This window comes from Myotis nattereri (genome assembly GCF_964212035.1).
Source record: "Myotis nattereri genome assembly, chromosome: 8".
Taxonomy (NCBI): Eukaryota; Metazoa; Chordata; class Mammalia; order Chiroptera; family Vespertilionidae; genus Myotis; species Myotis nattereri.
The window spans coordinates 64220901-64495719 of NC_138083.1; the positions used below are offsets into that span (position 1 = coordinate 64220901).

The window sequence follows — 274819 nt, forward strand, 5'->3', positions numbered from 1 at the left end:
GCTAGGCCTGGGCCCTGGTCAGGGCGCCGTGCAGGAGGCAACCAATCAATGTGTTTCTCTCTGTCTTTCCCTCTCGTCCACTCTATCTAAAATCAGTGGAAAAATATCCTCAGGTAAAGATTTAAGAAAAAGTATAATAAAAATAAAAACCTTCCCTGGCTAGGTAGCTCAGTTGGTTAGAACATTGTCTTCATACACCAAGGTTATATGTTCGGTCCTTGGTCAGGGCACATACAAGAATCACCCAGTGAATGCATAAATAAATAGAACAAAAAATTGATGTTGTTCTCTCTCTCTCTTCCTCTCTCCGCCCCCCCATAAATAAAGTTAGAAAACAAACAGAAAAGTCATACTGAAGAAAAATCTGTTTTCTTGTCTCTGCCTTTATGTCTCTGTTTCTGTCTGTGTCACCCAGAGGAGGAGGAAGGAAGATTAAAGAAGAAGGCAGAAGAGATAAATGTTACAGAGCAGAAACTTCTAGAAGCGAATCTGTTTTTGTTCCTAGGAACGCACGCCTTTGTACAGAGTGTGTTGCTAATTCAGGGCTTGATTTACTGTCTGCAGCCTCTGGCATATCCTCATAGTAAAGATTTGCTTGGGCTGGAAAGTTATTCCCATCAGAGTGAGAACAATTGTGTCTGCATTTTCCATATTGGCTTTTGTGCTTTCTTCACGGAGAGAATTCCTCCAGAGTCAGATATGCTCCAAATGCGCTCACGACTTCTCGCGTCTGAGCCCTGCTCTCTCTCTGAGCTTTCTTCTGAAGAGCTGCTTCTGGAAGCTCCTCCACAAAGCACTTTAAAATGTGGTGTTGGTCTCTTTTTTCTGAACCACATCAAAGAGCACATATTGTTTCCTCTCCGAGAACAAAACTCTTTAATGACAAGAAAGAACAAGCAACTGAGCGGCCAGCCAGCCCTCTCAGGAGAGACCCCGGGAACCCTGGCTCTGACAAAGGCGCTGTGCCTGCGATCTCTTTTTGAAATTTAAGCCCGAGACAGTAGTTATGTCCTAGCATATACATCTCCAAAATGCAATCACACTTTCCCACTTTAAAAACTCCTTGTGGACCCAGATTAACAGTGAACCCCCACAGGGGGTTCAGTAATACCTATCACATATTTAGCACGCTGTTGAGCAAAATCACAACTATTTAGCAAATTACAAATGTTCTTGTTCTTTGATTCAGCAATGTCACTTGTAGGACTTTATCCAACATATATATATATATATATATATATATATATATATATATATATATATATATATATGTAATCTGTATCATACATATGCATATATGCAAAACGACAGACGTGAAAGGTTATTTGTTGCAGCGCTTTTCGTAATAAAATATTGGAACCAACCTGATGTTCATAAATGCCCTTCATATTCCATCTAGCTAGTGGAATACTATGCAGCTGTTTTGTTGTTGTTGTTTTAATTCATTCTTATATAATGGTATAGAAGGATCTTGAAGACATGTAAGAAAAAAAAAACCAAGGTGCAAAACACTATGCGTGTAGTGGTTCTTGACTCTGGATGTCCATCAGAAACACCTGGTGAATTTAAAAAAACTACTGATGGCTGAGTTCCTCCCCCAAAGAATCTGATTTGCATTTTCTGGAAAGCTCCCCTGAATAATTACAATGTGCAGCCAAGGGGGATGAAAGCTGGTAAAGGGTATATTTTTATTTGCTTAAAGAAATATGGGTTTGCTTTTATAAGTAAGATTATCTCTGGAAGGCTACCCAAGAAGATGGTGTCAGTGGTTACACTGCGGATGGGAACTGGGTATAAGTTCATTTGTGCTCCTTTCTACCATTTGAATTTCATGAGATTACCTCTTTAAAACATATAAATGACATTAAGTTTTAGAAATACTCTTCATAAATGCCAACTTGGAAAGAACAGGTGAAAGGTAATGAGCAAAATGGTCTCTCCTTTATCTTCCAACCTCAAAGACTGAAGAGGAAGATGCGTAAAGAAAGCAACCACAAGAAAGAATGAGGACCAGTTTTCCTGCGGCCTGCCCCTTCTGGTTAGCTTAGAAATGGAGCTATGCCATCTGACTGTGGGAGAAGTAAGAAAGGCAATAGTTCATATCAATTGTTGAAAGTAAAATATTTATCCACCCACCCATCCATCCATCCATGCAACATTTCAGTAAAACATATGCTGAGCACTTAATATGTGGCAGGCACAGTGCTTCTGGTCTTAAGCAGCTCAGTCTAGCTTCAATAAAGTGAAGCTTCAGCTAAAAGATGTTTTTGTGTTGTGTGTGTGTGTGTGTGTGTGTGTGTGTGTGTGTTTTGTTTGTTTTTACAAATTGAAGGCAAGACCCTCCACCAGCAAAAAGACGACGACGACTTGCTTTACTGTGGTGGTCTGGAACCTAAACCACGGTATCTCTGAGGTCTGCCTGTCCTTGGATTCCCTGAAACTTATGAAGATGTAATAGTGAAAAAACTCACGGGTAGGGAATTGTAAGTTTACTGACACTATGTGTTTTCCCACCTGGGACAGGTTACGAAGCAGGTTGTTACATGTGAGAGGGGACATACCAACAATATGCAAAGGACTTCTGCCTGAAAATATCTCCCCAACTCATATAAATATTTAACTATTTTTATTGTTGATCCTCACTTGAGGATATTTTTTCCATTGAGAGAGTGGAAGGGAAGGGGAGGAAGGGGGAGAGAGAGAGAGAGAGAGAGAGAGAGAGAGAGGGAGGGAGAGAAAGAGAAAGAGAGACATCAATTGCTTCCCTCCTGTATGTGCCCCGACTGGGGCTAGGGAGCGAACCTGCAACCCAGGTACGTGCCCTTGACCTGAACCCAATACACTAACCATTGTACAACACTGGCAAGGGCCAAAAATATGAATTAGATTTAGTTTATTACTAGTTCCAAGGCAATTTCTTTTCTCTTTTTTTCTTGTAATCCCAAATTCAGGTGCTTAATTTATAATGCTGTCTCAATAATTCAATTTAGCAAATAGTTACTGTCTCCTTGTTCAAGGTGCTGTGCTAGGCACTGGGGTACAAAACTAAATCAGACATGGTTTCATAGCAGGAAAGAGAGTCAGGCAATTCACCAGAATTCAATGTGCCCATTCTGCCCAGAGCACCCTCTGCGCAAGCAGACAGCTCCTAATGCAAAGTCGTCCAAGGAATGAGTGACCATGTTGGATGCCCTGAGGAGGGAGTGGTTGACTTAGGGTAGAGAGAGAATCTGGGGTAGAGGTTAATGTGGGATCTACCAAGGTGATATGTGAATTTGGAGTTGAGGAATGTGGAATCATAAAGACATGCTACAAAGAAAGAAATATTTGTTAGAATTTGGAGGTACACTGGTCATGAAAATGACTATGACTCTCATGTAAGGGTTTGGGAACAGGGGGTTAGAGATGAGGTGAACTGAAAGAATAGAATAGCCAGTGGGTCAGATATGAAGTGAACTTAGGCTTATTCCATTGCAATAAGGAGTCACCGATGCTTTGCAGGCATGAGACTAACATGATATGCTTTCAAAAGAAAAGTCTAGCCAAAACCGGTTTGGCTCAGTGGATAGAGCGTCGGCCTGCGGGCTGAAAGGTCCCAGGTTCGATTCCGGTCAAGGGCATGTACCTGGGTTGCGGGCACATCCCCAGTGGGAGATGTGCAGGAGGCAGCTGATCGATGTTCCTCTCTCATCGATGTTTCTAACTCTCTATCTCTCTCCCTTCCTCTCTGTAAAAAATCAATAAAATATATTTAAAAAAAAAAGAAAAAAGAAAGAAAGAAAGAAAAGTCTAGTGTCTATAACAGTGGTTCTCAACCTTCCTAATGCCGTGACCCTTTAATACAGTTCCTCATGTTGTGGTGACCCCCAATTTCATTGTTACAAGTTGAACATAATTAAAGTGTAGTGATTAATCACAAAAACAATATGTAATTATATATGTGTTTTCCGATGGTCTTAGGCGACCCCTGTGAAAGGGTCGTTCGACCCTCAAAGGTGTCGCGACCCACAGGTTGAGAACCGCTGGTCTATAACAAGGAAGGATCATAGTTTGTAGCTATGAGGTTCGAGGAAACAAGATTAAAATCTGGACAAGCAATTAAACTATTGTAATAGTTTTGAAAAGCAGTGATGAGGGCTTCACCAGAGTTTCAGGAATGGGAAGAAGTCAAGAGAATAGCTGGACACAGTAGAACTGTGAGGGGCAGGCGTTCACTTCCGCATGTGGAGTTGTGATGACCACAAAGACGACAGAGCTAGGGAGTACTGGAGAAGAAGCAAGCTTGAGGGGGAAAGTAATTATTTTGGTTTTGATCATGTTGAGTCTCAAATGTTCCTGAAACACCCGAAAAGAGAGGACAGTATGAAATTACACATGTAGGCACAGAGCCTGCGCAGAAGACCTCTCTCTGAGGAGCCTGGGTGATTCTTTCATTGCACCCGATTTGAACACACTTGCTTCCCTGCTTTCTCAGCTCTCAGTAGATTTCCAAAATAAAACAGCTGTTTGAAAAGAAATGCTGACCTGCTGGATGCAGGAAACTAAGGAGAAAAACTGGAAAACAGACTAAAGCAGTGGATTGCCAAGCAGCTGGTGATGCCGACCCTGAGGAGATGTGCAGGTCATGACGAGTACGCTCTACTTAAGAAGGCAGGGGCATGCGTCATAGTTTTGAGAAAATTTCCATTAAAAACAAATAGTGTCAAGGTTTGGCACTTAAAGGGATAGAGCAAATTTTTTTAAATTAATCATTTTACTGTGTTTGGATATATCTGTTGTAACAAACTTGTTAATTATGTTGTTCACAACTTCTACAGCCATAATTTTGCTTGACTAATCTATCAATCACTTAGAAAGGTGTGTTGAAATCTCCCAATATGTTGATGGACTTTTTTAGCTTTCGCTAAGCCAGCGGTTCTCAACCTGTGGGTCGCGACCCCTCTGGCGGTCGAACGACCCTTTCACAGGGGTCGCCTAAGACCATCCTGCATATCAGATATTTACATTATGATTCATAACAGTAGCAACATTACAGTTATGGAGTAGCAACGAAAATAATTTTATGGTTGGGTCACAACATGAGGAACTGTATTTAAAGGGCCAGAAAGTTGAGAACTACTGCCAGTTTTATAAATTTTTAATTTATTTATTTTAGGCCTATTTTGCTAGATGCATCCAAGTTTATAGCCAATCTTCTTGATGAAAACAATGTTTGTCACTATGTAAATGGTTCTCTTTCTCTTCTATAATTTTTTACTTTAATTCAATTTTATGTTGTATTATTATAGCCCTAAGAACTTTTTAAAAATTAGTATTTGACATGTACTTGTTCTTCTCTTTTATATTTCAACTTTTCTGTGACCTCTATCTTTTTAAAAGCATTCATTTATTTTATTTGTTTCTTTATTTAGAAGGGGGAAAAAAACATTAAATTTTTTCCGGGAGTTTATTTCTTTACTTCATTAATTTTGAGTGCTGATACATTTATTTTTATGTTTCTTGGCTTATTTTCCACCTCGTTATTCTGTGTTTTTTTGTTTATGTGTGTGTGTGCCTTTTCTCTAAGACATTTCAACTGAGATTTATATTCCCCATTTCATTTTTTAACATCTACCAGTTCGGAAGTTCCACATTCAGGTACTGTTTCTTTTAGGGATTTCTCTGGAAATTTAACCTGTATTCTTAGATTAAGATGTTTAAAATTAGTCAATATCTTAACACTTCGCCGAAACCGGTTTGGCTTGGTGGATAGAGCGTCAGCCTGCGGACTGAAGGGTCCCAGGTTCTATTCCGGTCAAGGGCATGTACCTGGGTTATGGGCACATCCCCAGTGGGGGATGTGCAGGAGGCAGCTGATCGATATTTCTCTCTCATCGATGTTTCTAACTCTCTATCTCTCTCCCTTCCTCTCTATAAAAAAATCAATAAAATATATTTTAAAAAAAATATCTTAACACTTCTCCTAAACAGGAGATGAACTTTAAACACAGCTCCCATCACTCCTCCTTTCAAATGAGATTTGGTTGTTGTCCAGAATTCAGGTCTATTTTGATTTTTTTTAACCTCCCGATTTATCTAATTAATGTTTGTTTAGATTTACCAACATATTCATTATTTTAATTTTTATTTATTTCATTTTCATTTCAGACACACCGTCTGAATACATTCCACATGCACTCCCTTCACGAGGGTCTGTTGCTTGCAAACTCAGTTTTTGTAGGAAAATTTATTTCACTCTTGCTCTTTCTCAAGTGTATGCATAGATTGACAAGTATTTTCTCTCAGCACTTTATATATCTTCCTCCCTGACTCCTGTCTTCCACTGCTGTTCCAGAAGCCAACTGTCGGCCTAATATTTCTTTCTTTCTTTATAACTGATTGTAAAATCTTCTGTCCTGTCTTCAGTGTACTAAAGTTCACTATCATGTGTCCAGGTGAGTTTCTTTTTTCATTTCTTTTAAAATTTATCCTTATTATTAAAAGTATTATAGATTCCCCCCTATTTTCCCCCTGCTAACTCCTCCATCCCACACCCAGGCCTTCAGCATACTATTGCCCGTGTCCATGGCTGTGCATATAAGCATGTAAGTTCCCTGATTAATCGCTCCTCACCCACTCACCCCCACCTTCCCTCTGAGATTCATAGGTCTGTTCCATGCTTCTCTGTCTCTGGATCTATTTTGTTTCATTTATTTTTTTTGGGATTCATTGGGATTTTTTAATTGGAAACTGGTGTTTTTTATCAATTCTCGAGACATCTTAGGTATTATCTTTAGAAACATTTCTGCTCCCCGTCTTTCTTTTGTCTTTGTTTAGACACTTGTAACTGTGTCCTTCATGCGTCTTAATCTTCCATTCCCTCATCTCTCTGTACTGCATTCTGGGTATTTTTTTCAGATCTCTTTTCCAGTTCACTCAGTAGCACTTTAATTGTGCCTAATCTGCTGATAAAACCATCCATTGCACAGCAAGTCCGTATCTAAACTCTATGCCTCGGAAATACACAGTGCAAATAGGTTTTGTATAAATGATGCTCCTTGCAGACTTATTTGAAATATGAAAAATAAAGTATCTCTCAGTAGGAAAATGGTTCAATAAATTAAACACATCTGTTCAATTAAATTAACATTACATGGGAATCTAAATAAACAGTTTTGCTTCATCTTGGACCCATGCCCATCAATATACAGCAGAAACATGTAAATACAGTGTGTGTGTATACAGAATAGATCAAGAGTGACTACTCCAGATTGATACATTTTTAGTATAAAACACATTCTAAATTGCAAAGACTTGTATGAAAAATGTAAATTATCTCATTAATAATCTTGTATTGATTGGATGTTGAAATGGTAATATTTTTAATTTATTGGGTTAAATGTTATTAAAATTAATTTTGCTTGTTTATTTACACTTTTTGTGTCTAGCAGACATTTAAAATTACATATTTTTAAAACTATTGATTTTTCTAATTTAAAATGTATTTTACATTTTTAGAACTACCATTTGAATCTTTTCTAATAAGTGCAATATTGATATTCCCTACTTCATCACACTTTCAAACATACCTATCACACTTATTTCATAGCCGTCCTCTGGTAATTCCAGCATTGACTGTCATTATGGGTGTGATTCTGAAAAACAGTGCTTCTGTTCTCCCCTGGTGGCTCGCTCCCTCTTGTATTCTTGGAAGAATTTATTTGTGAAAATTCTGAGTTTAATTTACATTTCTCTAAAGCAAATTTGCATTTTTTTTTTCTTCCAGGGATATGGAACTTGACCACCCCACACAAATTACAGCAAATGTTCACCATATGAGTTTTGGGTAAAGTTACATAAGAAATATGATTTTGTAAGCTTTTTATTAAAGTATAAGATGCCCCCCAAAAATGTGCACAGATCAAAAGTGACAGCTCAGTGTATTTTCATAAACTAAGCATACCTGTGAGGTCAGCGCCTAATCAAGAAAAAGAACATTATAGGCACTCAGTACGCAGAAATAGACGACCTCCACAGGCTTTGCACTATAGGGCTGCAATATACCTTGCTCAAGGATGTCCCTCTTGCCAGCCACACACAAGGGCTTCAATTCTAGAGAATCAGGTTTATTAGAACAGCCTGCAGGATCATTCCTAGTTCATAACCCACAGTGTCTGGCCCTCTGGGTGGCAAACAAAATCTGAACACTGAGTTGTGTAGAACATGGCATAGGCTCAAACATCAAGATGATTCCTCAGCTCTTAGGCCCCAGGGACATAAAGCAACTTGTTTTTAATCCTCACCCAAGGTTATGTTTACTGATTTTAAAGAGGGGGGTGGGGGAGGGGGGAGAGAGAGAGAGAGAGAGAGAGAGAGAGAGAGAGAGAGAGAGAGAGAGATTGGTTGCCTCCTGTGTGAGCCCCAACTGGGGATTGAACCCACAACCTCTTGGTGTATGGGATGCTCCAACTGAGACATGGGGCCATGGCAAAGCAATTTCTTGATGCCCCCGTTTTCAAAGCCCACTTTTCAAGAGCGATGTCCTGTAATTCTGAAGCCCTTTTCTTTCCACTGCTTCCATAGGCTGCAGGGGCCCAGACTTTGCCAGGCCATGCAGAAACAGAACTGCAGGATGTTTTTGTTTGCACAGTAAGACCTACTCTAAATACTTACACAACACACACATTTTAGTGGAATAAGCCAGAATAATAGTGCAAGTTGGTCTGCCAGGTAACTGTACCTAAACATTTAATTAGTGTATGCAGAGTTTTATATTAAGTTGGTTCTTAGCTAGTAAACATTTTTGGGAGATGTTTCTAGTCACAGCCCTTGGCTGACACAAGGGAATAAGGAGCACCGTTTCTGAGCGTTATAATGAGTATCTCTGTGTGTGTGCCTGTATATTCTATAGAGATAGCAGAACTGGAATCTCTAAACATATCACATGTGCAATCAAGCCCTTTCCTAAAAGCAGTTCTCTTTATTAAATTCTAGACAACGATGATTTACAACTATGCATCTTTTCTCCCACTGGAGCTGGAAAGGAAAAAGGAAGATAGAGCTTGCCCGGCCAGCCAGGTGGCTCAGTGGTTAAGCATCGACCCATGTACCAGGAGTTCGCTGGTTCAATTCCCAGTCAGGGCACATGCCCGAGTTGCAGGCTCAATCCCCAGTGAGGGGAGTGCAGAAGGCAGCTGATCAATGTTAATGTTTCTCTCTCATCACTGTTCCTCTCTCTCTTTCCATCTCTCTAAAATAAATAAAAACGTGTATTTTTAAAAAAGATATAGTTCACCCGAGCTGGTTTGGCTCAGTGGATAGAGCATCAGCCTGTGAACTGAAGGGTCCTGGGTTCGATTCCAGTCAAGGGCACATGCCTGGGATGCGGGCTTGATCCCTAGTAGGGGGCATGCAGCAGGCAGCTGATCAATGATTCTCTCTCATCATTGATGTTTCTATCTCTCTCTCTCTTTCCCTTCCTCTCTAAAATCAATAAAAATGTATTTTAAAAAAGAATTGTAATCCTTACTTAAAAAAAAAAAAGATATAGTTAAATAACAGTTACCTACAGCTTTCCCTTTTATGGTATCTGAATGTTCTGTATCTCTGGAATCCAAGGAGGCATGAGGCAAAGACTCTTAGCCTGAGAAAGTCAGTGAACATTTGGATGATGAGCTGAATACATACAAATACACATCTCACAGAGAAACCTCAGTGGAAAGAGACCCTAAAATACGTCTGGAAAGCCCTGATCGGTTTGGCTCAGTGGATAGAGTGCCGGCCCTCAGACTGAAGGGTCCTGGTTCGATTCTGGTCAAGGACACATACCTCAGTTGCAGGCTGGATCCCCGGCCCTGGTCAGAGCATTTGTGGGAGGCAACCAATCGATACGTCTATCATACATTGATGTTTCTCTCCCCCTCCCTTCCTCGCCAATGGAAAAATATCCTCGGTGAGGATTAACAACAACAACACAAAGAGCTGAAAAAAATATATATAAAAGCTTATCTTTTTGCAGACATAATTTTTCTCCATATATACAACTTCTTATGCAATAAAGTGTTTATAAAATTTTAATTTTCTACACTGTTGAGTAAAAAAAGGACTCACACCTACTTGGTAACACAGCAGTTATCTTGGAGGCTCCATTTTTGTTTTATTTTTCCAATGTGGCCCTTGTTAGGTTGTATTTCTCAAACTGATCATAAGGTGTTGATGATACAAGTATCTGCCTTCACAACCTAGGTGGTTGCTGACAGCTAGTTATCAAAAGACATCGCCATTTTACAACAGGAACTCAACACAGAAGGCATGATGCAAAGTCATTTTATTTTTCCCCAGATAAATTTTAAAATAAAAGCTTTTAATGGAAAACTTCTAGAACCGCCATGTCACCCTGAACGCCAGTGACACTGTCTCTCATACAGGTAGGAAGCCGGGTCTGGGCCCAGTCAGTACACACAGTACTCCATGGCCCTTCCAGTTTTGCATGTACAAAATTGTCTGCTATTTAGCTGAAGCAAATAGCAACATAATTTAAAACTTTCATGTCTCCTATGTGATACCTAAAATCCAGTCCTATTTATTAATACAGTTAGAAAAATAAAAGCCTTAAAAAATTCATGGTATGAGTTCACGGTGGTAATCACATAATCTCTTCAAATGTAAGATCATTTTTTACATTTCTACATAATAACCTTCAGGTTTAATTTGAAAGGCTTAAGACGAACTCTAGTAGGACTGTTAAGTCGATGTACATATCAATTATCTGACTTTTACTTGTCTTGGGAGAGTTAATTTCCATTGTCCACTGAATGAATGCCTTTCAAATATTAATATATTACAGTATTTACAAGCATTCTTATCTACTCTGACACTGGTAGACAGTTAAGCCATGGGGAAGAAAACGAAGATCTTCCAACAGGGTGAGTTCATGAGGTCTGGGACCAAAGCAGCGGGTGGGTGCTTGAGCCTGGAGGGGGTCAGGGTGAGAGTTAGAGGTGGGATGTGCACAGGAGGGCTGCTCAGGGGTGCGTCCAAGCTCTAAGACACATCAGGCTCCAAGTGAGACCAGCTGTCCAACAACAGTTTTATTGTTGTTGGGTCAGAAGTAAATGCCAAAGAGCTAGAAACCAGGACAAAGAGGAACTCTGTAAAGTATGTTATTTTAGTAGAAAGAGGAGGAAGAGAGGCCTAAGGTCAGCCTAAGGATTGTAAGACCACACTCTACAAGCTGTTAGTGAATTGCTCTCTGGAAGTTACCTAATTTAGTGGAGGTGTTTGGTACATGTCATGGATCGGAAAGGATTAAATGCAAGAAATTATTTTGGCAACAAAAAGTGATACCAATTTGATTTCTGTAATTTTAACTATATCATGTGCTGTTTCCTTACACTGCTTTCTCCAAATTGTCTCATGCAGATATATCATCCATGTAACCTCTTTAATGCAATAATGCTGTTGAAGAATTTACATTGCAATGCTCTGGTATGAGGTGATCATAATGCCCAAATCCGCCCATATGAAGAAGTCAAAGATTCTGATGTGCTAGATATTTGCCTTGTGAACGAAATGATCATTTTGGGGGTTTGGCTTCTTATGTTTAACTAACAACATAACCTGGGATAGTGTGTCATTCTGTTAAAAGACACACTATCCCACGTCATATCAAATACCACTCCCTCTGTCTGGCATCTCTCCTGGTAGTTGTTTACAGGCCTCTGCCCAGGCCTTCAAAGGGTGTGTGTGGCTCCCACCAGACCATCTGGGGTAGAGTTCAATTTGTCCCTTGGAAAATTTTATAAATGAAATTCACCCAATATAATGTGTAAAGCTCTTAGACAAGAGTCTTTAAAATAATTTAAACATTTGCATAATCAATAAGGGTTCTCTGGTGGCCCACTTTACATGCAAATACAAACTGTTAACATGCATTATTTTAGTCAACTGGTAAAATTTATTTCGTAAGTAATTTTAAGCCATTTACTAAATTGTAAACTTCAATCCATTAAGAACTACTACCAGAGCAGTTTTGAGGTATTACTGTTAATTTAATATAGAAATGTTACTACATTTTGATGTGGAATGAAGTGTGACTGCCATGCCTTTTATTAAATGGTGCTGTCGTAGTGTTGACTACAGACATGTCTTATAGCTTTTAGGAAATTATTGTGCATGTGTATTAACTGACTTTCAAACATCAATGGCAATTTGATTGGTTGGTCATTTCTAAGCATACCAAAATAATAGTCCATGGTATGGGCCAAACAAGAGAAATTTCAGGTATACAATGTTGTCCTCCAACCTACCTTCATCAAAAGCCCACCCCACTTGCTCAAGTTGTTTACAAGGAAAACTTGTGCAAAAAGCATATCCAAAAAGACTAACAGCAGGTTATCTTGTAATTTAAAAAGAACTAGACAAAGTTGTTTTTTTCAACTTCATTTATAAAAATAAATAAATTTTAGTTTGAGACCTTAGGTACCAAATTGTGGCTTCATTTAGTCAAGGTGCCTAGACTATAAAGCTATGGGAAACGTAGTTGAAAATGCATGCGCTCCAGCTCATTCCAGTGTGGCCGATAGCTGGCACCCTATGCTGTTACAACCCTTTTTATAGTTAACTTGTTGACAAACGTTTAGTCTTCTTGTCCTACAAAACTTTAACTCCTAGGTCTCCAATATAAAACTACAAGTAACCACAGTACATGGAAGATAGGGAATGAAAACCTGTCACGCACTCCAAGAGACACTGGTCCACTGCACTGGGGCAAACAGCAGCTCAGAGGAAATGGCCATCCACTCGGGTGGACAGCTGATTCAGATGTTTTGCACTAAAATGTAGGCATGAAGTCCCTCCTGTAGTCTTTATCTCAGAGCAGCAATAATTTAAAATCAGTGTGACAGTAGGAGCAAATCCTTCTAGGCTTTGTGCTGTGAGATGATAAGTAGCGGGGCCCCACCCCCACACATCTGGTGAGCGGCAGGGCTCCGGATCACTATGTACATTAGATAGGAACACTGTCAGGTGGAAGTGCCAATATGACTTACTGCTTAGAACTGTGCTAACATCGACACCTTTGTTAGGCTGATTTCTCACATGAGAAGATTTTTACCTTAGTCAGAAAATTATATGAGGAACAGTAAGGAACTGAACCAAGGAAAAAGTTTCTAGCCTCCAAATCTACACACACACACACACACACACACACAAAAGCAAGTTTCAAATTATTGTCCTCTCAGTGCAAACGAGCAATTGGCTGACCTGTCACATATCATCAATTGATATGAACACAGCATTCAGTCTGTGGAACAATGTGATGCAGCAAAAACTTGATCTAATGCCAATCAAGCCTATTAACTAAAGCCCACAGCAAGGAGAGACAGTCCAGCTCCGTGTTCTCCCGTGCTAGCGCCGACACTGAACACAAAAGCAACTGAAAGGCACAGGGCTCAGATTTCATTGATAGTCCTCTCTGAAGGGCAGTACTCTGAGGGGCCTGGTGAGGACATATAGAAAGACTGTGTTTTCCTTTTTAATCGGGCTCTTTTGTTGGCCAACACCAGGCTACGTCGGCTTGAACTGATGATTTCCGAAATAAACTTTTTGCAGTCTACACACACCTCCATAGTACTCCAGTCCTCCATTAACTCTTTGGGAAACTGTAGTTCTTCATCTGATTTGTCCACAGACTTAGATTTTGAGGAGAACCTGGAATAAAACAAAACGTTTAAAAGATCCAGAATTATTACTCATAGTTGTATTGCAATACTAAAAAAAATAAGTGCAAAAAAAGAAAATTTGCTGCAAAAACATTATGGAATGGTGAGTGATTTAGTCATGTCATGTTCTTGCAAAGAATTTCTAAATGAAGAAAAGTTTCAAAATATTAAAAACAAAACAAAAATCACTTCATCTCACTTATATGAGGAATCCAACGAACAAAATAAAACTGGTGAACAAGTAGGACCAGAGCAGTGGTTCTCAACCTTCCTAATGCCGCGACCCTTTTAATACAGTTCCTCATGTTGTGGTGACCCCCAACCATAAAATTATTTTTGTTGCTACTTCATAACTGTAATTTTGCTACTGTTATGAATTGTAATATAAATATCTGATATGCAGGATGTATTTTCATTGTTACCAAATGAACATAATTAAAGCATAGTGATTAATCACAAAAACAATATGTAATTATATATGTGTTTTCCGATGGTCTTAGGCGACCCCTGTGAAAGGGCTGTTTGACCCCCAAAGGGGTCGCAACCCACAGGTTGGTGACCCACAGGTTGAGAAACGCTGTTCCAGAGACATGGAAGCACAGAATAGACTGACAGATCTCAGAGGGAAATGGGGGGTAGGGGGTGGGAAGAGATTAATCAAATAACGTATGTACATATATGCATAACCCATGAACACAGACAATAGTGCAGTGAAAGCTGGGGTGGGGTGGAGCTGGGCGGAGAGGGTAAAGGGAGGGAAAGAAACCAGGAAACATGTTTTATTAAGAAATAATATTGATTGGCGAGGATGTGGAGAAAAGGGAATCCTCATGCACTATTGGTGGGAATGCAGATTGGTGCATTGTGGAAAGCAGTATGAAGTGTCCTCAAAACATTAAAAATGGAACTGCCTTATGATGCAGTGATTCCTCTTCTGGGAATTTATCCGAAGAAGCCCAAAACTCTAATTCGAAAGAATATATACCCCTATTTCACTGCAGAGTTATTTATAATAGCCAAGCAAGATTTGGAAGCAGCCCAAGTGCTCATCAGTAGATGAGTGGATGAAAAAGCTGTGCTATATTTACACAGTGGAATACTATTCTGCCTTGGAAAGGAAGAAAATTTTACTCTTCGTGACGGCATGAATGGACCTAGAGAACATTATACTAAGTGAAATTAGCCACTCAGAGAAAGACAAGAACCATGTGATCTCACTCATATGTGGACTTTAATGAACAAACTGAACTAGCAAACAAAATAAATAAATTTTAGTTTGAGAGCTTAGGTGCCAAATGGTGGCTTGATTTAGTCATGGTAGCTAGACTATCAAGCTGGCCTGACCTCCTTCCACCTACTTAAGGACCAACACTAACCTTACTCTTACTCTGCATCAAATGCAAAGGAATTGATACTCAGGCAACTTTTTTTTTCTTTTAAATTGCCAGCTCTTGGCATAAAGCTTCATTTCTGCCTTTACAATATGAAACTAAATTGCAGACCATTGTAAACATAGGATTAAAAAGATTTTCTTTCAAACTAAAGAAGGAAAGAAAGATTAAACTATTACATGCACGTTTTCAAGTCCACTGAAAACAAGAACAGATCTAAAGATGACTTTTAAAGGACACACAAAAGTAATTATTTCTAAAGGGAACACACTGAATGGGAGAACATATTTACCAATGATACATCTAATAAGGGGTTAATCTCCGAAATATAAAATCAAAAAATGGGCAAAGGACTAAACAGACACTTCTCCAAAGAAGACATACAAATGGCCAAGAGACATATGAAAAAATGCTCAATGTCACTAATCATCAGAGAGATGCAAATTAAAATGACAATGAGATACCACCTTACACCTGCCAGAATGGCTACCATCAATAAATCAACAAACAACAAGCACTGGCAAGGATATGGAGAAAAAGGAACCCTAGTACACTGCTGGTGGGAATGCAGACTGAAAAACAGTGTGGAGTTTCCTCAAAAAATTAAAAATGGAACTGCCATTTGACCCAGTGATCCCTATTCTAGGAATATATCCTAAGAATCCCAAAACACCAATCAGAAAGTATATACGCACCCCTATGTTTATAGCAATGCTACTTTTAATAGCTAAGATCTGAAAATAGCCCAAGTGCCCATCAGTAGATGAATGGATAAAAAACCTGTGGTACATTTACACAGTGGAATACTACACAGCTATAAAAAAAGAAGAATCTCTTAACCTTTGAGACAACATGGAGGAACCTGGAGAGTATTATGCTAAATGAAAGAAGCCAGTCAGAGAAAGACAAGTATCACATGATCTTGCTTATATGTGGAATCTAATGAACAAAATAATCTGACAAACAAAATAGGTCCAGAGACATGGAAGCATTCAGTGGACTGGGGATTCTCAGAGGGAAGAGGGGAGGGAGGGAAGAGATCAATCAAAGAACCTATATGCATCTATGCACAGGCCATGTATGCAGAGTGGGGAGAGGAGGGTCAATGGGGGGGGGGGGCAAAGGGAGGGTGGCTATAATACTTTCAATAATAAAGATACATTTAAAAAATACAATATGGGAAAAAGTAATTATTTAAAAAAAATAAACTATGAGAGTAAAGTATCCTTCAAGTAGCTAACAACGATCCCTTGACAAGTTACCTTTCGGAAGTTCTGAAGATTTGTGTGCAATTCAAAACTATATTAAAATCAACCAACCAACCAACCAACCAACCAACCCACCCACCCAAACCCTCTGGAGCCAAAATCCTGCCACATCATCACAGTCCTCAAAAGGAGCATTCTTTCCCAAAGAATGCTCTGAAGATCCAGGCCTCTCGCTCACCTGGCAATGCTCCGAAGTGGCCGCTGGTGGCTGGTGGAGGGTTTTTCTGGCCTCACACAACTTTCCCCTCTTTGCGAGGCAGAAGGTCCCAATGAAAAGATTGGAAGAGTAGAGTATGGCTTGGATGGCAGCCGCATCTATTATCCCAAACAAAACTGAGAATGAGCAATACTGTTAAAAAGGCAGTCTACTAAAATTACTATTACGTTATGATGTCACCAAGCGTAGCTTACCTTTTTGCAACACTGTGAGCACACGGGCCTGCATACAAAATCAAAAGTATTACTTAGCATGATGCCACAGATGCGACAGGAGAGTTAGAGAAGCCAACGACTGCATGTTGTCAATTTCTACAATAAACTGCAAGAACTCTCTCGTTCTTCTATCAGAATATAACAAATTGATACAACTGCGGATTGCCAAAAAGATAATCTGTAAAACTTAACTCTTACACTGTTTCCTATAGAAGGATCAACTTACATCTGTAATTTTCTTATTTGTCTATCCAAGGGTCATATGACAATCATACCTATTTTTTTTTCTGTTCAAACATGACACATTATTATTAGAATGATCTTGGTTATGTAAAAGAAATAAATGCAGAGAAACATTTTCAAGGTCTAACACTAAATAATTGTTTGATTCACTCTTTTGAAGAAATCAGTATTCCTAACCCATAAACAAAGCACAAGGTGATAATAGATTATTTTTAATGTTGTTCCTATGTAGAAAAATAATGAAACAATGAAGTTAACTGGTATTTCTTTGACTATTGTCATCAATTACAAAGAAACCTTACCTCTTACAGAACTGACAGGTATAAGACCAGGTGAAGAAGGAAAATCTCCTGGTTCGGCAACAAAAGCAAAGCTAAAAAATACAAATGTAAAAGGAGAAAAACAAACAAACAAAAACATCGACAATAGTTAATTTCCTAATTTATATGGTTTAATACATTTTATATTTATACATTGGGGAAGTTTAGTACACAGAAGGAAGATGAGAATTCACAAACCCTGTTTTTATGTTTGGCTCTGTGATAATTATAACATGGCTCTGTATTTAATCTTATTCTACTTTTAAAAGGTAGTAAAAGGCCACAGCTCCCTAGAGTTGACCATCATGGAAGCAATTGGAAGAAGGTTCTAAAAAATTCTCCCCAGTATAATGACTAAATGCAGACATGGTTTTATGAAGGCATAACATTATTTATTATGGTTGTTTTAAACTCCCAGAGGTTTGATTTCTAAGGGAGAAAATATTCACTTTGGTGAGCAAGGCAGAACACGAACTGACTTCTGGAGAATAAGCCTCTTACGTCCTAAAATCCCCTAAAAGTCCTGCACCATCTGGCTAGCAGACAGCTCCCTCAGGAGACCATGCCTGTGACTGACCATTCTGCTACCCCTGCTGATCAATCAACTTGAAACAGCTCTACCTTTCCTTTTTTCAGGGCAGTGTAGACATCTTTATATTGTTGGTATTTTTCCAGCTCTGCCTTCACCAGGACCTGACGAATATGCATCACCTCCTCCACAGTAAGAGCTAGGCATTCCACTGGGTAGCAGAATTCCTCCTGAAATTCAAAATTCCACATGAATAAGAAACTCCCACCCCCTTTTCTGGCTTTGCAAAATTTCCCACCAGATCGGACACCTGGTTAGTAGCTTCTGAGAAGAAAAGAAGTCCCAGTCAACACTGGAACAGAGCTGGCTTACTCTGGGTACCACATAATTTCTAATTATACCAAGATAACAGATGGCAGAAAACGTCTGGGGACCATGTGAAACACTATAGCTTACTGAAGTTTCAAAAAAAAAAAAAAAAAAAAAGCCCCTCGCTATGTATCTATGCTGTGAAGTCAGTTATCTCGTATGATTATGCAAAGACGTTATTTAGTTTTGTGTTGATACTATATGCTAATAGATAAATAGCAAATAAAAAACACTGGTACTATTTTTAAAACTGGTTGGTGGTACCCAGAATAGCCAAGAGAAGGTGGTTAGTAATTTATACTGGAAGCACAGTGGTAAGTTACATCAGCACACCTTGAAAAATCCTAATGGCGTGAGTGGAGCTGGAACATTGGTGCAGTTTACAGCCAAAAGGCAATCTCTACTGCTCCACAGTTCTCCAGATTTCTATTATGACTTTTAAACAACTACTGAATGCACAGTCAGCATTGGAAAGATGTGGGGAAAAATCAGAATAATTTCACAATAAATATTTATGTTGACTGTCTTATGTTAATAGTTTCCCCAAAAACAGCTGAGGAAGATGTTGATGTAACTGATCCCACTGAATAAAGAGCCTCACACCCATCTGCTCCCCATCCGGCCTGCTCTTGATTGGTGGATCCAATAGAAAGACAGAACAGTCTTGTGCATTCGCACGCTGCCAGGCCTCACAAGGGCCATTGTGGTGTAGTGACACTGAAACTTAAGTGTTCTCAGTACAAACACATTATAATTCATCCCACACACACAATAGCACTGGTCACAGGCATTCTGGAACCAAACAAGCCAAGTGAGAAAGCACATGACCATGAATGCAGTTTAACATTCAGTTCTGTCTTTCAATCAGAGAAAAACAAAAACAAATCTAGGTTGCAAACTTGACAAACATTAGCATTTACTAAAAAAAAAAGTAGTTTGAAGAACTACAGATTCTTACTAACCATCAATACCAAATCGTCTCTGTTCAAGCTAACTTAAGAAAGGCTAAATTTGCTCAATTGTGTTTTGGAAAAAATCCTGCAATTGAATTTTTAAGATGAAGAACTTTGAATCTGGAGGCTGGGAAGACAGACTGTTCAGAGATTATATCATTTATTGTAAATGTCTAAAATACTTTTTAAAAAATCACCATCACATAATGTTCTCTTTCAATGGGAAAAGCTTTCAAAGACAATAAGGTTAAGCATGTTCAATATCTACTCTGTTTTGCTCCACCCTGAGAAAAGCGTAGTGTCAAATGGGACAAGGCACTGACTCGGTGAAGGTTAGGACCTTAAGCTGCACTAGGTGAGTACTGTTGGCTGCTGCGCACATCCGAATGACAGCTTTTCTGAGCTTTGAACGTACTTCATGGAACTTTTCCTATGGTAATTTTCATTCATCAGTTATACGTGTGACTGCAGTACATCTTCTGATAGCTAACTCTGTGACAAAACTGTTGACTTGGAACAAAATAATGTATAAGTCTAGCAAATAACTACATAATCTCTACTGAGATTTGTTGTTGTGCCCCCTAGAAAGATGGCAAATAGTGCCAATTTAATTAACTTTAAACTTGGATGCCTGGGCTGGTAAATATTTCTGGCAGACGGGATCCTTTTTCTCTACAAGGGTTCACTAGCACATGCAATAAACCTGACAACCTGGACTGCTCTCTCCCTATTCTTAAATCACATAAGGGCTTAGTCGAGCATACTTTCATCCTACTGCTTTGAACCATATGCAAATCCAGTACTTCACAAGGAAATAATAAGAAATTGTAGATTTTATTTGTGTTTCTTTCCTTTAAAAAAATTTCAAGTAGATTAGCCTTTAGTAAGATAATTTCCATCAGGACAAATGCTAATGTTTTAATTCTGGTGCTTTCCCAAGGACAACAAAACTTTAATGCAACATGAAAGAAAAAATAGAGTTACTAGAATACTTTTCACTTTTAAAAAATATTGGCTCAATATCCCCAAAGCCAAATTAAACCTAAACAGATCTTGCTGAGATACTAATGCTCCAAACATAAAGAGCACTTTCCCCACAGTGACAGTGGCTGGTCACTCCTACAGCAGGCACTAAGCTCATTTTCATGGTGGAACATGGACTATACAGACTAGATCAGTACAACTCTAATTCTCCAGTTTCTTTGTACTTCAAAATGACTCTCAAAGTTAGGAAAGGGAAGCTGAATCTTAAAGTGTTTTAATAATGATTACAATATGTTATAGATGCAGATGTGCCTTTAGAATTTACTTTTACGTACGTCACAAAGTTTTTGTTGAAGATTTTGGTTATTTTTACCATTCAAAACTGGTCAGAGCCCCACCAACGAGGCTCAGTGGTTGAGCATCGACCTCTGAAAAAGGGGATCATGGTTCAGTTTCAGGTCAGGGTACATGCCCGGGTTGCAGCCCCAATAGGTGGTGTGTAGGAAGCAGCCAATCAATGATTCTTTCTCATCATTGATGTTTCTCTCTCTCTCTCCCCCTCTCCTTTCCTCTCTGAAATCAATAAAAATATATTTAAAAACAAACAAAACAAAACAAAAAACAGGTCAGAGTTCGGCAGCACAGAAATTAGAGAGCAAAATGTATAATCTGGTTACTGAGCCACAGAGAGAAATGGGAATAGTCATATTTGATATCATGTTATTATAAAAAACTTCATAAGTAGCAGATACTTAAAAAATGTCCAAAATAATATTTGAGTTTTTAAACTAAATAAAAATAGCAACTATTAAATTTACTTGTTCTTTCCTTTTTTCAAGTTTAACTTTAAAACGCTAAGTGAATTCTTTGCCTAAAGTAATATGTGAATTTAGTATACATATATGTGTGTTTGGGGAGGATGAATAATAAAAATAAAAATGTTGAAAGATCTTCAATAATAGCAGTAGAGTGACAGGAGTTAAAATGTTACTCCTGCACTTAACCATCTGCCCAAATGACAGATCTGAAAATAGGAAAAGGTCAGAGATTTATCTTATGTTTCATGACAAATAAACAGGGAAAGGGATTTGTTGTTTCTCATTCACATTCGCAGTTTCCTTTCTAAATCAAGGGTAATAAAGAACAACAAAGAAACCAGCTGCTGGCTCACTGGTTCAGTGAAGGCGTGTTTAGGAAATAAGGGACCCTGTGTCAGGTGCAACAGCAAGGCTGCCACCAACACTGGTCAGCAGCAGGCATCACACTGGGTGGGGAAGCCTCACGAGGTCCCAGGCTTTTCACTTCACTGGGGTTTGGAAATGACTGTACTTTCTTTAAAAAATACACTCTATGAAAACCTCAAAAATAATAATAAAATGCAAGATTACTTAAAATAGCTAAAATAACCAAAGCAATAAAAAGGAAACTTAAAGTTTCTCTTTACAGAGAAGGGGGCTATCATAAAACCCATATAACACCCTGACCATCACAATATAGCTGTGTGAACAGTGCTGGGGATGAGGAGAGTCTGAGGTCAGGGGAGACACATGCGATGGGGGGCAGGGAGTGTGGGACACAGGCGTGACAGGGCCCTGTGGGAGGCAGACTCTCCTCGGATGGCAGCGAGGCCCTGGGTGAAAGCACAGGCTCTCAGGGGGCTCCTGCCCCTGGAGACAGGGGCAGCATTCCTCCTGCTATAAAATTGGGCCACTCCAAGAGACAAACACTCACAGGTCCCTCGAATCTGATGCTGCATTTTGAGTTTGTTGTCCTTTCAAAGTTATTTTCCTCTCAACTGAGATCATGGTGTGATCTATGCATCCTACAAATGATTGGAATCAATGATCAGAAGCAAAGTGCCCATCTACGCTGTTAATTCTTGCAGAGTGCAGGAGTTCAGGTATTGCTGTCAGAGATAGAGCAAAATAATTCCCAGAACCAGCAGAAAGAGGCCAACCTTTGAGGACTTCCACCTGCTGGTAAGAGCTCTCTCACATAGATAATACATAGCCCCTGCTACCCCAAACATGGCTGCTTCAAAAGGATGAGAGCTGAGCAGAGAAGCTGTTTGTATGGTAGAAAAAAGTGGTCGGAAAGGCGTCCATGGCCATACACTGGTTATCCTAGGAACCTGAACAACAGATAAGGGGAAAAGAAAATGGCAGGGGGAGGAGAAAATAATGCTGAACGTGAATGACCTACAAATAGTGATTACAGAGCATGAAAGAAAAACAGAACAAAACCAAACCACCACAAAGGATGTTAATGGTAGATTCCATGCGTGTGTCCACACCAACATCTGCGCCCATATGTGTAAGTCGGCAATCAAATCATGAAGTCAATCCTAGAGAATCTCAAAGTTTATACAGCAAAGACCTGAACTTCAAATTTCCTAACAGGTTGTCTGGTGCACACTGAGTTTCCTAAACCAGGCTCGCTGGGATGCAGGACTGGGCAACCGCCGCTGTGCCAGCTGTGCCGGAGAGAGTGGGAGTGTTGCTCCCCTGGGGAAGGCTCTTAAGACAAGCAGCCTTTCGTTTAGATGGGCAATCACCTTCAAACATTTGACCAATGATGGACAAAAAGATTACATTTTAAAACATCCTAAGGAAAGGAAGGGAGATACAAGAAAAATAATAACAACAAAGATATTTCCGCCATTTTCAGTAAAGGGATTAGAAATACACAATGATTGTTCCTAAAAATACAGCTAAGATTTTAAATGAGCATACTTTAAAAACAATACTTATCAAGCTAGAGGGTACTACACACAGAAGTGCAATTTGATGGATTTCCTGAGATAAGCTACCAGCAAGAAAAGTCATTACTTGACCCGGATGTTATTTCGTCTCAGCTGGTGCGTAGAGGCTCTTAGAGGGAATATAGTTCTGTGTGGAACCTGAGCACCCAATGCAATGCCTTTCACTGAGACCCTTAGTGATTGCAGACTGGTTTTACTTTGCTCTTTTCCCCACAGAAAAACCCAACTCACCGCCCGACCGACCACACTCTGAGAGTTCCCCTTTGCCAGGAAGTATACTTCATGGGCTCTTGATGTGGACTGATAGTCTTTCTTGGCAAAGCTGTTATTACTACCTGAAACTCCTTCGTAATTGATCTGATGGTTGATTGATAATTTTAAAATTTAAGTCTAACTTCAACAATGATGTCATATGACATGATCACAAGGCAGGGACACACCTATAAACTGGCTTCTAGGAAAAGCCATGTGAACAGAAGAATTGCCTAATTATCCAACTTGTAAAAAATAACCACTAAGGACCTCCCTCTTACATGTTTTTTAAGTTGTGACAGTAACTGTATATTTTGCTAAAGCAGTAACTTGTTCATATTAACGGAAGTCTTCAGATTTTAAAGTCTGAACCTGTCTAGTTAGAGTTCTGTTTTCCTGCTATATTTAATCAAATATCAGTGTTTTGGTGACTATTTAAGAGGAATCCTGTTAAGAATTGCCATAAAATCATTAATTCTTTAGTTGTATTGTTTGGGAGCAGAGATGACTGATCAAATTTCAACACTGTAAGCTCTGTTCAAACTTAGTATCTTCACAATAACCACACTCTATTCCTCTACTTGGAATGATACATCACAGTCTAAAAATGTGGACTAAGCATATTCCAGTTTATTCATGAGTATCTGAAAAAAACGTTAGATGCTGGGTTGCCAGTGGAACTACTGACTGAAGCCTTGCATCTTGCCTGCACACATTTCTGAAGTTAAGTGGGACTACGAAAGAATCTCTGCAGACCTCCTTTGGCTGGTGATCTATTCTTCCTGGCAGGGCCTTGTGTCCCACGTCCCACTGTTCTGAGAAACGAGTGGCCCCTACATGAATCCAAGTCTCTGGAAAACAGCAAAAACTGTCAACCAGTCCCAACAGCAGCTTTGGCTCCAAAATATACTTGGAAACAGTGAATAATGGCTTTCAGTGAATCAAAATTTTCTCCTGGTACTTGTGCTTAATAAACTAGTCTACTGTAGCTAAACTTTGTTGTTTTCATTAGTTTTAACAATTTTTAAGTAGATTAATATCCTTTGAAAGGAAGAAAACATTTCTTTAACAACTCATACTTTCAACCACGGATGTTTTCTGCAGGGCAAAAAGGTACTTTAAATGAACAGAGAATGGCCAGCTTTCATTTAGGTTGCTGTTAGGGTTGCTTTTCTTTAGATACTAAAAACAGGTTATTTAAAGTTCATTCTAACCTTTGGAAGTTTTTTCTCCTAATCATCATCTCAAGAAAGCTAACGGTTCTAGGTCCCCTACCTGACCCTGCAGTTACTATGCAGTATTTCCGTTACTTACAAGAGACCGGGAGCTCTGCTTGGACGGTGGCAGAAACTGTCTCACGTTGGTGGGCGTTTCCTTTTCAATGGAATGCCGTCTCTGGGGAGGCTGCCGTCTCTCTGGCTGGGGGGTTGATGATATGGGCAAGAATTTCGGAGGTGCTAGAGAAATGAATTAACTAAGTTAAAATGAATTTTCTTACTGTGAGGACTGTTACAGAAGAATCTTTGCAAGATAAACTTGATACAGAAATTGCAAGAAAAAAGCAAAAAATTTTCATTCAAATTCCTACCTAGAAACACAATATAACTACAGTCTCAAATTTGTACATACAAATGCCCTCATGTTGTTTTCCACAGAATTTTGCAATTAAGGAGTTCAGGCATTATTCAACAAATCATGTAAAATACGCATTTTGTATATCTAAAAGTCTCCCAAATCAAACCAAAATTCTTTTAAAAATGTTTTTATTTTCCAATATTATTCTGTGTTAATTTCAGATATACAGCATAGCGGTTAAACAATCATGCACTTTACAGAGTGACATTAACAAAGTTCTAGTATTCCTTCCTCGGCATGCATAGCCACTCTCTAACTTTCCCTGATATGCAGCTGCTTTTGAATGTCCTAATGTATAATGTCTGGCTCTCAAAGGGGGGAAAAAACAAAAAAATGAAAGAAGGGGGTGCCGGCCTTTAAAAGCTTTGGGAGTCCCTCGAGCTGGAGCAGAGGGTAGCTAGCAGAAATGCAACAATGGCTGCCCACCTCTGGAGTCAGAGGCAGCAACCAGGGCACAGCATTTGGTGACAGGGTCCTTTTGGTCCACCCTGGCTAACGCAAGCTTTGTGCAAGCTGCTCCAGAAGCAGCACACAACCGTCTGCCAGGGGCTGGGCGTAGAGGATGAGTAGCTGGTTTTATGCTGACAGCTGACTAGAATTAACCACAATTTACTACCCAAGTCTTCCCCTGGAAGTTGCAAGCCTTCAACAGACTCAAGAGTTCTAAAACAGAGCAAAGTCTGCCAGAGCAACTGTTGTCTGGTGCTACCTACTCCCTCCATCTTCCCAGAATCTTCTTCCTTAATATAAAAATTTTAATCCTTTATAAAATCTTATAAATAAAAATGTAAAAAAAGCATTTAGAAGTCACTTAACCTTCTGTTCTAAAATTATAAATTGCTTTTACTATTTACACATGTTCTGTGGGTATGAATATATAGATATGAAACATGTGTATATGTGTGTGGACGGTAATAACAAGTGTGATTATTGGACTTCTTGTGTAAATTCAGACAAGGAGGTAATTAATATAAAAAACACACAGAGACAACTGACTTATTTCCTACAACTGTTATCTGTAAACCCAAAGGTGACTGATCTAAGTTAAAAACCTGAATCCTGTTATTAGTTTAGCCTTACCTTAAATGTCACTCTAGGAATATACTGAATATTTTTGTTTTTGACTAGTGAAGTTCCAGGCTTAATTCTTTATACCCAAAATAACTACAAGGCACTTTGGGATCCCCGACTCGAGGACAAGTGTGTTTTTAAGGTGTCTGATGCTAGTTCTTTGTGCCACAAATACTTACTCTTCCTTGTGGACACAGCCTCCAGGAATGGATCTTCAAGGAAGGAGGGAGACACACTGCTGCTGCTGGCTGATTTGTGCAGAGTCTCTTCCTGGGAAAGGAAAGAACAGAGAAATAGTGAGATTCCCTAGACTAATTAATAACATTTTACTGTTAGTGCTCTCCTGCTAAGTAATAACATTTTGCTATTAAATATTTATTTTAACACAAGACACCAAATTATAATGTAAAAAAAAAATCAAAGTAAGTAGAAGATGAACTAGACAGGATCTAAAATTAGATATTCTGGGTTTGTGTCCCAGCTTTGTCCCTTATTAGAGTGATGTGACATTTTGTAAGCATCTTATCTTAATGTCATCATTTGTTTTTTTAAAATAAATTTTTACTTTTCAATTACAGTTGACATACAATATCATATTAGATTCAGGTGTACAACACAGTAATTAGATGTATAACTTATGAAGTGATCACCCCGATAAATCTAGTACCCAGCAGGCACTATACATAGTTATTACAATATTACTGACTTTTTAACTATCAATTTGTATTTCTTAACCCCTTACTTTTTTCACCCAGCCCTCAACCTGCTTCTCACCTGGCAACCATTAAAATGTTCTCTGTAGCCCTACTGGGTTTGGCTCAGTGGACAGAGCATCAGCCTGCGGACTGAAGGGTCCCAGGTTCGATTCCGGTCAAGGGCATGTACCTGGGTTGCGGGCACATCGCCAGTAGGAGATGTGCAGGAGGCAGCTGGTCGATGTTTCTCTCTCATCGATGTTTCTAACTCCCTATCTCTCTCCCTTCCTCTCTGTAAAAAAATCAATAAAATATATTAAAATAAAATAAAGTGTTCTCTGTATCTATGAGTTTGATTTTCTTTTTGTTTGGTCGTTTGTTTTTCTGAGTCCACATATAAGTGAAATCACATGGCCTTTGTCTTCCTCTGTCTGACTTACTTCCCTGAGCACAATACCTCTAGGTCCATCCACACTGTTGCAGATGGCAAGATTTCATTCTTTTGTGGGGCTGAGTCAGACTCCATTGTATATATGTACCACTTCTTTATCCATTCATCTACTGATAGATAGTTAGCTTGCTTATATATCTTGGCTATTGTAAATAATGTGGCAATGAACATGTGGGTATATATGTCTTTTCATATTAGTGTTTTGGGTTTCTTCAGATAAATACCACGAAGTGAAACTGCTGGGTCCCTCTTTGTCTCTCGTTATAGTCTTTGTTTTAAAGTTTATTTTGTGTGGTTATAAGTACTGCTACCCCAGGTTTTTTGTTTGTTTTTTTTCCATTTTCATGAAATATCTTTTTCCATTCCTTTACTTTCAGTCTGTGTGTGTCATCTGAAGTGAATCTCTTGTACACAGCATATGTAAGGTGTGGTTTTTTTTTTTTTTAATCCATCCAGCCGCCTTACACTTTTGATTAAATACTTTAATCCATGTACATCTAAAGTAATTGCTGACAGATATGTAGTAATTGTATTTGATTATTTATATTTTTTATTCCTCTTTTAACTCCTCATGCTCCCCTTTCCCCTCCTCCTCCAAGAAGTCCCTTTAACATTTCTGTAATACTGGTTTGGTGCTGATGAACTCCCTTAGCTTTTTCTTGTCTGGGAAAATCTTTATCTCTCTTTTAATTCTAAATGATAGCTTTGCTGGGTAGAGTAATCTTAGTTGTAAGTTCCTTCTTTGAATATTTCATGCCAATCCCTTCTGGCCTGCGCATTTTCTGTTGACAAATTAGCTGACAGTCTTAGGGGAGCCCCCTTGTAGGTAACATTTTCTCTTGCTGCTTTTAAGATCCTTGTCTTTGCCGAAACCGGTTTGGCTCAGTGGATAGAGGCATCGGCCTGCGGACTGAAAGGTCCCAGGTTCGATTCCGGTCAAGGGCATGTACCTGGGTTGCGGGCACATCCCCAGTAGGAGATGTGCAGGAGGCAGCTGATCGATGTTTCTCTCTCATCGATGTTTCTAACTCTCTATCTCTCTCCCTTCCTCTCTGTAAAAAATCAATAAAATATATTAAAAAAAAAAAGATCCTTGTCTTTAACCTTTGCCTTTAAAATTGATTTTTAGAGAGGGACAAAGGAAGAGAGAGAGAAATATCAATGGTAAGAGAGACACATTGAACAGCGCCATATGCGCACCACCTGGGGATCGAACTGGTAACCTAGGCATGTGCCCTGACCAGGAATTTAATCCATGACATTCCAGTGCATGGGATAATGCTCCAAGCACTGAGCTACACTGGCCAGGGCAACCTTTACCATTTTAATTATGATGTGCCTTGGGGTGAGCCCGTTTGGCTTCATCTTGCATGGGACTCTCTCTGCTTCCTGGACTTGTATATCTATTTCCTTTGATAGGTAGGGAAGTTTTCTGTTGTTATTTCTTTAAATAGGTTTCCAATTCCTTGATCTTTCTTTTCTACTTCTGGTACCCCTATGATACAAATGTTACTAAGTTTGATATTATTCTAGAGCAGCGGTTCTCAACCTGTGGGCCGCGACCCCTTTGGGGGTCAAACGTCCCTTTCACAGGGGTCGCCCAAGACCATCAGAAAACACATATATAATTACATATTGTTTTTGTGATTAATCACTATGCTTTATGTTCATTTTGTAACAATGAAAATACATCCTGCATATCAGATATTTACATTACAATTCATAACAGTAGCAAAATTAGTTATGAAGTAGCAACGAAAATAATTTTATGGTTGGGGGTCACCACAACATGAGGAACTGTATTAAAGGGTCACGGCATTGAGAAGGTTGAGAACCACTGTTCTAGAGGCCCTTTAAACTATCCTCATTTTTAAAAATTTCTTTTTTGCTGTTCTAATTGGGTGTTTTCTGTCACCTCACTTTCCAAATCACTGATTCGATCCTCTGCTTCATTTAATCTACCATTGATTCCCTCTAATATATTATTCTTCAATTGTTATTGTATTCTTCACTTCTGACTGATTCTTTTTTATGTTTTCTATCTCCATTTTTTGGTTTCCTATTTCTTTGTTAAAATTCTCACTAAATTCATATACTCTTCCTCTAAGTTAATTGAACATCCTTAAAACCAACGTTTTGAATTCTGCATCTGACAGATTGCTTGTCTCCATTTTTTTGGTTCTTTTTCTGGAGTTTTGCTCTGTTCTTCATTTGAGACGTGTTTGTCTCCTCACTCTGACAGCCTCCCTGTGGTTGTTTCTATGCAGTAGGTAGAGCTGCAACATCTCCTGGTCTCGGTAGAGAGGCCTTATGTAGTAGGTGTTCTATGGGCCCAGTAGCACAGTCTCCGTAGTCACCTGAGCTGGGTCTCCAGCTGGGTCCCTCATGTGGGGTGTATGTGCCCCTTTACTGTAGTTGAGCCTTGAGGCATGTCAATGGAAGGGGTTGATCCTCAGGCTGATTGATTGTGAGGACTGGCCATGACTGTAGTGAAGGAGCAGTTGTGCAGGGGCTGACCCTACGGAGCTAGATTCACTTTAGTGGGGCCCTGATGCTGACCGAATCTGCCATTTGGGTGTGTTGTTTGTTGAGGTGGTTGTGTGATGCTCTGGTTGTGGTCTGGAAGCTGACCACTGGGTGCAATGCTTCTGGGGCCTCTTGAGTGGGCAGGCCAAAATTAGCCACTGCCCGTGCCTTGCCTGGGGCTACATGGTATGAGCTACAAAGTGATGTCCAGATGGATGCCACTTGTGCTGGGCTTGAGGTACTGACACTCTAACTACTGAACTCACCAGCCAGGGCAGTTTAGTTGTAATTTTGATGTGGTCATGGGAGGAGGCAAGTACAGCACTTACCTACTGTACCCATCTTGAACAGAACTCTTAGTTTCATCATTTTCAGAAGAGGGTATATATTGCCCTGGCCAGTGATGCTCAGTTGGTTGGGCACTGTCCTGTGCACCAAAAGGTGCCGGTTTGGTTCCCGATCAGGGCACATGTCCGGGTAGGGGGCTCAATCCCCAGTGGAGGGCATACAGCAGGAGGCAGAAGATCGATGTTTCTCTCTCACATTGATGTTTCTCTCTCTCTCTTCCTTCCTCTCTATATAAAAATCAATAAAAAAATTTTTTTTTTTTAAATAAGAGGGTATATAATACCATCTTGCCTAGTATTATTGGAAAGATCAGATGAGATACTGCATTCTAAAAGCTTAACACATTACCTGGTCTATAATAAATGGTGGTTAATATTTTTATTAGGGGAATATTTAACACATTTATAACAGTAATAGACTGGGAACCCCATGAGGCTAGAGGCCATGTGTCTTACTCATTGCTATTACCTAGTATCAAATCCATCACTTAGTATATAATGCATAAACATTTTTTGAATAAATGGATGAAAAGGAACATTCCATGAAATGCCATGATTGTAGAAAAGTGTCTACATTGTGCCAAATAAAACTTAAATTCCCATTACCAGTGAGAAAAGATCTTATTGGTTTATACTATACCAAAATGAAGTACAATACTTACTCATAAAAAATTTATTATCTACTCTATGACTGGGAATACACATTAACTATAAGGCAATTTATTTCCATAATATCTATAGTAAACTGATAAATATTTTTAAATATAGAAGAAAATCAGGTTAATATAGTAATCTATGATTATGTAAGACAAATAGTTAATGAAAATTCTCTTAGACCTACTTAGTTAAGGTGACTTTAAGAATTAGCCATTCACTAAAAATTGGCCTCACCTAAAACCTACTGCTGAAAGTGTTAGTTTCAAACAAGTTACAATTCAAAGGATCTTATCGAAGAACAGAAGAAAACAAGACTGTGTAAAGCACACGGTTCAAACAAAGAAGGTTGGGACAGTGACCTCCACGCTCTTGATACTTACCATGAAAAACAAATCAAGCCAAGTAAACAAATCTTCAACCTCAGAGTCATACAAATCTCCAGAAAAGCTATCAAACAACTAGCATGACCTCCTTCTTCTTATGGAAGGTCAAAAGGAAATAAGTCAAGAGTTTTTCTTAGGAAACGAAAAAAAAAGTCATCACAGCACTTTCCAAATAATTATGAGGTGGGTGATACCCTGATTTAAACAGGAGAAATCAGCCCCCTGCCTCACATACTTCAGCCCACCTTTCCAAGAAACATTTTTAAAGCCTAATTTCACAGAACTCTGAGAGGTATGTCCACACTTTTCACCCTCCTCTTCTTTACTGATTTGAATTCTCCCACTATGAACAGCCAACCTGTCCTAGGGCAGGTGGGCTAAATACAAACCAGTTTGTAGGAGACAGAAAAAAGTGTGGGGATGCTGACCAAAACATATTTCTAGAAATAGTTTGAGAAACAGTTCAAAGCAAAAATGTAGCATAGTTACAATAGTTTTGTTATTTATAATTCCCAAATAAGGGACTGGTTAAATAAAATATGGTAAACTATTATGAAGGAGTACCACACAGATATTAGGCATCATGTTGGAAAAGGTTATTTAATGAGATGGGGAAATGCTCATGATATATATTTTTTTAAATAAAAACCACGGGTTAGTTCTACTTCTGGCAAAATGACAGGTTAGATAACCTATTTCTAAGGTCAAAAGTGGTTTCTGGGGCCAAGTTTAACAAATGGCCAAGTTTAATCTAGGGAACTTTCAAAAGCTTGCAGTTAATGCTTATTATTTATTATTTAACTATTATTATTTAAATGTACAAAGCTGCCAGATAAGTCTTAAGAGATCTCACTCATATGTGGAATCTAATGAACAAAATAAACTGATGAACCAAATAGATAAAGAGACGTAGAAGCATGGAACAGACTGTTGAATCTCAGAGAAAAAGGTGAGGGGTCTGTTTTCTAAATGTTAAAGTTTGAATATTTAGATATTTTAAAATTATATTTAGAAGTTTTAAAATTCTATATTCAGAAGAAAGGAAAATAATATGTATGTTCATTTAGTACACTTTTGACTACTCTATCTTTAGTACTTAAAAACATCAATTTTAATTTGAAGAGGAAGGGAGAAAAATGCTTAGTTCCAGGCCAATTCTAAGAAAAATGCTTAGTTCTAAGAACATTCACTTGTTCCATGAGTCTGAGATTTCCACTACCACTGACTAAGAAACTATGGCTCATCCAGGCTTAACTCAGCAGCCAGCAACAAAGGTCTGAGTTAGCTGAAACCCCGCTCTAACACAGCTCTTTTCAGCACCTTCTTTCTTTCTAATTTTTATTGTTAAAAGTATTACCTATGTCCCCCTTCTCTCCCCCCACTCCCTCCAGTCCACTCCCGCCCCCCACCCTAGGCCCTCATCACCCCACTGTCTGTGTCCATGGGTTATGCCTATATGCATAAAATCAGCACCTTATTTCTTGCTTCATATTTGAACTGATGATGAGTAGATGCTCAAAAATGGCCTCCCTCTGGTTAAAAGAACTGTATCTAGCAAATCATCTCAAGATTTGGATTTGGGACGCTAGCAGATCTTCAAAAAAAGGACAACCAAGAAGACTGTAGAGGCTGCCCATTTATCTTATGATGGCCAGGTACATAGTCTTGCCTCAAGAGATGAGTGGAGGAGGAAAAGAAAAGTTGTTAAAAATGGTTCAGTAGGTGAAGGAGGAGCACCCCTTGTCCTTCAGACCAGTGCTGTCCCACAGAGCTCCGCTAAGGGTGGCACTGTGGTCTGTGCCATCCAGTATGGCCACCACCAGCCACATGTGGCCACTGAGTACTTAAGAACTGGAACTGGGGAGTTTTAAATTTACTTAATTTTAATACATTTTAAATTTCAACAGTCACAGCGATTAGTGGTTACTATAGTGAACAGTACAGAGCTAGACAGTCTTTTAATTTCAATCGCTGTTCTCACAGGTTAGTATGAATTTATCTAAATATGCAAGTGTCTACTGGGTGTTAAGAACTGAGGATATAAAGTGAATTCAGCACAGTCCCTCTTCTGAGGGAGCTTGCTCTCTGGTGGGAGAGAGAAATACATGGGTTATGATACTACAGTGTTATGTCCCTAACGTAACAGAGAGAAGGGAAGATTATTATTGGAACCACAGAGAAGGGGGGGCCTAATCGGTTAGGGGTGTCGGGGAAAAGAGAAGGCAAGGTGCATGCTGACGGATAAACAGGAGTTAGGAATGAAGGTAGACTGCAGACACACTAAGCACAGAGCTGAGGAAGGAGGGAATGTGCAGGGAAGAACAAATGGCTGAGTGTGGCTGAAGTGTAGACTGAGGTAGGGAGTGGTGGCACAGGCATCAGATCACCAGGTTATTTGGGGACATGAACTTAATCCTGTAAGTGGCGAGGAGCCTTCAAAAGGTGTCAAGCAGGAGGGAGGTCAGATGGAATTGGGAAGGCTAGGAAGGAGGAAGGTAAGAGGGGCCTGAAGAGAGAGAGACAGCTTTTGTGACAGTGCACTGAAGTCAGGCAGCAGTAAGGATATTTCTTTATTATTCTTAATGTTTGAAAAATATTTAGTAACGAAATTGTTATTATTGGTATCTTCTGGGTTAGGGGTGGAGACTGATGAGAGGGGAATTAAAGAATAACGCCTTAAATTCTACCCTGGATGAATGTGGAGAGGGTGGAGCCAGCAACCACATTAGCAAACAGAAGATGAGAAGCTGGCTGTGTGTGTTGTTGGTGTGGTGGAGGGGGTCGGGGGTGGAGCCAGGAGGAAGGGGGGCAAGAACATGATTTTGAGGATGGAGCAGAGGAGATATACAATACTGAGCTGCAGACAGAGGACTGAGAGATTTGGGAAGCATCAGCAGCAGCATCCTTCCTGTTTCTTGAAAACAAGGATGTTAGATCTTGCCCAGAGGGCAGCAGTGAAAGATGAACTCTGGAGAACACTGGCAGCTTTCTTTCCGAGGCCTGCCTGATGTTATCACAGAAAGGAAAACCTTCAGTGGGGATGTGTCAGTGTGTGTATTTCAGCGAGAGAAGTAAATGGATGATTATTCTACAGTGTTAAGTGTTTTTAGTGGAAATATGTCTTTCTTTTCCCTTCCTCCATATAAAAGGTATTTAAGATAATGTAAGTCTAAAAATTGTTGACTTATTTTAACCCCATCGTAATCTAAGACTATATCAATATTTTAAAACTTATTCTATATACTATGGTCATTATGTTGATCTTTACTAAGTGACAGCGAATAATCCTGTTTTATTTCCTGCTAAACCAATCAATTTTAATCCTAACTTTACTGCTTGAAAAATGGGGAGGTCAGCGAGTGTCAGCATCCTGAACTCGGAGTCCAGCTTTGTGAACCAGGGCCTCGTGGGACCTCACCTCGGAGTCAGAGCTGTCCAGTTCAGACAGAGTCGGAGCTTTCAGGAGCCTCTTCCGCTGCACAGGCACCTGCTGTGCAGCATTTAGCCCATTTTCTTTTCTTTGTGATGTTAAACCTCCATTCACCACTGATGATTCCGCAGTGCTCTTTGGAGATTCAGGGGTAGTTACATCTGGTAAGAGAAAGAAGAAAGCTCACCTTTTCTTGAGCTAAGAAAGGTAATCAGTGGACAAAACACACTTCCCCAAGTACCTGCACTCAGAAACACACACCAGTGACATAGCATTTCCATGTCACACAAATATAGCACAGCAGCTTGATACACCTATGTATGCAAAACATTTTTGTTATATATTAACTGTCGGATTCAACTGAAGAAAACCTTTAACTGACTAATGATATATTCACATTTATAGGTTAAAATTTAGAGCTAAAATAAGTTCTACAGATAACTGACTCAACTTCTTCCTTTTCCAGAGGCTCAGAGAGGCTAGTTTTACTTTAGACTCTAAAGAGCTAGTGATGGGTGGATCAAAGTGATGGCATGCATGAAGCCTAAGTGTACGGTTGTCAGGTACGAACATCGCTTGATTTAAAATAGCTAATAACCCATATTCATATAAACATGAACACAAAGAATCTGGGATACAATCCTTCTGATAAAGCTGACTTAGTTTATTCAGCGCTCCAATCTGGATGGGAAAGCAACGTAACAAATTAAAGAAATGCAGGGTACAGAGCAGAGCACAGAGTATACAGTACAGTAAGATGCAGATGGCTCTGCTCAAAGTCAAGCTCTGCTGCTGGTGACCTAACCTCCTGTTACCTCATCTATAAAATGGGCTAACAACAGACATGAGTTTGTTGTGAGGATTAAATAAGTTAATAACTGTACTAGTATATAAAATACTTAATGCTGTGTGTATTACAGGCAGTTCACCGTGAATGTAAGCAATTAATAAGACCGATTTGTATCTACATTAGCAAGTAAGTAAGCCAAGGATCAGAGTGATTTAGCCAGTCACACAGCTAGTGTGTGGCGGAAACTTGAATCCTAGTCAGTACAGATTCTAAAGTCCACTTTTTTTTTTTTCCCATTGTAGCCTGGAATTCTCCAATGCAAGTGGAACCACTTTTCCTCAGTATTTCAAATGAATTGTTAAACATCAAAGTTTAATAACTAACTACCAAATTAGAGTATTTAAAGATGGGAAAAAGCAGTCACTGTATAATTTAAGTTCCAGGTCAGCACCATGAGCAGGTCTGTGCACATGGAACGGTCTGAAGCCCCTGTAGCTGGGGGTAAGGGTACACTAAGCGAAAAAGACATGCTTCCAGCTCCTTTACGAGGGGAAAGCATTGTAACTGTTTATTATAAAATTAAGAATCAGTAGTTCCCCCCAACGCATAATATTTATATGCTTGAAGTTTAAGAAGTGGATTTCCAGGAAAGATTAAGTATATAAATGTGTTCTAGTACAGCCTTCTATAACATTATCTGACTTAATATTTACAATTTCTGTTTATTTTGAGGATCAAGACGGCCAGAGAACACTCCCTTGTGAACTAGAAGAAAAGGTTTGAGAAAGCTAGGAAGGATGGAGGAAAGGAAAAAAGAAGGAAGAAGACAGACATACCATCCATTAATCATTTACCAGTTTACATAAAATTTCTAACAGAAATTTTGACAACACATGCATTACTTTTGTTATTATGTTTCCAGGTATTAAGTAGCTAGAACAAATAAATAATTAGGGAAGGAGGTATGCTGAAGGGGACAAAAGGGTAAAAGCAGCGAGTTTTTACACACAGTATAATGGTTAAAGTCTTCAAATACAGCTTTAATAAGGAGGTGTAGAGAGTGGTAGGCTGCCACACTTAGGAGTAATTTCAAAGTTTTCTAGAAAGCAAAGGAGGAAATGATTGGGCTGATTAATTCCTAGTCAAGAAAAAAGGTAGTGCTTAAATATGGTCTTGAAGTATATATACATATTTTTTAATTTCTTTTTTTTTTTTTTTTTCATAGAGAAAAGGAGAGGGAGAGAGACATAGAAACATCAATAATAAGAGAGAATCACTGATTGGCTACCTCCTGCATGCCCCCTACTGGGACTGAGCCTGCAATCCAGGCATGTGCCCTTGACCAGAATCGAAACAGGGCCCCTTCGGTTAGCAGGCCAATGCTTTATCCACTGAGCCAAACCGGCTAGGGCAGAAATACATGTTTTTAAAAACCTGATTTTATAGTGTATCTCATTTCACACCCTTCCTATGGAATTGTTCATGTTGTTGTACTAGTTAGTCTTTCAAGAGAAAGCATAAAGTTAAAATTGCACTCTCTTTCATCCCTCTTAACTACCCATTCAATCGAGGCTCCCAAACTGGAGGTACAGTGAGAACGCAGCGCAGTCAGCTTCCCAAGGCAGGTCTCACATTCCCAATCTATCAGGTCAGGTGAGACCACTTAGGAGTGCCTGGAGGAACACTGAGACAGTTTTAGTGGTTATATATTTACCTTAATGTTTAAAAAAAATACTTTATCAGATGCATGATTTTATGGATGTTTTTGCTTAAGATATTTAAGCCATTTATGATAGATTTAAAAAACTTAAAATAATACCTGGTAGCACTTAAGTCTGGCAAAAATCATGAGGGTGGTATCTGAACTGAAGCTTAGGAAACACTGTTAAGTGATAAGGGCTGCCATGAGTTCATTTCATTCTCAAGGCAGGGATTTGAGAAATTAACCATTAGCTTATACTCTTCTGTTCAAATAAATAAATCCTCATTACTTTAGTGTGAGAAAACCAAATACTTAGATAAAACTTTGTACATCTACATAAAACATAATTTCTTGAGGAAAACAACTGACATTTATAACTAAACAAAATATTTAAGATGCTAGATATGGCTTTAAAAGTCACATATCTCAGGTTCAGTGCATGGCCATGATATTGAATACTTTATTATAATAACTTTATGTGTATTAGATACACCCAGTTGCTGCCTTACTTAGTTGGAGGAAATATAACTGGGATACAGATTACATATTTAATATTTGCATTGCAAAAATAAATTATACTTACCTTAATTAATGTTGAATAGATTAAAATTTTCCACTAAGGATTAATATTTCTAAGATATACCTAAGCAACAGAATATACTTTATGTCTTATTCTACACTTGAGTTCAGGGGAATTATTTACATGTTTCAATATTTACTCCTTAGTTTTCCAGCTTGGCATTAGGTTAAAGAATGGATCCATCTTTTCCATTTATAATTTTTTAAATATTGATCTTAGAGAGAGGGAAGGAAGGAGAAAGGACAACATCAGTGTGAGAGAGAACATCGATTGGTTGCCTTCTATATATGCCCTGTCCAGGGACTGAACCCGCAACCTAGGTATATGCCCTGACTGGGAATCGAACCCACCACCTTTTGGTGTACAGGACGATGCTCCAACCAGCTAAGCCACCCAGTCAAGGCCCATTTATAATTTGTCAAGATGCAACAATGAAAACATAAAAGTAGCACAAGAAATTGAGAACAAAGCATGTAGAAATCATGAAGTATATACACTAAATTATAAAGTAAACTATAGCAAATGATGAGCAGTGAAAGCACATAAAAACTTTTTGTTACTTGTTTATATCAAGGAGGTCAACTACCAATATCTTTCTTCCCAATACACAACCCATCATATAACCTATAAGAACCCAAAATACACCTATATATAATATGTGTGGGCATGCATAATGTCTAGACCAGTCACCTGTGCTTAATTGTGTTAGCCAACGGTCAATGTGTTTAGATAACCAGCCACTCTCATACAGTCCAACTGATGGAAACATCTTTAGTAGATATTTAGAAGTGGTAGAGTGTCTGTAATATATACTGCCAACTTTTACGAGACTGGTAGTAACTTATATATTCCAAAACATTTCTGAGTTTATTTTCCAGAACAAAATTTTTTATAAGGTTACTCTGCAAATGGTTGGTAAAATAAAAATTTTCAAGCAGATAAAAGAAAATAGAAAAGCTCTTTAGTGGTCAGTCAAAAGAAGAAAGTGAAGAATGTAAATTATTTATTTGAATTTCTTAAAAGCACAAATATCAGTCATGTCTGAGACCTACAAATATAAAAAGTTTAAAAAAGTTAGGAACTAGTTTAGCAGTTGAAAGATACTCAGTAAATAGTCATAAACAGAATATAATACTAGAACTCTCTGGCTCTTTAAATATGAATTTGTATTTAATATATGCCAACAATTCCATGGCATATAAAAGAAAATTCTGGAAGAAAATATTAGTCCCAACATCTATCTCATTTTATGTTCAAGACGACAGCTTCCGAAATTAAAAATTCTAACTTGCAAAATAATTTTCAAGGATTAAGTTGGCTTGGAAACTTCGCTTATATATAGTTTAAAAAGAGGGCTGATTTTACAGATCACATTTACTCATTAATAGTTGTTTGTTTCACTATTAATCCCTGTCTACTTAACAGGAGGGGTCTAAACTTGTACAACAAACCCGGGGCTCCTATTTTACAACCAATGCCATTCCGTGCCTTTCTGTTTTCATGCCGTTAATGAGCACTCAGAACTGTTTGTGACTTGGCCTTTCTACAGGAAGCAGAGAGATACAAGTTCTTGCCCATCAACTGAGAAGCGGCAGTTCTCTGAAGTAGCTGACAGTTTTCAGTGAGCTACTAAAATGCTTTAGAGAATAAGCAGTGTCAAAACTTTGTTTCTTGAAAGGTTTTTTTCTAGTCTCTTAAAGCAAGGTTCTGCTGTCGACTGTGACATCACTGCTTTAGAAGACTGCGGGTGGGTGAGAGACCATAAGGATCGGCAGCCACGGTTCATAACCGTACGTGTGGCGTAATGGTTCCTCCATACCCCTTGATAGGCAACAGATTTATTGCAGTTTTACTTTTTTAAAAGTATAAGCAGAAAGTATTATTTTACTGACCACAGCTTAGAAGAAGCCTTTCAATTTTCTTTTTTGACATGTTTGAACGAGCAGATGAATGAAATGTATTTCACAGAAACCACAAAACCCACGTCAGGTGTGAAAGCATTTTTTTTTTTTTTTACCTGACAAGTCAAAACTGTAAGACATGCTAAGTGGCCGCACTGCTGAAAAAAAGAAAACAAACAATAAAAAGAAAATAATTCAGCTGTTAGAAATATACAGGGAGGACAAAAAAGAAGGGAAAATTCGAGAAGACCTGGAGTGGCACATTTCAGACTGTAAGGCAGAAGGCAGTGAATAAAAATCTAAAATATAATGAAACCGTGAATCTTAGTTTCAAGTCTATCACTCAGACTTCAAATGAAGTAACATTAAAAGAAGAAGAAAACTTTTTAAGGAACATGTTAAAAATAAGCATGATAAAGACAAAAATTTTAAAGAACCATAGTACTACAGAATTTTTGACTTCAATCTAACATCAAAAGAAAAAATAGCCATTTTAAAAAACACAGTTTTACAGAACATACAAATCTTTAAAATTTAAAGATAAATGTGTTATTACATAATTTATTTTAGGGTGAAAATTTGGCTCTCTCTATATAGGTGAAACATTTTATATGAAGTCTCATTTAGGAACTAGCAGCATCACAATCCTATATAATAAAAGCGTAGCATGCAAATTGTCCCCTCAACCGGGAGTTCGACCAGGGGGCGGGGCCGGCTGGGGGAAGGAAGGGAGGCCCTGGCCAGCTGCGGCCACCAGGGGGAGAAAGGCCCTGGCCAGCAGCAGCAGGCAACTGGGGGAAGGGAGAGAGTACCTGGCCAGCAGCCAGCAGCTACTAGGGACCCTACCAGTGCATGAAATTCGTGCACTGGGCCTCTAGTATGTCAATAATTGCCTACTGAAGGCAGTGTAACCTAGTAGTTGAAAAGAGGCCTCAGTAGCCAGAATGCCTAAATTTGAACATCAGCTCTGCCACTTACTACCAGTGTGATTATGGGCAAGTTACTTAACCTCTCTGTGCTTCAGTTACTTCATCTGTAAAATGGTAATAATAATGATACCTACACCTCATGGAACTGTTAGGAAGATTAAATAATTTTGTACCAAAAAAAAAAAAAAGAGAGCGAGAAAAGAAAAGGTGCTCAGAACAGTGCTTGGTACACAGTAAAAAGCTCAATAAATATACTTTTTAAAGAATAAACTTATTTATTTCCTATTGAATACTTTGTTTTTAAATTTTTATAACATACTAAAACCCAGTGAATTTTATAACTTAAAGAGGATGAACTTTATGATAGGTAAATTTATCTTAATAAAACTGTTTTTAAAAAGGTTATACAAAGAGTTGATGGATTTGGGTATTCATGACAGTCAGAATTATCTATTTTTACTACAGCCCAAAATTCTTTTTTTTTTTTTTTTTTTTTTTTTTTTACCTTAATTAAAAAACACTTTATTGCTTAAAAATGCTAATAATCATCTGAGGTTTCAGCAAGTCATAATCTTTTTGGTATCAATAGACTTGCTTGACATAGGGTTGCCACTAATCATCAATTTGTAAAAAACACATCATCTGCAAACAGCCCAAAATTCTTACCAGGACTGTATATTCTATGACCTACGCTCAGGGATACAGGTGCTTTTGTGGTCAGAAGAGACTAGAACATTAGGTCTAGTGGGGAAGGAAGTACAGGCGTGTCTGCCCAGTTCAAGTTTTCCAGGTAGATTGCCTATAGCGTTCTAACGCCCACATTTAACAGCATGTAAGTATCTCTCGATATGTTTTTTTTAAAGGAACAATTTATATTTATAACCCAAAGTCTCAATATAGTCTCATTTAAAAAAAATGATGTGAAGGAAAAGCATTCAGTTACATCTCAAACTCAACTTAGCAAGATGTCAGAATCACATGCAGATGTTTTAAAAAGCACTTAAGTCAACAAAGGGGGTGTGAATATTAAATGGGGCAAATAAAGCAACTATGTGTTAAGAATCATACTTATTGTTTGATAATCAGGAAATAATATTTTAGGTATTTCATCCTAATATACAAACTACACTTTAACTTTTAAATAACCAATTTACTGTGTTTTAGTTGTCTTTCGAGATTTTACTTTGACGAGAATAATCCTCCACACACCATTAAAAAAAACTGCATTTCTAAATTCAAATACTACTGAATCTAGATTTCCCCAATTATGTAGAGTAAATAAAATACTACACATTGTAAAAGCACTCATCACTCTTCTCCAATATATTATTCTGCTCTTCTCTGGAACATGAATATATCTTTTGAAATAGACTGACTACTGCGTAAGAAAGAGATGCTATTATTTCTTGAAAGATGAGGTTCAGATTTTTCTAAATTCTATATAACACAAGAGGACAGCAATCAAGCATCATAGCCACTAAGATGTTTAGAAAAATGATGCTTTTAAAAGTAACAACTTATATTTTAAACCCAAAATCTCAATACAGTAAAAGATGTTAGAAAAAAAAAGATCAGATATGAACACTGTGTACAAGAATAATAATTTCAGACTTAATAGGAAAACAGTCTGTAAAACAATAAAGAAGTAGGTAAATAAACACAGTTTAGCCCAGGGGTGGGCAAACTTTTTGACTCGAGGGCCACAATGGGTTCTTAAACTGGACCGGAGGGCCGGAACAAAAGCATGGATGGAGTGTTTGTGTGAACTAATATAAATTCAAAGTAAACATCATTACATAAAAGGGTACGGTCTTTTTTTTTTTTTTTTAGTTTTATTCATTTCAAACTGGCCAGATCCGGCCCGCGGGCCGTAGTTTGCCCATGGCTGGTTTAGCCATATGTGAGGATATCATGTCCTTATAAATAATCTTTTGAGTCATATTTAATGGCAGTGGAAGTGCTCATGTCACATACAATGTTAAATGAAGACAGAAGAATACTGTACATAAATTTTTTTTGTTTCCAATTCAAGATGCACAAGTAGATTTGCAGGAACTGCCTCTGGCTGTTCAAATTATGGGTAACATTTCTTCTTTAAACATTTACATATTTCCCCCATTTCAACAGTGGGGTTTCTACTTGCAATTATATGGAGAGGAAAAGGTTATAAAAATATTTAGGGAAACATTTCTTCAAGTTAATTCTGCCAAGCTTATCCTAACCAAACCCCCCAAAGGAAAATTGTAAGAACCAATATATATCTACAGAAATAATGAGCCCAAATCTTTTACTGTTCAATTAAAATTTAAGATCACTTTGAAGACAGAAGTCTAGAAGTAAGACTTTCATAGAAAATCACTTTCTATAATAGCTCAATTCTGGTTGTTGTGAAATACCAAGTAATAAGGTTAAAATAAGATACGATATAATCAACAAAAACTGATATTTAATTATTGTAAAAGAGGGCTTCTATTAGTTAGCATCTAATTTGTTTAAAATGAAACAGGAGAATACGTGTGTGACAAGTGTTTGTGATGACATTCCATGCAATTTAAGAGTGTCCCCTTGATGCCTATAAAGATTGCTAGTTTCTTCCTTAAACTCCTTCAAATGACCCCACTTAACGCCCTCTCACTGACTGCTATTGGCACTCATGTATATCTCTTGCAACATGAACATGCAGGACACTCCAAAGTCACTCTTCTGTAAGCATTTGTGGGCAGGGATGATGTCTTATTCATCTGTGTCCCACAACAGCTGGCACAATGTTTAATAGAAAATAAAGGTTCAAAACAGTATTGGAAAAAAGAAAAGAGAAAGAGAGACTCAATGCCACATACCATCCAAGTAATACAAGTACATTATGCTTGCCTTGTTCCTTTCTCTAGTCTATTGGTACTGCCATTAAAGTTTATAATCCCAAGCCCAGTTAATCTTTACTCCTGTAAATCATAAAACTTACTTTTCTCATGGCAAACTATTTATTTTTCTCTATAGTTTTGTTGAAACCGTTTGTATTACCTCCATTATTCCTTTTCAAGGTGTAGTAAATTTTTAAAAATCTAGTTTAAAACAATTATCCTACAATTAATTTCCTTATTTTTCCATAGTGGTTCTAACTCTCTGTTCTCAAAAAAAAAAATGCATATACATATAGTCTGTGAAATATGCATACATTTTTAAAACATTTCAGGGGATTCACAGACCCTCCTCAGGCCCAGTTAAGAATCCCAGGATAAGAACTCTTGGTTCACATGGTTTATATGTTTTGGCTCATTATTATGTAAATGCTCATATGGATTTGTCACATTGCATGCTATAAACATCATTTAAAAGTATTTTTATTGATATCAGAGAGAATTGGTGAAGGAGAGAGACAGAAACATCAATGATGAGAGAGAGTCATTGATCGCTGCCTCCTGTACACCCCACACTGGGGGTCCAGCCCACAACCCAGGCATGTGCCCTGACAGGAATCAAACCCTGACCAGTCAATGCTCAACCACTGAGCCCTGCTGGCTGGGCTAAACATAATTTTTAAGAGACAACACTTGCTGCCATAAAAATTAGACAGGGATAAATTGACATAACTTTTATTTGTATTTTAGTAATTATAAGGTACATTAAAAAATTTCAACACCTATGGGAGTTCTTTTTACAGCCAAGTCCCTATACTAGGGACTGGGGTCACAATAATGAACAAGACAGACATGGGTCCTGCCATCATGAAGGTCACAATGTAACAGAAGGGCTGAGAGTCAAAGAAGATCAATATGGAGTGACTGTAGAGTTCCGAGCTGGACTAGGGAGAGTAATCAGAACTGATGCAATAAATAAACCAGAGAAGATGACAACTTAGGTTAAGACAGTGGCTGTTGAGTGGAATCCTAGAAAGTTCCAGAAGTAAAATAACAGGGCTTGGCTGTTAAAGAGTCAGAGATGATGCTGAAGTTTGTGTTGGGCACACTGAGATGGGGAAACAGGAAGAGATAGTTTGGGTAAAGCAGATGAGTTTACTTGTGGACTTGTTGGGCTTGTCTTGCTTGTAGGATATAAGGAGGCTCCATCTAGCAGACAGATGGATGCATGAGTTTGAACTTTTAGAGAAATCTGTGCTGTAGATTTGGGGCTGGAAGATAGCCAGAAACAAAAACTATGGAAAAGGGCATGGCTGAACAGGAAGAAGTGAGCCCAAGATAGAAACTTAAAGAATCAAGAAGAGTCTCAAAGAAGAAAAAGAAATCAGAGGGGAAACTAGGAGAGGGTGGTATCACAGAACTGATTCCATTCCTGGTCAGGTGCCATTATAATCTATTTTCCTAAAGGAAGTTTCTCTGAATCCTTTGGACACCTTAAATTGGAGGAAAGCTGTATAAACAAAATGTTTACAATGATCTATCTATAAATCAAAATCAATGTGTGCTTATAGTATACATTAAACACATTAAATTTACTAAGTATAAAGGAACTTTGAGAATAAGTTAAGTGATATCAGATAGTAATTGATGCTTTTATCACCTAATACCATATTTTTAAACCCATAATCAAGACAATAGAAACTTGAAGTAACACCATCATCTTTATTCTAAACATATCTTTGTATATGTGTCACAATTTATAAAGTATTTTAACCACAATCTTATTTAATTCTTCCAAAAAAGCCATAATGCAGGTGTAGAGGAATTTTTATGCCCCTTCTATTGACAAAGAAATAGACACGCAGAGAGGTAAAGACACTCTCCTAAAACCAGTCTAGAGCAGTGGTTCTCAACCTTCTGGCCCTTTAAATACAGTTCCTCATGTTGTGACCCAACCATAAAATTATTTTCGTTGCTACTTCATAACTGTAACGTTGCTACTGTTATGAATCGTAATGTAAATATCTGATATGCAGGATGGTCTTAGGCGACCCCTGTGAAAGGGTCGTTCGACCGCCAAAGGGGTCACAACCCACAGGTTGAGACCCGCTGGTCTAGAGATTGGCAGAGCTCCATCCACTCTGCCAGTTCAGGATGATGTAAGGAAAGAATTTCTTATTCTTGTACCATTAGTTCCACTAAGCTGACTATATAAAGACACTTTTTCAAGTGGGTGTGACTAGACCAGGAGTGTGGAAAGCAGTGACTCACCTAATCTGCTACGTCTAATCTCTTCTGGGGAGACAGGCCGCAGCTTTCTTTCTGCTTTGATTTCTTCTAGTATTCTTTCATGGAGGCTCCGTGGACGTGGTGGAGTGGGTTTTAGTTTTCTGGCTGAGGCCTTGAAAAAAACACATAATGGTTGGAGACTTTAAGTAGTTGTCCTTAAATAGTTTTTATTTAAATCCATTCATACAGTATAATGTTATGAAATGATATTTTATGGATTGACACACTGCTTGATAAAAAACTATTTAGAGTCATTATCAAGATTTCTAAAGCAATAGGGAGATTTCTGAATTTCACAGTGATTTAATCGTACGTGCTTAACTAATTTTAAAGAGACAACTGTGGCTCAGTGATTGAGTGTCAACGTATGAACCAGGAGGTCACGGTTCAATCCAAGTCAGGGCACATGCTGGGGTTGTGGGCTCGATCCCCAGTGAGGGGGTGTACAGGAGGCAGCTAATCAATGATTCTCTCTCATCACTAAGGTTTCTCTCTCTCCCTCTCCCTTCCTTTCTGAAATCAATATATACATATATGTTATATATATAACACATATATATATATATAACGAGAAAATTTTGCTAAATTTAAAATTATGTTCCCTATATGCAAGCATGAGAGGCAATTAACTGAAATGCAAGCTATACTTTAATACTATTATTGTTTTTGAAAAGAATATTTTCAAGTCACCACAACCTTCTCAGATTATTATCTTTTTTTTTTTTTAAATATATTTTATTGATTTTTTACAGAGAGGAAGGGAGAGAGATAGAGCGTTAGAAACATCGATGAGAGAGAAACATCGATCAGTCGCCTCCCGCACATCCCCTACTGGGGATGTGCCCGCAACCCAGGTACATGCCCTTGACCGGAATCGAACCCAGGACCCTTCAGTCTCGCAGGCCGACGCTCCATCCACTGAGCCACACCGGTTTCGGCTCAGATTATTATCTTTATTCTATAGTTGCATAAATAAAGGCTCCAGGATGCTGATTAACTTGCTCAGAGACAGATGGCTGCTAAATCTTGGAGCTAGTGTGTAAATCCAGGTTTATTTGACACCATGCTCTCTCTTCTCTCCCATGACCTGCATTCTTAAAATTATTTCCTAGGTGGCCTCTTCCCCTTCTTTTAAAAAGATTTATAAGAGGGATCATTAATTATGCTTTAGACCCTGTGTATATTTCCTTTCAGGTTAATGAATGTACAAGGGTTGAGAGGCTTTGGTGAGCACTGGTAATGAGCCGAGGGGAGAAGTGAGGAACAAAGGAAGCACAAACCAATGCTCATCCAGATTAAAATATTCTGATTCCATGGTCACTAAAAAGAAGTGTTAACAGAGGAAGATAATATAAAAGTAGATGTACAGAAGGGTGAATTTACTGCAAAATAGTATGGAAATGACAATTTAATCAAAGAGGTTATTAGCACTATTAAGTAAACTGGAAGGGTAGGCAATCCACACCAGGAACAATTTGATATTATATTTAGCCATTATTCTAGGAAGTTTTTGTTCAGATTTTGCACTATAACCCAGGTTGTTTTGAATTGAAACATCCTAAGATAGCCTTGTATTAAACAAATGTTAAGAGTTTTCCTGTGACTTAAATGTAAATCTATAGTTGGGAGTCACCATCTATCTTCTATATACATAAAAGGCTAATATGCAAAGTGTTCCCTTGGGAGTTAGACTGGGAGTTCGATCGCTTGCTATGACGTGCACTGAACACCAGGGGGAGGCGCGAATCGAAGGAAGGCCCCAATCGGCCCTGATTGCAGGCCGGGCCTAGGGACCTTACCTGTACACGAATTTCTTACACCAGGCCTCTAGTTCTGAGAATAAAAGCTCAATCTAAAAACTAACCACTTTAAGAGCTGAGTTCTAGAGATCACACTCTATAGGAGAATAATTCATTCTGTGAACGCCAATCAAGAGAAATAAGTCAAATTACATACTGGATTTAAAGGAGGTCTTGATCTGATGAAGTCGAGAATGATTTCATGAGCACTTTTTTTTAACCGAGGAGGAATATCACCATTCACCTGAAAAAAAAAAAAGAAAAAAGACAAAAAGTAGAAGATTCATCTGATTATAGCAGTGATTTTCAACAGTGTGCCACAGGGGCACTGACCTCTTTTCTCTTAGATCAATGGTTCTCAACCTTCTGGCCCTTTAAATACAGTTCCTCATGTTGTGACCCAACCATAAAATTATTTTCGTTGCTACTTCATAATTGTAATGTTGCTACTGTTATGAATCGTAATGTAAATATCTGATATGCAGGATGGTCTTAGGCGACCCCTGTGAAAGGGTCGTTCGACCGCCAAAGGGGTCGTGACTCACAGGTTGAGAACCGCTGTCTTAGATTGTCAAATAAAAAAATGACAATCTTAATCAGAGAAACAGTATCACATGATCTCACTCATATGTGGAATCTAATGAACAAAAATAAATTCATGAAGAAAATATATCCAGAGACAGAGAAGCATGGAAGAAACTGATGAATTTCAGAGGGAAGGCAGTGGTGGGTGGATGGGTGGGAAGAGATTAACCAAAGAATTATATGCATATATGCATAATCCCTGGGTCTTCTTTAAGAAGTAAAAGAAGAAAATAAAGGATCAAAAATACAAATCATAAAATGGTACATGTCTAGCAATAATTACTTTTTTTTTTAAGGTAGTTCTATTTTTTATTTTTTTATTTTTCTTTTTCTTTCTTTTTTTTTTCATTGCTTTAAGTATTACAAAGGGTATTACATATGTGTCCATTTTCCCCCCCCGCCCTTGACAGTCCCCTAGCCTCCCCTATCCCCCAGTGTCTTATGTCCATTGGTTATGCTTATATGCATACATACAAGTCCTTTGGTTCATCTCTTACCCCTCTCCCTCCTGCCCCCCAACCCTCCCCGGCCTTCCCACTGCAGTTTGACAATCTGTTTGAGGCAGCTCTGCCTCTGTATCTATTATTGTTCAAAAGTTTATAATGGTCTCTATTATCCATGAATGAGTGAGATCATGTGGTATTTTTCCTTCATTGACTGGCTTATTTCACTTAGCATAATGCTCTCCAGTTCCATCCATGCTGTTGCAAATGGTAAGAGTTCCTTCCTTTTTACAGCAGCATAGTATTCCATCGTGTAGATGTACAATAATTACTTTAAATGCAAATGAATTATGTACTCTAAAAGATATATGGTGGCCAAATGCTGACTACAAAAGACTCACTTCAAATAAAAAACAAAACAAAAAGAAAGCTGTGGTAGCAATACTTATACCAGACAAAATATCTAAAAAACAAAATAAATGAACAAGAAGAACAGAAATAGACTCACAGATATAGAGAACAGTTTGATGGTTTCGAGATGGGAGGGAGCTTGGGGAGGGGATGGGTGAAAAGGTGAAGGTACTAAGAAGTACAAATTGGCAGTTACAGGATAGTCACAGGGATGTAAAGTGCCACACAGAAAACATAATCAATAAAACTGTAATAACTATGTATGATGTCAGATGGGTACTAGATTTATCGGGTGATCACTTAGTAAGTTATATAATGTCTAATCACTGGGATGTACATCTAAAACTAATATAATACTATATGTCAACTATAATTGAAAAATAAAAAATTATTTAAAGTAAAAAAAGAAATATACCTTGCATATAATTTAGAATATTTAAGTGCCCTTGTAAGCAAAGAGATACAGATTTTAAAAATAAAAGAGTATTTTGTCTCACTCAAATTGGCCAAACCGAAAAGATACCAAATTTGGTCAAGATGTGAAAAACAGAAACAGACTCACAGATACAGAGAACAGTTTGAAAGCTTCAAGATGGGTGAAAAAGGTGAAGGGACTAAGAAGCACAAATTGGCAGTTTCAGAACAGTCACAGGGATGTAAAGTGCCACTTAGGGAATATAATCAATAACACTGTAATAACTATATATGTGTCAGATCAGTACGAGATTTTTTTTTTTTTTAAATATATTTTATTGATTTTTTACAGAGAGGAAGGGAGAGAGATAGAGAGTCAGAAACATCGATGAGGGAGAAACATCGATCAGCTGCCTCCTGCACATCCCCCACTGGGGAAGTGCCCGCAACCCAGGTACATGCCCTTGACCGGAATCGAACCTGGGACCTTTCAGTCCGCAGGCCGACGCTCTATCCACTGAGCCAAACCGGTTATGGCGATCAGTACGAGATTTATCGGGTGATCAAGTTATATAATGATTTAACTCCTAAGAACTTAATTCAAAGACTTAATTGTAGCTATTCAAAAAGATTTATATACAAGGTAACACAAAACAGGATGTTGATAACTGGATATAAGTTGATTAGTTTAATAAACTCTGGTATAGCCATAAGCTGGAAAAGATTCAGTCATTTAGAAATGATGTTGAATAAACAATGACATGAGAAAATGCTCATATGTTAAGTGAAAATAACAGGTCACAAAACAAAGATTCCAATGTTAATCCATATTGTCCAAATAAAATGTATAGAAAAAAATTGAAGGTTATACACCAGCATGTTAGCAAAATTTCTCTCTGGATTGTGGAATTACATATTTTTAATTTTTTTCTTTGAGCTTTTTTATATTTTCCAAATATTCTATAATGATCATGTATTACTTTTATGAGAGAAAAAATATTTTTAAAGTATAACATTGAAAAGAACATTTTCAACAAATAAGATTACTGAAGAATATCCATTTGAATCCATTAGTAGTTTTCTTTGTTACTTACCATCACTTTTCGCAAAGTGTATCTTTTGGATCTAATGTCATCCATTAGCATCTCATAAGGGGTGAGTTGATATTCAATGGGCAAAGGGTTGTACTGCCGCTCTTGGACCTTTTTAAGTTTTACTCCATTCCGCAAATCCCTCATCACCTGTACCCAGAATCGAGCCTGAAAGTATCAATGTTAGAGAGACATCAATGAAATGAATTTATTAGTTTCCTATAAATAGCTACAGTCACACAGAAAAAAAAAAAGAGCTTGGATTACAAACAGAAAAAATTTTAAAATTAAATGTTAGGCTACTAAAAAGTAAGTAGAAAGCCCAGTAGAGAATCCACAAGCTATAACTGCTGAGACACCTGGGTATAAATCCTAACTCATCCACTTTAGTAGACATTAATGGTCTCAGTTCTTCAGGCCTCCTGTGTCTACACTGTTATGTAGCTTTGCTCACTAAAGAGGAAGACTGTACTTCTCACACCTTGATATATGATTTGGTTGGCCATTGGAATAGTAATGGATATGACGTGACTAAAGGCTTCAAAAGCAAATGCACTTCTATTATTGCCATAAGGACAACATGCCTGGATTGACATGATGCCCACTGGAATGACCACCTAGCAGAAGGATGAGACACACATAGAGTGGAGTTACTACAATTGATCTGCAAACTCATGAGCTAAATTAATATTAATGCCTAATGCCACAGGGATTTCGTAGTGCTTGGTGACATGGCATTATAGTGACCACAACAAACGTATACAACCACCTATTAGCTATTGGACATCCAGGCAGCTGCTCCATCTTTCTGAACCCTGGCTTCCTTATCACTAAAAGAAAATGGTGCTTCATAGCTTGCTGAGCAGATCAGAGATGTCCTCTATATAGAATATGTGTTCTGTACATAGAAAATGCATAAAAATGACAATTTTTATGTTATTATCTTTGCACAAATTATTTAATATCAGTTTTCTTATCTACAAATAGCAAGTTGCCTTGTCTATCTTTCAAAAGATTGAGATATATATGAAGTACTTATAGTAATATAAAACATATTCAATATGTGTATTATAATTTAACCCTTTTGTTTTCCCGCTTTATAAGCTAACAGTGTCATAGTCTCTACTTCATTGAAAAATAAATCAAGCCCTAGCCGGTTCTGCTCAATGGACAGAGTGTCGGCCTGCAAATTGGAAGGTCGCAGGTTCGATTCCGGTCAAGGGCACATGCCTGGGTTGTGGGCTCGATCCCCAGTGGGGGACTTGCAGGAGGCAGCCGATCCATGATTCTCTCTCATCATGGATGTTTCTATCTCTCTCTCCCTCTTCCTTCCTCTCTGAAGTCAATAAAAAAAAAATCAATATGATATTTAACTGAAATATTGTAGTTTGTTAAACTTAGTAAGTATCTCAAATAGCTACTTAAATATACACTGAGTGGCCAGATTATTATGACTGGCCAGATTATTATGACCACCCCATTAGTACAATGAAGTGAATTAGTTATGCAAATAATAATAATAAAACCTTGAGAGTATTTGCTTAGGAAGTTTTCAATATTCAGTATTTTTGGAATGTCAATGAAGTACTGATGAGGTGGTCATAATAATCTGGCCAGTCATAATAATCTGGCCACTCAGTGTATTTTAACATCAAGTGGTATAATTTATAAGAATTGTCTATAAAGATAACTCTAATTAAATGTCTCAAAAATGTCCCCCAAAACAATTTGTGATTAAAAAACAAAAATAAAATGTATACCATTTCTTATAACAAAAAGAATTTGAGGTACTTAATATTGAGGTATACCCATTAGAACATCTTCTAAAATATTCTTTTTAATTTTTTTTAATATATTTTATTGATTTTTTACAGAGAGGAAGGGAGAGAGATAGTTAGAAACATCGATGAGAGAGAAGCATCGATCAGCCACCTCCTGCACATCTCCTACTGGGGATGTGCCCGCAACCCAGGTACATGCCCTTGACCGGAATCGAATCTGGGACCCTTCAGTCCACAGGCCGACGCTCTATCCACTGAGCCAAACCGGTTTTGGCATTCCTTTTTTAAAAAAAAATAGCTTAGATTCTGCCATTAAAGATATTCTAATACGTCCCTAAAATAGTTAGCTTTCTCTTGTCCCAATTTCTCTACTTTTCTTACTTATTCCTTTAAGATCTAGTTCAATCTATCTCATCTTTTAAAAATATGAGAGGTCTCCTCTGACCTCCTCAGGCTTTAAGAAAACCTAACATATGAAACTTGGAATTCTCAAAATAGGTAAATTAGGGGATGATCACTCACATAGCTTTTGCTATAATTTACGAAAGGATTAAAACAGCCTTGTTTTATATAGCCAGTTCTTTATGTATTATTGTTTGGCAAAAATTTTACAAATTACTTTTCAGAAATTAAAGTCATGGTTATTATACAATATAATGCACAACTGTCACTGTATATATTCCCAGAGATTTTATTATTTCCCCCTTATTCCACTAGGAATATCCTGAGATGTTTAGAGTCAGCCATTCAAAAAATTCTGATTCTCCTTCATTCTGTTCCTCATATCATTCTAATCTTTCTAGGTAATTAGAAAGCAGATCTAATATGTCCAAAAGCAAGTTGTTCATATCTCCCAAATCTGCACCTCTTCCTACTTTCTCATTTAATAATGTCATTACTTATCCAGTGTACTTAACCTGAAAAGTCAGAATCCTAAAATGTGTTTTCCCATTGACACCTGAACATACCTCTGTCTAACTCTGTGACATTCACTGTCCTGTCCCCAAGGCCATCATGCCTGCCCGACTTTAAGTCATCTATGAGGACAGGGATTCAGGGAGCTAGTACAAGGCTGGAAAAACAGTAGACACTCAAATGTGTCACATGAATACACCACCATCATCTGCTCTAGAACTCTGTCTTCTGTTTTATGAAAGCAGAGTCCCCATATTATTCATTCTGCATCCCCAGGGAATAATTGAATATACTACACTATATTTCATACCTTATCCTGAAATAGAGCATAAACTTTGACTTATATATAAGATTATGCTAAAGTATTAATATAATCAGAAAGATCAATATTTTGATCTGAAATTCCCAGAGACATTGGGGTGATTCTAATAAAATCAGATAGTTTTATTAAATGGGAAATAGATATTTCCTCAAATGAAAGACTAGGTTTTCAAATTCATGTAACATCAATTCATACTACAGTCCTTAACAACCAGTTATTTCTTCTCTAACACTAAACAGAACAGGGAGAATGCCCAGCTCTTACCCAGTCAGCGTTTTTCAGCTCCTCCAATTCTGTGTCTGATTCATTGCTCTTCTCCATTTCTTGAATCTTCTTAAGATTCTACCAGTTGAAATAAAAATATTTGGCATAAAAATTTCATTTCGCTACCTTCTCAACTTAAAATTTCTAATGGATATCTTCAGATAAAATATACACAAAACCGTTATTGAAGCAGATAATACAGGTAGTGTCAGGTTCAACAGAATCACCAATTCTTCAGGGAAACTTTCCCTTCCTCCTTGAACAAGCCAAACCTTCCTGCCATACAACTTTGTGGCACCATAAACCTTTCCTCTATGGTTCTTATCAACACTAATTTTACATTTGTTTGTGCCTTCCTCTAGACTCCATGACTCAGATTTCTGTTCTCAGAAGCTAATATAAGCACTGCCACTTTTGATACTCAAATAATTTAATAAATACATTTCAATATACAAAATGTCTTTTATTTATTTTTAATTTGATACATATATATATTGCAAAATGGCTATCACAATAAGGTTAGTTCCACTTCCATCTCCTCATATAATTATCTTTTTTTTAAATGGTGAGAACATTTAAGATCTACTCTCTTTGAAGCTTTCAAGTATGCAATATAATATTTTAACTATAGTTACCAAGCTATACATTAGTTCCCCAGAACTTATTCATCTTATAACTGGAAGTTTGTACCCTCTGAAATTGCATTAATTCAACATGCGCAATAAAAAAATCTTGATAGGTAAAATATATATTCATATATTAATTACAATTTTGTGTTATAACACTGCTACTCAAAATAATTCAACTCTAATATATTTTACTAAGCATACTTGCCTAATTGCATTTGGACTAAGTTTAAATGAATTGTATGAAACCTAATTTGTTTTATATACAAATAATGAATACTTAATATAAAATATTTTTAAACCATTTATTTTTAGTTTTTCAACATCTCAGATTAACCATCTGCAAAATGATAATAACACCATCTGCTTTTTTGTACTTAATAATGCCCAGGAGTATTAATACAGAAAGAATAAAATAACTCTGAGGAAAAGGTGGTATAAATAATGCATTATCTCCTCTCTCCCTAGAAAAGAAATTCGGAGGAAAAAAAGTGTATTTGGTTGTTTCAGAATGTGTTTCCATAATTATTTTAAAAAGAAGTCAGGTTTCCTGCTTGGGACTATATAATAAGACACCTGCCACTCCTGAGTCATGGCCTTGTTCAAGTTCCCTCTTCGGGCCTTCTGTTCCCCACCTTTAAAAGGAAGATACCACCATCTACCTCACAGTGTTGTGTTTAAAATATAATCAATTAAACATAGCAGAACCTTGCATTTACATCCTCTGGGGAAAAGGAACTTCCAAAACATGCATACCCTAATTCTCCTCTGAACTACAGGATATATACTACTTATATGTCAGTGGGCATCCAATGCTTTTGTCTAGAAACCCTTTCCCTCCCTTCCTTTCATAAAGATCCTTCTCTCTGTAGGGCATGCATCCACTAGAGTTTGAGTAGGGCTGAGCCCATGCTTAGCATCTTGTCACCTACTCACAGGGATGAGGATACCATCTCCCAAGTCACAGTGACTGGTTCCTGAGTGAGCACATAACTCCTTATCTTCCTCCAATACTTTTCTGCCCCAGTTAACAGAAAAGACTTTCTGCTGTAGTTACTGAACTGAAAATATATGAGATTTGGGCAGCACATTGTCATCTTACCTGTCTTTACCTAAGAGCCTGTCCTGGGGACAGAGAAAGAAAGCCAGCCCTGATCACAGGGTTTGAGGTACTGGATCCAGCTGTGCCTAAAGCTAATGGTACCTTTAAACTTCCCACTTATGGGAGCCAATAAACCCGGCCCACTCCACCCATGCTAATTTGAGTGGACTGTCCCTTGCAATAGAAACAGTTATGATTTAATATGTCCTCTTAGTCCAGAAATATGAGTTCATTCTTCTTTGTCTTTGGGGTACTCTGGTGGAATAGTACAAGAAACATATGGCTTCTCTTCCATCCAACCTTACTTTTTACTATTCTCCAACATATTCCTGACTAAATGTAGTCAGGATGGTCTCACTGTTATGCCTTTACACATCTCCACCTTTATTTGTGCAGTGATAAAATCTCTAACTCTCTGCTACTAAGAAACACTATCTATTCTTTATAACACAGAAGATACTTTGAATGAATGGTCCAAGAATTTCATGTTTATTTTTCTGAAAATAAAGTAGTATAAATTGTAACTCAGATACTTCCTAGCTGTGTGACTTTGAACAAATTATTAAACTGCTCTAACCCTCAGTTTGATGTTTTCATCTGTAACATGCAGGTATACCTTTAGCATTCTGTTAATATTACATAAAATAATACAGGAGAAATACAGCATGCAGCCTGGCTCATGGTAAACATATAGTAGTGCCGGGGTCCGACCCCAGCGGGTCCAGGGGTCCCCAAAGGTGTGGACGGAGTCGGCGAAGAAGGAATAACACGGAGACAGCGTTCAGTTGATCAGCAGCCTAGCCAGGATCTCCAGCCAAGTTCTGGTCTGGATCTCCAGAGAGGTTCTGCTTAGGATCTTCAGCCAGGTTCTGTGTCCATGTTCTCTTGCTAGGTTCTCCAGCCAGGTTCTGTAGCCATGTTCCCTCGCTAGGTTCTCCAGTCAGGTTCTGATTCCAAGTTCTCCAGCCAGGTTCAGTCACCAGGTTCTAGTCAGGTTCTCTTGCCAATTTCTGTAGTCAGGTTCAGTCCAGGATCTTTTGCCATGTTCTCTCGCTAGGTTCTGTCTCTAGGTTCTGAGGCCACTTTCTGTCCAGGATCTTTTGCCATGTTCTCTCCAGCGAAGTTCTTCTGTCCCTAGAGAACGTTCTGTGTAGGTTCTGTGCCTAGGTTCTGTCTCTCTCTCTGTCTCTTGCTGTCTTGTTACATCTGTATTTATACCAGTTGATTCAATCCTATCAATCTCTATTACAAAGGTTAGGGTGTTTCTTATCTCCATTCCAGGGAGTAAAGATTATGTAGCTTAAGCATGATTGTTCATAGTTAAAGTGATTAATTACCCGCCTGGCACTTAGTTAAGAGGTTTTATTCCCTCCCTAACTTCAGGGGAAAATCCCTACCTGGGGAAACAACCTTTCTCAGAGACCTTGGTTAAAACACATAGTGCCAAGAAGGTGAGCAAACATATTAAGAACAGTATGCCATATATGCCAGGTCCCTTGAAACAGCAAGCATGGACCGGCTCCCGGCATAGTAGGTATTAACTTTATAAGCCAATGAATATCTATGAGGATTTGATTGTGAACACTTTTACTCCATCACAAAAACACTGCATTCTTTTTACCAAATAAGATCTCTCTCTAGCTTCTTTATGAAATAAAATTCAGATTCAGCAATAAATCAATATAATACAGTTAAGAATCTGTAACTACTATAATTGAACAAGCTACAACGAATGTGCAACTAAAAAACTCACGTTTTTCTTGTTAGCAGGAAAAACAATGAGATATTTGAAATAAAATTACAGATTTTTATAATTTTAGAAATAAGCGTCTGTCAATGATATTCTAGCTTCTGAATAAACGTTGTTTTGCTTGCACAAATGTAATAACAGATGCCAACCTGTGCTTAGAATATGGTGAGAAAGTTCTAACTGAGAGCACCCACATGGCAATTAACTCTCCCCATTTCTAACATAACCAGTCTCAAGACAGCAATTAGAACTGCTCCATGCCAACATTTTCAGTTCGTGGCATGTTAAAAATAAAGAAATTAAATCTACTCTGTAAATTACAAGTATATCAAATGCTCAGAGAGTAATTTTAATTCACATGTCTCTTCTTAAATTAAACTACCCTTACAAATATATTCACGTATAAAAATAATCTATCTATCTATCTATCTATTTATCTATCTATAAAAGCCTAACCGTTCGAACATTAGCTATGATGCGTACTGACCACCAGGGGGTAGATGCTCAACACACAGGCATGGAAACATAGAAACATGCATACTAGAGGCCCGGTGCACAGATTTGTGCACCAGTGGGGTCCCTTGGGCTGGCCTGCGGGGGCAGGGCCAAAACTGGCAGTCCGACATCCTCCAAGGGACCCCAGATTGTGGGAATAAGGACACATATGTAATAACTTAATCAATAAAGAAATTAAATAAATAAAAAGAAATAATTGCAATCAGGAAAAAAAAAACATTTCCGAAGAGTGGACATTTGAGTTAGGTCTGCAGAATAAGTAGGCATTTTCTAAGCAAGAGAAGACAGGAAAAGGACATTTCAGGTAGTTGCAGAGGCCCTAGGAGATCAGAGACTGGAGGAAGGGTAGCAGAACAGGCATATGTGGCGAATGAAGAACTTGGAGAGGTCAGATTGTGGCCCAATTGCACATGGTTTCCTACGTCATGCTAAGGGGTTTATTACACTTTCCACCTACGAGTATCAAGGAGCCAACAACGTCTTTACACAGGGGTGTAACACTGTAAGATAGACTGTATGTGAGAAAGGACATAAGGTTAAGAGGCTTTGCCACAGCCCAGGCAAGAGATGCCAGACCACTGCATGAGAAAGGGACAAGCATTGAGAATATGAAGGAGGTTCTGCATTCTGGAGATAACCAACAGTGTTAGGAGTTTCGTGGTAACACATCGAATCTACAATATCTGAACTACAGATTCTCGCACTCAACCAAATATTTACAAAGGCCCTATTACAATGGGGTATAGCAGTAAATAAGAGAAAAAAGGTTTCTGCTCTCAATGAGATTATATTCCAGGGGAAGATATTAATGAGTAAGAAAAGAGAGCAACAAGACAACTACAGACTGTGATGGCTATTAGGAAGGAAATAAATAGGGAAACATGATTTTAAGGAGTGTGATAAATATATAAGGATGAGATGTTCTTTCAGCTGAGCCTTAAAGAAAGCAATGAAAAACTATAATTGAAAGGTGAATGAAGACAATTTATAGGAGGAATTTAAGATGTCAACAAGAAACTAATTAAGCACCACAGGTGCAGTCACACTTGAGAGGAGATCAAAGATCATTATAATCAGATAATCAGAAATGACAATCCACACCTGTGGAGCCTGCCTCTGAAGAAATCCAAGATGACTTAACTATATTAGACATCTTATCCATCAAAGATCAAAATGTTTGGAATAGTCTACCTTAGTTCTGTTTGTTTATATGTATGATGCGAGAAAGTAAAAGGGAAGATAACATTTTCATTACTTTGAGTACATGATCAAAAAAAGAATTTCAGAAGAGTGGGCATTTGAGTTAGATCTTCAGCATAAGTAGGCATTTTCTACATGAGGGAAGTGAGGAAAAAGACTTTTCAGAAAATTTGAAATGTGAATTATGAAAAGTCAAAACAAAAATTATGAGTTTAAAAATCTCTTTCACATGCCTTCTAATATTGTGTTCTTATTGCAATTACTATATGAGCATATGTTATGCTCAATTATTTTTATTGTTTATTCATTTGTGAGTAATAGTATTGTATTAGGAATTGCTTCTTTTACAGGGATTTTTACCATTAGATTTTAAAATACAGAATTTTTAGTTTATAATGACATCAATATAGTAGTAATGTCAATATTGAGTGCTACAGCTCAATATTAACAACATTGAATTGCTTGCCTATAAAACCCAACTCAAATTACAACATAATATAATAATTTCATAGCAAATTCTACTGGGCATGCAGTTAAAATGTTTATCTGTATACATTTTGCCTACACAATCAAATTGGTACAAAAGTGAGGAAAAACTTGTTGAATAAATAGAACAAAGATTTAGTCACATGAACTATACTTTCTGTAGACACTGTAACTAGAAAGAACCTTAACATGTTTCATTACTCCTTCTTTTTTAAAGATAAGTAAACAAAAATTTAGCAAAAGAAATTTAGCAAAGGCTATTTGACTTAGGCCACATGAATAATGAGTGGAAGAATATGATTCACCAACAATAAAGGGGCTTTTAAAAATGACCAGTGTTACTATAACTATTTAAAATATAAAATAACTGTAGGCTTTATATATATATATATGGGAAAACAGTTATTTACTTGGGAAAAAAGTTTTCTTTCAAAACAAAGATTCTTCTAAACAGTGTTCTTCTCTGATACATCAAGTTGTTTTCTCCGATACATCAAGTAGTAAATATAATAGAATGTGAAACAATGAATTTACTGGAAAACTGGGGTGGAGGCAAGCACACTAGACACTCTCAACATGGTGGCAATGATGGTTAGATCATGTAGGAACATAACGGAATAAAATCAACTCACTTCCTAGTCTTAAAATTATTTTTAAGTGTTTGACATTTCTATGACATCTGTCTTTTCCCATTTCAGATTTCCTTTTATGTCATACCTACACTTAACATGATACCTTCTCTCCTCCCGTCCCATTCCTGTTTATTGTATGTGTGAGACAAGAGAGAGAGACCGACCCGCACATGTTCACACACATGAACCCTCTTCTCCCCTCAACTCCAAATCCTATTCTCTGGCTCACACATACTTCTTTCCAAACCTACCCAGAGGTCTGTATCAAAGTAAGAGTCACAGGACTGTTCATGAGGATTAATTGGAATATGCAACAGGGACACTTCAAAGCTGTAGGAATATAATACAGGAGAGCAGCAGGTATTAAAAGTTTGAGAAACTGGTAATTTCATTTAACAATAACAAAACCAGGTAGTTTTGATGATCAAAAACTACCTAGATAGCAATGAATTAAAGAATAGTAAAATAAATATAATTTCCTTTTTTCCAATAAAGACATTTACATTTGAAACTGTTAAGCTACACTCTCCCTTCTCCACCCCAAGTGCTCACTAGCCACACTTGCTGGCAGGGTTTGGGGCTGGGGTGGGGCACTGGCAGTAGGGCACAGGCTGTCTCTTCTTTCATACAACCCAATGCACACTAATGGATTGCTTAGATAGTACCTCCATCTACACTTACATACAAGGATATCAAATTGCTTATGAGACACCGTAATATGTATTTACTTTCAGAATATCAAATTGCTTTTGAGCCATAGTTAACAGCGGCCTGTCCAACTCTTCTCTATCATTAGCAGAATAACCTTAAAGGATCTCAACCATTGTTTAAGAAGGAAATCATCATAGAAGAGATTAGAATGAAAGTGAATTTGCTTTCTAAATAGATGATGAACTACAAAGTCTTGTGCTTTGTAAAGCAGCCAGGTCTAGTAGTAAATGTAATTACTACTTTATAAAAACAACTATAACACTTGGAAATGAATTATGGGTTTTATATTTTAATAAAATGTCAATGGCGCATATGAGAAATTTAATATAATTAAATTACTTTTTCCTAACAAATGGAACATTATCTTCATACTAAGACTTTATACTAATTTTATATACACAAAAATACACACATACACAGTACTTTGAAACATCACTGATAATCAGGTAAGCTTGATGAATCAGAGGTTATTATTTTTAAAGTTCCAATTGATATACACCAACTAACAGGTATAAAAAATTGTCTGATTCTTAAAATATGTATTTAGAGGTCTTTAAAAGAATACCAAATTAACACAGAGTATTTTATTACCAGTGTGAATTCAGTACTCTTGAGAAAAGGTTAAAATGGCTAACATACATACATGAACTAACATGTATAAAAATATTCTGTAATTTTAAGAAAGTCACATACATTGCAGAGGAAAGGGAAATCCATTTGGACCCTGAAAGACTATTCCTAAAATCTCAGTGTTGATGGGAAATTTATGCAGCACAAAATCTCTTAATTAAATGGTACAGAATGTTCTCAAAGTGTCAGGATTTCCACATATTTTACAGTTTGCCTTTTCAAGGCTCATTATTAAAGTAATTTTATGTGTAAATTTTTTTAAAATTTATTTTATTGATTTTTTACAAAGAGGAAGGGAGAGGGATAGAGAGTTAGAAACATCGATGAGAGAGAAACATCGATCAGCTGCCTCCTGCACACCTCCTACTGGGGATGTGCCTGCAACCAAGGTACATGCCCTTGGCCGGAATCAAACCTGGGACCTTTCAGTCTGCAGACCGACGCTCTATCCACTGAGCCAAACTGGTTAGAGCTATGTGTAAATTTTTTAAAATGGCAAGAACACTCAAGACCTCATCTATACCCCACAAAAGTTCTCAGATTTCCCAGAAATATTTTGACAAAAATGCATCTAATAGTCAGAAATGCTTTGAAAACTGTCTTTTTCAAACAGAAAAATATCTGGAAAAACACACATAGTGTATATATATTCAGCTTAGCAATCATTTGCAGGGTATTTCCTACGTGCACAGACTGCATTAAGAGTCATTAACATAAAAATAATTTAAAATACAGTCATTTATTTCAAGAAGCATCTGGTTCATTTATGCAGAAAAAACCATCTACACTAATAAAAGACAAAGATGCTAATTGACTGTACCTTCATTATGCCCAAGCCACGCCCACCAGCCAATCTGAGCAACTATATGCAAATTAACCCATCCAAGATGGCGGCTGGCAGCCACAGAGCTGGAGTAAGCAGGAGGCTTGGTTGCCCGGGCGATGGAGGAAGCCAAGCTTCCTGCCTGCCCTGAGCCGGCTGTGGCCTCCGCTCATGGCAACAAAGTTTCAATTATAGAAGATAAATAAATCCCAGTACCTGCTTCCAGCCAGCCTCCACTGGGAGCTTGGGTGGCTGGGGGCCGTGGCCAGCCTGCAAACAGCCATCAGCCCCTCACCCAGGATGGCCACACCCTCATGGGGTGAGGGTCCCTGCTGGGGGGCTTAGCCAGCTTGAAAACGGCCCTCAGACTCTCACCCAGACTGGCCAGGCACCTCAGCAGGATCCCCCACCCTGAAGGGGCTGTGGCCAGCCTGCAAACGGCCCTCAGTCCCTCACTCAGGATGGCCAGTCACCCCAGTGGGGACCCCCACACTGAAGGGGCTGTGGCCAGCCTGCAAACAGCCATCAGCCCCTCACCCAGATTGGCCAGGCACCCCAGGGGGGACCCCTACCCTGAAGGGACTGTGGGCAGCCTGCAAACAGCCATCAGCCTCTCACCCAGGCTGGCCACACCCTCATGGAGTGAGGGTCCTTGCTGGGAGGCTTGGACAGCCTGCAAACTGCCATGAGCCACTCACCTAGACTGGACAGGTACCCCAGCAGGACTCCCCCACCCTGAAGGGGGTGTGGACAGCCTGAAAATGGCCCTCAGCCCCTCACCCAGGCTGGCCAGGCCTCTATCCTATATAATAAAAGGGTAATATGCAAATTGACCCTAACAGCAGAACGACTGGGAATGACTGATCACTATGACACACACTGACCACCAGAAGGCTGATGCTCAATGCAGGAGCTGCGCCCTGGTGGTCAGTGCGCTCCCACAGGGGTAGCTCTGATCAGCCACAAGCCAGGCTGATGGCTGCCAGCACAGCGGTGGTGGTGGGAGCCTCTCCCGCCTCCTCAACAGCACTAAGGATGTCCGACTGCAGCTTAGGCCTGCTCCCCGCTGGCAGTGGACATCCCCCAAGGGCTCCCGGGCTGCCAGAGGGATGTCTGACTGCCAGCTTAGGCCCAATCCCCCAGGGAGCGGGCCTAAGCCAGCAGGTGGTCATCCCCTGAGGGGTCCCAGACTGCAAGAGGGCACAGGGCTGAGGGACCCCATCCCCCCCGAGTGCACAAATTTTTGTGCATTGGGCCTCTAGTAAGTACATAAGGAAGTAACTACCATGGAGTATCAGAAGTGTGAGACTGAAGGATGTATGAGATATAAAGGTCATGGAGGACATAAAACTGGAAAGAGGTCATGAATATTTCACGTGGAGCCCTACCAGCATGGCTCAGTGGTTAAGTGTTGACCTATGAACCAGGAGGTCATGGTTCGATTCCAGGTCAGGGTATATGCCCAGGTTGTGGGCTCTATCACCAGTGTGGGGCATGCAGGAGGCAGACAATCAATGAGTCTCTCTCATCATTGATGTTTCTATCTCTCTCTCTCCCCCTCTGAAATCAATAAATTACATTTTTTAAAAATATTTCACATGGAGTTAAAATGTAAGCAGAGTTTAAATGGATAAATAGGAGTCCACCAAGCAGACAAGGGGAGAAAGAATTTCCAGACAGAAAGAACAGAATGTAAACGGTCACAAATATATAATCACATGATGTATTTGGAAATATAATAATTTTTATTGGATAACTTAAATGCAAAGAAGATAGTGTTGAAAGGAGAATAAAAACACAAGAACATGAAATACCATGAAGGGGCTGTGTGGAATACAATGGAGTTTTGATATAGGTGATGGGGAGTCATATTAAGGGGAGCAGCATAACTCTGTTGGGTTGCCAGGTATCTAGTGATCAGGGAGGATGAGACAAACTGAAAGAAATAATCAAGCCTTTACTCACTTACTGCAACAGTGTGAAAAAGAGGCCAAAAAGGATGTTTTGTTCCCCTTGTTCCATTTTCCCCCTACAGAATAGCAGTCAGCTAGGGTCAGGTGACATGCAATGCAGGTGGAGGAAATCTGAAAAGGTTCTGCCATTCGATGGACTTGAGGACCAGTGGGAGGGAAAGAGGGAAGGCTAAAAATGGAAAGTTCTGAGTCAGAGGGGAGGAAAACGTCTCAACAAAGGGCCTTCAAGCGGAAGCACCGGCTAGGAATACAGTGTACATTCAAGCATGGCTGGCCAAGTGGAATGTTCTGAGTCCTTGCAATCCCGGCGAAAACCAGAATGCAGGACACTGGCTGTGCACCGAGTCCCATGTGGGGAGGGCAGCTTCTCCTGTGAGGCCTGCCAAGGAAAGCCAGCACATGGTCAGGCTAAAGGAGCACACAGAGGTTTGGGCCTGGAGCCAGATTGCTCAGGTCAGCTCTTTCATCTCCAAGAATCATTCATCGACAATGTGGAAGATGGACTGGATGGAGAGGATTCACAGTGATGATGAGACAAGCAGGAAGGCAGTGCAGTAATCTAGGTTGGACATGGGGACCTGAACTGATAAAGTGATTGACCCTAGTCCAGTGGTCGGCAAACTCATTAGTCAACAGAGCCAAATATCAACAGTACAACGATTAAAATTTCTTTTGAGAGCCAAATTTTTTAAACTTAAACTATATAGGTAGGTACACTGTTATTAACTTAATTAGGGTACTCCTAAGGCTTAGGAAGAGCCACATGAGGCCAAAGAGCCGCATGTGGCTTGCGAGCCACAGTTTGCGACCACGGCCCTAGTACATGTAGAAAAGAAAGTGATTCCAGGAAGTGATAGACTGGAAGAAAATGGGGGGCAGCAAGGGACTGGAAGACTAGGTCAGGTGCAGTGAGGGGAAGAGCTCAAAGGGCTGGGGCAATTATGAACTGGGGTTTGAGAGCCATGACTTCCAAGGTGGAATGACTGCAGATTATTTCAAGGACAATGGTGTATTCAGGTATGCAGAGTACTAAAGTAGAGGAGAAGTCAAGAATACAAAGTTACCCCTAACCGGTTTGGCTCAGTGGATAGAGCACCAGCCTGTGGACTGAAAGGTCCCCGGTCCGATTCCAGTCAAGGGCATGTACCTTGGTTGCGGGCACATCCCCAGTGGGAGGTGGTGTGCAGGAGGCAGCTGATCAATGTTTCTCTCTCCTCAATGTTTCTAACTCTCTATCCCTCTCCCCTCCTCTCTGTAAAAAATCAATAAAATATATTTTAAAAAAGGAATACAAAGCTATAGGTCCTTTTTATCAAAGAAATAACTCAAGGTGATAACAGATGACAGTGACAATGGGTTTAAGAATAACAGAAGTGGACCGCATAAGCTTTTTTTCAAGGATAAAGAATAATTGTTTGGAAACAGTAGAGAGAGAGACTGTTACTATCCCCAGTCCAGAGGTATGAAGATGTGGAGGAAAGAGCAGCTTCCCATGAGGGAATCAGAGATTATAAAGTACTTATCTCTGGCGAGTGTGGCTCAGAGATTAGAGGGTCAGCCCATGTACCGAAGGGTCTGGAGTTCTAATCAAGAACAAAAAAAATTTTTTAAAGCTCACTGGAATAGAAAAATACTTATTACTGTCTTTAAGCTCAGAAATAGTTTCTAAGAATGTCTGTGTTGCAAGAACTTAAAAAAAAAAAAAGAGGCCATTTAATTTACTCTAGTAAACCCACAGGACGGTACTTCCACCCTAAAAACAAAGCTTAATGTTTCTGGATAAGGCAATTTCAATAATTATAACCTTAAAAAGTAATCTTTTCTGCCCTGGATGGTTTGGCTCAGTGGATAGAGCACTGCCTGCAGACTGAAGGGTCCTGGGTTCGATTCCAGTCAAGGGCACATGCCTTGGTTGGTGGGCTTGGTCCCCAGTGAGGGGCGTGCTGGAGGCAGCCAATCAGTGATTCTCTCATTACTGATGTTTCTGTCTCTCTCTCCCTCTCCCTTCCTCTCTGAAATCAATAAAAAATATACATTTTTTTAAAGTAATATTTTCTTTTTTTTTTTAATATATTTTATTGATTTTTTACAGAGAGGAAGGGAGAGAGATAGAGAGTTAGAAACATCGATGAGAGAGAAACATCGATCAGCTGCCTCCTGCACATCTCCCACTGGGGATGTGCCTGCAACCCAGGTACATGCCCTTGACCAGAATCGAACCTGGGACCTTTCAGTCCGCAGGCCGACGCTCTATCCACTGAGCCAAACCGGTTTCGGCTAAAGTAATATTTTCTACTACTTACAAAACCATAATTGAGGCTGTGCTTTCAGATGTTTACTCTGAAGCTTTTAATAGAACCCTACATCCTCTGGTTCTGTCCAGGAGGAAAAGTGACTCCATGATCTATCTCATTACTCTTCAAATGACATATAGTTTACCCTTTTCACCCTGTTGAAGACTTGCCTCTTGGGTCCAGCTCTATAAAATCCTAAAAAGAAATAGACATAGCTTTTCATTGGCCTAACATAAAAAGACAGACTATAAGCAGTAGCCTGGCTAGAACTGAAGAGGCATGATTAGAGTTCTGATTCATACATATACAATGGATTTATTCAAGGTGATTTATTAAGGGTGACCTGGCAGAGACATCTGTTATTAACTGATTACCAGAGCTAACTGGTCTTATTTGACTAATATAGATTAGTTGTTTCCTTCCTCCCTTACATATCCTACATGCGTACCTCCGCAAACTGTGTCATCCTAAGTTCTAAACTAGCATTTCAGATAAACTCTCTACTTTAGTCATAAAAGGAACGATACCCATTACCTATCATTACTGAGCTGTTACTGTGTGCCAGATGCTGTGCTGCTTTATACAGAACTCATGAATCTCGATGACCTTCTGTGTAATGTAAAATATGGCAATTCACCTAGTAAATAAATTAGAATGCTTATTGTTGTACTCTACATATAATATTTTTAACTCATAGACATAATAAATAATAATAAATAAAATAGATAAAATAATATTTTGGATAATCTGAATAATTCACATCTCTTCCATTAAATATTTAATCAAATCCTTTCAGTCTGCAAGCCAGCACTAAACATTTTAACTATGAAAGAGTTAAAATATCAAAGGTGTAGCCTCCTTTGAGAATCCTTATCCCTTCCTGAAAGATATACTAACATGTTTTAAAGTGGACAAAAGAATGGCAGAAAGAGTGAAAAATCAAGTCATATGAGAAATTGATTAAACCAATTAAGTATTATTTATTTCCCATTTATAAGGATGCTTTATAAAACTCTTTGTTTTATAAAATGGATTCACCCACTGGACCATAGACATGGAAGCATAGAACAGACAGAGGAAAGGTGGGAGGGAGGGCAGGAAGAGATTAATCAAAGAACTTATATGCATATATATATAGCGAGGAACACAGACAATAGACAGGTGAAGGCCTGGGGTGTGGTGGGAGTCCAGTAGAAGGAGGCAAAGGGAGGAAAATAGGGGACATCTGTCATACACTCAACAATAAAGTAAGTAAATCCTGCCTAAGTTGCTTCTTTCTTGAATGAATTTTAGCATTTATCAGAAGGATGATAATACTTTAAATAATATGACAGACAATGTTGAAAATTTATGTTTATCTTTCATAATGCTAATAAGTATGAAAGCAATAGTACTTACCTCCTTTGCACTTTTAATCTTACTCAGAAATGTATGCAGTTCCATTGTTTCTGCAAACAGTGCACGACATACTGCCTGATAATGATTTGGTGCCTCTGATTCAGTTGAGAGATGAGCAGCACATAACTACAGAAGAAGAAAATTATGATGCTTGTTTATTATTTGGGTTTTTTGTACCTTACTAGTAAAAACAGACACACCTAGTATATTTGTATTTTCACATCAGACAGCAAGGCAATTCCGCAATTCCCATTAGTCAAAGCTTAACGCGTCACAAGACCATCAGTAAGTGGTCCACTAAACTAACAAATATCCAACAGCACCGTCAAGCTTACTAGAATTAGTTAGTGTCTATTTGAAAATGATAGAATAGAAATGGATAGGTCAAGAAAACAAAGTAAAATTATCAGTTGTGATAGTTCAGATTCAGAATCTTCCTATAAATAAATGGATCACAATTGTTGTTTATTCTATTTTAAAAAGAAAAATGCATAAGTCAATTGAAGACATATGATAAACTTTATCAGATAAAGGACATATGAATACCTAAAAGTGGTTTTTAAAAGGCCATATTGAAGCTCTGAACAAATCACAGAATCGAGAAGTCTAAGAACTATTATCAAATACTGAATCATCAATTTTTTTAAGTGAAATAACTCTTGAAAGACATCAGTACTATGTAAACTGCTGCTTTACCTTCATGACATCTCTATATGACCGGATAGCTGAAATTTTTCTCTTTTCATCTTCTTCATCTTCCAGGCCTTCATCTGCAGCCTCATAACCCTCATCATTGCTACCATCTGCTTCGACCGTGTTGGCCATGTGATCGATGAGTTGCTCCAGGGGAGGACTTAATTCTCTTTCTTCATTCTCCTTCAAACCATAGTCCAGTGCTTTATAAATAATAATACCCAAAGATTCAATAACCTAGAAACATTTAAAAAAGTGGTTAATGGAGGTGACTAAACATTTTTATAGAACTGTAAGGCCTTCAGCTGATTAGGGAGGCCCACACATATTAGGGAGGGCAATCTGCTTTGCTCAGTCTACCAATTTAAAGGTTAGTCTCATTAAAAAAACCCTTCCCTGCCCGCCCGCAATGGCTCAGTGGTTGAGCGTCAACCTATGAACCAGGAGGTCACGGTTTGATTCCCCGTCAGGGCACATGGCCAGGTTGTTGGCTCAATCCCCAGTTGGGGGTGTGCAGGAGGCAGCCAATCGGTGATTCTCTCTCATCATTGATGTTTCTCTCTCTCTCTCCATTCCTCTCTAAAATCAATAAAAAAATAAAATTTAAAAAATATAAATAAATAAACCCTTCCCTATTAAAATACCAATGGCATATTTCATAGATCTAGAACAAATACTCCAAAAATTCATATGGAACAAAAAAAGTCCCCGAAGAGCCGCAGCAATCTTGAGAAAGAAGAACAAAGTTGGAGGGATCACAATAGCAAATATCAAGTTATACTACATATACTACATACTATAAAGCTACTGTAATAAAAATAGCTTGGTACTGGCACAAGAACAGGCATATAGATTAATAGAATAGAAAAGAGAATCCAAAAATAGGCCCACACCATTATGGTCAACTAATATTTGCCAAAGAAGGCAAGAACATACAATGGACTAAAGACAGTCTCTTCAAGAAATGGTGCTGAGAAAATTGGACAGCAACATGCAAAAAGATGAAATTAGACCACCAACTTACACCATATGTAAAAATAAACTCAAAATGTGTAAAAGACTTAAATGTCAGTTGTGAAACTATAAAAATCCTAGAAGAAACCATAGGAAGCAAAATCTCAAACATCTCAGGTTGCACAATTTTCGCCAAAAAATCTGCTAGGGCAAGAGAAAGGAAAAAAATAAACAATAGTACTACATCAAACTAAAAAGCTTCTGCACAGCAAAAGAAACCATCATCAAAATGCAAAGGGAACCCAATGTATGGGCGAACATATTTGCCAATGATACATCTGATAAGGGGTTAATATCCAAAATATACAAAGAACTCATACATCTCAACAAAAGGAAGACAAACATTCCAATTTAAAAAATGGGCAAAGGATCTAAATAAACACTTCTTCAACACAGATATAAGGAAGGCCAAGAGACATATGAAAAAATGCTCGAAGTCATTAATCATCAGAGAGATGCAAATTAAAACAACAATGAGGTATCACCTCACACCTGACAGAATGGTTATCATCAACAAATCAACAAATGACAAGTGCTAGTGAGGATGTGGAGAAAAGGGAACCCTAGTACACTGCAGGTGGGAATGCAGACTGGTACAGCCACTATGGAAAACAGTATGGAGTTTCCTTTAAAAATTAAAAATGGAACTGCCTTTTGACCCAGTGATCCCACTTCTAGGACTATATCCTAAGAAACCCAAAACACCAATCAGAAAGAATGTATGCACCCCTATGTTCACAGCAGCACAATTTACAATAATTAAGATCTGGAAATAGTCCAAATGCCCATCAGGAGACAAGTGGATTAAAAAGCTGTGGTACATTTACACCATGCAATATTATGCAGCTGTAAAAAAGATGAATCTTGCCCTAACCGGTTTGGCTCAGTGGATAGAGCGTCGGCCTGCAGACTGAAAGGTCCCGGGTTCGATTCCGGTCAAGGACATGTGCCTGGGTTGCGGGCACATCCCCAGTGGGAGATGTGCAGGAGGCAGCTGATCGATGTTTCTCTCTCATCGATGTTTCTAACTCTCTATCTCTCTCCCTTCCTCTCTGTAAAAAATCAATAAAATATATTTTAAAAAAAATAAAAAATAAATAAAAAATAAAAAAAAGAAGAATCTCTTATCCTTTGAGACAGCATAGAGCGGTGGTTCTCAACCTGTGGGTCGCGACCCCTTTGGTGGTCAAATGACCCTTTCACAGGGGTCGCCTAAGACCATCCTGCATATCAGATATTTACATTACGATTCATAACAGTAGCAACATTACAGTTATGAAGTAGCAACAAAAATAATTTTATGGTTGGGTCACAACATGAGGAGCTGTATTTAAAGGGCCAGAAGGTTGAGAACCACTGGCATAGAGGGACCTGGAAAGTATTATGCTAAGCAAAATAAGCCAGTCAGAAAAAGAGATTAACTGGGGAAATTATATGCATAGATGCATAGTCCATGGACACAGACAATAGTATAAGTGAAGGCCTGGGAGAGGTTGGTGTGGAGTGGAGGGGGTCAATGGGACAAAAACGGGAGAGGGGCCTGGCCCATGTGGCTCAGTGGTTGAGCATATGAATCAGGAGGTCACAGTTCAATTCCTAGGTTGAGGGCTCGATTTCCAGTGAAGGATGTGCAGGAGGCAGCCGATCCCATAATTCTCTATCATCATTAACATTTCTGTCTCTCTCCCTCTCCCTTCCTCTCTGAAATCAATTTAAAAAAATTTTTTTAAAGGGGAGAGGGAATATCTGTAATACATTCAACAATAAAGATAAATTTTTAAAAAAGACTCTCAGATGAGATTAAAAAGAGAGATAATCTAGCAATATATTGTTCACCATAAATATACCTAAAACAAAACAATGTTTAATGGTTGAGCATTGACCCATGAACCAAGAGGTTACAGTTCAATTTCCAGTCAGGGCACATGCCCCAATTGCATGCTCAATCCCCTAGTAGGGGGCATGTAGGCGGCAGCCAACTGATGTCTTGCTGCTCTCACTCTTACCTTTTTCTCTCTTCAAAAATCAATTTTTAAAAATCTTAAAGAAAAAAATTGTACAATTCAATGGTTTTTAGTATATTCAGAGTTATGCAATCATGACAACAAATTTTAGAACACTTTCATCACCCCAAAAGAAACCCCGTACCCATTAGCAGTCACTCCCCATTATTCCCTAACCCCATTCTCTTCCCCACTAGTATACAACCATTATCTACTTTCTATCTCTATAAATTTAGCTATTCTGGATGTTTCATATAAATTGAATTATATAGTATGTGATCTTTTGTGACCTGCTTCTATCACTTAGCAATGCTCATGACATACTCTAACCACACTGTAGCATGTATCAGTACCACAATTCTTTTTATTGCCAAATAACATTATATTGCATGAATGTAACACATTCTCTTCACCCATTCATCAGTTGATTTTCAGTTGTTTCTAAAATTGCCTAATTTTAATAGGTAAGATTATATTAAAAAAATTTGCAGTAAGATTTTTCCAAGTAAATAAATATATCAACATAATCTGTTCACTATAGTAAAAATAGATTTAAAATGCTTTACTACAATGTATAAAATGTACTACTTATAGTTAATAGCATATTCTGACATATTATTTACTGATATTAAAACAAACAAGTTACCAAAATAAGAATATAACTATCGCATAGAAGTTTTATTTCTAAACCAAATCCTGCTTCTTTCAAAACTAGTTCTTAAATTCTGATTCTGCACCAGAGGTTATGACTTTTGTGCTGGAAAATTACTGACTTCACTTTTCAGTTCACAATTGCTTTCCTTGTTTCACTCTCTTTTTTTTTAACCTCCATGGACTTGCTCCAGTCTACTTCACAGACCTTATTTCTTTCTACTCCCTTTCTTACTTGTACAGTGCTGACCTACTAATTGTCCTTACAGACGATCTAAATCTTGTAGAAGCACTTATATTCAAAACTCTGCAAAAGTACACTGATTTCCCTAAGTCTTTTATTTTTGAAACTTCAGTCTTTTACTAAGCTTTTAATTTAAAACTTCATCCCTGCTTCAATTTAAATTTTTCTGCTTTAGACGGGGTCAAAAAGTTTTCTTCTAATAACTGACAAGTTCCAAGGCACAAAAATCTCATTGGACTCAGTGTGGTCGAGGCCACATCTGTTTTGGTCACTGTTGTATTCTTGGCACCCAGCAAAGAGTATGGACAGTTATTCATGTATATTATTAATATTTTGTTGAAAGAGTGAATAGTTCTTTTCTAATGAAACTCCAAAAGGCAGATGACGTCGGTGCTATGGAAGGGCCCAGAGGCCCTGCGGCGCCGAAATAGGAGGTCGTGGCAATTTGGCAGTGGCATTAGGGGCCGGCCGGGGTCGCAGCTGGGGTCAGGGCAGGGGCCGAGGCCGTGGAGCTCGTGCAGGCAAGGCCGAGGGCAAGGAGTGGATCCCTGTCACCAAGCTGGGCCTCCTGGTGAAGGACATGAAGATCAAATCCCTAGAGGAAATCTGTCTATTCTCCTTGCCCATCAAGGAATCTGAGATCACTGACTCTCTTGGGGGCATCCCTCAAGGATGAGGTCTTGAAGATTATGCCTGTGCAAAAGCAGACACGTGCTGGCCAGAGGACCCGGTTCAAGGCATTTGTCCCACTGGGGACTACAATGGACATGTCAGTCTGGGTGTGAAGTGCTCAAAGGAAGTAGCCACTGACATCCGTAGAGCCATTCTCCTGGCCAAGCTCTCTATTGTCCCTGTGAGGCAAGGCTACTGGGGAAACAAGATCGGCAAGCCCCACACCGGTCCTTGCAAGGTGACTGGCCGCTGTGGCTCTGTACTAGTGCACCTCATCCCGGTCCCCAGGGGTACTGGCATTGTCTCAGCCCCTGTGCCTAAGAAGTTGCTGAAGATGGCGGTATTGACGACTGCTATACCTCGGCCAGGGGCTGCACTGCCGCCCTGGGCAACTTCGTCAAAGCCACCTTTGATGCCATCTCTAAGACCTACAGCTATCTCACCCAGATCTCTGGAAAGAGACCGTGTTCACCAAGCCTCCCTATCAGGAATTCACTGACCCCCTTGTAAAGACCCCCACCAGAGTTTCTGTGCAGAGGACCCAGGCTCCAGCTGTGGCCACCACATAATTTTATACAAAAAAATAAAATAAAATAAAGTGAATTAAGCCTGCTTAAAAAAAAAAAAAGAGTGACTAAAAGAAATGCAGCTTAAAGTAGATTTTATAGTAATAGCTAACATCTATTGAGCTTATTTACATGTGTAAGGGCCTGTGCTAAACATTTTTATGCATTATCTTATTTAATTCTCATCATAGTACTATTATGGAGGTACTAAGAATATTATCCCCTCCCAATTCTAGAGATAAACAAGTTGAGATTAAGAAAATGATTAAGTAGCCCTAACCGGTTTGGCTCAGTGGATAGAGTGTCGGCCTGCGGACTCAAGGGTCCCAGGTTCGACTCCGGTCAAGGGCATGTACCTTGGTTGCGGGCACATCCCCAGTGGGGAGTGCGCAGGAGGCAGCTGATCGGTGTTTCTCTCTCATCGATGTTTCTAACTCTCTACCCCTTGCCCTTCCTCTCTGTAAAAAATCAATAAAATATATTTTTTTAAAAAAGAAAATGATTAAGTAAACAATGGAGCCAGAGCTCAAACCAGGTCTGCCTCAAAGCCCATGAACTTAACCAATGCACAGCTCTATTCACACAAGCAAAGGCAACAGAGCTAAAGCCAGGAACAGAAAGTGAAAAAGGCAGACACTCGTGACTACAGACCACACTACCAGGGGACTGAGGGAGGCGGTCCAATGGCAACTTGCCCCCCTGGGGTTTCAGTAGAGAAGGCAGGCCTACTCCTTCTGCAACCTTTCTTCAAACAGACACACAGGACAGAAAAGGCACAAAAATTTCCACAGTACATAGAATGTTTCTCTCAGCCCCAGGTGCTGAAATTGCTCTTATGTAAAACTAGCTCATTCTGAGCAGTTCACCTCATAATTTCTGAAGCAAAAGGCTTCTGTGCTAAACTGAAAAAAACACACAAACAAACAAGAAAGTACAACCTGAGAAGAGTCAGGGCAAGGACAGCCGCTAATAACCAACTGCCAGCTCCTTCTGGTTCTACTCCAGTCATAGCCACCACCTCAACATTCACTTTATCTGTCAAAACAGGGAAGCAGGGACCAGTATTTTTAAGGATTAAATTATGTTTTGCTACACAGAGAGTACTTTAATGTCACTATGATATTAGGTTATCAAAACATGTACTTTTCCATTGTCCTCATAGGCATTTTATCTTCATAAAGCAAATTTGTATTAGTAAGTAACAGAGATTTGCAATCTTTAAAGGCTTAAGTACATAATAAATATACTTTCAGGACTAGTTGAGCTCTGAGGATATTTTAATCTTGCCTCTTTTAGTAACATTTTTCCTATGTGGCAACTGAAATGCCATTTTAAAAGGCATATCTCATAACTTCTGAATAGGTTATGTTCCAGAGTTCCCTTTGACGAAGTTTGGAAATTAGAAATTAATTTTTTTCAATAAAAAAATTTATAAACTGTTCCTTAAATGGAAAGTACATTGCAAAAGTGGTCTGGGCCCCATGCACCTCCTCTAACCCTTTGAGCCCCAAGCAGAGAGAACAGCAGCATCAGTGCTGTGCAGGTCTTAAGAACCAGCCGTGAAAAGTAGCAGTGAGGAAAGAAAGCATGAGGATTCCCAGAGGAAGCCATTCTCAGCACAGGCGGGCAGGAGTGCTGCAGCTTCCCGGCCAGACAGGCCAGAGGGCCACCCTTTCTTGAGTCCCGCCCTCCTATAGGCATGTGTTACTGCTTGTAGTTTGTGAAATGGGTTATGCAACTCATGACTTCTTTAGTCTTAATATAAACTCACTAGGGAGTTCTTAGCCAAAATTATATCTGTAAACAATATATAACCATTTATTATCCCCTTTATTTTTACAGATGAGAAAAGAGATTGTGCAGATTATTTGCCAAATGTCACAAAGACAGTGATACAGCAATGAACCAAACCGAAACAAATCCCTGCCCTCCAAAGCTGACCTTTTAGAAGAGAGACAATAAGCAAGATTATCAAATAAATTACAGTATTGTTAGATGGTGCTACATGCTGTGGAGGAAAATACAGTGTAAAGTGCGGGGTGGTGGTGGTGGTAGCATGCAATTTTCGATAGAAAAGTCAATTTAGACCTTACACCAAATAGTTAACATAGAAGCAACTGGAAGGAGGTGAGAGAGCAGCTCTGTGACTAGCTGGAGAGATAGCTTCAGGCAGAAGAGCCGGTGCAAAGACCCTGAGGAGGGAGTGTGCCTGGAATGTTCTGTCAATAGCAAGGTGGCAGGTGTGTCTGAAGAAAAGTGAGTAAGAGAAAAAGTATGAAATGAGAAGTAATGGAGTGCCAGGTCATACAAAATCTCACTGACTAATTGTTTGACTTTTATATGCTAAGGGAAATGGGGAGCCACTGAAGGTTATGAGTAGAGGAGTGACAATGACACAATTTATGACTAAAAATGAATGCTTCTGGTTCTTGACTGAAAATAGACTCTAGTGCAGCTGTGGGCAAACTACGGCCCGCGGGCTGGATCCGGCCCATTTGAAATGAATAAAACTATTGAAAAAAAAGACCGTACCCTTTTATGTAATGATGTTTACTTTGAATTTATATTAGTTCACACAAACACTCCATCCATGCTTTTGTTCCAGCCCTCCGGTCCAGTTTAAGAACCCATTGTGGCCCTCGAGTCAAAAAGTTTGCCCACCCCTGCTCTAGTGGAATAGGGCAGTAGGAAGGAGTGCTGGTGAGAAGTGGGCAGTGTTCCATTATATTCGGAAAGTAAAGCATTTGCCAATAGATGGATGGTTAATTATTAGTAACCAAAGAAACTCCAAAGTTTCTGTCTTGATCAAATATGGAAGACTTAAAGAATAGCAGGTTTGGAGAGAAATCAGGAATTCCCTTCAGGCAGATTAAGTTTGAGATGCCCATTAGATATCTCAGAGGACTGGTAAACTGGCCAGCAATTTCAGAGGAGCAATGAAGTTTTCAGGTATCAAGTTGTCAGCACAGAGATGATATTTAAGACAATCAGGCCAGATGAGATCACTGTCCTAGATTCAAGAGCTTAAGTATAGATAAAAGAATTCACCAGGAATGTTCTTTTTCTGAGATAATGAAGAATTGTCAGCAATCTGAAATTACTTACTAAAGATTCATTTGAAGAACTCTTTAAATGTATAATACTAATAATCTGTTAAACCAGTGTCATCACATTTTTCACAAAGGAATAATCCCATTTTTCATTCACATATAGGAGTAAGATTATTTTTGTATATTTATTCATCAGAAAAATCAGATCATTTCTAAAGTGAGTTTACAGATCATCTAATCCAATCCTTTTGTTTTACAGAAAGGAAGCTGAAGGTGAAGAGATTAAATGACCTGCCTAAATTCACACAACTAATCAATCAGTGGAAGACTGCAGTATCCAGCGCCCCTTCTACTCTAACACTACGGCTTTTTCTGATGGAGGAGTTCCAGTTGGTTATCTTGAAAGGGAGTGGTTCCCAGCCTGTTTCTATTTTCAGACACCTGATCATCATTCATCACAGATGGCGATATAATCGCCAATATAGGGAGAGAGTTCAAGGGGCTGAAAAAGCTCCTCAGGAGACTCAGACACAACCCCTTCACCCCCAAAGGTGAGCATGTCCAAGTGGGAATCACTGCTGTAAATGAACAAAGAAGGAAAAGAAAGGATAATTGTCACTTAATGATAATATAGAGAGCTGTGAAGGATTCAATTGTATCTTCTGAGCCTAATCAAGTGCTTTTATTTTTGAAGTTACTATTAGGTAACTGTCCAATCAAGTATCTGCTGTATGACTACTCTTCTTGTTACCTAATCAAAGGCTGATTATTATGAATCACTAGCTACAAAATAATAATAATAATAATGGCCTTTAGCTTTATACTATAGTTTTAAATCAATTTAAACCATAATTACAAAACACTCATCAGAGTTAATAGTTAATCATAACTTAAGATAGGGCTAAAATATAGTCTAGTTGCTTGGAAAACAAATTCTCAACTTAGAAAAGTTAAGATATGAGAATTACTAACGTTATCATATAAATACCAATAAAGACTAATATATTAAGAATTTAAACATATCAATTCATTTTATAATGCATAATACTAAAAATTAGTCAGTTTAACAATGACATAATAGTTTTGAAAATATTTTGTATACTACTAGTATAAAGCACTTTATAAATAAAAGATATGCTCATCTGATAAATAAAAAATATGAGATTGTTAAAGATCACCACTTAATGATACACATTGGAAACTGGGGATCTTTCATGCATTCATTCATTCAAAAATATATTTACTAAGTTCCTGCTATATACCTGGCACTGCACTTAAGGGCTGGAAAATTCAACAGGAAATAAGGCATAGCTCCTTTCCTGCAGGTGGTTATAGTCTAGAAAGCATGCAATTAAAATGCAGCAGACTGAGTGCTTCTAGGAGTAAGTACAAAATGCCACCTTGGAAGCACATTGGAGGGACAATTAATCCAGTCTGGGAAAACTTCCAAGAAGAAGAAATGGCTAAACATAGGGCATTAACTAGGCAACGTGGGAAGTGTGTTATGAGCAGAAGGAACAGCATTGCAAATATCTGGACGTAAAAGATGAGGCTTTCAAAGTCTTAAAAGTGGATCAATCTGACTAAAGTAAAGGGTGGGAGGGGAAAGGAATGAAACCAGAGCAGTGTGCATAATCAAACATTCCTTTAAATGAATAAACAGCCTAAACATTGAGCAATAAATGACTGGTTAAGTAAATTATAGTATATCCAGATAATATAATATTATGTAACCATAAAAATTTTATAACATATTTGAAAACATGAAAAATATTCATTAAAACAAGTATCTACTGAGCATCTATGACTACACTGAAAATTAGATTAGATTATAAACCCGTATGTTCACGTGATACAACTTATGAAAAACATATGCATGTACATAGGAAAAAAGATAAAATGCTAAATGCAATTACTGCTGGGGAAAGAGGGTTACAGGTGGCTTTTCTTTTTTGCTTACATTTATTTTCTAACCTTTCCTCCTATTATTAAAGTTAGTATAAACAATCCAAATTAGCCCTAACCGGTTTGGCTCAGTGGCTAGAGCATCAGCCTGCGGACAGAAGGGTCCCAGGCACATCCCCAGTGGGGAGTGTGCAGGAGGCAGCTGATCAATGTTTTAACTCTCTATCCCTCTCTCTTCCTCTCTGTAAAAAAACCAATAAAATATATATTTTTTAAAAAATCCTAATTAGGTTAGAACTTTTTCCATAAGGCCAAGTACTATTAAAATAAAAGTATACATGTAACTCGCCCATTACAGGGTCGGGGAAATGATAGACTTCTAGAGTTGTGTCTGTGTTTTTTGTTTTAAATAACATTACTTTTTTTTATTGATTCCAGAAAGGAAGGGAGAGCGAGAGGGAGATAGAGATAGAAATATCAATGATGAGAGAGAATCATTGATTGGCTGCCTCCTGCACACCCCCCTACTGGGGATCCAGCCCTCAACCTGAGCATGTACCCTTTACTGGAATCGAACCCGGGACCCTCCAGTCCGCAGGCCAACGCTCTATCCACTGAGCCAAACCAGCTAGGGTTGTGTCTGTGTTTTAAAACCGACTGACCTTTATCTGCTTTGTACCAGACACCGAAATACAAAGATAAATGAGAACCAGCCCTTCCCCGGAAGTGCTTACAGTCAAGCAGAGTAGCAGACATGCAAACAGAAAGTACAACAGGGTGAGGGAAATATTAGAGATATTACTTAAAACTATTACTTTTAATGTCAGAAATATGTCAGAAATATGAGTATACCACTCCTGACAATGTAGAAACTGCTCTTTAATATCTGCCCCATGCACTCCAGTGAGTCCCATTTATCCCACTCACCTTGACCTATTTGCCACAAAAAAAAAGAGAAGAAAAAAAAAAGGGGAGGGAGTTTGGAGGACACACTGCACCAATTATACAAACTGGGCTCACAAAGCAATGCTGATGTACTAAACCGGCTTTACAAGGTGCCAATTGTAGGAACTACACAATGACCCACTCAAGAGATATATTATCAGATCGTCTCCTGTTCCTTAGCATTCTGGGTTGTCAAGGGCAGACATGCAGTCGGGTCAGACTACGTATGAAGAGGGAGCTTTCTAGTAAAGCCATATGTCCAGAAAAGAGGAAGCCCAATTTTACTCATCTTTTAGTGAAAGAAAACAGAAATGAAGGGCAAAATAAAAGTCAGGAACGAAGACTAGGTGTTGCTCAGTGGTTGAACATTGACCTATAAACCAGGAGTTCAAGGTTCAATTGGGTCAAGGGCACATGCCCAGGTTATGGGCTCAATCCCCAGTAGGAGGCGTGCAGGAGGAAGCCAATGATTCTCTCTCATCATTGATGTTTCTATCTCACTCTCACTCTCCCCTCTTCTCTGAAATCAATGGGAAAAAAAATGTATATTTTTAAAAGACTAGAAACTGCTCATTTCATCTGCTCCCAAAAGCCATAACAATGATTTTCCCCTCTGCCTTCTTCTTAAAAACTTACCAACTCTTAAAACAGCTGCTACACTTATTTCCTACACTTATTTTCCTTATTCATTTCACAGACATTTCATTTTTCTCTTTCACCATACTACTTCCAATTTTCTTTTAAATACGGTAGGAACAATGAAATATAAATATTAATCTGGCCATGTTGAGTATTTAAACCTTTATTATACAGAAACTTTGGAGGAGGGTTTTCCTACGAAGTTAAAATTGGAATAAAAAATATCCTGACAGTGAAAATCACATAAGTAATTGTAATTTGAGTTATTACCCATGTCAGATGTTCACTGTAAAGTTTCATTAGAAGAAGAAATCTGTGGATCAAAATCTATATATTGTAAATGACTCTGGCAGTGGACTTAATTTAAAAACACTTTTGCTCACACATTTTAACATTTAAAATGATTGTGTCAAATAACTCACAAAATATACAGTTTAGAGATCTGACTTTTGTCATTTACTTTTAAAATATATATATATGTTTTTATTGATTTCAGAGAAAGGGAGAGAAACATCAATGATGACAGAGAATCATTCATCGACTGCCTCCAGCACACCCCCCTACTGGGGATCAAGCTGTAATCCGAGCATGTGCCCTGACTGGGAATCAAACCGTGACCGACACTCAACCACTGAACCATGCAGGCAAGGCGTGTCATTTACTTTATATCAACTTATTACATATTCTTTAAGAAGATCGATGTAGATATGTTGATATCATATTTGCACCAATTCACGGCCCTGTTAACCCCCTTCTCCTATGTTTCCTCATCCACCTGGAAGAATGAGTGACCCACTCAAAAACCTGCTACAATCCTCACCACCCCACTACTTTTTTCTGGCCAATAACACCTCTTGACAAATCCCTTCCTTTCTTCCTTTGTTCCTTTACATAACCAAAGTGCCCCATTTTAATCATTTCTTACCTCAAAGCTTCTAGTCAACATTTCATTTTTGCTACTCAAACACCTGGCTTACTTACATCTGCCAACTTGAAGAGAGCCTACCCATGTGGCCATTCCCTTTTCTGGGCCTGTGTATCGGAGCAAGCTTGAAGGACAACTGAAGAAGCTGACAGGTCTGAAATCCCAGTGAATCAGGCATCACCACAGGTAAGAGTTATCTGTGGTGGCACAACCACTTCAAAAATACAACTAAAAGACAAAATGGACACCATCCCAAATCACAGGAAGACTGGCCGAGTGGAAATTCTACATCTAGAAGGAAAGAGAGGGGCACACTGAGACTCAGAGGAGGTGTGGAAGTGCAGAGGTACAGAGGCGCACATGGAAAGGGCTAGAAACTGAGGACGCAGCTGTCTTTTTCAATCGGGAGGGAGACACAAGCTCCCGACATCTCTGAAGTCCAGTACAGGGCGAGTCTCTAGGGACCCAGACTCATATGGGGAGAAACTGGACTGTCTGGCATCAGTCGGAACTCGAGGGCGGCTTTCTCTCAGGGGTGCTTGCAGCGATTACCAGGACACTGGGATGTGGGGCCTCTTAGGGTAGGACTGAGGAGAAGCCATAGCTGCTTGCTCCACCCTGTTGATTCCCTGAGACCACGCCCCACCTAAGCTGTGGCAGAGGCTTTTGCATATGAATGCCCTGGCCCTTTGCAATCTGAAAATTACCTAACAAACTGCAGCTGGGCCAGACAGACCCAGAACTTCCAAGAGAAGGCCCAAGGCCCCACAGCAGCTTGCATTGCTTCACAGCTGGGCCTCATTTGGGCACCTCCAAACCCCAAACAAGGAAGGGGAATCTGCAGATCTCTTCATAGCTCCTGCTGGGTAGCCTCAGGCAGAGGCTAAATTAGCACCTCCTTAGATCCAAGAGCCAGTGTACCCAGTGGTCAGAGTAGGACCATCCAATTACAACTCCTCAGATCCATAAGGGACACACTCAGGGGGCAGACTCAGTGAGCACATAAGCCCCACTGAAACAAGTCTTGCCCCAGAAGGGTGTCTCCAGCACAGAAGTTCTCCCACTGCAGACACAGCTGATTCTCACAGCCAATTGGCCTGGAGGTCAATCCCTCCCAGTGATACCTACAACAATCAAGGCTTAACTATAACAAGACTGTGCACACAGCCCACAAAGGGGTGCACCAAGAGTGTCCACCTCAGGTAATTGGGGAGGCTGAGCCACTGGGCCCTATAGGACACCTAGCACAGAAAGCCACTCTATCAACACAGGGAAGCATAAAAAATGCAGAGAAACAGAAACAAGTCACAAATGACAGAAATGGAGGAAAGCTAACTACTGGATATAGAGTTCAAAACCACGGTTATAAGGTTTTTCAAGAATTTTCTAGAAACTGCCGATAAATTTAGTAAGACCCTCAATAAGTCTAGTGAAACCGCCGACAAATTTAGTGAGACCCTCAAGAAATCTAGCGAGACCCTTGAGGTTATGAAAAAGAACCAACTAGAAATTAAGCATACACTGAATGAAATAAAGAATATTATACAAAGTTCCAACAGCAGACTAGAGGATCGCAAGAATCAAGTCAAAAGATTTGAAATACGAAGAAGCAAAAAACACCCAACTGGAAAAGCAAAATGAAAAAAGAATCCAAAAATATGAAGATAGTGTAAGGAGCCTCTGGGACAGCTTCAAGTGTACCAACATCTGAATTATGGGGGTGCCAGAAGAAGAGAAAGAGCAAGATATTGAAAACCTATTTGAAGACATAATGATAGAAAACTTCCCCTACCTGGTGAAAGAAATAGACTTACAAGTCCAGAAAGTGCAGAGAACCCCAAACAAAAGGAATCCAAAGAGGACCACACCAAGACACATCATCATTAAAATGCCAAGAGCAAAAGACAAAGAGAGAATCTTAAAAGCAGCAAGAGAAAAACAGTCAGTTACCTACATGGGAGTACCCATACGACTGTTAGCTGATTTCTCAACAGAAACTTTGTAGGCCAGAAGGGAGCGGCAAGAAATATTCAAAGTGATGAATGCCAGGAACCTACAACCAAGATTACTCTACCCAGCAAAGCTATCATTCAGAATTGAAGGTTAGATAAAGAGCTTCACAGATAAGAAAAAGCTAAAGGAGTTCATCACCACCAAACCAGTATTATATGAAATGCTGAAAGGTATCCTTTAAGAAGAGGAAGAAGAAGAAAAAAGTAAAGATACAAATTATGAACATCAAATACACATCTATCAACAAGTGAATCTAAAAATCAAGTGAATAAATAATCTGATGAACAGAATAAACTGGTGATTATAATAGAATCTGGGGCATAGAAAGGGAGTGGACTGACTACTCTCAAGGGGGGGTGGGGGAAGAGACTGAACAAAAATCGTGCACCTATGAATGAGGACAGTGGGGGAGGGGGGTAAGGGCAGAGGGTGGGGTGGGAACTGGGTGGAGGGGAGTTATGGGGGGAAAAACAGAGGAACAACTGTAATAATCTGAACAATAAAGACTTAATTTTTTTTAAAAAAAAAGAGTTATCTGTGGTGGGGGAGGGGGTAAGCTGGTACTGCTTCAATCCCTACGAATAGACCTTGAAGACTCACCCAAACACGTAAGTGCCAGAACAGCTTTCCTATGTCCAACTGGTGCCAAAACTAAGCGGAAACTGTATAGTTATCTCTGTATCTGTGCCTGGTACTTTTGAATATTTGCCAAATGAATGGTTTCATCTTAGGGCCTCCAATAATTCAACAGCTTTAAGGAATGTTTGGGAAGAAGAAAAGGAAACTGCACATAATAATTTGCTGAGAATTAAATACTAACAACTTCAACACCTAGCTTCTTCTTACACTAAGAGTATTCAAAAAGCAGAGTAAATACGGTCTCTACTAATCTTTTTTAAATCAGCCCACCTGTCTGAAACGGCTGCCTAATTTCTTTGGTCCACTTTCTAGAGGGCATCATTAAATATGCAGGCTGGAGGAAGAAGAGTGGACTCAAATGGCACAGATGACCACATGACTGCATAGCTCCATGTGTAGGCCCCCTTCCCTGCCCCCAGCTGACGGCCATCCACTCACATCCAGTGAGGGACTGAACAACACTGGAGTGGAGATGTGGGTGAGAAGCCAGCCAGGACTGTACTGGCCAGCGATGCAGTGCAGAGGCGGCAGAGATTTCACATACTTTGGATTTTTACACTAGAGATTAGTTTGAGTCACCAAACTAAAGGGTATATATTATCTTTGACATTTAAAGTTTTTGAAATATATGACATTAAATAAGAAAACAAAGTAATATGTATATCATTTGCTCCTAACATATTTTTCTTATATTCATTTGTTATAATTATATCTTCCTAAATACACATTTACTTTTTAAACTAAATTAGAAATGGTACAATGATTATAAGATACCTCAAACCTAAAATTCCTTTCAAATTATGTTAGAAACAGTAATTCCTTCAAGAATACTCCCCATCAAAAGATCTAAAAAACTATTTCGACAGCTATGCAAGAGTCATTTCTATAGTTGTGAATGATGTTTTAGGTAAAATAATTTTGTCATGTTAATTTATATACTACTAGAGGCCCGGTGCACAAAAATTTGTGCACTCGGCGGGGAGGGGGGTCCCTCAGCCCGGCCTGTGCCCTCTCCCAGTCTGGGACCCCTCGGGAGATAACAACCTGCTGGCTTAGGCCTGCTCCCGGGTGGCAGAGGGCAGGCCCAATCCCTAGGTGCAGCCCCTGGTCGGGCTCAGAGCAGGGCCGATTGGGGAGTTGGGGCGCCGCCCCTGTCATGCACAAAGCAGGGCGGATTGGGAGATTGCGATGCCACCCTCAGTCACGCTCAGGGTAGGGCCGATTGGGGGGTTGGGGCACCACCCCGTCACACTCAAGGCAGGGTAGATGGGGAGGTTGCGGCGCCACCCCCTGTCACGCACAGAGCAGGGTCAATCAGGGGGTTGGGGCACTGCCCCCTGTCACTCACAGAGCAGGGCCCATCAGGGGGGTTGGGGCTCCGTACCCTGTCACGCACAGAGCAGGGCCAATCAGGGGGTTGGGGAGCTCCCCCCGTCATGCACTGAGCAGGGCCCATCAGAGGGTTGGGGAGCTCCCCCTATCACTCACAGAGTAGGGCCGATAGGGGAGTTGGGGCACCACCCCCTGTCACACACTGAGCAGGGCGGATCAGGGGGTTGGGGTGCCACACCCTGTCACACTCAGGGCAGGGCCGATGGGGAGGTTATGGCTCTACCCCGTCACACACAGAGCAGGGCCCATGGGGAGGAGGGGGTGTTGGGGTGCCGCACCGTCACACACAAGGCAGGGCCGATCGGGGCGTTGGGGCGCCTTCCCCTGTCACACACAGAGCCGCAGGGCGATCAGGGGGTTGGGGAGCTCCCCCCTATCAGGCACAGAGCAGGGCTGATCAGGGGGTTGGGGGGCCTTCCCCTGTCACCAACAGAGCAGGGTGGATAGGGAGGTTGTGGCCCTGCCCCCTGTCACACACAGAGCTGCAGGGCGATCAGGGGGTTTGGGCGCTGCCCCGTCACGCTGATCCCGGTGCCGGGAGGCCTCTCGGCTCCGCTGATCCCAGTGCTGGGAGGCATATTACCCTTTTCCTACATAGGATAGAGGTCTGGTGCACGTGTGGGGGCCGGCTGGTTTGCCCTGAAAGGTGTCCTGGATCAGGGTGGGGGTCCCCACTGGGGTGCCTGGCCAGTCTGGGTGAGGGGCTGAGGGCTGTTTTCAGGCTGGCGGGTGACGGAAGTTCCCAACCGCTCCTTTTTTTTTTTTTTTTTTTTTTTTTTTTATTCTGGAGCAGCTTTAGCTCTGAGGCTCCAGCTCTTAGGCCTCCGCTGCTGAAAGCAGGTACCTGGTTTGTTTGGGTTCTATAATCGAAACGATGTATAACTCCAGCTTTGAGATCCCGGCTCGCTGAAAGCAGGTTTCTGGGGTTTTGTTTAGCTTCTATATTTGTTACAATGTTTCAAACTGCAGGCTCAGAGGCCGGCAAGGCAGGCAGGGAACGTTGGTTTCCTCCGTCACTGAAGCAAGCAAGCCTCATGTTAGTTTCAAGCTGCCTGCTGGCTGCCATCTTGGCTGGCAGTTAATTTGCATATCACCCTGATTAGCCAATGGGAAGGGTAGCGGTCGTACGCTAATTACCATGTTTCTCTTTTATTAGATAGGATTACTATCTTCTATCAACTTTTGAAATACTTCCCTAACATTTGATATTACATCATCTTTTAAAATTAAAAAAAAAGTAAATAAATATAAAAGAATACTCCCCAGCCCTGGTTGGAACATCATCCTGTACACAAAAAGGTTGTGGTTTTGATTCCTGGTCAGGGCATATACATACGTTGCAGGTTCGATCCCCAGTCAGGGTATGTACAGGAAGCAATCGATCAATGTTTTTCTCTGACATCAATGCTTTTCTCTCTCTCACCCCCACCCCCTTCCTCTCTCTCTCTAAAAGCAATAAAAACATATCCTTGGGTGAGGATTTAAAAAAAGAATACTGCCCAAATGCCTGGTTCTTTATTAAAAGCAATATTTTTAATTCTGCCTATTAAGTCCTTTAGAGAACATATAAAATCCAAATTACACTTTAATGGCCATACAGAAGAAGTGTACTTCTATCACCACTTGCTTTCAGGCTCTATCTGTTCCAACATGTCTTTGTAATATAAATCACTGTTTACATAATTTGGTTTTCCAAATAACAATAAAACTTCATCAAATCAAATTAACTGCCAATTTAGCAAAAGTTTAAGTCATAGACTAAACTTTTCAAATGCAATTATTTAGTATAAGTTATAATTTCCCAGAGGCCCGGTGCACAAAATTCGTGCACCCAGGGCAGGGAGGTCCCTCAGCCCGGCCTGCGCCCTCTCGCAGTCCGGGACCCCTTAGGGGTGTCCGCCTGCTGGCTTAGGCCCCATCCAGCAGTCAGGCATTCCTCTCTCAATCCAGGGCTCTAGCAGTCTGGGACCTCTCACTCGTTACCGCCCACCTGAAGCAGAGGCGGGAGAGGCTCCTGCCACTGCCACTGCGCTTGCCAGCTGTGACCCTGGCTTCTGGCTGAGTGGTGCTCCCACAGCACTGACCACCGGGGGCAGCTCCTGCGTTGAGCGTCTGCCCCCTGGTAGTCAGTGCACATCATAGCCACTGATCATTCCACTGTTCAGTCGATTTGCATATTAGGGTTTTATAATATAGGAGGATTTGTAAATAGATGCCACTTAAAGTAAGGTTAATACAATGACAAAAATAAGTCCATAAATTAACCATAGTATAAAAATATAGTAGGTAACAAACTCTCCATTTCAAGTCAGTAAAGACAAGTAGAAGAATTATTAGCTATCATCTTAGAAAACAATAAAATAATATCCTTCACACTGAACCATCCCAAAATTTTCAGGTAAAGACAAACATATTTCTTTTTTAACATACTAGAAAAAAAAATGTGAAAAATTTACCTGCCAATAGTATAGGAAAGACTTCTTTCACATTTAAGAGCAAAATAAATGTGTAATTATTACAGCTGCTACATTTATGTGAAAGACTTTCTCGACATTGTTATGTAAGAACACAATATGGCCCTGACCGGTTTGGCTCAGTGGATGGAGCGTCGGCCTGCGGACTCAAGGGTCCCAGGTTAGATTCCGGTCAAGGGCATGTACCTTGGTTGCGGGCGCATCCCCAGTAGGGGGTGTGCAGGAGGCAGCTGATCGATGTTTCTCTCTCATCGGTGTTTCTAACTCTCTATCCCTCTCCCTTCCTCTCTGTAAAAAATCAATAAAATATATATTTTTTTAAAAAAGAACACAATATGAATATTTGCGAAGTAGTTCTGCCAGATTACTCCAGTGTAATCTATCTTTTGCCATCCTTTATTTTTCTTCATAGCACTTAATATAATATTTTATATAAATTTATTTGTATATTGTCTATAACTAATAGAATATAAATCCATGCAAGCAGTTTTTATCTATTTTGTCCATTGTTATACCTCCAGTGACTAGAAAAATGCCTGGCATAGGGCAGGTGTTTTCTTTGTAGAAAGAAAGAAAAAAGGAAAGAGAGTGGAAGGAAGAATGAGAGGTAAGGAGGAAGAGAAGGAGAGAGGGAGAAATGGAGGGAGAGGAGAAGGGAGGAGAGGGGAGAAGGTGTCTATGTGCCTTCATAGCTCAGGGCTATGCCCCTGGTCTAGCTTGTTTCCAGGAGGGCTCACCTTACTATAAACAGTAAATTATTTTTTCCCTTTGGTTACCTGACTTTTACAATTAAAAATGCTAATATTCTCTTTTATTAGTACTATATACATAATTAAAAATCTAATTTACTCTCACATCTGCTAAACAATGGAATAAAAAACAATTTTGTTAGGACATGCAACTCATTTTTAACTTAACTCAAGGTAAATAAAACAAATTTTGTAAAATATTTCAATTATCTGAGAAGTCATCTGATACAAGAACAACACTGGATCTGAAAGCTTCCTTACCATACTTGTTTAATGGTGACTCATGAACTGGTACATTTCCTGGTTTCTAATTGCTTGAATAACTTGTGACAATCACAAGGTCCTGTTTCTCAAAATTGGATTGTGCCAATTCAACAATATTCATGAAAAGGCTTTAGCAGAAATGGCAGTGCAGTTTATCTTTTTAGACTGGCCTGTAACTGCTAACTTTCCCTTATATCTTACATTTTCTTCTGTTGCGTTGCCTTCGATCGATGCTTTCCACCTCAGCCCTATTTTGATTTTCCCCTGTAGCTGAAAATCATCAAAATCCCTAAGGAAACAGAATGTAATGGGAATCAACTAACTCTAGTTCTTGACTTGTAGCCAGGCCCGCAAGGCAACACGCAAGGCTCTGCCTCCCCTGCCCGTCACCTGGCTTAGTCATGGGACTGGACTAGAGTTTGGACAGGAAAATTGAGCAAATCGCTACAGTTACTCATGACTTATAAGAAGGCAAAAGGTATGTTTCCATCTTTAGTTTTTCACTTCACAGGACCTTCCACCCCCAGACACCAACCCATGATGTCTCTCTATTTTTATTACAAAAGCAAAACATATTCATTATAAATCTCAGAAAATACAAGCAATCAAAAGAAAATCGGCATATACAGAATCCCAGAGGCAATCAGTTAACAGTTTACTATACTTGTCCTTTGAATATATTTTTAGAAAAACTGGATCATTCGGTACTTATTATATATTTTATAACCTGTTTTATACTATAATGGGCCATATCTCTTCACATAAACAATTACATTCTACTCATTTGCTTTTAATAATGCAGAGTCTAAGTGTTGCACATCAATTAGACATTTAGACAGATTCTAATTTTTCTCTCTTATAAGAAGTGCTGCAAATAAGTATCTTCTAACTATATTTGTGTACATATTCTTATTTTCTTTGGAAATGCTCCTATAGGTAAAGTTAATGAATTAAGCCCATGCCCTTAGATGTGTGATATCTATACTAATAAAAGGGTAATATGCTAATTAGACCAGACCTGTCCGGGATATCCATCCGGACGTCCTTCCGGACAAAGCCACGGTGGCAGGGGCCAACGCAGGGGCGGTTAGGGGCGATCAGGCTGGTAGGGGAGGGCAATAAGGGGCAACCAGGCCAGCAGGGGAGGGCAGTTAGGGGCGACCAGGTAGGCAGGGGAGGGCACAGTTAGGGGTGACCAGGCCAGCAGGGGAGGGTGGTTAGGAGCAATCAGGCAGGCAGGCAGGCAGAGTGGTTACAGGCAATCAGGCAGGCAGGCCCACCACCCCTCCCCATGGCCAGCCCCACCTCCAATCGGTCCCCCAACCTCAATCGGGGGCAGGGCCTGCTGGCAATCGACCGCCATCTCCTCCTCCCGACAGGCCCAGCCCCAATCCACCCCAATTGGGATGGGCTAGCCGACCCCCACCCGTGCATGAATTTGTGCCCTGGGCCTCTAGTCCTGTATAATAATCCTATCTAATAAAAGAGAAACATGGTAATTGGCATACGACCGCTACCCTTCCCATTGGCTAATCAGGGCAATATGCAAATTAACTGCCAGCCAAGATGGCGGCCGGCAGCCAGGCAGCTTGAAACTAACATGAGGCTTGCTTGCTTCAGTGACGGAGGACTCCAACATTCCCCGCCTGCCGCTGCAGGCCTCTGAGCTGCAACTCTAAACAACTATGTAACAAATATAGAAGCTAAATAAAACCCCAGAAACCTGCTTTAGTCCGGGCTTCAGCCAGCAGGATCGCAACATTGTAAGCAAAGGCCAGAAACCTACTTTCAACAGCAGAGGCCTAAGAGCTGGAGCTAAGCCTCAAACCTAAAGCTGGCCCAGAATAAAATTAAAAAAAAGAAAAAAAGGAGCAGTTGGGAGCTTCAGTCACCCCCAGCCTGAAAACGGCCCTCAGCCCCTCACCCAGACTGGCCAGGCACCCCAATGGGGACCCCCACCCTGAAGGGTGTGTGACCAGCTGCAAACAGCCATCATCCCCTCACCCAGGCTGGCCAGGCACCCCAGTGGGGACCCCCACCCAGAAGGATGTGTGACCAGCTGCAAACAGCCATCATCCCCTCACCCAGGCTGGCCAGGCACCCCAGTGGGGACCCCCACCCTGATCCAGGACACCCTTCAGGGCAAACCAGCCGGCACCCACCCGTGCACCAGGCCTCTACCCTATATAGTAAAAGGGTAATATGCCTCCCAGCACTGGGATCAGCGGAGCCGAGAGGCCTCTTGGCACCAGGATCAGCGTGACAGGGGTCAGCGCCCAAACCCCCTGATTGCCCTGTGGCTCTGTGTGTGACAGGGGGCAGGGCCACAACCTCCCTATCCACCCTGCTCTGTTCGTGACAGGGGAAGGCGCCCAACCCCCTGATCAGCCCTGCTCTGTGCCTGATAGGGGGGAACTCCCCAATCCCCTGATCGCCCTGCGGCTCTGTGTGTGACAGGGGAAGGTGCCCCAACCCCCTGATTGGCCCTGCTCTGTGTGTGACAGGGTGCGGCGCCCCAACCCCCCCCCCCCCCCCGGGCCCTGCTTTGTGTGTGACGGGGTAGAGCCATAACCTCCCCATCAGCCATGCCCTGAGTGTGAGAGTGGCGGCGCCCCAACCCCCTGATCGGCCCTGCTCTGTGGGTGATAGAGGGCGGCGTCCCAACCCCCTGATCAGCCCTGCTCTGTGCCTGATAGGGGGGAACTCCCCAATCCCCTGATCGCCCTGCGGCTCTGTGCGTGACAGGGGGCAGCGCCCCAACCCCCTGATTGGCCCTGCTCTGTGCGTGACAGGGTACAGAGCCCCAACCCCCCTGATGGGCCCTGTTCTGTGAGTGACAGGGGGCAGTGCCCCAACCCCTTGATTGGCCCTGCTCTTTGCGTGATAGGGGGTTGCACCGCAACCTCCCCATCGACCCTGCCTTGAGTGTGACAGGGGACGGTGCCCCAACCCCCCAATCGGCCCTACCCTGAGCGTGACAGACGGTGGCATCACAACCTCCCAATCGCCCTCCTCTGTGTGTGACAGGGTACGTAGCCCCAACCCCCCTGATGGGCCCTGCTCTGAGCCCGACCAGGCGCTGCACCTAGGGATTGGGCCTGCCCTCTGCCACCCGGGAGCAGGCCTAAGCCAGCAGGTCATTATCTCCTGAGGGGTCCCAGACTGCGAGAGGGCACAGGCCGGGCTGAGGGACCCCTTCCCCCCCGAGTTCACAAATTTTTGTGCACCGGGCCTCTAGTGTTATATAATAAAAGGCTAATATGCAAATCTACCGAACAGCAGAACAACCAGTCACTATGATGCACACTGACCAACAGGGGACAGACGCTCAACACAGGAGCTGCCCCCTGGTGGTCAGTGCACTCCCACAGGGAGAGCGCTGCTAGCCAGAAGCTGGGCTCATGGCTGGTGAGCACAGTGGTGGTGGCGGGAGCCTCTCCCGCCTCCGCTGCAGGTGGGCAGTAAGGAGCAAGGGGTCCCGGACTGCTAGAGCCCCAGACTGGGAGAGGGATGTCTGACTGCAAGAGGGTGCAGGCTGGGCTGAGGGACCCTCCCCCCGTACACAAATGTCATGCACCAGGCCTCTAGTACATATAATATTGCCCAATTGCTCTCCAAAGTTAATTACAATCTATACTCCTATATTTGCATAGGAAAATATAAATATATACTCTGATATCTGAATTCCTGTTAACAAAATTTTACATTCAGGGGATGACAAAAATAATAGCATCAGCCATCCCAGGAACTGCTTGCTATGCCAGTCACTTTTCACACCTGATCTCTCTAATCCTTACAACCACTTCAGGGGCAGGTGGTAACATGTTTAGTTTACAGACAGGAAACTGGGGCCCAATATAACAAATTATAGAACTTCCAGTCAAGATGGCAACATAGGTAAATGTGATGCATGCTCGCCTCCTCCCACAACCACATCAAAATTTTAACTAAACTACAGAACATCATTCAGAACTGCCTGAAATCTGGATAAATGTAAGTCCTACAACTAGGGAATCAGATAAGAAGCCACATGGAGACTGGCAGGAGGGGTGGAGAAACCAAATGTGCTGGCCCCACAGGCCCCTGTGGTGGATAAAAATCAGGAGGGCTGTCTCAGCTGCAGAGGTCTCCCCTGTGAGTGAGGGGTCCCAGCCCCACAGCAGGCCCCCAGCCTAGGGTTCCAGTGCCAGGAAGGGAAGTTCCCATAACTTCTGGCTGTAAAAACCAGTGGGGGTTGAGCCTGAGTGAGATGGGGGACTGCTGGAGTCTTCTTAAAGGGCTCACACACAGATTTACCCAGACTCACTCCCTCTGAGCTCCAGCACTGGGACAGCAGCTTGAAGGGCATCAGAGACAGGTGGGAAGGAACTGAATTGACTGACATCAGGGGGAGAAGTAGGGGTGAGGGGCAACTTTCTCCCAGAAGAAGTGCTGGCCGAGCTCATTGTTCATTTGATGAGCCCTCCCCCCACAGAGCCGGCAGGTGGACACCATATCTGAGTCTCCATCAAACTGGCTCACACTGTTTGCCCTCCCCTGGTGATTCCATAAGTCTCCACCCCACACAACATGCTGTTACTGACTCCCCAATAAGCTTCATAATTTTTAAAAAATAATTGCAGGCTCTTTCAAATTTCTCATTTCTTAAACATTTCCATTTCTTCTTCTCCCTACTCCTTTAACCAAATGTGGCTACAAAGCACCTGAAGTGTGGCTAGTCCAGACAGAGGAGCTGAAGTAAAACATACATACCAGACTTGAAGGACTTACTATGAAAAAGTATGTAAAGTAGCTCAGTAATAACTTTCACATGGAATGTGTGCTGACATGATAATGCTTTAGGCATATTAGGTTAAATAAAATATACTATAACATTTATTTCACCTGTTTCTTTTCACTTTTTAATGTGGCTACTGGAAAACTGTAAATTAGACATGTGACTCCCATTAAGTTTCTATTGGATAGCACTGCACTAAACCAGTTCTAATCAGAACGGCTCCTTTCTCCCTGGAAGAAATCCTTTCCCTGATTTTGTTTTAATAGCAAGAGACTGGGAAAGAAGGTGGGGGAATACAACATTCAAAAATAGAAACTAAATGAAAATCTCCATAATGCTTTGAAATGATCACTTTGATCTTCACTTGAAATAAAACTCTATAAGATAATATTTGTACAAAGACACATATAATTAGAGTGTATTTAAATGACATTAAAAACATTATAACTCTGTAAAAATTCATCAAGCTATAACTTGATCTGTGCACGTTTCTCAATGTCCCATAACTCAATAAAATATTTTAAAATACAATGTTAACACAACACAAATTAATTTTGTCCAAAACAGATGATTTCTGTGTTTAAGAAAAAAGATTTTTGCTTTTGCTTCCTTCCTAAAATATTAGAGTGAAATAAAAGCATCCTCCCTCCTTTCATTTCCTGCCTTCAGAAGTCAGAGTTCAAAAACAGATCATTTACATACTACTCCTTCTCAAAGGAATCTCCTTAGCAACCTTTTACAGCTTGTCATGGGTTGCAAAGATCTCCCATTCTTAAAAGGGCCAGTGTCCCTTCCAGAACAAAGAAATTTAATACAGAAAACTTAACAAGCTCTTTAATAGAAATTTTAAGGAGGTTTCACAATCTCCTTCAATTCTTTTGCCAACTCCTTTCCTCAAAGCATTCTGCTCTTCTCCTTCTCAAGGTAAAGTCAGACCTGGTACCATGACCTCTTTAAAACCAACAGCAGCCACTTCTATACTTGGCAGTCGTTATTAAAGGCCAACCTACTGGCCCATACCATGAGACACCAGGCCCATTTCACAAATACTAGTTGTTAATCCATTTTTTATTAATTTATTAAATTTCTTTCTTGTATAAACTACAGAACAGTAATAGAAAAATACGTCTGAAAATCTATCATTATAAAAGGCCTGTGGGCCCTAACGCCGCCATAACCACCAAAGACCGGGCGCAGGTGGGTGAGGTGCGCGTTGGTGGACGGGAGCATGGGGAGAGGGGGGGACGGGCAACACGATTTCACACACTGGGCTTCTAGTATCTTAATAAAAAAGTATCAAATAATGCAAATTATAATTGTCCTGCTCATTTTTTTTTAAATATATTTTATTGATTTTTTACAGAGAGGAAGGGAGAGAGATAGAGAGTTAGAAACATCGATGAGAGAGAAACATCGATCAGCTGCCTCCTGCACATCTCCTACTGGGGAGGTGCCCGCAACCCAGGTACATGCCCTTGACCGGAATCGAACCTGGGACCTTTCAGTCCGCCAAGCCGACACTCTATCCACTGAGCCAAACCGGTTTTGGCATGTCCTGCTCATTTTTACTGCCTTGGTATTAACTACCTAATTTTATTAACTCTGCAGAAAAAAATTAATAAAACTCTAAGTTTAATAAACCAAAATTTATATAAGTAACAGTTTTAAGGAAACAGAGATAGTAGATAATTAGGAAATAGGTACTGTTGCCTCTAAAGTAAAGAGGGAATATTTGTGTCTAAAGCATAGACTAAATTAAGGCCAGTGCCCAGTCTTTTGAATCTGGAAGTGTGAGTCCTCCAACTTTGTTCTTCGTTTTCAAGATTATTTAGGCTCTGCTGGGTCCCTTGAATCTCCATCTGAATTTTAGAATCAGCTTGTCAGTTCTGCAAAGAAGCCAGCTGGGATTCTGACAAGGATTGCCTTGAATCTATAGATGGTTTTGGGTAGTATTAGCATCTTAGTACTGAGCTTCCAATTCATCAACACAGGATATCTTCCCATTTGTTAGATCTTCTTTAATTTTTTCAACAGTGTTTTGTAGTTTTCAGTGTAAGTTTTGCCCTTCTTTTACTTAGTTCATTGTTAACTATTTTATTAATTTTGATGCTATTATAAATGGAATTTTCTAATTTCATTTTCGGATTGTTCATTGCAAGTATTTAGAAGTATAATTGATTTTTCTATTAAGATTTTGTATCCTGCAACCTTGTTAAACTTATTTATTAGTTTTGTAGAATTGTGCACCTGAAACCTGTATAATTTTAACCAGTGTCACCCCAATAAATTCAATAAAATGCAAACAATAAAAATAAAGAATAAAATATTTACTTCCAGCCGAAACCGGTTTGGCTCAGTGGATAGAGCGTCGGCCTGCGGACTGAGGGGTCCCAGGTTCGATTCCGGTCAAGGGCATGTACCTGGGCTGCGGGCACATCCCCAGTGGGAGATGTGAAGGAGGCGGCTGATCGATGTTTCTCTCCCATCGATGTTTCTAACTCTCTATCTCTCTCCCTTCCTCTCTGTAAAAAATCAATAAAATATATTTAAAAAAAAAATATTTACTTCCAGATAATTCTGGTTATTCTAAAATCCTTTGCCAAATATATACATTTATAAACTGCTACTGATCTTCAAATATAGTAACAAAGGAACACTACTTGTAAAAATGTTGTATCCTATGGTCACACCATGTCCCCTCTATTTAAGACATCTATGACTAACACAGAAAGGCCATTTTTGGTAATAAATATTATCTGAGATACAGAGATAGAAGAGAAGGGAGGACGGGGAGACAAAGAGGAGGGAGAAATGAATTTAAAATGTGCCAAATAGCCGAAACCGGTTTGGCTCGGTGGATAGAGCGTCGGCCTGCGGACTGAAAGGTCCCAGGTTCAATTCCGGTCAAGGGCGTGTACCTGGGTTGCGGGCACATCCCCAGTGGGAGATGTGCGGGAGGCAGCTGATCGATGTTTCTCTCTCATAGATGTTTCTAACTCTCTATCTCTCTCCCTTCCTCTCTGTAAAAAATCAATAAAATGTATTTTAAAAAAAAATAATAATAAATAAAATAAAATAAAATGTGCCAAATAACTATCATAATGCCCTTAGTCTATATCTGATGATACATGAAATCTAAGTGAGATTACCTATTTATCACATCAATAATGTTTCACTACCAACCTCTACTAATATGGACACTAAAAAACAGCAACTCAAAGGTAGACACATTTACTCTGAGGACACACAAACCCATTTCCATACCATGTAAGTTAATGTCACTAGAATGGCCATGTAAATTCAGGCTTATTTACAAAAAGACAGGAAGCAGAATGTGAGCATCCTTCCTGTTCCTTTTACCTGTTGACCAAGGAGAAAATGCTGTCGTTACCAGCAGTAAATGGAGCTTCCAATACTTTTTTTTATTTTATTTTATTTTTATTGTTGACACTATTACTTTACTAATTAATGTCTCCCATTTTCCCCGCTTTGCCCACCTCCACCCAGGCCCTCCCTCTGGCCTTCACCACACTGATGTCTATGTCTATGGGCTATGCATTTATGTTCTTTGGCTAATCTCTTCCCCTTTCATCCAGTCCCCCTACTCCCTCCCCTCTGACATTTGTCAGTCTGTTCCATGTATCCATGCCTCTGGTTCTATTTTGTTCGTCAGTTTATTTTGTTCATTAGATTCCACATATAAGTGAGATTATATGGTATTTGTCTTTATCTGACAGGCCTATTTTGCTTAGCATAATAATCTCCACATCCATCCATGATGTCACAAAAGGGAAGAGTTACTTCTTTTTTCATACCTAAGTAGTATTCCATTATGTAAATGTACCATAGCTTTTTTATCCACTCCTCTCCTGATGGGCACTTGAGCTATTTCCAGATTTTGGCAATTGTAAATAACTAGAGGCCCGGTGCATGAAATTTGTGCACTGGGGGGGAGGGGGCCGCGGTCCCCTCAGCCTGGGCTGCACCCTCTCGCAATCTGGGACCTCTCGGGGGATGTCCGACTGCCAATTTAGGCCAGATCACGCAGCAGGATCAGGCCTAACCTGGCAGTCGAACATCCCTCTCACAATCCGGGACCGCTGGCTCCTAACCACTCACCTACCTGCCTGCCTGATAGCCCCTAAAAACTCTGCCTGCCTGCCTCATCGCCCCTAACCATTCGCATGCCTGCCTCATTGCCCTTAACCACCTCTGCCTGCCTGCCTGATTGCCCCTAAGTGCCTCTGCCCCGCCATGGCAGCTTCATCGGAAAGGACATCCAGAATGACGTCTGGAAGGTCACTCGGTTGTCCAGTCTAATTAGCATATTACACTTTTATTATTATAGACGTTGCAATGAACATAGGGATGCATATATTCTTTCTGATTGGTATTTCAGGATTCCTAGGATATATTCCCAGAAGTGGGATCACTGGGTCAAAAGGCAGTTCCATTTTTAATTTTTTGAGGAAAATTCATACTATTGTTTTCCACAATGGCTATACCTGTCTGCATTCACCCCAACAGTGCACTAGGGTTCCCTTTTCTCCACATCCTCACCAGCACTTGTTTGTTGACTTACTGATGGTAGCCATTCTGACAGGTGTGAGGTGATATCTCATTGTAGTTTTAATTTGCATCTCTCTGATGATTAATGACATTGAGCATTTTTTTTCATATGTCTATTGGCCATCTGTATATCCTCTTTGGAGAAGTGTCTATTCAGGTCCTTTGCCCATTTTGAAATTGGAATGTTTGTCTTCCTGGTGTTGAGTTGTATAAGTTCTTTATATATTTTGGAAATTAACCCCTTATCAGATGTAGTACATGCAATTCCACTTATAAACCCTTAAAGTTTAGCCGAAACCGGTTTGGCTCAGTGGATAGAGCGTCGGCTTGCGGACTGAAAGGTCGCAGGTTCGATTCCGGTCAAGGGCATGTACTTGGGTTGCGGGCACATCCCCAGTAGGAGATGTGCAGGAGGCAGCTGATCGATGTATCTCTCTCATCGATGTTTCTAACTCTCTATCTCTCTCCCTTCCTCTCTGTAAAAAATCAATAAAATATATTAAAAAAAAAAAAAAACCCTTAAAGTTTAAAAGCAGACAAAGCCTTTTGCTAAAAGAGCAGATCCAATACTATAACTGCTATATAATACTACAGTTTATTTTTTTCCTGTAGTCCATTGACAGGGAAGGGACAGGAGGGGCCACAACAGGGTAGGGTGGGACCTGCTTCCCTGGTCCCTCTCCCTCTGTGCTTGGGAGCAAAAGGGAGGGACAGGTTATCCCTTACCCCCCAGAATGTAAACAGCAGCAGGTGAACAAAAATAAAAATACAAAAGACCAGAGGAAGGTCCCAGACATCCTCTACACACCTATCACCAGCACAGGTCCTCTCATTGCCCCATCCAACAAAGCTCTCTCAGACCCAGGGGTTTCTTTTGCTGGCCACATCCCCGGGGGCAGAGTCCAGTGCTCAGAACTGCTAGGCCAGCAGTTCACACACATGACAAGAGACAGGCTCCTTGCTTTTACACAGGGGCAGCCGGTACATCTGAGCCTAGGAACTGGGCTCCAGCTGGAGCAAACAACCCAGCTGCAGGGCTGAGTCTGAATGACTTCAGCCACATGAAGTTCTCAGGGTTGGAGTCCACATTGTCTAGGAGAGCAGAGCCAAACCTCAGGAACTTGGCCTTAGTGACATCAGCATCAGTGGGGTGGTTGGTTTTGAAGATTTTCTGTGCCTCCTGTTGGAGGAGGCTCAGCTGCTTCCAATGCTGGAAGAAGTCCTAGACTGTCATCGCTGTTGGCTGGAAGAACTTGTTGATGATCACCAAGAGCTTCAGGGTGAGGGACTAAGGGGCTCCCCCACCCCTGAAGCACACTGACAGGAGTAGGGGTGTCAGGAAGTCCCACAGTCACTCGATGTTGAGCATCTGCACCCCTCCGTCTACCTGCATGGCTTGGTCTGCACAGCCAGCTGAGTTTGGAGGTCTCCAGAGTGGATTACAGTGGGCATGAAGTTCTGGAACTGTACCAAGATCTTGTTGCCATAGAAGAGATGCATGTGGCCCAAGTTCAGCCTGAACTCCGACTTGACTCCAATCTGCAGCAGATGGTTCTCAAACAGGACCCCACTGTTCTTGCACACGAGCTTATTCAGAAGTTCATCAACTCTGGGATGGGCGGGTCAAAGTCCTCAGGGGTTCAGGTCCCAAAAAAGGCCTCCTCAGGGGTGGGCCCCAGGCTGGGCTCAGTGGCCAGGCCACCAAACAAGAAATCCACCAGGAGGTTGCCTACAATGGAGGGAGCCTGAGGTACTGCTGCAGCAGGGGCTGCCCACAGCCCCAGAAGGTCGTGGGAGGGGGAAGGCATCGACAAGGTGCTGGAGGTGGGCTCCACACCCCTACTGATGTTATTGCTGGTTGGATCCCTCCAGCCGTCCCCTGCCCCTTCTTGCATTTCAGCTTGGCCAGGATGAACTACTCACACTTGGGGAAGGGTGGCATCTCCTCTAGCACTGTGACCAGGATGTACATGCTGGACACTGAGCTGAGGAAGAAGTATTCAACCACATGCTACTGCAGCTCCACATCCGCACTGCATACCTGGGAGGCCCACAGCATGCCCTGGATGGTGGCGTTGGTCTCCAGGAAGAGGTTGATGAACTTGAAGTAGGTGGACAGCAGCATGGCCCACATCACCACACTGAACAGATGGAACTTGGAATACAGCAGTGAGAACTGCACCGGGTGCTGGAGCGGGGCTCCCCAGCAATCAGATTCCCCATGTTTTTGTGACAGGCTGTGGCCTGGAGCAACTTAAACACAGTCTTAAATATCATCGTGGTTGATAACCTGCAGCATGCAGTACCACATCTCCTCACTCATTGTCACCTGCGATGCAGATGAGGTTGAGGATGGTGTCCACAACAGCTGCAATCTTCTGTGTATTTCTTGGCCAGGATGCCACCTGCAGGATGATCTCCTCACAGATGGCGTAGTTAGCTGTCTCCAGGTACCACACCTCCGACATGATCTGCTTGGCACATGGGTAGAGAAGATCAGGTGCCCATTAGCATGTTGCTATCCTACTCCATTTTTTTTTAGAGTTAATTTAATTAGCATATTATTAGCATCTTTTTTTTCTTTTAATCTTTATTGTTGAAAGTATTACATAGGTCCTCCTTTCCCCCCCCATCTTGAAGGCATTGATGACAGTGTTGATGCAGGTCTTGACTGCCTTGTGGGAGACTTCAGAGCTGGCCAGCGTTCACGTGCTCTCCAGGCTAGGTAGCACAGGTTGGTCTCCCGGTGCTGTAAGAACTGCCCCAGCTGATTGCAGGCCTGAACCAGAAGGTCGGGTTCACTGTCATAGTGGATAATGAGGCTGATGGTCTCAAAAAGGATGGCATTCTAGACATTGGAGTGCTGGACCTTCTTGGACTTGGGTGGCTCCTGGGCCTAGCGGAGCACTCTCAACAGACACTCGACCAGCCTCCCTTTCACATCCACATCCTCTGGCAGGAGTAGCACTACAGCAGCCACAGAAGCTTCACCAAGAGCTGGGTGTAGTATTGGAGGTCAGTGGAGGCTGAGGAGACAATCTGGCTCAGGTGGGACACATACGGAGAGATGCAAGTATGGAAGTCATCCATGTTCTTATAGAAACAGGTGCTGAGGCTGACAGCAGTTGTGAGCACATCCAGGTGCTGGCCATTGAGCAGGTGCCTAATGTGGGCCATCCACTTGCCCATGCACACTAGGTCGGGCGAGGACTTATCAGCCTCATTGTGCACAGGGTCGAGTTCTGATTCAGGCTGTCTAGGCTGTCCCCAGCCACCAGGATGCAAGGGAAAGATGGGGTTGTGGCTGGCCAGGTCATTCTTGATGGCATTATTAATGATCCAGATCAGATCGGAGTTAGAGTTCACCAGCAATGAGATGAAGAGGTAACCTATCTGCTTCTCTGTGTACTTGTTAAAGCTAAGCAGGTCCATGGTCTCCATGTGACCAAAATCAATGTCATGGCCCAGCAGGAAGATGAAGAGCAATTTACACACATTTTTTTTTCTTACTGTAGCCGTTCAAGGCTTTGCCATCTTTGAATTTGGAGCAGATGATAGCCAGTTCCTGGTTGATTCTCTTAAAGTTCCAGATGTCAGAGATGAATACTTCAAGTCCCCATATCCCATCACCTTTGAACATGGCTGGCATGATGGTGGTGGTGTCACTCCAGGCCTGGCCAGAAAGGGCACAGCATAGAAGGGACTGAAAGGACTCAAGTAGTTCTGAGTAATTTAGAATCAAACTACTTCTCAAATTACTATGAGACAGAACCCTATATTCAACTAACCACTGGGGTTGAAAGTTCATGGACTATATTCACTCCTTTGCCCAGTTTACATCTAACAGAAACACATTCCCTGCCTACATAATGCTAGGAGTTTAAATAGTCACAGATAAGAGGCATATACACAATAAAGAGACACTCAGGCCCTAGCCGGCTTGGCTCAGTGGATAGAGCATCAGCCTGCGGACTGAAGGGGCCCAGGTTCGATTCCGGCCAAGGGCACATGCCTGGGTTGCGTGCAGGAGGCAGCCGATCGGTGATTCTCTCTCATCATTGATGTTTCTATCTCTCTCTCCTTCTCCCTTCCTCTCTGAAACCAATAAAGAGCCAAAACCGGTTTGGCTCAGTGGATGGAGCGTCGGCCTGCGGACTGAAAGGTCCCGGGTTCGATTCCGGTCAGGGGCATGTACCTGGGTTGCGGGCACTTCCCCGGTGGGGGATGTGCAGGAGGCAGCTGATCGATGTTTCTCTCTCATCGATGTTTCTAACTCTCTATCTCTCTCCCTTTCTCTCTGTGAAAAATCAATAAAATGTGTTGAGGGGAAAAAAAAACAAAACAAAACAAAAAAAACCAATAAAGAAATATATATTTTTTTTTTAAAAAAAAGAGAGAGACACTCAGGCATTTCACTGTCCCAAATGGGGCACTAAATTAATGATCAGCATTATGATACCTTACACTGCAGATAAATAAAAGCTGATTAAGAGAAACCTGAATGAACTGACTATAGTACTTGGATAAGTTACTTAACCTCTCTATAGTTTAGCTCCCATTTCTAAAATATGAATAATAATAGCATTCAATTCATAAATGTGTATGAGAATTAAATTAATGTCTATAACAATACTTAGCACATAGTAAGCACTAAAGTATATTTTAAAAATTAATGTGGGGCCCTAACCGGTTTGGCTCAGTGGATAGAGCGTCGGCCTGCAGACTGAAAGGTCCCAGGTTCGATTCCGGTCAAGGGCATGTACCTTGGTTGTGGGCACATCCCCAGTAGGAGGTGTGCAGGAGGCAGCTGATCGATGTTTCTAACTCTCTATACTTCTTCCTCTCTGTAAAAAATCAATAAAATATTTTTTAAAAATTAATGTGGGGCTCTATTTATTACACAGAAACAAACACAGGAAGACAGGCAAAAAGAAACATGTCCCAAATGAGAGAACAGAACAAAACTCCAGAAAAAAAACGAAAGAAATGGAGACAAGCAATCTACCAGATTCAGAGTTCAAAACACTGGTTATACAGATGCTCAATGATCTCAGTGAAAACATCAACAAAGAAATAGGAAACATAAAAACTAATATAGAGCCCTGGCTGGTTTGGCTAAGTGGATAGAGTGTCAGCCTGCGGACCAGCAGGTCTAGGGTTCAGTTCTGGTCAAGGGCACATGCACGGGTAGCGGGCTCGATCACCAGCAGGGGCGTGCAGGAGGCAGCCAATCAGTGATTCTCTCTCATCATTGATGTTTCTATCTAACTCTCCCTCTCCCTTCCTCTCTAAAGTCAATAAAAATTTCTTTAAGAAGAAGAAAAAAAAGATAAAAAATATGAATAATAAAATGGTAATAAATAAATACCTATCATTCATATGTTCATTGTAGCATTATTTATAACTAGTGGCCCGGTACACGAAATTCGTGCACAGGGGAGGGTGTGTTCCTCAGCCTGGCCTGCACCCTCTCCAATTTGGGACCCCTCGAAAAATGTCCTGCCAGTTTACAGGGATTGGGCCTAAACCAGTAGTCGGACATCCCTCTCGTAATCCGGAACTGCTCTGCCCACACTGCAGCCACTGCTACTGCCTCAGCCACTGCCTGCCCAAGATCCATGGCTGTGGGGAGAGGGCCCGCGCCCACGCCCTGCAGAGAATCAGCTGGGAGGGAGTGCTGTACACTGGCAGTGGGGCCAAGGACCGGTCCCTGGACCCCGCCAAGTGGGCCCAGCTGCAGAGGAGCCTGGATAAGAAGCTGGGCAAGCTAAGCAGCCAGAGGAGGAGCAAAAGGAGGGAGAAGGAGATGTGAGCCGGCCCTCACACCCTCCGGCCTTGTCTTTGCAAATGCGGGTGGGAGCAAGCGGCTGTCCCTGGTGCTTTCTGTGCCTTATAGCTGCTCTGGTGATGTGACCAGGGCTGCATGAGCAAGCCAGGGGCCTCTGGGAGGGGGTGGGTCCTCGGGCCCAGTGTGCCATGCCTTGCGCTGGGGTGGGGGCGGGCTGCAGTGGCTGTTCTCTGGACCTCCTGGGGAGAGCCGCCCCAGGTCTCAGTTTGCTGGCACCAGGGCCCCCTGGGGCTCTCCGAGGTCCCTCGCCAACTGCCTTAAGAGAACCTTTAAGAGAGGTTCCGAGAGTCCGGGTTGTAGCCTGGCCTGCACCCTGCCCTCCTGCCCTCGGATCGCCATGGCGATCGAGGGGCACAGGCCCTCCCGCCCTTCAGTTGCCATGGCGGGGGTCCGGTGTCGCGGCCTGGCCTGCGCTCCGGCCCTCCCGCCCTTCGATCGCCATGGTGGGGGTCTGCGGTTGCTGCCTGGCCTGCAACACGGCCCTCTCGCCCTCCGATTGCCATGGCGGGGGTCCGGGCTTGCTGCCTGGATTGCGCCCCGCCCTCCTGCCCTTCGATTGCCATGGTGGGGGTCCGCGGTTGCTGCCTAGCCTGCGCTCCAGCCCTCCCGCCCTCCGATCACCATGGTGGGGGTCCACGGTTGCTGCCTGGCCTGCGCCCTGCTCTCCTGCCCTTTGATCGCCACGGCGGGGGTCCGTGGTTGCTGCCTGGCCTGCAACATGGCCCTCCCGCCCTCCGATCGCCATGGCGGGGGTCCGGGGTTGCTGCCTGGACTGCGCTCCGGCCCTCCCGCCCTCCGATAGCCATGGCGGGGGTCCGCGGTTGCTGCCTGGCCTGCGCTCCGGCCCTCCCGCCCTCCATCACCATGGCGGGGGTCCGTGGTTGCCGCCTGGCCTGCGCTCTGGCCCTCCTGCCCTCCAATTGCCATGGCGATCAGAGCCGCAGGCCAGCCGGCAACCCCAGCTTTCCCATGGCAATCACCGGCTGGGGGGTGGGGAAAGGCGGCCTTTGCCCACCCCCCCAACTCTTGCCTGCCGCCTGGGTTGCCGATTACCATTCTTCAGTCCTTCCCCTTTCGCCTCTCATCATTGCAAGCATGCAAATTAACCGCCACCTTGGCGGTTATCGCCATCTTGGCTGGCAATTAATTTGCATCTCTCACAGATTAGCCAATGGGAAGGGTAACGGTCGTATGCCAATTACCATGTTTCTCTTTTATTAGATTAGATAGTCAAGATATGGAAACAATCTAAGTGTCCCTCAATACTTGAATGGATAAAGAAGTAATGCATATAAACAATGTAGTATGACCCAGCCATAAAAAATAATGAAGTCCTGGCTGGCATTGCTCAGTAGTTAAGAGCATCAGCCTATGCAGCAAAGGGTTGCAGGTTCGATGCCCAGTCAAGGGCAGGCACCTTGATTGCAGGTTCGTTCCCTAGGTATGGTCAGGGTGCATGTGGGAGGCAACCAATCAATGTGTCTCACATTGATGTTCCTTTCTCTCTGTCTCTCCCTCCTCCCCCTCCTCCCTTCCTCCCTTCACTTTCTCTTCTCTAAAAATCAATGAGAAAATTAACAAACAAACAAAATGAAATCCTGTCATCTGCAACAACATGAATGGACCTAGAAGGTATTGTGCTGAGTGAAATAAGTCAGAGAAAGACAAATGCCATATGATTTCACTTAAATGTGGGATCTAAAAAAACAAGATAGCCTGGCTAGTATGGCTCAGTGGTTGAGTGTCTACCTATGAACCAGGAATTCACAGTTCGATTCCCAATTAGGGCACATGCCCAGTTTGTGGGCTCGATCCCCAGTGTGGGGGCATGCAGGAGGCAGCCGATCAATAATACTCTCTCATCACTGATGTTTCTTTCTCTCTCTTCCTCTCTGAAATCAATAAAAATATATTTTTTAAAATAATGAAATTAAAATAAAAAACAAGATAAATTAGCAAAACAGAAACAGACTCATAGATACAAAGAACATTTTGACAGTTGCCAGATTGGAAGGGGACTGACAGATGAAAAAGAAGTACAAACTGGTAGTTATGGAATAGTCACAGGGATATAAAGTACAGCATAGAGAACACAGCCAATAACATTATAATAACCTATATATGGTGTCAGATGGGCACTAGATTTATCAGGGTGGTCACTTCATAAGTTGTATAAATGTCTAATCACTGGGTTGTACACCTGAAACTAATATAATATTGTACATCTACTATAAATGAAAAATAAAAACTTATTTCAAAAAAGATGCATGTGGGAATAAAACAAAGTATTTATATAAAGTATATGTGAAGTTTATTTCCAAAATGTGAACATGAGTGTTTTTATTTTTAATTTTTTTTGTTAATCCTCACCTGAGGATAATTTTTCCATTTATTTTTAATGAGAGAGGGAGGGAGGGAAGGGACAGAAGGGACAGAAGGGAGAGAGGAAGAGAGAGAGAGAGAGAGAGAGAGAGAGAGAGAGAGAGAGAGAGAGAGAGAGAGAAACATTAATGTGAGAGAGTCACATTAATTGGTTACCTCCTGCACACAACGCACCCTGACTGTGGCCAGGGAACAACCCTGCAACCAAGTTACCTTGCCCTTGGCCAGGAATCGAACCCACCACCCTTTGTGTGCGCAGGCCAAGGCTCTATCCACTGAGCAACACTGACCTGGGATAAAGATGAGTGTTTTTAATAATTTCCCTCAGTAAAGCTTAAATATTTCTACTATGCTATTATTTTTACAAACTAGTTCTATCAAGACGAAAGTATTGACAAAAGTTAACCGTATATAATATTTTAACCTATTCCACTTAAAATACAACTAATCCTCCAAGGGGAACAGCAGGATTGTTTTAGTTATTCATTTAACCTTCTTTCCTGCTAAAGGTTAAGGGCCTCTGAGTGCTTCATAATTAGTGGTGGTTAATAGAAGACAGGAATGTGATGAAGTTTAGAAAACTAAAACAACAGTGAAAAGGCCACAACTAAAATACTTGAAAATTCAAATACTAAATGGAATTTAGTGGTGATACTAAATGTTTTAGTATTTTTAAGTGCATAGCAATTTTCTTTAACGCACAAAACTATTTAAATAATGGCAGCAGAAAAAACTTGTAAAATGGGGATGTAAGCTCCCCCTATACCAGTGATGGCGAACCTTTTGAGCCCGGCGTGTCAGCATTTTAAAAAACCCTAACTCAAACTCTGGTGCCGTGTCACATATAGAAATTTTTTGATATTTGCAATCATAGTAAAACAAAGACTTATATTTTTGATATTTATTTTATATATTTAAATGCCATTTAACAAAGAAAAATCAACCAAAAAAATGAGTTCGTTTGTCACCTCTGACACGCATGTCATAGGTTCGCCATCACTGCCCTATACTATGGATCAGGACTGCTTCCTTGGCAGACAAGTACCCACAAGTACAGGTCAATCACTCAAGAGTTTATAAATATCAGTCTGAGCCACTCCCAGAGGAGAACTGACAGTAATACACTGTTTAAATAAAAGGGTCAAAATACGGATTAGTGATTGCCAAGGGCTAGGGGGAGGAGGGACTAACTACAAGGGAAATGGAGGGAATTTTGAGAGGTGATAGAACTTGATTGTGGGGTTAGTTAACACACTTAATGTATTTTTTTTAAAATATATTTTATTGATTTTTTTACAGAGAGGAAGGGAGAGAGATACAGAGTTAGAAACATCAATGAAAGAGAAACATCGATCAGCTGCCTCCTGCACATCTCCTACTGGGGATGTGCCCGCAACCCAGGTACATGCCCTTGACCGGAATCGAACCTGGGACCTTTCAGTCCGCAGGCCGACGCTCTATCCACTGAGCCAAACTGGTTTCGGCACAACTTAATGTATTTGTCAAAACTCAATTGTAACTCAAGAGGTTGGATTTTACTGTATATAAATTATACCTTCAAAAAATGAAAGAAAAAAAAAGGTGTAGGAAAAAATTAAATTACCTATTAAAGCAAAAAAAAAAAAAAGTGCATGTCTTTTAAAACAGTATTTTTGCTTTCCCAACTTCAGACCTACCTACATTTCCCAACCATGGTTTGCCAACCACAGATGAAAAATAACTGTTTTTGATTCACAGTTGGTTGAATCTGTGGATGAGAAAACTGTGGATATGAGGGGCCAATTGTAGAGTAAAAAATTATAATGGCTCTAGCCCACGTATGTCAAACTCGTGGCCCCAGGCCCACATGCAGCCCACAACGAATATTCATTAACGATTACTCATTATCTCAGCCCTTTGTATTCAGCATGTCTCTATCGAAATAAACCTACAGTTCTATGAAAATGAAAGCTTTTGTTTTTTTGCGGCCCATATAAACTTAAATCTTATTTGGCCCATGTTAGCCTTTGAGTTTGACATGCTTGCTCTAGCCTGTGTTGCTCACTGATCAGAGCACTGGCCTGTGTATCAAAGGGTCTTGGGTTCGATTCTTGGTCAAGGGCATGTACTTGGGTTGCAGGTTTGATCCTGAGCCCCAGTCGGGGGTTCGTTCATGAGGCAACCAATCAATGTGTCTCTCTCACATCAATGTTTCTCTCTCTCCCTCTCCCTCTGTACTCGCGTTAAAAATAAATGGAAAAATATATCCTCGGGTGAGGATTAATCCCCCCAAAAAAATTATAATGGATTTTTGACTGTATAAGTATCAGCACTCTTAACTCCCAAGTTTTTCAAGGGTCACCTGTACTTGATTTTAAGAAACATTAAAGTAATCTTGAGGTAAAGATCACATAAAAGTTGACCAAATACTTATATATGGCCTCCTTGCTTTCTCTAAAGTCATAATTTTGTCTGGTTTGTATGAGATACATTAAAGAGAAAATTAAAAGTAGAAAATAAATCATAGCAATTTTTATGTACGATAAAAACAGTAGAACTTAAAGTTATGTATTTCAACCACATACCTTGATGAGGGTCCTACAGACCCAGAAAAATGAGGAGATTCTGTTTTCCCACCACACGTCCTCTTCCCAAGAACGCCCTTTCCAATTCAGAAAGGCTGGGGTGAGCCTGGATTACATGTGGAACTATTCCATCTATCGGAGATCTTACTCACTTCTACCTACCTACACAACTTGTTAGCAGCCTTTTTCTTAATCTGGACTTTATACCAGCAGGAGCTTTGATGGGCTTTTAACTTACCAAAAGAACTAGGCATCTCTTCTCAAAAGAAAAACAATTTAAGGGCAAAAAGAGGCTCTAGCAATCACCTTTCTGATCCAGTGTAACCTCACTCTCAAAAAGAACCCTGTCTTCTCACTGACAAAAGACTGGCTAAAATCCTTACATCAAGGATTCCCTCAACTTCCTGGTTTTGCTCTGGTTTTACCTCTCTTAACTCTCAATTCTGTTTCTCAGGAATAAGCACCTCTACTATCTCCCAGCCGGACAGTTCTCAAACATTTTAGTTTTGGGATCCCTTTACATTTTAAAAAATTACTGAGGAGTGCAAGGAGCCTTTGTTTATATGAGCTATAACCTATCAGTATTTACTGTATTAGAATGAAAACTGAGAAATTTTTTATTTAAATAATTTAAAAATAAGATTAGCCCTAGCTGGTTTGGCTCAGTGGATAGAGTGTCAGCCTGAGGACTGAAGGGTCCCAGGTTCGATTCTGGTCAAGGGCACATGCATGGGTTGCAGACTCGATCCCCAGTGGGGGGCATGCAGGAGGCAGCCAGTCAATGATCTCTCTCATCATTGATGTTTCTACCTCTCCCTCTCCCTTCCTCTCTGAAATCAATAAAAATATATTTTAAAAAAATAAGGTTAAATAATATCAGTAACATTTTTATGGAAAAAATATTTTTAAAAAGAGTGAGAAGGGTGATATTGTTCTCCATTTTTACAAAACTCTTAAAGGTCATGTTTGATAAAAGCTGGCTCAATCTCCTATCTGTTTCTGCAGTCTGGTATCAGTCATAGTCCCATATCCATGCAGCCCCTGAAAACCCCATTGTACACTCTTGAGACCATGAAAGTAAAAGGGCAAAGTATGTCTTAGTATTGCTTTAAAAATATTTTTCTCCTAACATTGAATGGGTGTCAGGAAGCCACCTCCCAGAGCCTTCCCACAGCCCTTCGAGTACCAACCACTGCTCTAGTTAGTCATCTTCTAGACGTAGTCCTACGTCTGGTTTCAGCAAATAGCAACTCTCTAATTTGTACTCCAGTGTCACTATTTCTTGGTTCCCCTACCACCACCACCACCACCACCACCACCACCACCACATATATTGTCTTCCTTAACCTAAAAACAGAAATGAAACAAAACAAAACTTCCTACTTAAGCTCTCTCTTCCTTCTAAGTCACCAAACTTCTTGAAAAAATTCCCACTTGCTCTACTGCCCCTCCTTTTTATTATTGTAATTACTAAAGTATATACAGAGACAGTCTAATTTTTTTCTTTTTTCTTTATTTACTAGAGGCCTGTTGTAGGAAGATTCCTGCAAGAATAGGGCTTCCTGAGGCCAGAGTGAAGCAGAGATGGCTGCCTATCTCCCTCCCGTCTCTGCTGCCTCGGCTCCCTCCCATGTCTGCTGCCTCAGCTCCGCTCCTGTCTCTGCTGCCTCAGCTCCGTTCCCTTCTCTGCCACTTTGCTCCCTTTTGCAGCGCTTGGCTTCCTTCTACGCTCTGCGCCTGTGTATGCAAATTAACTGCCATCTTTGTTGGGTTAATTTGCATATCACTCAGATTGGCTGGTGGGCATAGCAGAGGGACAGTCAATTTGCATGTTTCTCTTTTATTAGTGTAGATTGTTGACAGTATTATAGATGTCTCCCATTTTCCTCCCTTTTGCCCCCATCCACTTAGCCTCCACCCCACTCCCTGGCCTTCCCCATACTACTGTCTGTGTCCATAGACTATGCATATATGCATATATGTTCTTTGGTTAATCTCTTCCCGCCCCCTCCCCTCTCTTCCCCTCTGAGATCTGTCATTCTGTTCCATGTATCCATGACTATGGACCTATTTTGTTCATCCATTTATTTTGTTTAATAGATTCCACATATAAGTGAGATCAGTCTCATTTTTTTTTAATCCAAGCAATATAGGTAAATCACCATCCAAAATCCCAATCTCCTCAAAGGTAACCACCACTGTTTACCCTTAAAAATAATACCCTGAACCAATTTTGTAAACTAAATATCAGATTGAAATTTTAATTTGCTTGTGATTTTTCTTCTTTAAGTAGTTATAATATTTTTAAAAACCTGAAAGAAAGTTCTGTTTAGATTCCAATTCTTTTGGTGACCAGAGTAAGTTTTAGATAAAAGGATAAGGGTTAGGAGATAATTAGGAGATAAAATGAAATGATAATCCTATACAAAGCAAGTACTAAACAATATGTTAAAAGTTGATTTTATGGCCCTGACTGGTTTGGCTCAGTGGATAGAGCGTCGGCCTGCGGACTGAAAGGTCCCAGGTTCGATTCCGGCCAAGGGCATGTACCTTGGTTGCAGGCACATCCCCAGTAGGAGGTGTGCAAGAGGCAGCTGATCGATGTTTCTCTCTCATCGATGTTTCTAACTCTCTATCCCTCTCTCTTCCTCTCTGTGAAAACTCAATAAAATATATTTTAAAAAAAAATTTGATTTTATGGCTTGCATTGCCATAAGACAAAATAATAAGACTTATGACTCTGCCTTGTATGTAAAACCCTCACATTTCATTATCTAAATACAGATAAATGCTGACTATATTTGTGTCATCTGGCTAAATATAATAGTGTCTTTGGGGTTTACAAAACATTTTCACATATATTGCCTCTTTAAAATTTCACAACCCGTGAGGTTAACAGGGACTATCATTAACATATTATAGCTATGAAAGCAAAAGTTCTAAGAAAAAAATTACTTGCTCAAAATTACATAGCTAGAAAGACACACACCAGAAACCATAGACAGAACTTACATCTTTTGGCTCAAATCAAATCCCACTCCTTTATATCATATTGAACAGTACATCAAAAATCCTTACAACATAAAAATTTTAAGTTCTTGCCTATTTTTATAGCTAATTTGGAAAAAATTATCTCTACTTTCAAAGTTGAATAGAAAATACAAAAAGTGAATTGTATAACTTTTAAATACAAAAAATAGTAAATTATTTTTGCTCCCTTATCATACAATATAATCCCTTAGGAACCTTGCATTTTAAAGTAACAGTTAAAATTTACTAACACCTGCTTTAACATGTACATGTATTATAAGTTAGAAAAGTAACTTCTTAAATCCTTACTGGTAAAATTAGACACTGCTATAAACTCAAGACTTTAAAGACTTCTCATGTAAGAAGGGATGCAACAGTTCCTGAAAGGAACACACACACACACACACACATAACTCATGGAGACTGCCCTCGTATTTCAGTGTTATCCTTGAAATTCCTGCAAGGAGCACCTGGAATCGTGGAAATTCCTTAAATTTCACAATTAGAATGTTAAATTATATACATATATATATAAAATTTAACTTATTAAAAATTAAAAATCCTACTTATACAAGTAACAAAGCAATTAATCCATTATTAATCTTACAGAAACACTGTTTCCACATCCCTGTTTTTCCCTACACCAAAGGCAGCTCCATAGGAGTCCAACACATTTAAATTATTCCTTTATTATGACACACAAAGATTGGATTATGAAAAAAAACCACAAACTATTTCAAATTAAGGGCTCTTAATCTTAGCTAACTCAATTTCACAAATAACTCAAGAAAAAACTTAAACTATGATTAATCTTATCTTTATATCACACCCTGACATTTTAAAACCATGGGCAAGATAACTGAGTTCTTCACATTTTACTCTTCCTAAATGTAAAAGATATACCTCCTCTCAACACATTATTATCAGACCAAAACCCATAGTGACACCGTTAGTACTCAAAGCTAAATTATATAGGACTGCAAAACCGCTTTACTAAGAAATATTTGAGCATTCTCTTACCTCCGTTTCTGTACAGTGTGAATATCCCAATTTACCTGTAATAAAAATACAAAAAATTACTTTCAGAGGATTTTAGCTTTTTTATCATTGATTAAAAAAAATATTTGAGCTACTCTGGCAATGGCTTCATTATATTTATGAAACTACACAAATAAAAGGTGCTAGAATCACCAAATATTTCAGGTCTTACTTAGAGATTTAAGTTTACATAGGCCCATCAGGAATAATAAAGAAAAAGATGGGAAGGATATGCTTACTTGTAATAAGATCTAAAGAACATACACATCTTTAATATGCATATGTACAAATTAATGAAAGTAAACCCAAAATAATTTTAAAGTCTTACTTTCTAAAATATCTTAAAATACTTTTAAAGGGTACCTTTTAAAACACTTTTGAAATGCCTTTAAAAATTGAAATGCCTTTTAAAGTACTTTAAAAGACTCTTAGTTATTCAATGTATACAAACTTTTTAAATAAATTTTTATAAAAAAATTAAAAGACTCTTGGACTTTTCCCAAAATATATTTATTTTATTTTATTTTTTCCATCACCATTTAGTCCCTCTATACCCTCTCCCACTCTCACACCCCCAACCACAATCACCACACTGTCATCCATGTCCATGAGTTCTCTCTCTCTCTTTTTTTCTTAATCCCTATAACCACTCCCTCAACACTCACCCCCTACCCCCACCCACAGAGCTGTCTGCCTGGCTCTCTATCTATGAGTCTGGCTCTATATTGCTTGGCAGTTCACTTTGTTCATTAAATTCCACGTATGAGTGAAATCATACGGTACTTGTCTTTCTCTGGCTGGCTTATTTCACTTAGCATAAACCAGTTTAAAGGTACAGTGATCATTTCAATGAAAGCATACATGTTTCAAACTCATATTTTCTTTAATATATCATGGTTGTTTTTCTTTAATATAAGATTAGGTAAAACCATATAATTAATCTAGTAATTCTTTCAATAGAAGATAGCCTAAAGAACAACTAGAATGAACCATATTTGACTGCTCCAACATTAATATTTTCTCTTCATCACTGAGACAAACTATCAAAGAACATATACAAGTATAAATTTCTGTCAATTTGGGTAACTAAAACATACTTTTAAAATAAAAAAGCTATTTTAAGAGAATAATTTATTAAATAGTTTTAACAGAAAGACTAGCTAACACGTTTATATTGGGGCCTAAAATTTTTTATTTCCCCAGTCTCCACTTCTCAAGTTCCATTAAGTTCAAATATACACTTAGCCCTACTTCTTTCTTTCCACCAACAGTAGCCTCCTTTTTACCTCTTCCCAGCCTACTACCCCTGCACCTAGCCCACAATGGTTATCTATTAGCCTGTGATTTTTTAAATGCTTAACTAGAATTTATGTACCTTAGAGTCTACGATGATACCATAAAAAAATCATAAAAATGTTTTTATATGCCTTCCAATTCATAAAATGAAAAATAAAGTTGAAACCCACAGTTTCTGATAAGCTAATGATCCTAATATGAAATGTTGGCTGAAATCAAAACCAGAAATAAAAGCTATATAAGTCATAATTAAAGATTACATGAATAGATAAAATGAGTTCAATATATATATGGGTTTATGTGGCAGGATTTGATATATAATTATATATATTTACTAGTGACCCAGCACACGAAATCTCGGGAGACCCAGACCAGCGGGAAATCATGCAAGACCCGGGACCCGACCCCACCGTGCCCCCGCCGTGCCCTGAGACCCATAGCCAAGTCTCTGCCCACCAGCACGTGCCTCACTGCACATGCAGCCTCCTGGTGACCAGTCTTTGGTCATTACGGCATTAGGGCCCCTGGGTTTTTATAATATAGATTGTTATATAAAACTACATGCTATGAAGTTATATATATCATATATTATCTTTTTATTTGCTTATATAACTGCTCAAAACATTAGTGCTCTGGCAGATTAATTATACTTAATTACTAAAGAAATGGTAATGAGTTTAACTTAGGAAAGTATGGTGGACAGGACTAGCTCAAGAAGGGAACAAATATTTATTGAGCATCTACTCTACCAGGGGAAAATGGAGGGAGGGGAAAAGATGGTATCAAGACAAGTTATAACAGAGTAATCTCTTTGAGAGTACATGGATATACATCTTCAGTATAATATATTCTTTTTTTCTTAAAATATATTTTTATTGATCTCAGAAAGGAAGAGAGAGGGGGAGAGAGAGAGAAACATCAATGACAAGAGAGAATCATCGATTGGCTGCCTCCTGCATGCCCCCTACTGGGGATGGAGCCCGCAGCCCAGGCATATGCCCCTGACCAAAATCGAACTCCAGACCCCTTAGTCCACAGGCCAACGCTCCATCCACTGAGCCAAACCAGGCAGGGTTATATGCTCCTAAGGTAAAGAGAATTACAAAGAAATCTAGAATTTTGTGTAGTAGGTTTGTTGCTGGTAGTAAGTAGTGTTGGTGAAAAATCCTGAAATTATTTTGTATCTACTGTAGCTCTGAGCAGATAAGTAAATACAGAGATATTGCTGGGCATCATCTACGGAGAGAGAAGGAATATACAAACCAAACATGGGAAGGAGAGGAAATGCCCTGCAGTAGTGAACTAGAACTAGAGGTATTACACAACTTCAAAAAAAAAACCATACATTTCCCAGCTCTGCCCTCCAAATGAAGGAGAAGCAACAACATCCCAATATGAAAGGGCACACCTAGTCCATTCCCCCTCTAAAGAACCAGGACTCCTTAGGAAATTGGCAATCTATCTATAGATATAAAAGCCTAAGCAACCATCCAACCAGTAGCTATGACGCACACTGACCAGCAGGGAAACCACAAACATGGAAACATGGAACAGAATGATGAATCTCAGAGGGAAGGGGGGAGGTGGAGAGCGGGAAGAGATTAATCAAAGATCTTATATGCATACTAGAGGCCCAGTGCATGGGGTCCCTCGGCCTGACCTGCGCCCTCTCACAATCTGGAACCCCTCAGGGGATGTCAGAGAGCCGGTTTCTGCCCCACCTGTGCATAAATCCATGCACCAGGCCTCTAGCTATAAAATAAGCTGGAACATCTTTTTGCACCAGAAAGTAATGAAGTGCTCAAAGAATGATAGAGTGATGTCAAAAGGGCACAAGTCCTATAAAATAAGATTTTTTTAATGACCTCCATTATAAAACTGAAAATGCTCTCCTATAAGAAAACCAAAAATTTTTGTGAGAACATACAGTATCTTTTGGTTATTCAATCTGAACTAAGTCATGCAAATATGGAAAGGTGGTGAGTATGAAGTACTTGACCAACTACACTCTGCCACCCAAATCCCTGCCCAGTCTCTGACCCAGGAATCAGAAAATCCCAATTACATGACAGCAGAGTTTAAAGAAACCTTGGAAATGACCTTGCCTAATCCATTCATGTTATAGATGAGTAATCTGAGCCTGAGGAGTCAAATGACTTGCACAAAATGACAGAGTGAAGAGTAGACTCCAAGGCTCCTAACTTCCTATCATGTGTTGCTTGTAGTTGTGTTGTTCTTGCATTCCCACATGCAGGGGTCAGTGGGGTTAGGGTACAGGATTTCAGGGGTGCCGTCCCAGCTACATACCATTTATAACATGGGAAAACATTCATTATTTAAGTTAGAAACTGCCAGTATGGCACCAAAGAATTTTTATTTGAAAATTTTTTAGTTTTCCTTCAAAAGTTAGCCACTTCTCTTTACAGAACCAGACCTGAAAAGTCCCTCTAAACTCAGAATCCCATGGTGTTATTTTCTACAATTCCAGTAACCTAAGCTGATGGTAGGCCTAATTAAGATTTCAAATTATTAAATGCAGTGAATTAGTTCTTTCAATAAAATAACTTTATGATTTTACTGATTTTTATTAGGTTGAGTTTAGTCAGAAGGTTAGATTAACTATGTGATGACATACAATGACAGGAAATAACTGAAATTATATTTAAACATTAAGTTTCAAAATGTTTCCACATTGTCAAAGGAATTAAACACTAGGTAGAGGGATAAGTTACATAGCAAGGCAAAACTTCAGAGTTTCTCAAAAGTTATGAGCATTTTGCCCTAGGTAGTTTGGCTCAGTGGATAGAGCACCAGCCTGTGGACTGAACGGTCCCAGATTCGATTCTGGTCAAGGACACATGCCCGGGTTGCAGGTTCAATCCCCAGTGGGGGGCGTAAAAGAGGCAGCCAATCAATGATTCTCTCTCATCATTGATGTTTCTATCTCTCTCACCCTTTCCCTTCCTCTCTGAAATCAATTTTTGAAAAGTTATGAGCATTTTAAAGGTGTAATAAAGTTGTTTTAGACCCTTCTTTTTAACTCATTTTGAAACATCTGATATGCTCTTAAGATTTACTAGACAAGTTCCCAGGAAACAGAAAAGCCAATGTCTTCCTATAAATTGCTATAGAATGGCTTTACGAAACAAACTAGTCCTAGTATAAAATGTCTGTCATAAAGAATTCATAAACAAAGGATATATGTGTGTGGACATGTGAACAAATGTGGCAAGAGTGGAAGCCGCCAATATACAAGTGGATGTGTGTGTGAGTGGGAACCAGCATGAGAGTGAGTGAGCAAAAAGTGGGTATGGCCACCAGTATGTAAGCAAGTGTGTGTAAGCAGGTCCAGAGTAAGAGAGCATAAAAAAGAAAGCAAGCAAAGCTTTGGCTTATTAGTGCCAGTCATCTTCCTAAGGACTACCGTCTAGCCCTTGGACCCAGTATCAGTGACTAAACCAACTACCAGGCTTCCCCAGCACAGACCACTTAATGGCTCTGATTTACAGCTACTAGAGGCCCGGTGCACAAAATTCATGCACTCGAAAGGGCCCCTCAGCCCAGACTGTGCCCTCTCGCAGTCCAGGAGCCCTCAGGAGATGTCCAAGTGATGGCAGGGAGCGGGCCTAAGCCGGCAGTCAGACATCCTTAGCACTGCCTTGGAGGTGAGAGAGGCTCCTGCCACCGCCACTGCACTTACCAGCCATGAGCCCAGCTAAGGGCTTCTTGCTGAGCAGCACTTCCCCTGTGGGAGCACACTGACCACCAGGGGGCAGCTCCTGCGTTGAGTGTCTGCCCCCTGGTGGCCAGTGCGTGTCATAGTAACCGGTCGTTCTGCCGTTCGGTTGATTTGCATATTAGCCTTTTATTATGTAGGATTATCTGCCCTTTCCGACTATGCTCATCAGATGAGCAAGCTCTGTATCTGGACTTCTTGAGGAAGGCTGACTGCTTTACAGAACTAACACCCCTGATTTCTGTCCCTCCATGAAGTTAGGTCTCATCAACATCACTGCCACCCCCCAATGATCTAGGAGTAAGTTTGGTCCAGATCCCAAACCCTCCAAACCCATTCCATGCACTAGAGTAAATAAGCATGTTATAACTGACCCTGCTCTAAAATGAAAGTTTTAAACATGTTTTCTTAATCATTAGTGTTATTTTTCCTCTTTCTATTCAGCAAACTTAATTAACTAACTTCCTATCATCTCACAGAACAAATATCATGTGATGTCAAGTATAGTCCACTGAAAAATAATTACTTCAGTTTCAGTGTAACTTTTTTTCAACAAAACTCAAATATATCTTTATTTATGTAATTTGGAAACACTCTAAGCTTGTACTATTGCAAATGGCTTTCCTCTCCTGTGCCAATTTTAACTGGATTGGTAGTGGTTGACCAGAATGCTACCTTCATAAAAGTTCTGAGGCAAATAAGAGGTGGGAGGTGACTGTGTCCATTTAGCAACATCTGCCACAGGAACAAAAGGGAGTGACAGTGCTGAGGCCACATTTCTGACAGTCCTGGCTAGGAACAGTATGATGGAAGTTGTGGTTCTTTCTGTAAACAATGTATATTTGATTAAAATTTTCCCATGTAATATTAAGTATGCCAAAAAACTGAAACCTCAAAAATACACTGACTGCACAGCACTATATCACTTTTCCCAAGAGCAAGAACTTGGAGGGGTACCTCCCCCACACCAAACCATAAAAAGTAAATGCCAATCCCAAATGTTCTCGTATTTCCTGTCAATTGAAGAATTCTAGTTTTCATGCATTTTGTACATACTACTGTGTATTCTTTGAATCTACTCTGCCACTGTGGCATCTGACCATGTGTGAGACCATCCTAGCCAAAAGGAACCCTGTCAGAGAGTTACCTCAGGTACTTGTATCCCCAAAGTTAAGGTCCTTTAGATACAGCACCATAACTGCCATCCATATCCACTTATCCAAATATTTATCCTCTGTCAAGATTGTGTATATTCTAAAAATGACATAGGCATACATTTTTATTTAACCATCTAATCTAATAAAAGAGAAACATGCAAATTAACCATAACTTCGCTACGCCCCAAGCCACCCCCACCAGACAATCAGAGCAACTATATGCAAATTAACCCAACCAAGATGGCAGCCGGGAGCCATAGAGCTGGAGCAAGCAGGAGGCTTGCTTGCCCCAGCAATGGAGGAAGCCAAGCTTCCTGCCTGCTCTGGCCTCCGCTGAAGGCAACAAAGATTCAATTATAGAAGATAAATAACCCCAGATACCTGCTTCCAGCCCGCCTCCACTGGGAGCTTGGGTGGCTGGGGGCCCTGGACAGCCTGCAAACAGCCATCAGTCACTCACCCAGGCTGGCCAGGCACCCCAGCAGGACCCCCCTCCCTGAAGAGGGTGTGGGCAACCTAAAAACGTCCCTCAGCCCCTCACCCAGGCTGGCCAGGCACTCCAGCAGGGACCCCCACCCTGAAGGGGCTGTGGCCAGCCTGCAAACAGCCATCAGCCCCTTACCCAGGCTGGCCACACCCTCATGGGGTGAGGGTCCCCACTGGGGGGCTTGGCCAGCCTGCATACTGCCATCAGCCACTCACCCAGGCTGACCAGGCACCACAGCGGGACCCCCACCCTGATCTGGGACACCCTTCAGGGAAAACCAGCTAGCCCCCACCCATGCCCCAGGCCTCTATCCTATATAATAAAAGGGTAATATGCAAATTGACCCTAAGAGCAGAACTGGGAATGACTGGTTACTATGACACACACTGACCACCAGGGGGCAGACGCTTAATGCAGGAGCTTCCCCCTGGTGGTCAGTGCGCTCCCACAGGGGGAGCGCAGCTCAGAAGTCGGGCTCATGGCTGGCTCCCGCCTCTGTGGCAGTGCTAAGGATGTCCAACAGATGGAGCAGGCCTAAGCTGTCAGTCAGACATCCCCCGAGGGCTCCCAGACTATAAGAGGGCACAGGCTGGGCTGAGGGCCCCCCTAGTACACAAATTTCACGCATTGGGCCTCTAGTATATATATATATTAAGAACACCTTCTTTCTGTAACTTCACAAGTTACACATTTTTACTATACCTATGAGTGAAATATTAAGTTCTTTAAATTACAAATAGAATATTTATATCATCAATCACAAAAGGTCAGAGTTAAAGAACTATCATTAAACAAATTTAAAAAAAACAAAAAAACAAAAAAATTTTTAATGAACTTTAATAATTTCCAACCAATAAAACTTAAATTTATACACATCAGCAATAAACAGGCCAACTATTTCATGTAATCTTACAGATCTCAAATGAAATTGGTTCCAAGAGTTCAGAGGGAAAGTCATATTTATATTTATATTATTAATGACAAAAAGCCTCTGTTCACTCCCCAAAGGATTCAAAGAGACTAAATTAAATTATAAGTGAATATGATATCAAGCAAGTTAGAAAGTGGTAAAGTGAAGGAAAAATCTAAATTCAAGAATACATAATATTTATATAGAAATCATTTAAAACTACAAATGGTGGCCAAACACTAAACGTTCCTTGACATTCTACTAGACCAGTGGTTCTCAACCTTGGCTGCACATTAGAATCACCTGGGAATCTTTTTAAAATCCTGATTTCTGGGACTCATTCTCCGGAAATTCTGTTTCTTTGTTACTAATGTTGTGGCCTCACCCCATAACAAAAAAAAACAGAATTTCTGGAGGATGAGGCCCAGAAATCAGGATTTTAAAAAGATTCCCAGGTGATTCTAATGTGCAGCCAAAGTTGAGAACCACTGTACTAGACTCTCCCTAGCCTAGCCCATTACAATCTATGCTAAAAATCTACGGTAACTAAAATCTAATGGTAATATGAAGGCTGATACTTCCGATTGTTTCAGCCTCGAGAATCACTTTGCGGACTTTCACGCATGTACCAGAGACTGTTGTAGAAATTCTTTATCAATCCTGAATCAAAGTACCCTGAAATACTCTTTTTACAAAGGGAAGAAATGCTCAGTGAGAAACGTGTGTGTAGCATGTATTAGTTGACAAAATGCCCTCACATCAATGTCCTCATTTGGTTCTTATAAATTTTGTAAGGGCTGGACATATACTATTTCCATATGACAGATAAAGAAATAGGGAGTCAGCCCTGACCGGTATGGCTTGGTGGTTGGTGTCAGCCCGTGCACCAAAGGGTCAGGGGTTCGATTCCTAGTTAGGGTGCAGGCAGAGGCAACCAATCAATGTGTCTTTCTCACATCCATCTCTCTCTCTCCTCTCTCTCTCTCTCTCTCTCTCTCTCTCTCTCTCTCTCTCCTCTCTCTCTCTCTCTCTCTCTTTCCCCTCCTTCCTCCCTCCCTTCCATTCTCTCTAAAAATCCATGGAAAAAATTTCCTTGGGTAAGGTTTAACAAAAAGAAAGAAATAGGTAGTCAGAAAGTTTACATGGCTTGCCTCAGGTTATGACTAAGTGATGATAACAAGAGTCAGAGCCAAGAGTCAAAACCACTTTTGCAACCAACTCTTATGTTCTTTCCATGTTACCATGTGACATTAAACAACTGATTGGCAACCTTCTAGAAGAGCAAAGGCACGTGGTAAGAATCAACATGACTCCATAGAAAAAATATTTTTCCAGGCCAATTTTAATTTTCAACAAGTATAAGTCATCATCTTCCCGCCCTATCCTGCCCCTCCTGTCTTCCCTACCATCCAGGCACCAGGGCAGAAAATCTGAAAGCCTTCCAAGATTCCTTCCTCTTTCTCACAGCAAAAACTAAAGAGCCATGTTCTGTTCTATTTCCTAAATTACTCTCAATCTAACTTTTCGTCTCCATTCCTACTGCCCTCATTCAGAGCTTCATCATCTCAGCTCTGAACAGCCATAACACTCCTAACTGGTTTGGCAACTTAAAGACTACTGAGACCTAATAATAGAATGAGATGCCTATGTGTCTTTGCCCTCAGTTTTACCCAGTTCAATCCATATTCTACAAAGCTCCCAGTAATCTTTCCAAAAAGAGTAATCTGCTTACATCATTTTCCTGCGATAATCCTTACATGGCTACACACCACCTATACAGACTATAAATACAAGCTCAGTGGTATGGCACAAAAAAAGTCCTTCACAGCCTCATCCTAGCCAACAATACCTCACCAGCCTGTCTCATTCTCCACCACTCCCACACACATCCTATGCTCCGGGCGCAGTAGGTGCCCACTGCATAGAAGACAAACAGGTTTAACCTCATGTGCCAACTCCAAATAATTGGTAGTGACTGCCTGAAGCACCCTGTTAAGAACTCTGAAGCTGCTTATAAATTTAGCAGCAAAAATGCAATCACGGATTAAGCAGTGTCTGCTTTTGATATGGGGAAGTGGATGTTGCCACACTGCATGCATTACTGTTGTGTGTGTTTTTAATACTCCTTCCACATTTCTAATCCTTTGTGCTTACTACTGCTTCTGCTTAACATGTCCTTCGCCTTTTACCCCACTGCTCATCCTTGAAGACCTCCAGAAAATAGATCTCGGTGAAACCTGTGTAACATCACACCAAGCAGAGCAAGTCACTCTCTCCCCTGGGCTCACACAGTTTTCTGTGCATGTCTCTATTGTTGGGAATTATTGTACTGTAAGTGTTAGTTTATGCACCAGTGATCATCCTGAAGGTATGGGTGCACTTTCATCCTCTGTATCTTCAACATCTAGTAGAGTGCACATCAATGTTTCTTTCTCTTCTCTCTCTCTCTCTCTCTCTCTCTCTCTCTCTCTCTCTCTCTCTCCCCCCCTCTCTCTCTCTCTCTCCTCTCTCTCTCTCTCTCTCTCTCTCTCTCTCTCTCTCTCTCTCTCTCTCCAATCTGAACTGATAACTAAAATATCTTAATTTTGCAAATGACCATCTGAACATATTATTAAAGCTCCTCCCAGGAGCCTAGAAAGGGCCTGTGTAAATGAGTGGGCTTTGAGTTGAAGCTGCATGAGCTTCATGATAAATGTACCACTGTGTTTATGTCTTATTTTCTCTTCTTTAATGACTAGAACTATTTATGTTTACATCAACCATGGAAACGTAAACACTGCTTGCACATAGTAGAAACTCAATGCATGTTTTTCTTTTCTTTTTTTTATTGTTTAAAATATTACGTGTCTCCTCCCGCCCCCACTCCTATCCCTGAGGACAAGCCCCCACCACCATCGTGTCTGTGTCCTTTGGTTATGCTAATATGCATGCCTCAATGCATGTTTTTAAGACTGAACCAAACCCACATATTTGGACATATTGTTCAAATGGAATAATTCTTACCTATTATAGTAATTGAAAAGCATTTCACCAATCCCCTAATAATGTCACCCACCCCCAACCTCTACCCTAAACACATACATATACATTTCAAGTGTTCCTTTCATTTAATGATCAGGACTCAGACACTTGGGAAATATACCAAATGAAAACAAAAAATTAATGTTTTTAAACATGATTTCACTATTTCAACCTTCTCCACAAATATTATTTCTTTCAAATCAAATAGTATATTATTCCAAAACCCTTTCCCCCACCAAATTAGCATGAACCTGATAAGCTTGACTGATCATATCCCCTTTTCAAACTCCAAACAAAGCCTGAATGTTCTCTACACCAAGGGACTCCTTTATTAGCATGCACCCAGGCTTCCATTGTTCCTCCTAGGGAAACCTGTCACCAATCTTAAGGTTACTTTAAATCAAGATACAATCATAATTTTTTAATGTTCTTTACACATTTAAAGCTAAAGGTACATCAAAAATTTTGAAACCAGAATCTGAAAAAAGTTATTTTTGTTAGATGGATATTTAGGCCTAAGAGGCTGCTGAGTCCATACAATGAGTCTCATCTCTAATACTACTTTATTAATAATTCTTCGTGGCATCCCAGGAAAAAAGTGTTCTAATCTTGTGAATATCTCGAATACAACCTAAATTCCATTAATGACTACTTTCTAAAGAATGTGTGTACCAATATGTGTTCTAAATGCCAGTACACTGACAAACAGCAGTTTGTATTTCAAAAGGCTGAATGTCTTTAACTCATTAGTCATGGTATAAAAGTTTAAACTTCACTTTTGTGAAAACCTGTATATAATAAACTTTTACCAAACAAGAAGGTCATATTATGACTAAGAGTACATAAACATTGGGAGCATTTAGATATTTATAACATCATTTGCAGGCCATACAAAATTATCAACTTAAAAATTAGCCTGCTATCTTTGGTCAAACATTTAACTCACCCCTAATGGAATGGCAGGGCCCAACCAAATGATTTCGAGGGCTTGTGCGGCCGGCCGGACGTTCCCCACCCCTAGTATAGGGCTCTAAGTTGTATCTGACTGCTAAATAAAATTATTCTTCATTGTTTTCTTCCAATATTGGTCTCACTTCCATGCTTCCCACACGTTTCATCATTTTTCTTTTTTTTTTTTTTTTTACAATATATTTCTAATTTCTTAATTCAAACTGAATGTGAATATTCTGGATGTATCAATAATGCTAAAAGTAAGCAAGAACTAAAGTCTATTACTACTACATTAAATTCCAAAACAAGTCAAGAAAGTGTTTGAGGTGCTATTTCTTTCTATGGCACTAAGTGGAGTAAAGTTGCTGATAGGGGTAAGAATCAATAGTACTCTTTCATTCAACTCAACAGCAACAAAAGCAGCGGCCAGCTGAAAATTTCACTCGCTTGAGGATTACAGACAGGATCCATTTCTCCACACTGAACACATTTTGAGCACCACCCATCATGTATTTGCTAGACCAGTGGCTCTCAATAGGGGATTATTTTGCCCCCACGGACATTTGGCCATGTCTGGAGACTTTTTTATTGTCACGACTAGGGGGAGGTGGTGGACAGTTATTAGCATATAGTGGGTAGAGACCAGGGATTCTTCTAAACATTCTATGCAGGCACAGGACAGCTCCCACAACAACGAATTATTCAGACTAAATGTCAATAGTGCCAAGGCTGAGAAACCCTGACCCAGACATTTGTCCCAAACAGCTGGATCACAGGCACCATGGTGGTGTGAAAGGACCGCAGGGTTAGGGGAGGACCAGAACTTAAACTTACGGAGGACCTGCTCCATACCGAGAAGTGTGTTCATCACGTCACATATATTATCTAACTGAAACTTCTATTCTGTGAAGAAAGCAATCTAATTTTACAGATGAGAAGACTGAACTCAAGGTCACTCAGCTAGGAAGAGGAGGAATCATGATCCGAATTCAAACCAAATTTGTTTCATTTCACAATATTACAAACTCTAGAGGTTAAAAGACTTGAATTTGATTCAAAGAAGTACCAATATGAATTTGAGCAAGTCACCCAATTTCCCTAAACCTCCATTTAGAAAATAACTCAATGAACTGCACGTGAAAATATAAGTGCTTTTAATTGCACTGACAACATATAATCATCAATTGGGAAAAAACTGCTTCTTAGAATGAAGATGTCACAATGACCATTTTCCCTTAAAAACAGAATTTATACAAATGTACACAGTACCAAATTAAACAGCATTTTTAATTATCGGAATTAAATATTCAGAAGACACTGTGCCTTCCATAGCCATGCAACTACTCTTAAAACCTAGAAGGAAATAAACTGTCTAATATAATCTTTTGTATGAACTTTTTAAAGATTAAATTAAATGACCCTAAATCGCTCAAGACTGTAACAACTTTGTTTGAGCTCTTTCCACAATTGGTAGCAGAGGTCATGAGCCAAACTGAGAAGGAAGAGGATGGATTACAGGTGTATTACTACTACCGCAGGAAAGAACTCTACTGTTCTCTCCATAAAGGTGGTACATTACATTGAGGGCAACATACTATCCTTCATATTAATGATGCAAAAATTTTCATCTCGATATAAGGTTTTGATTTAAAAAAAGAAAACACCTACCACCAGAATCCAAGTCTTTGACAACTAAACTACCAGTAAGTCCACAAACATAACTTAAACTACTCTTCAGTATTAAATTCAAGAGACAATTTGTGCCTTCAGAAAATCCCCACTACCAATGCTGCATCTAAAAGCAGGTTGCACACAACCATCTCCCCTTGAAACACTGGTTCTCAAGGCACAGCTTTGCTTTATTTTATAAATGTATCTTTTCATATCATACAATATATTGTAAATAAATTATAATTGCAAGTATTCCCCACTAATATAAAGTCCAAGTTTAAACACAATAAATAGATCAAATAAACTAAAAATTTGTGAAATAATTTCAAAAGAATCACGAAGGCTAGCTTTAAATAAAAAAATATTCTAGTCTGCCCCCTTGGCTCAGTGGTTGAGCGTCAACCTATGAACCAGGAGGTCACCATGTGATTCAGGTCAGGGTACAAGCCTGGGTTGCTGGCTGGATCCCAAGTCGGGGGCGTGCAGGAGGCAGCCGATCACTGATTCTCTCTCATCATTGATGTCCCTCTCTCTCTCCCTTACTCTCTGAAATCAATAAAAAATATATTTTAAAAATTATACCTGACACTAAAAATAATTAACAAGTGTTCTACTGGAATTGAAAAGACTGACAACATAATCTTGAATCCTCTTTATTTAATCAATTTAGAGAAGGATTTTCATTAAATGTCATTTTACCGACTAGTTCTGAATTCCATCTTTCACCTTAAGCATTTTGACACTTCCATCAACTTCCTAAAAGAGAGGGTGGATTTTCTTTTTTTATGTTTTTATGAGTTGACTCTCAAAAGACGGAATTAGAGTAAAACTGATAGGAGAAACCATTATCCACCTCCTCCTCGTCATCAGTAAATATGTGAGTAAGCCCCAGCTATGTGTTGATGTGTATGTGATAATCTGGAGAATTCACATTACACAATGACCTAAAACCCACTTTACCTATTTATCTGCTATCCTGTCTACTTTTTACTTTATAAGACTTATTTCCATCACAACAAATTTTAATATACAGGTAAATAGGAGTTAATTTACAACTTCCAGGTACTAAAGAAATCGTTATTTAGTCTCATCTTCAATATCTACCAAAATAGCAGAATTCTCCTCGGGACTCAGATTTCTTTACATTTCCAAACCGAAAGAATATTGTGGCCAATTTTTAAAAAATACTATTCGATCGCTACTCATTCGGAAAGGTGTCATTTTCCTGACACCCGATTAACGATCCTTGACAAGATCGCAGGTGAGCCTTCTACAGCACCTACCACAGCACAAACACAAACACAGGTGCGCCGCCAGGCCCGGGGAGTGTGCACACAGCTTATCAGAGGCCCCCCCCACCCCCCACCCCCCAGCGCCCCGCACCCGCCGCAGGTCCGCGTCCTGCCGGGGGGCGCAGGCCGGACCCCTCGGCCGCCCGCCCGCCCCACAACCCTTTGTGCGCTGCCCGCACCCACCCCATCCTCTGACCTGCGCAGGGTCCAGCTCGGCCACAGTCCCCCTCCCCCGTGGGCCCCAGGCCCGGGTCTCCCGTGGGGGGTGAGGGGAGGGGAGTCTGGGGCCGAAGGGCCTGGAACAGGCGGGGGGAAATGGGCCGCGGCGGGGGTCCGCCGCGGGAGACGGGAGCAGGGGGTCGCGGGGCGGAAGGGCGGGGCCCGGGAACCGCGAGGGGACCGAGGCGGGGGGCCTCCCCGGGGAGACGGGGGCGCGGGGCGGCGACCTCACCCGCAGAGGCCGGTGGTTCTCCCGCGTCGCCGGCGGCGGGCGCCAGGGTGACCTGGCCGTCCCTCCAGACGCGGATCTGCGCGGCCGAGCGCACGCGGCGGGGCGGGCGGCCGGCGGCCGCGGCGCGCAGGGAGCCGCAGCACTGGTAGCACACGGCCCACGCCTGCTCCTCGTTGATGGGCTGGTTGTAGAGCCGCAGGATCTCCTCCAGGCTCAGCGCGTCCCGCGAGCCCCCGGCCGCGCCCGCGGCCTCCCCGGGCTCCGGCGGCCCCTCGCCTCCCGCCGCCGCCGCCCGCGGCTCCCCGCCGCCCGCCGGGCCGGCCGGCTGAGCCATCCCGCGGCTCGGCGCTGCGCTGGACAGCCCGCGCCTGTGCCGGCGTCTCCTCAGCCCCGGAGCATCGTCCTGGCGCGCCGCCGCCACCGCCTCCTCATCCCCGGACGGCTCCGCCCTGCCCGGCCGCGCGCGCCGCCGCGAGGGACCAGGCGGGGGCCGGCGCGAGGGCCTGGGCAGCCGTGGGCGAGCGGAGGGTGGCGAGGACACCGCGACGGTCCGGACCAGGCCGCCGCCGCCGCCAGCCCGAGCCGACGCGATGGCGTCCGCCGGCCCCGCCCCGCCCCTTCGCCGCGCTCCGAGCGGGGGCCGCCGCGCTCTCCGCCCCTGGTCCGCGCGGTCAGAGGCTCCGGCTGCCGCTGCGCCCCGGCCCCGGCCGCGTCCGCCCGTCACCACCCCAGCACAATGGGGAGGTCACTGGCACGTGTCCCGGGGGAACTGGCGTGCCGACAGTGTGAGGAGGACTCGAACCCAGCCTGCAGTGAATGCCCAAGAAGTGAAGGTCTGCGGCAGCAGCGCGGCCTCGGGCCCCCTCCCGCGCCTCCCGCAACCCTGGAGGGGATGTCTCCTGATCGGGCTGCTTGGTGCTGCTGGGGCCTCGCCGCGCCCTCGCCCTGCACCCTGCTCTGCTGCTCCTTTTTGGGTAGCTATCGCCACCAACAAACCATATCATTTACTTCGACACCTTGTTTATTGAATACCTCCTACTCCGCTCCCAATTTGAGTGTAAGCTCCATGAGGACAGGGATCTATGGGTTTTGCTTACTGACTTCTCCCAAACGCATAGCCCAGGGCCTGGGATATAAGCTTATGTTGTAAATAGTTCGCAGACGTTAGTATCAGCCTCCTTCCAGATTCATTTGTCATGTTCGTACATCTCACTAAGATGTCTGCAATGACCACTGTCATCCAAGGCCAGTTAGCCTAGTCTGTTCCTAAAATGTGGAAGTGACAACACAGTGGCTAAATTGAATGGAGGGCAATTAGCCATAGAATAAAAAATACTCCTGGGCCTTGCTGGACTCAGTAAGTATGCAAAAAATATAAATCTTAGACAAAATAATCACTCACTGGTAAAAATTTTAATTGGCAACATTTCACTCTGAGGCTAGGCCTGTGTGAGGATCCTACAGAGTTGAAAGCATCAAACAAGTAAATTTATTCATAGTTAAGTACCAATAAATCTTTTAAAGGCAGCTTTATGTGCGAAACTAGACATTGCACACTTACCAAAATTATCTTGCCGTAGAAATTACAACCGTTGATTCTTAATGCTTATGATACCACAATACATACAGCAGGAATGGGGAGAAGAAAGAAAAGCAAAAGGATATAAACCGATAAGAAATTTAAAGAGGGAGGAAAAAGCTTCTCCCTGGGCACCTTATTATAATTCACTACAAGAGATACAAAACCCTTTAAAGTAACCTCACTTAGTGATGGATTCATAATCCTGTCTGTGAAAATGCACTATATGCCTGTCAAAACCCTGAAAAGGTCTAATTCCTTATATGATTTAGAAAAGATTTAAAACGTGGAAAAACATTCCCCCAAATCCCTATTTTAAAAGTTTAGATCCTGTGTGAATTTTGAAAATGCAGGGAGCTTTAAAATAGTTTCAACAATGCAGAAAAACTTGGAAATGGCCTACTTTTATAGACAACATCACCATCTTCTGGCCTTATGGGATATTGCTGCCATGTTGCACTGATAACTACAGCCAAAAACCTATTGCATTTTTGTCCTTAACCTTACCCCCACCCCCTCCAGACAAGTTCAGTGAATTAATAAACTGAAGAATCCATGAGGCATAGGGCAGTAAATAAATCTCCAGGTAAAGATAACAAAGGGAAGAAGGAAGAGAATGGAAGTGAAGAAACAAATCCAAACCTTATATTTGAAAGATGGACTTTTTCCCCCCCAATACAAATTTATGAAAGTCCTTCTATAGTATATAACCTTCCTGTGATTCAGTGCCATAATGTTGTTCTTCCTAAAATGTAAATTTTTAAAAAGCATCACTTATTGGGGTAAATGCTTCACAAAGTATATAAATGTCTAATCACTATTGTACACCTGAAACTAATGTATTGTATGTCAACTATAATTGAAAAAGAAAAAATTTATCACTTAGGGAAGGAAAAAAAACACGTTATCCTTTAAAACAAATTCACAACAGAATTTTTTCCTTTCCTAAGTAAATTTCTTGCCTTTGTGAACTAATATGAAATTAAGTTGAGGCAAAATAACAAGTAGAATGTTGTTTGATATTTCTTCTGCATGCAGAAAAAATAAAAGATCAATCTTAAAAATCCTAGCTGTTCTATTAAAAATCTAGTCATTAAAAACCTAAACACTTGATGCTTTTTTTGCACTAAGACAGCATAATTCTAGTACTTTTTGTATGATTATCATAACCGTTTGAAATGTTGTAAGTCCCACCATCCATCATCACAGGACTCCTAGAAAGTGACTGTTGATAACTCAAAGGCTATCAGAAATCAATATATTTTCAGGAGTTCAAGAAATAATGTGGAATAACTTAGCACCTTTCCATTTTCTCAGGTTCAAATACCTTTTATGTACAGTGTATTTTGTCCCAAATATGTCATTGATTTTATTTTTTTATTCTGAGGCATCACTGCTTTTACTTATTTTAATACATTTTTATTTTAGAGAGGAAGAGAGATGGATAGAGAAATAGAAATATCCATGAGGAAAAAAATAGAAACATCCATGAGAGAGAACATCGATTGGCTGCCTCCTGCACACCCCCTACTGGGGATGGCACCTGCAAGTAGGGCCTGTACCCTGACTGGGAATAGGACCCATGACCTCTTGGTTCCTGGGTCAACACTCAACACTGAGTCCCACGCTGGTCTGTGGCATCACCACTTTTAAATAATTGTTCTATATAAATATCTGAATAATTCAAGTAAATATTTGAATATATTTTTCAAAGTGCTGTGAGATCTGTGAAAAATGGTGGCATGTGTTACTCTGAATATGATTTTAATTCGTGTTGATTTTGTTGTACTTATTTAAAAAAATGGAATCCTTGACATTTTTTCTCATCTCATATTTACTTATCGTTTTTTGCAGAATAAATGTACTTCATGCTTCATACTCTGGATGTGCTGGCTGAGCTGCTCTGGGTCTTTCAGGGAGCACGGCCTTCAGGGCACACAATCGGCCTATGCAGCCCAAGCTTATCCCAGACACTCCCAGACAATTGCTCCTAAGAGGCACATTCACCTAGAAAAGTGCACCAAAAAGGAAAAAAATAGAACAGCATTTTCTTTTCAGTATCATAACCTAAATTTTCATTGCCCACAATTATAATACCTTATAACTTTTTGGGATATTTTATACTTTCAAAGTGTCTTCTTTAGTTATACAACATGAAGGTCAGATATTATTACCCCCTACTGACAGATTACAAAATACAGGACTAGTAAATGAAATAGGTGGGACTGGAATCCAGGCCTCTGACCAGCTCAGCTCTTTCTGCTGTGTTACAAAGTCTCTCCAAACTTGCACAGAGCAATAAAAAAGTCCTGACACTTCATCCTTCAGTCCACCAAACATGAGTGCATGACAAGCAGATGCTTTAAAATTTGTACATACTGATATGAGTGAATAAGCTTTTAATATTTTATACACTTTAAATGATGTAATACCCCATAGCAATTATCTTCCATCCCCATCAAAGCATTGTAAATTTTCACTCCTCTAAAGCGAATTCCACCACCAATCCTAAATGTAATTTAAAATTTATTTTTTATAATTTTGATAATCAGATTGAATATTAACCAAAAATCTTTAAAATTAGTCATGAAAACTAGCATGTGACCTTATATGCGGAACTAGAAGTACATAGGCCAGAGAAGAACACAACAAAATTTGTTTCCTCTGCCCTATAAACTTGTAAAGAATTAACTTTTTCTTTCCTGTAGCAAAGATACACATTTATTGGAAAATAACCATTAATACCGTTTTGCTAAGTTATATACTAAGCCACTGTTTTCCACAATATTTTCATTCTGTAACATTTAAGTTTATAAATTTACCTATTCTACCTTGAGATCAAGTTACATACCCACTGATAAAAACTGAGGAAAAGTTAGAGGAATAAGGTAAAGTATATGAACAGTGTATTCATGAGGGACTCTGGGAAATACTAGGCCAAACAAGTCATGTTTCACCTTAAGGTGATTCTCCTTTGAAATAATTATTTTCTTTTAAATGTTTCTATTGATCTTAGAGAGAGAGGAATGGAGAAATATCAATGAGAAAGAACCATCAATTAGCTGCCTCCCACATGCCCCCAATTATTTTAAACCAACAAGGAGAGATGATATTCTGATTCTGAATGTAGGTGGAATTATTAGCTTCAATTAGTTAATAAGATTTGATTTAGAAAAGACTGCATATAGATCTAAGTTTTAGGCCAAGCCAGTATTTTACACTTACGGAAATTTTAGTCTGGCATAATAGAATAGACTGGCATAATAGGGATAGAATTAAAAGTCTAGAAATAAGCACATATATCAATGGTAAACTGATTTTCGACAAGGAAGCTAAGACCATTCAACAGGGATAGAATCCTCTTCCTTTCCAACAAATGGTGCTTGGACAACTGGCTATTCATATGCAAAAGAATAAAGTTGGACCCTTACCTCACAACATATACAAAAATTAAATGAAAGTAGACCAAAGATCTAAGTGTAAGAGCTAAAACTATGAAACATTAAAAAAAACATAGGGATAAATGAATCTTCTTGACCTTGGATTGGGCAATGAATTCTTATAGATATGACAACAAAACCAACAGCAACATATAAAAAAATAGATTCGCTATATTTGATCAAAATTTAAAAATTCAGTGCTTCACAGGGCACAATCAAGAAAGTGAAGACAACCCACAGAATGGAAGAAAATATTTACCAATCATATCTGATAAGGGACTGTCCCTAGAATATATAAAGAACTCTTACAACTCTAATAAAAAGACAAATTACTCAATTAAAAAATGGACAAAGGATCTAGACAGACATACAAATGGCCAATAAGCACATGAAAGGATGCTAAACAAAATTAGTCACAAGGGAAATGCAAATAAAAACTACAATGAAATACCTCTTTACACCCACTAGGATGGCGAGAATAAAAAATACATAATAATAGGTGTTAGCAAGAGTGTGGGCATATCAGAACCCTCACACTGCTGGTCAGATTGGAAAAGGGTGCTGCTGCTGCTGCTTTGGAAAACTATTTGGCAGTTAACCAAAATGTTGAATATAGAGTTACCATATAACCCAGCAAGTCCTCTCCTAGGTATATACACAAGGAAAATGAAAACATGTGCCCACACAAAACCTTGTATACTGAATACTTATAGCAGCATTATTCATAATAGCCAAAAGGTGGAAACAACCAGAATATCTATTTGACTGACAAATGGATAAACACATATGGTATATCATTGAAATGAAATATTATTTGGCCACAAAAAGCAATAAAGTAATAATACATGCTACAACATGGACAAAACTTAAAGATATTATGCTAAGTGAAAGAAGCCAGGCACCAAATACCATCTATTACATAAGTCAATTCATATGACATTCCAGAATAGGGAAATCTATATAGAAGGTAAATTAATAGCTGCTTAGAGGTTGGAGTGGTGGGGATGGGGGTAGGTAATGGGGAGACAGGAGAATAATAGCTAAAGAGTACAGGATTTCTTTCTGAGGTGATGGAATATTCTAAAAAACTGTGATGGTTGCATATCTGTTTATAATACAAACCACTGAACTGTGTACTTTAGGTTAGTTAATTGTATAGTACGCAAATTATCTCAATAAAGCTGTTAAAAAATTAAAAATGGTGAAAAATCTGTTTGCTTATGTTCAAACTGAATAGATTTTTGTAACCTCTGACAATTAACTACTTTTGTATTTACCATTATTCCCATATCCTCACCATACATTTTTGGCAAAGAAAAAATTTTGTAAAAGTCAAATAACTGGCCAGTTACAACTAATTTGTAAATAAATGGATTTCAGGAGCAATTCTCAGAATATAGACTATTACTCAAATATTTTCTAGATGCTTGTTAGTGGGTACTATCCAAATACCTCATTTACTGAATCTTTACCCAAACCAATGGTAGGATTCTACATATCTTTATGTAATTGACATACCACAAGGAACCTCATTCAGGCAGCTCACCGCCTCTCAGGGCCTCAGTTTCCCTATGTCATTCTCCCTAAACAAATATTTTGGCCTCATCTGTCAGTGACTTGAATATATATATATATGATTATGTGATAGGTACCATAAAGGACAGACAGATGCCTACCTCTTGGGCAGAATCACTAATATGAAAAATGGAAATTTGGATTGGAATGGTGGCTCAAGGAGTGAACAGCACTTTTTTTTTTTAAATGGAGATAGCATTTATGGCAACAAAATTTTTCCATACTATAGGTTGAATGGCCATACCCAATAATCCCATCCCCACACAGAAAAACTCTTATTTGTGTACACAGATATATAAAAAAAAAGATAAACTCAAATTCAGAACATAGTTCTAGAACAAATCTGCTACTAGAGATATGTATGCTTGCACATATCTATAAAGTGGACTAGATCGGGAAACCATAAAAATACTAGAGGAATCCAAAGGCAACAAATCTCAGACATATGCCGAAGCAATTTCTTCACCGATAGAGCTCCTAGGGCAGTGATGGCGAACCTATGACAAGCATGTCAGAGGTGACACGCGAACTCATTTTTTTGGTTGATTTTTCTTTGTTAAATGGCATTTAAATATCTATATAAATAAAAATGTAAATGTTTGTTCAAAATCTGAAATCTCCAAAAGTTCTTCACCGATTGCTTTGAAATTTTGACACAACATTGCATTCGAATACGTGCGTGTTTTTATATACCTATATACCTACTATTATATAGATGTCACACCTGTGACAGGTAAAAAAACATGTTTTTGAAAAACAGCGCCATCTGTTGGACGTAAAAGCAACACATGCTTATAATAAATATGTTACGATTCCATTTCAATGTTTCTGTTTACAATTATAAATTGCAGAAAAAATTAACTACAAATATGCGTGTCCAGCTGCAAAACAATCGATCAGCTGAGATATTCTCACATCAATTGCTAGAAATTGGGAACGGAAAGGCCGGTTGATCTGACCTCAGGACGAATTTCATTGCCTCACGACTTCTGCAATTTAGTGGCATCAAAAGAATTGGTTCAAAAAGGTATTTCCCAATATTCAAACCAATTATAAGAATCACGATTGGCTGAGTGAACGAGCTATTCTTGCGGCCAAGAACAAAGACATCTACGAACTTAACAGTATTGTTCAGTCTAACATTCAAAGTGAGGCAGTCACATACAAGTCCATCGACGCTGTTGTGGAAGCAGATGAAGCGGTTAATTATCCAACAGAATTTTTGAATTCACTCAATCTGTCAGGGATGCCACCGCACGTACTGCAATTGAAAATCGGCGTGCCAATTATCATGTTGTGAAATATCAACCAGCCAAAGCTTTGCAACAGCACGCGGCTTGCAGTAAAAAAAATTAATGAGCCACGTCGTAGAAGCAACAATCTTGACAGGACCTTTCAAAGGTGAAGATGTCCTCATTCCTCGCATCCCTATGATTCCAACCAATATGCCATTTCAATTTAAGAGATTGCAATTCCCAATTCGATTGGTGTTTGCAATCACCATCAACAAAGCTCACGGCCAATCTTTAGAATTGTGCGGTTTAGATCTAGACACGGATTGCCTGTTGCGTGTTCTTGAGTCGGCAAACCAGACAATCTCTAATCTGCACAGACAATGGAACAACAAAAAATATTGTATACCCACAAGCATTGTGAAATTAAACTTATTAGAAACGTGCGCTTTCTCTTTTCTTTCTTTTCCATTTAACCAGACTGAGCCACAACAACGCGTGGCCGGGTACAGCTAGTATAAAATAAATATCAAAAATATAAATCTTTGTTTGACTATGGTTGCAAATATCAAAAAATTTCTGTATGTGACAGAGCACCAGAGTTAAGTTAGGGTTTTTCAAAATGCTGACACACCGAGCTCAAAAGGTTCGCCATCACTGGGATAGAGTGTCAGCCTGCAGACTGAAGGGTCCTGGGTTGTGGGCTGGATCCCCAGTAGGGTGGGTGCAGGAGGCAGCCGATCAATGATTCTCATCATTGATGTTTCTCTCTCTCCCTTCCTCTCTGAAATCAATAAAAATATGTTAAAAAAGAAAAAAGATTTTATATAGGCTTTAGCCAATCTGCTTCTTAATTACCAATAGCTGGAAAGCAATGCTAATTTCATTGGTATGAAAGTGCATATTAAAAAAGATCACTTAATTCCTGTACTTATCTACTTAAATAGGAAGTACGAAATTAAGTCAAAGAAAAAAATATGAAATTAAAAACTATAGTCTAATCTAAGCTATTTTCTTGTTTAGTAAAGCATGAAATCAGAAGAGTTTAAATAACTGGTAGTTCATAAATAACATCTTCTGATGGTCAGATATCTGGCACAGGATACTACTTTATGAGCAATATTCTTTTCAAATATAAAGCCTACACTTTATTTGCCTCACATCTTCTTTGTTAAGAGTAGAAAATATGGTTCCAAAGTGTGTACTTTCCAGAACTGCTAGGTTATAGATACATTTTGCAGATCTAAAAATATACACTATTCAACACTAGAAAAAATTTAAAGGCACACACACAAAAAAAAATTTAAAGGCACTTTGGTGTTCAGTTATTTGGAACCGAATTTAACAAATTTTATTCAACAGGTTCATGCTAGAATAATGACGTTTCTAGGTTTCTTATATTCTTCTACTAAATAAATATACCTACATATAACGTATACTAGTAGAGGACTATGTACTAGTAAGTGTACATATTTTCAAAAAGAACACCTTAGAGACGTTATATCAAAATATTTTGTTTTTAATAGAAAAACAACTTTTATGACAGCTAAATACACAAGGTAACTTTAATTTTTATAAAGAAAAATTATCATAAGAGTAGTGAAATTTTAGTGATAAATGCACTAAAATACGTAATTTTTTTAAATAAACCATTTTCAGAGAAAAATGTTAATTCATGCCTATTAAAGTGCATAAAAAGGAAATTTATTTTAGAATTTATATCAAAGGAGCTCATAAATAAATGAAGCCCAGTCTCAATGATAATATAGCCTTGATTTTAATATAGTCTGCCTCATAGTACAATGCCTCATAGTTTGTTCCCAAAGTTGAAAATACCTAGCCCTAACAAGCAATTTTCTCTATTGATAACTTTATGAGTAATTTTGGCAACAGCATAAAAAAGTCTTAATCCTTATTTTGCTAATTTTCTAAAGTCATGTTTCACAAGAAACATCTAATTATTGTTTTCAATGAAAATTGACAGAAGAGGAATATTCTCATACTTTTAAAACAAGTTAAACCATAAATATTTATCTTATGCAAATAAAATGAAACAAAACTTAAATTTTAAGATATCTTTAGTTAATTTTTTAAAAAACATTAAATTGTATTCACAATGGTAAATTAAACTAATGAAAACAGTAACTTGCAGAGCCAACTGGTATACCGTTCCTAAGGACAAAGGTAAAATCTGTGCACAGAGATGCTGAAGGACAGTCAAATCTATCACATTTGCAGCTTCTTACAAAAAAAGTCAGACTGCTAGTTTTTTTAATGCCCACTTTTAAAACTTGCTCAGTTTTAAAACCAACATCATGGAGTCATTCTTATATGCTTGTTTTTAAGTAGCCTCACATAATGATTCTCTGATATCACATATACACTGATATTTTTATCATAATGATATTTAAAAAAAGTATGTTTTCAGAAGATGGAATCCATGAAAAGGCTACTGATGAATCCTTTGACTAAAGAAAATCAACAACAGAATGCCAATATTAACTACAGAAAATAATTTGTCAGGATCACAACAAAAGGATATACTGAATTTTTTCTAAAATACCTCGTTCATTTTTATAATGAATAAAACTAATACTTACAAATTATTCATGTATTTTCATATGAGGTTTGTTTTGTTAATATTTGTGCTTTTCCATTACTAGTTTTAGCCTACTCTTGCATCAAGTCTTCCCATAAATCTCTGAAAAGTCACAAATATCCCTATGGTCATGGGTAAACCATAAAAGTGATAATTCATCAAACTGTATTTTAACCTATGTAATAAATAAATCTGTTGTGAAGTTAATTTCTCCTAATTTATCAAATTATACCATCAATAATACCATCAATCTAAGAAAAATAATGATCATATTGATTTTACTATGGTTTAAACTCTCAGACATCTTTCTGATTACTTATTAATGTAAAAAAACTGAGTTAATTTTATATTCATATTTAAACTACTGATACCTATAAATAAAACAGTATTTATTAAAATAGAATATGCACTTAATTTATACTAAATTCCACTCAAATTTATACAAGTTTTTCATCCTTAATTTTTAAATACACACATATTTTTTTCAAACACTACAAGTATATACAAAACTGAAATATGACACCCAAGCCAGATTGTGATTTTTAAAATAACTTCTAAGCAGGCAGTAATATACAATGTGTAAAAATCCAATAAAATACAGGTATATTCTTATACAAATGTTAGTCCTATAATACCGAGCGATATTTACAAGCAAACATGATCCAAACAGCACATGCAGATTCGGGGTAAGTAAACACTCGGACACGAACTGCCAGCCGCACCTGGTCTCCACGACAACAGATTATTTCTTCACAGAAAGGAGACCTACAGAAGGAAGAAAATTTACTCACTTAGGAAGTAAACATAGGCTTTAATTTCTTATTTCTAAGTAAGTCAGCATTTTAAATATTTTAAAATCCTGTCTTTACTACCAAGGGGTCTGTAATTTTATTTTAATTATTTTTTTATTATTAATTTCAGAGAGAGGAAGGGAGAGGGAGAGGGAGAGAGAGAGAAATATCAACGATGAGAGAGAATCATTGATTGGCTGCCTCCTGCATGTCCCCCACTGGGAATCAAGCCCAAAACCCAAGCATATGCCCTGACCAGGAATTGAACTGTGACCTCCTGGTTCATAGGGCGAAGTTCAACCACTGAGCCATGCCAGCCGGGCTGGGCTCTGTAATTTTAATCAAATTATAGACTATTTTCTCATAATCTATATATTTAAAAAATTATACTAGTCAAGATCAGAGATCCTCAACAAAGATTGCACCAAAATCACTGGGAAAATTATCCCAAACTATCAAAAGCTACATTTCAGGCTTAATGAATCACAATCTGTGGCAAAGAAGGTAAGTCTTATTTATAGAGGTTCCCCATGTGAATCTGAAGTCCTGCTATATAATGAAAAGCTAATATGCAAATCTACCGAACAGCAGAACAACTAGTCACTATGACGTGCACTGACCACCAGAGGGCAGACGTACAACGCAGGAGCTGCCCCCTGGTGATCAGTGTGCTCCCACAGGGGGAGCACTGCTCAGCTAGAAGCCAGGCTCATGGCTGGCAAGCGCAGCGGTGGTGGCGGGAGCCTCTCCTGCCTCCTTGGCAGCGCTAAGGATGTCTGACTGCCAGCTTAGGCCCGCTATGTGCAGGGCTCAGGCCTAAGCTGTCAGTCAGACATCCCGAGGGCTCCTGGACTGCAAGAGGGCACAGGCCAGGCTGAGGGGCCCCCCAAGTGCACGAATTTCATGCACCAGGCCTCTAGTTTCTAAATAAACTATCAGACTAACTGATTTCTTAAAGCCCTACCACAAAACATTTATGAATTCATAAATTCCACCTTACCGAAGACATGTGGCAAATGCACGCCTTGCATTTCTATACACAAAATGTATTGGGAACCCTTTAAATGTGTGACCATCAGGTACAGCCCTCCTTATGGCATCTTGAAATTCTTCATTGCCTGCAGATATACTTGTTGTTCGCTCAAATTCGTAAGAAGCCAAAGCTGGTGATAAGAGATAAGAAAGCTGGTCCTCCCAAACAGTAGTGAGGCCAAGATCCTATAGCAATCAAAAAGTGAAAAAGTAAAACACAATATTTTAACACCCAATTATAAAAAATTGTTGATTATTCTAACATATACCAAGATTTTTTAAACCTGTCCATTTTTAAAACTTCCCATTATTATAAAAATACATAAGTGAAAAATAAACTATTGGTATCAGATTTTAATTCTTGAAAAAAACAAAAACATTCAATATAATGATGTTAATACGGGCTCCAAATTCTATACTTCTTTACTATCAACTAGAAAAGATCATATGGCCAAAACCGGTTTGGCTCAGTGGATAGAGCGTCGGCCTGCGGACTGAAAGGTCCTAGGTTCGATTCCGGTCAAGGGCATGTACCTGGGTTGCGGGCACATCCCCAGTAGGAGATGTGCAGGAGGCGGCTGATCGATGTTTCTCTCTCATCGATGTTTCTAACTCTCTATCTCTCTACCTTCCTCTCTGTAAAAAATCAATAAAATATATTTAAAAAAAAAAAAAAAGAAAGAAAAGATCATATGGAATAGTCCTGCTATGGAAGACAGTGACAATAAATTGTGATATCACATTTTATTTAACTTCATAATTTAGTAAGATTGAATCTGCTTAATTTGATTGCTCCTACCATAAATTCAACTATAAGAGGGGAGAAAAATCAACAAACTAATTGCATATATAAGTAAACTCAAATATTTACTGAACATTTACTCTTTATTTCTAGAAGAAAGTAATAAATTCTAGAAATAATGGTGAATTTAGAAATTTCTGAGTCTCAGAGTTTTATCTCATGAATTTCAAAACTATTAAGCTTTTAAAAGTAGGGACAGTAATTTTCCTTGTTCAGGGCTAGAATAGTGACTGGCACTATCATACACACACCCCAAAAATTGCTTATCCATAAACAAATGAAAAAAGCATGAAACTACAAATTTCAGTGTTAATTACCTTCCTGTGTTCTGACACTAGTAACCTTAGCTGCATTTCTATTTCATTACTTGTTACTGAAGCATCAATCGTGGATGCACAGAGAGGTGGAAAGGGAGGAAGGGATGTTGTAGCTCCTGGAGCACACACAGATTTAATTGCTTCTTCACTCATGGGTTTCCATTTAGATTCATCATTCAAATCAAATACACAGATTTCTACAGAGTCAGAGGGCTGACAATTTCCCAGAAACATCTGATGGTTGAAAACACAACCAATTGTTCGATATGGGTACAATGGTTTGGGTTGTTCAGCAACTGGAGGTTCATCAGGATTGGTAGATTTATGGATGTACCTAAAAAAGGCAAATCATAATTTTATATAATAAGAATTTAAATTAGGAAGGCAGCATTTTATTGAGGACACTTAAAGCCCTAACTATTTCCCAGGACTAGAGTTTTAATACTCATTTTTCGTTCTTATGTTTCTATAATTTGATTACTCTATATCAGTGGTTCTCAACCTGTGGGTCGCGACCCCTTTGGCGGTCAAAAGACCCTTTCACAGGGGTCGCCTAAGACCATCCTGCATATCAGATACAGTGAGGCCTTGACTTACGAGTTTAATTCATTCCGTGACGGAGCTCGTAACTCAAATTACTCGTATGTCAAATCAACAGTGAACGAGTGAGACACGTGATGCTGGGCTGATGTTGTGGCGTTCACTGAGACGTTCGCTGCGCCAACTAGCGGTGGGGTTATCTGAAGCTGGCTCGTAACCCAAATTTTAGTTCGCAACTCAAAGCAAAAAATCGGCCGAGAGACGGCTTATATCTCGAAAAACTCGTTAGTCGGGACACTCGTAAGTCAAGGCCCCACTGTATTTACATTACATTTCATAACAGAAGCAACATTACAGTTATGAAGTAGCAACAAAAATAATTTTATGGTTGGATCTCAACATGACGAACTGTATTTAAAGGGCCAGAAGGCTGAGAACCACTGCTCTATATTAATTATATAGCATTATCTTATGCTACATAAATCAACTTTACTCCTTTAACATGAAAATATATTCTATGCATATTGTTAAAATAAAAAATTTATCTCAGATAACACAATTAAAATAATTTGGCTATATATTTGGCTATATATTTTACATATTACGCTTTTATTATTGTCTCACAGAGGGAGGCCCAGGCCTGCTGTGACAGTTGGTAGGGCCTCCCTCTGCGGGACAATCGATTGCGGGGTTCCCAGACTGCAACAGGGCGCAGGCCGGGCTGAGGGACTCCCCCCACCCCCAAGTGAATGATTTTGTGCACCGGGCCTCTAGTCCTATATAATAAAAGGGTAGTATGCAAATTGTCCCCTCGACAGTTCTTCCAGGAGTTCGACCAGGGGGCGGGCTGGACAGGGGAAGGGAGGGAGGCCCCGGCACTGGTAGGTGGCCGGGGGAAGGGAGGGCGGACCCCCCGCACTGGTAGGTAGCCGGGGGAACGAAGGGAGACCCCGGCACTGGTAGGTGGCCGGGGGAAGGGAGGGAGGCCCTGGCCATCAGTGGCAGCCAGAGGCAGGCAGCCGAGGGCAAGGAGAGAGTACCTGGCCAGCAGCCAACAGCTGCTAGGGACCCGACCAGTGCATGAATTTCGTGCACTGAGCCTCCAGTCCCTATGTGTCAAGGTCGCAGGTTTAATGTCCCATCAGAGCACATACAAGAATCAACCAAGGAATGCCTAAGTAAGTGGAAAAACAAATCGATGTTTCTCTCTCCCTCCCCTTTCCTCTCTCTCTCAAATCAATAAATAAATTGGGGGGGAGGGGGAAGCCTGAAAAAATGTCCAATGAGTTTATTAACACAGACTTGGTGACCACATCAAATTTTAAAAAGAAATCATGATTTCAACTTGAGTTTATTTTCAGGCTTAGAGATGATCATCAGAAAAGCATATACCAATTACATAAAATTAAAAGTAAATATAATGTATATTTTTACCAATATTATGTTAGTAAAGAATATTTTAGGTGTACAAATTTTCTTAAGAGTTTAATTATAGATATTTTAATTGAAGTAGTTTTAGTCACTGAAAAGGCTTTAATAACTAAAATTATCAATAAGTACCTTTGATATCATCAATCTAAACAAAGAACCTATAATATAAAATATCTGCATCTTCATTTTCATATCTTTGTAAACTTAGTTGGCTAACCTGTGTCCTGTTAAACTCTCCCAAAAAGTGATGGTTCCATCAGTTCCACAAGTCATAACCCAAGCATGAGGTACTCCTTTTGCCTTAGTCCCAACACATACAAACGCTTCTAATCCATATCCAAGAAGAAGGCTGCACAGAAGGTTAGCATGATCTTCACAGTCACCCTATAAAAATACAATTAATTAAAAAATTAAGTATCTGTTCCTTCATATTGTCTCCTCATTAAATATAAAAATACAAAATGACAATAAAGCATATTATTAATTTTTTTCCTTTTAATCATTAGATAATAGTGTTAGGCTGAAATAATAAGAGTGGAAAAATAAAATACAAAATTTAGAAGAGCCTAAATTATTTTACAAAGTGAGAGCTCAGAAATCTAATAGTTATAATATGTATACTTTAAGAGGGAACATTCAGATTCAAAAGTTTATAAAGAACTCATACAATATAGAAGAAAAACAGTAAGATTTTTTAAATGAATAGCTAATGAACATGAACAGACAAGCTGACAAATCAGAGCAGAAAATGCAAATGGGAAAACACACAAACTGAAAACAATGAGTTATAGCATCTATACATGATTATTTTAAGGAATACATAGGAAAATGACTGGGTAGTATACAACATAATGCCAACAGCAGCTATATTTAAGGTGATTATATATAATTTCCCCCTGTATTTTTTTTTAATGTTTACTTTGAAATCTAATTAAAATACAACTTTTAGTACATGACTGATACAATGTCCAATGCACTTATTTGCTCAGGCACCAATTATTTTTTAATTGATTTTTAGAAAAAGAAAGGAAGGGGAGGGGGAGCAAGAAAGAAACACTGATTTGCTCTTCCATTTACTTATATGCATTCATTGGTTGATTCTATTTTGTTGTTGTTAATGCTCATCCAAGGATAGTTTCCCATTGACTTTTAGAGAGAGTGGAAGGGAGGGGGGGGAGACAGAAAGAAAAAAACACCGATGTGAGAGACACATCGAATGGTTGCCTCCAGCATGCGCTCTGACCAGGGCTGGGGATTGAGCCTGCAACCCGGAATTGAACCCAGGACCCTTCAGTCTGCGGGCCAACACCAGACCAGGTAGGGCCATTGGCTGATTTTTGCATGTGCCTTGATCAGGAATCGAACCTGCAACCTTGGAATATCGGGATGACACACTAATCAACTGAGTTACCCAGCCAGGGCTTCCCTTTTACTTTCTAAATTCTCTTTGATAATGTTATATTACTTTCACAATTTTAAAAAATTATAAAAACTTCAAAAAAAATTAAAAATATCTGATGGCTTTTATGAAATACATTATTAAAATATTAAACAGTAAGACTACAATTACATGAAGATATGTGTTTAAACATAGAAATACAGGTAATATGCAAAAGTAAAAATAACTATTGAGTTCAGTATTAGAATGGATGATATATCTTCATCCTCAAAATTTTGCAGTAGTGGTTCCCACTGTTGCGTTTTACCTAATTGCAATAAAACAAACAGCATTTTATAATCATTAAATTGACATTAGAAAAACATAATATACAACCTTGGAAACCCAGTAATTTCTACATTGAGATTTTATACTAATTTTTTTTCAAAAACCCAAGAATACAACCAACGATGCTCAATGCAAAATATCATTCTCCATGATATCAAAAAATGGAAGCAAACCTAACGCAGCCAAAAGAAATTCCAGTGCCTACAATGGGGAAATAGTTAAGCAGATTTTATATATCAACTTAAGAAAATTTCATATAGCCATTAAAAGACAGAGATCATAAAGACTAGCAACACAGAGTTCAGAGCACAATGCTAAATTATAAAGCAGGACACAATATTTTACTTCTATCTTAATTTTGGAAAAAAATGATACCTAACAGGAGAGGTTATGGAAAAAAATGATATATAATGAGAGAAAAGCATAAAAACACATATTGGCAATAAGATTATGAATGAAATTTCACTTTCACTGTTGTAAATCTGTTTGTGCCAGAAATATATTTTACGTAATTTTCAAATTTCTAATTAAAGATGTGCTTTCTCTTTAAACAAACTTAACAACAAAAAAACAGTGAATCAGCCCTAACCGGTTTGGCTCAGTGGATAGAGCATCGGCCTGAGGACTCAAGGATCCCAGGTTCAATTCCGGTCAAGGGCATGTACCTTGGTTGCAGGCACATCCCCAGTAGAGGGTGTGCAGGAGGCAGCTGGTCAATATTTCTCTCTCATTGATATTTCTAACTCTCTATCCCTCTCCCTTCCTCTCTGTAAAAAATCAATAAAAAAATATTTTTAATAAAAATAAAAAAATAAAAAAACAGTGAATCAAATGGGTGATTATTTGCTTTATAAATATATTATTTACACTAGAGGAGCGGTGCACGAAATTCATGCACTGGGGGGGGGGGGGAGAGGTGCCGGGGGTACCCCCAGCCTGGCCTGTGCCCTCACAGGGCGGGAGCCCCGCAATCAATCTCCCCAAAGAGGTAGGCCCTGCCCACCCATCCAGGGGTCCTCGATGGAATGCCCCAAAGAGGTAGGCCAGAGCCGGGGGTCCCACCTCCGCACCGCGCAAAGCCGCCAGGACCCACCTCCACGGCTCTGCGCAGAGCTGCCGGGACCTGCTTCCGTGGCTCCACGCGGAGCCACCAGGACCTGCCTGCGCACCACGCACGCAGCGTCAAGTCCCCGCCCACCCGCTGTACACGCAGCCTCCTGGTGATGGATTGTTACGGTGTGAGGGCATGACGACCACATAGGCTTTTATTAGTATAGATAATAATTTTAAATATGTACCATTCCTACTATGTTTGAAATAAAAATGTTTTTTTGTTTTTTTTAAACATATTTTATTGATTTTTTACAGAGAGGAAGGGAGAGAGAGATAGAGAGCTAGAAACATCGATGAGAGAGAAACATCGATCAGCTGCCTCCTGCACACCTCCCACTGGGGATGTGCCTGCAACCAAGGTACATGCCCTTGACCGGAATCGAACCTGGGACCCTTCAGTCCGCAGGCCGACGCTCTATCCAATGAGCCAAACCGGTCATGGCTGAAATAAAAATGTTTTGATCTATACACACAACTTTTGGGAACTATAGATTGAGAATAAATCAAAACAATTTTGATAAGTAATGTTTAACTCTTTTCAGTTGTCTAAGACAAAATCATTCTGACAAATCAATTTCTAATATAAACAGTTTCTTCCATTGCATAAGCTTGCCTTATGAATACCTACAATATTTACACAATTTCAAATGGCTAGTTTACTGAAATCAATTCATTTAAGTTTAAGATCAATAAATTTATATAAATTCCTAAATATATACTTACTAGAGGCCCGGTGTACAAAAATTTGTGCACTCGGGGGGAAGGGGGGGTCCCTCAGCCCGGCCTGTGCCCTCTCGCAGTCTGGAACCCCTCGGGCGATAACGACCTGCTGGCTTAGGCCTGCTCCCAGGTGGCAGAGGACAGTCCCAATCCCTAGGTGCAGCCCCTGGTCGGGCTCAGAGCAGGGCCGATTGGGGAGTTAGGGCGCCACCTCCTGTCATGCACAGAGCAGGGCGGATCAGGAGGTTGCGATGCCACCCCTAGTCACGCTCAGGGTAGGGCTGATTGGGGGGTTGGGGCACCGCCCCGTCACACTCAAGGCAGGGTCGATAGGGAGGTTGCGGCGCCACCCCCTACCACGCACAGAGCAGGGCCGATCAGGGGGTTGGGGCGCTGCCCCCTGTCACATACAGAGCAGGGTCCATCAGGGGGGTTGGGGCTCCATACCCTGTCACGCACAGAGCAGGGCAGATCAGGGGGTTGGGGTGCTCCCCCGTCACACACAGAGCAGGGCCCATCAGGGGGGCTGGGGCTCCGTACCCTGTCACGCACAGAGCAGGGCCGATCAGGGGGTGGAGGAGCTCCCCCCTGTCACTCACAGAGTAGGGCCGATTGGGGAGTTAGGGCACAGTCCCCTGTCACACACAGAGCAGGGCGGATCAGGGGGTTGGGGCTCCGCCCTCTATCACCCACAGAGCAGGGCTGATCAGGGGGTTGGTGCACCGCACCCTGTCACACTCAGGGCAGGGCTGATGGGGAATTTATGGCTCTACCCCGTCACACACAGAGCAGGGCCCGTGGTGGGGGGCGGGGGGGTTGGGGCGCCGCACCCTGTCACACACAGAGCCGCAGGGCAATCGGGGTTGGGGAGCTCCCCCCTATCAGGCACAGAGCAGGGCTATCAGGGGGTTGGGGTGCCGCACCCTGTCACGAACAGAGCAGGGCGGATAGGGAGGTTGTGGCCCTGCCCCCTGTCACACACAGAGCCGCAGGGCAATCAGGGGGTTTGGTTGCTGCCCCCTATCACACTGATCCCGATGCCGGGAGGCCTTGCAGCTCCGCTGATCCCGGTGCTGGGAGGCATATTACCCTTTTACTATATAGGATAGAGGCCTGGTGCACGGGTGGGGGCCAGCTGGTTTGCCCTGAAGGGTGTCCTGGATCAGGGTAGGGGTCCCCACTGGGGTGCCTGGCCAGTCTGGGTGAGGGGCTGAGGGCCATTTTCAGGCTGGCGGGGGACTGAAGCTCCCAACCTTTCCTTTTTTTCTTATTCTGGGCCAACTTTAGCTCTGAGGCTTGGCTCCAGCTCTGAGGCCTCGGCTGCTGAAAGCAGGTATCTGGTTTGTTTGGGTTCTATAATTGTAACACTGTTGCGGTCTTGCTCACTCCAGCTCTGAGATCCGGGCTGGCTGAAAGCAGGGATCTGCGTTTGTTCTATAATTGAAACAATGTTGCAGTCCTGCTGGCTGAAAGCAGGTTTCTGGGGTTTTGTTTAGCTTCTATATTTGTAACAATGTTTCAAACTGCAAGTTCAGAGGCCGGCAAGGCAGGCGGGGAATGTTAGCTTCCTCTGTCACTGAAGCAAGCAAGCCTCTTGTTCGCTTCAAGCTGCCTGGCTGCCGGCCGCCATCTTGGTTGGCAGTTAATTTGCATATCACCCTGATTAGCCAATGGGAAGGGTAGCAGAGGTACAGCTAATTACCATGTTTCTCTATTATTAGATAGGACATCTGATCTAATCAAAACCCCAATAAATCCAGTAATTTTTTCCATATTCATTTTGTACTGCCATTTTCTTTTTTTAAAAACACACATCATCTAAACAAATTTTAATACACGAATAATACTAGAAGACCATAGTAATAGTCCTGCTGCTCTAATTCAGTTTCATTTACCTCTATGTCTTGGTTTCTGACATAATAGTACTTATAGATCCTTACCTCACAGAAATCACAGTACATTAAATAATAAGCTACATGAGAAAATAAAGATGCTAAGTTTTTTCTTTATGTATTGACATTTAAGTGTTAAGAAAAATGGTGAAAAGATTGTCTCATTGAAGTTGATATTATGTACATTTTTCTACGTTAATTATTTTACAAATGTACCACAAATTCACAATTATGACGTACTGCTTTTTAATTCTATTATGTGTGTAGGATACCTTGTTTCTACAGAGAAAGGCCAGCAGAGTGCACCACTGTTCCTGTTTACCTCCTCCTCCAATAACAGGGGCTCTTTCATAACCAAGGACATTAACAAATCTTGCTGCTTGCCTTGGGGTATCCAGAAGCCGCCCAGCTCGAAGGGGTTTAACATAGGAACAGACTGGTCTATTTATCCCATTTTCGTCCTGGAGAAAGAGAGGGAAAACATTATCTGTAATGACTGATTAATCATTTTCAATTTTAACACCTGTTCTCAGAGTACATTAATGCAGAATAAAATAATTCTGGATTATCACTTACTGCTTACCTTGTACCTAGCACTAGATTGCTGACTGCTATGCATACAATTTCTCTTTTAATCCTCATAACATCTCTATTACTTTCATTTCATAGATGAAGAAACTGAAGCTACAGCCATTATGCAACAGGGACGGGATCCAAACATTGAGCTAACGCCAAAGCCTTTGACAGTAAGAACATAAACTATCATATGATCCAGCAATCCCACTCCTGGATATATATCCAAAGTAGTTGAAATCAGTATCTCAAAGATTGCACACCATGTTCACTGCAGCATTATTGGCAATATCCAGGATATGGAACAACCAGAATGTCCTTCAACAAATGAATGGATAAAGAAAAAGTGGTATACATTTAAAATGGAGTAACATTCAGCCATACAAAAAAAAGGAAGAGACCTTGCCATTTGCAATACAGATGAACCTGAGGGCATTTAAAAAAATTTCTGCACAGGAAATGTAAAAGCTATCATTAAGTGAATTACTACTATACTATAGCAAAACCAGCTAGTGAGAAAGAAAAAGAACAATGGATTATTAAAATATGATAACCCTGGATATTCTAAAGATGTTTGTTTGTATAAAGATAATTAGTTTAGTGCTTGTGTGGGCGGGTTTGCTCTATTCTTACAATTCCACTAATAGGCAAGAAAGAAATGAAAATGTAAAAAAAAAAGATGCATTTGCCCTAAACAAGTTATAGTAGCACCTTGGAATATAAGATATACCATTACTTGTTTCATTATAGCAATGTCTCTAATATTACCTAACTATATCCCCATAAACTATTTAAATATCTAGAAAACTTCAGTATTTCAACCTCTAAACCTGTACTGTTCAATAGAATGCCACTAACCATATGTGGCTATTTAATTGTTAATAAAATTTTAAAAACCAGTTCTTTAACTGTGTTAGTCATATTTTGTGTGCTCAACAGCTACATATGGCTAAGGGTTACCACACTGGACAGCACATATCTATCAATGCAGAAAGCTCTACTGGATAGTGCTGTTGTATACTATTTCCTCTTTGCATGGAATCACTGGAAATTCATTTTAAGGCCATGTATAATAATATGTATATTTAAAACTATAGTTTTTGAAATTAGATTGATGCCTTAAATAACTGTTGTTGTACCTTAATTTCGTATCTAGCCAAACATAGGAAGAAGCAACAAGAAACACTATTGGAAAAGGAACCTAAGAAAGATAAAAATGTTATTTACTCTATATGGAAAGAAATGGCACAAACTAATGAGCAATAGTTGAAACTGCAATTTAATAGTTTGTCATAACTGAGCTGATGTTTGAACTTAGAAAAAAATCTTCACTTCTCTATCCTTCACACCGTTTGCAAAAAGTAGCAATGCCTGGCTACTTGACAATCTCATATGGTTACCAATCGACTAAATGACCCTACATGGTTCAAATCTTCTTACAATGAATTCTGAGACAGGAACCTTAAGTAATATTTCCTAAAACACAATCTCAGTTCTTTGATTCCCTTAACTGCATATTCCATTCTTTTCCTTCCTCCTCTTTCATTTGCAATTTCTCTATTCTACTTCCTCCCCTTCCCCCACCAACCACCCCAAACTGGTCAGATTCCCTATGGCAACCTCAGACTAAATAGACAGCAGGAACAATATATATATATATGTATATATGTGTTGTTGTTGTTAATTCTCACCAGAAGATATTTCTCCCATTGACTTTTTAGAGAGAGTGGAAGGGGAGGTGGGGGAGGAGACAGAGAAACATCGTTGTGAGAGAGACACATCGACTGATTGCCTCCTGCACATGTCCCAACTGGGGCCGGTGGCCAGGGATTGGGAATAGAGCCAGCAATGAAGGTATGTGCCCTTGACCAGAACTGAACCTGCGACCCTTCAGTTTGTGGCGGTGCTCTAACCACTGAGCAAATCAGCTAGGGCGGAACCAGTTATATTTTGACCTCTCTTTGCCCTTGATCTGACATCACTGCTACCTTGCCTGCCTAGTCATTCAATGTATAGATAGTGTTATTGTAAAGTTAGAAGCCATTTCCTTCATCTCCACCACTAGTCAACTACAATCTCCCACATTCCCAAGCTCCTCATCTAGAAATTGAAACACTTTTAGCCTGTCCTAAAAATCTAGGGAATATAGGGTAAAGCTAGACAAATGCACAGGATCTGAGAAATATAATCCACTACAACATTATATTCACATAAAAATACATCTACATAAGCCTGAATATACATAAAGTATTTAAGTAGTCCTTAAGTTACAAAAAGATATGGATCTAATCATATATTGTATGTTTGTTAAAGATAGAAAATGGGCTTAGGATACAAGAAAAATAGAAGCAGAGATACAATTGAAATGCTGCAGTTGAAATGCTGGAGCTAAATATTATTGGTCATTGGCTTAGGGATCTTGGTATATAAAATTATTACATGTAATATATGTTTGTCTTTTTAAAAAAACACCCTAACCAGAAAAAATATATATGTGGAGCCCCAGTTCTGCACACAAAAGCTGAATTTACATATAAATTAGAAAATGTCTTAGTAGTTATTTAGTACTAAGTACCAATCAAAGATACACTCAAACAAAAGGGTTTTCATCTACTTTCAATAATATATATTCAAAAAGGGTTCAAGAAACAAAAATGAAAAGCAAAATAAAAGATTGTATTATATCATTCAGTGAAAGAAAGTATTACAAAAGTAGCATTGTATTTTACAAATAAATTTTCATTTTTCTGTAATAAATACTTTTTACAAATTCAAGTTAAATAAAATGTATTTTAAAAATACAGTTAATATCAAATACAGCTGTGGAGTTTTTCTAATATAATTTACAAACCTGAGCAAAAATCTTAACCAGCCGTGAGTTGTGTGAGGGTCGAATTTGCAAATATTCTCTCCACCACTGCTTAGCATATACAAGAAATAATCGCTCTTTCTCTGCAGTTTTCTGACGTTCCAAAGCAAGCTTGAAATTTAAAAAAAAAAAAAAGTTTCAATTTCTATTCATTCTCCTTAATTACTATAAAATATGTAACAGATCTATGTACTTCTCTCCATCTCTACCACTACCCTAATTAATCTAAGCCACCATCATCTCATCTCTAAGAGCCTCAAAATGACTTGCCTATTTCTACACCTCCCCCCATACAAATCAGTCTCCAGACAACATCAGAGTAATCTTTTTCTGCCAAGACATTTTTAAATATTAAATCATATTGTCATTCTCTTGCTTAAAACTAACAAACTGTAATTTTCTAAAAAGAAAGTGCTTTCTAGGATCAACAGGGAAACATACAATTATGAAAACAATTACACAAAGAAGAGAAATTCAGAATTTTTTACCTGTGTGTTCACTACTTCTTGAGATAATGTTTGACTGAGTGGTGGGTACATCTCAAGTTTTATATTTAAAATTCCCACAGAAACTTTTGATTCTGTGCCTAAAAGTGTAAACAGATACTTAGAACTTCAGAGGTTTTAATGCTGTGCATATTTAGTCAACCAAAATAATTTAAGAATTGTGTGCTTTACCACTTACATAAATATTCAACGTTACCTTTAATATTCATATCAAAATGAACCAAATCAAATTAGTTTTTATTTGGTACTAAGGCCTTCATGTCATTTTAAGATTACCTATTTTCTTAGCTTCCTAATCACTTTTAAGTGACTTTTCAGACTTAAAGGATTCAGAAGTATTAATTTTTATATTAATTAAATGTCTGATACCAACCAGACTTACATTTAAAACCAAAGTAAAAGTAGCTGTTAACACCTCATTCTCAGAAAATATTTATACTTTTTGTCACATACAGTAATTCCCATTTATCCCCTCCCATTTTTCACATCACATGTGAATACAAATTTTTAATCCATGCCTGTATTTAAAGAATTAGAATACAATTAATGGGTATCAGTTAAAAATAAACATCATACCTAAAACTTTTTTCTCTACTTTTTATTTAAGTAAAAACACATTCAGGGTCTGACTTATCAAAATCTAAATTACTAAAGCTATACTGTCCAATGGCCAGATTTAACTCTGTGACTAAGATTCAATACCAAAGTACTTCCATTATGTTATGTATAAAACATAGGTAGCTTTTGTTTTTCACTGTATTGGTAAATATGTATTACATATCAAGTAGTATGCGAGAGTCCAAGGAGACAATGGTGAATAAGATAGGCACCATCTCTGTTCTCAAATACTATTTACTGGTACTGACATTGAGAAGGTTAGCACCTTTGAGGGTCACTTTTCCACAATTAAAGAGATAGAAGAAAACCTACTCCATATTCCATAAGAACAGCTGCTGCAGGAAGCCACTGGTACTAATGGAGATGCATTATATTCCGGGATGTGCTGGAATGGAGGTATTTTGTGTATGCATGCATGTATATGCATATGTGTAGAATCTTAATTTTCTTTATAGCCTTATATATAATCAAATGAATTTGGGGGAGCGGGGAACTCTCAAAATTTGTTTATTCATTTCCTAGGAAAAGAAATTTCTTTAAGACAAGGCCAGAATGACTATGAAGTTCTACACTCACACTAGTCTTCAAGACATTTCCATAGACTACAACACTGAAGTCCAATTATAATTCTAAAGAAATTCTTTTTACATGTTTGCCTCTTGATTTATAAAGGCATTTTCAAAATATAAAATGTACTTACAAACAAACTAGGACTTATAAAAAGGTAACATGATAATAATCATCATACCTACACCCATAAGTTCCACAGTAAGATTGGTTGCTCCATTTTCTGAGCCCAAAACTGATCGCCATTCGAGAAAATAGGATGCTACTAAAGTGGTCTCACCAAATATATCTGTTTTGATTAGCACCATATGAATTGGATCACTTATTGATAACATTGTTGTTGAATCAGCCATTCTAGTTCCATCACCTAGCAACATAAACCAAAAAAAAATTACACTATATTACATATTCAGTTAAGCCAACATAAAATACTTTTTAAAAAAATATATTTTATTGATTTTTTACAGAGAGGAAGGAAGAGGGATAGAGAGTTAGAAACATCAATGAGAGAGAAACATCGATCAGCTGCCTCCTGCACACCCCCTACTGGGGATGTGCCCGCAACCAAGGTACATGCCCTTGACTGGAATCGAACCTGGAACCCTTGAGTCCTCAGGCCGATGCTCTATCTACTGAGCCAAACCGGTTATGGCCAACATAAAATACTTTTACTGAAAAGTATTAATAAACTTATATAAAACCAAATAGAATAATTTGGTAATGACTCAGAAAGCATTCAACGGACTGGGAATAAAAGTACAGTCCTATTTCTCACAACTTTTAGAGGACTAGTAGAAATGTGATGAGTTATCACTTAATGAATATCAGTATTTTCTGATCTCTAAGACAGCGGTCACCAACCGATGGTCCATGGACCACTGGTGGTCAATGAGGTCCGAAAGGCCTGCGACCGTTGCTCTAAGACAGTGGTTGGCAAACCGTGGCTCGCGAGGCCCTTTGAGTGCGGCTCTTCCACAAAATACCACGTGCAGGCGCGCACGTACAGGGAACGTTGTGGAGTGAAAGAAGATGTAGTGTCGAGGATTGAGAAAGGTATGTTGAGATGGTTTGGACATATAGAGAGGATGAACGAAAGGAGATAAGACGAAACAAGTATACAAGATGAGTGTGGATGGGAGAGTTGGAAGGGGTCAACCTCAGAGAATGTACCTCAATCAGATTGAGGACGTTTTTAGCAAAGGCCAGCTTAGGAGTACCCTAATTAAGTTAATAACAATGTACCTACCTATATAGTTTAAGTTTAAAAAAGAAATTTCAATCGTTGTACTGTTGATATTTGGCTCTGGTGACTAATGAGTTTGCTGACCACTGCTCTAAGAGATAAGTCTATTCATTAAAAGTACTTCCTAAAACTATATGTTACTAAGATAATTCAAATATGTCAACATTAATTCCAAAACGACCTTTATTCCTAATCTCCAGAAATAATCACTGTATTATCTACCCAAAACTGAAAGATCCGACACCTTGGAGCTAGCAATTTAAGCCATTATTTTTCACCAGGGGGGAAAAATAATACATTTTAGTACTGCTTTAGCCATCCTAGTAATCTAAAATTCTGAAAGTATAATTCTACAACTTTGCTAAGTTTACAAATATATTATAAAAATTTCTATACTGACAATTAAAATGTACGAAATAACCTTATAGGAAGAAACAGTGTAAAACAATTACAGGAATCAAGTATTATAATTTTAAAGTTCTAAAGATGAGTTACAGATTCATGTTTAAATTTTGATTTTTTAAAGTTAGATAATATCATAAACGTAGTCACTTTTCATAAATGAGAAGGATCATGTCTTATTCCCCACTATATCTCTAGGACTTGCCTAGCATAGTACCATGCACCTAATATGTATTTAAATGTTCATTACTAAACAACCAACCATTAAAACAGTCAAAAAGTAATCTTCAGGGAAAATTAATTACCAGAAAATAAAGCAAGAAAGTAGTCAGAAGTAGTTTATATAGAAAAGAGCAATGGAGGGGAAAAAAATATTTTAAAGTCTAGAGAGGGAGGGTCATCCATTATAAATCTCTCCTTACAGCGTGTTATTATTGTTCTGCAAGGAAACCTCACAAAGATTTACTCAACGAAAGACAATTTATTATTGCTACTTACCTAAGTTTTCTCTGTGTACTTCAAGTAAAAAGCCATCATGAAAATCTGGTTCACAGGCACATGGAACAGGTTTAGAACGAAAACGTTGGTTTCGAAAATGCAAACATAATGTAAAGGTTGAACAAACTTGTCCTGGTAAAGGCTCAGGTTCTTGCAGATGTTCCAAGAAAGCTTTTCCACCCAAAACCTGAAGGTAAAGATACCTCCGTGTTGGATCAATATTAGCTGCAAAGTGTAGCAATATATATGAGGAAACTGCCAAATAACTTAAGAAATGTGATCAAGACAATAGGAAATAATAACTTGACAGAAATAAAACCAAAGACAGCATGAGGGGTGGATGGGGGGCAGAAAAATAACACATTTACTGGATACCAGGACCATTTGCACCCAGGGAAGAAAAGATACATAGTATGACACCTTTTTCTGAGTTTACATTCTGGCTACTTTCTCCGAGTTAGAGAGGAGTCAGAGCCAAGGTTTAGGATGCCTTTGCTGTTAATGGCTTATCCAACATTCCTTTACCTCCACAAACCAACTCAGACAATTATCTCAACTCAGCAAAGTGCACTTGTGAAATAATTACATTACCATTAAAAAAGCAAGGCTATACAATTTTTATAAAATGTATCATTAAAACATGTAAAATAGGTGTTTTTGCTTCAACTGTGCTATACATTAAATCTTCTGACATACTTCATGGAAAATAGAATCTCAGTTTTTTTGGATGATTACTCACAAAAATATAAGTATTTAATTCTGGGGGGAAAAAACTGAAAAGTTTTCTAACAAATACCAAATACTATAGCACATCTATCCTCAGTACTATCCATAACTAAACGTTAAAAAAACAAAAAACAAAACACATACTTTTTTTTAATAACGTTGATTGTCTATCAGTAAAACAAACTGGTTGTTTTGGAGAGGGAGGGAGTTCTTGATCAACATTATCCTAGAAAGGAAGAAAGAAAATCAGAACAAATTAGGAAACAAAATTATAGTTAAGAAAAATGTCAATAATGAAACTAAGAACTCAACACAAGTAAACAGGATAAAGCCCCTCAAAAGGCCCCTATTTTCCTTACATAATTAAAATAATCAGTGGTCGGCAAACTCATTAATCAACAGAGCCAAATATCAAGAGTACGACTGAAATTTCTTTTGAGAGCCAAATTTTTTAAACTTAAACTATATAGGTAGGTACATTGTTATTAACTTAATTAGGGTACTCCTAAGGCTTAGGAAGAGCCACACTCAAGGGGCTAAAGAGCCGCATGTAGCTCGTGAGCCGCAGTTTGCCGACCACGGAAAATAATGAAGTCTTCAAAAGAGACAATGCAACTGGTTACTCCTAAAGTCTACTATTAAGAAATTAAACTGTCTTCAAGCAATGTCCACAGAATACTAAAAACAAACCCCTAATATCTTAAACAAGGTTAAACTTTCTCCAAACCTCATATAACATTTGGCTTATGATTCTACCATGAATTGATTCTAATAAGGAAGTACATTCACACAGCAAAAGCTGTTACTAGGTCAACTTTTATAACAAATGGGTTTACAAATCTCAAAAACCAAAAAAGGATGCTGTTTTAAAATACTTATTCCCTGGTGTATTATGAAGTCCATCCAATTTTTATATTATGTTACCCAGTAATGAGGTCACAGTTTCTCATTATTGCCTCATTTTCAAAAGAAGGCCTACTTACTAATTTGTGCACTGAAAGGCTATCATCCCACTACTGACCTATTTATATGAAAAGATTTGAAAGTTCTTATGTAGACAATTATTTTCTTAAATTGATAATTTCTTAATCACAGAGAATATTGTCCCAAAACAGTGCTTATTTAAAAAATAAGCCTAATCTTAAAAAGTATACATAGAACAATATTAGTGAAAAAGAAACAGGTTGTGATGAACTAATGTGACTAAAATATATATACTTAAAGTTACAGACCTAACTAATAAATAAGGAGAAAATTCTGTCATTGTAGAGAGAAATATGGTATACAACTCCAATTTCATTGATACGTAATCCTACTTGTTACATTAGCTTATACTTTTTCTTTTTTAAAAACATATTTTATTGATTTTTTACAGAGAGGAAGGGAGAGGGATAGAGGGTTAGAAACATCAATGAGAGAGAAACATCAATCAGCTGCCTCCTGCACATCTCCTACTGGGGATGTGCCGGCAACCAAGATACATGCCCTTGGCCGGAATCAAACCTGGGACCCTTCAGTCTGCAGGCCGACGCCCTATCCACTGAGCCAAACCAGTTAGGGCTAGCTAGCTTATACTTTTAAAAAACTATTTTTGTTGATTTTAGAGAGAGAGAAAGGGAGAGGGAGAGAGAAAGAGACATTGATCGGTTGCCTCCCATACACATCCCAACCAGGGATGGAACCCAAAATCTGGGTACGTGCCCTGACCAGGAATTGAACTGGCAACCTTTTGGTAAATGGGGCGATGCTCAACCAACTGAGACACACCGGCCAGGGCACATTAGATTATACTTGGAACAAGGATATTACTAGACAAAAATGATCTTATTTTAAAGTGGTTTTACTAAAAGGAGAGGTCCCCAATCATGGATTTACACCCTCAAATCCCCCCCCCCAAAAGATTACTCACAGTAACAAAATTAAGTTCTTTCATCACATCGTCAATGATTCCCCGACGTCTAAGAGCTTTGATCAAATCTTCTGTCGATAACTGCTGTTGATCAGGAGCCAGTTCTTCCCGTATCGTCTCAGCAAGGATTTCTCTTATCCTGCCATGCACGTCCATCTATACACAGAAAGCTCGCATTACAATGTACAACACTACAGAGCAGCTGAAGGTTGCCACTGAGTTCATTTCTCTTTTCAATACTGGCAAACAAAATTAATGGCAGTTGCCACTCAGCGAATTTCTTTCTAAGCCACTGACAAAGAAAAATATAACGTTAGAAGAGAGGCTCCACTCGGGAAGGCTTCTCCAGCTAATAGTAAAACGAGAAATTGTAACCAGAATTCAATGAGAATCAAGTAGCTGTGCAAAAAGAAAAATAACAATCATCTAAGAGAAACATTTCTAGCGCAGATTCTAGAAAGCATCCCTCCTGGCTATATACTGCCTCTGTTACTACTTCCCTACAGATAACACTCCACCGAAACCATCCTCTGGAGGAAGGGTGGTCTGGTGAGAAGGACGCAGACCCGGGGGCGGCAGAGCATGAATGCCAGCCCTCAGCTTCCTGGCCGCGACCCGCAGCTCACTCACCTGCCCTCCGCGAACCCGGACCAGGAGCGCCCCGCGAGCGGGAGCAGCTGCGAAAGCGCACAAAGCCGGGCACGCACGTGCACCATCAGCCGCAGCTTTGGTCACTCCAGGTCAGGGCATCCCACCAGCGCCTCCAAGACACCACGTTCTCCTTCCGCTCGGAAGCAGCACAAACCCTTTCCTTACAGACCCTCCCATGACTTTCTGAAGAATCGCGGCTTTGGTTCAACACCAACGACACCTCCAGTTTCACCCTGAAAGTAACTCCCTTTCCCGACGTCCGAGTGTACACCGTCTCCAAAAACAACACACACTCGATCTGACCTCCAATAAAGCTCCATGTTCACACCTGCCCTCTAATCCTATCGCCGTCCTACCGCCTCCGACTCTTACTAAAACTCTCTTTCCATCGCGGCTGGCAAGGTCCTCTGCTTCACGCCGAAGCTGCGCCCAGCCCGCGCTCTGCGCCTCACGGCCCGGGCTCGAGTCCCGGGCAAACAGGGGCCGCCGCCGCCGCCGCCGGGCCGGGGGACGCAGACTCGGGGCCACACGGCGGGCAGAGGCGGCCCGTGGCCCCTCACCTTGCTCAGCTGCTGGTGGATGAGCTGCTTCAGCTCAGAGGCTTTCTCCGGAGGCAGCGACATGCTGGGGCCGGCGCCTCGCCGCCGACTCTCTCCGCTGCAGGCGCTCCAACCACGCGGCGCGCCCCGGCCCGCCTCGGAGCCGTAGTCGGGGCTGAGCACCGAGCCGGCGAGACCGCTCGCCTCGCGCAGCTCCCGGGGGACGCGACGCCGAGTCAGGCGAGGGGCCGGGCAGGAGGCGCCCAACTGTTTTGAAACGGCCGCGGACGGCCAGGCGTCGGGGCTGTCCCCCGCTCTGCCGGATCGCCTCCACCTGCCGTTCCCCTTCCCTCACGGTTCCCACCTCACGACCTCAGCGCGCCCCAACGCCTGGTCAGAGTCTCCGGACCCGCTCTCCGCCGTATCTCCCTCCCTCGCGGGCCCTTTCTGCTCTCTGGACAGGCAGGTAGCTGGACGGGCCCCTCAGGACCCCGCGCCGAGGGACTCGAAGGACCCCGTTCGCCGGGCCCCGCCGCGCGTGCGTCGCGCGGAGCTCTAGGGACTCGGGTTCGCCGGCACTGCGGGAGCTGGTGGATTTCGCTTTCCCGCCTCCCTCCTGCCTCCAAGGCCGACGCTTACCTCCGTCCTCCCACTTCGGTGCGACCATGTTTGTTCCCTGCGGTGAGTCGGCCTGCGACCTCGCGGGTTTCACGTTCCTGATGGTGAGTCCCGACCTCCCCACGGCCCGACTTGGGGGGCTGCCTTTCGGAAGGCGCTTGCAGTGCCGCCACCCCAACTCGGGGGTGTCACCGGCCCTTGGGGGAAAGAGAGTTCTTGTTTCTAAAAGGTGTCCCCCCCAAATAATGTATACACACACTTTGAGTGATGATAAAGACATTTAATTTTCAGAATTGAACGGTTTTGAAAAGTGTGTATACATTTTGGGGGACTTGGTATTTCAGGTTGTCAGCCCGCGCTGGAAATGTGGTGAGGTTGTCTCTGGAGGTCTGATCCAAATGGAACCTTTGTTGGCGTTATCACCAGACCTTGTATCTAAGCCTACAGTTTGTCGTCTTTTTTGAATGTACAACGTAATGTATTTGGATATTACGGAGACATTGTGCATATGCTGGGCGGGGCATTCCCTTTACATTTTATCCTAGAAAAAGCGTTCTAGAGTCATTCTTAGGCAAACAGGTCTTTGTCATTAACCAGGAAAACTACCTACTGATAGGGTAATAAAAGCAACGTTGCCAGTAGCTAACGTGGTTTAAAGCTCTTTCAATTGCCCGTGTTCGTTCATTGTTTCAATAAACATTCTATTTATTATATATCATATATGGCTAATATGCAAAGTGTCCCCTTGGGAGGTCGAGTGGGAGACCGGGGGTTGGATTGCTCTCTATGACGGCACTGACCACCAGGGGGAGGCGCGGGACCAAGGCAGGCCCTGGCCACGATCAGCCCTGATCTCCCGCCAGGCCTAGGGACCCTACCCGTGCTCGGATTTCGTGCACTGGGCCTCTAGTGTGAAAATATTAGAATAAGACCAGGTACTTGTTCTCAAGGAGTTTTACCGTCTCGTTAGAAACACGTAAATCAATAAAGGCAATATATGCTAGGACAGAAGTTTTTAAAAGATACAGACAGGCCCAAGGATTTATTGAGAGAGGGAGAGACACAAGGACCTGTTAAGAAAAGCTTCCTATGTATAATCTTGGGGGGGCGGGGTAAATTTTAAAAAGGAAGAAAACCCCACCAAACTCATAGCTGCAGAGAACTGATGGAGCGGTGAGTGGAGTGGAGGGGTGGTTGGGTGAAATGGGTAAAAGTAGTCAAAAGGTACAAACCTTCAGTTAGAAGTCAGTCCTGCAGGGGTGTGTGTAATGTACTGCATGGTATCTATACTTAACAATACCGTATTGTATGTTTGAAAGTTGCTAAGAAAGTATTATAAGTTCTCACCACAAGAAAAAAAAATTGTAACTGTGGTGATGGATCTTAAAACTAAATATATTTGGTAATCATTTCCTACAGGGGTGGGCAAAAGTAGGTTTACAGCCATGAGTAGGAAAATAGTTTATTCTTGTATTATGTATTAATTATTGTGTTATTTGTTTGTGTCACAATCATAACCCTACTTTTGCCTGTTTATGTTTAGTGAACAACTGTAGGCAATTGGGGCTGTGGAGAGACACCTTAAAAATGAGGTAGTAGCAAGGGGCATATGTGGGATCAAAGGACAGTTAGTTGGAAGGAAAGATATTAGAGCATGTCGCTATGCTGCTGGGAAGAATCCAGGAGTGAGGAAAAGATGGATCATAAAGGAAGTGAGGGTCTAACCAAAGTAGCAACATCTTTTAGAAGAGGAAAGGGAATTACAGGAGGTAACCAGGGGATTGATAGATGACAACAATGAAAAGTGGGAGACCACTCTGAAGGACCCATAAAAATATGGAGGGGGAGCCCTAGCTGGTTTGGCTCAGTGAATAGAGCGTCGGCCTGCAGACTGAAAGGTCCCGAGTTCGATTCCAGTCAAGGGCACATACCTGGGTTGCAGGCTCAATCCCCAGTAGGGGGCGTGCAGGAAGCAGCCAATCGATGATTCTCATCAATGTTTCCATCTCTCCCTCTCTCCTCTCTGAAATTAATAAAAATATATTTTAAAAAACATATGGAGGGGGGAAAATATAAAGTAGAATCAATGAAAATTAGTCATGTATTAGATGTGCTTGGTAAAAGAAAGGGAAGAAGTTTCCCAGTTTAAGTAATTGGCTTAGTAATTGTTGCTCTTTTCTGAAATACAAAATATGGGGACAAGTTTGAGCAAAAGTTTAATATTGTACATATTGAGTGTGAGTTACCTGTGACATAACCATGGGGAGATATCCATTAGGCTCTCGATTTCAAATAAGTGTTTCTAGCTGTAGCTAGAGATTTGGCAGTTGGACTATTAGTCATGGGGATAAGTGTGTCTGTGTGTGGTTTAGTGTGAAAATGAGCCCATTCCAACCTTTAGGCACTAACAGGGCACTTTTGTTTAGACTCACAGCCTCTATACTTCCTTTCCCACTGCCTGAAATATTCTTTCCCCGTCTTTGTGTGGCTCTCTCCCTTACCTCTTTTCAGGCCTATAGTTTCTTGTCACCTAAAGTGATTCTTTTCTTGACCAAACCTTTTAAAAATTGCAGCCAAACAAATATACACACATTCACAGTCACTTAATTTTTGGTCATATTACTTTTGTAATTACTGTTGTACACTGTATATTTTACTACTTACTTTCTTACAGATAAATTGCACTCTCACTACAGGCAAGAATTTTTGTTGATTTGTTATACTACATTCCCAGTACCTAGAGTAATAATTGACACATAGTAGGTGTTCAATAAGTGTTAAATCAATAGTCTCAAAGGTGGAGGAAGCTCCCTGTTGACACCTCAGTTGCAATTAATGAGAGAATCAGTATGTAGCAATGATGCAGCTGAGTATAAACTTTCAGTACTAGTGCTGTCATTATTGTCTTCTGTCTAAACTTCTAAAAGTGCCGCTAATGTTGATGTCTTAATGAGTATATATATATATTTTTAATGATTTCAGCCAGCAGTATCCGTTGGAAATGTTGGCCAGCTTGCAATAGATCTGATTATTTCTACATTGAATATGTGTAAAATTGGTTACTTCTATACCGATTGTCTTGTGCCAATGGTTGGAAATAATCCATATGCAACATCAGAAGAAAATTCAACAGAACTCAGTATAAATGCTGAAGGTATGTAAGATTTCGGCATATTTTATTCTACTACAAGTAAAGTTGTTTTACATTAGAAAGAGACTCTATAGACCAGGGGTGGGCAAACTTTTTGACTCGAGGGCCACAATGGGTTCTTAAACTGGACCGGAGGGCCGGAACAAAAGCATGGATGGAGTGTTTGTGTGAACTAATATAAATTCAAAGTAAACATCATTACATAAAAGGGTACGGTCTCTTTTTTTTTTTTTTTTTTTTGTAGTTTTATTCATTTCAAACGGCCGGATTCGGCCCTCGGGCCGTAGTTTGCCCACGGCCCGTAGTTTGCCCACGGCTGCTCTATCCACTGAGCCAAACCGGTTAGGGCCTTTTTTCCTAATTCTTAATCTTCCTGCTTTAGCTGCCTTTGCCCTGAACATACCTGATGGTTACTAGACTTGCTGATGCAAATCCCCAATCACACCACACCATAACAGTCCAATGAGATAATCCCCAAAAGACCTATAGCAGAAGAGACCTGATCCACCAAAGGATTTGCCCAAATCTAGGGTTATTTGTAATCTTTTTTATAATAACTAAAAGCTTACCTCTTGCCTAGCCGGTGTTGTTGAGTGGTTGAGCATTGACCTATGAACCAGGAGGTCATGGTTCGATTCCCCATCCTCATCCCAGTGGGGGGCGTGTGAGAGGCGGAATGATTTTTCTCTCATTGTTGATGTTTCTCTCTCTCTCCTCCTTCCTCTCTGAAATAAATAAAATTTTTAAAAATAAAATTAAAGATAAGCTTACCTCTTAGCACAGTAACCTAATCCTATGTCCTTAGAGACTATATTTTGTCTTTGGTTCATATCAGAGCTTTTCATTCCTGGAGGTGAAGTTGACAGGGACATTTTAGGCATCAGTAAGTTGGACCCTTTCTAGAATCTGATAGAAGTTATGGGTCCTTTTCCCAGAAAAGCACACACATTGACTCACAGAAAATTTTGCATGTGATTTCAGGTCTTTCAAAAACTCCTGCCCTAGCCAGTTTGGCTCAGTGCATAGAGCATTGGCCCACAGACTGAAGGGTCTGGGTTCGATTCCAGTTAAGGGCTCATACCTCAGTTGCAGGCTTGATTCCTGGCCCTGGTTGGGGCATGTTCAGGAGGCAACCAAATGATGTGTTTCTCTCACATCGATATTTCTCTATATATCTCTCTCCTCCTCCCACTCTCTTTAAAAATCAATGGAAAAATACCCTCAGGTGAGGATTAACAAAACAAACAAAAACCTCCTAAAAAACAGAAATGTACTTCCTCCAGGGATTTTATTACATGACTAACATTCTCCTTTGTTTTATTCTTCCGTTAACCCAATTAGTATTGCTGCTCTCTAGAGAGGAGAAGGGAGACTATCAGAAACTGACAACATTCTTAAGAATTATTTTATTTTCAGTAATGTCAGAAATTTCTAGGGGAATACTTCTTTGGGTTTTTTGTTTTGTTTTTTATTTTAGAAAGAAAATAACGAAGAGAGAGAGAGAGAGAGAAACATCCATTGGTTGCCTCCTGAACACTCCCCAACTGGGGATCGAGCCCACAACCTAGGTATGTACCTGACTGGAAATCGAACCTGCAACCCTTCAGTACACAGAACAACGCTCCAACCAACTGAGCCATACTGGCCAGAGCTACTTTTTTGATTTTATAATCAAAGTTAGAGGAAAAATAATTTTCTTAGAGTTAACTTTTCAGAAATGAATGTATTCTATAGAATAAAACCCACTGGTACATTTTAAGGTACTTCTAAAATGCTTTATTTTAACCAAGTGATATAGTACATATCTTCTATTTTTTAATTATTGAAAATATATAGATACACCCCAGCCAATTTGGCTCAGTGGATAGAGCGTCGGCCTGCGGTCTGAATGGTCCCGGGTTCGATTCTGATCAAGGGCACATGCCTGGGTTGTGGGCTCGATCCCCAGGAGGGGGCGTGCAGGAGGCAGCCAATCAATGATTCCCTCTCATCATTGATGTTTCTATCTCCCGCTCCCTTCCTCTCTAAAATTAATATAAAATATATTTTAAAGAAAAAATATATAGATATAAAAGTTCTTACAATTCGATTTTAATTTTTACATTAAATTTATATCCTTTTAATTTAATTCTCAGTTACAGTTTATATTCAATATTACTTCGTATTAATTTCAGCATAGTGGTTAGTCAGTCATATACTTTACAAAGTAGTTCCCCCAATATTTCAAGTACCCACCTGACACAGAGTTATTACATTATTTTCACTATGTTTCCTAGGGTGTGCTTTACATTCCCACACTATTTTGTGACTACCAATCTGAAGTTCTTAATCCCTTCATTTAGCATACTACTCTAGGTACATCCATGGTGTTGCAAATGGTAAGATTTCATTCTTTTTTATGGCCAAGTAATATTCCATTGTGTATATGTACTACAACTTTTTTATCCTTTCATCTATTGACGGGCACTTGGGTGGCTAATAGTTTTATTTCTATAACTCCTTCATTTTAACTTTTGTATGATTTCATTTTCTTCTTGTCTTAACAGTATATTCATTGCCTTCAAAGAAGCTAGTGGTTCTTCAGTTAAGATCCATTTTTATTAAGGTTAGCATATTATATTTGCCTTTTAAAATTTATTAAAGTAAAATATGAGTAAATACTAAGTATCATTAAGAATTAAGAGTCAAAAATAATTTCTGAGTTTTTATTGTACGTACAGTTAAGAAAGTTCTGAATTTACAGTGAAAAAAATCAAAATTTCAGAGGTGCTACCATTATTTTATGATTATATTGAAAGGAATTGGGACATATAGCTTGGATCTTACATATTCCCAATTCAGGTAGCCTTGGTGAAAAAACTTAAGCATGTGAATATTATAGGTTTATTTCATTTGTATTACATTTTAAGCAGTGGCATCTACATATAAGTTATGGATATATCAAAATATTTTCTGCATCCAGCTGCTACCACTGTAGTCCAAACTACTGTCATCTCTTATGCCCCTGATTCTAGACTTGCCCCAACTACTTCCCACAAACACTTAATAGTCTGTTTGCAAACAGCACGTCAATGTTCCTTTCAAATCACATCACTTCTCTCTTCAAAAAGCGTTTTAGTGGCTTCCTATCTTATTTAGAGTGAATTCACAGCCCTACTATGGCCCAACAGGCCCTGCATTTGCACTGATATGGTAGCCATGGCCACATCTAGCTATTTAAATTCTGATTCATTAATTAAAAGTGAATAAAATTAATAATTCAGTTTCTCCATCATTCTAGTCACATGTGTCAAGCACTTGCCATAAAGAGCATTTCTGTTATTGCAGAGTTCTGTTGGACAGTTGCTCTACCTAATCTGACCTCCGACCACTCCTCTGTGCTCATTGCCTATTGACCCTTTTTGCTCACCCTGCCTGCTTCAAAGGTCCGTCAGCCTGGCCTGCTCCCTCTCGCAATTTGGGACCCCTCGGGACATGTTGGATAGCCTGTTTCGGCCTGATCCCCGCAGGCCCGATCCAGACAGGAGGGAGCCAGATCCTGTGTGCTGAGTGTCTGTCCCCTGGTGGTCAGTGCATGTCATAGCGACTGGTCATTTGGTCACTTAGGCTTTTATATATATAGATTGTAAAGATATAATAGGTAATTCATTGCTCTTCATTTTTCACCTTCAGTTTAAGGACTGTAAATGGATCTAAAAATAATTATAATTTTAGTATATTTAAATTATATATCATGAGATAAAGTTGATAAAATATTAGAGAGAATCCTCTTACTAGTATACTCTAAGATCTGACTTTTAGATTTTCTTTTTTTTCCCCCCAACACATACGAAGTATAAATCAAAGCCATTCTGTGAAAAACTGCTTTCATGGGTGAAAAGTAGTAACTGTGCCAAAGTTATTGTTCTTTCAAGCAGTCACTCATATCACCGTAATGATCTACAACTTCGCAGGTATGTTTTTGCCTTTGAAAAAATGTTTTTGTAAAGATTATGCAATATTATGATGATTTATCTATTAAAAAGTTAAAATAAGTTTTACAAGCCATGTATATCCTTACCTCTCCTCCCTGAAATTTAGAAAGAAGAAGGTAAAAGAAAGTCAAGAGATAGGAGGGAGCACAGTTAGGTTGACTCTTTCAGTTCCATAGTTGGGGCACAAGGAAATATACAGATGGTTCTGGAACTGTGCTTTGATTGTGTGGTATTGTGCATGCAACATTACAGAGCTAAGCTATGAAAAGAGAGGAGAAAGGGTACCTAGATTTATTGTTTAATAATTTTTTAATTATTCAACCATTTGTATTTGCAGAAATCCAGTTGCCTTTACTAGTAAGTATAGCTCCTAGGCATGTCAAACTGAAATCTTAAATATAAGACAAAGTATCCAAGAGATAGCAATATAATCTATTTTATTGCATAATCATTTATGCACGTATAAAATCATGATGAAAAATATCAGCCAAGAGTAACCTTTCAAAACTGGAGCTAATTTCTAGGAATCTCACAATAGGCATCATGGCCAGAAGGGAGCATAGCTGTGAAAACTAAATTTATCTTCGTGATGGTCTTGCCTTAGTTTAAATATTCCTATCTCTTTACCATTTCTCTGTAAATAGAAAGTCAAAACAATATTTTTTACATTATTCTTCCAAAGGTTGCTAAAACTTAGGTTTGCCTTGTGCAGTGGAATAGAGAATAAGATAATTTTTTCTAAAAGAATTGATTTTTTCCTTCATGTTTATATTTGTGAGTTTTTAGAAAGTTAATTATGTAATTGTTTCTAGTACTCCCTTTAGGTACCTACTTACACCTTCCCTGCAAAAAAGTATTCAAAATAAAATAAAAAACCTTAACTGGGAAGAAATGGAAAAAAGCCCATGCATTCCTGAAATAAGTGATTCTGAGTATTGCATCCGTATACCTGGAGGAGGTATCACAAAAACACTCTATGATGAAGGGTGAGTTTGTTTGCCTCTTTCTCATTTGTTCCCTGCTTTATTTAAAAGTGAAAGTAAGATAATTTGGAGAATTGTTGGATTGCTTATTGGAACATTGAAAATCCTATCCTATATAATAAAAGAGTAATATGCAAATTGACCGAACTGCAGAAAGACCAGTCACTATGACTCGCACTGACCACTGGGGGGCAGACGCTCAACACAGGAGCTGCCCCCTCGTGGTCAGTGCACTCCCACAGGGGGAGCGCCACTCAGCCAGAAGCCAGGCTCATTGCTGGCAAGCCCAGCGGTGGTGGCAGGAGTCTCTCCCACCTCATAGGTAACGCTAAGGAGCAGTGAGCCGGGCTCACAGCTGGCGAGCCCAGCGGTGGTGGCAGGAGCCTCTCCCGCCTCCATTGCAGGCGGATGGTAAGGAGCAAGGGGTCCCAAACTGTGAGAGCCCCAGACTGCGAGAGGGATGGGGATCGGGCCTAAGCCAGCAGGCAGACATCCCCCAAGGGGTCCCGGTCCTGGACTGCAAGAGGGTGCAGGCCGGGCTGAAGGACAACCCCTCCCCCGCCCACCCCAGTGCACGAATCTGATGCACCAGCCTTCTAGTATATTTATAAAATGGAAATTACATTCAGGGGAAAGATTGAAATTTGCTTATAGGAGAACAGGTTCCTGAAAAGCCTTATTTAATGCTTTATTATATGTGGCATGTTAGGGATCCTAATACTGTTCAGTGCAACCTCTATAATCTTTTTTTTTTCTTTTTTTTATGTTTTGGTTTGGGGTTTTTTTGTTTGTTTATATTTTTATTGATTTCAGAGAGGAAAGGAAAGGAAGAGAAACATCAATGACGAGAGAGAATCGTTGATCAGCTGCCTCCTGCTTGCCCCACACTGGGGATCAAGCCAGCAATCCGGGCATGTGCTCTGACTGGGAATCGAACCATGACCTCGTGGTTAACAGGTTGATGCTCTACCACAGAGCCACGCCAGCTGGACTATAATCTTTTTTTAATTGTGGTAAAATATACATAACATTAACCATTTTTAAGTGTACAATTAAGTGGCATTAAATACATTCACAGTGTTGTGAACCCATCACCACTTTCAGAACATTGGCATCATTTTAAACAGAAAATCTGTTGCATTAAAATATAACTCCTATTTTATTTCTGTAAAGTCAGTAGTAATGTCCTCACTTTTATTTCTGAATTAGTAATTTGAGTCTTCCCAAGTTCTTTAAAATATAGTTGAATTGAATATATGTATCTGCAAGATACTACAAAACATAACTTTAGAGTTCATCCTATTTAAAGTTGTTTCTCAGAAAATCAATTTTCTTGTATTCAGCTATAGCAAGACCTGTGTTTAATGTTCAATGCAATTTTACATTCATTGCAATAAATACTTTTTTAAAATATATTTTTTAAATTGATATTCAGAGAGAGAGGAAGGGAGAGGGATGGATAGAAACATCGATGAGAGAGGAACATCATCAGTTGGCTGCCTCCTGCACACCCCCCACTGGGGATTGAGCCCAAAACCCAACATGTGCCCTGACTGAGAATCAAACTGTGACCTCCAGGTTCATAGGTCCACACTCAGCCAATGAGCCCAACCAGCCCAGCACAATAAATATTTTTTTTTAATATATTTTATTGATTTTTTACAGAGAGGAAGGGAGAAGGGATAGTTAGAAACATCAATCAGCCACCTCCTGCACACCCCCTACTGGGGATGTGCCTGCAACCAAGGTACATGCCCTTGACTGGAATCGAACCTGGGACCCTTCAGTCAGCAGGCCAATGCTCTATCCACTGAGCAAAACTAGTTAGGGCTAAGTAATTTTTGAAATTGAAAAAAAATCATGATTCATACAATTTTTAATCCTTTTTTCTCCCTCAATGCATATTAAGATTATGTGCTAAATGTTTTGTGATATACATATTTTGCCTTCTCACTATCAGAACAAATATATATTCTTATCTCTGGAAAAGATAATATTACTCCTAGTGACAGTGGTGTGGCTGACTTGAGAGTCTTTACACGGGGTGGGCAAAAGTAGGTTTAAAGCTGTGAGTACATGAAACACAGAGTTTATTCTTGTGTTATCACTTATTAATTATTGTATTATTTTCCATACAAGCAACTATAAACCTACTTTTGTCCATTCTTGTATTTAATTGAAATAGAAGTACATTTGTAAATTAATAATGGATATATCTCATGTGTTAGTGTCACAAAAAGTAATAAAATTAGTCACACTCCACCTTCCATTTTTACAGAGAGGAGCAGAGGATATTAAAACTCTTATCTGCCCTAACCAGTTTGGCTCAGTGGATAGAGTGTCGGCCTGCGGACTAAAGGGTCCCAGGTTCGATTCTGGTCAAGGGCATGTACCTTGGTTGCAGGCACATCCCCAGTAGATGATGTGCAGGAGGCAGCTGATGGATGTTTCTCTCTCATCGATGTTTCTGACTCTCTATCTCTCTCCCTTCCTCTCTGTAAAAAATCAATAAAATATATTTAAAAAAACAAAACTCTTATTCTACTACTACTAGAGGCCCTGTGCACAAATTCATGCACAGATGGGGTCTGATTAGGGGTGGGGGGAAGGGGCCGCAAGTGGTTGGCCAGCCGGCCCCACCCCAATCAGTGGGAGGGGACAGGCCAGCTACGGGGAGGGGCTGCGTGAGGTTGAGGGGGGCCAATCGGGGCCCCAATCGGGCTGGTTGGCCGCCACAGTATGTGTCACAGCAACTGGTCGTTCTGATCGCTTGGTTTTTATATATATAGATTTTTGTTACAAAGTAGTAGTGTGGGGCACTGTAAGTTCAAGGCCATACGCCAGCACTTTTTTAGCTAGAGCCTTTAAAATGAAGGCACACCAGGGTGACTGGCTTTCTCTCAACATGAGCCATTTCTAAGGCTATCATGACATGAGTAATCAGGAACACTGCTCACAGTTCTTCTATACAAAGCCAGAGAGTCCCTAAGATATTTTAGAACTGTGTACTGAGATGGTATAATTAGTGCTAACAACTTCCAACTTCTAATGTTTAAGCTGAAATGCTGTGATAGGCTCTCCCTGTACAGCTGAGACCTTTGAACTTCCATGCCAGATTCTCCTCCACATCTTAAAGCTGTAGCTCTCTGTCAGGCATGTGCTCTCAAGTTTTGGTATAGTTTTCTCATAGTGCTTGGTTTTAGGGTGTGAGAAATGATTTTTGCTTTTGTTGGCAAACAGGAAGCTTTTTGCATTGGTAAGATCTCCATCTTGTTACTAGCTTGAGGCATTTATAACATAACAGTTAAGAGACTTATGTTTGGAGTCAGAAAGACCTAGGTTCAAGTGCCACCTCTGCCACTTCCTACATATAGAACTTTGAGCATGTTAACTATATTGAAATCTCTGTAAACCTAAGTTACCTCATAATTAATTGCTAACATTAATTATGGGCAGGCACTGTTTTAAGCACTTTGCCGTCACTACCACCTTTTAACCTCACGACAACACTATGAGTTCAGTTCTGTTATGATCCCTCTTTTACAGAAGAGGAACACTAAAGCCTTGATTAAGTAACTTGCCTGACATAATCTGGTAAGTGGCAGAGCTGGAATTTGAATCCAGGTACTCTGTCCTTGTTTCCATTATTCCAAACTGATTGATTTATGAAATGGGTATAATTATAACTTTCTCAAGGATTGTTGTAGGGATTAAGTAATAAAATATGCAGACATTGCTTAGCACATAATAATCACTCAATAAATGTAAGAAATAATAGTAAGGTCCCCCCCCCGCCCCTTTTATTCTGTTCCACAATTTTCTTTTGCTGCTTTTGAATAATAAGGTGTTAAAATCTTTCAGTCTCTGTTGTGGTGCTTCTGAAAATAGCTGTTTCTACAGTAGGTTTTGGGAGTAGATCAGAACATATCTCATGTTCTATAACCAAGGATAGAGGGGTGGTTTTTTATGTAGCCTTGGTGTGAGGCACAAACTTGCATATGCCTAGGGTGGGCTTACATGGATGGCTCCAAGTCCTGGCCTCACAAACAGAAGAATGTATCTGGGGTAACGGGAGATAAATAAGTGATTTCATGATGGGTATCTTCTCCTTGCCCAAAACTTAGATTATCTTAGCTATAAAACAGACACACTTAGCTATAGTTAACAGCGTCTTATATCAGTAGAATACTTAATTATTTTTTTTTTAATTTGTTGTAGCTGTTCTAAAGAAATCCCAATGGCTGTTCTGCTCAAATTTGTTTCAGAAGGAGACAATATCCCAGATGCATTAGGTCTTGTTGAATATCTTAATGAATGGCTTCAGATAATCAAACCACATGTAAGTTTTTTCCTATAGCTTAAGCCTCTGATTTCTCTGGTTATATATTCATAAACTTGTATTTTATATGCTATATAAGTAGACCAAATAAGTAGAAGTTTATGTTGAATATAAACATATTTCTACATAAAATTTATTTTAACTGAACTTTTTAAAGGAGGGCAAGTTAACCAACTTGCTGTTTACAGTTGTTTCGTTAAAGCTAATTCTCCATAAAAGGAATATCTTAAGTACTTCATTGTATTCACTATTCATGTTGCATTTATACCAAAAGCTTCTTATAAGAATAAACAAGTTCTTTTTGGAATTCAGGATTCCTTTTTTTTAGAAAACAAAAGGTATTGTTATGTGAGCAATACTGTAGCTATCGAATACACATTATAATTAAAAGACTTTTCTCTATTATGAAATAAGAACATCATACCTAGAGAAATCAGTTAGCCTTTAGGCATAACAGAAGTCCCATAAGGGACTTCATGTTTTATATGGTAGGCAACTGTGTTTTTAATTTATGATTTTGCTAAGAACAAATTGATACCCTCAGCACTGATTTTTTTTTTAATACCTATTTCTTTTAAGTTTGATTTTACTTGGTGGAATCTATCCACAGCCTTTCTGGCATACCTTTATAATTTGAAACTTGAGGAAATTTATCTTAAGTTGGCATAAAGACATAGAAATGTATTGCTCTGTTTTTCCTTACAATAAAACGGAGCTAAAAGTGTCAAAACCAAAAAGAACCAAAAAACCAGAGAAGGGAGAGTTTTATAACACTTACATGTTAAAAGGTAATTTGTTGGTAAAGATGAAGGGTTAAAATATTTTGTTCTTCGGTTACAGAGTGATGACGCCACAGCGTCTACCTTGCCGTGGAAAATGCCAAGTTCTTGGAGATTACTCTTTGGCAGTGGTCTTCCCCCTGCACTTTTCTGATCTGTTTTCATTTTTATACCTCATGTCCCAAGATACTTACAACCAACACAACTGTAAGCTGTATAAAAGTTGTATTATCTAATGTATTAGAAAATAAATCTTAACTCTTTACAGAAAAAAATGGATTAGCAAAAGATTGGTTTTGCTATGCTTTTCATCATATACAACAAATGTAAATTTTGTATAATAAAATATTTCCTAAGTAATTTCATGACGTGTCATTTTAGTTTTTTAACTCAGACTTCTGTATTAATTTCTTTTTCTGCTGTAACAAATTACTACAAACTTAGTGGCTTAAAACAACACAATTCTTTACAATTCTAGAAGTCAGAAACCCAAAAATAGGTCCCCCTGTACTAAATCTAAGTGTCAGCAGGTCTGTGTTCCCTATGGAGGCTCCAGGAGAATCAGTTTCCTACCCCTTACCAGTTTATAGAAGCTACATTCTTTGGCTCATGACCTCTTTTACTTATAAGGATCCTTGTGATTACATTGGGCACAACACAATAATCTACAATAATTTCCCCACCTCAAATTTTAGTATAAAAGAAATAATAAAAATAGCTCCCATTTTTAAGCGTCAACTACATACCAGTCATCTTTTACACATGATCTTATATATCTCATCTGTAAAACAAGGCCTTATAATATTAAAGGATACCAGGTACATACTACTGCGTAGTACTTAGTAAATGCTTTGTTTGTGATATATAAAGCATACTGGGTTCCATAGCCTGTTCCTGTTTCCCTTGTTAAAATAGTAAGGGGAAATGACAACCAGATAGTGGGGTAGGAAGTTACAGCCCTCATTCCCCACAGAGACACTAACATCAATAATATAGAGGCCAAAATGCCTTTATGAAAAATCCAGAAACCAGTTAAAAAGTCAGAATCTTGAAGTAGCAAAAGAAGAGTGACTTATCGCATACAAACGAGCTCCCATAAAATAATCAGTAGATCTCAGCAAAAACCGTAGAGGCCAGAAGGGAGTGGGATAATAGGAAGTTTTGTTTGAAGAAGAAAAAAAAACCTGACAATACTATCCAGCAGAACTATAGTTCACAAATGAAGAAATACTTTTCCAGATGAACAAAAGCTAAGGAAGCTCATCACCACTAGATGTGTGCCTTTCAAGAAATGCTAAAGGGAGTCCTGTAAGTTGAAACAGAGATTTTATCAACATGAAAGCATACAAAAATATAAAACTCTCTGGTAGATGTAAATAGACAAATACAGGACACTGTAATGGTGTCGTGTAAAGTGTGGGCCAGCCCAAGCTGCTTCCAGGAGTTTTTCCATATAAGTGGCCTGTCTTTGCTCACAGTGTGGACTTTACTAAAACCTCTCAAAGGTTCACAAACCCTATATAAGCAGCATCTGGCCTCAGTGTACCCCATATCTCTTGCTAAGCAGCCCCAAGCTCAGCAATAGTAGCTGGCCTCAATTCCCAGTTTAGCCTCCCAGGCCCAGCACAAATGGCAACCATCTGCAAACCATTTTGTAGGTCATATTAGGTGGCCCCAGGCAGGGCACAGGCAGCAGCTGTCCTTGGCCTGCATCAAAGTCCCTCCCAAGAGGCCCCAGAACAAACACCTGATAACCAACTTTAGATCACACCAGATATTTCTTGCAAGCAGAAACAAACAAACAAAAAAGCTGGGATAGCAACATTTACGCCAGAAAAAATAGCCTATAAAACAAGAGTCAAAGAGGGACCCAGCAATTCCTCTTCTGGGTATTGATCTGAAGAAACCCAAAACACTAATTTGAAAAGAGTTGCATCCCTATGTTCATTGCAGCATTATTTACAATAGCCAAGATATAAATGCAACCTAAGTGCCCATCAACAGATGAGTGGATAAAGAAGTGGTGCATATATACAATGGAATATTACTTGGTCATAAAAAATTTTTTTACCATTTGCAACAACATGGATGGACTTAGAGGGTATTATGTTTAGTGAATTAAGTCAGACAGAGAAAGACAAATACCATATGATTTTACTTATATAAAGAACAAAATAAATGAACAAACAAAACATAAATCAACTCATAGATACAGAGAACAGATTGGTGGTTGATAAAGGTGAAGGGATTAAGCAGTGCATACTGGTAGTTACACAGTAGTCATGGGGATGTAAAGGATAGCATAGGGAATATAGTCAATAATATAGTAACTATGTGTGGTGTCAGATGAGCACAAAAGAGCATAAAGTATCATCCATAATCCTTACAGCCAAAATGAAAAACTATTGACTTCTGCTGTGATTCTACCTAAACATATACACCTATATATCTACAGATATAGATATAATTTAACTAAATTAACATAATATTGTATATAAAATTTTGTATCTTGTTTAAAAGCTATTTTTTAAAAATATTTTCATTGATTTTAGAGACGAAGGGAAGAGAGAAACAGACAGAGAGAGAGAGAGAGAGAGACATGTGAGAAACAAATATCAATCAGTTGCTTCCCAACTGGGTGGGGATCGAACCCACAACCTGAGTATGTGCCCTGACTGGGAATCAAACCGGCAACCTTGTGGTGCATGGGATGATACTCAATAAACTGAGCCATACTGGTCAGGGTTCTTGTTTAAAACATTTTTAAATTACACAAATGATGAACCTGTTATCACCATAATAAATTCAAAAAATACAGACATTAAATGTTCCCTCAGCTCTTCCTTCCTGCCATGCCCCCTTCTCCCCAGAGAGACCACCATTCAGGTTTGGCCTGTATCCCCAATTTTTGTGCATTCCATTATGCAAGACATCAGTATGTCTAGCTTTCTATTAAAACATCCAGCAGAGGGCCCTAGCTGGTTTGGCTCAGTAGAGTGTCAGCCTGTGGACTGAAGGGGCCCAGGTTCCATTCCGGTCAAGGGCACATGCCTGGGTTGTGGGCTCAATCCCCAGTAGGGGGCATGCAGGAGGTGGCTGATCAATTATTCTCTCTCATCATTGATGTTTCTGTCTTGCTCTCCTCCCTTCCTCTCTGAAATCAAAAAAATATATTAAAAAAAAAAATTGACAATTGAGAAAAAATTCTCCAAAATAGGCCGTGGCTGGGTAGCTCAGTTGGGTTAGAACATCGTCCCAATACGCCAAGGTTGCGGTTCAGCCTTTTCCCGGCACATACATAAATCAAAACAATGAATGCATAAATAAGAGGAACAACAACTTGATGGTCATCTCTTTCCCCCTTCCCCTCTCTCTAAAATCAATCAATAAATTTGAAAAATTAAAAAAAAAACATCCAGCAGAGGGAACTGTTGGACTATTTTCTCTCTCGACATGTCAGTTATACTTTTTTGTTTATAAAAAATCTGTCTTGGATATCATTTACACAATGCAGAATGGTGTATCAATTTATAAATATAGTAGTTCTACTGACTAACTTCTGATCTAAATAAAAATTTTAAATCTTATTTTCTTCAACTTTCTTGTTTGCTTGTTTTTATTTTCCTTAACCTTGAAATTATGTGGTTTTTAAAAGGATTATTGCTACTGGATATATTTTGAGGGGGGAGAGGAAGGAGCAGGAAGCCCTGCTGTTGGCAGAAATAGAACTTTTTTTTCCTTGAAAGATAAATCAGATAAAATGAAATGTGGTGAAGATAAAACTTTTATTTCATCTGGCAGTAATTCCATTTAAAATTCTAAATAGATTAGGATTTTTTAATGAAGTCTATCATATTTAGATATTCTTAAAATGTTTTGTTCTGCCCTGACCAGTTTGGCTCAGTGGATAGAGCATCGGCCTGTGGACTCAAGGGTCCCAAGTTCGATTCCAGTCAAGGGCATGTACCTTGGTTGCGAGCACATCCCCAGTGGGGATTGTGCAGGAGGCAGCTGAACGGTGTTTCTCTCTCATCGATGTTTCTAACTATCCCTCTCCCTACCTCTCTGTAAAAAATCAATAAAATATATATTTTTTTAAAGTTTAAAAATCTGTTTTGTTCTGAGCTTATAAATTCTGTGTATATGATTATTTCAGCAATATTTTATGTAAGTTACATACATATATGTTTATATATAGGTACCATATATATGATTCCACAACAGTTCTCAATGAAAGAACCTGACCAAACTTGCCAGCAATTGCCCAGCCAGCATGGCTCAAAGATTGAGCGTTGACCTATGAATCAGGAGGTCACAGTTTGATTCCCAATCAGGGCACATGCCTGGGTTGCAGGCTCCATCCCCAGTGAGGAGAGTGCAGGAGGCAGCCAATCAATGATTCTCTCTCATCATTGATGTTTCTCTCTCTCTCCCTCTCCTTTCCTCTCTCTGAAACAAATAAAAATATACACATTTTTAAAACTTGCCAGCAATATTCAGCCTGTTTTTCTGATGTTGTGGTGGCTTTGTTACACTGTGCTGAATGACCAGTGTTTGCAACTGAATTCAACGTGCTGAGTGGCCATTCTTGACTGAAATTTTATTTAGGGGAAAGATAATTAGTGGTTCCTGAATAGAAGTCAATACTATGTGGCCTTGCCCAGCTCCTACTTATTCCCACCCCCAGCATGGTTTCCCACTTCCCTTTCAATGTAAAATGATTCCTCCCAATACTGTTGTGAACAGCATTTTCCCAACCAAATCATTTTCTCTGTCAGGGCCTTTAAAAAAATAATCAGGCAGATGAATTTCAACAGAAAGAAATTCAGTTGCTTTTAAATACCTCAGTTTTAAGGATTTGACATTTTAAACATTTGGTCTTGAGACAAATTTGAAAATGGTAATTATTCAATAAATATTTATTGAGCACCTCCTATGTGCCAGGCACTGTTCTAGCACTGCAGACCCTGACCCTCTTGGGGAGCTAACATTCTAGCAAGCGATAAACAGGAAGTATAGCCCTAGTGGGTTTGGCTCAGTGGATAGAGTGCCTGTGGACTGAAGGGTCCTGGGTTTGATTCCTGTCAAGGTCGGTAGGGGGTGAGCAGGAGGCAGCTGATCAATGATTCTCTCTCATCATTGATGTTTCTATCTCTCTCTCTCCCTTTCCCTTCCTATCGGAAATCAATAAAAATATATTAAAAACAAACAAAAAACCCCAAGAAGTATAATAAAAGTATACTCTGCATAACATGTTGAAAGGTAACAAGCACTATAGAAAATGTAGATTAATCTGGGATATAGTCACCATTGCCAGATTGTTCTTTTATGTTACTATCTTGCTCAAAAGTATCTAATGCTTTCCTAAGTGTGTCACTCAAGCGTTTCTCTTTGCTCCTGGCCTATTCTCCCACCTGTTACTGGGCCATCTCCAAAAACTCAGGCCTGGATCCTCACTGGGTCCCAGCCTCCTTCCCATGCTCAAACCATTGCTCATGCTGTTTTTTGACTCTTAAAATGTGCTCCACCTTGGGCATATGGCCTATAAGAAATGTTGCTCTGCCAGAACCGGTTTGGCTCAGTGGATAGAGCGTCGGCCTGTGGACTGAAGGGTCCCAGGTTCGATTCCGGTCAAGGGCGTGTACCTGGGTTGCGGGCACATCCCCAGTGGGAGATGTGCAGGAGGCAGCTGATCGATGTTTCTCTCCCATCAATGTTTCTAGCTCTCTATCTCTCTCCCTTCCTCTCTGTAAAAAATCAATAAAATATATTTAAAAAAAAAATGTTGCTCCTTTCCCCCAAATACTTTGGGGCCTCTGCAGAGCTCATCAATCTTTAAGTTCCCTGGTGTTTGTCATCTGCCCCCCACCCACCTCCCACATTCAGCTTCATCATATTCCTCCTTGGATTTTTACTTAATGATTTCTGAAACATGATTATAGATTATATACCTGTGCAAATAATCAGCTTCTGGGAGGCAGACATCAACCTCAGTGTGTAACTCAACTGCTTACTACAGGTCCTCAGAAAATTTCCTGTTGTGAACATGATGGATAAACCAATAAGTAGAGACACTTGTGTACAGTTTCTAAATTGATATACCAAACCTCTTTCCCCAATTCTTAGAGGAGGAAACACATGAACATGAGAAGGTGCGTGCTGATTCTGTCATTCTATCTGCCAAACACCAGTTTTTAATCTTTGAACACTTGTTTGTAAAACTGATTTGACACAAGGCGTGGTATTTTCAAACCACTTTTCTATGATTTCTCCCTGGAAGCATTCTGTAAACAATATTTTGTTGCTTGCTTCTAAAACTCTAAATATTAGCCTTCTTTGTTGTTAAGTGCAGGTCATTAAAATCTCATTCAATCAAATCTCTATCACAGCTGTCAAATAAGTCTAGCTCAATTCTGTTTACTGTGTGTGCACCAGCCACACCAAGCCCAACCATGGTCACAATTCAGAACCTGAGCTCTTTTTAAAAAGGCAGCAACATCAACAGACATATTTGAAAGCATTTCTTCCAGGAACTACTTAGTGACTGTGCACACAAAGGACGGAGACAGAGATGAGAAAACAGCAGGTGTCTTGGCAGAATCAGCAGCCTGCTCTGGGGAGCTGAGGGGTTTGCACAAGGAAAACCCAGGCACAGCCGTAAGGTTTTATTGACAGCACCTGCATGAAACTCTCTGAACTTGAACACACAAGTCAAATATAATTAAAGCACCGAGTTTTGCTAAAGGTTCAAACATGAGCATTTGGAAGCCTTAAAGCCAAGTGGATGAGTAGTGTCAAATGCCAAGGTCTACAGAGGAGTGCCCCCATCAGCCCAGGATCAGAGCTTTGCCAGGATGCATGAAATCCTTGAGACTGTATGAGGTACCAACAGACCATGTCCAGCAAAACCATAAAGAGACAACGCAGTACTTGGTGGCTTGTTTCCACGTCTGATCTGTCCTTTTTTTCTGGAGCCTCCTATTTGCAACTTCTCTCAGGAAAACACAGAATATTAACCAGTTTTACATAGAGTCGTTGCTTATCCAGGAGAATTTGGAGATGGGACTTGAACTTGGGAGTTCAGGGAAAGGCCTCATACTAATGGTCTCACACTTCACACTGGCTGTGTGCTACCTCTCTGCACTCCCACGGGTGCTGGCAATGGGTGCTTTCCTCAACCTGGCTTTGGGTCTGTCTTCCTGTTCCTCCAGTAAGCACTGGATTTGGGCCTTGGCCACAGGACGATGCCTTTCACCACCTGACCTCTTCCAGATGCTCACTCCCACAGCACAGTGGGGTCTGAGAGAAGAGAAGAATGAGAGCCATCATCATGTATCTGAGCTTGGGAGAACAAGAAAGCCTAATGAAATTGTTCATCATTGCCAATTAAGACCAATAACTGAAGATGGTTACTCAACAATTGAAAACTCACTCTTAAGCCTGCCCAGTGTGGCTTGGTGGTTGAGCATCAACCTTATGAACCAGGAAGTCACGGGTTCGATTCCCAGTCAGGACACATACCTAGGTTGCATATGGGAGGCAACTAATCTATGTTTCTCTCTCATTAGTTTTCATTTAGAATGAATGTGTTTGTTACCACAGCCTATATCTAGCATAAAGCATTTTCTCTGAAACAATAGTTTTCTGTATTGTTCTCCTTTCATTACCTTAAAGCAGTGGTTCTCAACCTTGGCTGCACATTAGAATCACCTGGGAATCTTTTTAAAATCCTGATTTCTGGGCCTCATCCTCCGGAAATTCTGTTTCTTTGTTATGGGGTGGAACCACAACATTAGTAACAAAGAAAGACTTTCCGGAGGATGAGGCCCAGAAATCAGGATTTTAAAGATTCCCAGGTAATTCTAATGTGCAGCCAAGGTTGAAAACCACTGCCTTAAAGCCTAGCCAAGTCTCAATAAATCCTCTGCTTTAAAACTTCCACATGTCCTTGGGTGAGGACTAAATAAATAAAATAAATTGTGCAGGAGGTAGCTGATAGATGTTGCTCACATTGATGTTTCTGAGTCTTAAGAAGAAAGCTTCAAAAGACTTAATATTATAATCAAGTCGTATAAGGTAGAAATGAAGAGTGTTGACTGTATCTGGCTATAGTATGAGTTAAGATGACCTTACTAGGTCATTTCTGGAGTGATATGAGAAAGTCAGGTACTAGTGGGGTAAATATGGGAAGTGAGGAAATTGAAGCAGTTGAATTCTGATAACCCTTTAATTCTTTATTGTTTCAAGTATTATATATGAATCCTTTTCCCATTGACCTCTCCCTGCTCATTCCTAACCCCACCCCCCTCGTCCAGCACATGCCCTCACCACCCCCTACTGGCTGTCCATGGGTTATGCTTGCATACAAGACTTGATCTCCCACCGTCATACCGCCCCCCCCCCACTCCCCACCACATCCCCCCTGAGGTTGGGTGGGCTGTTCGATACTTCTATGTCTCTGGATCTATTTTTAGCTCATCAGTTTGTTGTTCATTATATTCCATATGAGATCATGTGATTTTATCTTTCTCTGACTGGCTTATTTCTCTGGTAATTCTTTTAAGCTTTGTTGAAACAATGGATTATCTTTGCTGTACCACTTTGTGGCATAATAAACTTTTTGTGCATTCTTTAGGAAATATTTAGCAAGGATTAATAGTTTGCTTACTCCTAAAATAGACCTAAGAATCCCTGGAAAACAGTTGAAAAGAACATAAGGTTACCTAAAATTTTTAAAGATAAGATAGAAAATAAATAAAGAAAAAAAGATAAAATAGGTTTATTCAATGAACAGTATTATAAAACTTTCACAGTTGGCAAAACAAAATAAATTATGAGTTACTATATTGTTAAGGTGATGCTTATGTGATGCAGAGGCTTGAGTATCTTTGGACAACAAGAAAATCACCAATAACTTGACAACTGACTGGATACATAAACCAAACCCATCACTTAGTTGGGAATTTAAATGATAAAGGATGCCCTAGCTGGTTTGGCTCAGTGGATAGAGCGTCGGCCTGCGGACTGAAAGGTCCCAGGTTCGATTCGTCAAGAGCATGTACCTTGGTTGCGGGCACATCCCCAGTTGAGGGTGTGCAGGAGGCAGCTGATTGATGTTCCTCTTTCATCAATGTTTCTAACTCTCTATCCATCTCCCTTCCTCTCTGTAAAAATCAATAAAATATATATTTAAAAAAATGATAAAGGAGTCAAAAGCCTCACTCAGGAAAGAATTGCTGGTCTCTTTAAAACAGGAAATGTTTGGGGAAAACAACATCTAACACAATATTGTGTTAGATAAATAACACTGTGATTTTTAAAAACTGCACCGAGTTGCTATACTTATTTGGAATTAATACCATTATCCATATTACTATTTTTCCAAGCAGTAAAAGAATATTACTTTCCTTTTATTGTTTTTACCTAATCTATATTGATAGGCTACTGAGGGGTAACTAAAAAAAAAACAAAACAACCTCAAGAAGCAAGTGCCAGCGTTACATGTCAACTGTTTAGTTATAAAAAATTTGAGAGTAAATCCTAAAGAAAACATTATTTGAAGTAGAACTGTGCTAAGATAATGCACACAAACCAACATGGTCTATTTAATAAAAATATTTAATGCTGCCAAAAAGTATAAAAATACAGTAAAAGTGGCAGTACAATACAAAGTAGTCTCTCCTAATTTATTTCTTTTACATCTTTCCACATTTCATACATTAGATTAAAAAACTTAACAAATCATCAAATTAGAGAGTTCTGCAAAGTCTTCTGCTGGTGGTGCTCTTCTTTCCCTGGATGTAAAGTTTACTTTGTAAACAGATAAATGTGAGGCAATCTATAGGTTTATCAAGCCTCACATTAGTTTCCGGAGTGGGCTTCAGGTCTTGCTTTGCACATCAATGGTTCAAAATTTATAGCTGCAGAATATTCTCAAGTCATGAATACTTAGGTGTCTGTCAATCTTGGCCTAAAACATAAAATAAGAAGTCATCTATTCAATTCATATTTACCAAACACACAGATGTACATAGATACACACAAACATAAAAGGACTAACAATGAACTAAAAAGGCAACAAGAAACATTCCAACATATCACATTCAACCACACTTAAGTGCTTCACTGTATATTGGTAAAATTGCTTAAGTGCTAGGTTTTCAAACAGAATTGGTGGTGTGAGGTAGGCTCATGTTAAAGCACCATAACTCATATTGTTTTTCCAGGAATTACTATGAATTTTGTTGGTCATACTATATTACTCAAGAAATAACCTCCATGTGAGATACTGACAGACAGGTTTTAAAAAAATAGATCCACCACTGTTTAGCAAGACTATATGTATGTGCTAGACTTACCAACACTTTTCCATTCAATTCAAAAGTCTAATCCAATTTGGACCTCCACTGTATCATACTGCTAAAAATATTATTAATGTAATGTTTGAACATTAAAATCACGGCCTATTAGCAGCAGCTTTTTGTCCTGAAGATAACATTAATGAATATAGCAATATAGAACTGGTGACACAATTTAGTTACTATCAATATAAAAGAAAACACAGACATAAAGTAATTGATTTATTGTATTTTAATGCCAAAAAGATAAATGAGAGTTTAAACAAACAATAGACAGATGAAACAGCTATTTTTAGGGCAGTTGAGTTTTTTATGTTATTTCACAATGTTTGCAAATAGCCAAACTTTTTAGATAAATGGTATTTTCATTCTTCCCCCAACTTCTCTCACTACAACAACAACAAAAAAACCCAAATCTAAGTACTTGTCATTATTGTATCCCCACATATATAAACAGGATATATAAACCATACCCACATATATTTTTCCAAAACATTTAGTCAAAAACCCCAAAATACCACGACTGGAGTTTCTCCTGACTACTGGCTCCTTCTACTGAAGGAAAGAACAATAGTACCAAGCACTCTGGTGTTCTCAATACCCGTTTTCTCAGATTTTCTAGCACCGACAGAGAAATGTCAAGTCATCAAGAAAACAGTCTCCTTAGACACCTGTGGGTCACAAAAACTACTATGGCTGCTTAATGTGCTGCTACAAAACACATCTTTATTCCCCAGCATTCACAAAATTGTTCAGTGAAACAAAGGAACTTAACCCAGCCAAAGTGCATGAAATAATGGTTTAAACTGAACATTTGGATGTTACAGTATTTCTCTGGTCTATTGGTAGTTTAAACTGTTTCCTAAGATTTTTGTTTCACTTAAGAAATAGAGGGTTACTTTAAATGTTAACAAGTAAAAGTAGTTGCCTAATGTTTTTCAATCTAAATATCTGGTTTAAATATTGCATAAAAACAGAGTCAGTGTGACATAATGGAAAAAGTATGAGATCTAGTAGTTAATGGAATTCTAAAGAGTAGAGTTTGAATCCCAGCTCTGGTATGTACTAGCTGAGCAATCTTGAACAAGGTACTTATCTTTCGACTCAGTTTTATTACCTCAAAATAGGGGTAATGTGATGTATCTAGAAAAGGTACTATGGGGGTTAAATTTAGGTTATATATTTAAACTGATCGGCAGAATTGTAGCTATTCAACATACAATGCTGTCTTCCCCAACAGGGTATTAAAGACACAATTACCAAAGAAAATTACCATTTACAACAACTGAAAGAAACAGTGTTTTTAAAAATTCACTTTTTTTTCTTTTTAAGTATTATTATGGGGGACAAGAAAATAAGATGAAATCATTGGGAATGTTAACGATTTTAAAAGACTATTTCCAAGACTGAAAAGACAAATGAGTTCATTTTAGGGGGGGGGGGGGGGGATTCACCTGAATCATTTTTTGCTGTTTTATTTAACAAGATAAAAGTGAAATCGGTTCAAATAAATCAAGTGGAATTAGTCCTGCTTGGTGCTTCCTTTGGAGCAGTAGCCCTCAGATACTGACCCCCCGTGCTAATGCTGGAATGGAATGAGGGCTGGGCTCACACACAGAGCAAAAGGTTCCCAAGCCGGCTCCACACCTGAAGTAATAGAAAATCAAAACTGCACCCAAAATAGGTTCTGCCAATGGAATAAGAAAAACTCCTCTAAGATGAGCAAAGCATTGCCTTATAAACAAAATGAACTTAACCAGTTTCCCTCTCTTGAATTCCCAAACTCAAAACAACTTTTTTATAGCAGACATTTGAAATATCAACACCATTACGTGTCTAAAACATCTATGCCAAATTAGAGCACCAAATGGTCTCTTTAAAGAAAAAAATTCCTAAGCAAGTCTCCTTATAGCTCCCCAAACATACTATGCAATGGAAAACCAGACAATATTAAAATCGACTCTGTAATATCCTCACTAAATCCCATAATTCTCATATTCCACTCAAAATTATAAAACCAAAATAGAGTTCAAAAGATTGAATTTTTCCCTCTCCTAGTGGATTGCACAGAGGTGTCAGAGCACTTTAACATGTTTTCATTGTCAGCTGTTCAGACTGTTACTGATCAGGACAAAGCCTCCCAAACCAAGCAGTGGCTTCTTGTCTGAACCGCCGCTTACACTTGGCCGCGCTCTGTGATGGAGTGAATGCATACAACTTGACAAAAGGATGAGCACTGACTGTGAGGAAAAATTCTCCCCAAAGTTTCTAGAATCCAGTGGCCAAATGAGGTAACCCTTTCTCTGAAGAGTATCGAGAGAAAACACTTGTGCTTAGAGCAATCTGAATGTGATGAATGTCCCTACTGTTGAGGGAAAAATGAGACAGCAAACCCATACCATTTCCCTAGAAGTTTTTTCTTTAGCACACTACCTAATCAAGTGGGTAGCATAAAATTTCCAAATCTTAAAAGCTTAAATTCCCAAATCTGGATGAACAATGAAATGGCTCCATTATGGCCAGGTACATGGATATAGCCGATAAGTACATAATTTCTGGAGTGAGGATTCTTGAGTAGAACAAGCATTGTGGAGCTTCCACAATCTGAGTTTCTTCCCACTGAGGCATGTTATCACTCATATTCGGTGGAACAATAGATGGCTAGAATTTCTAACACATCCATTGCTGTAAGGGCTGCTGGTATTGCTGTCCCGTAAACAGTGTTTTGAAGGTAGGTATAAGGAAAAATGCAATCAGATTCAAACCAATTAACTAAGGGAAAAGATTAAAAAAAAACACACAGGTCAATTCCAGAATAAATTATTCAAAGAATGACCAAGACCTGTGGGGAGAACTTCATTTTATTATGTGGGAAAAATAATATGTCTCTATTTTTCAAAATTTCATTTCATAAGGTTTTGTGCTCCTACCATCTAAATAAGTCAAAGCCAAAAAAGGGTTTCTTAAAATAAGAGACATAATTAACTGCTAATGTAGAAATGAGAACACAGGAGCACAGTGCAGACATTTCTGCTGTGCACTTAGTCCCAGACTAGGATCAATGCACCAAGTTCCAACGTCAGCCACCCTCCACCCCTGCACCCTCTGCTAGTGTGCAGCAGACTAAGAGATCCACACTCCCTGCCCCCTGACAAACCCATGTGGACCCATTGGGAGAAAAATAAGTTAATGTTGGCAGGCATAACTCCTAGACTCTTGCCTGAACACAGATATACATAATAAGCATTAGGCTTATAATAGACTACATAAAAAATCTCTATAAGATTTATATCTGAAAGTAAAAATCTAGGACAACTAGATTTAAAATATAATAGCCAGGCAGGCATTTTGGAAATGTAGGTACTCATTAAAATAGGAGTATATAATGGTCAATATAAATATTTCTAATGTAATCAGGTTCTGGCCTGCATTTCTATAGAATCTAGTCAGAGATATTTTTCAAAGAGGGAAATATGATTTGTACAAGGTTATGTCTTTCTTGGAGAGATATCTAATTCTAAAATAAACTATACACATGAGACTTTTCAAAGATAGCGTAAAAGAATGTAGAAATGTCAAGTCTCAGGTTGATTATGACTTAATAATAACACCACCTACCTCAAAAGCTTGTTGTGAGGATTAAATAGGATAATATAACATATGAAAAGTGCTTAGCACAGTGCTTGGCACACAGTAAACGATCAATAAATGGTAGCAACCATCACTTTGAATTGATGCTGAAAACAAAGAAGGAATTGATATTAAAACTGAAGGACTGCTTGATGTCATAAACTACTTTATAAACCAGTATGTACCTTTTGATTCACACCATCAATTCTAGTTTATATAAAAATATTTATAAAATTAATGTAAGCGTTACAACTCCTTCCTCTGACATACCTGTTAAGCAGAGCTACTTTTTTTTGTAATCAACAAGATTCTCACTTCCTTTCTCTTTTTATGTTCATTCCTTGATAGAAATATTAACTCACAGTGAAATGGACCAAAAAGATAGAAAATCAGAGAAAATATAGAAAATATTCTTTAAACATGAGAAATGGTCTTTATATTGTTCTAAAGTTCTCTATTACATTTTTAAGCCTCTTAAGAATTCAGAAAAAGGGTATTATTTTAATTTTACATATGGTTAAATTATATATGGAGAATTGTATTTTTACATATATGTGCAAGCATAGATAAAAATCAATATAAGATAGCATAAAATACTTGGTGAAACCTGGATATACACAGTTGGTGTAGTCAGAGAAGATGGCATTAAATCAAAGGCTACTGTCAGTTTATTAGTAGGAGTAAATATAAACAAAAATGAACTGGATGTTATTGTAAATGTTCTTTTCTTAATGTAAATAATAAAGCCTCTGACTTTAAAAATATCCTTTTTTCTTCCTTAACCTATTAAAAATATTACTACTTCACTAAAATCAAACTATACAACTGACTCTGAAAATCTGTTAAAATTAGAAAATATTATGAAGACCTAAGCATATACAAATTGTGTAAATATGTAGAACCCGTCATGGATTAGTAACTTTTTCCTCTGGCTGTTACCTGAGAAGGCAGGAGCCATGTTTGTGTCCTTCTCTCTGATTAGCACCCCTCATTTAATAAAGGGTCAGGATGAAGACTATAGGCACCAAAGCATGTTGCCATATATTATCAATTAGTACATGGCACCTATTATTATTGTTGGTAAAAACTTAACACACTATCCTCAAGGACCTGCTTGGAGGAGGTAAGATAACTAACATTGCAGAAGTTCATCAACAAATGTTTACTACACTGACTATAATTTTAAAAATGTTACAACAAACACCACCCAGAAGGACAGAAAGCAGACAAAAAGCAAAGCTGCGATACTGAATCCAATGAAGCTCATTCTCCTGCAGTGGGGCAGTGTGCATTATGATCAGCATTTGCTTTCCATAATAAGTCTTTACCTTTTTGTTTAAAGCAAGGCTATCTTCAACTGGAAATTTAATATGGTCTAGCCATATTTGAGTTGCAGAATAATATATTGTATTTTAACAAAGCAAGACAAGTTGGAAAGAAAGATTTTAAACAATAATGAACTAAAACATAAAGGTCTTGGTGCTTGAACACAGATTTAATGCAGACAGACATAAGAAAATGTCCCTCTTACCTCCTTTCCATTTAAAGGTTACAGGACACAGTAATACTGAATTAGGACACAGGCAGAAGTTTATTTAATATGTAGTACCACCTACATCCTCTTTCATACTTGCAGCACAATTAACACATTCAAGAAGGCTACCAAATCAACTCAAAACATCTGTCAATGGTTTTCAAACTGTTTTTTTAAGTTATAACTAATCCCTTAAAATAATTAAACTTCATGCAAAAATCTTACGTAGTATATAGAAGAAATAAAGGAGAGAGATGGTCCGGTTGAAAGTAAAGGTTGATACCTTGGAGTCTTTCCTACCACTTCTTGTTGACCCCTTAGAAATCTAATGAGCACAGTTTGAAAACCAGTAAAATAATGGTATTTCATTATTTCAGCAATTAAATGTATAACAACTATTTAAAGTTTAAGTTAAATAAGTTGAACACTTAATGGAATGTAGGGTTTGAAGAAAACTGCCATTCCAGCAGCAGTTAAATTCATTAAACAATATACTTTAAAAATACCCATTAAGAAGTTAAAGGGACAATGTAAAGTTTGTAAATCATCATACTATTTATTTAAGTAGAAAGAACTTAAAAAAATATTTATTTCAAAATTCAGTCTAGTATACTGAAATCATGGCAGTAAAATGCTGCTCCTGATTTTTATTTTCTAAATCATGATTTACCCCAATTATAAATTAGGGTAGTTACATTGAAATCGTCATAAAAAATAAGAAGTATAAGTAATGGGCTTTACAGAAACCAACTTCTTTACAAAGTCTTGATCAACTGTATTACCTGACTATTCAGTAAGGAGAATTTCCTTTCAAATATATTTTTAGGGGAAAATTTTGTTTGATTTTCTTTTTAAAATTGGAAAAACCAGAAAACATTAAAAAAAAATGCATAGATATGGTTAAAAAAAAATGCTTACTAGGAATTCTAACTGCTCAAATTTCTCCTTATGAAAATATCCAGTACAATTGAACCACATACAATTTTTTATTATAACAAATTTTTCAAATTTAGCTTTCTAAAAAAGTACATTTAACTACAAAAGTAAGATTAAATACTTATAAAATATATTTACCTTGAAATGGTTAAGAATATAAATTATTGATGCTCATGTCAATAGTACATTATACATTACACACATTATTTAAAGGTCATTTTCTTTTCAGTAATATAATGTAGATAAAACCACGATATTTATTGCTTGTATCAAGTGCAGGTTAAAATCCAGGTAGCATCAAAAACAAATCCTTGTGATAAAGGATCTTCCTCAATTTGGTCAGGTGAAATATTACGTTTAACATGTATGAATACAGTTGCAAAATGTACCAGTTTTTAACAGGCATTAGAGTCTTTATTTTAGATCACCGTTTACAACTTGGGCTGAGGACTGAATATATTATTTATCTGGTTGGTATCTATTCTACTGCTCCATTTTGGGGGATATGAGAAGTTCGCTAAGAGAAAAATCCTTGTGATTAATGCAACACTGTCAGCTATTAGTGCAGAAGCTTGCTGGGCACAATTGTATTATTTATAGGACACTCTGCTGAAAAAACAGTGTCCAGCCAACAAAAGCGCCAACCAAAATGACTGACACAAACCCCATCTTAGTGAAAATAGGTTGCCAATATAACCACCTTTTTCTTTTTCGTTCAGTCTCATTTAGCCTGTGTTTCATCTGCTGCACCTTCTGAGCAGTGTTAGCTTTTCTGTCTTCTCGAATTCGTTTCCGTAGAACACTACGAATAAATATGAACAAATTATAAGAAGTGCTTGGCAGGACTTAATTACTCTCATACAGAGGACCTAACCTCAAATATCCACACTTCCCACACACACACGTTTTTCAACTCAAACATTGTAATTTTTTTTTAAAAGGGAAAGATTTGGCTCAAATAAACTCTTACGAAAATTCTCAAAAACATAAACAACTAAAAGGGATAAAAAGCCTCAGTACTCTAAACGGTCCAAAGATGTGTTCTGATAATACATAAAACATTAACAAATACTTTTAGTAGGACCTCATAATAAGCATTGAGCTTTCTTTCTTGAACTGGTGACTGTCAGTTTTCTTTCTTTCTTTCTTATTTTTTTTCTTTATTGATTAAGGTATTACACATGTGTCCTCATCCCTCCCTTGCCCCTTACCCCCCACTCATACCCTCACCCCCCTGGTGTCTATGTCCATTGGTTAGGCTTATATGCATGCATACAAGTCCTTTGATCTCTTTTCTTTCTTTCTTTGCTAACCAGCCAGAAGTGGAAAGATAAGCGGGTCCCCTATCATCTGATCCCCTTTTGTGTTTATACTTGATTTTTGACAAAGCCCTTGATAAAAGCCTTCAACTTATTAGGTCCAAGAATAGTCTGTCGTGGGAGTGCCTATTACTCTGTCCATACAGATCTCTAGCTTTCATTTGCTTAATACAGAATTTATGTTCCAATGGAAGCTCTTTGATTTCCAAGATAATGACCCTAGGACTACATAGAGAACAGCAAAAGGTAACATGTAAGTTACAATTGCCTATATTACTGCAAAAAACTAACCAGTCTTCCTGCCTCCAAATTAAACATCGCCACAGTAATTTTCCTAAAGCAAGGCTTTGATCATGTAGCTTGATGAAAAATCTTGAATGCCTTTTCAGTGTCTACTATGACATTAAGAGCCAACCTTTTCCTAACCAAAATGTCTAACCTGAACCTAATAATGAAAAACAATCAGACGAATCCAGATTGAGGAGCATTCTAAAAGGAACTGGTCTTGCCCTAGCTGGTTTGGCTCAGTGGATAGAGCGTCGGCCTGTGGACTGAGGGGTCTCGGGTTCGATTCAGGTCAAGGGCATATGCCCGGGTTGTGGGCTCGTTCCCCAGTTGGGGGCGTGCGGGAGGCAGCCGATCAGTGGTTCTCTCTGATCATTGATGTTTCTATCTCTCTCTCCCTCTCTGAAATCAGTAAAAATATATTTTAAAAAAGGAACTGGTCTAGAAGCTGCAAAAACGCCAAAGTCAAGCAAGAAAAAAAAAAAGTGGCAAACAGATTAAAGGAGACTAAAGCATCACATTAACTGGCTAGGCCAGTGTGGTTCAGTGGATGAAAATCCACTGAGAGGTCACCATTCCATTCCCTGTCAGGAAACATGCCCAGTTTGCAGTCTTGATCTCCAGTAGGGAGTGTGCAGGAGGCAGCCAATCAATGATTCTCTCTCATCATTGATGTTTCTACCTTTCTCCCTCTGCCTTCCTCTCTCTGAAATCAATAAAAAGATAATTTTAAAAAAAGAATCATGTTAACCAAATATAATGCATGATCCTCAATTAGATCTTGAATTTAAAAAAAAAAATAGCTATAGAGATTGGGACCATGAAAATGTTCCAAAATTTAGATTATGGTGATGACTATACAACTGTAAATATACTAAATCTATAGAAATGTACACTTTAAATGAATAAACTTAATGGTATGTAGATTATATCTAAAAGTTATGATGCGGATTTTTTTTACAACTATATTAGATTTTAAAAAGTAATTTATTACTATATTAGATTTTTAAAAAACTTTATTCTTTTTCCAATAGAATTAAGCTTTAACATTCAATTAAATATTTTATAATTTTATAAAAGCCAGATTACCAATTACATTATAACTATAGTACAAACACTACATAATTGTACAAATGGCAGGTATTCATACCATTTATTTTCTCTACCATGCTATATATTTTAGCACCCAATTATATATATTAACTTTTATGCTCAATTCGTATTTTGTTCAACATTTCCAACAGGTGTCTGTCTGTAAGTATTGGCTTCTTATTAGAATGGGAAATTCCTTGAGATCAGTGATGTAATCATATACTACTTAAATACCTTCAGGTAATAAATAAGTGGTTATATCAGTTCAATAAACAAAGGGCCTACATTAGTTCACATCTACTGACCTTTCTAAAAAACAGTCTCATCTTTTTATTCTTACCTCTCACTGTTCTCCTCCACAGTATCTTGCATTTTAGAGGACAATCCTGTGTATCTGTCACCTGTCAGTTTTTCTTCTTCTAGCCCTATCCTGTTCCCATTATATTTTTCATTCATTAGTTTGGTTGGTGAATGATCAAAAACAGGACATAAATCTTCTTTAGAAAGTTCTTTCCACCGTTTCTAGATAAGGAAGAGAAAAAAAACAAATGCAAACACTCAAATTTTGGCTTTTCTTAATATTAAAAGAACTTACAAATTGAAATTCTATAGTCAATTTAAGAAAACCCTATAATGCTGATAAATAGAAAAGGACCTCATTAAAATATTACTCATGGTGAGAAGATTTTAGCCAATGCCAGATTTTGTAAGACTCCTAATCCACAGATATGTAACCCTAGAAGCAGTGACCAAGATGGCACTTGAATGTGATCTAATATCTCCTTATTCCTTGCCACAATCTAACCTAATGAAGAACCGATGGTGAGATCTCCAAGCAGGTCCCCATGATGCCAAAGGACTTTAATATGGTTGACCCTACCAGTAATTCTAGCAGCTCCAGGTAGCCAGCCCACACCAGGTTAGGGAAAACTCCTCTAGTATGCATAAACTTCAGAGTGGGCAGGATTTAGACCACAATGAAGAAAAATTACATTTTCATCACCTACCCACGAAGCCTGCTGTGATAATAAGATGACAGGTGAAAGGGCCTAGCATCATACCTGGCAAGTATTAGTCTCCTTTGCCCTTCCTGCCACCCTCCCTAGAGAGAGAGGACAAGGAAGAAGAGGTGCAGAGTATTTCTAGGCCTCTGGAAGATAAAGGCAGTGACAAAATACAGGCCAAAAAGGGAGAAGGTAAGTAGAACCTCAACACAGGGGATCACGGTCTCTGAAGTCTTTCTAGGGCTAATAAGACAACCATCTATCTCCTACCAATAACCAGAGTAGCAGAGGAGGCAGAAGAGAGAGGAATGGCTTTGATTATTTATAACTTCAACACGGGCACAAAATGACTTGGTGTAGACGGGGTGGCCCCCTTTGAAGATCCTATCATGGAAAGATGGCGTCTCAAGTCTACTGAATAAGGAACTATATAGCTATTGTTGCAGGATTTGAATGATTTAAACAGAAATTAACAATGCAACCTATACGTTTATAGAACTTACGGGATGCGCACTCCCTGGAGTTACTTTGATACAAAACAGCATTGTTAAAAACAGTCCTTGTATATTTACATTTTTTAAAATCCTGGAAAATTCATTAATACACTGATAAACGAGTTTCTAACTTGCCTCATTATTATACAACAGAGGAATTAAAAAGAAAAGGGCATTTTACCACACTCCAACTTTCCTGTGTCTATTTTATTAAGCTGTATATTAATGCATCTTTTTGTTTTATAGTAGTAGATTCACAAAAGACTTAAAGAATGTAAAATTCTATAATTTGTTATATTTGGAAGACAGTGAGTAATACAGTTTGGTACAATTTGGTGAGAAGATGAGAACACATTGAGCTGAATCCTGTGAGACGAGGCCAGAAAGAAAGCAGATCTCAAGGACAGAGGTCTCTGAAATTCATTTGAGAAACAACGGGGTGAAACTAAACCTCTCCTGAGCAAGGACCTAAGAGGACTTAAACCATATCCAGAAAGAATATTTTGCCAATAGTTGTGAAAACTACCATAATGGAACATAAGAGTAAGATGTTTTCTCTTTAGATGACTATATATCATTTTTCTTTCTTCCCTTATTTCAAATTTTTGTTACTAAGTCCAAATAGATTTTTTATATTGAAGATGCAAGTCAGGAAACAAAAGATACTTACTAAGCACTTACTGTCCTAATGCTTCAAGTACACTAGTTTTTAATCCTAACAGGAATCTTAGGAGGCAGGTACTACTACTGTTCTTATTACAACCTTTTTATAGATGAGCTGCGTTGAGAGAGTTTAAGTAACTTGTTCAACGCTATGCGGCTAATGAATAATAGGGTCAGAATCTTAAGCCAGGTACTCTAGATTAACTATCATATAAACCCTCATGATTACCTGTAAAAAGCACAGCAACTTCAAACACCAGATAGTTTAAGAAAGTACCCAATAAAAAATATTGAATTGTCTCCAGAATTTATGTTGGTCAATAGCTGAAGTTTCTGTCCTCTACTAAGACCTAGTTATAGCAACTTGGCCTTATTCTAGACAAAACTCAACAATGTCAAAAAATGAGATGCCAAAAATAAAATCTTATTGGGCCACATCCCGGAATATGCAACAAATTCAGAATCTGTCAACAAGAAAAGCCCTCATCAAAGGGTGTGTGTGTGTGTGTGTGTGTGTGTGTGTGTGTGTGTGTGAGAGAGAGAGAGAGAGAGAGAGAGAATATGCTGGTGATTAAAATAAAACACAATAATGTCATTTTGCCATGCCTCTGAGCAGCAAACTCACTCAACTAAAAGGCACTCCAAAATCAACTGCCTCAAATTCTCAATAAAATATCTATTATATAAACTAAGTATTCTATAATCTCAGATCAAGTTTTTAATGAGGAAAAGTGTCGAGTAACACTCCCTCCACATTCTGCGTGGAGTAGGGTTCGATATCTGAAAGAGGAGCCGCACAACAAATGAGAGAAAAAGACACGAGATAATTTTGCAATATTGGGGGACCAGGCGGGCAAGTCCCAAAGGACTTCCACCCATGCTCAGGGTGCTCCAATCTTTTATTGATGTGGAGTAGCCCTTAGGGTAAGGAGGTTTCAATGACACACAGATCAGCAGACAATTTCCAGGAATGGACAAAGTATCTGATTAGCTCATCAATAGATTTCCAGGAGTAGGCAGAGTATCTGATTAACAATAATCAACAAGGATCTACATTAGTATCTAAGGAATGAAGGGAACTAAGGTGGGGATGCTTCAACTATTATTCCCTAAACTAACTGGGTGGTGCACAGTTCTAACCTTTGCTAGGACTTTCAAGCCCTGACCTTTACTAGGACTTTCAAGGGCTCCTAGCTTTTGGGGGTCTCTGTCTAAACTCAGCTAGTGAAGACAATGAATGGACTCCGGCAGAAAAGTACCTAAATTTTCTGGTTTATTTTTTTTTCTAGTTTATTTTAATGATTAAATGCTTAAACCCTCCTTACATGAAAATTTTATTTTCTTTAATGAAATGCTGTTCCCAGTAGGGCTTTTGAGTAACAGGCAGGATTTCACATGAGGCTGAGGTAGGTATATTTGAGGAAGTGAGCTTAAATTTTATAATTGTAAATTGGCCAGCTGGATTTGCCACATGAATGTAAATATGCCTTTTGGAAGGGAGACTATAAGTTGCTTAAATGGAGTGCAGTTATTTGATGCTAATCATATTACACAGGTACTATTTTTCCCCTGAAAAAGCTTACCTGTATATTTGAATCTCCTTTTATAAATTTTGCTCCTTCTATTATAGTCATATATGAAAATCTGAGTTGATCTGGCGTCTGAATTAGTCCCATTCGATATTTTCTCATATTCAGTAACAGTTGTTTAATGTTAATATCATCTCCTTTCTCCATCTGCAAAAAAAGGTAGAAAGTAAATTATTCAAGCCTTTTGTTGTTAAGAGTCCAGGAAAGAGAAGCAATACAGGATAATTGCTAAGAGTTTTGGCATGTCCTATGTTCTTCCTAAGAAACAAGGATAAGTTATCATCAAAGTTGCATGTCTGTACAAAACCACCTTCCCCAGACACCTGTTCTCTCCCCACCTCAACTGTTTAAATAGTAGATGGAGGACTTTTGGACTTTTAGCTGATTCACAATTGATTCCAAACCAATCACAGTCAACTCGTTCAACTTGCCCAGTGTTTGGTCTAAGGAAGGATTTATGACCAGTTCTGGCTTAATGTAAAGAAAGGTTCACTGAGATTATTAGTGCTCTTTTTTTTTTTTTTTTAAAGAAGATTGTGGCAGGAGTAAAGCTTTTTGCCCACTGCCCTTCCGCCTTCATGTCTGTGCACAGCAGCCATCTGGAGATGGTGAAGAAGGAAAACAGAAAGAGCCCAGATCCACAATGACACTGGTGAGCCACTGCATCAGCCCTGGACTATTTTTTTTTTAAATATATTTTATTGATTTTTTACAGAGAGGAAGGGAGAGAGATAGTTAGAAACATCGATGGGAGAGAAACATCGATCAGCCGTCTCCTGCACATCTCCCACTGGGGATGTGCCCACAGCCCAGGTACATGCCCTTGACCGGAATCGAACCTGGGACCGCTCAGTCCGCAGGCCGATGCTCTATCCACTGAGCCAAACCGGTTTCGGCCAGCCCTGGACTATTGATATGGTATTATAACCACCATACCTCCCCACAGCTAAAAAAGAAAAAAGTTGTTGAAATTTTTTTTGGCAGGGAACAGGCACAAACACAATTCAGTTTTAATAGTCACCATTAATAGAATAGACACTGGAGTTTTACACATGTCAAAGTTCACTTTGATACATCAATCCAATTTTTGAATGAAATATACTATATATAGGCATCAATAGATGTATTAAGGTGCAACTGTTCTTATATCTTGTAAGTGCAGCTGCAATAGTGTACATGAGATTTTTAGTTTTGTTTTTTTGTAAAAAGGCAGAAGTTTAAATTTGAAAAACGCAGTTCTAGGATACTGACATTAGAGCTCATTTCTGCTAATGGAAACAATACAAAAGTAAACATGCCTAAATTAGATCATAAGAGGCACTTACCAGAACAAGACACGTATCTACTAGAGAAAAGGTGCCTGACCGCCCAATGCCTGCACTGCAGTGGATCACCGCAGGCCCATGTTCAGGACTCAAGGAACCTGATTCTCTCACTTTACATAAGAAATTGAGAAATGAAGCTGGTGATTCAGGGACTCCAAAATCTGGCCAGGTAGTATAATGAAAGTGAGATATTGTTCTGGTTTCACCACTCTGAAAGGTAAAAATCAAAGGGAAAAGTTAGTTCTTTTTTCTTTTAAAAAATTACTTCAGAAAGGTTGTGTTTTGTGTAATGCTTTTAATCCTATGGACCTTTAGTACCTGATTTTTCCTTTGGTTTTTGATAATAATTTACACAAGTTTGGGAAAATTTTCTTTAGAATATTTTAATAATAGCTAACACATTATTTTGCAGGTATATTCTAAGTGTTTTATGTATTGAGCATACAACAATCCTTTTAAAAACCATTTTATAGCCGAGGCCGGTTTGGCTCAGTGGATGGAGCGTCGGCCTGAGGACTGAGGGGTCCCGGGTTCGATTCCGGTCAAGGGCATGTACCTGGGTTGCGGGCACGTCCCCAGTGGGGGATGTGCAGGAGGCGGCTGATCGGTGTTTCTCTCTCATCGATGTTTCTGACTCTCTATCTCTCTCCCTTCCTCTCTGTAAAAATCAATAAAATATATTAAAAAAACAACAAAACATTTTATAGATGAGAAAACAGAGCTAAAAGGTTGAGTGATTTATTCAACATCACACATTTAGAAATCGGCAGAGCCAGAATTTAAAGATGCAATCTGGTGCAGCATTTGGGTTCTTAACCACTAACCTGTACCATATATGTTGCGTATTATTTTTTTTAATTCATACATGATGATGAGTGGATTCTTTTTTTCCCCTATTTTTAAAAATGTCTACTAGTATAATTTTACATTTTTAAATGGTTTCTCTTTTAGGAATTCCAATTTTTTTTAGATATAATCTTTTTCCATTCTATGAGTTATCTTTTAGATTCTGCTACAAAGGCACAGAGGAACAACTTAAGAATTTAAAAAAAAAACCTTTACATTTTTTAATAGAAATTGCTCTCTTAATTGCTGCTTTTCCCTGTGGTAATAATTTCCAGTCCTAAAACTGTTTATATGCCTTTGCTGATATGCTAAAATGGTTTACTAACATGCTAAATGTTTCCTGTCTCTTAATGCCTGCCTGGCATTCACTATCACTTCCTGGATATTCCTGATGATCTTATATTTCTGAATAACTCATTATGAAAATGTTCCTTAGCTTTTGCCAATTGCCTTTTGCCCCAAGAAGCACTTATGTGCCTTGTACTTTTCATTTCTGTAAACGAAGCAATAATCCTCTAACATGTCTTTGCACAATTTTTCAGTTTTATGATGTTTTTGGTAGGAGAAGCCATAGAAGCAACATAAAAAGTCATGATATTTTTAATGGTTAACAGCTAAACATTATTATTATAGCTTTCAATATAAATTTTCAAAACTGAAGTCAGTTTTCATTAAAAAAATAATAAAATTTCCCCCTTTTCAGTAGAAATTAAGAATCCTAAGTCCCAGACTAAGTTATATCAGTTAGGTATAGAACTGATAAAACAGTGCAGAAATTTAAAAATATATTTAAAAAAGGTTCAGTATATAGTGTTAGTGACTAATTTTATATCCAGCTTTCATAATTCCAAATATATCATGATCCTGCACAGATTAATATACTAAGGTACTAGAAGATCTCCCTACTACTAATAAAAATGATCATTGTGGTTACTAGACTTCAAAACATTTCCAAAGTATGGGACGTGAAGGAAGCCAGGCTGTAAAAGATACATACTGTAGGATTCCACTTATATGACAGTCTGGAAAAGGCAAAATTATAGGAATAGAAGCAGCTCAGTGGATTCGAGGAGCTGGGAGTGGGGGGTGGGGGGTAGGGCTGACTGTACACAGGCATGAGAAAATTTGGAGAGGGATGTTGATGGGGGGTGTTACACAACTAAATGCATTGTCAAAACTCAGAACTGGCCCTGGCCGGTTTAGCTCACTGGATAGAGCGTCGGCCTGGGGACTAAAAGGTCCCAGGTTCGATTCTGGTCAAGGGCATGTACCTTGGTTGCGGGCACATCCCCGGTGGGGAGTGTGTAGGAGGCAGCTGATCGATGTTTCTAACTCTCTATCCCTCTCCCTTCCTCTCTGTAAAAAAATCAATAAAATATATTTAAAAAAAACCCAAAAAACCAGAAAACCTCAAAACTGTATACTAAAAAGATAGTATCTTACTGTATATGAAAGAAGGAATTAAATTTACTGTATTAAAGAAAGGTATTTAAAACATTCAAATTAAGAAGGTTTTTACAAAGTCATAAATGGACAGGTAACAACCTGACAACCACCTGCTGTGGTCATCAGCCACCATGCAGTGCTAACCATGCACAACAGAGCCAGACTTGGTCCATGTGAGCCTAAACCAGGTATGGTATGAACCTGTTGGATACCCCAGGTCTTGGGGAGGTAGCCCAGGACCCTGCTTGCATATAAGCTGTGCTCCTTAGGGTGTGGCCCAGTGTTCCTATGTGGTTATATGTTCAGTTATTACATCATCTCCTGGCTCAATACCTATGGTTACCTCACAATCCTAAGTGACTGCTTGCTTTTTCTTTGCTTGTATGATTTTGGCTCAAGACTAGTGGTCCCTTGTGTGTGTTTTTTTCCAAATTCAGGTCATGCTGTCTGAGATACTCAAAGCCAGTTCCCAGAAATGCTTGCAACTATTTGTATAATACAGTCTTCTCCACTAATAGATTTTTGAAAAATTGGTCTTTTTCTTCTCTACCAAACTATACTAAAAAACTTCTTTAATTTAATCCTACTGGAAAAAAAAAAAGATTAAAAAAACACAACTCGCCGAAACCGGTTTGGCTCAGTGGATGGAGCGTCGGCCTGCGGACTGGGGGGTCCCGGGTTCGATTCCGGTCGGGGGCATGTGCCTGGGTTGCGGGCATGTCCCCGGTGGGAGATGTGCAGGAGGCAGCTGATCGATGTTTCTCTCGTCGATGTTTCTGGCTCTCTATCTCTCTCCCTTCCTCTCTGTGGAAAATCAATAAAATATATTTTAAAAAAACCCAAAAAAAACCACAACTCACAAAACCATGTTAAGTCCCAAAAGACCACATAAAGCAATGAGACATATGCTTACTCTGTGGTATATAAAAAAAATGTTTATATGCATAATTGGACCCCCTTTCCCTCTTTATCATGTGTGGGGGGAAAAGGTTTGCCAAAGGATAGAGCTAAACAAAATGAATCTTTATTCCAAACAAGCTCTACATTTCGACTTTAGAATATTTGACAAATCCTTATTTCAAAACTGTGGAAGCACTCTTTCCTTCTCCTAAGTCATCACATCACATCCGTTTTTCTTCAGTGATGCCCAGTCCATCCCTCCCACCCCTTTCCCACTTTTGTATCTCACACCCACATACACCTGGGTTTGCATCCACAACTGCATAGCTATCCCCATCTCTAGCTGCTCTGTACATGCCTGCTAAATTTTCTCTGTAAAATGTTGCATTATGTGTACTAACTCTACATAAAAATGTCAGTGGGTCACTATTCTTTTTAAGGCAAAAATCTCATTTACATTTTTTGAAGGAGAATTCTAAATTTAAAGTCTTTGAATAAGGATCTCAAACTCATTATGGGGGGGGCAAAAGTAGGCTTACAGTTATTTCTATGAAAAATACAATAGTTAATAAATAACATAAAAGTAAACTCTGTATTTTGCATAGTCACAACTGTAAACCTACGTCTGCCCCACCCTGTATATGGAGACCAGAAAGATAATCTAGAGTTGAGTAGGTCTGAGACAATGGGGAGCTGATAGGCTTAAGGCAATGATAATTTAAGAGCATGCCATCTAAAGCCATTCAAGTTACTTATTATTTTTTATCATCAATATACATAATATTACATATTTTCTAATTAGTATAAATCTATACAGCTCTATGGTTCCAAGTCTAATAATTTTTATACTTTAAGCATATATAGGAGGTACCAAGATGATGATTCTAAAAGGCTTTCCTAATCCCCAATTTTGTTGACTATAAATGGGGTTAACAAGAGTACTTATCTTAGAAGGCTATTGTGAGGAATAATTGAAACGACTAATGCAAAGTGCCTAACATATGCTTGATAAATGCTTACCATAAACTATTTCTGAAACTATTATACTAATTCATTACCTTTATTGTAGCCCCTAATAAGCTCTAATCAATTGTAAACTCTCCACATTTTCAATAGTGAATTATTTCCTCTGCACTCGAAGAATATTGAAGTTTGTTAACCCTATCTCCTAAATACTAACTTATCAAATCTGTACCCTCATTGTCACTGCCTTACTTTAGTCTCTCATTATTTTTGCCAGGAGATTAATATTGTCCATGTTAAATATTTAGTTACTTTGATTTAGTTTGAAGGATTACTAGAACTCACCAGATTCAAAGGGGAGGAGAGTGACATGAATAGTTAGGGTATGGGGTTTTCATGCTAAGCAAAGAAAAAAGCAATACTCAGGGGCATGGGCCCCCAAGGAAAAGCCTACTTGGAAGTGTAAGTCTTTTAGCAAGAACAAATCCCGAGTGCCCGAGGAGATTAGACAAGGAGGCAAGGACCAGGCTAGGCTGGGTCACAGACTTCTGCATTGCCCATGGAGGGTTTTTAGAGCATGGTGAAAGGATCATGCCTGCATTTGAGACTAACCACTCAGGTGCAGTATGGTGAAAAATGTACTCAGTGCAATGGCAAAAGGAAGTTCAAAGGTAACAGGTAAGGACTGTGCCCATGAGGAGTTGAAAACCTTGTTATATGGAGTCAAAATACACAATACACATGTAAAAATAGTGAACAAGCCAGTACAATGGTAAAACTTAAATTACTGAGAGAAGCTTGTAGCTGTCAGAAATAAATACATCACAGATATGAAATCTAAGAAAGAAATGGGACACAAGTGATAGCGCTTGAAGGCCACAAAATAGGCAGAGAAGAGGACATTCCAGGTGGGATAAACCTTTATGCTGTTTTAACTCAAATCCCAGCTAAACTTCATAATACTTAGACACTCATCTGTTTTGGGCAAATCTACAGGAACAGAGAAATAGAAGGCCAGTTGCTGGCATTACAACAGTATTCCTGAAACTTGGTAAACATATAGCTGGCCAACAGTATTATGGAAAATAGTGAAAGGCAACTAAAAAAACACCTAAAAAACAAATAAGTACTCTTGATGACCTTGTATTTTAAAAGCCCCTCAAAAAATATCTTCACAGCTTAAGCCACAGGGCCACTTTAAAAGCAGAGATTGAATCTCTTCATTCGGGGCCAAAGTTCAGATTCTTAGCTATAATCAAGACACTGGAGAAAACTGCTGGTATGTAGCTTTACTGATCCATTAAGACAAGAGCTCTGTAAAAGAGCAGGGCCTGCACAGACTGCTTTTGGCCCTGGATCTGTTAATAGATACAAGCCAGACAGACTCCTTTAGAAGCCAACTGGTTCTCTGAAGCTCAGGGATTATCAAGAAAGATCTGTAAGGGGAAACGGCGTGGGGGGTGGGGCAGGACAAAGGTGGGCTAGAGGGGGTCAATGGGGGGGGGGGGGGGACATATGTAATACTTTCAACAATAAAGCTTAAAAAATAAAAAAGATCTGCAGGTGAGGTTGGCTATCCTCCCCTACTTCAGTGATGGCAAACCTTTTGAGCTTGGTGTGTCAGCATTTTGAAAAACGCTAACTTAACTCTGGTGCCATGTCACATAGAAATTTTTTGATATTTGCAACCATAGTAAAACAAAGACTTATATTTTTGATATTTATTTTATATATTTAAATGCCATTTAACAAAGAAAAATCAACCAAAAAAATGAGTTCGCGTGTCACCTCTGACACACGTGTCATAGGTTCGCCATCACTGCCCTACTTCATCCCTCCCTCATTATTTCTTTCTCCCTCAACCTGTTTTCAATTACCATTACTCCACAGTCCTTTGCAATTCATTAGTATTTCAAAGGAAAAAGGTATGGGCAACTACTAATAACTATGGATCCTGCACTGAGTCTTGGACATTATTATGGTATTAACTCACTTGATACTTAATGACCCCATGAGATAGGTACATCATTATCCTCACTTTGTAGATGAGACCAATCACACAACCAAGAGTGGTGAGCTGGGACTTAAACTCAGGCAATTTGGTTCCAGAGTCTAAATATCTAACCAAATGCAATTCTACCTCTCACACTGAAATGCTACTTTATTCTTCTAACATTCCTAGTTCTTACTAAAGATCTTAAACTAGAATATAAACAAATTGTTGCTATTTAATTATGGTAGACTGAACCCAGGCCAGTAAGAAATCATGCAGTTGCTAGCAACTAAAACAGAGTGGTTGGTCAGCTCACATGGTAACCTCAACTTTAGAAAGATGCTTTAGAACCAAGAACTTTCTTTTTCTACAAAGTCTTTTTCAAAAGACTTAACCCCATGTCATTAGACTATAGGAGATCTGAATTTGAGTTCTGGTCTGTCATTTATTAGCTGAGTAGTCTGTCTATAGGAATGTGGGGGGAAATCCTATAACCTAACAGATTTTAGTGTTTGTTGGTTTTTAAAGAAAATATGAAGTAAAGGGATATTAAGAATATTTACTCTATCCACATTCCAGGAACACTGTGGGTCAAATGATATGTGAAAGTGCTTTCTGAACTGATAAACAAAACACAAAAGTCACTGTTTTATTATTTGAGATATAATCAATTTTCAATTAGGTTTCAGAAACAGGGAAAAACATCTATGCCCTTCTTCATTTTAATGACATAGAGATGAAGTACCTGGGATAAATACCAAAAGAAGATGATTCAGAGAACCATGAGAAGTTTATGGAAATGCAGTTCTGTTTCTGGGAATAGCATTGTACAATCCAGTATCAAATAGCTTAAGACATATGTAAATGTCTTAAGTTGGTGCAGAATAAATACAGTAAGGGAAATTTAAAAATTTACAAGTCTAAGCCTTATAATTCCCAACCCTGAGCCTTCTTAGAGGACCTAAAGAGATCACATAATAAGCTTAGTTATGGATGTCATGGAAAGCTGGACCTGGGCCTTAAGTACATAGTACTCTAAGTACCTGTGCTTAGAGTATAAAATAAAAAGAGGTATTCAAGAGATCAACCATAGAAATATTTCTAGGTATCTAGAAAATACTTTTATGTATATCCCTTTGTTCTCTGTAAAGCCTTTTTTGTTAATAATCATGTTAATTAATCTACTTAATGGTTAACTAAAAGAGTATCTCATATTATAGACTAGATCAGCCCTGGGCAAACTACGGCCCGCGGGCCGGATCCGGCCCGTTTGAAATGAATAAAACTAAAAAAAAAAAGACCGTACCCTTTTATGTAATGATGTTTACTTTGAATTTATATTAGTTCACACAAACACTCCATCCATGCTTTTGTTCCGGCCCTCCGGTCCAGTTTAAGAACCCATTGTGGCCCTCGAGTCAAAAAGTTTGCCCACCCCTGGACTAGATACATTCCTTTTTGTTTTGTTTTGTTTGCACTAGATACATTCTTAAAGTCATTTATGGCAGGCAAACATTTTCCTATTTTCTAGTTTTCTTAGTTTCTAATTGCATTTCAGAATCACTCTCATTTCATATTTTCTAGATATTCTAATTACAATACAAAGAAGGTAAAAGAGGCAAGTGGGAAAAGAAGAGAAAGGTCTTGATCCCCAGCTTGACAACAGCAGGCTCACAATCCACCATTTACATGTATCTCAACCAAGTACCAGAGAACAATTCTTATATTTCTGGAAAAAATCCAAGTATACACTCTTAAGACCACATGTTCAATTTATTTCACCATTTCTCCCAATTAAGTAATGCCAAATTTCTGTGTGGTGAATCACTTAAATTAACAACATTCTAGTAAGTTATTTTTTTAAACAGCTTGCTACTTTGAACAGTGGTAAGTACCAGGAGCTGTCGTTTACTGGGTTCCTATTCTGCATTAGGTGCTTCGCATACACATCTTCATTTGATCTCAATGGTCCAGAAAAGGAAGTATTATGATAAAAATGTGCTACTCCGAACTTCAAATCTAATAACAAAGAACATCTGAAACTAATGTAATATTGTGCCAATTATAATTTTTAAAAAATCTAATAAAGAATAATTCTTTAAATCTTCATATAACTTTGGGGCATGAAAAGTCTTACATTGATATTTTCTAACTGCAGTAGATGTACTGTATAATATGACTTCACATCTTCTGACAAGAACTTCACACTGAATCCTGTTTCTTTAAACAGCATCTCCCGGTCGTCTTTTGTTGGCCAGTACTGTGCACATTTAACCTAAATTTAAGAATATGTATATATATATATTTAGAATATAGACATTATAAAACCATAAAAAGTTGGGGGTAAAAACAAACCACATACATAGATACTATTTTTTTCAACAATCCAAATCTAAGAACAGTCACACTATATTTGATGTTTATTTTAATCTGATGGGCATTTTATAAGGGCAGGTTTGTAAAATGTTCCTATAACATATCTAAAAGTCATAAACAGGTATCATACTCATAAAATAAAAATGAACTGTCATTTCAAAAGCATAAAAACATAGAGTAACATCATACTGGCAATTCCCTTTATGTTTCCAAAAGTACCAAACACTTAGAAGAATCTTGTATTCAAACAATATTGAAAAGGCTCTACTTTATAAGTAGTTTCCATAAATATATATGAATCTACTACTAAATGCTACATATCTAGAAATAACACTTCATATTTACTTACTAAAATTAAGTCAGACAAGAGTATCAAAAGGTAACCCACCTTTACCTAGAGTTATTACCTTTTGGCAGAACTACTAATATGAAATTAGGTTTGTGACAATAAAAGCATCTTCCCAAAAGCCAAATTATGAAGCCAGTAGGCTGAGGCAAGGTTAGTCATTTCATTAATAAACCACATCATTTTAGAAATGAAGACTAATTAAACTAAGAGGAACAGAGACATGAAAAAATAAAATAGATCATTTCTTAAGAGGAAAAGAAGAAAATTAAAATAAAATTAAAAAAGAAATGAAGTGACAAATAGAATTAGAGAGACATTGTGATAAATATAAAAAATGGGCAAAGAGCCAAAACCGGTTTGGCTCAATGGATAGAGCGTCGGCCTGCGGACTGAAAGGTCCCAGGTTCGATTCCGGTCAAGGGCATGTACCTTGGTTGCGGGCAAATCCCCAGTAGGAGATGTGCAGGAGGCAGCTGATCGATGTTTCTCTCTCATCGATGTTTCTAACTCTCTATCTCTCTCCCTAACTCTCTGTAAAAAATCAATAAAATATATTTTTAAAAAAATGGGCAAAGAAAATCTAACACATATATAATAGGAGGACCCAAAGAACACCAAAGTAAGCAAGAGAACAATAAATAATAAAAGTGATTCAATAAATTTTTCTTTAAAAAGAGAAAAAAATATTTCAATTCACATAATGAAAGAGTACACTATGCACCTGGAGAAACTAACCCAGAATGCCCATAAGACATATTTAGGTACAATTAATAGAATGTAGAGAGAAAAATCCCTTGGGTAACCTAGGTTAAAAAAAAAAAAAGTGACTTATAAAGGAAAAACAATAAGATTTCCATTTGACTTTGAAAGTAATTTGAATGCCAGAAAGAAATGAAGTAATATATTTAAGTTGCTCAAAGAAAAGCTAATGTAAAAAGGAGTTCATGTCTTGCCAAACTGACTTTTAAGTATTATGACAGCAGGTAAACTGTTATCAACATGTAAGAAATCAGGGACTATAATATAATGCCTGTGAGTCCTTCCTTAGGATCCACCAGAAAATGACTATAGACAGAACAACTGGAAAGACAGTAACAAAAACTGGTGATGAATATTAAATACACATTTACATGTAGAACTAAGATTTCTAGTCTATGGCCATACCACGCTGAATGCGCCAGATCTTGTCTGATCTCGGAAGCTAAGCAGGGTCGGACCTGGTTATTACTTGGATGGGAGAACTAAGATTTCTAAAGGGATATAAGAGAGACTCTAGGATGCTATATACTCTGACAACGTAGGTAAAACATAACACACACACACACAGAAAGAATGGAGAAAACAAAGACTTTTAAACATTTTTCAGGAATTATTTTGGTGATGGAGTTGGTACTGTTTTTAGGACTAATATTTGTGTGAAATTTGGGACAAAGTAAATGAGTCGTTATAAAATATTCTACATCCCTAGTGTCTTTTGAGAACCAGAATGGAAGGTAACACATATAAAGTAGAACAAATTAAGCCAACCCCTATATTCCTAAATTTAATTTGGAAATATCAGTATGAACTCCTGAGGTATTATTATCTTAACATACAAACATATTTTTTCTCTGGCTCTGTTCACTGAAAAGCTTTAAAAACAATGACCAACCCAGTAGCAAGGCTCCTTAAAGACATGCCTGAGCCTGGCCGCTGTGGCTCGGTGATTGAGTGTGGACCCAGGAACCAGAAGGTCAGTGGGTGGATTCCCGATTAGGGCACATGCTGGGGTTGCGGGCTCAATCCCCAGGAGGGGGCGTGCAGGAGGCAGCCAATGGATGATGTTTCTCTTATCGATGTTTCTATCTCTCTATCCCTCTCTCTCTCTAAAAATCAATAAAAACATATTAAATTTAAAAAAAGAAATGCCTGATTCCCTGAAAAAGAGTTTTAAGATGAGCCTTCAATATATAGTTATTCCAGATAGCAAGAAGGTTATTAAGGACTCTTAGGTTTGTTTTAAAAGGACGCAGGGCCCAACTTGAAGAGGTAGCAGGAATCTTTTCAAGTAAAATGAAATGAATAAAATATTTTTTAATCCATGAGTTCATAATAATTGATATGCCCCTCCCTAAGACTAAAAGAACCCTAACTGGTCACCTGTTGAGGACACTAGGGAATCAACTGCTTTTTCTCTATAAAAGTGGTCAAGTAACTGGAATGAAAAAAAATTTTTTAATGTAAGTATTTCAACATACACTCAAAAAGGAATGATAAAATTGTAGTATCACTATTTTGTAACCCCCTAAACGAAGGAACTAAGGATTGAACAACAATGGCTGCTAACATCATAAAAAGAAAGATAATCAGACATTATAGACCTCTTGATAAATAACACATCACCACCTATGAAGTAATCATCCCCCAAATAATTAAACATGAATCCTCTTAAGTGTCTAGATCCAACCACCATAAATATGATCTCCAATTTTTGGTGGCAATCTTATCTTATTTATACAGTAATAATACACCAAAGTTTAAACATCAGATTAAAATAAACATCAAATAGCCCTCCTATTATGAGGGCTAAAACTAATAAAGCATCTAGTTTGCAATGCTGCTCAAGCTGTTCAAACTGACAATGCCATCATGACTTAATTTTTAAATCATATTGGAAACAATGAAAAATCACTGTAACTGATTGTTGGACATTCTGGTATGTCAATGCCACTTCAGAGATAAATTGGAAAAATTTTCACCACCATAGAAAACCAGCAACTATAAATTTAGAAAACAATAAGAATCAGGAATCTGAAGTAGAATAGTTCAAGATCTTAAGGCTGAAAGACACCTTAATGATAATACTTTCCAATGTGCTGAGTTGACAGAAAATCAACCTAAAGCTGCAGTTAAAAGACTTAACCTACGTTATAGCAGTAATTAGCATTGTGTTTAGATTGTAATTCAAATTTCAAAAATTTCCCACTTACTATCTCATGACTGAACAGCCAATAATAATCTATAAAGATTTTAAAAGTCTCATCACTTTAATCTTTTCTAAAACTTCCAAGATTTTTTATGATAATAAATTGTAAAGATTCTACTAAAGCCTAGGTGTTCAAAAGTTTTATGTCTACTCCTAGTTAGTATTTGTTCCATTATATTTATATCTTTGAGGGTAGTAGTCTGCAATTGTTACTTAAATATTTAAGGTAAGAAAGGAAAAGCATACTTTAGTTCTTTGGATAAGAAACACCACCTTTTAGCAATTAAGGCCCAAAAGTTATGAATGAATATCACAAAAGAAATATGAAAATATTTATAAGTTAATGATCACAAGCAGGACACTAAGCTGTAAATATTAATTATTACTCACCGATTCTTTCTCTACAACTCGGTTTAACATCACAACTGCTTTCGTCTTTTGCTGCCAAACCATGAGCCAGAAATGACAACCTGTATTAGGAAGTGGACCCTGTAAGAACAGGGAAGAAAAAGTAGATTAAGAGAAAGGTGATGGAGTAAGGCTTGAGGAAAACTCCTTATAGTATGCTTCTGTTGAGAACAATGTATTGGATCATAATTGGTAAATGACAACTTTAAATCCACTTGAATTTAAAAATATATCTGGGTCTGGGTCTGGCTGGTGTGGCTCAATGGTCAGAGTGTCATCTTGAACACTGAAGGGTAACAGGTTCAGTTCCTAGTCAACAGCACATACCTGGGTTGTAGGATCAATCCCGAGCCCTGGTCAGTCTGGGCATATGCGGGAGGCAACCAATCGACGTGTCTCTCTCACATCATGTCTGTCTGTCTGTTTTTCTCCCTCCCTCCCTCCCTCCCTCCCTCCTTCCCTCCCACTCTTTTCCTTCCCCCCTTCCACGGTCCCCTGAAAAAATATTAAAGGAGCCCTAGCCGGTTTGGCTCAATGGATAGAGTGTTGGACGGAAGGGTCTCAGGTTCGATTCCAGTCAAGGGCACATGCCCAGGTTGCGGGCTCGAACCCCAGTGGGGGGCGTGCAGGAGGCAGCCAATCAATAAATCTCTCTCATCACTGATGTTTCTATCTCTCTCTCCTCTCCCTTCCTCTCTGAAATCAATAAAAACATTTCTTTAAAAGAGGGAGTTTGTGCAACTAATGACCAACCAACCCAAGTTAATTACAAAAAGAATGCCAGAAAAAGCAGAAATTTCAAAGTACCTAAACCACTATAATTGTTCATCTACAAAACTATAGCTTGTGTGACCTCAATAGAATTAAAAGGGGTAACATACTACAATAATGCCATGAGGGGAAAAAAAAATCATATTACGTACTTCCAATTATCTTCACATTGTGTAGCATAGGGCAAAAAAAAGGACAAATAAGAGATCAAAGATCGTGCCCAAATTATGACTAATTTTAAATAAGTGAAGGTAAAAAAAAAAATGAGATTTCAATGTACCTAAAGTAACTCAGCATACATTAACCTCAGACGACAGGTGGTAGAGTGGTGAGTGAGGGTCAAGTCAGCCTGGAGCTTCAGCTCCACAAGGAAAACAAGGTGACCCAACTAGTACCAGACTGAAAGCATCTGTACGGCAGTTATAGTCCTTGGTATGTAGCAGATGCTCTTAACTATTATTTGAATTCATAAACTCTAAGCTTCTAAGTTATTAAAATACTAGAATTCTAATGAGAATCCCAAGAATCCCTAATGTTGGAGGATACTGTTCTCACTCAATATATATTATCTACTGCTTGATCTAATTCTTAAAAACAAAAAAACAAAAAAACATGAACACTGAAAATGGTAAAAAGAGCAATGGGTAAATCCCCAGAAAAAAATAATACCTTTTCTTTAAACTAAAAAAATGGATGAATCAACCAACCAATGAAGTCACTCCTAGTGTGCACCTACACACACACATACCACATTCTGTTAGTAGTTTTAAAAGGTGATAAAGGTTTATCTCTGAGCTTTCCCTCTTACCAGCAATACTACCAACTTTCTTCTGTAAAATGAAGATTTACACCAATGGGCTGATACATATATGTTTTTTAAATTCATAAAACTCAGAGGAAAAGATGATAAAAAAGCAACAATACAGTCATAACAACTGAGGTTATAATAAACATTTAGCATCTTTAGTTTCCTCTATCCTTTGAAATATTTTCTGAGTATGTTCTCTTTCCAATGTACTAGGTACATGGGCAAGATCAGTCTCAGTCTTCATAGAACTTACAAAGGAGAAGAGAAGTGACTTGGAATGTAAGGAAGCACAAAAACACCACCACCCAATCATCCCTGGTTGGTGTGGCTCAGGTGGTTAGAAAAGATTCGATTCCCAGTCAGGGCACATGGCTAGGTTATGGGTTGATCCCCGGCCCTGGTACCAGTACAGGTGGGAGGCAACCAATTGATGTCTCTTTCATATTTCTCTCTCTCCCCACCTCCCTTCCACTCTCTCTAAAAATATCAATGCAAAAAATATACTCAGGTGAGGATTGAAAATAAACAAATAAATAAAAAATACCCATTTCAAATTAAGACTTTAAAACTATTAACAAGAGACAAAGAAAGGCCCAGCAATTCCACTTTCGGTTATTTATCTGAAGGTTATTTAATTCTGTCATAAACATATATGCATTCCTGTGTTCACTGCAGCATTATTTACAATAGCCAAGATATGGACACAATCTAAGTGTTCATAGACAAATGAATGAACAAAGAAGATGCGATACTATATACAATGGAATATTACTCAGCTATAAAAAAAAAAAAGAATAAAATCTTGCCATATGCAACAACATGGATGGACCTAAGGGGTATTATGCTAAATTAAATAAGACATAGAAAGACAAATGCCAGATGATTTCACTTACATGTGAAATCTAAAAACCAAAACAGAAACAAACTCCATAGATACAGAGAACATTTTGATGGTTGTCAGATGGCCAGGAGGTTTGGGGGATAGGTGGAAAAGAAGAAGAGATTAAGAGGTACAAAATTCGAAGAAGGAACCCTGTAGGTTGCTGGGTGTAAAAGAAAAACAAAAGACTTTTTTCTTCAAATTGAAACTCTTTAATTCCGGCCTGAAAATTATCCTAGAAGGAAATAAAAAGAGGTTTCCTTTAAACATCTAAAAAAAAAAGAGGTACAAATTCCAGTTATAAAAACAATCACAGGATATAAAATACAGCAGTCAGTAATTTTTAATAATTATGTATGGTGAAAGATGGACACTAGACTTATCAGGGTGATCACTTTGTAAGTTATGTAAATATCCAATCTCTATGTTGTACACCTGAAACTAATGTACGTTAACTGTAATACATGAAAATTTAAAAAATATTTTTAAATGATTTAGGATAATTATTGTTTTCTATTTTTTAACATTACAGTTTTTCCAAATAGAAAGTAAATTTTTTAACTCTAAGTTTACCGAAAAATGTCATTAATGCTCACGAGAAAAACTTCAAATATTACAGAAAGGCAGAAAAATGGCAAATAAAAGTCTCCATTCATAATTTCCAGAGACTGACTAATGGTATATGTATAATTTATTTGGCCAGACCCTTATAGATTATTTTAATTCTATTATTTCTGGTCCTATGCTATCAAAATTAAATTGCAACAAACATCCAGGCATATATGTTGATGTACATGTTTGACAACTGAGTATTATAAACTTTTAAGTCTCTGCTGTTCTGCCAAGTGAAAACTGGTAGCTGATTGCTAGTTTAAATTTGTATTCCCTATTTACTAGAAATATTGAGGATCTTTTCATATGTACATTACCTACTTATCTTTTTCTTTGAACTGTGAGTTGATGGTCTTTACCAGTTTTTTCACAGATTGTTTCTCCTTTTCTTTTTGATTAACAGGAACTGTTTTACTTCAAGCAAAATAAAGTAATTAATTTCAGTTCCTATGAATTAGAAATAATCTAATAGCTTACAGTTACATTCATTTTAACATCTTTTTATATTATCTTGATCCAAATTGAGTTTTTAAAAATCTTAATATTATAAATATACAACTTATCTTTGGAATATTTAAAAATCACTAACTAGAGGAAATGACATCACTATTAATTAAGTCTATTTTTAATAAATAAAGGTTACCTGGTATAGATAAACCAAAATAATTTCTATTACCTCAGAATGGGAGAAAAGTAGTACTGAAATATAGGTGTGGCCAATGTGCCAAGAAGCAATCAGACAAAAATGCCAAAGGGAACCGCCAGGCTCTCTGGTCTCCTAGTCAGTCCTCTGCCCTGAACAAAGGCCCAAGGGCAGGACACAATCTCGGGCGTGTGCATACTCTCAAAACATATATGCCAGAGAGGGGAGGAGCAAAGAGCTTTCAAAGGGTCCCTGGATATCACACAGATTATATGAAGAGAAATGGAAAAAGTTAATAAGAGATTAACAAAGGCTTTGTATCAAGTATAAAGCAAGGAAGATAATTTGCCTGAAAAGAACTGACTTGAGCAATTTCATTAAAAATGTTTTCGCTGAAACCGGTTTGGCTCAGTGGATAGAGCGTCGGCCTGCGGACTGAAAGGTCCCAGGTTCGATTCCGGTCAAGGGCATGTACCTGGGTTGCGGGCACATCCCCACTGGGAGACGTGCAGGAGGCGGCTGATCGATGTTTCTCTCTCATCAATGTTTCTGACTCTCTATCTCTCTCCCTTCTTCTCTGTGAAAAATCAAAATATATTTTAAAAAAAAATGTTTCCTTCACAGAATATATATTAAAATTAATTTTACTTTTATCTTAAATATACAAAGTTGTAAAACATCATAATTTCTATAACTCATTACATAACATAGCAACAGAAGAAACTGAAATAGCATTTCACTTCCAAAAGAAGTCAAACATACTTTTATCTATGTTTTAAAGTCGACAATCACAGAAACTGCAGTCAGTTATTTGCTCAACCTCACACCACTTGCCTGTGTTAAGATGTAACTCCTTTGTGCCTCTTCTATGTCCACTAAGCTGGCATTAATATAATCATTTTCAGCATTTTGCAGTTTAACACGACTGTGATCATCTGAAAAATAGAATAAGCCATAACTGTTATTTCAAACTTGTCATTTCCATTTTTAATTTTAATTTCTAGGTATCCTATCTAATAAAGACGGAATATGCAAATAGACCATCAGGCTGTCACAAAGATGGTGGCGCCCATAGCCACAAGATGGCGACGCCCAGTCCCCTCAGTCCCGCTGGGGGGGTGGCAGGTGCGCGGTGCGGCAGGACCCGTCCTCAGCCCCCCAGGGCCAGCCTGAGGCATAGGCAAGCCTCAGGTGTCAGCTGCCCAGCCGCTCAGGGCCACCCGAGGCTCAGGTAACCAGGGCCGGCCAAGGCTTGCACTACCGGCAGTGGCAGCAGCAGAGGTGTGATGGGGGCGTCGCCTCCCACCCCTGAGGGCTCTCAGACTGTGAGAGGGGGCAGGCCGGGCTGAGGGACACCCCCTCCAGTGCATTAATTTTCCTGCATTGGGCCTCTAGTTTATAAAGTGAAAGAGAAAGAGAACCCTAAAAATTCCACCAAAAAAACCTACTATAAATGATAAGTAAATTCAGTAAAGGAGCAAGGTATAAAATACTCAGAAATTGGTTGCATTTTTGTACATCAATAATGAACTATCAGAAAAGGCAACTAAGCAAAATTCCATTTACAAATGCATCAAAAAACAACCTATGAATAAATTTAACCAAGAAGGTAAAGAACTATATTCAAAAAATTATAAGATACTAAAGAAAGAAACTGGAGAAGATACAAATAAATGAAAGCATATACCGTGTTCATGGATTGGAAGAACTAACATTATTAAAATGTCCATACTACCCAAAACAATCTATAGATTCAATGCAATTCCTATCAAAATACCAGTGATGTATTTCACAGAACTAGAATAAATAATCCTAAAATTTATGTGGAACCACAAAAGACCTCTAATAGCCACATCAACCTTAAAGAAGGAAAATGAAGTTGGAGATATCATGCTACCAATATCAAACTGTAATACCAAGGCTATAGTAATCAAAACAACATGGTACTAGCATGAAAACAGACATATGGGTCAATGAAACAGAACAGAGAATGCAGAAATAAACCCATGCCTATATGGTCAATTAATATTTGACAAAGGAGACAAGCACATACAAAAGGATAAAAGACAATCTATTCAATAAATGGTGTTAGGAAAATTGGACAGATATATGACAAAAAAAAGTAAACCAGACCACCTTCTTATACCATATTAAGGATAAAGTAAAAACAAATTAAAGACAATGTTAAGGAGAACCAAGATGGCGGCATGGGTACATGCCAGTACTCGCCACCTCCCACAATTACATCAAAATTACAACTAAAATACAGAACAAATATCATTCAGAACTGCCTGAAATCTGGTTGAATGGAAATCCTACAACTAGAGAAGTAGAGAAAAATACATCGAGACTGGCAGGAGGGGTGGAGGCGAGGTACAGGCTGGTCTGACACCCACGATGACATTTTTTTAATCAGATGGGATATCTAGGCCAGGGGTCCTCAAACTTTTTAAACAGGGGTCCAGTTCACTGTCCCTCAGACCGTTGGAGGGCTGGACTGTAGTTTAAAAAAAAATTATGGACAAATTCCTATGCACACTGCACATATCTTATTTTGAAGTAAAAAAACAAAACAGGAACAAATACAATATTTGTATTTGCATGTGGCCCGCGGGCCGTAGTTTGAGGACCCCTGATCTAGGCTGTGGAGGGCCCAGTGAGAAGCAAGGGGTCCCAGCCCCACACCAAACCTACAGCCCAGGGTTCCAGAGCCAGGAAGAGAAGTCCCCAAGCTTTAAAAACCAGTGGGGATTGTGGCTGAGTAACAGAGGAGGAAGAGGAGGAGGAGGAGGAGGAGGAGGAGGAGGAGGAGGAGGAGGAGGAGGCGGCGGCGGCAGCAGCATGGAACAGGCTAACAAATCTCAGATGGAAGGGGAATGAGGGGGTGGGAAGAGATTAACCAAAGATCTTATATGCATACTAGAGGCCCATGTACCAGTGGGGTCCCTCGGCCTGGCCTGCAGGGATCAGGCCGAAACCAGCTCTCCAACATCCCCTGAGGGGTCCCGGATTGCGAGAGGGCGGTTCTCGGGTGACACACCCCAGAATCGGGCTCCCTCCTCTCTGGTTCCGGGTGCGTCACCGAAGTACCACACGTGCCAAGTAACCACAGCTCGGCAGCTCCTGCATTGAGCGTCTGCCTCCTGATGGTCAGTGTGCATCACAGCTACCAGTCATATGGTTGAACGGTCAGCCAGTCACTTAGGCGCATATATATATACTAGAGGCCCGGTACACGAATTCGTGCACCACTGGGGTCTCTCAGCCTGACCTGCGGGATAAAGCCAAAACCAGCTCTCCAACATCCCCCAAGGGGTCCCTGATTGCCAGAGGGTGCAGGCCAGGTCAAGGGACCCCACCAGTGCACGGTCAGGGCCGGGGAGGGACGAAGGAGGTTGGCCAGCCAGAGAGGGACCGTGGGAGGGCTCCAGGGCGTGTCTGGCAGGTCTTGCTCAGTCCCAATCGGCTGGACTCCAGCAGCAAGCTAACCTACCGGTTGGAGCGTCTGCCCCCTGGTGGTCAGTGCACATCATAGCAACTGGTAAACTGCCCCCTGGTGGTCAGTGGACAGCACAGTGAGAGACTGAGCAGCCTTAGCATTCATGAGACTATTAAGTTTGATTGGTTGAATGGCCAACCGGCCGACCAGCCAACCAGACACTTAGCATATTAGGCTTTTATTATATAGGGTATGCATTATCTGTAGACCCCGACAATAGAGTGGTGAAGGCCTTGAGTAGGACAGAAGCCAGGTGGAGAGAGGCAATGTGGGGGACATCTCTAATACACTCAACAATAAATATTTTTAAAAAGGCTTGATGTTAAGACTCGAAAGCATAAAATTCCTAAAAGAAAACACAGGCAGTAAAGTATCAGACATTTCTCTTAGGAATATTTTTTCTGATATATCTCTTCAAGCAAGGGAAACAAAAGAAAAAACAAATGGGATTACATCAAACAAAAATGTTTTTTGCACAGCAAATGAAACCATTAATAAAATGAAAAGACAACCTACTGAATGGGAAAAGATATTCACCAAAGAAAAGGGTTAATATCCAAAATTTATAAAGAACTCATATTACTCAACACCAAAAAAAATAACCAACACAAAAAACCAGTCGACCAAAGTATAAATAAAACACAGTAACAGGAATAAAGCACCTGCCTTCCCCTAAGTAAAAGGATCATTTAGATTCCTGGTGCTTACGACCTAATAGACCTACGTACAAAAATAAAAAAATAAAAACTGGCCTCAAATTGATGAGACTAGATTTCTATAGTACCTATATCATTTTCTTCATCCCTCAATGGGCCTGCATTCAGCTACTGTAATCCCACTTAACTGTTGGAAATACATTGCAAGTCCCCCCAGTGAATACCTGAAACTGTAGCTAGTACTGAACCTTATGTATATTTTTTTCCTATACATACCTATGATAAAGTTTAACTAATAAATAAGGCACAGTAAGAAATTAACAATACTACTAATAAAGTAGAACAATTACAACTATATACTATAATAAAAGTTATGTGAATATGATGTCTCTCTGAGGGCTACCTGGTGACTAAAGGGTGGAGAGCATCTTCAGTGTGGAGTCACTGGACAAAGGGATGAGCTCTGTCCAAGTGGAATGGAACAGATCGAATTGCATCAAGCTACTCAGGAGGGCGCACGATTTAAAACTTACGAATAGTTTTTTTTCTGGAATTGTCCATTTAATATTTTCAGACTAATATTTGGACCCTAGGTAACTAAAACCTCCAAGTAAAACTGTGCTGAAGCGGGGGACTATTGTATATTTAAGTTACTTTTAGCACTAAACTATATTTAATTAAATGCTAAAAATAATTGAAATACAATTGTAATATTCCAATTTTTTCAAAGATAACTAAAGGTGCATCATTATTTTGGTAGTATTACAGTAGTTCAGGTACATTTCTAGAAAGTTTTTAAAAGTAAAAACAATCACATAGATTTAGAATTTATGCCAATTTAAATATGTTGAGTACAAAACTTTACCTGGTATCATTTGAATGGAAAAAGAAGAAAAGCATAACACAAGGAGAGTAAGCACATGCATAAGAACAGAATTAACATTAATTTAGAAATCTAAATATACAACTGTCAGAAGCAGATAACTGAATTATAAACTGAATACATATTTGACCTTTAACTATCGAGGATAGCATATATTATAAGCTGCTTTCCTCAAAGAAATTAATACTAAATATATATTCTCTTTCCTACTTTAAACTAGAAAAACTGTTTACATTATGTCCATGTGAAAGAAAATATTATATGGTTTTAGTTTCACACATCAATTTATCTGAGATGTTTCTGCTGGACTGCACCCAAGATCTCTGTAAATATTACATGTCATTTGCCAACAGGAAAAACTTAGATCTTGTTATAGTAAATCACTTATACTAGTGTTCTCGGAAAGATGATGTCAGCAAGCACTTTTTTTTTAAGTCACTTTTTTTTAACAGTTTAATCACCCTTTAACTGTTATATTATGTGAGATAGCAAAAACGTCAGCTACCTAATTAATAAAAAATAAAGTCCATATATCTCCTAGATAACACGTATCAGGAGAATACATACTTTTAATCTCTAAAATTCAAGATTCACTAAACTATAACACCAAAGGAATGCACTGCCTCATGTTGTAATCACAGAAAGAACACAAACCCCAAAGGTTAATCATATCTATTGCACAACAACAAAAACAATTTGGCCAACAGAAGCAAGAATCCACAGAAACCGGAAGGTTCTCTCTAGGGTGCTAGGAATTTGGTTATGCTGCATGCCACCATCCCAGACACTCCCACAGCTTTGGAGGGGGAAAGCTCAAAGAAAGACCTTCAGCAGTCTATTTTTAAGTGCTTGACACCCTGCCTTCAGGACTCTGAACTAGAATCTACTGTTATTTTCCCTCTAGCTTTATAATCTACACCAGGTGTCACTCCAATTCATTAAAAACACCAGAATCACACACTGTTAAAACAGAGATCTAGACAAATGTCAGAAGAGAACAGGGTGAAGGAGTGAGGGAACTGGATAAAGGAAGGTGAGGGGATTAATTAAAGAGCATATATGCACAGCCCAAGGACACAGACAATAGTATGGTGACAGCCAAGGGCAGAGGATGTGGGCCCTGGGGGGAGGTAAACAAGGGTGTGTGTGGACAAGGGGGGGGGGGGGCGGGTATGAAGAACATCTGCAATAGTGTCAACAATAAAAAATTTAAATTAAAAAAAAGTACATATACTTTTTTTATGGGGACACCATCTGCTCTTAATTCTTGTCACTGAGTCATGAAGAAATGCAATACCCAATAAAACTGTGCTACATAAGTTGGATACAAATTAAACAAATGTCTGATGAAGATTCCGTCACCTCCCACCCTTGAACAGTTATGTTTTCTGAGAAATGGTTTCACCTGTCAAGAAATGACTAAACTCTAGCTGTGGCCTGAGCTGACAATACAGATTTGCTTCCTCTTTCAATACTGTCATAGTAAGTTTAAAAAAAAGTAACTAAAAAAGAAACCCCAAACCCTCCAGTTTCACCTAGTGTATAATTACTGTAAGAAACCTCTTTTTGGAAAGTCTATCATGTCAAATAGAATGGAGGATTCACATTCATCATTACTACCCTCAACAGGTTACACCATGGCAGGGGTCAAGAATAATTACCATAAAGTAAAAGGAGAAAACGTAAGTTTGTTTGACTTGAGACTACATATTTCCCATACTACATGGCCTCTCTTGGATACACCCAAGTTGGTTCTTTTACCACCTTATACTCATACCCTGAGCTCTTCCTTGGCATCACCTTTCATCCTGTTCTTCACCTCAGGTATGATTTCCACCTTCATCTATGTCACACAAACCTCACTTCCTTGAAGATCCAGCCCATGACCTATTTTCTGTTTTCTCTATACAGCCTCTGTGATGGAACCCCCACTGTGATGGTTCAATCTTTTTTTTAAAAGACCAAATAACAAAAATTTACTTGAAAAATCCCAAACCTGCCAGAAGTGGCACTTTCCAAGCCCTAAGCCGACCATCCTTACCAAGCTCCAAGGGACAATGAGTTCTCCCTACATGCCCCTGACCTCCACACCAAGCTTGCACACCCATACCTCAGGCCATGCTAGAGTATGCCAGTGTTCCCTTCTTCTAGGAGGCATTACAGCCCTGGCCAAAGAGCTGGGTGGTAGTGCTCTGGCATCACAGGAGATGATGGTGGCCAGAGCCCCTTACATAGATTGAGAAGAGATAATGAGGGAAAACACACCAAATAGGGCTTCCTGAAAAACCGCAACTTACCCCTTATACCAAAAAGTGGCTCCCATATAGAAAATCCTGCTTCCCAAATAGCACAAGAATCCATAGGAAAGAAAAAGACCAACAGCAAGGCTGGGCTGGTCGTATGGCAGAACTTTGATTTAGAAAAGCTAGGAAGAGTGTGAGCTATGCCCCTCTCTCTTCCTTGTCCAGCTGCCCAGAGCCTGCTCAGACACTGGCCCCAAGGGGGAATCTGAAAATAAGCAAAGCAAGGTCGTCTTTGGTTCTGAAACTTCTCCATTACAATGGCAAACACAGCCTCCAGAGTCCTACTTGGGCCTACCTGCATGGGGCAGGGTATTCGTTGTGAACCCAATTAAAGCCAATGCATAAGATAAGTAAAAAGGCTTTGGAGACCAAGCCACAAGAAATCCTATTACTACATTTATGAAACTAAAGCTGGGGAGCAGAGTGACAGGAGACACCCCTCAATCCATCCTTAACCTACGTGTCTATGGCCCCAGATGGTGGTCCCTTCTAGGCTGAGGAGTGGATGGTTTCAGGGCTGGGAAGAAAGGAAGGGATCCCTGAGCAGTAAGTTAGGTCAGGCAAATTCAGGATGATCTGTTCTTTGCATTTAATACTTTCAACACTCATAGAATTTTCAATCAACAAATATATTTTAGCAGCCAAGCAACAGGGACATAAAAATATAATTTGTTTAGAACTTTTTACAAGAAAAAATTATATTAAGTAATAACTTCCAGTACTTTATTGCATTGTGTTGTGGGAAGAAAGCTGACCAACTGATGCCTGCCTGAGTGAGCAGGCCTGGTGAGATGAGTAGGCTTTGCTACATAGGTAAAGGAAAGGATGAATTCCAGAAGGAGCACACATAAAGAGGAATAAAAGCAAATGGCAGATCATGAAGAATTGGCGAATTCAGGAAGGCTAAAGATCTGGGTAGATGAGGGAGGTCCCAAAACATGGTGAGGCCAGGCTCTGAAGGGAGGGCCTTATGTGTTGTGCCACAGGCACAAGCTTTAAAGAACTAACACAATGTAATTATTTTCTTGTAAAAAGTTCTGAACAAATTATGTTTTTATGTCCCTGTTGCTTGGCTGCTAAAATATATTTGTTAATTGAAAATTCTATGAGTGACTGATACAGGAGGAAGGCAACTTAAAACACTGATGCACTAACAGTTTAATCAAAGGGTGGAGTACTGAACCAAGCAGTGGCAGTGAGAATGAAAAGTTGCTAATGAAGCATTTCCCAGGTAAACACCATCCTGGACTTGCTAGTAAAGCATATGTTGTTTCAGAATCATCCTGTAGGTTCAATCTTTTCCAAATAGGTTAACTGTCTTTGATGACTTCAACCTCTTTCAATCCATCATGATTTCAAGTTCCTAAACTTCATAGAACAATGTCAATTGATTAAATTCTGTAGAAAGAATACCTGGGAAGCATCATTAATATAGTGTGGAACATGGGCAACTTTTCTCTTTGATAGATTGTATAAAATAAATTTCAGGTTAATATAATCAGGAAGCATCTCACCATTCTCCTAGAAACTCAGAATCTTTCCCTCTAGTAGATAGAGAGCCTAAAAAATTGAGGGTAGAGGGAGTTGAAAGAATGTTACTTTCCTTACATCCAAAAGTCCATGGACACCATACAATGTAGATAAAATATTTATTAAATTTCTTCTATGTTCCAGGCACTGTTTTAGTCACGTGGGACCCATTCATACACTTGTGGGGCTCACCTTCCTAAAAAGGGAGATAGTAATAAGCAAAACAATGATGTAAATCTAAGTAATAAATGCTATGAGAAAAATAAATAGTCAAGTTGTGCTGGGGAAGTGAGCAGGTTGCCATTGTAAATAGGGTGATCTCACTGAGACAGTGACATTTAAGCAAAGACTTGGAGGTCAATCATATGGATATTTTGGTCACGAGTGCTACAAACACATAGAAGAGTGAATGCCGTAAGGTGGGTACATATCTGATGTGTCTGAGGGATACAAAGAATGTGATTTGAGCCCAGTGAACAAAGGGAAGAGCAGCAACCTGCAATTTAGGTTCAGAGAGTTGAGAAATCCTGTACTGATGCATTAGTCTCATTTCATTAGTCTTACCTCCTAAATTTGACTATCAGAGAAAAGGGGGTTTTTACTTCCATTTTCTCATAGTACCTAGTACAGTGTCATAACAATTTAGGTTAGTAAGTGTTCAAACACTGTTTATATAATGAATTTCAGAAAATTTTCATAACAAATGTTAAGCTGTGGTAGAATTTTGTCAGAATGACAAATCACTATTAAATCATTCTGAAACATAAGCAGGAAATGAAACTGTTAACTGATTTTGAGAGTAAACTAATTCAGCAGGCAGAGAGAGAGAGAGAGAGAGAGAGAGAGAGAGAGATCAGAAAGCTTTAAGACTTTTTAGTATAGATTCTGAAATTCTGTGGTACAGATGAAAGAAAATGGGTGAGGGAAGGCCAAAGGGCCGTAAGATGTGTATTCTGATATCTACTCTGGCTCTACCAGCATATGTGACTACAGACCAGCTATGATTTATATTGAAAAGAATAAGCTACTACTTGAGAAACATTATTAGTATCCAAGCTCCTTAGACACTATAGTCTGTGATAACTGGGAATCCTGGGGTCTCAAGTTTTCTTGTCTGTAAGATAAAATGACCAGAAAGGACCAGTCCTCTATTATTTTTACTGACTGACCCTCATTAATACCCTAAAAATACTGAAAGGAGTTTTAGGGGGTAAAATAGGCAGGTTTAGGGAGTTTCAGAAATAAACAGGGTCCATGGGGGAGGAAGGCTTGGAGCCCATAGGTGAGGTTTGGAGCTGTCAGAAGGCATACATTCACAGAGAAGAAAAAAAAGAGGTGCCACAGGATAAGGGGAGAGGAAGACATGCATTCACAGAAGATAGGGAAAAGCCACAGGGCATGGGGAGAGAGAGGAAACAAACTTTCACAGAGGTCAGAGAAATGCTGACAGATGGGAGAAAGAGGAAAACAGATTTTCAGAGGAGATAGAGAATTCTACCACTGAAGGGGGAGGGGAAGAGGGGGCACTGCGTGGGTTTTGAGCTTTGGAGCTGATATTCTACCAATTGGAAGGCAACATCAAGTAACAAAGAACTGCAGCTTTTAGAAACCTTAGAAAAAAGGAGCTTAGTGGGTCCCCCTTTCGGACCCCCCCCCCCCTCCACGTGGGAGTCTGTACTTGTTTCCAACAAATTTCCACCCTTTTCATCTACCACCCTTTGTCTGTGGCTTCATTCTTCAAATCCACCCAGACAAGAACCTGGGAAAGAAACCACCTGCTCAGGAAAAACCACCCGACTCGGTATCAAGTGTAAAACTCCGTGAAAAGTCCTATAATATCTTAAAAATCTACAGGAATTTAAAATTTTTACTTCATTATGTATCTGTATGTATTATAATATATAGACAACCAACCTCCCGCCTCCCCAATTCTGAGTATATCTGATGGTCCTGGAAGGTGCACCAGGTTTCCTCTGACTTTAAGTACCTTCCCTGCACACACTGTTCCTCCACCCTCCAGTCCCAAGTGCAAGTGCTCTGCAGCAGAGCTTCCCAAGTAATGAGCTGGGCTGCACTAGGGGCCTATGTTAAAAAGATGCTTACTGCCCTGACCAGTTTGGCTCAGTAGATAAAGCGTCGGCCTGTAAACTGAAGGGTCCTGGGTTCAATTCCAATCAAGGGCATGTACGTTGGTTGTGGGCACATCCCGGGGGGGGCGGGGGGGGGGGAGAGGCGGGAGGGGGGGTGCAGGAGGCAGCTGGTCGATGTTTCTCTCTCATTGATGTTTCTAATTCTCTATCCCTCCCCCTTCCTCTCTGTAAAAAATCAATAAAATATATATATTTTTAAAAAAGATGCTTACTGCTATGGCAACATTTTGATCCACTTAGCCCCTGGGGCGGCAGCAGGCTCCACCCATTTGCAGCCTTCATTGTTAGGGTTAATTACTTTGTAGCTGGAGACCCTGTCATGTTCACCATATATTCCCATTACCTAGCCCAGTGCCCTTGCCCATCAAATTCAGAAACCTAGAAAGCCTCTGGTATAACCCATAGACCTTATTCCAATATTCTTTTTTACACGCACTCATTTGTGTGTGTGCAGTTGTTGCAATTTTATCACATACTAGTATGTAGACCAGGGGTGGGCCAACTTTTTGACTCGAGGGCCACAAAGGGTTCTTAAACTGGACCAGAGGGCCGGAACAAAAGCATGGATGGAGTGTTTGTGTGAACTAATATAAATTCAAAGTAAACATCATTACATAAAAGGGTACAGTCTTTTTTTGTTTGTTTTATTCATTTCAAACGGGCCGGATCCAGCCCGCAGGCCGTAGTTTGCCCACGGCTGATGTAGACTCATGTAACCACCACAGTCAAGTCCACGTTTTATCACCACAAAGATCCTCTGTGCAACCCCTTTAGAGTCATGTTCTCCATCTCTACAATTTTATCATTTCAAGAATGCTATACGAATGAATCACACAGTATGTAAGCATTTGAGATTGGATGTTTTTACACAGCATGAGTCCTCTGAGATCTATCCAAGTTGTTGCATGTATCAATAGTTCATTCATTGAGCACTGAGTGGTAGCCTATGTTATGAATATACCAGTTTGTTAACCTCTTGCCCACTGAAGGACATCTGAATTGTCTCCAATTTGGGGCTATCACAAATAAATCTGTATGCTTTCTGTGTAGACATAAGATTGCAATTCACTGTGATAAACATCCAAGAGTGAGCCCTGGCTGGTGTGGCTCAGTTGAATGTCAACCCATGCAACGAGATGTCACTGGTTTGATTCCAGGTTGGAGCACATACACAGGTTGCAGGCTCAATCCACTGTCATGTGGAGGGCATGCAAGAGGCAGCCTATAAATGTTGCTCTCTCTCTTTCAAAAATAAAAAATGTCCATGAGTGCAATTGTTGGGTTATATAAGGTAAATCTATGTTTAGTTTTTTAAGACACTGCCAAACTATTTTCCAGAGAGGCCACATCATTTTATGTTCTGACTAGCCTTGCATGAGATCCAGTTTCTCTGCTTTCTCAGATCCTTGTATGAATATTGTAGTCCCATTACTTTTCGCTGTTCTAGAAGGTGTGTAGTGATCTCTCATTGCCAAGGCTTTCATTTGCATTTCCCTAGAGGTCAAGAATATTTCCTTAGAGGAGAAACCAAGATGGCGGCATAGATAAACACCTGAAATTGCTGCCGCGAACAACCACTTCAAAAGTACAACTAAAAGACAAAACAGACATCATCCAGAACCACAGGAAGGCTGGCTGAGTGGAAATTCTACAACTAGAAGGAAAAAGAAAAGCACACTGAGACTCAGAGGAGGTGCAGAAGTAAAGTGCAGATGTACAGAGGCTCAAGCGCACGTGGAAAGGGGCTGGCAACGGAGGACGCCAGTGTCTTTTGCAATCGGGAGCGAGGCACAAGCTTCCGTCGGCCCTGACTCCAGTTCTGGGTGAGTCTCTGGGGATTCGGACTCATATGGGGAGAAACTGGACTGTCTGGCAGCGGCGGAACTCGAGGGCAGCTTTCTCTCAGAGGTGCTTGCAGCGATTACCAGGACACTGAGACCCAGGACCTCTTAGGGCAGGGCTGAGGATCAGCCATAGCTGTTTGCTCCGCCCTGTTGATTCCCTGAGACCCCGCCCCACCCAAGCTGTGTACACAGGGTTTTGCATATGAATGCCCTGGACCTTTGCAATCTGAAAATTACCTAACAAACTGCAGCTGGGTCAGAGAGACCCAGCACATCCAAAAGAAGGCCCAAGGCCCCACAGCAGCTTGCATTGCTTCACAGCTGGGCCTCATCTGGGCACCTCTAAAACCCAAACAAGGAAGAGGAACCTGCAGATCTCTCCATAGCTCCTGCTGGGTAGCCTCAGGCAGAGGCTAAACTGACACCTCCTTAGAGCCAGTGTACCCAGTGGTCAGAGTGGGACCATCCAGATTACAACTCCTCAGATCCATAAGGGACACACTCAGGGGGCAGACTCAGTGAGCACATAAGCCCCACTGAAGCAAGTCTTGCCCCATAAGGGTGTCTTCAGCACAGAAGTTCTCCCATTGTCGACACAGCTGATTCTCACAGACAATTGGCCTGGAGGTCAATTCCTCCCAGTGATACCTACAACAATCAAGGCTTAACTACAACAAGACTGTGCAAACAGCCCACAAAGGGGTGCACCAAGAGTGTCCACCCCAGGTAATTGAGAAGGCTGAGCCACTGGGCCCTATAGGACACCTAGCACAGAAAGCCACTCTATCAACACAAGGAAGCATAAAAAAATGCGGAGACAAAGAAACAGATCACAAATGACAGAGATGGAGGAAAGCAAACTATTGGATATAAAGTTCAAAACCACACTTTTAAGGTTTTTTAAGAATTTTCTAGAAACCGCCGACAAATTTAGTGAGACCCTCAAGGATATGAAAAAGGACCAACTAGAAATTAAGCATACACTGACTGAAATAAAGAATAATACACAGAGATCCAACAGCAGACAAGAGGATCCCAAGAATCAAGAATCAAATACGAAGAAGTAAAAAACACCCAACCAGAAAAGTAAAAAGCAAAAAGTGTCCAAAAATATGAAGATAGTGTAAGGAGCCTCTGGGACAACTTCAAGCATCCCAACATCCGAATTATAGGGGTGCCAGAAGAAGAGAGAGAGCAAGATATTGAAAACCTATTTGAAGAAATAATGACAGAAAACTTCCCCTACCTGGTGAAAGAAATAGACTTACAAGTCCAGGAAACACAGAGAACCCCAAACAAAAGGAATCCAAAGAGGACCACACCAAGACACATCATAATTAAAATGCCAAGAGCAAAAGACAAAGAGAGAATCTTAAAAGCAGCAAGAAAAAGACAGTCAGTTACCTACAAGGGAGTACCCATACGACTGTCAGCTGATTTCTCAACAGAAACCATGCAGGCCAGAAGGGAATGTAAAGAAATATTCAAAGAGATGAATAGCAAGAACCTACAACCAAGATTACTTTATCCAGCAAAGCTATCATTCAGAATTGAAGGTCAGATAAAGAGCTTCACTGATAAGAAAAAGATAAAGGAGTTCATCACCACCAAACCAGTATTATATGAAATGCTGAAAGGTATTCTTTAAGAAGAGGAAGAAGAAAAAGGTAAAGATAAAAATTATGAACAGCAAATACATATCTATCAACAAGTGACTCTAAAAATCAAGTGAATAAAAAATCTGATGAACAGAGTAAACTGGTGAATGTAATAGAATCAGGGGCATAGAAAGGGAGTGGACTGACAAATCTCAAGGGGGATTGGGGTGTGGGGGGTGTGGGAAGAGACTGGGCAAAAATCGTGCACCTATGGATGAGGACAGTGGAGGGGGAAGGGCAGAGGGTGGGGTGGGAACTGGGTGGAGGGGAGCTATGGGGGGGGGGGAAGAGGAACAACTGTAATAATCTGAACAATAAAGATTTATTTTTTAAAAAAGGAATATTTCCTTAATGGTTAATAATGTTTTTCACATGATTATGTGCTTATCTACCATCTGTATTCATAATCTTTTACCCATTTCCTAATTGACTGTTTTGGTTTTTTAAAAAATACATTTTATTGATTTTTTACGGAGAGGAAGGGAGAGGGATAGAGAGTTAGAAACATCGATGAGAGAGAAACATGGATAAGCTGCCTCCTGCACACCTCCTACTGGGGATTGCCCGCAACCAAGGTACATGCCCTTGACTGGAATCGAACCCGGAACCCTTCAGACTGCAGGCCGACGCTCTATCCACTGAGTCAAACCGGTTAGGGCTTGACTGTTTTTCATTGTTCAATTTTGAGAGCTCTGTATATATTCTAGATATGAGTTCCTGGTGGTTTATAAATATTTTCTCCCAGTCTGTCATTGTCTTTTCGTCCTCTTAAAGGGTCTTTCACAGACCAAAGGTGCTGGGGGCCAGCCCCAGCGGGTCCAGGGTTTCCCAAAGGTGTGGACGGAGTCAGCGAAGAATGTTTTACACGGAGACAGCGTTCAAAACTCTCTAGCTTTCCTTAGTCTCCGTGGATCTTCCCTGTGCCTGGCTGAGGCCACAGAGAGAGAGAGAGATCCCAAGGCAAGCTGAGCCTTTATTTTATAGTGAGAGGTAAACAAGGTAGTGGTTTCCAAAGTTACACTGTTCTTGTGAGTTTCACTTGTTTTGACCATGGTTATACTTCCTGCACTTCCTCAGCCCATTAGCTTCCCAGATAAGATCTAGGGAGCATCATAAGGTCAAGCCTAATTATGCTAAGAGACTGTGCCCTCTAAGCCCACAGGTCAGTTCGAGGCTTAACCCTATATCAGCTCCCTACACAAAGGTTTTAATTTGGGCTTAGTCCAATTTATTGATCTTTTTCTTTTCTGGATTGTGCTTTTGGTATCATGTTAAGAACTCCACCTGGTGTTATGTCCTGAATTTTCTATTGTCTTCAAAACATTTTATACAGGGGCCCAGCTGGTCTGGCTCCATGGTTGAGTGTAGACATATGAACCAGGAGTCACAGTTCGATTCCCAGGCAGGGCATTTGCCCAGGTCTACAGGCTCAGTCCCCAGTGTCGGGTAGGCAGGAAGCAGCAGATCAATGATTCTCTCTCATCACTGATGTTTCTATCTTTCTATCCCTTTCTCTCTGAAATCAATAAAAATATATACGTTTTATCCAGGGATAGGCAAAAGTAGGTTTATAGTTGTGAATATGTGGAACACAGAGTTTCTTATATGACTGCTTAATTATTTGTACAAACGCAAACCTACTTTTGCCCACCCCTGTACTTTACAGTTTACGACCAACTTTAAAATGTTTTTATTTATTTTTAGAGAGAGAGGAAAGAGGGAGAGAGACAGAACATTGATGAGAGATAAACATCAACAGATGAGAGAGAAACATCAACATAGATCGGCTACTGCCTGCACGGCCCCGACCAGGGATCGAGACTGTAACCTGGGCAGGTGCCCTGACCAGGAATCGAACCAGTGACATCCTGGTACATAGGTTGATGCTCAACCACTGAGCCACACTGGCCAGGCACTTTTAAGTTAATTCTTATGGTGTGAGATTCATTTTTCCCCTCTAGATGTCCAAATACTCCAGTACCAACTGTTGAAAAGATTATCCTTCAATTAAATTGCTTGGCACCTGTCAAAAATCAGTTCACCAAATTATGAGTCTTATTTTTGGGTTCTCTATTCTGTTTAACCAATCTATGCCTCTATTCTTCTACCAATACCTTATCTTGATAACTGTAGTTATAAATGCAGATAACCCTGGAAGAATGCTGAAGTTAGAGGCACTGACACCCCCCCCCCCCCCCGAGAAAGAGACATATCGATTGGTTGCCTCCCGCACACATCCTGACCAGGGCAGTTGTTTTAAAAGTTTTCCACAAAAAATACACACTACTTTTGTAGTTTGAGGGGAAAGAAACTACACCAATAAATATTTTAAGTAATACCAATAAAGTATACGAAATAATATGAAAAGGAAGTATACATGTGTATACACATACACACAATAAGGTTACATTTTAAAGAAAGAAAAATTATGCATAAGAAAAAAAGATTGGTAGGAGATACATCAAAATAATGGTGGCTGCGTGGACGAAATAATTATGGGCAATTTTCCCTCTAAGAACATGTATTATGTTAATATTAAAAAAATTACTATCCATCCGGTGTGGCTCAGTGGTTCAGTGTTGAGCCAGGACTAAGAGGTCACCGGTTTGATTCCTCCTTGTCAGTGCACAAGCTGGGGTTGCAGGCTCAATCCCCAGTAGGGGGTGTGCAGTAGGCAGCCAATTGATGTCTCTCATTGATGTTTCTAATCTCTCTATCCCTCTCCCTTCCTCTTTCTCTAAAAATCAATAAAAATATATATATTTTAAAAATTACTGTACTTATCAACCCTGACCAAACCTTCTTTTTCACTGGTTCCTGCCTCCCGAAACAAACCAACAAACATAAATATGCACACAAACCCACAGATACTTACATGGGCTTACATCTCTGTATCTGTTTCGATTTCTGTTTTCTGGAAACTTGGCCACTCTATGAGGATAGTCATGGGACTCATTTCGAATTTCCTTAAAATAACAAAAATATATTTTAATATTCTTCTTAAATTTTATATAGCAAAACAGATACTTTCCCAGCCAGGACAAAATAACACTTATTGAACACTTGTAATATGCCAAGTACTATGCAAAACACACTATATACATTATCTCATTCAATTCTCACAATACCAATGCAAGGGATGATTTGAGAGGCTAAACAACCCACCAAGGGTCCCAAAGCTAGTAAGTGGCAGACCCAAGGACTGAACCAAGGTCCTTCAGGCACCAAAGTCTTTGCTCTTGATATACTTATTTACTGTCATGCTATATTCAACACCTATAAGGCAACATTAAACATTTTATGTCACACAGAATTAATGCACTGAGGTACCTAAGATTACATGATATTCAAATTTCTGACTAAACTCTCTTAATATTATCTATCTATTTTTCAAAGTTTCTATCTTAAAATTATAAACTATTTTTTATCTTCATGTCATATAACTTTAACTTTATTTTGAGTCCAGAAATAGCCTCAAATTTTATTTCTGGAGCCATAAATGATTAGCAACACCACTAAGCCTGAGGCACATTTTAGGACCCTTGTGGTTCTCTGTATTCTACTATGGAAGAAATTCTGTAAGGTTATGCCTGCATTAGGGGCAGCTACTTGTATTCAACATCAGTTTTTTTCTTTCATATGAAATACTAGAAGCCTGGTACACGAAATTCGTGCATTGGGGGGGAGGGGTGTCTCAGCCCAGCCTGCGCCCTCTTGCAGTTTGGGAGCCCTTGAGGGATGTCCTACTGATGGCTTAGGCTCGCTCCCCATGGGCAGTCAGACATCAGCACTACCATGGAGGCGGGAGAGGCTCCTGCCACTGCTGCTGCACTCGCCAGCTATGAGCCCAGCTTCTGGCTGAGCGGCACTCCCCCTGTGGGAGTGCACTGACCACCAGGGGGCAGCTCCTGTGTTGAATGTCTGCCCACCTAGTTTGGTCAGTTTGCATATTAGCCTTTTATTATATAGGATAATTCTAAGAATTCAGGTAAAAACAGAAACATACCAGAAAAAAGTATGCATTACAGCAAAATTTAATTTGGGCTTTTTTTTTTTTCACACTAACACATGTGAGAAAAAGCATTTTAAAAGTCAGACACCAGATAGTTCTAGAAATTAAGCACAAATAAATTATTCAAGTAATTTCTTGATGAACATCCTTACTCTGGGTTCCCTTGCCTGCCACGACCGCTACCAGCTCTAAAACAGTTAACTTTTTAGTTCATGTTTTTATTCATTGTGCCTTCCAAGATGCAAGAGAAGGGAATACAGATCCATTCTCAATTGGAGAAATCTCAGTCACATTGTGCAAAGAGCACATGTGATACAAAATATGTTGGTACAGCCATTTTGGAAAATGCATTTTCCCACACAGAAAAACAGAAACATACACACTGTACACACACTTTACAACTGTTGCTGTTGACTTCTTAAATGCTACTGTCACATTCAGCAATCTTGCTGAGCTCTCTAGTATTTTGTAGCTGGCTCTGAATTTCTCTGTATCAGTAGTGTAATTCTGTCTCTCCCTTATACTTCATATTTCTTCATACCTTTTGTTTCTTCTTTTTTTTTTAAATTCTAATTCCACTGGTTAGGATCTCCTATTTATAATCAAATGGAAATACCGCCCCCGCGCCCCCCCCCCCCCCCAATTTTGAATGCATTGCTTCTAAGGTTTAAGCACTAAGTGTAATACTTCTTTAGGTTTCTGGTGGAATGAAGTTGGATCTTTACCATAAACCATACACAAAAACTAATTAAAAATGGATCAAAGACCTAAATGTAAGACCTGAAACTATAAAACTCTTAAAAAAAAACACAGGGTTTAAAAGTTTTCATGATCTTGGATTTGGCAATGATTTCTCAAATTAAGACACTAAAAGCATAGGCAACAACAAAAAAATAGACCATGACCTTGGATTTGACAATGGTTGCTTTTTTTTTTTTTTTATTTCAGAGAGGAAGAGAGAGAGAGAGAAACATCAATGATGAGAGAGAATCATTGATCGGCTGCCTCCTGCACGCCCCACACTGGGGATGGAGCCCGTAACCCAGGCATGTGCTCTTGACTGGAATTAAACCCGGGACCCTTCATTCCACAGGCCGACGCTCTATTCACTGAGCCAAACTGGCCAGGGCAGCAATGGTTTCTTAAATTATGACACCAAAAGCGCAGATGACACAAGAAAAATAAATTAAACTTCATCAAAATTAAGAATTTTTGCACATCAAATAACACTATAGAGTGAAAAGATAACCCACATATTGGGGGGAAAATATTTGCATATCATATATCTAACAAACCATTAATAACCAGAATAAAGAACTTCTACAATTCAAAAACAAAAGGACAATGAATTAAAAAATAGGCAAAGACATTTATTAGAATGACCAAAATCCAGAATACTGACAACACCCAATACTGACAAGAATGAGGAATAATAGTAACTCTCATTCATTGCTGGTGGTGATATAAAATGTTACAGCCACTTTGAAGACAGTTTGGTGGTTTCTTACAAAACTAAACATACTCTTACCATATAATCCAGCAATCGTGCTCCTTGGTATTTACCCAAAGAAGCTGAAAAGTTATGTCCACACAAAAGCCTGCACACGGATGTTTATAGCAGCTGTATTAATAACTGCCCAAGCTTGGAAGTAACCAAGGTATCCTTCAGTAGAGGAATGGATAAATAGTCTGTGGTACATGCAGACAAAATATTGTTCAGTGCTAAAAAAGAAATAAGCTATCAAGCCATGCAGATATTAAAGAACCTTAAATGCATATTTACTAAGTAAAATAAGCCAATGTGAAAAGGCTACATACTGTATGATTCCAACTATATGACATTCTGGAAAAGGCAAATATATGAAGACAATTAAAAGATCAGCTGCCAGGATTTGGGGCTGGTAGGGAGGAATTAATAGGCAGATTACAGAGGATTTTTAGGGCAGTGAAAATACTCTGTATGATGCCATAATGATGGATATGTGTACATTGTCCAAACCTACAGAATGTATGCCACCAAGAGATAACCCTAAAGTAAATTATGTACTTTGAGTGATTATAACATGTCAATGTAGGTTCATCAATTTTAACAAATGGACCATTCTGGTGGGGGGTTCTGATAATGGGGGAGGTTATGCATGTGTAGAGGCAGGGAAATCTCTGTATCTTCCCCTCAATTTTGCTGTGAACCTATAATTGCTCAAAAAAAAAGTCTTAATTGAAGAAAAAAAAAAAGGCAAATGACTTGAACAGACATTTCCCCAAAGATATACAAATGGTCAATAAGCACATGAAAAAGATGCTCAACATCCTTAGTCATTAGGGAAATGCAAATCTAAACCACAACGAGACCAATTCATACCTACTAACATGACTATAATTTTAAAAATGGAAAGTAACAAATGTTAGTGAGGATGTGATGAAATAGAAATCCTTACACATTGTTGGTTGGAATGTAAAATGTTGCAGCCACTATGGAAAACAGTTTAGCAGTTCCTCAAAAAGCTACACACAGAATTACCAAATTATCCAGCAATACGGGGAGAAGGACACATATGGAATACCTTGGTCAATAAAGAAAAAAATTATAAAAAAAACTGAATAGATGGAGGAATAGGGAAACAGGCACTTTCTTAAACTACTAATGGAAGTATATGTACATTACAACTTCTTTGGAAGGTTATTCATTACAGCACTGTTTATAATTGCTAATGGATATAAAAAATAACCTACATATCCATTATAACGAGTGGTTTAATAATGAATTCTATTTAACTGTTAAAATGAACACAAGGTGCAAAACTAGGGGTGGGCTAGGTAGAGGGAGGAGAAAGGGAGACAAGCAGGGGACAGCTTATATGGGTATAAAGTATCTCTGGGAAGACAGACAAGAAAACTGGTTATAGTGATTGCCTGTAGAAAAGGAACTAGGGAGAACAGAGACAGTGACTTACTTTTCCACTATATACCCTTCTGTACTGTTTTCATTTTTGCCATGTTCATATCATCCTAACCAAATTATTTACTTATTTATTTCTCAAAACACAGACTCTAAAATTTGCCCTGACTGGGTGGCTCAGTTGGTTGGAGCATCGTTCCACACACCAAAATGATGGGGGCTCAATTCCTGGTTAAGGCACATACCTAGGTTGTGGGTTTGATCCCATCAGGGTGCGTGCAAGGAGGCAGCGGATTGGTGTTTCTCTCTCACATTGATGTTCCTCTCTCTCTCCCTCTCTCTCTCTCTCTTCAATAAAAAGAATATCCTCAGGTGAGGATAAAACAACAACAAAAATAGACTCTAAAATTAAGTACTGGCCTCCTACCTAGACATACCACTTGACTGCAGTATAAACTTGAAAACCTGAGTCTCAGGGTTCTCATTTGTAGCCACCTCTTAGAGAATCCACATAAAGTATACAGCATGTACCTAATACAAAGTAGGAACTCAATCAAGATTAGTATATTATTCTTGTTAAACTCTCTTCCTCAAAGAAAGGAACTTATTCCATCAGGAATCTTATCTCCCAACCAGTGAAAGGTCGTAACAAATCTATAATAATAAAGGGGTAATATGCTAATTAGACCCGACAGCCTAACGACCTTCCAGATGTCCTTCCAGACGGAGCCAGGGCTGTGAGGGCTGAGCCCCTTGCACGAATTTCATGCATTGAGCCTCTAGTCTAAAGTAATAGTTTTGGAAGAATACAGGATATTTAGCTTCATACTTGATTGTCCCTCCACAATATTTTTAGACGGGGTATATGCACAAACATTTGACTAATGAAAGAAAGTGAACAATGCCCTGGCTGGAGTGGCTCAGTTGGTTGGAGCGTCATCCAGTGCACCAAAAAGGTGGCCAGTTTGATTCCTAGTCAGGGCACATACACAGATTGTGGGTTCAATCTGGTTGCAGTGCATTAGGGAAGCAAACAATCGATGTTTCTCATGCATGATGTTTCTCTCTGTCTCTCTCTGTCTCTCTCTCTCTCTCTCAAATCTATATATATAATAGAGAAATATGCTAATTAACTGGGACACTGTAACGGGATGACTGGACAGGAGGAGGCTGCATGTGCAGCGTCGAGAGCGGGGCGGCAGGGGCCTCAGCGCGCCTGCACTGGGGGAGGGCCTGATCAGCAGTAGCCATGGCTGCTTCAAGGGCCAGAGAGGGAGGCAGGGCGGGACCAGCAGCGGTTGCGGCTGCTGTGGGGCCCAGGGAGCAAGGTAGGGCCGGCCCTGCGACTCAAGGGTGGGCAGCGCCGCACCATTTCGAATTGTGTGCTGGGCTCCTAGTTAATAAATAAAAATAAAGAAATAATAATAAAAGTGAATACTTTACTATCACATAATTCAGGATTCACTTAGGGACCTTAAATACAAAAAAAGAAATTTAGGTATGTTCTCCCATAAATAGAAAATCTATCGATTTGGGATTATCTTTAAAGTCCCTGTTTTTTCTTATTTTATGAAAAATTAATAGATTGCTCTTTTCCAATTTCCTAATTCTTATTAGTTGTTCCATCACAACAGTTCAAGGCAGAGCACTCCACAGTACAAGGGCATAAAGTTTTTTGTGCACTATATAGAACAAAGATATGTACCAAGTTCAAAAATATTATTTAATAAAATATTATGAAATAACTATTTCACCCTAACAATGATGGAAATTAAGTTACAGCAACAGAAAAAAAAAAAAAGTTACAGCAACAGAGATTTAAAAAATAAAAACTTTCAGCCCAAACCGGTTTGGCTCAGTGGATAGAGTGTTGGCCTGAGGACTGAAGGGTCCCAGGTTCGATTCTGGTCAAGGACATGCATCTTGGTTGCAGGCACATCCCCAGTAGGGAGTGTGCAGGAGACAGCTAATTAATGTTTCTCACTCATCGATGTTTCTAACTATCCCTCTCCCTTCCTCTCTGTAGAAAAATCAATAAAATGTCTTTAAAAAATAAAAACTTTCAGATTTGAAATGTGAACCTGTTTAGTAACTTCACTGGTTAAAACATAAATCATCACAGAAGCAATTCCTATCGTCATGGAGTGACTACAATTTTCTAAGGTTACCCCAGCGTACCATCCCTTGACTAGGAATAGAGTGGTACACACTCTAGGAGCCATACGACCTTACTCCAACCCACTTAAGGAATTCCTAGAAGTACTATTAAGTAAACTGTTAAGAGGAACTGATAGCTTTCAGAGTATAAAACTGTTCAAATACAGTGAAAGAAGAAATAAAATAATTCAGTATGAGATTTTTCTGCAGAGGAATGAAAGCAGTTTAAATTAAAGTTACAAATGAGTGACATGAACCAAATGAAACTGATAGAATGAAGAGTATATTAAATCAGATACACTGGATTGTTAAAGAAGAAGAAGACATGAAACTATCACATTTGAAAAAATACCAGAAATCCATAGGTAAAAGTATCTAATCTTAAATCAGCTTCTTGACCAGGACTTCTTTTCATAGGTCATCAACCTCGAAGTCTTTAGGGGCCTATGAAAGCCCTACAGTCACAAGGTAAATTTTGGAGGATTTTATATACATGGACACTTCTCTCTTTCACAGGTTTCATTTTAAAGGTCTCAAAGGTATTTACAATCTATAACCATTACTATTACTCTACTATAAATAGAACATTAACACTACATTAAATATTTAAAACAGCACTACAAAAAATAATAATAAAATAGCACTATATTCATTCTTAATAGCAGTTTCACACAATGCCTGACAAGACAGAACATCATTCCAAGTAACAACGGAACAGAAAAGTTTAGTATTTTACTCAAAATAGTAGAATCTGAAGTTATAATTTTCAAAATTAGTCTGCTGAATTGTCTTTCTCAACTGCTATGTTTTAAATCATCTAGGCTAAACTGACTTAGCATATGGCTAGTCACTATTATCCAAAGTAATGAAGGGTATTATCAAAAGTCCTAATTTACTAGTTGGTTTAAATATTCTCTGCCCCTAACAGCTTCACCAAAAAGAAATAACGACTTTAATGGAGCATTCAGTGGAACTACCACAGGGAAGAGAGCATAGAGAATCTAGATAGGAATTTCCAGGAGAAACAATCATATATATACTTATTTGATAAAGTGAAGAGCACACTTACGTTAATTATAATCTTGCTTTTCTAGATCTTATCTGTCCATATTGCTAGTTTACTTTCTGGAAGAGAATGAGCAGAATAAGAGAACAAAGGGAACAGGCAGGGAGACAGGACAGCAGGAGACTGCAAGACAATAATTCTCCAACTGCAAACAGGGAATTCTGTGGACAATAATGATCTGGGAGAAGCAAAAAAACAAACACACACACACACAAAGTTTGTTGGAGATTCTGTTAAAATCAAGATATTAAACAAGAGGCAAGCCAGAAAGACTACGGCACAAATGCAACTATCTGAATTTTCTTAATTATAAGTATCAATAACCTACAGGAATGTATGTCAAAGGCAGAACAATATGATTTTTAGTCACATAGTCTCTATTGGGGCACCATTCCCAAGGCTCCTTTCCCTTAAAAGGAGCCTTATCTTTTGAAAAGTCACAGAGATTTAAGAATCTGACAAAAGCTATGGAATCACATAGAAACTAAATAACGAAGCATGCTAACACATGCACGCACGCACACTTTAGCACAGTTTCAGGGGACTTGGAAATGCAGTCTTATCCTTGGATCCCAGGTACTATTTTAAAGGCCTCCAGTCTCAAAATGACCCTGCCTTTTATAACACATTCCATTCACTCCTTGCCATCAAAAATTTAAATTCCCTCAGTGCCATTAATCTCAACTAGACCATAAGAAGAAAGCAGTGTAGATGGTCATACTGGCAAATTAGAACAATGCTGAAATGAGAATCACAAAGACTAGATGTGGGTCGAAGCTGTGTCACTAATGCATATAACTTTATGTAAGTCACAACCTTATTCTGAATTGGTGTCTCCTTAGATGTGAATGAGGGAGTTGGAATGGAATAAACCAAGTGCTGATACTTCTAAAGGAGAGCACTATTCTTTTACTTAGCGAATACTTAAGTATCTAGCATGTCAGATAGTGGGGAAACAAAGAAAAATGAGGCAACCTTAAAGGAGCTAGATAGACAGACAGTTATAATAAAAGAATGTGACTAATACTCTAATAAAAAGTGGCCTCAGGAATCAGAGGAGGAGGAGCATATAATTTTGCCGAAGGAGACTAGAGTCTAGTCCTGTTTTGTTTTTGTTTTTTAACCCTTCTCCCCTAGAGTCTGGTCTTGAAGGTATTTCTCAAATAGATAAGATAGGCACAGAGCATATACAACATGTGCAGATTCCAAAGATGTGAGAAAGTAGGCAATTTTCAAGGAAAGTCAAGGCATTTGATACACGAGACTGCGCAACCATGTAAAAGCACTGAACACTCAGACTAGATAATAGTAGGAGAATATGTAGTAAACATTGCAAGGGAAGTATTTTAGAATAAGATAGCTCTGATTTATAAAATCAAAGAAGAACCTGCATAGCATCTGGTAGCAAAAGTAAGTGGGAACTTTGTTCGCTGGAAAGAGGAGGGAGTCTGTTAGAATCCTGGGTGCTCTCCTAAAGGGCCAAGGCACAGGAGCTTGCTTTTGGGAACTCACCCAGAGCTCTAACAGAGGGAAGGAGACTCAGGGCATATGGAAGCCATAAAGAGAAGATCTGGATGGCATATCTCCAGAGATCTGGGAGGTCAGCTACTGAGGTCCAGGTCCTGAGTAAACATCCCACACTGCCCTCAAGTGCCATCTTCTAGGGTCAAGCACTTCTACTCTTAACAGTACCAGCTGGAGAAAGTGACCTAGCCCCGTCCTCCAAATACTGGCAACACCACCCTGCCAAGCTCAAGTCAGGAATAAAGGACTGTTGGCTGAGGTGTGCTCTTTTACTGAAGAAACTATAGACAGACTCTCAGAGGACCACTGAACTGAGTGGTGTTGGAACAAGGGCCAATCTTTTCCCCCTGTCACAGAGTAGGCAGGCACCACCCCCAACAGAAGACTCGTTTGTCAGGGTCTCAGGCAGCGGGCAACTACAGAGCTAGGAGGAGGATGCAACTGCACGCCTCTGGAGGTCCTGTGCCATTCCCAATGGAGGACTGCCTTGATCTGATCCTCTTGCTGGCACTAGCTTGCCAAGCACACGTCCACTGGGACATTTGGTGCGACCCTCTCAGAGCCTCCTGTCAGGGTCTCTGACAGTGTGCTACCAAGCTAGAAGGCGGCAAGCAGCTCATTCCTCTCCCAAGGGCCAACACCACCCCCAACAGAAGGCTGCCTTGATTTGTTCCTCTAAGCCAGTGGTTCTCAACCTTCTGGCCCTTTAAACACAGTTCCTCATGTTGTAACCCAACCATAAAATTATTTTCGTTGCTACTTCCTAACTGTAATGTTGCTACCGTTATGAATCGTAATGTAAATATCTGATATGCAGGATGGTCTTAGGTGATCCCTGTGAAAGGGTCATTCGACCGCCAAAGGGGTCGCGGCCCACAGGTTGAGAACCAATGCTCTAAGCCCTGCCAGCACCATCCTGCTGGTGCAGCCTCACAGGGGAAAGGCATCACGACTCACAACTGGGACATTTGGTGCGACCTGCTGGGAGATCTTTGGTCAGGGTCTCTGCCAGTGCGTTCCCCAGCCAAGAGAAGAATAGTCGCTCACTCCTCCCCAGTGGAAGGCTGCCTTGATCTGTTCCTCCAAGTCCTGCAGGGGGGAAGGGAGCAAGGAGCATCCTCAGAGCTGGGAGCTTTGGAATGCAGCTCTGTGGGAGCCTCTAAGATGTGCCTGCAGAGCTAGGTGTGCAGCTTTCTCCTCTCAGGCTGGCCCTGGCCCCTTCCTACTAGGCTCAGATTTGAGAGTGCATCTATCTACTTTAGACCAGGGCTTGAGCAGGCGTGGCTACAGAGCTAAAAGGAGAAGTGCAGCTCGCCTCACTGTCGATGCCACTGCCAAAACAAGGCTGTCTCAATCTGTTTGCCCAAGTCCCGGTGACTGCCGTCCTGTCCTGCCAAGCTTGCTCCTGCAGTGAGGACAGTTGGCTACACCACTCTGAACCTGTGGTACACTACTCCTGAGAGAGCTAGAGTTGGAGACTCTGGCAGAGAGTGAGTGGTATTGCTCTGGAGTAGGGGCCACATTCTCCCCATTAAGTGTCAAACCACACTGCCCCAAATTAAGGACTCACTAGCCCTGTCTGCCCAACCTACCAAATTTGAACCCTATGGAAGGGTCAGAGGCACGTGGCCAGCTTGGGCCCACTCTACAACTTTTCTGCATAAAATTCTAGAGGAAGTCCAAGCAACCTCAAGGGGGAGTGGAGTAGCCAACAGGTGGACACTGACCTCAGGGAGCCTTAATCTTTTACTTATCTGACTCCAGCAAGCCAACCCATCTACACAGATTGGCCCCTCCATACACACTCAGGTCAAGTTGATGCACACACAAACAGTAAACAGTGTGGTAGCTCCAGACAGGTAGCCCAAACCAGTTGCACACAACATCTAACAGCGACCTGTACCTGAACCCCAACCAAGTGGACCCAGAACCAACAAAACCAGTGGTGGGCTTCAGACCACACCAAAGCTCAACCCAACTAGCCACAAATGTGACACACCCAAAGGAAGATTCCAGCAGGCACCAGATGCTGTTGGGAACAACTCCACCTGAGAGGGCAGCCCCTGCACAGCATCTCATACACGGTGATTGAGGTTTATCTTTATAGCCACCCAGCCTAAAGAGTTAACTCCACCCATGAAAGGGCCAGGGCCAACAGCATTCATCAAGTCACAACTACAACAGGGGTGTGTGCACATAACCCATTAACATTCCTGGAGCAAGGAACACAGATGATCTGAAAGACTGTGCCACTGAGCCCAACAAGACACCTCGAGACTGCACCTGCACAGCAGCTTGCACACTGTGGTTAGTGTTGAGCCTCAGTCAGCCAGCTTAAGGGTTGATCCCACCCATGAACAGGCCAACAACAATCAAGACTCAACAATAGGAAGGCCCATATAACCCACACAAGAGACATTCCTAGAGTACCCAGCTCAGGAGATGAAAGACACTGCACCACTGGGTCCTGAAAGACACCTATGACAGCAGGCCACCCCTCCAAGACTGGGAGTCATAGCAGTTCTATCTAATAGATAGAAACAAACACAAAGTGACAGCCAGCCAAAATGGGGAAATAAAGAAACAGGCTCAAATGAAAGAACAGGAAGAATCACCAGAAAAAAGAGCTAAATGAAATGGAGGCAAGTAAATTATCAGAAACAGAGCTCAAAGTAATAGTTGTAAGGATGTTCAACAGTATGAAAAAGGACATAGAAACCATTAAAAATACCCAGGCAGAAATGAAGAATACCACATATGATATAAAGCACATACTGAAGGCTCAACACAGAAGACTGAACCAGCGATTTGGAAGTTAAGGTAGAAAAACAAAACAAAACACCCAATCAGAAAAAAGAATTAAAAAGAACAAGAATAGTTTAAGGCAGTGGTTCTCAACCTTCCTAATGTCACGACCCTTTAATACAGTTCCTCATGTTGTGGTGACCCCCAATTTCATTGTTACAAATTGAAAATAATTAAAGCATAATGATTACAAAAACAATATGTAATTATATATGTGTTTTCTGATGGTCTTAGGCGACCCCTGTGAAAGGGTCGTTTGACCCCCAAAAGGGGTCACGACCCACAGGTTGAGAACCGCTGGTTTAAGGGAACTTTGGAACGTGAAATGTAACATCTGCAGTATATGAGTACCAGAAGGAGAAGAAAGTGAACAAGGGATAGAGATTCCATTTGAATAAATGACAGAAAACTTCCCTAACCTGGTGAAAGAAAAAGTTACACAAGTTCAGGAAGCAGAGAGAATTGCAATCAAGATAAACCCAAAGAGACCCATACCAAGACACATCATGATAAAAAAGGCTAAGGTTAAAGATAAAAAAAGAATCACCCTAACCGGTTTGGCTCAGTGGATAGAGCATCGGCCTATGGACTTAAGGGTCCCAGGTTCGGTTGCGGGCACATCCCCAGTAGGAGGTGTGCAGGAAGCAGCTGATTGATGTTTCTCTCTCATCGATGTTTCTAACTCTCTATCCCTCTCCCTTCCTCTCTGTAAAAAATCAATAAAATATATTTAAAAAAAAAAAAGATAAAAAGAGAATCTTAAAGGCAGCAAGGAAGAATTGGTCAGTTACCTACAAGGGAGCTCCCACAAGACTGTCAGCTGATTTCTCAACAGAATCTTTGCAAACCAGAAGAGATTGGCATAAAATATTCAAAGTGATAAACAGCAAGGACTTATAACCAGATTACTCTAGCCAGCAAAGCTATCATTTAGAACATGGGGAACTTTTTTTCTGCCAAGGCCATTTGGATATTTATAACATCATTCTTGGGCCATACAAAATTATCAACTTAAAAATTATCCTAGTTAAAAAAAAAATTAGCCTGCTATATTTGGTCAAACATTTAATTAACTCACCCCTAATGCCTTGGCAGGGCCAGACCAAATGATTTCTCAGGCTCTATACAGCTGTCGGCCAGACCCCAACGCTGATTTTGAACTAAGGATAGAGCTTTCCAGACAAGAAAAAGCAAAAGGAGTTCATCACCACCAAACCAGTTTCACAAGAAATGTTAAAGGGTCTTCTTTAAGAAGAGGGGGAAAAAATAAAATATGAATAAAATGGCAATAAATACATATCCATCAATAATTACTTTAAACGCAAATGGATTAAATGCTCCGATCAAAAGATTTATGGCCCAGCCGGCGTGGCTCAGTGGTTGAGCATCGACCTATGAACCAGAAGGTCACAGTTTGATTCCCAGTCAGGGCACATGTCTGGGTTGTGGGCTTGATCCCCAGTGATCTCCCTCATCACTGATGTTTCTATCTGTCTCTCCCTCTCCCTTCCTCTCTGAAGTAAATAAAAATATATATTTAAAAAAAAAGATTTATGAAGGCTGGGCAGGAGTGGCTCAGTTGGTTAAGCATCACTTTCTGTGCACTAAAGGTTGCCGGTTCAATCCCCAGTTAGGGCATGTACAGAAGGCAACCAATCGCCGAAACAGGTTTGGCTCAGTGGATAGAGCGTCGGCCTGCGGACTGAAGGGTCCCAGGTTCGATTCTGGTCAAGGGCATGTACCTGGGTTGCGGGCATATCCCCAGTGGGGGATGTGCAGGAGGCAGCTGATCGATGTTTCTCTCTCATCGATGTTTCTAACTCTCTCTCTCTCTCCCTTCCTCTCTGTAAAAAATCAATAAAATACATTAAAAAAAAAAAAGAAAAAAAAAAGAAGGCAACCAATCAATGTTTCTCTCTCCTCTCCTCCTCTGTACTCTTCTATCTCCCTTCCTCTCTAAGCACGTCCTCAGATGAGGATTAAAAAAAATACACACACACACACACTCTCTAGAGACCTGGTGCATGAATTCGTGCACAGGTGGGGTCCCTCAGCCTGGCTGGAGATTGGGTGGGGGGGGCTGGCCAGCCTCGGGGAGGGACCATGGGAGGTTGGTTGGCCCCAGGAGGTTGGCCGGTCGCAGGAGGTTGACTGTGAGAGCACACTGACCACCAGGGGGCAGCTCCTGCGTTCAGCATCTGCCCCGTGGTGGTCAGGGCGCATCATAGCAACCGGTTGTTCAGTTGTTAGGTCGTTTAGGCTTTTATATATATAGAATATATATATACACACACTAGTGGCCTGGTGCATGGATTCATGCACATTGAAAGGAAATTAATTAGAAGAAATATTTTAATATCATTATTCGTGTCTTGCTAATGAAAAGAAAATAGAATTCTACTGAGTCTCTTATCTACCTACTCCAGCATTTCTGAGAGGATCAAATGAGATGAGGCATGGGAAAACACTTCACAAACATTTGGTTAACTGTAAAATGTTTGCACCTGGCTATAAAGCAAGTCAGGTTCCTGGGCTGAAGAAACTCCAAGGATGCTAGTCACTAGGGAGAGGAAGCCAGGCATTGCTACATGACATCATTACCTGGTTCCCACAGCAACCGTTTCCAGGCTGGGTTGGGCTGTGGGCTGCATTTTGCGCCATGGGGTCTCGGCAGCGTTAGCTACAATTTGGTGGGGTGTTGCTCTGGGGTGGTGGCGGGGCCTGTGTCCCATTGGGGGAAGCCAAGTGTAGTTTTGTTGGCACCAGGTCTGTAGTGCCGTTTATTTTTATTTTTATTTTTTTAAAAAAATATATTTTATTGATTTTTTACAGAGAAGAAGGGAGAATGATAGAGAGTGAGAAACATCGATGAGAGAGAAACATCGATGAGCTGCCTCCTGCACACCCCCCAAATGGGGATAATATGCCCGCAACCAAGGTACATGCCCTTGACCAGAATCGAACCTGGGACCCTTCCCAGTAACCTAAAGGACACCTAGGCAGGAGTCCATAGAAGGGCTTCCTGAATTCCTTGAAATTAAATGTGAAATTTTTAGTGCATTTTTCTGATAAGAGGGATTATAATTTTCACTGAATTTTGATATGTACACATATCAAACTGCTTAACCAAAATGTTAAGCTGAATTAACTTGTCACATTCACCTTTCTCTTCTCAAATCTGTACTCTGATGTATGACTAGCAACTTGGAGACAGCAGTCTCTGCTAAAATAAATGTAACTGGAAAAGACACAGCTGGCAGACTCTCACAGATTCCTACCAGAATGTGCATTTAAAATTTTCTATATTTGGAAAAGTCCTTTAAAGTTAGTGCCCTATCTTAACATATCCTATACCCATGTGAATTAAAATATTTATTACACTTCCTGCTATTGTGTTCAAGAGAAAAATGTTACATTCTGAACATAATGACAACGAAAACATTTTTTACTGTCATCTAATTAAGTGGAATGGGGAAAAACCCAGGACCATCAAGATTTACAGGAAAGCTTTTTTTCTTCTTTTACTGCACACCAAGTGAACCAACCAGTAGGAACAGCATTTAACTCACACTCAATTCAATCTTGGGAATAATATGATAATAATTAAACAGATGAGAATAGGCAATTAGGTCATTTTAAAAGAAATAGAAAAGTTGTATTTGAATTAAAAGGTTCTCTAGTTGAGCTAAAGAAGCTAGTCAGGAGCTCAACTACTGTATGTGAATCCATTTACAAGAGTTCCAGAACAGCCAAGATTTTCCTATGGTGCCAAGAAATCAAAATAGTGGTAGCCTATTGGGTGGAGCAGGGCGCAAGACAGTTCCTTCTGGGTGATGGAAAGGTCGTTTACTATTATTTTTTTTTTGGAAAGGTTATTTTGACTTGAGTGGTGCTTGCACAGGCGTATACATTTATGAGACAAGCTTAACCACATACATAAGATTTTATTGTTAATGTAAAGAAAACTGAAAAGAGGATGACACCCTTGCAGTGGTTCTCAACCTTCTGGCCCTTTAAATAGTTCCTCATGTTGTGACCCAACCATAAAGTTATTTTCGTTGCTACTTCATAACTGTAATGTTGCTACTGTTATGAACCGTCATGTAACTATCTGATATGCAGGATGGTCTTAGGCGACCCCTGCGAAAGGGTCGTTCGACCGCCAGGTTGAGAACCGCTGGATACAACCGAAGCCCAGTCTCCTTCCCGGAACCTCTGCGGAGGTCGCGCCACACGCTGCGGTACGGCGCTCTGAGACCACTCGGACGGCTGATCGCCAGGAGCGCTCGCCACCACTACGGTTCAGTCACTCCCAAGGCGAGAGGCCCAGGCACCACGCACACAACCAGGCCAGGAAGCGGGCGTCCCGGCCGGCCTCGGCCCGCGCGGCCACACGACACCTGGGCAGCGGGAAAGGTAACTGGGAACAGAACGAGGCGCCGGGCAAGAGGCGGCGAAGCCTGATCCGAAACAGCAGCAGCATCCGCTCCCCGCTGCGAGCTCCCAGAGCCCGGGGGTCTCCCCTCATTTCATCCCCCCCACAAACCCCCATCCCGGCCCTTCCCACAGTTACGGCGGCCTCTCGGACGCCCGCCCCATACCCATCACCACCGGCCTCACGGTTCCCCGCATCCCCACCCGACCCCAGGACCGAGAAACACGCCCGCGCGTGCCACAAGACGCCGCTGTGGTGCCGCCTTCTAGAATTAACTCTGCGCTTGCGCTTCCGATAAACATCCCCCGCCCTCCCAACACACACCTCACTTAAAGTCTTTTTTTCAAAAGGGAACAGAGACTCGGTCGGCGCAGGCGCAGCCCTGACGCGGCCCGCGCGCCACCACTTCCGCCCTGAGCGGGAGGCGGGGGACGCGGGAGGGAGCCGGCGGGCGCGAGCCTGGGTCCACGGAGGTGCACAGCGCCTGCTGCGCGAGCCATTGACTCACCAAGTACAACTGCTGCCAGCGATTTTGAGCATCCAACTCCTCAAACTCTCGCTCGATCGTGGCAGACATGGCCGCTGGAGCGAGCTAGCGCGAGCGGAGCTGTGCCGGCGGAGAGGCTCAGGCCCCCACTCGATCCCGGGAGAGTGCTGGCGCTGTGGCGCATGCGCGCTCCGCGCTCCGCCCCGCCCCCACGCCGAGCCCGACCGGCTGCGGGGAAAGTACCTGGAGCGTCAGACGTCAGCGCGCCGAGTATCGCGTCGCTGGGACTGGTGGCTGCGGGGCGGGACTCCTGGGCTCACAGGGGAGGCGTGGTCGGGGGGGGTGCTAGGTGAAGAGGGTGGAGCCAAGGAGACCCACCCAGAGGTTGCTCTCCCGGGTCCTGGGGGGTGGCCCGCATCCTGGACTCGCCAGAAATGACCCCAGGAAGGAGGTGTGGTACCGCGGGGTTCGCGTGAATGGAGCAGGCCAAGGAAGTGCCGTAAGACCCCTTCGTTCTTGCTTTCCCGTTGTTTTATTTTAAACATCACCTAGATCACTTTAGAGGCTTGTGTCCAACTTTGGAAAGAACCTCCTCAGCCCTCGTGGAGAATATTAATCAGCCCGGATGCCAGCTCTGTAACTAAAGCCTCAGGGTATTGTGACAAATCACTATAGCACGAGGAGTGGCCACATCTCTCGGAACTAGGGAGAACACAGATTGTGTTATGCAATTTAAAAATTAGTGTTACCTGTAGGTAAACTTGTGTGGTTATATTGTTTTATCTCTATAAGAAATGTGAAGAGTTTTTAAAAATTCAACCAAGTAAATTTGAAAATCAAATTGGCTTTTTAAAAAAAGTTTTTACAGATTTCAGAGAGAGAGAAACATCAATGATGAGAAACATCCTGCACACCCCGACTGGGGGTGGGGGGTGGGGGGGCATGTGCCCTGACTGGGAATTGAATCGTGACCTGGTTCATAAACCGAAGCACAACCACTGAGCAACACCAGCCAGGTTAAATTGGCTTTATTAAACAATTAATTGCCCCATCTAGCAATTAGTAGGGAGGTCCGAGGGGTAGGTACAAAATGGAGGGTTTTTTTTAGAAAGGGAAGTGGGGCAAGGGACCTATTAACAAAAAAAAGAAAGGATTATCTTCACACCAGGACTTCTTTTTCTAGAGCTAAGGAAGACCAGGGGTTTTTATCATGCAAATCCCCTCTTCTTTGGAAGTGGGGGTCGGGTGTTTGGAGAGGGCCCACTTGACAGATTATTTCTTTGATACTGATCAGAAAAATTCCAGAAATGTTGATTATGTTTCTGGTAGAGGTTGAGACTGCAATTAGGTAAGGTTTTAAATCTGGATTTGGTATTTTGGGTTTTGGCACAAGTGATACAATTTTGTTGAAATTTATTTTTCAATTACAGTTTACATTTGATATTTTGTTTCAGTTTCAGTTGTACAGCATAGTGATTAGACAGTTATATCCTTTACAAAGTGACCCCCTCTCCCCCTGATGAGTCTCCTACCCACCTGACCCATACATAGTAACTCCCTTATTGACTACAGTCCCTATGCTGTATTTCACATCCCCATGACTATTTTGTAACTACCAATTTGTACTTCTTAATCCCTTCACCTTTTTCACCCATCCCCTCACCGCCTCCTTCCATCTGGCAACCATCAACTTGTTCTCTGTTGAATTTTGTTTGATATATTTTATTTTTTAACAAGCCAAATCTCACCCTGGCGGGTAGCTCAGTTGGTTAGAGCGGTGTCCTGATATGCCAAGATTGTGGGGTCTGTGGTAGGCAGTCAGACATGAGCAGAGCAAGAACGATGGGCTAGGTACTGAAGGTCATCAGGATGGAAAGCCTTAGGAGCCTAGCAAAGGACAAAATGTAGCCCTAGCTGGTTTGGCTCAGTGGATAGAGCATTGGTCTGTGGACTGAAGGGTCTCGGGTTCGATTTTGGTCAAGGACACATGCCAGGGTTGCGGGTTCAGTCCCCAGTGGGAGTGTGCAGAAGGCAGCCAATCAATGATTCTCATCATTGATGTTTCTATCTCTCTCTCCATCTCCCTTCCTCTCTGAAATCAATAAAAAAAATTTTAAAGATAAAATAAAATAGGACTGCCAGCACCGGTTTGGCTCAGTGGATGGAGCGTCGGCCTGCAGACTGAGGGGTCCCAGGTTCGATTCCGGTCAAGGGCATGTACCTGGGTTGCGGGCATATCCCCAGTGGGGGGCGTGCAGGAGGCAGCTGATCGATGTTTCTCTCTCATCGATGTTTCTAACTCTCTATCCCTGTCCCTTCCTCTCTGTAAAAAATCAATAAAATATATTTAAAAAAATAAAATAAAATAGGACTGTCAGTTACCCCCCAAAAAAGGACAAAATGAGGGGTGGAACCTTGCCTCCAGGGTGATCTTTCCTCCCCTAGCATATCGACGGTCATGGGGTTTGGACCCCCCCCTCACCCCCCCATCCCCGACCTTTCCTCCCTAGAAATAATGTTTAGACTTAGTTGTACTTCAGCTCTAGGCCCAGAAGAGCAACAAAACCAGCCACAGCTGACCTCAGGACCAGCTACATTGAATAAGAACCCCCTTCCTTGGTGACCATGAATCCATCAGTGGAGACCTAGACCCTAAATTGACACACTTGGAAAGTTACTGAATATTCTATTGAAATGTTATCTTGAGACCTGCCCTAAAATCTCCACCTTAAAACCCTTAGAACCTTGGACCCAGGGCCATTCCCTTCCCCTTTCTTCTCCCCACCCCCAGGCACTTTACCATTAGCTTCCTCACTCCCTAACTCCAAGAGTCCTTCCTTTACTTTTCTTTACCACTATAACTTGTTTGTTAAGCTCATGTCTTCTAGGAATTACTTTTTCTACCTCTGTGGTTAATCAAATAAATGTTCTATTATAGTTTGGGTCTTGGCTCTGAATTCTTTCCTAGCCAGAACCCAAGTACTGAAGTTGCTGAACCCAAGTCCAGAGTGACCCCACCAGTCTAACACTTGGTGCCATTCCTGAAGCTTAAAACAGTTTGATCTCCAATGAGGGCATATACAAGAATCAACCAAAGAATGCATAAGTAAATGGAATAACAAATCAATCTCTCTCTCTCCCTTGCTTTAAAAATCAATCAAATAATAAAAACAAGCTCAATCTCACTCCCACCACAAGACTCACTGCAGTGGCTCCTTTAGCCCCTCACCTCATTATCCTCAAAAAACACAATAAATTTTTTTCCCTTAATTTTATTTATTTATTTTAGAGAAGAGAGAGAGGAAAAGGAGAAAGAAACATGGATTTGTTGTTCCACTTATGGATGCAGTCATTGGTTGCTGCTTGTATGTGCCCTGACTGGGGATCAAACCCCCAACCTTGGTGTATTGTAATGATGCTCTAACCAACTAAGCTACCCTGCCAGGGGCAATACTTTTTTCTTTAACAAATTAAAGTTTTAGGCCCTGCCTGGGTAGCTCAGTTGCTTAGAGCATTGTCTCAATATGCCAAGGTTTTGGGGTTCAACCCCCAGCCAGAAATACAAGAATGAACCAATGAATACATAAATAAGTAGAACAGCAAATCTATGCTTCTCTCTCCCTTCCTCTCTCTAAAATTAATAAATATATATATTTTTTTAATTTAGTTCCTGGGTTGCACTAGTGTGAACAAAAAGGGTTCTGTGTAGCAAATCACAGGGTGATCTGTTCATAAAATTCCTAAATAAGCAGGTCACGGTGGGTAGTCACCTCCCAGACCTTTAAAAAGGTTTATCTTTGCCTTCACCAAGCCCTGTCCATTGTTCTTGTGCATCTAGATTAACACAGAAAAGCCAGAGTACGTAATCCTCTTTTTTCAGACCCCTCACAGGCATAACCAACCACTGTAGGGGAGAAACAAACTTTCCTCTCCCCTCCAGGTTTTTCTGTCTGGCCTAATAAGTAAACATAAGATAGATTAGCAAGAGGAAATAACCAAATTTAATGCATATGTATGGGGATCCCACATACATGACAGAGTCAGACTCCCACATTTATGAGAGGTTTAGAGAAAGAAAGGGGGATCTAGGTATATAAGACATTCTGTGCTAGGGATGAGATAATGCACCTGAGGGTTTCAAAGGGTCATTGCAGAATAAAAATAAGAGCAGATGTTTATTAAATAAGGTTTGCCTGCTATTGAGGTGGGTCTGTGGTAGGCCCATGAACAGAGCAAGAATGAAAGGCCAGGTACATAAAGTCACAGGTGGAAAGCCTTGGGTGCCTGGCAGTGTGCAAAGCTGGATAAATAAGGACCTCACCTCCAGGTCTTCCCCCAGCATATCACTGGTCACGAGGTTTGGACCCCCTGACCTTTCCTTCCTAGAAATAACATCTAGGCCCCAGATGTATTTCAGTGCCAAGCCCAGAAAAGCAAAAAAACCAGACAAGTGAGGCCTTGGCTGACATCAGGACCAGCTGCATTGATTAACAACAGCCTGCCATGGCATCGACCAATCAGTGGAGACCACAACACCTGGAAAGCTGATGAATATTCTCTATTGGGATCCTCCTCTGGTCTCTCCCCTAAAATCCCAAGCTTTAAAAGCACTTACGATAGAGAACCCAGTATACACTTCTTCCTAAGGTCATACCTCTGCCTTTCCCCTCCACCCTCCACTTCCCCACCCCAGGCACATTACTTCCTGAGCCCATTTCTTCTACCACTCACTTCTACATCTGTGAATTTTTATTTTATTTTATTTTTTTTACATAAAAAGGAAGAGAGAAAGAGAAAGTGAGACTTCTATGTGAAAGTGAGGCTTCTATCTGCCACCTCCTGCACGCCCCCCATCCAAGGATTGAGCCCAAACCTGCACATGTGCCCTGACCTGGAATTAAACCAGCAACTTTGGTGCACAGGACAATACCCAACCAACTGAGCCATGGGACTTTCTAAATAAACTTTCTCTTATGGTTTGAGTCTTGGCTCTGAATTCTTTCCAATCACGAACTCAGGTACCAAGGTTGCCTGGCAGAGGTTCATTCTGACCCCAATGGTATAATACCTGGAGCCATTCTTGCCAAGTCAAAAAGGTTATCCCTGGTAATCTCTTACTGGCAGGATCCCTAATTCAAGTCTTCTAGGTAGTTAAAGAGAGAGGCAGAAGTTTCTCTTGAGCCTGAAGCTAAAATTGCCTTTAGCTCAAAAAGACTGCATACCACTGAGGCACATCTTAGGGCACTCATTGTGAACGCCCACACCACTCTCAAGGGAGCACCTAATCTTGTTAACATGTAATCTTCCTTAGGTTCCCTCTATGAATCCAAATGTATAAAAGAAACTGCAGAATTGTCATTCTTAGAGTATTTGAGATCTTGCTTTCTGGCATGTCATCAGTTTGGTTCAGATAAACTCATAAAACTTCTCTACAGGTCTGGATGTTTCTGACATCAACACTAGCCATATTTTAAATACTCAACAGCCACATGGTGGTTAATGTATGGGAGCACACACATTTCTATCATTTAAGTTCTGTGGTACAGAACTGCCTGAGAGGATTAAAATACTTGGGGAGAAAACATGTCCCTCTACATGTAAAATAATGAAAACACTGATCAGAAAAAAGCAAAACAAAACAGTAAGGCAGCCCTGGCTGGGTAGCTCAGTTGTTTAGAGCATCTTCCTGATATGCCAACGGCACATACTAGAATCAACGAATGAATCTTTAAATAAGTGGTACAACAAATCAATGCCTCTCTCTCTTTCTCTTTCTCTATTTCTCTCCCTTCCTCTCTAAAATCAATAAATTAAAAAATATTGAAAACAAACAAACAAACAGTAAGGCATATGAGAAATAGAAGAAACTGTAGTGACAGAATAGTAAGCAGTCAATTAGTCTTTCTACTTAAATAGTATTGTCAGTGTAAGAAACATTCAAATCTGTAAAGAATTTTTGTAACTTTAATACTTAAGCCAAACTGTTGACAATTGTTGAAAAGCAAAATTTCAATGCATTGAGATAATGTTCTAGAGCAGCAGTTCTCAACCTGTGGATCGCGACCCCTTTGGTGGCTAAACGACCCTTTCACAGGGGTTGCCTAATACCATCCTGCATATCAGATATTTACATTACGATTCATAACAGTAGCAACATTACAGTCATGAAGTAGCAACGAAAATAACTTTATGGTTGGGTCACAACATGAGGAACTGTATTTAAAGGGCCAGAAGGTTGAGAACCACTGTTCTAGAGAATGGCAGTTTTGTATCTTATTTTATACTAGAGACTCAGTGCACAAAAATTTGTGCACTCGGGGGGGGGGGGGCGGGGTCCCTCAGCCCGGCCTGTGCCCTCTCGCAGTCTGGGACCCCTCAGGGGATGACCACCTGCTGGCTTAGGCCCACTCCCCGGGATTGGGCCTAAGATGGCAATCAGACATCCCTCTGGCAGGCCGGGAGCCCTCGGGGGATGTCCACTTGCCAGCAGGGAGCAGGCCGAAGCTGCAGTCGGACATCCTTAGCACTGCTGAGGAGGCAGGAGAGGCTCCCAACACCACCGCTGTACTGGCAGCCATCAGCCTGGCTTGTGGCTGAGCAAAGCTCCCCCTGTGGGAGCGCACTGACCACCAGGGAGCAGCTCCTGCATTGAGCGTCTGCCCCCTGGTGGTCAGTGTGTGTCATAGTGACCAGTCATTCCCAGTTGTCCTGCTGTTAGGGTCAGTTTGCATATTACCCTTTTATTATATAGGATAGAGGCCTGGTGTATGGGTGGGGGCCGGCTGGTTTGCCCTGAAGGGTGTCCCGGATCAGGGTGGGGGTCCCACTGGGGTGCTTGGCCAGCCTGGGTGAGGGGCTGATGGGTGTTTGCAGGTTGGTCACACCCCCTTCAGGGTGGGGGTCCCCACTGGGGTGCCTGGCCAGCCTGGGTGAGGGGCTGATGGCTGTTTGCAGCTGGTCACACCCCCTTCAGGGTGGGGGTTCCCATTGGGGTGCCTGGCCAGCCTGGGTTAGGGGCTGATGGCTGTTTGCAGGCTTGTCAAGCTCCCCCCCCCCCAGTGGGGACCCTCACCCCATGGAGGTTTGTCCAGCCTGGGTGAGGGGCTGATGGCTGTTTTCAGGCTGGCCACACCCACTTTAGGGTGGGGGGTCCCCACTGGGGTGCCTGGCCAGTCTGGGTGAGGGGCTGAGGGCCATTTTCAGGCTAGCCAAGCCCCCGCTGGAGACGGAAGCTCCCAGCGTCTCCTTTTTTTCTTTCTTTCTTTTTTTTTTTTATTGTGGGATTTATTTATCTTCTATAATTGAAACTTTGTAGCCTTGAGAGGAGCTCAGAGCCGGCCAGGGCGGGAGGGTGGGAAAGCCTCCTGCTCGCTCCAGCTCTGAGGCCATGGCCGGCTGAAAGCAGGTATCTGGAGTTTATTTACCTTCTATAATTGAAACTTTGTTGCATTGAGTGGAGCTCAGAGCCGCCGCGGCAGGAAGTTGGCTTCCTCCATCATTGGGGCAACCAAGCCTTCTGCTTGCTCCAGCTCCGTGGCTGCCGGCCGCCATCTTGGATGGGTTAATTTGCATATAGTCACTCTGACTGGTTGGTGGGCGTGGCTTAATGCATAGCTAAGGTACGGTCAATTTGCATGTGTGTCTTTTATTAGTGTAGCTATTACAATCAAAAGAGAAGACTTATGTGGGTTATATGAAATTCATTGGTGATAGATTAGGGATAAGGGAGAAAGCAAACTGGGGAAACTTTTGGGATTGGATGAAAAGTAAATTGATACATCTTTTACATAGGTAGGTATAGGACAATTAATAGTCAACAATTGATATGATAAAAATAACAGTGAGTGGTTTTGTAGTCTCTGCTTTGGTACATTGGTTGTGCCCTGAGGAGTCTGGAAAAAGGGAAGTTACCCTGATATTCCAAAGGTATATTATCACAGATACACACGACAATAGACAGGCTTAGTTAAAGTAAAGGATGGCTTTTGTCAGGGAAGATTCTACTCTAGGACATGACTATCTGCCATAAACTGCTTTAGGTTAAAAGTTTTAAATTCTGACCATCCTTTGTGGTTATGTTAGGTCTCTGAGTTTGCAAGGCCACGACACAGACCTTTCCTGAGCTTGTCAGGTTAGCATGTGGCCCCTTTTTATCCACGATATAATTTAAGAATAAAGCAAGTCCTTCAATAGTGTTTCAAAGAACTTATATACATAGCCCTTGGACACAGGAATAGGGTGGTGAAGAGCTGGGGGGTTGGGTAATGATCAAATAATTGAAAGGTCACCTAGGAACTGACCTTTAGGCCACTTCACACCAACATTCCATTTCTCTTAGACCACATTCCACTTGCTAAGACCATTATCCTTCCCCTCTGGACCATCCCAGGATTCGAACCTGCCCAGTGAATTATCTGCCCAGAAAAATCCCACATAGAGTCCTTTAAAATCTCTGACTCTCTGTCCCTGGGTGCTGGCGCCATTGTGGGGCTCAGCCCATCTGGTTTTCCAGATGACCTAATAAATTTAAATCCCTTACCACTTTGGCCTCTTGCGTTCCTCCTTCAGTGGCCCTAAGGTAGGGGCTGGGATGAAGGGGGTAGAGGGGAGGAAATGGGGGACATCTGTAGTACTATCAACAATAAATATATATATATATATATTTAAAGAGTAATGTTTTGCCAGGCCCTGGTGGCTTAGTGGTTGAGCACTGACCTAAGAACCAGGAGGTCACAGTTCGATTCCAAGTCAGGCCACATGCCCAGGTTACAGGCTCAATCCCCAGTATGAGGTGTGCAGGAAGCAGCTGATCAATGATTCTCATCATTGATGTTTCTATCTCTCTCTCCCTCTCCCTTACTCTCTGAAATCAATAAAAAATATATATTTAGTGCTCGCTTCGGCAGCACATATACTAAAATTGGAACGATACAGAGAAGATTAGCATGGCCCCTGCGCAAGGATGACACGCAAATTCGTGAAGCGTTCCATATTTAAAAAAAAATATATATATATAAAGTTTCAGTTTCATTTTTTAAATTGGTAATAGTTTACTTTTAAAATTTACACAAAATAAAGTGACAAAACATTAATATTTGTTCATTCCAGGTAGTAGCTACCTGGGTATTTGTCTTAGAACCATTTTTTCTTTTTTGGCATTAGTTACGTGTTTACTATTGTAAAATACACATACCAAAATTTATCATTTTACTGTTTACAATTCAGTGGGATGCAATGTTATGCAACCATCACCATTATTTTTAGGGTTTTTGTATTTTTTATCACCCTGAATGAAAACATCATAGCTTAAATTATTTTTAAAAATAAACAAATTATGTTAATAAATTATTTTTAAAAACTAAAACTGGAACAGAGTTTTTCTTTAAGGATGTTCATAGTGCAGCAAACACAATTTTGCAATGCTCAGTAAAGTGAAGTGGACAGAGACACCACAGTGTGGCGCCCACAAACACCTTTACTATCTGAATCACAATGACTGAAATCTGAGCCCCTGAATGAGTTCCCTCTTCTCCCCTCACCTGGCTACTCCACTCATCCTTCAGGTCTCAATTTAGACATTGTTTCTTCCAGGAATGCTTTCCTATTCCTTAAGACTGACTCATATTTCCCCCCTTTTGCTGTCAATAGTACAATGGCTACCTCCGTAGCATCTACTACTTTATTATAATTTCCTGATTGTTCCTCTCACCTCCTGGATTGTCAGCTCCTTGAGGACAGGGTCTGTGTGGATTCTATCTTTTATTTTGTTGTTAAAGTTTTTTAAAATATATTTTTATTGATTTCAGAGAGAGGAAGGGAGAGGGAGAGAGAGACAGAAACATCAATGAGAGAGAATCACTGATCAGCTGCCTCCTGCACACCCCCCTACTGGGGATCGAGCTTGCAACCTGGGCACATGTCCCTGACCAGAAATGAACCCAGGACCCTTTAGTCCATGGGCCGACGTTCTATTCACTGAGCCAAACCAGCTAGGGCTTTTTTTTTTAAAACATGAATTCAGCTCTTTAACTACAATAGTGAATTCGTTATTTTATTTTATTTTCTTAAATATATTTTATTGATTTTTTACAGAGAGGAAGGGAGAGAGAGAGTTAGAAACATCAATGAGAGAGAAACATCGATCAGCTGCCTCCTGCACAACTCCTACTGGGGATGTGCCCGCAACCCAGGTACATGCCCTTGACCGGAATCGAACCTGGGACCTTTCAGTCCGCAGGCCGATGCTCTATCCACTGAGCCAAACCGGTTTCGGCCCAGCTAGGGATTTAAGATTTTTTTTTTAATTGATGTTGAGAGAGAAAGGAAGGGAGAGGGGGAGAGAGAGAGAAACATTGATGGGAAAGCAGAACATCAACCTGGGCATGTGCCCTGCCCATGAATCAAACCGGCAACTCTTCAGTGCATGAGATGATGCCCAACCAACTGAGCCACAATGGGCAGGCCATGGAGTCCATCTTTACAGCTTCCACCCAGCACAATTCCCAGCCCTGAGTACATCCTTCATACATTTTTGCTGAATTGCATAGATTCTTGGTCCAGAAAGGGTACTACAGCGGGAATCTATGCTGGCAGAGGGCAGAATGAGGGTACTGAATGCCTGGAGATGCCAATAGGAAGTATTCAAGACAACGACCTACTAGAAATCATAATACTTTATGCTGATTATCATGAAAAGAAAGTAAACTCACTAACTTTTTTTTTTAACTCACTAACTTTTAATTTAAAAATAAAATAGCTGATTTTTAGGCTTCAATTTTATCTTAACGATTCCATTTCAATATCCCATTACAATTTATTTAATCAGTCCTCTATTGTTTCCAACTTTTTACTATGATAAATAACAGCCCAATAAAGAGCTTTGATGTATGTTGCCAAATTTCCCTCTAGAGGAGCTTTACTAATTCTCTTCCAGGTAGCAGTACACTCTGTGTGACTGAAGCACTTTAGCCTGGAAATACAAATTTGCCAAGAAAAACCAGGACTGCCTTTCGGGTGTGCAATGGCCTAGACCAGTAGTCAGCAAAGTGCGGCTCGTGAGCCACATGCGGCTCTTTGGCCCCTTGAGTGTGGCTCTTCCTAAGCCTTAGGAGTACCCTAATTAAGTTAATAACAGTGTACCTACCTATACAGTTTAAGTTTAAAAAAATTGGCTCTCAAAAGAAATTTCAATCGTTGTACTGTTGATATTTGGCTCTGTTGACTAATGAGTTTGCCGACCACTGACCTAGACCAGTGGTTCTCAACCTTGGCTGCATATTAGAATCACCTGGGAATCTTTTTAAAATCCTGATTTCTGGGCCTCATCCCCCAGAAATTCTGTTTCTTTGTTACTAATGTTGTGGCCCCACCCCATAACAAAGAAACAGAATTTCTGGAGGATGAGGCCCAAGAATCAGGATTTTAAAAAGATTCCCAGGTGATTCTAATGTGCAGCCAAGGTTGAGAACCACTGGCTTAGACAAATGCACACTACTTGTTTTAACACAAATATATACATAATTTGTTTTAAGTATATATTACAAAATTCATAGGCCTGTGTGATTATATGAATTTACTGGTAAAGATTTAGAATAATCGATAGAGAAGAGGTATTTCCATATTTATTTATCACTCAATCAGTGCTTGTAAAGATTCTTTGTGGTGTCCAGGCACCAACTCTTCCTGTTCTGGCTAATGTCATTGCTCCCATTTTGAGAAGTAGCTCACGTGGTCATTGCTGTCACTGCCATGGCTCTGCCACCTGTTTGTGATGATACAATGGAGATCTTCTTGCCTCTGCAGCCTTCTGGAACCATTTCTGTGATGTTGCTGCATCATCGCTAAGGAGTCTGGTCTGCCCCCTGCCGTGAACATTGGCTTCCACGAACTCTCTCCAAGTTGTTTCTCTGTTTCGCTGATGTGGCCACCAGGGCAACCCAGAGAGTGCAGGAAGATGCAAATAAAGGGTAATTTTTCTGATTATGGTAAAGGCACCCTTTGTAATTTTATGACAGAACAACAACCTCTAGCCATGTCTTTCCTTGACCTCTTTTACCCTATAATCTGCACTCTTAGAATGTGATCTCTTTCATTGTTGACCCCACACTGTATTCTCTACCCTACCACCAGCTAGGGTGAGGGTGGGGAGGGAGGCAAAAAACCCATGGCTGAAAGATAAGCTGATCCCAAAGGACTTAAGACTGACCAGGGAAAGCAAGATATCATCACATTCATTGCAGGCAAGAGAGGACATCAATTGGGAGGTCATGCAGGCTTTCAGAGGAAGATGGCATGGAAATTGCAGAAGGGCTGAGGTTACCACTTTGTTTACCAGAGCTAGGGAATGGGGTAAGTGACACCTGCTGCCAGAGCTGCTGCCCTCAGGTGCTGTTGACTGCAGGCAGGGTCCAACCCAGATGGGCCATATGGACTATCAGCAACTCAGAGCCCTGAACTTCTCATGTGCGCAAGGTAATTGAGAGTCACCACAACCAGCGCGTAAGCACCACTGTTGTGACACAATCTCTTGAGATTCTATGAAAGAAACACTGTACAAGTAAGGACTTGTGATCTACTCCTGGCCCTCCTGGAACTGCCTTGGTCATGACACCCCAGAGCTATCCCATGGACAGAGAGTCCTCAGCATACCTTCCTCCCCACCCTTCTAACCTGGGCTAACTCGTGGGAAAGGGGATAGAATATCAGAGAGTGCCCGAAGGAGAGAAATGGGTTCCGAGATTGTGAGGGACCTGGTTTGTGACTAGATGCCCACCTGGATGGCCCAGCCTCAGGGGGAGACAGAAAGTGTTAAGGACACAGTGGGCTTTTAGTCACAGATCTAGAGGTAAAGGTAGAACTGAGACTCCCAATCACAGTGATAACTGAATGATGTCTTTTGCAGTATATTCACAGCCTGAGGATTATTTTTATTGCTACCATTGGTGGTGAGTCTAACATCAGTATTGAGCAAATGTGGAAAGCCAGGGGCACCCCATTGCTCTGTTTAGCCAGATTGTTGGCAAATGTAGAGGAATGGCTTATAAATAAAGAAGGGGAAGTATGGGAACATACAGTTCTCACCAACTAAAAATAACTTTTAATGCTTATTTTTTTAGTGGTTCTCTTTCAGCTATAAATTTACTTCATAGGCTATTGGATCTTTTACTCTCCTTAGCTAAGCTCTGAGACTAACTTTTGTTAAAGTGGTGTTGCAAAGAAAGCTATGTTTTCATAGAGCCTGCCAAAATAGATAAGAATGATTAAAAAAACACACACAACAGCCCTAATCGGTTTGGCTCAGTGGATAAAGCATCGGCCTGCGGACTCAAGGGTCCCAGGTTCAATTCCGGTCAAGGGCATGTACCTTGGTTGCGGGCACATACCCAGTAGGGAGTGTGCAGGAGGCAGCTGATCAATGTTTATCTCTCATCGATGTTTCTAACTCTCTATCCCTCTCCCTTCCTCTCTGTAGAAAATCAATAAAATATGTTAAAAAAACAAACAAAAAAAAACCACACACACAACAGTTCCAGGAAATATGTAATGACTTTTTTAAAACCAAGAATTCAGAATCTGAATTTGTGAAAATGCTGTATTGATGCTCCCCAATAGTTTTGGACCTTTTAAAGCAAAAGTAAGAGTTTAATTAACAAAATATGTGGTTTAAAGGACTGTTTGTGGGGTTGTTAGAATTTTTAAAACTAGTTTTTCACCTTTTACAGGCCAGTAAGAACTATTCCTTATTTTTGGAGAACAAAATAATAGTTTCTTCATTACACAGATTTTAAACTTGGTGAAAGTTTTAGTCTTTAACCTGTTCTTTTTTATTTTAATTTTAAAATTTTTAATTGATTTTAGAGAGAAAGTAAGGGAGAGAAACATTGATAGGCTTCCTCCTCCATGCCCTCTACTGAGGATAGATTGAGCCCACAACCTGGACATGGGTCCCTACCAGGAATCAAACCAGCAAACCTTTGGTGCACAGGATGATGTCCAACCAACTGAGCCACACAGGCCAGGGATAACCTGTGTTCTTTAGGATCTAGCATCAGCTTTTATTTTTTTTAAATATATTTTATTGATTTTTTACAGAGAAGAAGGGAGAGGGATAGAGAGTTAGAAACATCAATGAGAGAGATCGATCAGCTGCCTCCTGCACACCCCCCACCGGGGATGTGCCCGAACCAAGGTACATGCCCCTGACTGGAATCGAACCTGGGACCCTTGAGCCCGCAGACCGACGCTCTGAGCCAAACCGGTTTGGCTAGCATCAGCTTTTAAATGAAGACTTTATGTAAGTAGTTCTGCCCTTCTGATTTTTCTCCCATGCAAGAAACAAAAAATAAAAAAAAAGAAAGGGAGGGAAGCAAGAAGGAAAGAAGAAAGGGAGAGAGAGAGAGAAAGAGAAGGAAGGGAAGAAGAGGGGAGAAAGGGAGGGTGGGAGGGGGAAATGAAAGAAAGAAAGAAAAGATCCAGGAACTTCTGGATTCATAGTTAATGAACCATTGGTCTAAGGACATGCATTTTGTGTCTGAAGGACATTACCAGCAGATGATCTCTTCAACCTTAATTCTCAGCAGTGTCCCCTTGCAAGACTACTTGTATTTCCCTCTCATCTACACGAGGGTTTGGGGGGACAGAAGTTGATGAGAATTATTTTGGAATGCTGACTTGTCTCATTCAGACAATTTTTCCGGAGCAAAGTATTTTCGGAACATTTACTGGCAGCATAACATAGATGATATCAGAGAAGTAATTCCCGCACTGCTGAGCTGCTTAATTCCCCAGTTAAACACCGATCTGACGTCAATAGCCTCATAGCCAGGAGGACTGCCAAAATCATGCTGCACTTAAAAAGGCTTCCCACTGCTCCAGGAATGCCACTTTTCACTAATATTATTTTCTAATAATGTTGTTCTTTTTCCTAATCAACATTTGATTTGTTTTAGGTATATAGACTTAAACATACTTTATTTGGTTGAAGAGATTTGAAAAATTTTAACCAAAATTTACATTTTTCTATGATTGAGTCTTATCCTCTCACTATATCAATGCCAGTGAAAAGACCTGAGGTTGTGCTTTTTGCATGTTCTTTGTCCAAGGAATATGTTACGTAAAAATATGGAAGAATTGGGAATGTTGGCATTTTGTAGGAATGCATATTCCCTGCCCACAGAAAGACATCTAAAAATAAGACAGCTGCCCTGGCCGGTTTGACTCACTGGATAGAGCATCGGCCTGGGGACTGAAGAGTCCCAGGTTCGATTCCGATCAAGGGCATGTACCTTGGTTGCAGGCACATCCCCAGTAGCGGGTGTGCAGGAGGCAACTGATCGATGCTTCTCTCTCATCAATATTTCTAACTCTCTGTCCCTCTCCCTTCCTCTCTGTAAAAAATCAATAAAATATATTTAAAAAATAAATAAAATAAAATAAAAATAAGACAGCTAATCTTAAACATTTAAGAATTGATTTTAGCCGAAACCGGTTTGGCTCAGTGGATAGAGCGTCGGCCTGCGGACTGAAGGGTCCCAGGTTTGATTCCGGTCGAGGGCATGTACCTGGGTTGCGGGCATATCCCCAGTAGGAGATGTGCAGGAGGCAGCTGATCGATGTTTCTCTCTCATCGATGTTTCTAACTCTCTATCTCTCTCCCTTCCTCTCTGTAAAAAATCAATAAAATATATTTAAAAAAAAAAAAAGAATTGATTTTAGAGGGGTGGGGGGAGGGGGAGAGAGAGAGAGAGAGAGAGAGACATCAATGTGAGAGAGAAACATTGATCAGTTGCCTCCTGCAGGCACCCTAACAGGGGATCAAACCTGTAATCTAAGTATGTGCCTGCAATAAAACCCACCACCTTTTGGTGTATGGGATGACACCCCAACCAACTAAGCCACACTGGCCAGGGTTAATCTTATAATTCTGGTCCCAAGTTTCAACAACTGTAAGATATAAAATGACATTTTTGTAGATGACCCCTATAATCCCTTACATTTCCTTATTTATATTCATATATATGTGTATATATATATGTGTGTATATATATATGTGTGTATATATATATATAATATATACATATATATATAAAATTTATTTTTTTTTCAGAGAGGAAGGAAGAGGGAGAGAGAGAGAGAGAGAGAGAGAGAGAGAGAGAGAGAGAGAAACATCCATGATGAGAGAGAATCATGGATCGGCTGCCTCCTGCAAGTCCCCCACTGGGGATCGAGCCCACAACCCGGGCATGTGCCCTTGACTGGAATTGAACCTGGGACCTTTCATTTTGCAGGCCAACGCTCTATCCACTGTGCCAAACTGGCCAGGGCAACCCCTTACATTTCTATCTAGGAACTCATTGCTTCACCAAAGCAGAAAATTCATGTTTGAGCAGAGGAGAGAGTTTAGTGGCCAAGAAAGACCTTCACTACAGTCTTGTTCATACCACATTGTAATACAATCCAGGCATAGGTGAGTAACTGGACTTAAAAGGTATTTTGCTACTACAAGATTGAAGAGTATCAGTTCAATTTGTTAATCAACTTTCACAAAAAAGAAGGCATCCCATCCCGGTGCCACCTCCAAAAAAAAAAGGCACCCATAGCTGGAATTTTAGAGGGAGTTAATGTGGGGACTATTTTCAGAGGCACAGGCAGGGTTCAGGGCATGTTGAGGCAATGAAGACTAGTAACAGCAGGAAATTGTGTTACTACAACACAGTGAGAGTTAACCCCATCCTTGGTGACAGCCTACGAAACCAGGACTGACACTTTTTACCAGTTAAACTAAGCCAGTCAGATAGTCTTTCTCAAGGCGTATGATGAGAGGGCCTGTAATTATAAGATCCTGTGGAGAAGCAATCAGTCAGTGAGAGCCATATGAAAGCAGAAATTAAGATCATCATTAGGAATCTGGTCTCTAGAGAGAAGAAAATAGATACCGAGAACATCAAAATTAAAGAGCAAGTGGCCCCAGAAAACACAGGCAGGGAGAGATGTTCTCTCTGATATCTTTGAATCTCCAATGTGACCAGCTAAGTTCTTTTCCGCCCTTAGTCATCAGGGACTTACAGCACTTACATCATTTGGTTACACTTGCTTAGAACAAACAAAATTTTCCTGAGAAACCATTAAATATTTAACAAGTAATAGCTGCAACATATTCCATTTTATGAATTAAACAATCCATGCTTTATTGACAAATCCCCCCATTGTTTCCAATATATTTTTTTAAAAATATCTTTTATTGATTTTTTTACAGAGAGGAAGGGAGAGAGATAGTTAGAAACATCGATGAGAGAGAAACATCGATCAGCTGCCTCCTGCACATCTCCTACTGGGGATGTGCCCGCAACCACGGTACATGCCCTTGACCGGAATCGAACCTGGGACCTTTCAGTCCACAGGCCGACGCTCTATCCACTGAGCCAAACCGGTTTCAGCCCAATATTTTTCATTATAAACATCCTTGTAGTTAAATCTCTGAGTACATCCATGACTTTTTTTTTAATTCTCACCTGAGGATATGGGTTTGTTTTTTTTTTTAATACGTTTTTATTTTTAAGAGGATAGGAGGGAGAGAGAGAAAGAGAAAGAGAGAAACATTGATCGGTTGCCTCCCTTATACACCCCAACTGGAGATTGAACCCACAACCTGGGCATGCACCCTGACTATGAATTAAACCAGAGATCCTTCAGTGCACAGGATGACACTCCAACCAACTGAGCCACAATGGCCAGGTCAGCTCTCATTCTTATCATAATTCTGGAGTAATCTGTCATTTTTCTCTGGCTACTCTTAAGATTATCTTTGGCTTCTAGCAATTGGACTGTGATGTGCCTTGGTGCTGGAACTTTATAACTTTTTGGATCTACATTTCTCATCAAAATTGAGAAACTTAAGCCCAGCTGCGGTGGCTCAGGGACTTTTCATTGCCTCAGTCTGCAACACACGTGTCTTTTTTTTTTTTTTTTTATGGTCCATTGGACAGAATTGGTTACTGGCTAACTGCAAGGTTGCCAGGAAGTATAGTCACTAGAAGAAGATTGAGCCCTAGCTGGTTTGGCTCAGTGGGTAGAGCGTCGGCCTGCGGACTGAAGGGTCCTGGGTTTGATTCTGGTTAAGGGCACATGCCTGGGTTGTGGGCTCAGTAGGCTCAATCCCCAGTGGTGGGCATGCAGGAGGCAGCCGATCAATGATTCTCTTTCATCATTGATGTTTCTATATCTCTCTCCCTCTCCTGTCCTCTCTGAAATCAATGAAAATATATTTTAAAAAAGATCGAGTAAGCAAGAAATATATATTCTTGTGTTAATTCACTGATGTTTCAGAGTTAAATTGTGATTGCAGCATAACTTAGCCTAACCTGATTAATAGGCACGTGATATCTTCCCAGGGTTTGACTTGTCACTGTATAATAGACAACCAAAGAGGCTTTGTGTGGACCAGACCATTCCTACGGTGAAAACTCTGCTATAGTTTCTGTTGCCTCCAAAGGACCGTTGGTTCCTGCCTATTTTCCAAGTCAGAACCTCTAGCCTCCTGTTGATTCTGTGAACCCCAATATCTCACCACTAAATTTTGCCTATGTTTAAGATTGCAACCAAAAATCTGATGGATATAATATATACATTAAATGTGATTTAAAAAAATTCAGTATTATATTTCAGTTCCAGTATAATTATATAGCTTTTATTTTTTTTAAATCCTCACTGGAGGATATTTTTCCATTGATTTTTAGAGAGAGTGGAAGAGAGAGGGAAATACAGAGAGAAATATCGATGTGAGAGAAACACATCGATTGGTTACTCCTGCACAAACCTCGACCAGGGCCTGGGCCCAGGAGGAGCCTGCAGCCAAAGTACATGCCCTTGACCAGAATCGAACCCGGGACCCTTTGGTCTGCAGGCTGACACTCTATCCACTGAGTCAAACCGGCTAGGACTAAATGTATAGCTTTTTAATTTGGTCATTTTCTGATATACCAAATCCCACATCATCCCAAGTGATTTGGAAATAAAATGAGGACACATTACTTGACAAGGATCTAAAAATGGAGCGTGGTAATTAGGAAGGCTTCTCAGACATGATAGGCTTCAACTGAGGGAGCTGTCCCAAGTATTTCATGACATGAATAAAGGCACATCAGTGACAATGGATGCAGATTGGTGGTAGGCATACTGATTTAGTTGCAGTGGATCAGCTAAGTAGAACAATGAAGAAAGAAAATTGCAGAAACACAGCTGGTCCAAGGAGAGTTCTTTCCTGTGGTGTTAGAACATCATAGATGGTAGCAAAACCCAGCGAATTGTGTTGTTCAAAATCAGGCCTGAAGGAGAGATCTAGTGGGGAGAACAGTTATATGCAGTAATATTACACTCCACAAAATACTGTCATCTAAATAATCTGTATTTAATCTTCAAAATGACATTATGAGGTAGGTGTTATTAGCCTGTTTGAAAATGGGGAAACCAAGTCTTAATCAAAGGAATGTATTTGTTTTTTCCTGGAAGACTCAAAAAGCAGAGCCTGGGGAAAAGGTGAAGTTCTCTATCTCATTAGGAAGTGCAGTTCCAGGACCCACGGGGAGCCACACAGAGAAGAAAGAGCCAATTTGAGATCATGGTTTTTGAGTCGGCATTGCTGAGTGCAGGTGATTGTGGGACAGTTCTTGGAGCTGCTGTAGAACTGAATCTAGGGATAGCCAAGGGCAGCAAATGCCTACCAGTTCCATCCTGCAGGACAGGGTTTGCCTCACAGGGAGTTATCACTCCCATACTTCTGGGTTGTGCCTGCATTCGCCCTGAGGGGATGAGTCACTCCTCCCTAACCTCATTATCAACTGAGAACTCTGGGCAGGAGGCAAGAGGAGCAGACACAGGCCAAGTGCTGTCCGGTTGCACCTGAGGTGAGCTGGAACACACAGTTGATCCCTGAAGTGGTAGCTGGAACCAGATACAAGCATGTGGAGAAGAGCAGAGGTGTCTGTTAATCTAAATCTGTAATTTGTTCTGGGTCTTCTATGGTGTCTGGATAACGGGCAGGTACACAAAGGTAAACAGGGTGGTAGTTAAGTTAAATTCCATCTGTAGATAGTCCAAGAGCCTGGGGGAGTTATTTAGTTAATGAGAATACCAGGAATCCTTTTAGTAAAGAAAGACTTTCCATAAGTCTTTTTCATTTTTTTTTTTTTTAAGCCTTGCCCAAACAAGGCCACCAAAAATTTTGGTTGCTCCCCCCGAACAAAAATTGGGAGAGAGAGAGAGGGAGATCATAAGTCTTATAAGTCTATCTTATAGGTACAAACTGTATAAATTGTCTACATATATGAATACAATTTAAAATTTTAACATGAAAGAATGTATAAAACCCTAGCTTGGCTCAGTGGATAGAGCACCGGCCTGTGGACTGAAGGGTCTCAGGTTTGATTGTGGTCAAGGGCACATGCCCAGGTTGTGGGCTCAATCCCCAGTAGGGGGTGTGCAGGAGGTAGCCGATCAATGTTTCTCTCTCATCATTGATGTTTCTTTCTTTCCCTCTCCCTTCCTCTCTGCAATCAATAAAAATGTATTTTAAAAAAAGAATGTATGAAACTGACTTTCTTTCATTTATGATTTGAATAAATACATTTGCCAAAATGTATTAATCATGCATTCTAGTTAGACACAACAATGATCTAGGTACAGTGAGTAATGAAAAACATTGGCAGTGATTGTCTTCATGTTTCCCAGAGATGGGAAAATTGTTTCTAGATGGGCGTTCCTTATTCTAAACCTCTCACTGGAAGTAAACTTTAGTGGATGACAAAATTTCCCTTCTCACCCCTGTCTTCCACCCATACATAAAAAAGGCTCCCACATTGAAAAAAACAACAACACTCTTGATGCAGATGAAATGTGAGAAATGAAGTCAATATGGTGATGGATGAATCACAAAAATATATGCAGAAGTTTATTTTTGAATTTATTTGATTGTTATTGCAGATTACTCAATGAACATTGAGTTATTATTAGCAAGTTCTATCAGATGCCTGGAAAGCGTCCATCACTGTGTGGTGTAGCCACTAACCGGCAGGAGTAGATGCTGTGTGGAAGAACCCACTACAGCGTCCTGAGCGTCACTGGAGAAAAATGACTAAATGGTAATTCATTGCAAAGGCCTGCACTCCACAAGGACTTTATAAATAACAATGTCAGCATAACCATTTACCACAGATAGTGGCTAACAGAGTATTTTTCATGCAACTTTCCAAGAATTAGAATTTACTCAGATAGAAATAAAATATCTATCATTTTTTAAAATATATTTTTATTGGTTTCAGAGAGGAAGGGAAAGGGTCAGAGAGATAGAAACATCAATGAGGTGAGAGAGGGTCATTGATCAGCTGCTTCCTGCACGCCTTACACTAGGGATCAAGCCCACAACCCAGGCAGGAATTGAACCCAGCCCAGCCCTCACCAGGAATCGAATCATGACCTCCTAGTTCATAAGTTCATAGGTCAATGCTCAATCACTGAGCCACGCCGGCTGAACAAAAATATCTATCATTTATTCTTGTTGGAGTTATAACTTATAATCATGAAAATCAATAATTTAAATTTACTTGCTCTTGTTACCATAATCTGAATCATTATTAAATGAAACCAAATGATATGCTTTTCTTTATCTCTTAAGTGGAAGTGCACATTCAATCTATTTTAAAGCATTTTGCAAAGCAACATCACTTTCGGAAAACACTTGATAATTGCCTGGCAAGTTATCCTCTGATGGCCCAGTGCTATTCTTGTCATATTAGGAGCATCTTGATGAAGGAAAACCTCAGGGGATTGAATAAGCAACTGTCTCCGTGCTCTAAAGATGGGCCATACGGAAAGAAGCCCAGACTCCGTACTCTCTTAGCAAATTTAGACGCAAAATTAGCTCAGTTTAGCCATCCTGGCTCTCCATCTGCTCCCACCTCTCTGCTGCACTTGGAGCCTGTACCCTCACGTGCAGCCTAGATACAAACATGGAGAAGCAGGTGGGGAGCAGAGCACCCAGCGGCAGAGGCAGGGCACCAGGCTGCAGGAGCATCTTAAGATTTAGTACTGTCGCCAAAACCGGTTTGGCTCAGTGGATAGAGCGTCAGCCTGCGGACTGAGGGGTCCCGCGTTCGATTCCGGTCAAGGGCGTGTGCCTGGGTTGCGGGCATATCCCCAGTGGGGGATGTGCGGGAGGCAGCTGATCGATGTTTCTCTCTCATCGATGTTTCTGGCTCTCTGTCTCTCTCCCTTCCTCTCTGTAAAAAATCAATAAAATATATATATATATATATATATATATATATATATATATATATATATATATAAAAGATTTAGTACTGTCTGTAAAGCTAGTGTTCAGCACTATCTCCCTAATTCCACACAGGAGCTGCTTGCGCTCTGCTGCACTCCCAAGCCTAGGAGAGATATTACAAATATGGAAGGGCCAGGATAGCAAGTGAGAACAGATCGATTCCTGTTAACAGACTGAACTGGGGCTTCCCAGCTAATGATCAGATCTGATGAAACCCTGATTTGCCTGCCTAAGCCTCCATTCATTCAGCTCCTTGATTGCATTTCCATGTACAAAAGAGTAGCTAGAACACTTCAGAAGACATGGCCTAGGAAATGTGGAAAGAGTGTGGGGAGCTGATATAGGGTTAAGCCTCGGACTGACCTGTTGGCAAAGTCACAAACAGGCCTTCCGAGTCTTAAACAACCCAATCCGAGAGGTGGCCAATGATTTACACATGCTATCATTTAAAAAATAAAAAAGGGGGAATTTGCCAAAAGCCAGTCCATCCTTGCTGCTTGACACAGTCGCTGCAGGGAAGAAACATCTGCACAGCATATGTTTCAAGGGACCTGGTGTATATGGCATACTGTTCTTAGTATGTTTGCTCCCCTTCTTAGCGCTATGTGTTTTAACCAAGGTCACCTCTCCGAGAAAGGTTGTTTCCCCAGGTGGGGATTTTTTCCTGGAGTTAGGGATTAACAGGATTAAGGAAGGGAATAAAATCCCTTAACTAAGTGCCAGGCTGGTAATGAATCACTTCAACTACAAACAATCAAGCTTAAGCTACATAATCTTTACTTCAGTTACTTCCTTGTAGTTTAACAGAACAATAGAGTAGTGACTTTGGAATGGAGATAACAAACGCCCTAACCTTTGGAATAGAATGGATAGGATTAAAATCAACTGGAATAAATACAGATGTAATAGGAGAATAAAGAGAGAACCTCACTATGCTGATCAACTGAATGCTGCCTCCGTGTCATTCCTTCTTCGCCAACTCCATCCACACCTTTGGGAACCCCTGGACCTGCCAGGGCTGGACCCCAACAAAAGAGGATCTTAAAAAGTTCTCCTCATGACCCCAAAGTAAAGCAAAGGCTGAGGCCCTCTGCACCAGATTGGTACAAGATGTTTGTGTGGCAGGAGAGGCCTATGTAACATCCCTCCATAGAACACAGTGCCTGTTGTATGTATCAGTTTCCTATCGATGCTGTAACACATTACCATAAATTTATTAGCTTAAAATAACCCAAGTTTATTCTCTTATAGTTCTAGAGGTCAAAAGTTCAAAATGAGTCTTAAGCTGAGAAGGCTAATTCCAATGTAACCCTGATGTTGGGGGGCTAGCAATCTGAATCTGTGCAGTAACCTAATGTACATTCTTGATAACCTGTAATTAAGTCACTGCCCCTTTCTCCCCAATCTGGTGTTGCAAGACCTGCTACCTAAATGCTCACATTTTACAGAGGCCATAAACCATGAACAGCACACAACCCCCGGGGGGGTTATCAGTCCTGGCACCAGGCCAGGCCCTTAGATATGGCCTCAAGGCCCCCATTCCAACACAGGGGGCTTTTTGCAAAGCCCACGAAAGGTCCGGAAGTCCCCATCCATATTTGGGGGCAAAGAAACCAAAGGGAATAAAAGAAGGTCTTCCACCATATTGGTTTGCTCAGATTTTGGAGGTAACTCCCCTGAGACTGTTGGCGTAATAAAGCTGTGTAACTCCACTTCTCTGAGCATCCCTTGGGTTTCTTCGGTCTTCTACAACAAAGGGGCTAAAATCAAAATGTCGTATGAGCCATAATTCTATTGGAGGCTCCAGGAGCCTGTTGTCTCTTCCAGTTCTAGAGGCCACCCACATTCCTTGTCTTGTGTCCAATTCACTCTGATCTCTGCTTCTCATTACATCACATTTTCCTCTGACCCTTACCCTCTTGCATCCCCCTTATAGGGACTGTTGTGATGACACTGGGATCACCTGGATAACCCAAGATAATCTCCCCATCTCAAGACCTTAAACTTAATCACAGCTGCCCGGTTCCTTTACCATGAACGGAAATTTATTCACAGGTTCTAGGGATTAGGTTGTGGACATATTTGAAGGGTCTGTCACAGTATGCTGTTTAAAATGCAGTGTTTGAGAAGTCAGAGAGAAGACTGACTCCTCACCTAGAATGCTGAAACCCAGAAGGCTTAGCAAGTTTCCACAGCTATCTCAAGCTATTTCTTTTTCTTTTTTTTTTTTTTGCAGGGCCCACATTTCACATTTTATTGCACTTTTTCCACAATCACTGAGTCCTGCCGGGCTGTGCCCAGGGCTCCAGAGGCAGGACCTGGAAGGTGAGGCTGAGCAGCAAGCCATTCCCATGGAGGAGCAAGCCACTCCCATGGAGCCCTAGGAACCCCGTGAGGGTGACCTCGTGGCCATGGTTGGGAGACCCGTCGAGGACTGAACCCCACACCCAGCGCCCACGTAGGTGGCCCTCATGCCTCCCATCCGTCTCCACACCGCCTCCCGGATGCTGCCCCCAAACAGGGTCAAGCTATTTCTTAAAAGTGACCTGCAAAAAATATTTTGTCTCTCTCTAGACTATAGCATTACACGTCAGCTGTCCCAAATAACCAGGCCCTAGGGTAGTGATCAAATTAACAGAAAACTCAATTTCCTTTCTCAGTTCCCAGTACAGCAAGCCCCATTACAGTGTGAGAATTTAAGAACAGTAACTGCCCTCTGTTATAAGGAGAGGAGGAAGTGCAAACGTTGCTCAAAGAGGCCGTGAAGAACATTTGTAGAGGCATGCACCCTCAGCTCTCCCTTTACATAAGGATTGGAAGGATCACCACTCATTCTTAGGACAGTGTGTTGACAGGGCCCATTGTAATGCCCCTATGGTGGCATTCTCCCTCTCTTTCTCTCCCCACCCTCCCTAAATGATTTTTTTGAGGTTTTACTTTGTGCCAGGCAAAATAAGCTCTGAAACAAAGTGTTCTTCCTTTTTTACTCTCTCCCATTCTGCCAATTTCCTCCAGATGAATATTCCTAAAATACCACTTTTCTATGTTGTTTCCCTCTGTCATTTGGGGTCCTGTCTTGTCTATGCAGGTTTCCCCCCCATGACTCACAACATAAACCTCAAATTCTAGCCAAACCAATCTTGATAGAGATACTGTTTTCTACTTTGTTGCTTAAATTCTTAGCATAAAATATTGTAGTGTTCTTCCAGCATGTCACAACGGAGGACGCCGAGGCTGCCAGGCGCTCCTGGACACCCACATGCACAGCGCCTCATCCCTCCCCTGCTCAAGGCCACTACCTCCCACTCAGTCCGGCTACACCATGCCACACCCACCGCTTCTTATCCAAACTCCCAGACTGGTTTGTTCTGTTAGATCCCTGGTCAAACGACAATCACGCAGAGGGTCAAACGTGTCCTTCCAGGAGAAGAAACGTGTCTTCCTGGAAGAAACGTGTCCTTCCAGGTTCGGCCCCTGAAGCTTATTCATGGAAGTCTGAGCAGTCCCAGAATTTCAGTTAAACGATTGGACTAGGTCAGTGGTCGGCAAACTCATTAGTCAACAGAGCCAAATATCAACAGTACTTCTTCAAAATAGACTCACCCAGGCCGAAAACCGACTTCTGCGCATGGGCCACGAAGTTTCAATTGCACTGTACGTGCGCCCCCACGTGGTATTTTGTGGAAGAGCCACACTCAAGGGGCCAAAGAACCACATGTGGCTTGCGAGCCGCAGTTTGCCGACCACGGGACCACGGGACTAGGTCATCTGGATGCAGAATCGCATCTCGGTCAGAGGTCCTAAAAGTCCACTATCCTATCACTTTGCCCCTGTTGTGTCTTTTTAATATATAATACAAATTATAGCAGGAAGTAAAGATCCCAGGAAAGTAACCATGGATGACCTATCCTTCCCTTATAACTCAAAAACTATAGGCATCCTGGTACTGGAATCCAGACCGTCTTGGCATTGCAATCCAAAACTGCCCTCTACACCTTTGCAGGAAAGAGATTAGGTTCTCCCATCCCAGCCCTGAATGCTGTTGCTTATACACTAAGAGAGAGGCTGGAACAGCAAGGGTTTCTCTCTAAAACCTAGTCAGTGTTCTGGAAACAATCTCTATTTTCATCAAACCTTAGTCGGACCTGCATAGGAAGGTGTCCCTCTTGGGTTTCTGTCATACATCTGCCCTGCCCAGCACCAAAGCTGCCTCCTCTGAAGCCACAATCCACAATGCACCATCTCCTTTCCCATCTGCCCCAGCCAGAAAGGAAAACTTGCTCTGGGCTTTTAGATAGGCTGCCTCTTTCAAAGCTCAGGAGCAGAGAAGCAAAAAAAGTCTGGATGATCATCTTCTCCATAACCTGCTGCAGGGAGATAAGAGGGAGAATACCACCTTCTCAAATGTGCAGGAGTTGATGCCACAAAGGGCTACAGACCACAGGCTCATCCCTCACTCCCAAGATTGCAGCCTTTTGGCCCCAAGGACTGATGTCAATGCCTAGAAGACAGAGGTGCAACTCTGCAACCATCCTTCCAATTTTAGAGGTGCACCACTTTCTCCTTCACCAAACCTTCAGATGGGAGAGAACCTCCCACACTCCTCTTGTTGCAAGATGATTCTCCATGGATCGCTCACTTTTCTGCATGCCTTGTAAGTAAGGCAGTGGCTTTAGTGTGTCCTGGATTATCTTTTCAAGAATATTTGTATAGTGAACAGCCTTAGGAGACGGATTAAGTGTTTTTCTCCAGACCAAAGGACAGTTTGTTTACACCCTTGGAAGATAGAATGTCTCCTACCAGAACAAAGCAACAGGAAGGTTTACTGCCGATTATCAAATGTTCAGGGTCTCTATGCTCAGACATCCTTCTGAAGTACAGTCCCCTGCGTGCTAGTGTTACCTGGCCTGGTTATACTGGGGGTGGGGTGTCAAGGTCAAGGAAATGGTTCAAGAAAATGTGGGTGTTCTTGCTACTGCTATGGTTGTAAGTAATAACCAGGTGTCCATGATAGACTGTGTCATTCTAACT

General features: G+C 40.1%; 4 protein-coding genes and 2 pseudogenes across 13 annotated transcripts; 2 read left to right on the top strand and 4 right to left on the bottom strand.

Moving 5' to 3' along the window:
- Positions 1-10289: 10289 nt before the first annotated feature.
- Positions 10290-128017, bottom strand: SPIRE1 (spire type actin nucleation factor 1). Of its 2 annotated transcripts, XM_081096886.1 has the most exons (17): positions 127631-128017; positions 112641-112675; positions 68309-68542; positions 67613-67738; positions 53472-53549; positions 50193-50357; positions 47403-47489; positions 45429-45558; positions 34386-34558; positions 26088-26178; positions 24517-24659; positions 22147-22320; positions 17976-18113; positions 17337-17407; positions 16771-16798; positions 16538-16674; positions 10290-13689 (listed from the first exon to the last, which is right to left on the bottom strand). In XM_081096886.1, exons 1-17 carry the CDS (start codon positions 127962-127964, stop codon positions 13431-13433), a joined length of 2403 nt encoding a protein of 800 aa, XP_080953012.1. In that variant the 5' UTR covers positions 127965-128017; the 3' UTR covers positions 10290-13430. The 2 variants fall into 2 exon arrangements, with proteins under 2 accessions (XP_080953012.1, XP_080953013.1); XM_081096887.1 differs by lacking the exon at positions 22147-22320.
- Positions 68568-73487, top strand: LOC308523624 (small ribosomal subunit protein uS5-like; annotated as a pseudogene). The gene is made up of 2 exons: positions 68568-68573; positions 72627-73487. The product of its transcript is annotated as a small ribosomal subunit protein uS5-like (transcript).
- LOC308523172 (AP-2 complex subunit alpha-1-like) lies at positions 98715-101445 on the bottom strand (annotated as a pseudogene). Its single transcript has 2 exons — positions 100406-101445; positions 98715-100314 (listed from the first exon to the last, which is right to left on the bottom strand). The product of its transcript is annotated as an AP-2 complex subunit alpha-1-like (transcript).
- Positions 128018-138520: 10503 nt separating the features above from the next.
- Positions 138521-159604, bottom strand: CEP76 (centrosomal protein 76; the record flags this gene model as incomplete). Its single annotated transcript, XM_081097610.1, has 12 exons — positions 138521-138820; positions 139847-140064; positions 140998-141331; positions 143186-143352; positions 148692-148880; positions 151844-151972; positions 152350-152447; positions 153734-153919; positions 155696-155920; positions 156566-156647; positions 158331-158486; positions 159542-159604. The coding sequence occupies 12 exons, from the start codon at positions 159602-159604 to the stop codon at positions 138682-138684; spliced, it is 1986 nt and encodes a 661-aa protein (XP_080953736.1). The 3' UTR covers positions 138521-138681.
- On the top strand, positions 159413-173728 carry PSMG2 (proteasome assembly chaperone 2). Of its 2 annotated transcripts, none has more exons than XM_081097609.1 (7): positions 159413-160242; positions 163121-163292; positions 165836-165894; positions 167124-167242; positions 168076-168249; positions 172465-172585; positions 173426-173728. In XM_081097609.1, exons 1-7 carry the CDS (start codon positions 160186-160188, stop codon positions 173516-173518), a joined length of 795 nt encoding a protein of 264 aa, XP_080953735.1. In that variant the 5' UTR covers positions 159413-160185; the 3' UTR covers positions 173519-173728. The 2 variants fall into 2 exon arrangements, with proteins under 2 accessions (XP_080953735.1, XP_080953734.1); XM_081097608.1 differs by having other exon boundaries at positions 160073-160242; positions 167091-167242.
- Positions 173729-182127: 8399 nt separating this feature from the next.
- On the bottom strand, positions 182128-248590 carry PTPN2 (protein tyrosine phosphatase non-receptor type 2). Of its 6 annotated transcripts, none has more exons than XM_081096889.1 (10): positions 247483-248590; positions 230952-231042; positions 214388-214488; positions 209822-209920; positions 205879-206016; positions 197594-197803; positions 196263-196415; positions 192859-193040; positions 190523-190624; positions 182128-183334 (listed from the first exon to the last, which is right to left on the bottom strand). In XM_081096889.1, exons 1-10 carry the CDS (start codon positions 247549-247551, stop codon positions 183313-183315), a joined length of 1167 nt encoding a protein of 388 aa, XP_080953015.1. In that variant the 5' UTR covers positions 247552-248590; the 3' UTR covers positions 182128-183312. The 6 variants fall into 6 exon arrangements, with proteins under 6 accessions (XP_080953015.1, XP_080953017.1, XP_080953014.1 ...); XM_081096891.1 differs by lacking the exons at positions 182128-183334; positions 247483-248590 and adding exons at positions 222494-222620; positions 238214-238435 and having other exon boundaries at positions 189422-190624; XM_081096888.1 differs by lacking the exon at positions 182128-183334 and having other exon boundaries at positions 189422-190624.
- Between the last annotated feature and the right edge of the window lie 26229 nt (positions 248591-274819).

Excerpts from the sequence above, each read along its gene's own strand:
- SPIRE1 (XM_081096886.1), bottom strand. The coding sequence starts at position 127,964 with ATGGCTCAGCCGGCCGGCCCGGCGGGCGGCGGGGAGCCGCGGGCGGCG. Across the intron at positions 45,559-47,402 it reads CAAGACCTCCTTTAAATCCA|GCCTCAGCCAGAAAACTAAA; the intron begins GTATGTAATTTG and ends GTTTTTTTCAAG. Across the intron at positions 22,321-24,516 it reads AGCAGAGCTCCCGGTCTCTT|GTTCCTAGGATAACCAGTGT; the intron begins GTAAGTAACGGA and ends TCTGTTGTTCAG.
- PSMG2 (XM_081097608.1), top strand. The coding sequence starts at position 160,186 with ATGTTTGTTCCCTGCGGTGAGTCGGCCTGCGACCTCGCGGGTTTCACG. Across the intron at positions 163,293-165,835 it reads ACTCAGTATAAATGCTGAAG|TATATTCATTGCCTTCAAAG; the intron begins GTATGTAAGATT and ends TTGTCTTAACAG. Across the intron at positions 167,243-168,075 it reads AATGATCTACAACTTCGCAG|TACTCCCTTTAGGTACCTAC; the intron begins GTATGTTTTTGC and ends AATTGTTTCTAG.
- PTPN2 (XM_081096888.1), bottom strand. The coding sequence starts at position 247,551 with ATGTCTGCCACGATCGAGCGAGAGTTTGAGGAGTTGGATGCTCAAAAT. Across the intron at positions 209,921-214,387 it reads GGAGTTACATCTTAACACAG|GGTCCACTTCCTAATACAGG; the intron begins GCAAGTGGTGTG and ends CTGTTCTTACAG. Across the intron at positions 193,041-196,262 it reads AAGGAGATTCAAATATACAG|AAACGGTGGAAAGAACTTTC; the intron begins GTAAGCTTTTTC and ends TTCCTTATCTAG.